Here is a 225,846-nt window from a genome sequence, read left to right on the forward strand (position 1 = left end):
TAGCCTTTAAATTCTTATTGTTGTATAAATATTTTCCTCAGTTATTGATTTAATTTTTTTAACATTTGTTTTAAATAATACAGTTTTTATTATTTATTTGTATTTGATTATTTATTTGATATTATGTTATTATTATTTGTATCATTTTATGGTTTTATTTATTTATTTGACTATATTATTTTTTTAATGTTATCCAATACACTCCTTGGGAATTCTTCTCTTTAGGATTTTTCCGAGGCACACGTGAACGCAGCACGGGATTGTAGGCTGCTTTGAAGCTGGCGGGTTGGGCCAGACAGGGTGAATATACGGACCCACCGACCGACCGACAGAAAGAAAGCGGGGAGAAAAGTCCGGGCTCAAACCCACTGCGTTAATCTGCGCAAACAGAGCCGCAAACCTGTGCAAAGTGTGAGAAGAGAACTTCCTCTTTTTGATACATCCCGCTTCCTCTCGGCGTCCCCCTTTATCTCGCACTAACCTAATGTGGGAGAGTGATTTGAGTTGACAAGCTACTGTATCCCCCCCACCCCCCCTCCTCTCCACACAACCAGGAAATCGTCGAGGTGTGCTTTCTCTAACGCCGCTCCTGCTCCCCTTCTGCGGGGGTAGATGCGCTCTTTTCCCTCGATTTCTTTTTTATTTGGGACTTTTTTTTACTTAAGAGCCGGGCTTCTGCTCTGAAGTCGGACAAACTTGAGGAGAGGAGCTCCACTCTGGCCAAACAATGAGGTGGGTAAAGCGGTTCAAATCCCCTTCATCTGCATTGTGTTGCTACATTTTGTGTTTTTCGACCACCGGTTTCACAAAGGCCATTGCTGATCGTTTTTGACCCCATGCAACCCCTTTGTGCTGCTTTAAACGCCAGGGAAGAGCAAGTAGTTTCCACATTAAACAGATAATAAGTCTGTGGGGTGGTTTCAACTACAGGGACGCTGTGTAGCAGCTTTGCGTGACCTTTGCTGGCGGATAACTTGACTTTAGTGTATCAGAAAGTATCTCAGCATGCACCTACTGTTCATGTGTGGTTTCTTCTGGGAACATATTCCCAGGCTGGGGTTGTTCAGCCGGTCAGATGACAAAAACAAAGTTTGTATCTGTTTCAAACACTCCATGTTTTCAGTTGGCAGCTTCACTGCATAACTAAACCACTATCAGGCAAACAGTGGTTTTAGGTACATTTACTTTTGTGCAATTGTTGAGGTACTCCTTAAGTATTTCGATGTTATACTACTTTGTTCTTCTACAATTCAGAGATAAATGTTGTACTTTTATCTAGTACCTTTAGTTACTCTGGAGTTGTGATAAACCATAGGATTAATACTTAAAAAAGTACCATACATACAAATGGACTACATTCATAATTGGTTGAATACATTTCTTGATGTTGCTCAAGAAATATGTGTAACAAGAGTATTTCTACACTCTGGTATTTCTACTTTTACATCCGTACCAGATTTTAGTACTTTTTCCACCTCTGCTTGCAGAAAACAAGGAGGGTATAAGTGTATTCATAACAGTTTATAGAAACCTATGAAAGGGGTTCAGTGTGCATGGTGGGTTTCCCCTCTATAAAAGGGGCTCCTTCAGCAGCACAATGCCCCAAATACACTTTCTGTTTATATCATGTCATGCATTCCACAGCCGGACATTAAACACACTGTTTGGCTCCCTCTGGGAACACAGACACCAAGCTGCTCAGTGGAAACCGCTCCAGAAATTCCACATCCTGTTACAGCCTGTGCAGTGAGCAATTACATGCTTTGAAGCCACGGCTCCTGCCTGGGCCCTCTGCCTTTTTCTTTACGTCTTCACATTTAAACAGGCTCCACTTCTCTAGGAGCGGCTTTTGTCACCTGAACCCCTGACAGATGCGGGTTCAACTCGGCGCAGGGCTGATAACCTGTGAGACCAGTTCTTTATCTCAAACCTCCAGAGCTGTGTAACAATAAACCTCCGCTCTCCACATGGGTTGGTCCCGGGTTTGTATTTGTTTTGCACATAATTCTGCACAGCAACTTTGATTAGAGCAGGAACAGGAGGCACTTGAGCTCCCCCTGAAATCCTGCCACAATCACAGTAATGCATTTAAAATGCCCTGCTGATGAGGCCATTAATTAAGTTAATGCAACGCTCAGCAAAGATTACTGTGCTACCATACTTAGCAGAACACTCTGGCAGTTTAATGTGTTAGCAACACAAATATAGAGGCAGTAGGAGTACTGGCATCTTTTTTGTTGTTGACATACCTGCCGTGTTGTTGCCAACCCCATGACAACACACTGATACCAATGATACACCATTTTATTGTTATTATACAATAAGATAAGCAAACTGCTTTATGGCTGCACAAAATACTTCCCAACCATAAACCACTGCAGGAGATGCACAGACAGAGTTAGTTTAGTGCTTTTGGTTTGAATTCAGTTATCATTAAGCCCTTTTTAAAGCGGTTTCTCCTAGCTGTTGATAAGTGACGTCCGTCTTATTAATCACAGGTCTCACTTTATCTCAGTTCTGTCATCTGAACCTTTGATGTCACCTCGTATAATAGGTAAAGGCTGGAATGCAGCTCCGCTCATGTTCTTTGTTATTTGTCCCCGTGGTATGTGCATGTTGACACAGAAGTGCATTCAGAAGTTCAACAGTTTGACCCAGTTGAGAAAATTCTTCCCAAAGTTTAAGCTGCCTTTTATATTTTGCAGTCAGTAGAGAGGTGCAGGAAGGAGTCCTGAAACCCGGAAATAACGTAGCATTTTATAATTTCAAGTTGAAGTAAAAAAAAAAGCTAAGTTTTGATCTACAACAAAAACTAGGTCAGTAAATAATATAAAGATCTAAGATGAGCAATAATCCCAAATCCAATGGAGAAATCCCATTGACTTTTTGACAAGGGAGCGCTTTGTGATGCTCACAGGTCGACCAACAAAATTACCTAACCACTCAATAGAAACTTCTAGCAAATGCTCCCAAATAGAAATGAATGTTAAGAGCACTGTATCATCAATCCAAACTATCTTTATGCTCTTGTTAGGTGGCTCAGGAAGTGCATCCATCTGCGTAATGATTCATTGTTATCAGACGTGACTCCAGTCTCCCACCATTGACTCACTGACTTGGTCTCTGTGACTAAATCACCAGTATGGTTGCTGCCTGACGCTCGAGATTGAACGTGTGTGACGTGAGCAGACAGGTGTAGTGCATCTACTTTCACAACCTCACAAGTTCCCTGGGCTCAGTGTAAAGCGGGACATGCCTGGAAGCGATGCCAAACTGGGCTCCTCCGCTTCATCTCTCCTCGCTCTAGCTTTTTATTGATCAGCATTAAAAGCAGGGAGGTGGCCTCCCCCTCCGACTCCTTTGTGTCTCAGCTGTAGCTTCTTTTATTCCCTGCGTTGGCAGTGACTGGAAAGGAATGCAGCTCTTACTGTGATATTTGCAGCAGTTTTGCTGTCACATCCTCTTCCTCAATCAAAGTGTTCTTGACCTCGTGTCCCAACAGGCCGCTAGTAACTGTAATTTAAGACACTTAGCAGTATTGCTGCGTTCATGTCCATGTAGGGATAACAAGATGAAACTCATTGGGGTTGCGGTGGTTGCATGTCTTAGTGTTGTGTAATGTTCACATTTGTCAGATGCGTCGGATGCTTCGTGTTTCATGTCTCTACTTGTTCTCCTAATTCCCCTGAAAAGTATTTCTTCTGTTTTCTCTTGAAGTCTGATGTTAGTGGCAAAGCATTATCATACTTTACACCTGCTTGCTTTCAAAGTAACAACAAAAAAAGTATGTTCTACCAAAGGTTTTTATTCACCTCACAGACATACATCAGAGACATCCTGCATACCTGAAATGTCGGCGCGTCAACATAAACAGCGTTTTTCATTTTGTTTTTCAACCAAACACCTCCTAAGACCCACACCAACCCTGCGCCCTAAAAGCAATAACAATTTGAGATAATTGGAAAGAGCTTGTTGGAGTTATTTTCCATAATACATTTAGAATAATGGGTTTATCTCATGCATCATTAAGAGTTGCATGTTGATATGAACTCCTAAAGACGGTACAGTCGGCGTGTCAGCGTGTCTAAATGATCACCCCACGCTCTCCGTTATTAAAACAGTCTTGTGAGTGTTTCTCCCACATCACACCCAAACACTGCAGCCCTCCTCCCCTGAACCAATTTACCCCTCCCACCTACACATAAATAGGCCATTATGCTGCTTGGATTAGCCACAGAAGTTGCTCAACATACAAAACCTACTGTTGTGTACTTTGCGGCAAATGCAGTTTCCTTCTTTTTGGCTGGTGCTTTTGTTCTTTAACTGTGCTGTTTGTTTTTTTACCCTAAATAGCTTATTGGTGATTCGTTAGCCATTTGAAGTTGCCCGTTTTTTTAACTAATCTTGGTAATTATTCAGTGGATGTTAAACAGAACTTAATTGAGTGTGTATGAACATTGTGTAAGTTGCTTGTAGTGTTATGGAAACAGTCCTGCATCCTGCAGTATTCCCATGGTCATGTTCTTATTGTTTTTTACTTTTTATGGCAACAACAGGAACACAGTATGTACAAAACATACAACTGGCATAAATATTCAAATATTTCAAGTCATTTGCCAGACAAAAACGATTCTCCGGTTCCAGTTTCTGAAGTGTGAGGATTAGCTGCTGTTGTGTTTTATATTTTTGAAATTTGAATATCATTCAGTTTTGACCGGGTGACATATGCGAGTGTCACATTGATGTTAACCCGTTAGTGTCTCTCTATTAGATGGCTACGCTCTTACTATAACTATCAAAGAACACCGGCCATTTAAAATACCTCTCACGGCCAGAAGGGTAGACAAAGGTCCACAGTGTTGACATTTATTTAAAAAAGTTAACACACAGACCCAACTCAATGATCCAGTGTGGGCTATTTAACTAGTGGTCATTAGCTATCCAACTAACAAGCTAGCTAGTGAATTCAAGCTATCTAGCTAGCTAGCAAAATATGCCCCATTTGGATAAACCAATCACTTATTGGTAATCTATATTTGTAGATTGGCAGCTTTAAAATATGTTATTACTAAATAAGAGTTTGTTCAAAAGCTTAAGATCAGTTTCTAAAGGTTGATAAAGCTTGCAATGTAAAGACCATTACGCTCTCACCGGAAGTAACAACCCAAAAAAAGGCAATGTGGAAGAGCCCTGGAGCAGGCCAAAGCCAAATGAAGTTAAAGATCTACTAACCCTGTGGTGTTTCTGCATTAGAAAGACCGAGTGACATCATCCCAGCTGATGGGGAGTCTGGGTCTAACTCTGTAGTGAAACCTAAGATTGTTGTGGGCACAAACGCTGTAGTGATGTATTGTATGGTCAGCACGGCTAATGGACACAGAGAGACATCAGGTTCGTCTTAGGCCCACTGCTTAATGGAGTGTAATGGATGCCAGTTAGTATAAAAACAGATTCATGCTGCCAGCCATCCTAAACATTTCTATCGTACCTCACTTATCTGGGATGATTGCAGATACACAAAGGTTGCATTAGATGAAACTGTGTATGTTGCAGATGAGTTGATGGACAGCTTCCTTTTTTTTTGGCAACACTTACACTCCGCGTTGTTGTTTAGGAAAGGGAGAACCTGTTTTTAATAAGTTCTTCAGTCAAAGAATTATTTCTGCATGGATAATGCTGCTTTTGCTTGATCAGCGGAGCATTTCAACTTGTTTACAGAGACAGTTGTCGCCGCCCTTGAAGCTGCAGGAAGCTATGGTTTTCATGTGTTTTGGGTTGTCAGCCTGAAATAAGGTCTGTGGTTAACTTGCACTGAAGAGATTTTAATGTTCCGTTCTTCTCAAGTGTCTAAATGAGACGACTAAACGCCATCACGGCCAACATTAGCCGCCTTTAGCTTAGCGGTGGTCACGTGAAGACATGTGACCGTGCTGTAGTTCCTTCAAAAATCACAAAGGTATGTTAATATGTGGAGATTATCCTACTGAAAACAACATGTACGTATCATATATACGTTTGTTTGCCATAAAGATGACCTTCTGCAACAATCCAATCGAAAAATCCAATTGCCTTTTGAGCTAACTTCCTTAATATTTCATCATTTTAACCCCACCATTATCTAATCTAAAAGAACTTCATTATGGTGTCGTCAATTTAGAAAACTGTCCTCTTTGTTGAAATAGTTAATCCTCGATGCTCATTCATGGGTGAAAATTGGCCTGAATGTTACCTGTGCTGTTTAGTTTTGTTCAGTCAGAAACAGGGTGAACATAGCTGTGCTTTAAAGTGTATATATGTCTTGTCTTTGTGCTTGTGTAGCGCAAAGAATCAGCTGAGTGTTGCTCAGTAACCACGGCCCCATTTGTCATTGTCTGCAATCTTTCACGTTATAAGAAAAACTAGTTGTGAAGATCTTCAAGAGCACTCAAACTATTTTCTTTAAGTTTGTTTACCATCGCTAACTTCTGCTTTAGGGTGGATCGCATTACACGGCTATTATCAAAACTGCCATTATCTGTAAAGGAGACTGAGGTACGGTCAAAGTCTGCACGCTCAACGGAAAGCAGGAAATGTGATGAGGTGTTGCCTTGTCATTCTCTACTTTTGTCTTTTCCCACCTTTGTGGTGACAAGAGTGTAAATTCATGGGAGATAAAAGGGGGGAGTTTTTGTTGAGTGAATTGTTCTTTTTCATGAAAGTAGACTCGTCTCGTCCTTAGCCTGAGTCGAGGAGGATGTGCTCCAACCTGTAAAAGGAATTGAGCTCTGTGAGCAGGACAGAGGTGAGATGGTTCCAAATATGGGCATTAAGCTTGCCAGTAGTCCCCCCCTCGCACTCGCACGCAGGCACGCATGCACACACACACACTCCCCCCACACTGCCTCTGAATCAGGAAGGAATTCATCTCCACTCTTGAAGTGGTCACACAACAGGAAAAAAAAAAAGTCTTGGCCAAACCTCTTTTCAACTTTTTCCACAATGCGGGATAAACTATGCCGGGCAAGCGATGAGTCAGCGTTTAAAGAATGCTGAGAGGTTTTCTGAACAGACGAGTCGAACAAAGATATTTAGAAGTGTATAGTTTACATGGCCGGGATGTTTCTGTGTGACTGACTCCAGTTGTGGAGGCAGAAAGCAGTAGCCTAAAGCAAGTGTGTGTTAGTGTGTGTGTAAGTGTGTGATCTTTAGCAGCATGCTAAGACCTGTGTGAAGAGAAACAGGCATGGAGGGAATGATTAAGACTTTGGGAGCGAGGAAGCAGACGAATAAGAGCCGGTAGAGATGTCCTTTTTGAGCCTCAACCTTATGGTCTTTTTTATGAAAAAAGTACTTTAGAAGTCATTTAAAACACCAAAAGTTCATTTTGCCGGCTCTGAAATTGTTCTTTTTTTCAATGGTATACTTTTTTAAACTAGTTTAGTATTTCTGCAAGAACAACCTTTGAGTTTCTTTCATATCTTAAGTTGTAGTATTCTCAGAGTAATACAAATATGTTTTATATTTGAAGAAAATAAGCTGAAATGTTACATTGGCCAAAAACAAATATAAGAAAGTACATTTAAAAATAGCATTATTATGTTTTGTGACAATGACAACATTGACCTTTATTTGATAGTTGATATGTGAAGGTTTGTTGCAGATAGTGACTATGGTTGCACAAAAAGTTGGGCTAGATTTGACATTATGACAGTTTTTCTTTATGGAGTTGCACTATATAACCTCGCTACAGTTTCTAAAATAAATGCTATGTAATAAACTATAATATGCATTGAATTTGAAGTGTTTTGTCCCATAAGCAGCCTTTATACTGCATAAAAAGGGGGTTTTCATCTGACTATATATTAACATCTATGGGACAGCTGGCTCTAACATCCTAACAGGAAGTACACCTTGCATTTGGAAAGATTATCTGGTCCTTACTTTACAGCTCTGATAGTCACTGAGTATTGATATGAGAAACAAAAAAAGTTTCCTAAGAAGAGTGTTGTTCATTCTGTGAGTAATGTGGGCCCGGCTGAACTTCACTAACAGCCGTTTACGTTGCCTGAGGGTGGATCGAGGCTAGTGTGCCGTCAGATGAGCGGGCCAGCGTCAACAGGCTGTTGTGTGGCCGTCCCATGTCTGAATCAGAGTTTTCACCAGTGCTTCATCATGACCTCAGTGCGGAGTGTGCAATACATAATGAGTCCTGAAACCCTGAATTTACTCAGCATTTTACCACTGTCCCCTGGTCTGGAGGTCACTGGTTCACTGAATGTGTTTTTGGTTGTTGGCCTAAAATAAGGTCTGCGGTTAACTCAAGCTGAAGATATTTTGTTCTACAGCTTAAAATACATCAGTAAACCCCCCCCCTGGTGGATTTAAAAACAGCAGTTGCTAACAAGTGTCTGAATGAGACCAAACGTCATCACACCCAACACTAGCCATCTTTAGCTTAGCGGTGGTGAGTCATGTGACCGTGCTGTAGCTCCTTCATAGCCTAATTGTAGCTTTTTACTTCAACAATGATCAAATCGTGTTAATATTTGGAGATTATCCTCGTAAGTATCATACATGGAGAAATTCCATTGGCTTTTTTTGTGAAGGGAACCAGGGAGATGCTGCCTTCAGGGTCCACCTGCACAAATACGTCTTCACTGCACCTCTCTGCGATGCAGCAACATGTTTATTTCAAAAGGAAGATCAGTCTCTCTTTTGCTTTATCTGAACGCCACTGTAAATCACCTGATGGCGCGTTTGATTTCACACGTTGCCTCTTTCACACGTTGCCTCTTTCACTTCCTTTTCTCACTTCTGTCTGCAGTTTGCTTGTCTGCATCGAACGAATTTCCCATGAGGGTCTTTATCACGATAAAAGACAAGCATGGTCTGTATTTTATCAGGCTGTGAAGCAGAAGGAGGAAGCGGTTTGGTTAGACTCGGACTCTATTTAGTGACTTCTCTCTGTCTGGTGTTAAATGTGAAGTATAACTAAATGGGAAGCGTAGAAATATGAGTCATTGTTTGTTCATTTTAGGTGCAGCGTGGCCACCTGTGGTTTACTCATTAGAAAATAACACCTGTTTCTCACCGTATGTTTCATATTTGGCGCTGAACGGTGGGACTCGAATATCAAACCAACGCTGACACATCAGTCTGCGTGCATGGACTGCTATAGATTTAGCACAAAGCAGGTTTTAGTCTAACCTGCTGTCTTTTTTTAATCTTAAAAACAGAAAAAGACACTTATTCCTGGAGGCAAGACTGGCTCAAAAAGCCTGAGCATCATTAAAAAATGATATTTGGCTGTAGTCGTGGGGGCAGAAAAGGCTTTCATAAAGTGGAATTGTATGAATTCCTGCAGGAGAAAGAACAGTCTGATGGATTAGGAGGGACAGTGAACCAGAAATGGACGCGGAGACAAATGGTATAACTCCTCTCAGTGTTTAGACATTACTGAGAACCTCCAGTGTCTCAGCCTCAGGGATGATGTCATGTGTGCTTAGTAAAACAGTCTCATGATGATACTCAGGATGAATGTAGTCCTCTCCATTTCACTGAATGTTAGCACTTCTCATCCCTGCACCAAATATAAATATGGAACGCAGTAGGGGAGGGGTGGGACGGAAGACAAAAGTAACACTGGACAAAGTAACATGGGACAAAAGACAAAAGTAACATGGGACAAAAGACAAAAGTGAATTTGAACGTCTTGGGATGAAAGTCAGACGGGACGATACGCAGGTAAAAAGTAATGCCAGACAAAAGACAAAAGTGACACCTGATGAAAGAATTACTGGACGAAATTAATGTGGGACAAAAGATGCAAATAATGTGGGACAAAAAGCGGACGTAACTCGGGAGGAGAGTAACATGTAATGCGGGATGAAAGACAAAAGTGAGGCAGGGTAGTCCTCTCTGTGCCCATATAGCTTCATCATGCAAAGTATGTCAGCATGTGTAGCACGCAGCACTGACTGCCAATATATACATTCTTTTAAAACACAAAAGGAGCTATTTTTGATTGTAGGAATTAAATTCACCCAAGCAGTACACCTTGTTAAATAAACAGCTTGGTCAAGTTTAGTTTCACATGTCTTAAAGGTCCCCTATTATGCAAAATGCACTTTTGCCTATCTGTTATACGTAAATATGTGTCCCCCGGTGTGTAAGGAGACTCACAAAGTGTCAGAAAATACAACCCTCTCTCTTTTCCTCCTTACCCACATCTCTAAAAACGGGGGTACAAACGAGCTGATCCAGATTTGCTTCGGTTATGACGTCATAACCGAAATGTGGGTTCAGCACTTCAGGAGTACGGTTGAAATAGAGGGGTATGAGGCATGGCTACAATGCGTGATCTGTTTGGTATTTTGAGCAAAACACTTCATGAACAAGTTTGTATAGATATTGCCCTACAATATATTGCTGAAATATAGCATGATAGGACACCTTTTAAAATTTGACAGAACTATTCATACTTTATTACTTCTGAAGGTTTGCCATGTTTGAGTTCTTCAGTGTAGAAGCAGATCAGGTTTAACTTTCTGGAATCAGCGTTTCTTAATTTGCCCTTCAGGGTTTTATTAGCTCTGCTGGTAATGCAGTCACATTGTGCATATAACAGCATTCAGGCAAACACGTGTGTCATATTGTACAAATGGAACTGGAGAAGGAGGTTAAGAAAGACTGAGAAAAGTCAAGTTGACCTGCAGGAGAGGATGTTTTCCTCTAAGACACGTGTGTGTGAGAGGTGCAGCTCAGGCATTCAGATGTCATTAAGATCTGGATGTCTGGCTAAGATAAATGATATCATATGCTTGTACTGACATATAAACAAGGACAGTGACAGGATATTGTAAATCATTTGAGCTCATAACACAGTGTTACAATCGTCCCGACTAACAGAGTCAAAATAACAATGCACTTCTGTTCAAACTCAATTCATACCAGATTTGTTCTATATCTGACGAAACAGCTCCTGGTTTTGACAGAACATTGTTTCTGTCTGTAACGTTTTCTTTTGAACGACTGGAAAGTGTTTCTTTAGTCCTAGCTCCCATGAATGCCACAGACGAGACATCTCTTGACAGATCCTTTTGTATGTTGGAGGAACTAGTGAGGGAAGGGGGAGGAGCAGCGCTGTGGGAGGGTCAGGTAAAGAGAGGAGGAGGAGGAGGAGACGAAGCCACTGGGCCTGACTGTACTTGCCAGCACATTTGGGGGAAAGTTCCCAGAGCAAAGCCTTATACAGACATTTCCAAGAGAGCATTAGCCCCCGCGGTTTCCTGTTAACCCCTCGCTGACCAAGAAACCGCAGAGGGAGGAGGAACTCTCTGCCTGTGATGAAGACCGGGTTCTGTTTTGATGTGTTTTTTATTTTGAATATTCACAATTTAAATATCATATCCTGGTGATTACTTCCTGTTGTCAAGACATTTGCTCAAGGTATTTGGGGGCTCAAATGCCCCCTCACAGCATCAGGCAGTGACCTGTTTGTGCTTAAGAGAAAACCACTTCTCAATAATGGTGCAGCCCCCAGCAGCCTCCACATTTGTCTTGATCTAAAGGGAAAGTACTCCAAAGCAATGGTTAGAGTAGTTCAAGTAAAGAAACCCAGACGGCCACTCTTCGCAGGCCTGTCACTAAGTCATGTCTGCTGCTGGAGACTCACCATGCATCACAACACACTCCTACACACTCCAGTTCTTGCTGCTCACAGTTACAAACTCTTCCTGATAACTTTGGGATTTGTTTTGAACCGACTATATATTTCTAGCTCCTTTTTTATATTCGGAGGAAAAGTGGTAATTGTTGCCAACATTTCTTATTCAAAATATGATGAATTGTACATTTTTACTGCTGTAAATGAATGGATTAATTATTATGTGGAATTATGACAGTAAATATGGAGCCCTCCCTGGGCTACACTTTCTTGATAACCATTTTTCTATGTAAGGGCATGAATGCAGGTGAGTACCAGGTAGTGCAGAAACAAGCAGTTCTTTTAAAGCTTTTTTATGTCAGTATTTCAGCCTTTTAAAAACACAAATGAAACACGTTTGGTCTCTGGCGTTTGGTTTCATACCTGTTTGGACTTCCTGTATCATGAGAATTTGTGCCAGCTCTTACATAAGAAGACATATTGTTCTTTTGTATTTTGATTCCCCTACTGTGACATGTCTCCATGTTTTAATGTTCAAAAAGTTCTTTATTTTTCTCTTACTGCCTGTGCTGCAGCTCCTCTTTTCACCCTCTGTCTGAAACCAGAGCCCAGTCTGCTCTGATTGGTTAGCTGTGTTGTGATTTGTCAACAGCTTAGAAATGTCCCGCCCCTTAGCCTATCACGTACAATGTGCTGGAGTTCTAGCCAATAGAAGTGCGAGTGTTACACAGTGATGTCACTATTTCCCAGAGGTAAACAAAGGAGTCCAATCGAGGCGTTTCAGGCAGTGGGGGGGGGGGGAGTGTGTGGGAGAGAAACAGAGGATTTTAGCCATTACAGACCGTTTACATGCACAAAAACCTATATGACACACTAAAGGAAAGGGAAAACTCCAAAAGTCATAATAGGCCTGTTTAATCTCCGTCCAGTCTTCCCAGCTGTGAGTTCCTGCAGCCTGTTATTCCCTTGTCAGCACGTGTTGTCAGATGGACAGGTGTGAGGCTGTGTCGCCGTCTCGGTGTGTTTCTGCCACTCGTGCTTTTAGCATCTCTGTGTCCGTAGGTCTATCAATAATTCATGCGCTCACTCTCAGTCGCACTCCTGAGCCCTTCGCTTTCTCTCACATTAAATATGCATCTGTTTCCCAGTCCGAAGTCTCTGTCCCCTCCCATTTCCCATAAGCCCTCTCTGCCTCGCACATCAGCAGCAGGCCTGATGCAGATCAGAGAGCGCTGCAGTATTTATACAACCACCCCGAGTTTACCTGCCCAAAGTGACCGACGGGCATTGAGCCTATTGGTGTTACTCCACTGCTGATTATTTCCCGAGCGCCTTCTTTTCCTTTTAAAAAGCCTTCTCACCCTGTTGTAAACATGTGGTTTATCGTCTTATTGATTTCCTTTGTTCCCTCTCATTTAAGATCCAATATTAAGACCACAAAACCAGGATATTACGTGTACTTTTTTGTCAAACTGAGAATAAAAATCGTATCCATGAGAGTGTTTTAAAACTAATGTCATAGCGTAAGAACTTAAACTTATGTTAGATTTTTTTTTGTCTGCAATATTAAAATATGTGAGTTACAAACATCCAACCTATAACGATGTGTCTACATGAATGCATCTTACAGATATATATATCTAAAAGTAAGAGCTCCTCCTTCATCCAGACTCAGCCCGCATTGCACCACAATCTGTATTTATACATGTTTATATTAGGAGAGCTTTCTCACTCAGCAGCGTTTCTAAACTGTCCAAATATTGTTCCAAGATAACATCGAGCTTCATTATAGTTCAGACTGATTTTATTTTTTAGGAATGTTTTCTGTCCCCAAAGGAGGTCCACAGTTAACTGGGAGAAATATTATAAACCTCGGGGAGAAAGCAGAGGACCCTGGACAGATGTGCTATAGATGTTGCTCTTTTAGATTAAAGAGGCATTTTGCAGTTTCCCCCTTTCCTGTAGTGTGTTCTAAAGGTTTGTGTGCATGTAAATGGTCTGCAAATGCAAAAATCCCTGTGTTCCATCCAGTTCTCCCCCTGCCTGAAACGCTTCCATTGGACTCTACTTAACACTTGCTTCTATCGGCTACCACTATTAGTCTTATCACAGTATTACGTAGATGTTGTACGTGTGACGCTAAGGGGCAGGACCTATCTAAGTGGTTGACCAATCACAACAGAGTCGGACCGCTAATCAATCAGAGCAGACCGGGCTCTGGTTTCAGACAGAGGGTGAAAAGAGGGGCAGTATGAGGAAAATGAAGACCTTTTTGAACATTAAAGCATGGAAACATGTCCCAGTAGAGGCACAACATATTAACATGAACCTGAAAATGAGCATCATTATCGTCTTTCAACGATTTTCAACATATTCTCCAAAAATAATAAGGTGTTTGTCATTTAAAATGTTAAATGCAGACTCAGAAATGACATAAAGTAGATTCAGCAACAATCTCTACGGCTACAGGTGGCCAGATAGCGTAGAGGACAGGAAGTTCCTATGAAAAATTGGCCTGACATTCACTGTGGGCACAATTACTGTGACGTGTGCTGAGTAACACAATCCCAGGAAGACAATTTTATACAACACACTTTCCTTTGATTGACAGCGACCCCAGAGAAATGTCAAATACTTTGTGTGTGTGTTGTTCATACTGAGGCAGTCCTTTTAGGGCAGTGTTGGCAGCAGGAAGTGGGTTGTTGCTTTGTTGCTGTGTCACAGGAAGTAGCAGATTGTATCACGGTCGGGACAGATGGAGGGAGAGGGGGAGAGCACTTGGATTAGGGGATGCTGGCAGAGCAAAGGGGGGCAAATGAGGAAAAAAGGGGGAGGAATGGTTAAAAAAAAGTTGGAAATGACAGTCAGCCACCATGTCTTGCTATGTGTACTTCCTGTAGTACTTTTATTCAGGCCTCTTACAGGTTTCTGTGGTATTCATCTCTACAGCACAATGCATTTCCTCATCACACTCTGCACCCTGCTAGCTAAACTTGCATAATGTGAACGCATTCCTGGATGTGTCGTAACTCGTGTGTGAGACTATAAATAAATGTTTTGTCGCTGATCTCACAGCACATGTTTGCTTGTGGAGGAGTGTGTGGAGGTGGAGGTTGATGCGGAGCAGGTGGAAGGTTTTCCACTTCCCGTCTTTGTCAGCTTCCATTGTTGTCTCGCCTCCCATCTCGCTTGGCATCAAACTCTTTCTCTCTCTTCTCAGATCAACACATTTTCTGCAATATCTCGCTCAGTGTTTCATTTTCTACTTCTTGATTGTGTGTCTAAACATGTGTGGTTTTGTGATGCATGCCAACTGGTCCGAGACATAAGAGGGTTTTTACTTTATATTGACATGATTTCTGAATGATTGGTATGAAGTCCGATCACTTTCCGACACTTAAAGCATGGACGAAGCCGCTGTGATCACCCTCCGTATAATGTGTGCTACACAGGGCATATTATCTCTGCTGCCTATCGTACTGCTGCTCTAGCTGTTCCTACATTGGTGACCCCCACTGTCTATGGGGTCAGATCAGTCTCATAATACACAAATGCACACAGAAAGATTCACACTTGTATTTCAGGATCCACACAAATGTTTTTCAATGCACACACAAATGTGTTCTGTTTCATATACATGTAAATAAAATCCAAATACAGAAAAAAAAATTAACATATGTATTTTTGATCCACGCATATTTGTTTTCAGTTTCAAACCGCTGAACCTGTATACAAACCGCTTTCTGTGCATGGTTTTTTGAGACTCCCCTGACGGTCACTATGTTTTCTATCTATAGCCAATCAGATGTCTCCTCCTTTCTAAGCCCATCACATGAGCGCGCCCCCACGAGGGTATGATTTCTTGCATTCATGAATAGGGTTGGGCACCGGTTCCGACATAAGCGGTAGTAACGAACATTTCGGTGCCAGACTTTTTTTTTTATACTGCCCCTGGTGTTCCGGCGTCAACTTGAGGTTGTTGAACCTGACGTCAGTGCCGCTACTCGGCACACTTGTTGATCAGAACTGAGTGAGAGGATCAATTAAGATGCCGAAAGTAAAACGCTCCATTTCACATCTAAGGATGCAGATTCTGCGACATGCACCACATGTCTTAAACCAATAGCATGCAAGGGATGTATTACTTCTAATTTAATGAAACATCTGACGGTGCATGGAGTTTATTTAAAAGCCGATCAATGCACCGTGTTTGATAAATTACGTGACGAAAGGCCAAGCAGTTCAACGGCAGCAGCCAGTGTCGGACAAATAGAAGAGGCCAGGCTGAGACTCCCAGGCTGGGACTCTCTATATTGGTTTCTTTATTACTATATGTTACTTGTATTTATATTGTTTAAAGATTTAAGTTAATACTGTGTTCAATTTGGCCCTGGAAACCAAAGGGTATTGTTTTTTGACAACGCGTGTGCATTTTCGTTTTTTAAAGTACCGGTTCGAGAACCGTTTCGGGACCAGAACCGTTTCAAAAATACCGAGTAGGCACCGGTATCGGATAAAACCCAACTGATACCCAACCCTATTCATGAAGTAGCGCTTCATATACTCATTTTGCGCTGTTAGTGATGCTTCACTGTTAGCATGGAAGTATTCCTGCTCTCTTAGCCTTTTCACAACCATGCAACAAATCAAATCTATAAACGGCTTCAAATCCAACTCAAATAATTGCTTCTTTCTTAAATTAAATCAACGTTCTCTTTCCGTGTTTCCCTCTCTCTTGCAGTGAGTCGAGTATTTGCCAGGCTCGGGCCACTGTGATGATCTATGATGATGGCAACAAGAAGTGGCTGCCAGCAGGCGCGGGGGCTCAGGCCTTCAGCAGAGTCCAGATCTATCACAACCCCACCACCAACGCCTTCAGGATAGTGGGGCGCAAGATGCAGACGGACCAGCAGGTGTGTAGCAGCTTCTGGGCTAGCATTTGTTTTATAACCTTACATCTGGTCACACACACTGAGGTGCAGTTATGTCATATTTCTATGTTGGACCCTGAAGGCAGCATCTCCCTGTTTCCCTCAATGGAAAAAAAATCAATGGGATTTTTCAATTGGATTTTGAATTATTGCAGAAAATAATTAATTTTGTTCAGCAGGATAATCTCCACATATTAACACCACTTAATTATAACTTTAACAGTACCTAAGAAAGCATTAATGTCCATCACTCCGTGATTTTATTGCTTATTTTAAGTGCTTTATTTGGCGATAATATACTTTGCATAATGAGAGCCTGGACTGTGTACCCGCTACAGTACAACTGATAACAGGTGACTGACTGCAGTAGTATCAGCTCTGACTGCAGTAGTAGCAGCTCTGACTGCAGTAGTAGCAGCTCTACTGCTACACTTCTTCTTATTTGGATTTATTGCAGAAATCGCTGCACTCTGTTGTTTTGTCTTGCCGGTAGCTGTAGTTACAGTTTGTGTGTGTGTGTGTGTGTGTGTTTGTGTCAACACTTCTGCAAATGCTCAAGAGGAAGCATGAACACAATACCAAGCTTACAGATGACATTCATGTTTGTATTGTGTACAACTTCCTGTCATGGTTTTCATGGTAAGTTTCTACAACTTATCAGTCAAGAAGAGAAGCTCTGACCTCAACTTATCAAGATGATACTCTTGGTTATATTTCTTAGCAGCCACGAAAGAGAGGGGGATTTTAGCCTTTGCAGACCCTGTACATGCACACAAACCAACAGAACACATTACGAGGTAGGGAAACCCCCCTGAAAGCAGAACAGGGCCTTTTTGAGGTGAATTTTTATCTTTGGGCGTGACGTTGGCACAATAAGAAGAGAGGCCGTCTGGTTAACCTTTCATGTTGGAAAAGGGAACAAAAGTTTCCTTATCACCACGTTATGACTCACCAGATATCGCTTCATAGATAAAGGTGGGCAGACGTTACAGAGCTGAGTACATGGAGTCTGGGTGGGTCTATTCCTGACTACGCCCCTGCGGCTTCTCCTTCTTTAAACATTTAGGAGTGAGCGTGTTCCCCTGAGACGGGCCTTAAAGTGGATTATGTTTCCTGAGATAGTTAGCCTGTATTCGTCCATTTCCTGTTACAATTTAGGAAGTAGCATGACACCCAATAAGGATTCTATATGTGTGTCTAATGGAGACATGCCATTTGGTTTAGGATGAGAGCAGTGCAGCTACAGAGAGAGAGAGAGTATAGGGGGCTGTATTTTCTATTTACTGCCATATGTCCTGCTGTCTTTGACCGTCGTGATGGATGTTATTTTTCTGTCAGTTTTATGAGTCCTACTTTAACTTAAGAAAACACATCATAAACCCCCCTTTTATCCTCATTTTAATATGTTTCTGGTTAATTGCTACCCTCTCTTTTCAGTGCTTTTTTCACAAGTGTTTTTTTCCACGAACTTTATTGAACAATTTTTTCAACAGCAATCTCAAACATAGCCACATCCCATCCATGCACATAAAGTAAAATCAAACCGAGGCCATTATAAGCAGAAAACAATAAATAAATATAAAGAATATAGAAAAAAATCAGCATCTTAAGTGCATGGATATTTATAAAAATTTAGGTTTTTATTTTATTTTGCAAAATGTAATTGATCAGCTGAATCTACATACAGATATGATGGAGGGTGGTTAAATATATATACATGCATAAGAGCAGATCATTTGTGCATATTATATGTAAGCTAATACTAGAAATGATCCCAAAAATGTTTAATTTACTAGAAGAAAAGATGTTGTAATATTTGAACGACAAAAGGGAAATGTATATAAATGTTAATGAAATCTTTGGGGATTTTTAGACGGGTAAATCTCGTTAATGACATTGAAAAGGTCCTCTAGATCGGGAGAGGAGAGGTTCGGATCTTTATTAAACAATCGTTGGTAATCCTTGGATGATAGGTTTCCTATTTAGTGGTTTCAGTGCACGTTGGCTCTCCTCTCCTCCTCTCTGCTCTGTGGAATCCAGCGGCTGTTAAACAAATAGTGAAATGGCGAGTCAGCACATTCACTCAAACCCAGAGCAATTTTTCCTGCTGGCTCACGGCTTCACGCCACCTGCTGGGTGCAAAGTAAACCAACCGGGGCCAACAAAAATAAAGCAGAGGCTATCATTTTAAGCATGTGGATTTTCTTTTCTTTTTTTCCCCGACTTTATTGAATTTTTTCAGACAATAAACAATAAACAAGCAACATCAGCAGTACAACAACACTGTTCCCAGACAGCAGGTTATCGTTTTCAGAAAGTAAATTCCTGTCTAATGTGGACAAAGACTGTGATGCATCAATGCATTTTGTGGAATTAGCGTTCCCAATTGTAAAACCAAGATGCCAATCCATGTGCATGCATGTGTTCCTACGATCACACTGCGTATTAAACGGGTACAGATGCATAAAATAAATTGAAGCTGTAATTACTCCCAAACCCTGATTCACTTCTCTTTTTATCTACATGAGTATTGTCCTTGTGTGTTATTGTTGTCTTTGAAACTGTACATTTTAATCTCAATAAATAAGAAAACGTGTGCAGCTCTCACCCTTGCACTGATTGTCTGTTCCCTCCTCAGGTGGTTATAAACTGTCCAATAGTGAAAGGGCTCAAGTATAACCAGGCCACGCCCAACTTCCACCAGTGGAGAGATGCCCGGCAGGTATGGGGGCTCAACTTCGGCAGCAAAGAGGATGCCACTCTGTTCGCCAACGGCATGTCTCACGCTCTGGAGGTGCTCAATTCCATGGCAGATGCAGGTAAAGAAAAACATCACAAGATTCCCAAGATTCATCGGCACACGTCGGGAGCAAAACCATATAATGACCGCCCCGCTTATAACACGGCTCCATGTTAAATAAAACCGAACTCTTCTGCTAAGAAACAAGAGTCCGTTCAACCTCACGGCCGAAACGGCAGTGAGGTTTTCTCTAACTGTCCAAGTCTCTACCATTTAACACTCTTTAAACACTGCTGAGCCCATACCGGTTCCTGTCTGTTCTTCTGCTGTTCCCTTTAGTGTTTACTTCCTGTCTGCTCTTCTGCTGTTCCCTTTAGTGTTTACGTCCTGTCTGTTCTTCTGCTGTTCCCTTTAGTGTTTGCTTCCTGTCTGCTCTTCTGCTGTTCCCTTTAGTGTTTGCTTCCTGTCTGCTCTTCTGCTGTTCCCTTTAGTGTTTGCTTCCTGTCTGTTCTTCTGCTGTTCCCTTTAGTGTTTACGTCCTGTCTGTTCTTCTGCTGTTCCCTTTAGTGTTTGCTTCCTGTCTAATAAAACACTAGTGGGATTGAGAAAGCATATGTGTTTTCATAATGTTCAAAAAACAGTTTGGATTTGTTTTCCCTAGATAAAACCGTAACATTATCCTGCTACAATCCAGCTGTTGCAAACATTTTCCATGTTTTCTGCAGATTTCTTTGTGCAAAAATGTGATTTTTAAGTGCACTCTTTTGTTGTGTCTGTTTTATTCTTGGTCATTAGAACAAATGTGATCCTTTGCCAAAGTATGACTGTTGAACAATGATCAAAAATATTTAACAGTGTGGCAAACCTAGTGCAATTAAACACCATAAAAACCCTCTTCTGCCCCTTCGGTCATATGACGGCTGTCTACAGAATCATCTGAATGGGTAGAAGAAGGTGTGTACATCAATAAAAGCACATAAACAGCTGGATAAAATTCAAAGAGTGTCATAAAATACAAATCATAAACTGTTCAAGAATGTTTTGAATCATTCACAACTATTTTCCACTTTTTCCGTTTTAATTAATCAAGTTTTCTGCTCCAGGGTACGCAACTCTTCCTCGTCCAGTGTCAAATGGACCCACTCCAGAAGAGCTGGAACAGCGAAGGTAATTTCACCGAACTTTACATTTTTGTTCTTATTTCAATAAAACAACCGGCCCTTTTTTATCTGGGAACCTTCTTCAGAATCGGAATGAGAGAAAGGAAGTATATATCATTAGGGGTGGTAATGTGTGGAGATTTTATGCTGTGCCGCCCTTGTGTATGCAGCTGAACACCCTCACAATACTGCCCTGTTTCTTCTGTGTCTGCAGGCTGTATTCAGCACAAAAAAGAAGCAGTGTCAGTGTTTGTTCAAAAAGCAGAAGCCGGTTGTTTTACCGTGCAGACACACTGTTGGCTGTTCTGTGAGGCCATGTGAAGTTCACGTTTCTAAGCAAACTACCCTGTGGATTTTAGTTGCATAACAATCAATACCAAGTCAAGCTGTCTTGGCTTTGCGGTAGTCTGTTTCTACACACACACACACACACACACACACACACACACACACACACACACACACACACACACACACACACACACACACATATGTAGAGGATTTGATGGCATTAGTGTGACAGTGCTAAACCCTCCCTCAGCCCCCTTTTTAGGGGTAAAGGTTAGAAAGACAGCAAGGCGCACACCTCGCATCAACCCCCACCGCCATCTATCTGTTCCTCCCGCGAGAATTGCAGCGATGCCATGCACGCCGCAGGATTAACGTTTAATCTCATTTAGACCAAAAGGTAATATGTTGCACAGCAGGGGAGGCTTTGTGGTTGGCTACAAGGACTGTGTCAAGTTTTTATTAAACCCAGCGGCTGACGAGCAGGCTTGGGGAGAAATAGATTACATGTAAAAGGAATATGTAATCAGGACACAACAAAAATAATTCACTGTTACATTAAAAAAAAGATGTAATCAGGTTACATTTTTAAAGATTGTGGATTACAATGACAAAAACTCAAGAGCATAAAGTGTTTGATGTAAAAAATGTCTGAATCTAAACGCCTACTGCCTGAATCTGTTCAGTTGTTCTTTTTTTTAATTCAGAAGGTGAGCCTGTATATTCATAAAATAGTGCGTGTGTTATCTCAACTGTGTGTATTAAAATACAACGGAGCATTTTCTGTCAGCTCAGATTTGATTAACTGAAGTATGTGCTCATGTGTTATATTGTTGGTGTATAGGCTAGTGCCTGAAGATGCATAATGAAAGGCAGGTTTTCCTATAAATAAAATCTGAGCAAAGCATTTTTGATCCTGATGTTCCTACAGGTTACTAATAGTTGTAACAGATTAAATTAAAAAGTGAAAGTGAACCTCCCTACCCTGGCGCCTGTAAAACCAGCCTTTTAAAGCGTTTGAAATCCAGCATGGCTGCAGATTTTGCTGCGTCACATTAATGCTTTTAGCTCTGATGAACATACATTCACCAGTAAAAATAAATAAACGCCCCCCCCTCCCCCGTGCACTCCGCCTAAGTGCTTTGTGTGTGTGTGTGTGTGTGTGTGTGTGTGTGTGTGTGTGTGTGTGTGTGTGTGTGTGTGTGTGTGTGTGTGTGTGTGTGTGTGTGTGTTGTGTATACAGTTGTTGTGAGTGGCAGATGTGATGAGGGAGAGGGAGAGGAGGTGGGGGGGCCGGGGCAGTAGTGACTGAGGAGGCTGAAATTAGGCCATCCCGTCCAGCTGTGGTCTATTTAGCGGTAGGCTAATCAGGAGCTGTAAAATCCACTTTCTTCCAGAATATTGAAAATAAAAGCTGATTATATCTCAGCACTGTGTCAGGTTCTATATTTAGGTATTTAGATTGGTATGAAAACCACAGATGTTGCGTAACAGTAGGTATGGCTGCCCTCCACTTACGTTTGTCCTCGTTGAACAGTAGTCGACAGTTCAGGCGATTAGGCTTCTCAAAGTGGCTCTACAACAACTGTTAACATTTCCATTAGCAGAAACGCTCCCCAGTTTAAAAGTAAATGCAAATATAATAATAATATTATTGTAAAACTGTAGGAATAAGCCTTCAAACATTCAGATATGCAATACGTTTCTGCCTCATTTCTCCGTCCCGTTCATGCAATGTTTTTATTTAGCCTGTTTACAGATGTTTGTCGGTGACAGATGTTTGTTTGTGTTCAGGTTGGAGCAGCAGAGGCTGGAGCAGCAGGAGAGAGAACGACAGGAGCGTGAGAGACTGGAGAGGGAGAGAGTGGAGAAAGAACGACAAGCTGCTGCAGGTCAGGAAACATGCGGACTGATCAACACGAGTAAACAACTGCACCTCACCACGATAGGGGGTTTGATAACAAATATTTGGATGCACTGGTGCTAACCACAGTAAATACAGCGCTAGCAAGAAGGCACAACAATATATATATATATAAAAATAGCAGTCTGGCACAGCAAAACGGATGAAAATGGTATAGGGAAACAGTACACATGTTATATATGATGTAACTTTAATTGAATTAACAGTAATTTAATGTTGTTTAATATCTTATTATAAAACTAACAGCTCAAATGTCACCACAGACTGTTGGCCACTGAGGGGTGAGGTGTGTGGAAAGCTCAAAAGCTTTTAAAAAGTTATTCTAAAGAAATTTGGGCTCATTCAGAGTCAGTGTGATGAACGGCTGAGAGATGTGTTCCTGGCACAAAAAGGGGAAAAAAACCAACAGAAAATATCCTGCATCGGCTGAGAAATTTGACCTTGTTATCTTCTGAGTAGATATTGTGGTAAATGATACTGATGGTGCCTTTCTGCTTTTGTTTTTTAGCGCCTATACCTCCTGCTCCGCCGCTGGCCACTGGAGGCCCCCCTCCTCCACCGGCTCCTCCTCCACCCCCTGGCCCCCCTCCACCTTCTGGCCCTCCCCCGGGTCCTGGCATCCCTCCCCCACCGGGACCGCCTCCCTCAGGTCCTCCGCCAGCACCACCCCTACCCACTCTAGGAGGGGGAGGAGAAGGTGGAGGAGGAGGAGGAGGAGGTGGCAGTGATGGAGGTGGTGGTGGACTCGGAGGAGCCGGGGGCTTAGCGGCTGCCTTAGCAGGAGCTAAACTGCGTAAAGTTTCCAAGGTGAGTTACCTATTACAGTCCTGTCACTCTTTAAGGTTCTGAAGTAAAATGAATTGAATTGAATTTATTTTGTGTTGCTCTAAAACATGAGAGGAACTTATACGGGAATTTTCTGTCTGTGTCATTGCCCCGCCCCTTTTTGCATGAAAACATCTGCTGTCATGTGACTGGTGGATACAGATTACAGAATACAGATTCTGAGGCCTTTCCGAGTCAGATCCAAAACCTGAAGAATACGGTGCATGTTTTCAATTTACAAGGATCCAAATTACGATGGTCAGACATAGTCTTTTTTTCTAGGTAAAGTAAATAAATTGTAATATATGTTTTGTCGTTTGCTGTGGAATACATGACACAGCAACTTTTAAACACTATTACAAAATATTCAGCTTGGTGTAGACTTCCACCAGTCTTCCACCAGAAAGGGGGAGTGGCCGTCATTTCAACAGGCAGTGGCGTAGCGCTGCTCTCATCTATAGTGCAAACGGCCTTCTGCTGCTGCATTGATCCAATCCTACAGTTGTTCCTACATGGTTTGCTATGATTCCTGCAGCCATCAGTAGTCATTCCCTGACTCATCATGCCCACACACACACACACACACACACACACACACACACACACACACACACACACACACACACACACACACACACACACTCACTATGTCTGCTGAACTCTTCTCTGCTGTTTGCTGCCCTCAGCAGGAGGACGGAACTCCTGCAGCTCCCATAAGCAGAGCTGACTCAAGCCGCAGCAGCAACTCTGGAGGAGGAGGAGGAGGAGGAGGAGGTGGAGGTGGAGGAGGAGGAGGAGGAGGTCTGATGGGAGAAATGAGTGCCATCCTAGCACGAAGGTTAGATAAAATACAACAATCCAACACTGAATTAAATAATAAAATAATGAAGCTTGTTCTGTATCAGGTTTTTTATTTTTTGCATAAAAATCATACTGAAAATGCTGTATATATTGTATTCTGTGTGGGGTTTTTACTCAATTTCTCCTTTGTACATTAGGAGAAAAGCTGCAGACACTGGAGAGAAGCCGCCTGCGAAGCCACAAGAAACTGTGAGAGTTTGGATTCATTTTTACATCTGCAAATATTAAACAAATGTATTTTTTTATAGAGCCTGACACTGTAGCTGATGTTTATAAAATAGAAGCAGCATGATGATGACTCAGTCTGAACACTGAGGGGTTTTTTTTCTTTTACAGGATGATTCAGAGCCTCAAGGTCAAAGCGGTGAGCACTGAACACTTTAATTTTTTATTTCTACAAACTTTCTTTTGCTGCTTTCCAATTCCATTCAGCTGTATCTACACAGTCCATATAAGCAGAGAAAACAAGATGACAAATGGGAATCACTAAATATGTGGAAATTATTTTAAATATTAGTTTAATATAAAGACAAATAAATAAATAAAAGGAAAATAATAACAAATTAAATGAAATAAAAAGGAAGATAATCATAAACAAAATACAAAAAATAAAAAGATAATAATAAAAGATATAATATAAAAAGAAAATATATTTAAATTGTGAGTTTTCAAATTATATTATATTCAATAGGAAATGTCCATATTTAAATGGATGAAAACAATACTAATAAAAAAGTAAAAGGGAATAAATACAGTTAAAAACAAGTGGAAAAAGAGGGTGTGAATGTGCCTGCCACTACAGCTGGAAATGTATCTGTTGCAGACCACATACATTCCTTCTGAAATTACTTTGACCTTTTTTTGTAAATAAAATTGTGCTTTTCTTTGCATAATCCTTCGCAGACACCCTGAGAAGACCTTGGGAGAAGTCGTCTATGATCAGGTAATTCAGCCGTTGCATATTTTCCCTGCAATAAATCCTTTCCCCGCAGGTGCTAGGTGTGTTTAATGTCACCCTGAGTCTGTGTGAGTGTGTGATAATATGTCTTAGTCGAGCTTCTGTGTGTCTTCCATTTTCATTCTAAGAGGAGTGTGTGTGTCTCACTAACAGGAATAACTCCATCACCAAAGGCATGGACTCCACCCCCTCATTGTCCCAAGGTTCCAGGTATACATGCTGCCCCGTTTCACTCATGACCTTAGCTCCCCGTGCTTTTATTTTCTGGCTAGCGAAGTCTATGTGCCAGCTCAAAGAGTCCTATTGTGAACCCAGAAATGTTGAGTTACCCAAGGTTTTCTGTGTGAAATGTGTATTACGGGTGCCCAACATTTAGAAACAGCTGGAAGCTCACATTAATTTGCTGCTAAAATGGCTTCTCCAATTTGGACGATATTGGAGGTTTTGGGGATTATTGAGGAAGCTGAATCCATTCATGAAATTTTCAGGATCCAAAACGGTAGTTGGAACCAGGAAGTGGCCATATTTGTAGTCCCGAGGGCCTGATTTTGAGAAATTATTAGGTTTTATAGGACGCTGGACTGTTTGTATTGGACAGGTTGCTTATTTATTTGACCAAATTGTCCCCAGTTGAGGAAATAATTGTGATTTTGAGGTCTGTACACTCAGTGGTCACCACACGACTCATACCATGGCCAGTTTGCATAGAATCCAGTAGGTTTCCTGTTCAATATTTAATGCTAATTGTGCAAATATCCCACCATTATGAAAGTTGGCTTGAGGCAGTTTCCAAATGCCGGGAACGCGTACTATACATTTTCTAACATAAAACAACTCATCATTTCTGGGTTCACAGTGCTGGTAAGTAGACATAAGCATTTTTATCAAAGATGATAGCACCACCTAATGGATCAGAGAGTACCATGCACCCAGAGGACTCGCAGGTTTTCCAGCCAAGCGTGTCAGCGCTGAAAAAGGAAAATCAGCCTGACGGTGTGATTAATGCTTAATGTCACTTCTGAGCGCTGGGGTCGATGCTGTCGTCCTGTTTTTCCGGTGGCATTCATTTCTGAATTGATATCAGTTCAGAAAGGTTTAGCATCTCTGGCTTTGTGGACAACTTTCTACTCACTTTTCCCTCGTCCCTCTGTTACTACTACTGGTGACATGCTCGTTGTCAATGCAGGGCCATGGACCATCTTGGCTTCTTCTTTTTTTTTCTAAAACACAAACTTTAATTATTTGTCTGTTTCTGTGTTTCTTGTCTTCTCACAGGCCAAAACCAGCTGGCAACAATGGTAACGATGCCGGGGGAATGGATGACTCGGATTTAGAGAAAATGAAACAGGTGAGTTTCTCATCAGCCTAGCAACAGTTTCGCTCCCACTCCTTTTTGAACATGGAAACATGTCTCTGTAGTGGCACAAAACACAAATATGAACCTATAGATGATCATAATAGGGCCCCTTTAAGCCAGATATCCAAGGTATGTTAAACTAGCTCCGTCGTACAGGCCTCAGGCCACTAGACTGACAATATTTTTGTTTACAGGAGATCCTGGAAGAAGTGCGGAAAGAACTACAAAAAGTTAAGGAAGAAATTATCGGAGGTGAGATTTCTTTGCAATAAAAAAAATATTTTAATTAAGCTTCAAAATCCAGTAATTTTGGGTACTAAATACTTGTTTTTGCTCCTCTTGTCCCCCAGCCTTCGTTCAGGAGCTGCAGAAGAGAAGCACATAGTCCTGCTGAGGTTCAGGTGTGAGGGAGGGTGTGATGGATGGAGGTAGTTGGGGACCTCTCCTCTGATGTGCCCTCCCATGTAGCCCAGGGATTTCTCTCTTTCCTCCTACACATCTTCTCTTTTCTCTCACACAAACACGTGAGCATACATGCTTCCATGTGCATCATTGCATATTCACTTAATGTAACCCAGGGATCTATCTTCCACGTCGCCATCCGGCACTTTTCATCATCCCTCTCTAAAAAAACTTGCGACGGTGGTCCCATGCCCTCCCCCCTGTTCATTCATCCCGTCCCCTCTCGTGTTTTCCGTTCATCCCATTCAGAGCACATAGCTACAGCCACATTTTGCCATCATGTACACTCATCATAACCCTCTTTTTCTGCAGAAACCCTGCTACTTGTGTCTTCTTCCTTCTGCTATCACCATTTACTGACAGAGCAGTCTTCAGTATTCAGGGACGATGTATTAGTCACGTTTTTACTGTAATAACAAGATGCTGGGATCCTTTTTTTTCTCAGTTAGCAAACAATTGTTTAACCTCAAACACTGCCGCAGATAGCTCACATCAGACATCTGTGGTTAGTCTGTAACGGTAGTTGGAGGGTGAAAAACAACAATGGAGGATGGATCAGAGGCTCCCTGACTGCTGCAATGTGTCTCAGTCAAAGTGGACAAAAAAACAGCACAACACAAGCCTTTTCTGCTGCCAGAATTGAGAGGAGGAGGAGACAAGCAAAGGGAATCTGACGGAGTGCTGTGAAAGAGGAGTGTGTTGTAGTTTTATGATGTGTGAGAAATGTATTGCACTTGTTCCAGAGGATGTGTGTCTGTGTGCCACGCTGCCTTGACAGACTATTCCCTCTCACTCAACATGAGATATGTGTTGGCCGGTGCAGTTGTCCCTCACTGTGCTCCCGCTAGTTTATTTTTCTTCCATTCTAGCTATGTTTTCTAACTTTAAAAAACATGACAAACGGCCATGATGAGGTCAATTAATTTCGCCATGACCAACTGCCTTGAGAATAAATATATAAATATATATATATATAAGGAAAAATATATATTTGTTTTGAGGGAAAATGTTAGCAAAAATAAAATGGTGTTTCTATTTTAATTGAAATGACTGGTGAATGGGGATTTTGTTTTTCCTTTTTTTTTTCAATGATTGTTTTTCTTATGAAATGTTATTTTGGGTTTTCTTTTTTCTAATAGAGTCTAGGCTTTTTACACTGAAATATTAAGAAAACAGCTTAGAGACACTGGATTAGAAATGCCTTTATAGTCGAATACAGCTGCTTCTTGAAATGCATTTCTTTGTCTTGAGTCATCTTTTGCTTCATGCTTTGACATTTCTTTGAATTATAATACATTTTCTATGAATTGATGAGGGCTGTACTGCACAAACTTGCACTGAAATAAACACTCCTGTTAAGGCGAGGCATTTAAATTAAAGACTGATTAAAACTGATATGCAATTTTTTTTTCTTAGATTAAAAACTAAAATACCTAACTTCTGTAACAATTTCAGCTTTGTTGCACATGACTGAATTCTAGACAATAAATATGTGCTGACTGACTTTACATATTTAAATTGGACATTTTAATAGCTTTATTGTTATTCTGCATTGAAAAGATTGCAATGATAACTCAGTCCATTCATGCTAAACAAAAGAATACCCATAACTTGACACAAAAAAGGGATTTTCTTAATAGCCTGGTATCACTAACTTCGGCTGTTTGCTTGTTTGTGTTTTTCAAACTAATGATTCCACAGAAGGGTTCTCTCTAGCATTAACAACATGCTGTCATGGCTTTAAAAGAATGTCTACTAATTTGTTACAAAACTGACATGCATCTCTGACTTTATTATCTTACACCTGTATACGGAGGAACAGTACTGTGCAAACATCAATATACTAAATATTTTACTATTGATGGACTTATTGTTGTAGCTCTCGCAAGTCTATACAAAATAAAGTGTAAATAGAAACACAGGACGTAAAAATAAATCGAAATAACCATTTTTAACATTTAATAGCATAGTTTTACTGATTTTGACCTGTGCATGTATTTATCTTCCAAATTAATATTTTCCTAATAACATTAATTGGGCTGACTCTTTATAACATCCCTCTGTCACGTTTTTATTTGTTTATTTGAATGTAATGTACTTAATTGTAACGGAACTCACATGGCTGATTTATGCGGTGTGTTTTACGGAGGATAAACTACTGTTAGATTGTTAAAAAGCTAACAAACCACACAAAAAGTGTATTTATTTTTTCTTTCATTCAAAATAAATAATGAAACCCCTCCATCCTCAACCCAGGGGCGTTCAGGGACGAGTGTCCTTCCAGAGCTCCCTGGATTCTATTATTTATTTTATTGTAATGTACTAGATGCTATTTATTTATTTATTTTAATGTAACGTACTAAATTGTAACGGAACTGACGCAAATGGGCGGTATATACGGTGTGTTATATGGAGGATAAACTAATGTTAAATTGATAAAAAAAAGATAAGAAAACACACAGACAGTGTTTTTATTTTTCTGATATGAAAAATAATAAATTATGAAACCCCTCCATCCTTAACCCAGGGGCGTTCAGGGACCAGTGTCCTTCCAGAGCTCCCTGGATGCTTCCGGACTGAAGGAGGCTCTTTCCGCCGCCATTGCGGATTTCGGACAGAAGATCAGCCACTGCTATCCATCGATGCAGGGCAGGAAGCACTCACAGAAGGGGGACATACTTAACATTTTTTACCAGTAGCAGATTTCGGAAACACGATTACCGACACCGTATTTTACCTTTTATCGTGTTTTTTGTTTTCACTGACTGGCTCCGACCTACACAGTGAGGAGGTCGAAGCTAGCGCGGCGAAGAGCTAGCTTTACGGCTAGGATTTCAGGAGGAGGAGAAGCTAAAAGGAAACCCTCACCATGGCTCAAATCCTACCTATCCGCTTCCAGGAGCACCTGCAGGTATGTGAGCAAACCTATATAGCGACGTGTGAACACAAAACAAACATTATCGTTATTTCTTCATTTTACCCGCTTAGCTGCCGTTTGACAGCTAGCTAGCTAAGCTAACGTCAATACCAAACCCCAAGGAAGGAAGTGCGCCGGTTGTTGAAGCCGATTTTTGGAATGATCGTAGTGGACAAACGGTGGTACTACGACGTGATTTTGGCCCAAAGAGACTTTTTCTCATTGACTTACATTGAGAAAGAGAGGTCTGTAAATCAGCGTATAATTTTTTTTTAGCTAAATAAACTACCCAGCACGAACACTTGTATAGCCCTTATTTAAATCATTAGGGTGTAAAACGTGTAGAATGCGCTGAAAAGCTGAATCCAGAGTTATTATCTCTCATTCATTTGACTGGGCAGAGGAAGTGAGATCGGAGGCGGGGCTTAAAGGAAACTCCATTGCGCATGCTCTGTGGGCTAAAAAGCCCCGGATGGTCCAGGTACTTTATGGAGCCACAGTCGCTTCATTTTGGGCTTCATGCGCCACTGAGCGACTCTCATAGGAATGAACGGTGTATTCAGTTATCTTCAGTTCAAAACCCGCAGCAAATGAATGACCTCCCCTCCCCCGTTTAGTCAGCAGCTAACGGCTAGCATCTCTCATTCATTGCACTGATGCTGTTGCTACGCTAGCCGAGGTTAGCTGTCATCGACGGACGGGGGGGAGAAAACTTGCATTAAACGTGCTTTCATGACCTTCAGTGTGTAGTTCTTGTGTTATTGATATCTACATGGCTACATTTAGGTTAGCAAACATTAGCTATATAAGCTATCGTTATAGTAGATGTGTCGTGATGTTGCAGTCACGTCACCTAGAGGTGTATTCAGTCTGCTAAATGCTAATCTGCTCTGATGAAGCTGTCATTTTTTCCCTCTTACTATCTTATTCAAGAACATATATATGTAAATCAAACATGATACACTAAACATTGACGTCAGGGTTACAAATGCAGAGTCAAATTATATTCTGTATATTTATATTGTGTATTCAATATACTCTATCTCATATTTAATCTTTATATAATTGACTTCTAATTCATGCAATGTCTTATATCTGCTGCTGTGAAAAAAAAAACCTGTATCATTTCAACTACGATATTTATCAAATTGGTTTTGATTGCCTCTTTCTTTTTAATATGATAGTGGTGCCATGTTGTTGTAATTTTAAGTAAAAAATAGCAAAATTAGGTTTAGAATCTGTCCATTTCTTCATGTGAATGTGTAATGTCCCCAAAAAGAAATTACAACACAAGTGAATATCAATTTTAAATCTCTCGTGTCTTTTTTACAGGATATATTGCAGTTACATTTTGATTGAAGCCTCTTAAATAACTTTATTATGATGTGGCTTTAATGTCACTATATGGGTTCTCTAATATGATATACTTAAGCTAACTAGTAGCTGTGAAACCATGGTCCCCTACAAACTAAGCGTATGCCATCGGTAATGTGGTGTCACGACAGGCCATTTAAACAGTGTCCTGTAATTTCCCAGCTTTCGGGGGTGAGCCGGGTGATCCATGGTCCCCCTGTTCTGCCAATAAATACATCATGTCCCCTATCAGAATATATGTTATAATTTCGTACAACACCTGTATCCGGATCAGTAGCTCCTAACTGCGTTTTTAACAGCAGGATGATGTGTTTGCAGTAGACATGGCATCAGTTTCGTCACATTTTTAACAAACAAACAATACAGACAATAAACAAACATGAACCACTCTAACACATTAAATAAATCCATTTATAGCCTCTGTGCAATGATGAGCAACGTGTTAATCTGAGACTGCTGGAATAATCTGTTTTAACTGGGTTTTTTTCTACATATTGGGGACTCTAAATAAAAGTGAAAACATATTTGGGAGTTTTTCAGATTCCAAATCTCAATCAGAAGGAATAAGCACTGAAACTTAGTGTGCACAGGGTGGGATCGTCATTTAAATAGAGCCGGTCATTAACTGTGTGGTGTACAGGGAGGGACCCTGGGTTAAGCTGTGACTCACCAATCAGCAAGGCCGTTCAACAATTTCATTCTGAGAATCGCTCCTCTAGGGAGATAAAGACAAAAATAGATTCAACAAAATCACAATAAAATAAGGTCTTCATGGTTTCTTCAAACAAAACGATTACCGATTCCCCCATTTGCACACGGCTTCACAATGAGCTTTATCAGTAATTGTCCCAAGGCATGGGGAATCGTCTGTTTAATCAAAGTCTGGCACATCTCAGCTGCTTAATGTAGTTATGTGTTTATTGTTCTGCCTTTTTAACTGTAAGAAATGAACCACACAGGAAGCAGCACCTTGGATGACCTCTAACTATTGGACAATATTCTCCAGTTTACTAAACTAAAGAGTTTTTTTCTATTATCTTTGCGACCCTCACTGATATGGCTAGGGTGGACAAAATATTAGAAACACCCGTCAATGTATTGCAACCTTTACATGGACCCCAACAAGGGTCTTTAAGGATGGCACTGCACGACTATACCTGCAGTTCATAATGGTTATTAATCTAGAGCCCCTATGTGGACATCCACTGCAGACTTGGAATAACTTAACCAAATCCGAATTATAATATGAATTAATTCTATTTTACGCAACCCAAGGGTGCTTGTTATACAGAAAACAAGGTTCCTTTATAGCCCATAAATCATAAGTGTTGTTTAATATGTGGAAATGATCCTGCTGAACAAAACGTCTAAGTATCACACAAGCTTGCAACAGAGATTTTTTTTCTGCAATAATCCAAAATCACATGGAGAAATCCCAAATTGAATTGTTTTGTGAGGAAGCCTGTGCAATGTTACCTTCTGTGTCGGCCTCCAGAAAGACCACTCTATTTATATGATGTATTTTTTATAAAGAAAAAGTGACTTGAAAGGATTCTATGGATGATGCCTTAGGGATATGTTGTATATTTACATAAAAGACATTGTGAATGAGTATTGTATTGCACTGTGTTTTCTTCTTCTTTAAACAAGTCATGTGTTCATATCTCAGCTCCAGAACCTGGGAATCAACCCGGCCAACATCGGATTCAGCACTCTGACCATGGAGTCTGATAAGTTCATCTGCATCAGAGAGAAGTGGGTGAGCAGGCCCAGGTGGTCATCATCGACATGGCCGACCCCAACAACCCCATCCGCCGGCCCATCTCCGCAGACAGCGCCATCATGAACCCTGCCAGCAAAGTTATTGCCCTTAAAGGTAAGCTAATGCTACGATGCTTGTGTTAGCGCAGTTAGCTTAATGTGCCACCTAGAGAGGACAGTTTGTGGAAACACAGGAAGTAATTTCTTTGGCCGTTCATACACGGTGCTTTTCTTATACATCTGGTCATTTGTGTAAATTTGGTTTGTGTTGTCAGTCAGTTACGTAGCTGTCACAGTCTGCTTTTCATTTTGATGTTCATATGTAGACCACCCCATTTCTGTTTGTCAGGTAACTAAAATACAGTGTAAGAATTTAAAATGTATAAATACTTGAGGAAAGGTAGCCGTAGTACTAGAGAGTAAACTGTCATGCTGTCATGAATGCTTTGTCTATTTTGCTTGTTTTTTGCTCTTTTTTCATTTCCTACTGCTTTCTTATGTTTGCAGACGGTGAGTTGAATTTTACATATCATGAGTTGTCAAAGTGTACTCCTGTTTGCACTGTCTTGAGATGTTTGCATAGTTGGTAATTTTTTAATGAATGCTTGGATTTACAATAACAGCGCAAAGCAAGCATAGCAAAATCAAGAGGGAAGCTTAAAGGACTTTATTGTGTGTGTGTGTGTGTGTGTGTGTGTGTGTGTGTGTGTGTGTGTGTGTGTGTGTGTGTGTGTGTGTGTGTGTGTGTGTGTGTGTGTGTGTGAGTGTGTATGTGTGTGTGTTTGTCCCATTTGCTGTACAAATATCGTATATTACAGCTGACCATTTTCCGAATTATAGTTGAAAGAAAACACTCTATTTGGAGGTAAAACATCCCAGAAGGTGACGCACAAAACCTGAAGGCAGCAGAAAAGCCTGTAACGGACGAATAATGGCTGCCCTTTTTTATAAATAAATTTAAAAAGGAATATCAGCATTCAATAGTACAGTTCCTGCGTCACTTTATAACTGCCTGTCACATTATGAAAGTACTCTCATGACATCATCTGCCAGGAAATAATATTTTATTTAATTCAACAATGAAAGACCACCAGCCCTGACCCAAGCAAAATACCTTGAAGATTAAAACAAATGTCATATTCTGTGCCTTGGAAAATGGTTGGTAGTGATGTACAGTATGTATGTTTGCAGTAAAAGGGTTTGAAATAATCGTTTAAACAATTGGAAAATCAAGCAAGCATTGACATTTATGGATAAACTGTAGGCTATAATTGATTGGATGTCTTTTGGATATGTTCCTATTTAATGTGCCTGATGTGTAAAGCAAAAATGAAACACTATTTGGTATATTTAGAATTTGGTGCCACTGGCCTTTGTTATATGACATATATTCTTAGTATTTATGTAAAATGTTGGTTAGCAGACATTCCCTCAGACTTGTAGATGATTGAATGGCATATCGTTGGTTAACTTTGGCTCTTGTTGTGATATAATTCAGGTTTCAAATGAAGTTAATCTACTGTATGGAGTATTAGAAAATGTATTGCTTTGGCGCCCCTAGTGGTACGATCAGGGATGACAGGGAGACGCACAGTTACTCACAACAAATACATTTAAAGAGAATCTACAGAGCTTAATCCAAATGTGTCGTGTGTCCTACTTCACATTATGTCAAAGGAATAGTCTTCAGTGGCTTATAAAACTGCCTCAGTGTGTTGAAAAACCTATATTTAGGAGTGTAGTTACAGTGTTTGTGCTCCAGTATAATCGTCACTTCACTTTTTGTCTGTATTTCCTGTAGCCACACAGTTTTACCAAAGCATTTGTTTAAAAATCTCACTGTATGCATTGTCACTCATGTGCTGTACTGCCTTTATGGGTTTCAGTTAGATTAAATCTAAAGTATATGTCTTGGGCACAAAGAATTGGTATGTGTTTCCTCAAGTGATACTAAAAAAAAAAGGAGTATGGGTGTGACTGCATCCTTCCCCATCCCATCTGTTTGTGTGCTTTGTGGTCGTCTTTTGCCAATCTGCATTCAGACCAACCCCAAAATCCCATCTCCCTCATGCTAGGATTACATTTCAGTGTGAATCCCACAAGAGAAATGGGCAACGCGCCTAGAGACTCATTTCTCTAGTAGCTGGGGAAGGGGGTGGAGGGGCCGGACACAAACTTCTGCTACAGAACAGGATGAGGGTCACGTGTGATTTGAGGCCTTTTTTTGTTTGTTTTTTAGACCTGACCAAAAGTGAATATTTTGTTTGTTTTGACTTTAAAGTCAGAGTTCTCAAATTTTAAATTCAGAATTTTGAGGAAAAAGTTAGAATTGTGCCTTAACTCACAGAATTCTGAATTGACTCGCAGAACTCAAAAGAAAAATGTGACTTTTGGTCAGATATTGGAAATTTCACATGCGGCCCTAATGCTGTTCCGTATTCTGCAGACATTGGTTCCTAGTTGATTTTTTTTCTGGGTTGAATAGAGAAAAAGGTCAAATTCTGTCTTTTTAAATCTCAGAATTTCTAAGAAGTTAAAAATAAAAGACTTTTGGTCAGATCTTCCAAAAAGAGGTGGCCCTACATCCTCTCCTTTATTCCAGAAGACATTGGAATACATTTTTTCGGTTAAATAGATCACAGAAAGTGTAGTAGTTATATTAATGTCAGGCATCCAAACTTAAAACAACTGATATTTAAACATGAAATTGGATCCAAGTAGTCCAGTTTCAGTAGTAATGCTAATTATTTCAGTAGTAATGCTAATTGGACTGCACAGCATTTCAGATTCTATGAAACAGGATTTCACGATAATTTTTTACATCCATGACATTAGCTACAAGGTCACCAGTAGGGTTCACATTGCAAATACAACTCAAAAATCTCCCTTGCTTTGCAAACACAGTGGCCTCATTGAAATGAATGAGGGGGGGGGGCTGCATTTTTTGGATGCAGCTTTGTTATTGTTCTTTCCCAGTAACTTGCATCAGAGCTAACTGAATGCAGATCCCACAGTGGCTGCCCTTTTGTTGGTCTTGCCTCTTGTTTTCACACTGGTTGTGGCTTCTTGTTTGGTGTCATTAAACCCTGACTAATAACATAGACCCAGTGATTGGACGTTGGTATGCCCTGTGTTTACTCCCAGAGTCTGCTGTAATGTGTGTTTTCCTGTCGTAGCTGTAGTCACGTAATGATCGTGCTTCTCTTTTTATTTTCACTATCAGTGTGTTGTGGTGGGGGTCACTGTGTGTTAACGTCATCTGCTGACCTCCACAGCGGCAAAGACCCTGCAGATCTTCAACATCGAGATGAAGAGCAAGATGAAGGCTCATACCATGACAGACGACGTGACCTTCTGGAAGTGGATCTCCCTGAACACCGTCGCCCTGGTCACAGACAACGCAGTCTACCATTGGAGCATGGAGGGCGACTCTCAGCCAATCAAAGTGTTCGACCGCCACTCCAGCCTGGCGGGCTGCCAGATCATCAACTACCGCACCGACGCCAAGCAGAAGTGGCTGCTGCTCATCGGCATCTCAGCACAGGTGATCACTTTAGAGTCATGCTTTAGTAATCTTCAAATAGCAGACACCCTCTCAGTGTGATTAGGTGGTCTAGCAGTCTGATTGGTTATCCAGCTCCATTTGAAATGTAAAATGATTCAAAATAAAGGCTTTGTAGCAGCGTCGCACAGATGCTGTGAAAGAAAAGGCTATTTATCTATTACATATTGCTGTTAATATTTGTTCTAGTGGTTTTGATTGATTGTGATTTTGTTGTCTGTTTAAACGTGCATTAATGGTTACTTATCTTTTAGTTGCAAACCAAAATTACCGACGTGTACAAATAAACAACCGGAAATGATTGTTTACAAATTAACTTAATACTCATTTTTATTAAACAGCAGTTCTTTATGACCCAGAAATGTAGTAGTAAGGTTTTTTAAATGTATATTAATTGGAAATGCATCGATGCATTGGACAGACATCGGCATCAGTCGATGTAAACACCATTTATAACCAACAGTAAAAAGATGAAACACGCAGATCTTTGTATGTGAGCACGTACCGTTGGTCGCGTTAGTCGTCATTTTTTTTCAATTATGACGGATGAAACCTGAAGTCTGTCCGGCGTTTTAAAGGATTAAACACTGACTGAGAGTGATCTGCCTTCTGATAATTTCCCTGGATTGCCACGGTCTCTGCTGTCTGAGCAAAATCACCTGAGAAGTCCTCTGTCAGCCATTTGTGTCTTAAGTGTCCTCCGCTGTCACTGTAGGATAAAAACCTCTCAACTGCTCCGTCTGTTAACTTGAGACTTGAGCGAGCAGTCTGTGTTCTTCTTCAATCTCCGTCCATGCATGAAACTAAAAGCTTGTGATGTATTTTATTATTAAACCATGTAATTGAATGGATGGCAATAAAATGCTATTAAATATGTCTAGTAATAATGGATAATTTAAAGGCATATTTGTTTTGTTGGCCCAAAAAAAGGGAAAAATACAAACTAAAGAATAAACAGGAAAACATCAGCATTGGAGAAACTTGACATCGGTGCATCGTTACATTTTTATTCTACTTTGAATCATGGCTATTTTACCAGGAAACCTTATAATTCGTAGCCAATAATTCATGCTGTAAGCCGAGGTGTGAAAGAATCAATACAACTGAAAATAATCTTAATGCAACAATAAATCACAGACGCATTAAATGTGGATTTATTTCTCCTCTTCAGCAAAACCGTGTGGTCGGAGCCATGCAGCTGTACTCTGTGGACAGGAAGGTGTCTCAGCCCATCGAGGGGCATGCCGCCGGCTTTGCACAGTTCAAAATGGAGGGCAACACTGAAGAATCCACCCTGTTCTGTTTTGCCGTGCGAGGACAGGCTGGAGGAAAGGTAATAACAGCACTGCAGAGACCCGAGGCTGACACCTGCAGAGACAAAGAGCTCAGGATAAGAGTCAGTTCAGATGTGGAAAATCAACTTTTCGTGATGTCTTCTCCTCATGTCTCCATCTCTTTTTACCTTTAGCTGCACATTATTGAAGTGGGGACTCCGCCCACTGGGAACCAGCCGTTTCCAAAGAAAGCTGTGGATGTTTTCTTTCCTCCAGAAGCACAGAATGACTTCCCTGTGGCCATGCAGGTAACAGCACCACTGCCAAGGTCACACGTAGGCCCTGTTGGCTTTTTTAAGCTACTAATTGCCACTTCAAAACTCTCCACTGGTTTATCTGCTAAAAAGAGTCAGTATTATTTTCTCACAATTCAAAAAACAAAAAGGATATTCAGAAAAGGCCAGTATGAAACTCCCTTCAGTGTGTGACATCACAGTGGGACCTGGATTTTTCGTTCACACTCTGTAACCACATTTCTCTTCCTGCACATGTAGATCAGCTCCAAGCAAGACGTCGTCTTCCTCATCACCAAATACGGCTACATCCACCTGTACGACCTGGAGACTGGAACGTGTATCTACATGAACAGGATCAGCGGGGAGACCATTTTCGTCACCGCCCCCCACGAGCCCACAGCCGGCATCATCGGGGTCAACAGGAAAGGACAGGTACATAGATAACATAGATATTAAAATAGCTAGCCAAAGCAATAACTTCCTGCTGGTTCCTGCAGTGTGTGGAAGAGAAACTGAAAGGGATTTTAGCCTTTGCAGACCATGTGCATGCACTAAAACCTATAGAACACACTACAGGAAAGGGGAAAACCCTAAAAAGCAGAAGAGGGACTGTTTGATGTTATTTCTGATATTTGTTGGCGGTTCATTTTCCTTCAGCCCTGAGCGTGTGTCCTTGGGTGTTGTCGTGTGACCTTGACAGAGAATTCTCTGAAAATAAGCGACAGCAGCAGCATATTCGCTGTCGGGCATCTCATGACAGCCATGGCAGGAGGGCTAAGCCTTGCCAAGCAGACACAATCTAATCCTGTTACTGCCCGGTGCTCTTATCTGCAGCTTTACCCTGTACAGCTCACTGTAACACACACAGACACACACACACGTAACACCACATGAGGCAATCCCTCCCTGTAATTTAGGAATGTGACGAGTAAAAGTCTTAGGATCTAATTCACTTAAATCTATTTTGGCATACAGATTTTACCGTCAATAATGCACTGTTTATACGGGGCTGGTGTCGTTTAGTTATCCTCTGTTGTGTGAGGATAATAACGAGTGCAAAATGTGTTTTCCTAGGTGTTGTCTGTGTGCGTGGAGGAGGAAAACATCATTCCCTACATCACCAACGTGCTCCAGAACCCGGACCTGGCTCTGCGCATGGCCGTCCGCAACAACCTCGCCGGTGCTGAGGAGCTGTTCGCCCGCAAGTTCAACACCCTGTTCGCAGCGGGGAATTACTCCGAGGCTGCCAAGGTGGCGGCCAATGCACCCAAGGTAATGCCTCCATCAAGGTTTTGAGGGTTACTGTAATAATGTAATCTATTACAATTACAAGTTACCCGTCAAAGGCAGAGCAAATAAATCAGAGAGAAAATAAATGTTGTATTTTATGAACATATAGACAATTTTAAGATATGTAACAGTAATCCGATTACTTTAATAAAAACTGTAAGGGAATACATTTACAGGTGGTTACGTCATCCTGTTACATGAATCACTTACTCCCAAGCTTGGCCCCCCACTCAATGACCTCCGTTCCTGTTTGCTCCCCAGGGTATCCTGCGGACCCCAGACACTATCCGTCGTTTCCAGAGTGTTCCCGCCCAGCAAGGCCAGACCTCTCCGCTGCTCCAGTACTTTGGCATCTTGCTGGACCAAGGCCAACTGAACAAGTTTGAGTCTCTGGAGCTGTGCCGGCCTGTCCTGCAGCAGGGCCGCAAGCAGCTCCTGGAAAAATGGCTGAAAGAGGACAAGGTGTGTGTCCTGTGTTAGATTTTTTAAAATCTAACTCTGAGATTTTTGTTCTCAAAGGTCACAACCATGAGTGAAATGCATTCAAACACACCTGCTTTTTGAAAAATAGCCTCCGAAGAGATTGAGTGCACTGACTCTGAATGCAAAAAAGTTCCAAAGCAAGCGTTCAGTTTTCTTTTGCACATTCTGTGTTCCTTCTTCTTCATTTCGTTAGTGATGACATATTTTTGTAGGCCGACCCCGAATTACCTTTTCCAGTTTTGAGGACTCGTTCCTGCACCTCTCCATAGTCAGTTAGATGGCTTTCTTCTTTTACACATACCACAAAACTGCTGGTTTTAGTCTGTGTGTTTTGAGCATAGCATCATTGTTGCTTTTAGAAGAACTTTGCTTTTTTAGACTTCATGGAACAAACATAGTTAAGTCAGAAAGGTGCGTTCATTTACTCCGACCAATTATTAAATGTGCAGCACCAGTCCTGAGGCTTGAGGAATACACTTAATTCCAGTTGACTCATTTGTGTGTGTGTGTGTGTGTGTGTGTGTGTGCGTGTGTGTGTTTGCAGCTGGAATGCTCTGAGGAGCTCGGAGACTTGGTGAAGTCTGTAGACCCCACTCTGGCCCTCAGCGTCTACCTCAGGGCCAACGTCCCCAACAAGGTCATCCAGTGCTTTGCGGAGACCGGACAGTTCCAGAAGATTGTCCTCTACGCCAAGAAGGTTTGTGACGCCGCCTGACTTTATCTTTGTTTATTTAATATCAGACTATGCTGCTGCAGAGACAAGACTCGTGCTGCATCGTGATCTGGGATCCACTGTTGTCTTTACATTTGTGACTCAGCTTTATCAAAATCAGTTGCATCTACCCTGAAACACATCTTGAGTTACACACACCATTGGAAAGAGGATATTCTTAGCTTTCCATTGTTTCTAACGCAATTATTCCTTCAACGCCAAATGTATCGTCTGAATTTTGCAATGACTGACTGATTTTGATTGAGCGGTTCTACTTGTCATGTGGTTCGATAAAAAGGCGAACCTCAGTGGTATGGATATTTATTTTAAATCTGTTGTCGTTCCTGAAGGTGGGCTACACTCCAGACTGGATCTTCTTGCTGAGGAACGTCATGCGCATCAGTCCGGAGCAGGGCCTGCAGTTCTCCCAGATGCTGGTCCAGGATGAGGAGCCTCTTGCTGACATTACACAGGTAAAAACACCACATAAGCACCTACATCTCCTCAGATTGGCAAAATATAAAACATGGGAATGTGTGGGAGAAAAACTGGAGGGAACACAGGGATTTTAGCCTTTGCAGACCATTTACATGCACAGAAACCTATATAACGCACTATAGGAAAGGGAAAAAGCAGAAAAGGGTCTCTTTGAAAGAAATGAAAACATGCAGTGTTTTTGAGACTTTTTTTCTCTCTCTGTTCTGTCTCCAGATCGTTGACGTGTTCATGGAGTACAACCTGATCCAGCAGTGCACGTCCTTCCTACTTGATGCCCTGAAGAACAACAGACCCATGGAGGGACCCCTGCAGACACGCCTGCTGGAAATGAATCTTGTGCACGCTCCACAGGTACAGAAACTACCTGAGTTTAGTTCAGATGATTCCACATGCACAAAGTATCACCGTGCTCTGTTACAATTGTATGATTGCAAGTTTTATATAGCTTTCATGTTCTTTTTATCTATTTATGTCTGACCTTGTTGCAAAGTGTACTTCCTGAAACAAAGCTTCATACAGTGCTGAAATGTTTTCATCCCTTTGTCTTGTCTTGCAGGTTGCAGACGCCATCCTGGGCAACCAGATGTTCACCCACTATGATCGTGCTCATGTGGCTCAGCTGTGTGAGAAGGCTGGTCTCCTGCAGAGGGCGCTGGAGCACTACACTGACCTGTATGATATTAAGCGGGCTGTGGTGCACACACACCTTCTCAACCCAGAGGTACAACACAGACCAAGGAGAAATACAACAATGTGCCTGGGACTTTTCTCCTGTTTTGCTCATTGTTTCCTCTTCCCCTCTGCAGTGGTTGGTGAATTTCTTTGGCTCCCTGTCAGTGGAGGACTCTCTGGAGTGTTTGAGGGCCATGCTGTCTGCAAACATCCGCCAGAACCTGCAGATCTGTGTCCAGGTCGCCTCCAAGTACCATGAGCAGCTCACCACTCAGTCTCTCACTGAACTGTTCGAGTCTTTCAAGAGCTTTGAAGGTAAACAGGGAATATACCATCAGCTTTTCTGATAATAAAAAAACTACACTTAAAGATATTTGCACTCAGTTTGTTCTTGTTTTGTCTTTCAGGTTTGTTTTACTTCCTGGGGTCCATTGTGAACTTCAGCCAGGATCCAGAGGTCCACTTCAAATACATCCAGGCCGCCTGCAAGACGGGCCAGATCAAAGAGGTGGAGAGAATCTGCCGAGAGAGCAACTGCTACGACCCCGAACGTGTGAAGAACTTCCTCAAGGTCAGAAACAGTAGTTGTAAATTCATGATTATTAAAATATACATTATCGTTTATTTTTTATGTACAATTTAAATAAATGTAACAAACGTTTAAGATACAGAAAATGGAAACATTCAAAGATGCCTTCCTGCATTACTTGTGGCTAATGTTTCCTTGACTATAAGAGGACAGTCCCATTTATAAACTAATCCAACCTTTCTGCTGCTAATTAATCCAGACAGAGCATTTATTTGTCACGTCTCATCTGTTGTGTTTCTCTCCACAGGAAGCCAAGCTGACTGACCAACTGCCTCTGATCATCGTGTGCGACCGCTTTGACTTTGTCCACGACCTGGTTCTGTACCTGTATCGCAACAGCCTGCAGAAATACATAGAGATCTACGTGCAGAAGGTACGTTACTCCTTCATAGCCTGCTGGAGATGTCTGTTTCCGGTTTCCTCTTGTCTCTTCCTTCTGTGCTTCAGACATTGGACAGCCACTGAAATAAATTATTGTTGTGCATTTGTCTTTGAATGTGTCGTAACTTTACAATCATTTATTCCAGGTTAACCCAAGCCGCCTGCCAGTAGTCATCGGAGGTTTGCTGGACGTGGACTGTGCCGAGGATGTGATCAAGAACCTGATCTTGGTGGTCAGAGGGCAGTTCTCCACCGATGAGCTGGTGGCCGAAGTGGAGAAGAGGAATCGGTAAGCAAAGAGGAAATAATTTGCTCTATTCACCTGAAGTAGCCTCGCCCCTTTCCCTACTTCCGGTCCAATTGCATGTGTCAGTTGGCACTCGCAGCTAACCGGAAGTACCCTAGAACAGGCGAAGCATTAGGTGAATGGAGTCATGAGTCAGCACATTCCTGTACTGACTGTGTAACTCTCTCCAGACTGAAGCTGCTGCTGCCGTGGTTAGAGGCTCGCATTCATGAAGGTTGCGAGGAGCCCGCCACCCACAACGCCCTGGCTAAGATCTACATCGACAGCAACAACAACCCTGAGCGCTTCCTGAGGGAGAACCCTTTCTACGACAGCCGCGTGGTGGGCAAGTACTGCGAGAAGAGAGACCCCCACCTGGCCTGCGTAGCCTACGAGAGAGGACAGTGTGACCAGGAGCTGATTCATGTGAGTGTCATGCCAAACCATGTCTGTTAAGAGCTTGTGTTCACATAACTTTGTATTCTGGCAGAAAGGAGATAAGTACAACACTCTTACATGTAGTACACATTAAAGCACATACATCACACACTCACCGGCAGCAACGCCCAGGGTTTCGCCTGGCTGATCTGTTCCAACAAATGGGCTTTTAGGTCTTTGTTTTGTCAGTCTCCTACAATTCCTGCCATGTTGCCTGTGATATTAATAGTTTTTGTGTATTGTGCTTCAGGTGTGCAACGAGAACTCGCTGTTCAAGAGTCTGTCCCGCTACCTGGTGCGTCGCAAAGATGCCGAGCTGTGGGCGAGCGTCCTGCTGGAGACCAACAACTACAGGAGACCGCTCATCGACCAGGTCCGAGCCCTGAATCATCAACTAACTAGCTTAAATTGTTAATGCAAAAAGCTGGCATGACAGACTGTAAAACAAATATATATGTGCTTATTAAAACATGAAATGTAGCGCATCCGTTCTGACGTCCCTCTCTGCTGCAGGTGGTGCAGACGGCCTTGTCTGAGACCCAGGACCCAGAGGAGGTGTCCGTCACAGTCAAAGCCTTCATGACCGCTGACCTCCCCAACGAGCTCATCGAGCTGCTGGAGAAGATCGTGCTGGATAACTCTGTCTTCAGTGAGCACAGGTGAGTAGTACCAGAGGGGACATTCACCCTGTTACAGCAAAGAGACAGAAATAACACAGTATTAAGTCAAGTAGAAAATAGGACCCTCACTGAGAACGTTCCTTTTTATTGTTCTGTTTTTCAGAAACCTGCAGAACCTGCTCATCCTGACGGCCATTAAAGCCGACCGCACTCGTGTGATGGAGTACATCAACCGTCTGGACAACTACGACGCCCCGGACATCGCGAACATCGCCATCAGCAACGAGCTGTTTGAGGAGGCCTTCGCTATTTTCAGAAAGTTTGATGTCAACACCTCTGCTGTGCAGGTCAGTGGATTACCGCCTGAGACGTGAACCCAAATACTTTCATGCAGACTGTGGACGGGTGTATCCTAAAGGAGATAATAAAGGAAGCTCCTTTCCTATCATGGTGGCTGTGTTTCACTCTAGGAACCTTCCTGAGAGAAAGAGACAGTATGACGCAGCCTAAATATTTTATCCTGTTGTCCAGGTTCTGATCGAGCACATCGGTAACCTGGACCGAGCCTACGAGTTTGCTGAGCGATGCAACGAGCCGCCAGTGTGGAGTCAGCTGGCGAAGGCCCAGCTCCAGAAGGGTCTCGTGAAGGAAGCCATCGACTCGTACATCAAGGCTGACGACCCATCCGCGTACATGGAGGTGGGACAGGCTGCTGCACAGAGCGGTAAGAGGAACACTGTCTTCAGGACTATCCATTTAGAGGTCTGAAGTATTTAGGATAGATGCCGACTTCAGTGAGATAAGTCATGGTTTTATTAACAGAAGGAACTTTAGTATTGGTTTAGTAAATATAAGGGCTGTATGGAAAATAATGTATTATATTTGAAGCTTCCATTAAGGTTTTATAAGATATGCATTGGATATTGGATGTTGTCATAAAGTTGATGTTGATCCCGTCTTCAGGAAACTGGGAGGACCTGGTGAAGTTCCTGCAGATGGCCCGTAAGAAGGCCCGCGAGTCGTACGTGGAGACGGAGCTGATCTTCGCTCTGGCCAAGACAAACCGCCTGGCCGAGCTGGAGGAGTTCATCAACGGACCGAATAACGCTCACATTCAGCAAGTACGTACACACACACACACAGACACACACACATACATACTACAAACACTTATCTTATTATTTACTCTGCTGATTGTGCTTTTTTTGTACACGTCTCTATAGGTGGGCGACCGCTGCTATGATGACAAGATGTATGACGCGGCCAAATTGCTCTACAACAACGTCTCTAACTTCGGCCGTCTGGCCTCCACTCTGGTGCACCTGGGGGAGTACCAGGCGGCCGTGGACGGAGCTCGCAAGGCAAACAGCACCCGCACCTGGAAGGAGGTGAGGGGGGATCACACAGTTTCAGTTTGCTAATCCTTACGGTGGAAACAAAAAGAGAAGTGTCAAATGTTTGGACTAAGACTACGATTTTTCTATCGAGATATAGGTTTTTCCATATCTCCAGGAAGTTGTATATCACGCTACAGAAAAATAAATATAGGTCTCTCCCTTATCACAATATAGAAGATGATGTAAACAAAACATGAAGCCTTCCTAAAGTCTCAGTAAAGACAGAGTGCTGTGAGCTGTCCTCTGGTCTATACTAAAACACATCCCATCCTCTTTACTTCCAGGTGTGTTTTGCGTGTGTAGAAGGAAAGGAGTTCCGTCTGGCTCAGATGTGCGGCCTTCATATTGTCGTCCACGCCGACGAACTGGAGGAACTCATCAACTACTACCAGGTAATGTAGGGACGACTGGGACCAGAGAACCTGCGGCGTTTACGTCACTCATAATCAGAGAAGCACCAATGCATCGGTTGATGTTTGCCCTATTTACTGCCATCAGCAGATAAAGTACCTTAGTGTCCCTCTCCGTGAGAAGCTGCTGCTGCCTGTTTTATTATTGGTTAATAAAGAACTTTAGGTTTTTTGCATTGTTTATTTTGCCTCTGTAATTACTCTAAATGGGTCCTGATTAGTGTCATTGAGTGCGTCTGTTCCCTGCAGGACCGCGGTTACTTCGAGGAGCTGATCACCATGCTGGAGGCCGCCCTGGGGCTGGAGCGCGCTCACATGGGCATGTTCACCGAGCTCGCCATCCTCTACTCCAAGTTCAAACCCCAGAAGATGAGGGAGCACCTGGAGCTCTTCTGGTCCCGTGTCAACATCCCAAAGGTAAGAGGAACAACAGCAACACCTTCAAAAAACTAAACATCATTTATTATTCATTTTACCACAGAGACATTCAGCATCCCCTAGCACACTGAATTGTGCTGATTTTTAGATTTACCAATTTCATTGTGTGTATTTCAGGTCCTCAGGGCGGCAGAGCAGGCCCACCTCTGGGGGGAGCTGGTGTTCCTCTACGACAAGTACGAGGAGTACGACAACGCCATCATCACCATGATGAACCACCCAGCCGATGCCTGGAAGGAGGGCCAGTTCAAAGACATTGTCACCAAGGTAGAATAAAAAAAGAATACCAGGGGGCCGTCCCAGTCTTTTAACGGTGACTCTACGATACTTGGATATTGCTCAATAGATGTTCAGTTTGAATTTGATGTGTGTTTCGGATTGTAGGTGGCCAACGTGGAGCTGTACTACAAGGCCGTGCAGTTTTACCTGGAGTTCAAACCGCTTCTACTGAACGACCTGCTCATCGTCCTCTCTCCGAGGCTGGACCACTCTCGCGCCGTCAACTTCTTCAGCAAGGTCTCCAACATTACTGCCTCCTGTAAACTCAGTGAGCCGTGTGCTTACGAAAGGATAAGTGAAGAGAGGCGTTGAAATAAGAGATTTCCTTAATGATTGCTTTTGATTCTTTGTCCAGGTGAAACAGCTGCCTCTGGTTAAACCTTACCTGAGGTCTGTCCAGAACCACAACAACAAGTCAGTCAATGAGGCGCTCAACAACCTCTTCATCATCGAGGAAGACTATGCGGTATGAAATACGACTGATTGTGTGATAACCTGTTTATGACCTTGTTTTGTTTTTGTTGAGGTTTGTAACTTCTAGCACAGCGCACTCCGTCTCCCAGCTTGTTAAGTTGTATTTTAATTTCCCCTCTTCCTCTCCTCAAGGCCGTGCGTACTTCCATTGATGCCTATGACAACTTCGACAACATCTCGCTGGCTCAGGGCCTGGAGAAGCATGATCTGATCGAGTTCAGGAGGATCGCCGCTTACCTGTTCAAGGGCAACAACCGCTGGAAACAGAGCGTCGAGCTGTGCAAGAAGGACAAGCTCTACAAGGTACATCAACCCTAAACTTTTACATTATCATAGTGACATCCCCTGTATATATTTCCAGCTGTCAACATGTCTAGTTGTGTATGCTGGTGTTACCCATATAAAAATAATATCTGTTTCAAAACCTGTTTTTTGTGTGATTTTGGGTCTGAAATGTTCATGTAGTCAAAATGAAAACTATCAGGTTATATAGGTGACGTTGTCCTAAAAAAAAAAAGATACCAAACATTGACTTTCTAAACATTTCTTAAAAATAAAAAAAAGTAGCTTAAAAATGTCCAAATTACTAAAAAAATAACTTTCAGTATAAACTCTTCCAAGTATTATAAACTTAGGGTTGGGAACCAAAATTTGATCCTGAATAAGAACCAAATGCAATGCCTTGGTACCGGCTAACCAGACACAAAAATGTAAGACTGAATAAATATAAAGTCAATGAGTAAATTGTTTTCTGTGCAAAAGGCATGTTTTTTATGCCTTCAAAGAACAGAAATCGATGAGCAAAACAGAAATTGGAACCAGAATGGTTCCCCTGACCCTATATAAACCACAGCCTCACATTCACTGAAGTTTTCACCTCTTTTTAATGTCATTCACTGATCTGTCATTGTGCTCCCCGCCCTGCAGGATGCCATGCAGTACGCGTCGGAGTCCAAAGACATCGAGCTGGCGGAGGAGCTGCTGGCCTGGTTCCTTAACGAGGACAAGAAGGAGTGTTTCGCCGCCTGCCTGTTCACCTGCTACGACCTGCTGCGGCCCGACGTGGTGCTGGAGACGGCCTGGAGGCACAACATCATGGACTTCTCCATGCCTTACTTCATCCAGGTCATGAGGGAGTATCTCTCTAAGGTGGGTCAACCAGAGGTAGCACATCTGTAGGAAGTCATGTTAGATACTTGAGGTGGAAGAAATAAGGTGGATGAAGGGTTGTTCCTGCTGTCAGGTGTTAGAACATGTGAAATAGTGAGGAGAGCCGACAAAATTATCACACCTATACTATAAATAGAATACAAATGAATTCCTTGATATGCTTTTTGCCCATCTAACAGCATTATATGTTTGTGAATACTATTCATCTGAAGGCAGTGTCTCTCAGACAGATAAACCCCCCCTCCATTACTGCCTGTTCTTTCCTCCTTCATGCTCATCTTCCTGTGCTTCTGTCACTGTCAGTGTCTTCCTTTTGTTTGGGTTTTTTTTCCATTCGTGCTGCTTTTCCATACAAATGTGGTCCCGAGGAGATTCATCCCTGCTCGTGCTGACATCTATCTCTGCTCCATGGCACCTCCTGCTTTCATAACAGACCACAGACCTGAGAGACAATTAAAAGACGTTGCATTTATTTACCAAACTTGAAGGGCCAAGTTTAGTTTAACAGATCAACGTATTTGTAATATCAGCGGACAGGTAGACAAACATCTTGTGGCTTTTTGTTCAAAACCACACAAGTTGGTTCCTTTTTAAAAACAAGGAATCATTTGATCAGTCACAGTGTAGAGCATCTGCTCAGTGTTTAAACTTACTGCCCTTTATTGTATTCTCCACACCGTTGTAAGCAACACGGTGAAGCTCCCAGTACCAGAGAGATCTCACGTCTGCATTTGTATAAAAAGTGTCGTTGTCAGTTGTCTTTGAGTGACGAGCCGTGTGTCTGCTCTCTGTCAGACTTCCATTTGGTTTTTTTTCCTCCTTAAGTTGCCTCTCTGAATTTCCTTTCCAGGTTGATGCGATAAAGGAAAAGGTGAAAGTCGAATCCATTTTCTAATCGTTCTTTTTGACCCCGCTCCTCCCCCTGTTTCGTAGCCTGTAGTTTGGAGGAGTGAACTTAGCAGAAATTGCATGACCCCCCCCTTCCCCTCCCTCTTGTGTCACTCTGCTGCTTCTGATTATAAACTCCACATCTCCACTAGAATACTTACAACCCCCTCCCCGCCTGCAGAGCGGCGCTCCTCACAGCGGGCTCTCAGGGCTCTGCTGGTTTTGCTGTTGTCAGCGAGGCTCTGAACAAACGGTTATTGATTCAAACAAAGAATTAATGAATTTAATTTCTGTATTTATCCTAGATGTGACTATTCTATTCCCCCTTAAGGACCCGCAGTCCCATGCATCATTAGAAGAGCTGCTAGTATTCAATACAACAGAGATCCCCGTAAACACTCTGTGGAAGTGTTTTCTGACCTAGGTCTGATCAGGGATGCAACCGTGTCAGATATCTCAACCGAAGCTGAGACTTTTGTTAAAAAAAGTCAAACAATTTGGCTGATGTCGATGTTTTATTCTCCTTTTATGCCAGGGAAACAAATCCCTTTTATTCAAAGAAATATTACTGATGAATAATAAATAAACGTAATATATTTAGCACATTTCATACAAGAAGCAGCCCAGAGTGCTTTGCAGATCAAGATCAAATATGTACAATTAGCAAGTAAAACAATATGATTTAAAATCAATGCAAATATCATAAAATAAAAACGCTTGAATTGTTTGTACTTATATAGTATAGTAATAGTCTGTTTTGATGCTAATACTTGTGGACCTTGACTAAAGTAAAACAATGAATGCAGGCGTTTTACTTGTGACAGAGTATTTCTACAGTGGTATTAATACTTTTACTGAAGTAAAGGATCTGAGTCCTCCCTCCACCTCTGGTCTCACTCCCTAGTATGGGCTAGCTAGCAAGTTCCAGGTACAATTTATAACCATAAACCCAAAAAAAAGCAAGTTGAGTAGAGCCTTGCTGTGCCATGCAGTGGATCTATGGAATAACACACAGAGTCACAGTGCAGATAAATTAGCTGAAAGATGCTTTGTAGTCCCTCAGATTTGCACACCCCGCAGCCTTCCTCCGTGTGGAGCGTCTCTCTGCAGAATAACCTCCCTGCTGTGGTCAGGTCCTTCTCTCACCACGTGTAGATTAATCCTGATGTTTAACCCTCCTGTAACTTCACTCCGCTGCAGGCAGACCGTACTAATACCTACATCCTGAGAGAGTCTGCAGCTAAACCCTGATTTAGTGATAGAAGGTAGTAGTTTAAAGAAGTGATCTCTATAATTTTTCTCCCTGTTTGTCTGAACTACTGAATTTATCTCAGACCATAAAAAGCATAAACACCAGTACAGGCTTTTTCAGAGGGGTATTTATATTCTAAATATGTCTGCGCTACAGTAAAGTGTGTCTCTAGTGCCTGTGTCCACAGAGCGTCTTCTTCTGTCAGAAAAATGCTCCCAGCAACGATATCTCAACCGAATCACCGCTGACAGACCAGCATCGGTCCCTCAGATGTTGTTATCCGTTTGTGCTTCTATATATTTGTTAGACGTGGTTTTTACACCGCGAACATCCACTGGAAGATGCTTACTCTCAGGCTTTGTCTGAATGAGCTGCACCACACAGTCTGACAGCCGTAGATCGAGGAGGGCGATCCACGTACAGAGATAGAACAACATGTTGTACATAATAAAGTTTATTTACCCAGTACCTGTCAACACAAGGCCGTACAAAAATGAAAAACATTAAGAGGATTAATAAATAGTGCAGAGGAAACGCATTATTTAACAGCAGAAACATCCCGTGTTCGTCGGTTTTTTCAGTTTCAATCTTACAGACACAGTCAAAGACATTCTCCTCCATTTCCCACAGTGATGTCAGCTGCGCTTCTCTGAAAGTTGACATATTTTCAACTCGAGGCGCTCAGAGCGGCTGCACCAACTAGGTGAAGCGCTCAGAAAAAAGGCGCTGGGTTTTCTCGGGGCAGGCTCTAGCGACGTTATGGGCTCATTGGAAGAAAAAAAGATGCTATGTGGACACGGGACTTTAGGCAACAGACGGCTTAGGCAAATATCCAGTTTGAGTGATATCTTTAAAGGGCAGGGGGGGAGCATGTAATTCAAGCATGCACTCCCCCGTGGCTGTGTAGCATCAGCAGCGCTCGGGCCAGGCTAATACGTGGCTTTGGCTGTGCCTGCTTCTGGAAACCTTAAAAACTGGCTGTACAAAAAGCATCAACCCCCCCTCCTCTCTCTCTCACACCCCCCACTGTCCTTCTGTGTCTTTCTCTCTCATGCACTCTTCAAGATGAAAGTAACTCAACTGCCGCTTCAGCATGCGTCTCAACCCTCCTCTTCTGAAAGCAAAGCAGAGCCCGCGTTCTCTCAGAAGAGCCTGCAGTACCAGAGCGACTGACTGTAGAGTAGAGCCCGAGCGTGTGTAGAGAACTGATCCCAGAACCACCTTTAATCCGACCTGCGCTCCGTCTCAGCTGAGGGTCTGCCGCTGCTTAACTCTTCTTTTATTCTATTTTTTAGCTCAAACTCTTCCCAGCATCTTCTGCCTCTGAGTTGCTCGGCTTCTACTAAAGCACATAAACATTTAACGAGTTCTCCCGATGATGCTGCGAGCCCCCTTCAGCCTTTATTGGGCTCGCAGCATCCCTCCCTAAAAGTAAAAAACACACTGACAGTCCTCGCCTGCAAAAATAAAATGACCCCTTTTTTTTGGTTCACGATCTTCCTTTTTCTTGTAATTTTTCCCCCAAAAGAAAAACTATTTGGCAACTCATTATACAAACAGATAAATGATATGAATCCTGTGATAAGTATTTGATATGTTAAAGTTTTGGACGAGCAAAATCACGGTCACTCAATGACAATTTCAAATATATGACATAAGATGATATAAGATCAGTCAACAAAGCAAAATATGGTTAATTAAAGCCCTATATCTAAACATTTATCATTAAGATTATACTGTAGAAGCTGTAAGTGTGTGTATACCCAAATAAATTCACTCGGATGGCAGTTGCATATTTTTTTGTGACCCAAAATAGGCTATAAATATTGAAAAAAAAAGTAAAATAAAGATGAATGAACGTTAATGAAGCCCAACAGAAGTATGGAGAAATACGTCTACATAAAATATATTGATCTTTCTTTTTCTAATTTTTAATTCTCCCATTTTTTCTTTTCTTAGTAATCAGATTTTATCTTCTTTATGTCACTGTAAGGAAATACCATTTTTGTATCCTAAATATCTGTTACATGTAATCCATTACTCCCTAAGCCTGCATGAAGCATATCAGTTTTGACTTACCGTCAGTTTTAAATTAGCGTCTTTAGAGCTCAGTCTTAAAGTCTGTTTATATTTAAATAGTTTGTCTTACTGACAGAAGAATCTCTCTTAAAGGCAACAATATTCAGTGAAATGAACGGGTGGAAAACATCAGTCTTCTTGACTCAGTGAGTGTGTGTGCTGGTTGGGGTCTGTTCTCTACATACTGAGTAGATGGGTGGCTGGATGGTGGGACCATTATAACCCAGTAGCTGTTAGTGTTCGTCTCCCTTATTCCTAACACAGAGAGGTGGATGTTGATTTATAGAGTAGCCTGTAGCTGTCTAGATGTAGATACTACCCACCCTCACATTAGCGAGGCCTGCCTCCTGCAGCCTCTCTTTATTTAAATCTGGACTGTATTCGTCTGCGCCTGGTCCCATCCGTCAGCCAGTGAAATAACCCGGAGGTCAGTTTCTTTACAAAGCCGTCGCCTCAGCGCCGTTAGCCGCGGTGATGCTGCAGTCTGACGCCCGCTCTGTCGTTGTTTCAACAGGTCGACAAACTGGAAGCCTCCGAGTCCCTGAGGAAACAGGAGGAGCAGAACACCGAGTCCCAACCCATCGTTTACGGTGAGTAACGACCACTCACAGCTCTGTTGTGTTGCTCCAGAGGAAACATACGCTCATTTAGTGCAAATTAGCATCAATGTGCAGGAGTATTAATCCGAATACTTCCCGGGGGAAATAAGGTGGCTCCATTTCAGAATAACATTTTTAAGAATAATAGTTGTACACGCATACCAAGTTATTGTAAAATGACCTATAAAGGATTTAATCAAATACTCTATACATTTATTTATTTATCAGAATACTTTTATTTATCTTGGGGGATATTGGTTTTTGTGACAGCTGCTCCTTTCTTTAAATGAAATCTTAAATAATAGTATAAACATAGGAAGTTAACGGAATATAAAGATATAATGAAATACAATTTAAAAATACTAGATATTTATTTTTAATCAGAAGTCTTTATTTATCCTGGGGTTAGTTGGGTTTCGAGACAGATGCTCCATTTTAAAATAAGAGTTTTTTTTAGACTTTCTAAGTTCCAATAAAAGATTAAATAAAATAATCTTTTTTTAATGAGTCATTAATGAAAACCCAACACCCGATTTGTCAGTCTGACCGCAGGTTTTTAACCCTGGTGTTCTGTGTTGCAGGCACACCGCAGCTCATGCTCACAGCAGGGCCCCAAGTGGCCGTTCCTCCCCAGCAGCCGTACGGATACGGCTACCCAGCAGCACCTGGCTACGGCCAGCCGCCACAGCCCGGCTTCGGCTACGGCATGTGAACACCCAACAACCCCACCACCTCCACCTCCTCCTCCTCCCCCCTCTCCATCTGTCCTCCTCTCTTTGTGTTCCTCACCAGCTTCCCATGGTCTTCTACTCACAACAGGGGCCACAGCGAGCAGCCCACTCTGGTTCTGACTCTTTTTTTATTGTTCTGTCGTCGCGAGAAAACATTTAACTGAAGGACTTTTATTTGTATTGTTTGAAAAGAAAATTGGACCACATGTTTGTTATTTTTCACATTCCATATTTATGACTACTTATTTAGAATACTTTTCTGTGTTTCATGTTATTGTCACGTTGTTGTTTTTTTTATTGTTTTATGGTTTGTGCAGACGTGGACTTGCTAAAGCTCAGCGACAAACCTTTGAAGTAGGTGGAGGAGCATTGGATTTTGCACTCGTGAAGAAATTAATGTAGAGAAGCTCTTACTCTGACGTACTGAACATGTGAACGGCTTCCATCGTCTCGTCTGTCTGTATAATGCATCATCATTGTATATTCTGAGGAAAAAAGGTTACATATAATATTTGAACATATATTGCCGTTTGGTCGGCTATAGCTAGCAACACTAAGTAATGATAGTATATTCTGCACAGGCGTGTAGCTTTATGGAGTTTTAAATGCATACGTGTGTGTGTATGAGTGTGTGTATGACTGAGTGTGTGTGTGTGTGTGTGTGTGTGTGACAGAGAGAGAGTGTGTGACCTGATCGGTCTAAATAAGAATTTTAACCCCCTCTCAGCCTGTATGGGTAATCCCCCTCCTAGATGTTAGCGCTCCTTCGTTGGCTCCCTGTATTTAGGTGACCTCTTGTGCCGTGTACAGTGCTTGTGTGAGACTGTATCTGTGTATGTGGACGGGACCACGGCGACCGAACCCCCCCAACCGTACCGTGTGTGTGTATTTACCCGGAGCCTCCTCCTGCTGAGGTCCGCGTACGCCAGGTGTTGTAGTGTTTCCCCCCTTCGGTCACCACTCCCCCTTTTTTCTGCGTGTACAGATGTGAAAACTTTTAGATGGACACCCCCCACCCATCTGTCCTCCACCCACACTCCTGTCCTGCCCTCCTCCTCCGTTAATGCAAGAACAGGAGGCAGAAGACGACAGTGTGTGCCGCTGACAGCCACATCCATGAACACTCCTGTAGGTCGTGTGTTTAGATGGTTCAGAAGAAGAGATTAGGTCTCAGTACTTCCTGTTCTCCGTCAGGAAGCGCTGTGAAATAAGAGCCTGTATTTACCTTGATGTACTTTAACTTCCTTACATGCTTTAAGCTGTGTGTATGTGTGTGTGTAAAGTGTCATCCTAACCCTGACATAAGTTGAATTCCTTTCTGTTGTCATGCATATTAATAATAAAGGGGATCTGTCATTGATAAGTGGAAGAATATGACTCAACTGAAAGGGAAATACTAGCCGAAATAAAAACTAAAAATTGTACCCGGAGTCCGTCTGTCTGACAGGAAGGAGAAATGTCTACAAACCACAGATCAGAAGCTTCTTAAGTGCAAACATTTTATTGTTTTTATTGTTCAAGTTACGTAAGTAAGTGTTCATGCTGGCTAAAGAGAGCCTGTAACATGACTTCTTTATTTGAAGCCAGTCGATTCAAAGTGTGCCTTCCTCTCCACCTCACTGCAGTACTTGTCAGGCAGCCCTGTCGCCCTGCATAGCAACAGACACACAGACACACGTCAGGTTCATTCAGTTAATGACAGTCAAAATATCAGCCTTAAGAATCTCAGTATAGTCAACAAACTTTGGTTTAACGACGTCCAGTCTGCCCTGATAGCTGGCCGGCTCTGTTGTGATTGGTCAACCACTTACAGACGTCCCGACCCTTAGCCTATTATGTACAATGTGTTCAAATGTGTGGGAGCACAGTTTTTCCATAGTGATGTCACCATTTTCCAGAGGTAAACAATGGAGTCCAATGGAGGTGTTTTCAGGCCCCCGTGAAGAAGCACATGTGCAGTGGCCAGTACACTTACGTTGTAGTCCATGATGTCAATTTGGCTCAAAAAATCTTTTTCCTATTGACTTACGGTGGGAAATAAACGTCTGTAAATCAGCGTATACTTAATTTTTAGCTAAATCAACTACCCATTACAAACACTTTTTATAGCCCGTACTTCAACCGTTATGGTCTAAAAGTAGAAAGGAGAGGAACTCCCTCTGGAGGGAATATAGGAAGTTTACTCTTTGCAGACCATTAACATGCACTAACAGCTATATAACACACTACAGGAGAAGGGAAAACCCCCAAAAGTCGAATAAAGCATGTGTACTGACTTGAGCTCCTGCAGCTTCTTCTCCTTGATCTCGTCGAGGCGGAGGCGTCTCTGCCGGGCTTCCTCCATCAGTCGGTCGCTCTCCTTGAAGGTCTCGCTGCGCTTGGCAACCGCCGACAGCTCCTGTTCCTTCACCTGGTTCCTGATGGCCTCGGCGTGACGGTTTGATCTCTGACGCCGCCTCTCCTCTTCCTCCTTGATTTTGACGATGGCTTGCTGTTGCGCGCTGTGTGGAGAGAGTGGCAGGGATGACTCATTCAGAGGGAGCTGCATGTGTGGATAATGCAGTGGTGGGATGTAACTGAGTTCTGTACTTAAATACATTTAGGAACTTGTATTCTCAAAGATGTTCTTTTCCTGCCACTTCTGCTCTACCAGAACTCAAAGGGATCATGATATATAGAAGAAAAAAAAACGTAAATGCAGTTTCTTACCTCAGCACCCTCTCAAACTCTGCCTTCTCGCGGCCAGCCTCGATGGACAGGAAGTGCTCTTTGCAGCGAACCTGCTCGTTGCGCGCCGCCATCAGCTTCTCCGCCTCCAGCGCGTTCTTCACAGCCAGCACCTTCTGCTTCCTCCTCCAATCTCTGTCTAGAAACTCCTGGTTCCTCCGAGCACGCAGCGCATCCTGTCACACACAAAACATTATAAGCCATCAGCCTTAACTGTGTGTATTAAACTAAAACAGAGCTCAGATTTTTTTTTATTTCTGCGTTTCAGTAACCTATACACATTGCTGGTGTACATGCTACTGATTGAGAGACAGTGTTCCCCTATAAATACAATCTCTGAGCAGAGGACATTTTTGATCCTGATTAGCTCAGCTGGTATTTTTCCTGACCTGCTCTGCTTTGTAGTCTTTTGCTTTTTGCTGCCGGGCCCTCAGCCGGGCAATCTCCAGCTCCTTCTCCTTATTCAGGCGTCTCTGCTGTTCTTCTCTCTCTGCATCCCGCTCCTGCAGAGGTCATTTATGGATCAAAAGAAACACAAGATAAGATAACACAAAGTGATTCTGAGTTCTTTATAGCTGCTTGTTTTCTGACCATTTTTCTTTTTAAGTATTCCATGTCTCTCATGTCGGCCTGTGTCTCCGCCTCCTTCCTCCTCTCCTTGGCCTTCACGGTCTCTGTGTTGATGCGCATGATCTCCTCCTGCAGGTGCTGCTGCTTCTCCCTCTTCTTCTCCAGAGCCTGGAGGACGAAGAGGAAATCTACTCAGAGAGGAAACCGGGTTCATCCCAATGTCCCCGTAGTGAGGAATAGACGCGAGTGAAGGAGACCTTATCAGGTTTCAGGATGAACCTACAGACTCTAACACCAGTACTTTGTCAGGGTCTGAGTGTGGTCACCTTGAGGTCTTCCAGGTTCCTTTTCTCCTGCTGATCTCGGGCCTGCTGCTTCTCCAGCTCCTTCGCCTCCTCTTGCAGCTGCTTCTCCTCCTGCTGTCTCTGGATCTGCTCGGAGATCTTCAGCATCCCGCTGGAACAGAATGCACATTCAACACGCTGAGTAACTGTTCATATATGCACCGCACATCCCTGCAGCGTTCAGAGAGCTCAATGTGCAGTAATGGGATGTAACAAAGTACAATCACTCAAGTAAAGTTTAGATATACATTTACTTTTTACGCTTTAGTTACTTTAAAGGTAACGCAATTCAATACCTAAAGTACTTTACTTTATACTTTATATATTTAGTTGCCAATACTTTGATTTCAGTAAGATTTTGAATGCAGGACTTTTACTGGAATAATTGTGTGTGTGTGTGTGTGTGTGTGTGTGTGTGTGTGTGCGTGTGCGTGTGTGCGTGTGTGTTTTGCAGTAGCGTCTCCTCACTCGATCCTCTGCTGTTTGCGCAGCTTGTCAATCTTATCCACGGTCTCCAGGGCCTGGCGGCGTTCCACCTCCATCATGGCGTCCAGGCGCTGCTCCTCCTCTGTCAGTTCCGTCTGGATCTGCTTCTTCTCCTCCATCTGCGCATCACGTGTGGCCTGACACTGAGCACCCAGGATCAGCTGAGGGCATCACACACACACACACACACACACACACACACACACACACACACACACACACACACACACACACACACACACACACACACACACACACACACACACACACGCACAACAAGCAGATTTTGGAGCTCAGTTAACATAAAATCCTGGGTTCCTCTTGAGAGAAATACCAAAAATAGTTGATCTTTCTCTTATATAATAGATAGGCAAAAAAATGTAACATGTGTGGTCCAGATGTTTGCAGTTGTTTCCCACCTGGTTGAGTTGTCTGATCTCGTCCTCCTGCTCCATCCTCAGGTAGTTGGCTCGCTCCACCAGGTGCTGCGCTCGGTTGCGGGCCTCCAGCTCCAGCTCCGTCAGCGCCTGGTTCTCCTGCCGGGAATGGTCTGCCTCGAAGATCTGACGCTTCCTGTCCTCCGCAGCTCTCTGGATCAAAAGGTATGTTTTAGAGAGAAGACTTGCTGTCTTATTAAGGGATGGTCAAATGTTTTCATGTTTTCCTACATCTTCCTCCTCCTTTTTCTTCTGGTAAGCCTCCTTCAGGGCCGTCCGCTCCTCCTTGGTGAGCACCCGGGACTTCGAAGTGATCCGCTCAAACTCAGCTGATGGTAGAATGACGGATTCTCCTGAAGGGTCTTTGAAGGGGATCCTGGAACATCCACATTATAAGAATACATGTGTTAATGATGTTATCAGGATTGATTCAAAGGGCTTATACACCTCATGCTCACTATGCAATGTACTTATTAAATGTTTTATTTAGAATAGTTTATAGTTTCTATCAACATAAATAAAATAAAATGTGAATTATGCTTTTCAAACAGCCACAAGCTGACAGTGGTGGAAAGTTGTATTCAAATACTCAAGCACAATTTAGAAGTACTTTAATTTACTTGAGTATTTCCATTTAATGCTACGTTATACTTTTCCTCGACTGCATTTATTAAACAGCTTTATTAAGCCTTCCGATGCTGCATTAACAAACATAATGCATCTCTAAATATTAAACTAGTGGACTAAGGGTTAAACTAAGGGTTGTGTGTGTGTGTGTGTGTGTGTGTGTGTGTGTGTGTGTGTGTGTGTGTGTGTGTGTGTGTGTGTGTGTGTGTGTGTGTGTGTGTGTGTGTGTGTGTGTGTGTGTGTGTGTGTGTGTGTGTGTGTGTGTGTGTGTGTGTGTGTGTCTACCTGATATTGCGGATGAGGTCTTTGGTGACGATTTGAACCATTGCTCGTTCCTGATTCTTCTTCTGAGGACTCTTTAGAGACTTGGAGGAGTTTCCACGCCTCATGTCTACTTGTGATGACATCTGGACAAAGGGTGCAACATCTCACAAACCCTTATAACACACTACACTCAAAAACTAAAGATTCTACATTGTGCTGTTATAGCCAGTTGGAAAGTAACTGAGTACATTTACGCCATACCGTACTTTTAAGATATCATTTTACTTTACTTACAACTTCAACACAGTAACCAAAACATGAGAATATACTGCAACCTGCAACTCTGAAAGTAATATATCTGTGAATATACCGCAGCGCCACATTATCTATACTGTCTCTGCATTTTTTTGTCCCATGTGCAATGACAGTAAAGTTGAATCCCATTGTGCATACCTAGTAATTTGACTTTTGATGAAGTATAATGAGCTTATACAGTGGTATGCAAAAGTTTGGGCACCCCTCTGAGATTTCATGACAATTTGCTTTTCCTTTATAATAGAAGATCACAGCAACAACATTTGTTTTCCTACAAAGATGTAGACGTTTTAGTGTTTTCCAGACCAAAATTCTTAGGGTAGCATTACATAGTTTTATTATAATAAAATAAAATGCAAAAAATGGGATGTGCAAAAGTTTGGGCACCCTTATAAATAGCATTCATTTCAACACCTGTACGGATTTATAGCTGACAGGTTGCTGCACAAAATTGCTTTGATTAGCTCATTAGACCTTCAATTACAAAGACAGGTGGAACCAATCATGAAAAAGGCTATTTAACATAGGTAATAGCTGGCTGTGCCTGGCCTAGGTTCTTTCTTAGGGAGTGGCAAGATGGGGACCTCAAAACAACTCTCCACTGACCTGAAAGCTAAGATAATCCAACATTATAAATTAGGAGAAGGGTACAAAAAATTATCTGACAGGTTTAAACTGTCTGTCTCCACAGTCAGAAACGTAGTTGTGAAATGGAAGGCCACAGGAACAGTCCGTGTGAAGGAAAGATGTGGTAGGCCGACAAAAATAGGGGAAAGGCACAGGCGAAGGATGGTGAAAATGGTCACAGAGAAGCCACAGACCACCTCCAGAGAACTACAACAACATCTGGCTGCTGATGGTGTAGTTGTTCACCGTTCCACAATCCAGCGTACTTTGCACCAGGAAGAGCTCATTGGAAGGGTGATGTGCAAAAAGCCTTTCCTGAGTGTTAATCACAAGAAGAGTCGCATGAGGTATGCAAAAGCACATCTGGACAAGCCAGAAGCATTTTGGAACAAAATACTGTGGTCAGATGAGACCAAGATTGAGTTATTTGGTCATAACATGAACAGGTATGCATGGCGAAAAAAACACACTGCATTCAATGAAAAGAACTTGTTGCCCACTGTAAAATTTGGTGGAGGATCTATCATGTTATGGGGCTGTGTGGCTAGCACAGGTACTGGAAAACTTGTTAAAGTTGAGGGCCACATGAATTCCTTACAGTACCAGGAGATTCTTGACAAGAATGTTCTAGAGTCAGTCACAAAGTTGAAGCTACGCCGGGGTTGGATTTTTCAGCAGGACAATGATCCTAAGCACCGATCAAAATCCACCAAGGAATTCATGCAGAAGCACAGGTACAATGTTCTGGAATGGCCATCCCAGTCCCCAGACCTTAACATCATTGAAAATGTATGGATTTATTTGAAGAAGGCTGTCCATGCACGGAGGCCAAGAAACCTGACTGAACTGGAGACGTTTTGTGTGGAAGAATGGGCCAAAATACCACCTGCCAGGCTTAAGGGACTTGTCTGTGGCTACAGGAGGCGTCTACAGGCCGTTATTGCAGCAAAAGGAGGCAATACTAAATATTAATGGAATTATTTCTTAGGGGTGCCCAAATTTATGCACATGCCTATTTTTGTTTGAATGCACATAAACATGTTTCTGTTTGACCAATAAAAGTTATTTCACTACTGAGATGTTTCTGTTACCATAAGGTATAACATATGTTAAAATGAAGTTGCTGCTTCAAAAGCTCAGCAAGTGACAAACTGATGCAGTGGTTTTCCTAAGGGGTGCCCAAACTTTTGCATACCACTGTATGTACTTATACTAAAGGAACATTTTACAATGAGGACTTTTACTTGCAATGGAATATATGCCATGAATTTATGCTATGATCCTCGGCCTATTGCAATATGATGACACCTTTAGAAATGAAAAAAAAAAAAAACATGGCATAGTTGTATTTTCTAGATTGGTTACAATATTTACTCCACTCACTCACCAGTTTTGGGCTCCCAAACAGGGTCTCATCCACCTGAGAGGTGGGGGCCCGAGTGCGGTACCGCCGGGTATCGGTGCTGTTCCTGGAGTTGATGGAGCTGGATCCCAGTCTCTACAGGGGGTAACATTACATTATGGTTTACATTAGATTCATCATCATTTTATTTATTCACAAGTTTTAATAAAAATAAAAGTACAATCACAAGATTTTATGGAGACATGTGAAATGGGACACCCCAATAAACTATAGGAAGCTCGAGAATAGGGGCACAGACAATAAGCATAAAATAAATACATAACATAGCATTAAAAGATATATAATTGAGAGAGTTACTCTGTTACTACTAAAAGGTCTGAAATATGTAGCTATTTCATCAGTTTGAACAGGTGTTTAAAATAGGTAAGATAATAACAACTAATTATTATTATTATCAAAATGATTAGATAATTAGGTTACATTACAGTAAATGACAGAACATTTAGCTGAAGCTTTTAGCCAAGGCGACATACAAGAAATGAGAAAGTGCAAAAAACATAATTATACACAAAGGGAAATCAGAGATTTAGCAGCTAGTGTAAAATAAGGGGAACTTACCATGATGCTCGGTTATTGGTGGCAATGTAAAATGAGTAATGAAGTTAACTGATCCTCAAAGAAGCTAAATGCACAGGTTGTTTGTTGTCAATTGTCAAAAACTAACAATACGAGTTTATATTTTGCTAGCTTACTCATATTTTACAACAAGTCGACGTTTGGAAATGTTTGTTGTCTGTTGCCATGGGAATAAACGCGAGAGTACCAAGTGACGTCACAGTCCGTAACTAGTCCGGAAATACGTATGTAACATACCGCAAAGATTTAAACGTGATATTGAATATTCCTACCCTTTTTGTAATTTGCAAAAATAAATTATTTGCCATTTATTATATGGATGTATTGTAGAATGTTTTGGAATAAATACAGGAAAGAAAAAAAAAGAACCGGATGTAACTTAACATTTTGCCACTTCCGGATCCCTCGCCTCGAAGTAAACGGTTATTCTAACGATATTTTCTAAAGGAATTGCTGTTCTTCGACGTAAAGAACTTCATTAAATACCACACTCGTGAATGTCCGAAGCTCCTCTGTGTAAAAATTGGATGTTGTTAACTATTGACTGAATAAACTACTAAACGTCATCACGCCGAGACGACTCTTCCTTAACGGTGGCCTACAAAAATACGTCATCATTGCAACATTCCATCAGTTTTCATTTTACAGGAGTTGATTGTACTATGGCTGAATTTAGCGGAAACGTCCAACAGCAGATGTTTAGTGGATTATGCTTCCTGTACAGAAAGGAGGAAGTGGACAAACAGAGGTATGAAGAGTGGTTTCCTAAAAATAAAGTCGTGTTTGAGATGCTTCAACTGGACTTCTACTGGAGTTCTAGCTTTAATTGAGATTCATAGACGTCTTATTCATGTTTACAGTTATATTATATAGCTTACGCACATGCACTTTCCCACAACCCATAATTAATCTGTCTTTTTGTGCACACTGTTTGTGTCTGATAGGTCTGCTGCTGTTAAACACTCACACTTGGAGAGGAGCCTCCCCCTGGCCTGCTGTAACTATTGGACTCAACAATAAATCATTAACCACCTCAATGTGAGGACTCCTACCACAACAGCTTCAGATGGACAAACAACCACAGAGGAAAATAACATGTATGTGACTGTTCAAGTGGAGGGAGCCTTTTTCTAAATACAGAAAACAACCCATCATGTACAGTGTTGATGTCACACACTGATTGATTTGCTGTGCCATCCCCCAATGGCCTGCAGCACATGGCAACAGCCCAGATGAAATCATCTTTGGGGCAGAGAAGTTGACCATTAACCTCCCTGACTGATTGTGAGCACTTCTCTTGTGAGCAGCTGATTTCATCCAGTGGATCCTGAAGCAAAGTTCACTGTCACAGGCAGGAGCTTGCTCCTAACTCTAGCCTTTTTTTCAGTTTTTAACATTTTTACAGGACTAAATCTACAGCCATGGCTTCACCAAGTTATGGATACTACCGAGGCACAATATTTCTGGCCATGTTTGTGGGATACACGCTGTACTACTTCAACAGAAAGACCTTTTCTTTTGTGATGCCTTCTGTAATGCAGGAAATTGAGATGGATAAGGACGACCTGGGTATGAAACTTTTACATTTATGCATTTACCGTATGCATGTTGCAAGCTGCAAGAAAGAACATAAATCCAGTACTTTTTTGCACATTTTTACTTCAGCTTCTTATATTCTATATAAATATTTATTTATTTTATTCTAATCAGAATCAGAATTCCTTTATTCCTCCCGTAGAGGGGAAATATACGGAGGCACAGAAGCAAAGGTACAGTGCAGATAAAAAGGCAAAAGAGAAGACTTATATTTGAAGTAAAAAGGTAAGGACAAGTCATTAAAAGAAATATATACAAATAACCACAAACTAATATGTTCATCATGGTAAAAAAAATAAATGATTAACAGTATTTCAAATTGTAAATAAATATATAAAAAAGTAACCAGTAACGTCAACACATTGTAAATACATTTCTAAGTTTTAAAGCAATACATTTACATACCTGTAAGTGTATATTGCGTGTAAGTGGTTCAACAAACCTACTTTTCCCCGGGATTAATAAAGTATTTTGATTTGATTAATGCTGTGTGGAACATAGGTAGCTATTTAATTTAACATTTTTAGGTTATTAACCCCCACAATGTCATCATATGAAGTATAATTGCTTCAATACATTCTGTTACATTGATTTACTACTATATTTTCATTACTACATGTATGGTTCTTGTATTTGTAACATTAATTACAACATGAAATATTAGCTTTACAGAAAGAATGGTATATCAGGCTACACAACACACTGTATGTCCAGGGACTACAGATGAAAAGTTGCCTTTTGGATAACTCTGGTCCAGAAATGTGTATTAATGTGCACTGTCCCTGTTAAATAAACTAATAAAAAAGATATATTCAGCACCATAAATTCTTGCAATTGTATGTAGTATCTGGTTTTAACTCCTGTTTTCCCGCCTTCTTCTCCTCCAGGCATGATCACCAGCAGCCAGTCTTTGGCCTATGCTATCAGTAAGTTCATCAGCGGCGTGCTTTCGGACCAGATCAGCGCCCGCTGGCTCTTCTCCATCGGCCTGTGCATGGTGGGATGCATCAACGTGGTCTTCTCCTGGTCCTCCACAGTCGCCGTCTTCTCCGCCCTGTGGTTCCTCAACGGGCTGGGCCAGGGTCTCGGCTGGCCCCCCTGCGGCAGGGTGCTGCGCAAGGTACCTGAGCCAAAAAATATCAGTACTGCTTCAATACACTGACATTATTATATGATCTGCTATTATAGGTGTGATTTTCTCTTCTGAAGAACAAATGGGGGCAAGGTTAGGGCTTGGAAATGTGGCCATAATCTTCTATCCGATAAGGATGAATATCACAATTCATATAGCATATTTTCTCATAATTCAATGAATGAATAATGGAAATGAATGATTTTATTTGTATATTTCTTTTTGATGATTATTACTGATCATTTAATTAAAACGTTTTAAATCTAATTTATTCAAGAAAGTGAACATCATACATTTGACATACTGTTTAATCTTTTTTTTCTTAGACATTTAAGTAAAACAGAAACAAATGGCAGAAAAAAGTTTCTACTTCTGTGTTTGACGTCACTGATTGTAGTCATTCAGATGTTACTGCTTTCAAGTCGGAACACTGCACTAATTCAACTATTGAATCCCTCCTGTATATCACAGGCAAAGATAATGACACTTCCTGTCACCTCTGTGATGATTTCCTGTCGTTATTCAACGTTTTTCCTCCTCTCGTCAGTGGTTTGAGCCCTCTCAGTTCGGGACATGGTGGGCGATCCTCTCCTGCAGCATGAATCTGGCCGGAAGCCTGGGCCCCATCATCGCCACCGTGCTGACGGAGAGCTACAGCTGGAGGACGATCCTGTCCGTCTCCGGGATGATTTGTGTGGTGGCCTCCGTTTTCTGTCTGCTCTTCATCAAGAACGAGCCCAGTGACGTGGGGCTGCCCAACATAGAGACAGCAGCCAAGAAGAGCAAAGCAGGTGAGACCGGGTTTTACTGAACGCTTTAAAGAGGACAATTTTCAGGTTCATATTAGTATTTAGTGTCTCTACTGTGACATGTTTACATGCTTTAATGTTCAAAAAGCTCTTCATTTTTCTCATACTGCCTGTGCTGCAGCACCTCTTTTCACCCTCTGTCTGAAACCAGAGCCCAGTCTGCTCTACTTTGGTCAACTGCTAAGAGATGTCCGACCCTTAGCTTGCCAATAGAAGCGCAAGTTTTATGGTAATGACACTATGTTCTGGAAGTAAACAAAGGAGTGTGAGTGACTCTTTCCACGCCCAAAAACCTATACCACACACTAAAGGCAACAAAGAGAAGATTAGGGCCTAATTAACACATTTTTCTCTCAGTATTTTCTGTGACTGGGACCAGGTTCACCTTTTTAAACACACTGGGTTAACATGCAGCTGTGTGTTGTGCAGATGTGAGTTAGTTATGCCTCTTGTGTTGTGACTAAAGGTCAGTGACTCGCTGGACTCTGTACCCAGTGTGCCCCTCGCATGTCATCTGTGTGAGCTGGGTCGAGTGTTGGAAAGAACATTTACTTAAGTTCTGTACTCAAGAAACATTTTCAAGCACTAGTTATTTCCTTTTAATGCTACTGTATACTTTTAATCCACTACTTTGTGAAGGGCAAGAGACTGCAGAGCCAGTTTGTTTTTGTTTTGTACAAAAGGTTAAACTATTGTCACCTTACTTCCTCAACCACTGGCTGTCTCTCATGCACATGGGTGCAGTATTTCGGGATTTTAGTTCTGCTTTATTATGTTAACAACTATTCTTTGTTCTTACAGAAGCTGGAACAAGATGGTTTTACTTTTAAGCCTCAATGGCAGTTAGATTTTGAGTTTGTTTTACTTATTTTATATACACTACACTGATGATAAAACAGAGAGTCCACCTGCTATGACAACTCTCCTGTTGTTCAGGATCCTCCGGTGATGAAAGCACGCTGTCTGAGTTCCTGCTGTCGCCCTACCTGTGGCTGCTGTCTGTCTCCTACCTGGTGGTGTTCGGGGTGAAGACGGCCTGCACAGACTGGGGCCAGCTGTTCCTCATCCAGGACAAGGGCCAATCTACACTCATGGGTATGGAAGAGATTAGAAAACTCTTTAGAGAATTTCTGTATGTTGAGAGGTTTTTTATTTATAATTTCTTGTGAGTCACTCTATTCTTCTTCATAGGCAGCTCATACATGAGCGCCCTGGAGGTTGGAGGCCTGCTGGGCAGTCTCGCTGCAGGATACATCTCTGACAAGGCCGTGGCCAAAGTGAGTTTGTTTTTTTGTTATTTCTTGCATTTTAAAAAGAGGCCCCATTATGCTTTTGGGAGTTTTCCCTTTCCTGTATTGTGTTTATTATTAATATTGAATTGAAAGTGTCGGATGTATCACAGCCAATCACAGCCTTCAGAAGTACTTTATTTATCCAAAACTGGGACATTTTTGTGAAATTTGGGAAATCTTACAAAATATTGTGGAATTATTTTACATGTCCTTATTTGTACAGCAAGGCAACAAAATCTACGGCAACCCTCGCCATTTCATCCTGATCTGCATGATGGTGGGAATGTCCGTGTCCATGTTCCTGTTCAGAGTCACCGTCACTGCAGACAGTCCGAAGGTAACAGCTCAGACACATTAGAAAATGATTAGTTAATAATGAGACGTGCATGGCTGATCCTCTTTGTTGGCTCCCCCAGGTGTGGATACTCTGCCTGGGTGCTGCTTTCGGTTTCTCCTCTTACGGACCAATAGCATTATTTGGAGTTATAGCCAATGAGAGCGCACCATCCAACTACTGCGGGACATCACACGCCATTGTTGCCCTCATGGCCAATAGTAAGTTGATAGAGACATTGTCATTTTTACCTCTTTAGTTATTGTTTTGCAAGATACACCTTTTTCTATCCTCTAATCCTCGGAGTAAACTCCTCTCTGTGTTTGCTCTCCTCAGTCGGTGGCTTCCTGTCCGGACTACCATTCAGCACCATCGCTAAGCACCACGGCTGGGAAACTGCATTCTGGGTAGCAGAGGTCGCCTGTGGCATCACCACCGTTGGATTCTTCCTGCTGCGTAGCATCCGAACCAAAATGGGCCATGTGTCCAAGAAGGCTGACTAAAACCTCATCACACCTCTGAAATACTCTGAGCCATCCTCATATTTTTCTTACTTGATATGTATACCGCAGTATTTTCTGTCTCACAGGACATTACGCTCTGAGAAGTTGAGCACTTTTCTATTTTTGAAAGGTGATTTTTTTACACAGTATTTCCACTTTGTGAAAAATGGATCACTAACTGTATAAATAAAGGGAGTAAATAAACAACTGCATATACTGTATTTCATGTGTTGGAATTCAGAGGTGGAAGAAATACTCTTTACTGGAGTTAAAGTAGCAAAACTGCATCGTAAATCTACTCAACTTTTACAAGTAAAAGTCCTGCATTCAAAATCTTACTTACGTAAAAGTACAAAATGATTGGATTACTCAAGGTACCAAAAGGAAAGGGGATATATATCCACAATAAATATGACAAAGCTTTTACACACAGTATGTTATTTAATCTTCGAGTATTTACAAAACAAAATGTATTTACAATGAGTTAACAGAGTGGTGCAGGAATGAGTCCTAAAATCAGATCCTGTTCCCACGTTTGTTTCTTTTTTTTAAATGTATTTTTGGTTTTAAGTCTGAAATAAGGTCTGTGGTTAACACAAGCTAAAGAGATTTAAACATTTTGTTCTACGACATATATTACGTCATTAAATACCTCACTGGTGAATTAAAAAAGGGGTCCTTCAGGGTCCACGACAAAAATACATCATCCCTGCACCACTCTATTGCCAGTCAGATATCATCAAAACAAATCCTCTTTCATTTGAAGTCAGTAAATCTGTTGTTGGAAAACTAACTCTTGAATCTTTTTAAGATCCCGCTCCAAAGTTGCCCGCTTTCTCTGCGATCTCCAGCGAACCCTTCAGATTCTGGTCAAAGAGTTCACACCTGATGATTAATCAAAGTGTTAGAATTTGAATATGTAATCTAAGCAAGTAGCGGATTCTAATTTTAGGACAGCAGATTGGAAAGCTCTCTTACCTGATTGGCATTTCCAGGGAGTAAAACGGGTTCTTGAGGGCGAAATCTGAATATATCTCATAAATCTTCCTCAACAGAGCATCTATTCCAGATTGCCGGGGGTCCGCCAGCACGATGAACTTTATCCCTGGAGGAACAATAGGATTTAGATGAGATATTCTATATTGATTTTTTAATTGAACCAAAAAACAAATCACACTTGTCTTTAAAAACAATGGCTCATGAAGCTCGTTTAACTACTGACCGGTGAGAGTCTGGTAGCAGTGGAGTTTGAACACGTCCGTTTCCAGCATCTCAATTCCTGAACTGCCAACCTCTGGGGACAGCTGGGAACCGATAGCAAACAACCTGCGGAAAACACACCCCAGAAATATAATGCTTTACATGTTGATGAAAAGGTATTAAAAAAATAATTAGTATGTAATACAACTGATCCACATGAGGATCAGGTACAAATGGATAAAGAAAATAGGATGACTGATTATTTTGACTTAAGTAACTAGTCTTCCACGTATGGGATTCAGTTAGAAATGGATGTGTAGTAACAGCCTCTCTGTTCTATTACTGATTCGGTTTTCAGTGAAGCCTGTAAAGGTTAGAAACAGTGACTCGGATCTGTTTTATGAAACATTAATTCAACTTACGAGTGGAACATGGATGCCAACATCAGCTTCTCGTTGGAGCTGAGGCGCGCCCGTCCAAAGCGAATAGACACGGGATAATTTGAGGAATCCTTTAAATATTCAAGGATGTCCTTTCCCTCTGCCGTGTTTTTGCCGAGCACATCAGCGCCGTTGATGGACAGCACAGCATGGCCCACTGGAGAATAACAACACGCACAAGTTTCAGCAAATAAAGTTTAAAAGTTAGACTTTGACAAGGCATGCAGCCTAATGGTGAGCATCCCAGAATAATACTGAGGACACTTTCAATGTCAAATTAATTATGCAGACCGAGAAACTGCAGAGGAGGAACATTTATGGGGAAATCCCAATGTTCACAGTGCCCTTTGTTAATAAGGCCACAATTCAAATTGCAAATGAATTCAGGGAGAAGGATGTTTCAAATGCTACTGTGCAGAAACCAATCCCTAAAGAAAAAGGAAACACAAAACTGTAATGCACAAACATAAATGCATAGTTTTCAAAAAGTATAATATCTGTAGCCAATGATCCAGTAAAACAAACATTGCTGGGAAGACTTATCCCTTTAAAATGTATATATAGACAAACAGATAAACTCAAATTGGGAAATTATTTTGTTACACCATCAGAAGGTCATCAAGGCACAGCACAAAGAAGTTGGAAATAAAATGTAAAACAAAAACAGATAAACATATCAACAGTGGAAAGATAACTATGCCGTGTATGCAGTGGTGTAAAGTCACAAAGTACTCAAGTTCTTTACTTAAGTACAAATTTGAGGGACTTTACTTGATAATTTCAAGTGTTTTGCTTCATTTATTCAATACCTTCAGTTATTTAGCAGATTTTGATTAATGATGTGAAATAGAATCAACACTTAAATAAGACTTTATTCACACCTGGAGTTACATTCACAAGCTTAAGTAATATGTCGAATGCAGGACTTGTACTTGTAAAAGGTGAGTATTCGTACACTTCTACTTTTACTAAGGTACAAGATCTGAGTACTTCTTCCACCTCTGCATACACACTGAACTATACAAGAATAGACCAAACTACCATAAGTAACATACACATAGGATACTACATTATACAAGTATGCAAAGTAGTTTTTAGATTACCATTTAAAAGGCAGTGAGCTAGAGAGAACGGTGTTTCATAAAAAGGTGCATTTCTTAAAAGAACATTTACTTCAGTGGTTTAGCTCTTAGTAAGTCAATACCCCAAAGCTAGCATTGAGCTAATACTATGCTAACGTTACCTTTGATTCCGTCCCTCTGTCCAAACGACACGACCACCTTCTCATCGTGATGCTTCAGCACTAAATCTAAAGGGAAGCTGAAGGTCTTCTCGGCGTCCGCTCTGGGGACATAATTGTCATATTGGTAGATTAAACCTCCAGCCTTGTTCACCACATACACACTGAAGATCACCATCTTTGCGACGTCCTGCACAGCTGACTACACTCAGGTCAGGTGACCACAAAGTGTCAGAAAAAATCTAAATCAAATTAGCTAGTTTTTATTTATTAATCATTTGTATGTTTGTATTAATAAACACTCTGTATAACTGTTGTGTAGCAATCTGTTGAGCCAATACAAATTCAAAGTAATTTATTTTAAAAAAACAGAAGAACTCAATTACCCACAAGTCCCTGCTCCACTTCCGCATATACGGGGTGTCTAAGGGGCTCTTCCACGGGTTGAACTTCCTTTCGCTCCGACATCTTGACGAGGAAACATGGTGAGGACAGTTATTACACGTTTTGTAGATATAAATAACACTTTTTACACATTTCTGAAACGTATTTCGAGTTCTTATCTTTCGGAGCGTTTGTCGATAGCATTGCGCCTCCCAATGCTGTGACAAAAGTGTGTGGATGAAACATTAATTTGTTACATTTTACACATTTAGCGGTTGGCTAGTTGGCTAGCTAATGTTAGCCAGTTTGCTAATTCCACCATGCTTTCATGCTACACTGTTAACAGTATATAAGCCAACTAAGATGCCATGGCTACATAACATAATACATTAATGTACACAGGACTCTGTCAGTGAAACATCTAAGTTGCCTGTTTATTGAAACTATATGAATGATGTCAATTGTGAGGCCTGCAACGCTTTTTGAGGACGCTGACAAGGCCATCCCATGCCGGCCAACCATATTAACATCACTCCGCTAGCTATTTTCATCAAAAGGGCGACTTAGGTTTCCATAATCATGCTCCAAAAGCTTCGTGATGCATGTGTGCAAGCTTTTTAACCATGTGCTGCTCACCAGTGGTGGAATAAGTACAAATATCATTTACTTAGGTGAACAATAACACAGCAGTGTAGAAAAACTGAAGTCATGTTAAAGTAAAATTACAAAGGTGGATATGTCATTTTAATTTTGCGGTGGCGTATGGATGAGAAAACATGGATACATTTTTACAGTGTCTGGTATCTCCATGTATAATAGTCCTGTTTTTAAGTGAATGTTAGTTTTAATAATATAGACTAAGACTGCCAAAATGCGCAGTAGAAGTATAACGTAGCATAAATGTGAAAACTACATGTACCTCAAAATTGAACTTCAGTGCAGTACTCCAGGTACTTTACACCACTGTTGATCACATGCAGTCCCAAAGATATTATGAATTAATGAAACATGTTGATCTCTGTTTACAGCCTCCCAAGCAGGATAAGAAGAAGGACGCTGGGAAGTCCAAAAAGGACAAGGACCCAGTTAACAAGTCCGGAGGCAAGGCCAAGAAGAAGGTATGAGTTTGTTTATTCTCTTCACGTTTGCCTTGCGGACTAAATGTTTGATCAGATTTTTCTAATCATTGAAATACTTGTTGTTCTGAGTAGAAGTGGTCTAAGGGAAAAGTGAGGGACAAGCTCAACAACCTGGTCCTCTTCGACAAGGCTACCTACGAAAAGTTGTACAAAGAGGTGCCCAACTACAAGCTCATCACCCCCGCTGTTGTGTCTGAAAGGCTGAAGATCCGTGGCTCCCTAGCCAGGAACGCCCTCCAGGAGCTGCTCGCCAAAGGTGAATATCTGACAAAATGTCTACCTTCGGATCAATCATTGCAAGATTTAAGCCCCTGTGCGGCTCAAGTCTCAGATTTCGTGTAGCGAGTTCGGACAGAATTAGCTCCATTGTTGGTTCTGCAGTGTTATTTTCTGGTGAGAAGTGCAATTCTGTCCAAAGAAATCATTGCAAAAACTCAACTAGAAGTTGGAACTGGGCAGTATTACTCTCGAGTAATCTTATCTATGGTAATATTTAACATTAGTGGAGGAGAACAAGGTGAACTAACAGCAACATGGCCATGTTTAAAAATCTGCATGCAACACATGTTATCCCTATCAGTCATCGACACAGCTCTTTGGCTGTGTAACTTCTATAAAGGCTCACTCTGCGTATCCACACTGAGTGTTTTCAGCTGTTCTCAGTTGGCAGAGATTTGCATGTTTGAAATGCAGTTTATCTCCTGCTGTCATCAGTAATCATAGTTGCAACATTGTTGTCAATTCTTTTGAAATCATTTTCAAAATACTGAAAGGATAAACTGCTAGATGAAAGCAAAAGGTACAATGGTGACTTTGAAAATGTTGTTTTTCAAAAAACTCTTTACAGAGCTGTGAACTCAACTTTTGTCTGTCTTTATGCAACCTGCCACTTGTATCAAAAGACCTGTTTGCTCTATTATGTTTAATTAAAAAGTGCTGTCTTGTTTCTATTGCATGTTGTAATATTTGAAACATACTCTCCTGGTCCAAAACTATTCAACTTCAGGAGTTTGTTCTCCCTTTTTTTAATAAACACTATGGTTGTAATGATTTTGGAGGTGGAATGACTACATCACGCTTTATTGCACATATTGTGTTAACACGCTACTCATTATGAACCCCAACGGTATCTCTGACGTTAAGAATTATCTATAGCACCCAATAACTGATCTGCAGTGAAAATGACTGAGATAAGTCCACTTATGAACTGGTGTGGATAAAACTAACAGATCATGATCCTTTTTTGTCTTCCAGGCATGATCAAACTGGTGTCCAAACACAGAGCACAGCTGATCTACACACGTAACACCAAGGGTGCAGATGAGGAGGAAGCAGCCGCCGCAGCAGCAGCAGAGAAAGGAGAGAAGGGAGAGAAGAAGGCATAATCAGGTACAACAACATGTAAACAAAGATGTATTGAGATGTATGTTTGTATTGAGCTGCATTCACTGACTTGAAGCCCTTTTTGTCTTGCAGGTTCTCCTGTGTTTCCTGTGATGAGCTGTTTGTAATAAAAGGTGAATAAAAACAAAAGTCAAGACAAAATCATACTAGTGTTCATTCATTACTGTTCATGGGTAAACTGCTGTCATTTTTATAATAGTGGTGCAGACAAGAAATGGTTTTGTAAACCTTCATGGTTTTTAATTTCACCATTTGGGTATTTACTTAGATCAAATATTTTACGGTGACTTGACAACGTCTGTACAGGGACTACACATGAAAAATAGCCTCTTAGCTAACTGGAGCATTTACATAAATGTCTAATGGCCACTGTCCCTGTTAAACAAATAAAATAAGTCGGGGAAACATGCAATAAAACCAGCACTGCATACAAAATCACGGTAGGCATTCGTGAGGTACATTTAAGGGCAAGGTTCCTCCAGAGAGGAACATTAAAGTGGCTTCCTTGTTTTGGCTAAATGTGTGTTTCATCATAAAACTGTAAAAGGTTTTTTTTAACCCCTCTACTTCAACGCAATGTGCCTTTTGATTATTGGAGAGAATCATCAGCGTAGCACTTAATTTGGGATAATTAAAAAATGAATGTGCTTTTTCACCATAAGCATTCCAGCCATCGTCTCCTCTCAGCAGCACATTAGACGATTGTTACTAACCTGTGCTGCTCGGTGTGTTCTCGCCTCAAATTAAGGCGTGTGTTGCATTCAATGACTATCAGCGAGTTCTCAGTTCTGCTGTGTGCACACACTGCACCTAACGTTCTCATCCAACAAATTCAAAGAGACGGCTCGACTCGGCTGATCTTGTTTCCATTGCACGGCGGCTCAGTTCCAACCTGGTGTCAGAGATTCATCATTAATGTTCTCCATTTGTCTGTAAAAAGCCACAGGCATTCAAAGGTCATGAGATATTGATAAGAGACTGTATAAAGATGAAGCTACCCCCCCCCACACTGTCAGATGTAGGCTCAGGGCGTGACAGACGCACAAGTCTGGTGATGGATGCTTTCAGACGTCCCTTTGTCAACGCTCAGCGATCCCTCGAGCTGCTGAACACGCTGCAGTGTGCTCGCCTCTTGACGGGCGCAGCGTCAATCTGTGGACACATGCCTGTTCGATGGAGCTGCCGCTTCTCTTAATATACCTAGAATAGAGTTGCTTTTTCAATTACTGTATTACTGAAATATTTTAGGGGATTAACGGCTTAACTTTGCAAACTAAACCCACCTGTCTTGCCTCTGCCTTGGCCATTCAAATAAATAAAATATACTTAAGAGTTCAGCCTTTTCAAACTAATGCTCATACAATGGTTTTTCTTGTTTGAAATCTGCATTTTTCTTGTTCTGAGCTGACCAATCATCAGACTGGGCTCTGGTTCCTGACAGAGGGTAAAAAGGGTGCTTTATAAAGATACTGTATTTATTTTCAACTAAAACTGATTTTGTAAACTACTAATTTAGAAGGTTTCATTTTTAATATCTTGTCTTACGTAATACACTCGCTGATATTTTCTCGGATTTATTTCCATTGCTTTTGATATTGAGGTTATTCAAAATGAAGGTATCAGGTTAAATTACTTCACGGTTGTGAGACTTGGATTAGATTACATTCTTTTACAGGTAACTAGTAATAGCAATGGACTACATTTGAGAGTAACCCTCCCCACCCTGGTATTTTAGATAGAAGATAGAATCGGAGGATGAAACCCTCTTTATTTGTCACATACATGCAGACAGCAGAGCACACACAGTGAAATTGGTCCTCTGCATTTAACCCATCCTAGTACTAGGAGCAGTGGGCAGCTATCGTGCAGCGCCCGGGGAGCAATGGGGAGGGGGGATTGGAAGTGTCCTTGCTCAAGGGCACCACAGCAGGGCCTAGGAGGTGAACTGGGACCTCTCCAAGTAGCAGTCCACTTTCCATATTTCAAGTCTGTTCGGGGACTTGAACCGGTGACCCTACAATTCCCAGTCCAAGCCCCTACTGACTGGACCACTGCTGGACCATTCTGCTGCATAAGATATGAATAGAGGACCCTCACTGAATCCCCCCTTTTTTTTTTTTACAATTATTAATAAATACATCACATTGTCAAAGCTGCTTCTCACGGATGTGTTTCTCTTTTCCGTGGCGGATTAAACTCCTGTTCAGATCTCCAGCCCTGTTCTTCAGAGAGGTGTGTGACGCCCCCCCTCCAGACAAATGAATCATCTGCATTAAGTGATACTTAAGGATGAGCTGTTGACATTTGTTTACCTAAAACACAGAAAGAGCTGTGAAAATAAACCAAATAATTCAGGTCCATGACTCGGGGAACAACTTCCATTTCAACAACCTTCACCCCCCCCCCCCCGTGTGTTTACTACACTGTGTTTGCTGCCACCGTGACTTACTCGCTGCCCCCTTCAAGGTCCGCCCTTCCTGCTGCCTGTCACCCAGCACAGCTCTCTGAAACACCAGCTTAGCTCCGTGTTGAGAGCCATGACTGAAGCCCCAAATTAGACCGGACTGCACCGGGCCTCGGGCTGCAGAGAGAGTGACTCACTGGTCTGCATTACAAACAACTGCCTCTGTTCATTAAGGATATAAGCAGGGCTGGAGGGTTACTCTCAAATGTAATCTGTTATAGTTACTAGTTACATGTAGATAATGCAATCAATAACCCTAATCTGAGTTATATAAAAGAAATGTAATCGGATTTCTTTCCATTACTTTTGGATGGCCTAAATATCAAATGCTATGCACCTTATGATTATTATGTAAGACAACAGAACATTGGGACCTTTAAGTATCAAAGATGTGCCCTCTACTCAGAGATTGCATTCTATATAATATAATGTATACATGTAAGCATACTTATTTTCAGTTTCATATTAGTATTTAGTTCCTCTACTGGGACGTGTCTCCATGCTTCAATGTTCAAAAAGCTCTTTATTGTTCTCATACTGCCTGTGCTGCAGCACCCCTTTTCACCCTCTGTCTGAAACCAGAGCCCAGTCTGCTCTGATTGGTTAGCTGGCTGGCTCTTTTGTAATTGGTCAACTGCTTAGAGGTGGCCCGCAATGTAGCCAATCACGTACAATGTGTTGGAGCAGTAGCCAATAGAAGCAAGAGTATTACATACAGACGTCACGAAGTAAACAGGAGTCCAATGGAGGTGTTTTTAAAAAAGGCAGAAATAAAATATGGGCTAACAGTATACAGCTAAGCTCACACACACACACGAACATAAAGGTTCACCTATTGAATTAAAAACAGAACAAATGAAAGAAAGTGAAAACCATAAAGCAGATTCAGGCAGTAGGCATATAGATTCACACAAAGTATTACCCTACAGAACAGAACAGCTTACAGAGAAGAAATACAATCTGATCCCTTTAAAACAAACACTATATGCTCTTTTTAGTTTTAACTAACGTTGGTATCCTGCTAGTAATCCACAGTTTTTAGAAATCTGATTACACCTTTCTCCATGTAAATGCAAGCAAATACAATAAATGTAATCCATTTCTCCCCAAGCCTGGATATAATGTGTAGTGATGGTTAATTCTCCTCCCCCTTGCCTCTGCTTCTCTCTCATACACACTGATGATACTCTAATGTGTGCACATTTAAGAGGCAGAGAGCAGTGTGTGTGTGAGGGAGTGGGAGCGCCGTCTCGTGGTGATCAGCCGAGGCTCTTCCTGATCTGGATTTATGGCTCGCAGCTGTTGAGCGGCTGACAGACGTGTGAGCGACTCAAACACTGCTGCTCCTACCAGCTCTGCTGCTCACTGCTGCGCGGAAAAGACGAGGACTGCTTCGCCTGAACACACAAACGGTGAGCCTTTTCTCTCTCTAGCACTCTGTGGGGTTTCCCCTCTTTTTAAGATATGTTTTATAATGGCCACCTTTGACCTACTGCTAAATGATGTTCTTTCTCTGTGCCTCACCTTCTGCTGTAGTCTTTACAGGAGAAGTTTGGAAAAAGGGGTTACCAGCTGTTGTTTGTTTTACCATACATGGTTAGAAATATTGAAATACAAAAATAACTTCATCTGAAGAGCACCTCACTGTTTTGTGTGTTATGAGCAAATCCTTTCATTAGTTTTACCTAATGTTGTGAGTGTGTGTGTGTGTGTGTGTGTGTGTGTCCTGTGCTGCTTTTTTAAATTTAGTTCACAATGCTGTGTCCTATTTTTAGAAGTTAAGGCATCACAGTGGAGTGGAGTCATGACGCCGGCTACTCTCCAGACACAGACAGAAACTTGTAATCAGCTTATGATCGCTCCTCTCTCCACACGTTGAGTATTTCTCTGTAGAGTCCCTCCAGAGAATCAGTTTCATCCTTCATAACTTTCTGAAGTAACATTTAGTCTAGGGTAACACTCAATCACAGCTAGACCATGTGGGTTTTTGGCCAGTAGTTAGATGTCCAACCCTTGGTGTAACCCAGAGGTCAGAGCCAGGTAGGAGCTTCACTTTAAAGAGGACATATTCTGTTCATTCTCAGGTAGTGTCTCTACTGGGACATGCTTCCGTGCTTTAATGTTCAAAAAGCTCTTTATTTTTCTTATCTGTTTATTTTCTTTTTTTGCTGCACTTCTTTTCAGCCTCTGTCTAAAACCAGAGCCAAGTCTGCTCTGATTGATTAGCTCGTGATTGGTCAACCACTTGGAGATTTGCACCATTTTAATGCTGATATCCCTGATTTTAGAAATGTAGCAGTACTCTGATTACATCTTTGGTTATGTAACTGTAAGGGAAAACAGTTACTTTTTCTTCTATCCTAATTATGTAAGCTTGACCAAGTGTCTTATATATCACCTTAAAAAGCAATATAAGGAACATGATTTCCTCTCTATAGGACAGACTGTATTTCCGATCATAAACTGAGCATTCCTAGCTCTTTAACAGCGACTGTTCAGCCCATGTTTATTTGGGTTGCTATGGAAGGAGCAGTCTGTGGTAACTTGAAACCGGAGCTGGAAGACGCCTTTTAAAAGATCCACTCTCAGAGCTGCTTCCCCCCTGAAGTACAGAAGCCTCTTAATGCCTATATTTAAAGTCATTGGACTGGGTTAGATCAAATTCATTAACGGCATAATGAACAGCTCTTTGCTCGTTTGCCCAAAGGACACAGTTGGCTGATCTACATGATAAATTAATCCATAGTTGTAGTTGGGTAGGAAAGGAGGATATTAGAATCAATTCAAAGGCTTTTTGGGGGGGGGGTGGTTCCCTTTCCCTTTCCCTTTAGTTATGTAGGTTTTTGTGCATGTAAATGGTCTGTAAATGCATAAATCAATGTGTTTCCCTACCTGAAATGCTTCAATTGTATTAATTTGTATTCTTCCGCAACATAGTGACATCACCATGTGACAGTTGGGCTTTATTGGCTAGCACTCCATCACATTGTACTTGATTGGCTGAGGGGCGGGACATCTCTAATATGTGACAAATTACAACAGAGCCGGCCAGCTAACCAATCAGAGCAGACTGGGCTCTGGTTTAAGACAGAGGGTGAAAAGAAGTGCTGCAGCACAGACAACATGTACAAAGGTCACAGTAAAGGCAAAAAATACAAATATGAACCTGAAAATTGGCCTCATTGGGGAAACTTGACTTAATCCATGTGCATAAAACTAGCCGGGCAATGCCATACACCCTTGTTATAATTTTCAGTGTCTTCGCTGAGATTCAATTTGTCATCATGACTCACACCAGTAGGATAAATAAATATAAATGAGGTGAGAAGAATGAGCATTTCACATACTTATCAACCTTCAATCTCCTCTTCCCTGTGGAAAAGTCATTTTTTCGTCTTTCTTTCACAGGCGATAATCATTTGTTTTGTTTGTGAAATAAGGGCTATTCATCACAGCTGGGCTCGCGGGCCATGTGACAGGTCCTGTGGAGACGAGGGTTCAGTCAAAGACAAACTCTGAGCCTTTAAGGCCAACACGTCTCCTTCGCTGTTTAATGCAAAATGGCAAAAAAAAACAAGCTGCGCAGACTCTGGCTCTTATCTCCCGGAACCTCAGTGAGCTCCAGCAGCGAGCGCATTTTGCTTTTTGTCATTACCTCTCGCTGTGAGGGCGGCATTTTTACTTCATTATTTACAGAAACATTGCAGCGTGTGACTATGCAGAGTCTGTCTGCCCTTTTCTGCTTGTATCACCAGGGAGTTACGGCAGCAGCAGGATGATGTGCCTGGCTGAACATCTGTTAATGTCAAATAATTACTTTTTGGGGTTTGAAAAGTGTCTCTTTCAACATGATGGAAAACCCCTTTTACTGTGGCATTAAGATGCAACATCTGTCCGTATGTATATCAGCCAGGCTGTTGTCAGGTTTAGAAAACACTGCTGAGACACCTAAAAGTATTTTTTGTTGAGATAACTTCTCCCATAAATATTGGTGAAGATTTGAAGCAGGATGTTGCTCAAGGAGAGGTTCGGTCTGCCTGTTTCTTGATATTTATTAACTTGTTATGACCTACAATCTGCACCATTTTCTTCAGGCCTTGGCCCAAGCAGCTGTCTCTGCAGCCTGTCTGGTTATTAATGTTGATTAATACACAGATTAGTTCAATTCTGACTGGTCAATTTATAGAATAAAAACACTGAAAATGAAAAACTACCGTTGCTGTCAGAGCTTGTAAATCTTGCTGTGGTTTGAAATGTGCTGACATTCAGCTCCTTGGATTTTGTCAGTGATGTCCTGCTGCTGTGTAGTCAGAAAGAACCGCCTCCTCTGTAATAAGTGGCATTTTCCTTTTTGCCTTTATGAAAAACTGCTGGAAATTACATCAAGTATTCCATTGGTGCATTGAGCCAGATCTCCACTGGCTCTGTGCATGTGCTCGAGGCTAGTCAGTGAAATACTGTGCAGTGTCTGAACAAGCTATTGTATAGAGTTGCATATAAGCAGCGTGCAGCAATATGTAAAGGCTTGACCTTAACACAGTGAATTCAGGGTGTGTGGAATCCTCTTGAAGAAATCCCCCTTCATATAAAGATTAGTTGATAACCATGTTTTATATGATAGATTTCAGATATTGATTCACATTGACGTCTCAATTCTTTCTCAAAACCTTCTTAAAATATTCATGCAGCCATGGTAAAAATTAAGATGGCTACCACTGAATATGATCATGTTGTGAAATATTGTGAACTGGCACGTTTGTAGCCATCAAGAGGGAAATAAGTATGTTATGGTCATTGGTCACTGTGCAAGACTTTACATAAAGCTGCTCCTATCAAAATGTACCTATTCACAAAGGGTGAAAGAGGTCCTTTGAAGTTAGTAAACTGAGAAAAAACAACAGCAGTTCTTCTCAGCTTGATGGAGGTTTATAGCAACTGTAAGCTAATGTTTTTGTCAACATAGCAAGAGAACTCTAAAAGTCTTTGTACACTTATTGCTCAACGCAGTACAGGTACAGTTTTTTAGTGAAGAACAATGCAGCTGAAGAGCCATATATTTCCCTCCAACACTGGTGGAGAACAAAAATGGAGCAAAAAAAGTGAATATTGCAAATAGAGACTGATGCCGTACGATACTATACGATACGACACGTACATTACTTTATATTTACTTTATTTACTTTATATTATACAAGACCGAAATGTGTCTTGCATCACAGCAGCTCCATTTGGAACGTCAACAAGAAATAATATTAAAACAAGAAGAGAATGAAACAGACATTTAACATCTAACGTTATCAAACTATGAGACCCTGATGGAAAACATTTATATTCATTGGTCAGGACAATGGTTGGGGTCAGAGACAATGTTAATTTGTTTTTATGGTACGATGATTGAGTTTCAATATCAATTGGTGGAGAAGTTTTGATTTGGTGGACAAACACTTGTACCATGAAGGATTTCATTACTGTAACAGGACTACATACTGTATGTCAAAGCCCTCTGAACAGCACCAAACAGCAATATGTCTTGTGTGTTTATTCATTTTTTTTTTAACATGTGTTGCCCATGTTTGTGCCTCTGTGTGATTAGTCAGCAGATGGTGCGGGAGCAGTACGTCAGCACCACCCAGGGCAGCAGCCCGCCCAGGTCGGTGACCAACAATGTCTACAACATCGGGATCTACGGCTGGAGGAAGCGCTGCCTCTACCTGTTCGTCCTGCTGCTCATCATCATCCTGGTGGTGAACTTCGCCCTCACCATCTGGGTCCTCAGGGTGATGTGGTTCAACACGGTAGGAACAACTCGCCACTTTAGTCCTGTCTTTCCCACCTGTCTTCACTCCATGTTCCTCTGTATATCTTCAGTGTTATGTCAGTAATAGGTGTCCTTTAATAGTGTTGATGTTCATCCATAACAATGACCTATTTACACTCCTTTATATTATTATTTTAATTTTGATATTATGTATTTTACATTTCATTGGCCAAATGATTCTGCTTAATATATTTTTTAAATTATGAATTGTTTTATTATTTTTTTAGTATTGTAGTTTTTTCAAATTATTTATTAAATTGGAGTTTATTATAATCAGCAATAAATGTGGCTGTTTTTTAAAATCTTTTTTTAAACTTTAAATGATTTATTTTTACATTTGATTATTATTAATATTATTATGAATTTATCATTTAAAGGGACACAACAAGACCTCCCCCCTCACACCACTAAATCAACAGGTCTACCCATTCAGTAAAACATCGCTGAGTGTGTTTCACAATAGTTAATTTCTAACGTGTCATACTTTGGATTCTCATCTTGCAGATTCAGTTGATTTACAGTTAAGACTCCTCTGTTAAACCTGCCTTATTCCATCTTGAAAACTGTGGGTGTCTTTTTTTGACCTGTAGGATGGGATGGGACTCCTCCAAGTGAACCCAGAGCAGGTCAAGCTGGAGCACGGCGAGTCAGAGTTTCTCTTCCCCGTCTATGCTCAGGAGATCCACTCCAGAGAAGTAAGCTAATCAGGAACACACTTTGTTGCTCCTCTTCCCACATTCCTCTTCGTTCTGCTGTCCATCATCGCCTATCATTCCTCCTCCGTCTACCTTCTGCTTTCCTCCCTCTTTTTCTAAACTCACTGACACTTCTGCTTGCTCGATTAAGTGCCAGACAGCCCGGCCATCATTGCATCTCACTGTTTACCAAATTTACATTTGAATAAGTATATTTACTCAAGTAATATACACTTTTGAGGAACTTGTTATTTTCATTCAATGCTACTTCTGCTATATACTACTAATTTGGAAGACATTGATTTCACCAAGTAAGTTACTCTGCACGTTCATATTTAATACCAGAATAAAATAAAATATAACAAAATTATTATTAATTATTATTAATGATTAAAATACCTGGCAGTACAACAAGTCAAAGTTAGGATTATTATTATTTATTCTATTTTTTGTATTATTATTATCTGTGTTGCAATATGAAGCAGTTGTTTTATACATCTTAACATTTTAATGATTTATTTTTACATTTTATTATTATTATATAATAATAACCTATTACTTTTTAATGTATTTTATTATTATTTTATCATTATTATTTATTTATAATTGTATTAATATACATTTTATTTGATATATTTGTCCTCCTTGTATTCCTTTTGCAAAATGGTGTTAACATGTGACATGAATTTAATATCTTGTTTACGGTTGACCTTTTGTTATGTGCCATATAGTGAAAGCACTTTAAGTAGGACCCTGTGAAGAAAAAGGCCTTACAAATAAATCTTTATATAACTCCGAATAACGAGTATTTCTACATAACTTTAACTTAATCTTAGTGCTTCTTCCACCGATGCCTGTCAGCATCTCAATCTAATTTCTTGCAGACCCTCTTGAGTGAATTGCGTATTTCTGACTTTCTGTGAGATGTGTCAGAGGAACAAACTGGATTTGGCCGCGTTGTGGAACAGAAAGCTCTCCATTAACCTCAGATATTTGCGGTGGAAAGCAGTTTATGGCTCGCCTGCACGCAGCAGATGGGAACACTTTGCTGCAGTTGTTTACAAGTTATGGCTTTTCTTGCTCATAGCAGCGTTTTCTTTTAACATTCTTTTTCTTTGAGCGCCTCATTAAAAAGGTAATGTTTTCCTCATCTATGGCTGGACACTTTCTCTAATGTATTCTATGGATGGGTAATGAGATTTGGTGAGCCACTGTCTCCCCCTTCCAAATGAAAGTTTGTTTTTCAAATCATTTTGTAAACTTTTCCTCTGTAGAGCTGCAGAGAAACAGTGGTCGTTTAATGCGGAGGCTGACTCATTTAAACATCAATTACTTTGTCTCACTCAATCATTTCTAACCATATATATTATCACTTTCTAAAAAGGCATAGTTTATAAAGAGGTGGAAGAAGTATTCAGATCCTTTACTTAAGTCAAAAGTAACTCTTGAGTGTTAAATGAATGCAGTAAAAGGCACAATATTTGCCCCCAAAATGTAGTGGAGTAAAAGTATAAAGTAGCATTGTACTTCAGTAAATTTACTTAGTTACTTTCCAACACTGGCACTATAGGCACAGTGGCATTTTGAGCTACATGCTAACATGTTCACATTCACAAGAACTATGCTAACGGATGTTTAGCAGATATAGATCCCCTTGCTCACCACACAAGAAGAGCTTGCTAGCATGCTAACATTTGCTAAATGGCACTGAAACAAATACTGCTGTGTCTGAATGTGATTAGTTTAACCTGACATAATTCCCATCAAGTGAATCCTAAAAATATTCGTTCACACTATTCAGCTAATTTTCAAATATCCTTTTTACAAATCAGTTGCATGGACACATCGTGGTAAAATGGCTTTTTCTTATCTTTCCGTTTCTTTTTCTTTTCTTTAGGACACTTCACTTCTAGTGCACTCATCGGAAAATGTTAACCTTAATGCCCGAAATGAAGATGGTAATGTCACGGGCAGGATATCAGTGGGTAAGCGAGGACAAATGTACACACAGAGAGGCACAAAGAGCATGCATCACAAAGTATCTCATTGATGTATGAGGGCAATAGTAAAGCCATTCATGCACTTGTCCTGCAGCGATTCCTTATCCAACATTAACAGTGACAAGACGCCGTCTTTCCATTTATAATCTCTTTGATTTCCATTTAAAATCCATTAAACGCAACATTCCTCTCTCTGCCACTGCTTCTGGGTCGTTCTGCATTACACAGAGGGACCAGAGGCCTGCGGAGGATCATATTTGCACGTCTTTTTACGGTTGCGTTGGGGTGTTTTGTCATAATTAAAAGGCCAACAAATGACCCGACTAATTGCCTTGTTCCACAGCGCCGTTATGTGTCCTTGATCATTAAGCCGTAAAAAGCATCCCCTCAGCCCTCTGTGGAGGAAAATGAAATGCTTGTTAGAGAAGAGTACATGCAGGTTCACAGTTGTAGGTGCTTCAGTGAGTTAATATCGCTCTGGTTAATCCACCTGCTTTAGATTTACCTCACACAGGGCTGTCGTGAATGGTAAAATCTAATAACCCCAGATATTTGTCACTTTATTTTTATATAACTGATCATTTCTTACACATTCTCAAGCTACACATTACTTCAAGGTACTTCCACACAAACCTGCTTCATTATATTCATGGCAGATTTTAAAAGCCAAAAATATAGAGATTTGATATTGATTTATTCCCATGTACTTCTGCCAAACCCCCTTCAGGTATTTCTTGATGTTTTTGTTGTTGCAGGTCCAAGAGAGGCTCAGGGACAAGCTCGAAACGTGCTCATTAACTCCCAAACTGAGAGCATGCTGTTCACTGCAGATGGCGACCAGGCTGTGATTGGACCAGACAAACTGCGGGTCACAGGTACACTGACAGCTGCAACCTGCTGTTTCCTGGGGAATAATACACACATCCTGGCAAAACATGTTCTGAAGTGTGTCCTAAAAAGAAAGCCATTTTACCGCGATGTGTCGATCTCACTGATAGTACATGTGAGACTTTTTAAAAGGTTTTTTCACAAAACTTGATGGAAATTATGTCAGGTTTGTTGATGGCTGCCCAACTAATGACATTCAGACACAGCAGTGTTTATTTTAGTGCCATTTAGCAGATGTAAGCATGCTAGCAAGCTCTTCAAGGATGGTGAGCATGGAAATCATTCCGCTTAGCATATTCCTCATGTAGCATACGCACGTTAGCTTTTAGTTGTACCTAGATACGTCTTATAAAGCTGCTAACTTCTTTTGGTACATTTAAAGGTTTGAATTATGGCTTTGATCATGGTCAATAAATGAAACCCAAACTTATTCATTGCAGGGTTGAGTTCCTATCATTGGCTTATAACCTGAAGTGCAACTTCATATAAATCAATTGTCCATAGCTAAGGTATCTCTACCTGAGCATGCTTTACTGCAAAGTAGGTGAAATCCATCACATTCAAATTCTAATCAAGCATTTTCATCTTTAGTTAGTTTTGAGCCAACAAAAGGAATATCACACCTCGGTTCTACATTATATGTCATATTAAACAACAAAGGGTACAAGTATCACAGGCTATTATCAGGCTGAGCCATCCTTAATTATATTTTTCCCTGCAGCTGTGTGTGTGTGTGTGTGTGTGTGTGTGTGTGTGTGTGTGTGTGTGTGTGTGTGTGTGTGTGTGTGTGTGTGTGTGTGTGTGTGTGTGTGTATATGGATTGTGTTGTTGTGGGTCACTGACCACACACTGTGATGGCTGATTTATGTTGAAGGGAGTGTCAGCTGATAGCTTCCTGCACAAGGTCATTTTGAATTACGGTCAGCACACTCTTACTTAAAAAAAACCAAGCTTCACAAATTGAAGCAATAAACAACAAAAACAAGACAAAGAGTTGACAGCGTCACTAGCAGCTCAGTGAGACGGCACAGCATGTGCTTTGAGCTGAATGCTGATGTAAGCATGCTCCCAATGACAATGCAAATCAAGTCTGCTGTTTGCTATTTTTGTTTAGCATGCTGCCATTCATCTAACTCAAAATGTAAGAAAGGATGGCTGTTCGATTGTTCATATTTGGACTCAAAGGAAAAAAAATGGAGCTCGCTGGTGATGCCTGATGTAATACCACATGACCAACAAAAAGTCAGTACTCAAATAAATCTGAGTATTTTGTACATAAATTAATATTTGAAGGAATATTTTTTGAAGAATGTTTTTATTTAATAAAAGAAAAAATTTGAAAATTTAGAATTAAATAAAAAATTATTTAAAATAATTATTTTAAAAATGTATGTACACATATGTTAAAGAAAGAATGTGCAATACAATTTAAAATCACATGGAATAGATATTTATACAAACATACATTTTTTGTCCCTTGTTTTTTTTTTCATGAGAATTTAAATTGAACATTTTAATAAAGTGCTTAAAGTTAAAATGTCCAATAGAAAATAAAATATAGTATAAAATGGGATAAATTAAAGTAATAATGTGCCATAAAAAGATAAATTACGTAGAATAAATACATTTATACAAACCTAAGTTCAGTAATAGTTTCTGTAGCGCCTTGATTTAACCTCCTCTCAACTGTGTCTCTTTCTCCATCAGGTCCTGAAGGAGCTCTTTTCCAGCACTCGGTGGAGACTCCCATGCTGAGATCTGAACTTTTAAAAGACTTGAAGTGAGTGTTTCCATATTCTTGTATTGTTCATGATAATTGATAATGCATAAAGACTGCAAGTCATGACTCGAGTCCCTGCAGAAAACATATCGTGCATGATAACCACTGAAGCAACACAACATCTTAAGGATGTACACAATCCTGGGATATCATCTAATAAACAATGTGGGATGAAACTTTTAACAGTTACATAAGCAGTGTTTGATAAAAAAAACAACTGATAAATATCGACTATAGTTAAAGGTAGCTAATGTTGTGTGTGATGACGTTTAGTCGTCTCATTTAAACACTTGTTAGTAACCGCCATTTTTAAATTTACCAGTGATATCTGGTCCTTGTTTCAGACAACAACCGAAAACAGATTCAGATAACCATTGACCTCCAGATAAGGGGACAGGTTTTTTTTTCTCCAGGTTTTAGGACTCATTACTGCACCACTCTCAACCGTTTTGGCTTCATGCACCACTGAGCATCTCTCATAGAGGGCCTTCCCTCCAACGCTGTATCCAGTTCTCTTCATAAATCCCCGCTCTATTTCCTCTTTAGGTTGGAGTCCCCCACCCGCTCTCTCAGTTTGGACGCCCCAAAAGGAGTTCATCTCAAAGCGCTGGCCGGAAACATCGAAGTGGCTTCCAACATGGACATCCTTCTGCAGTCTAGCCTAGGACTGGTAAGGAAAACACCGTAAACTTTCTGACGTCTTCAGCACACCAACGGTTTTTCTTTTGATTACCGAGGGAATAATGCTTTTTCAGCGACAGGCTGCTTCACGCTTCTTTAATCTCTCTCAGGCTCACCTGCTTTTCATCCAGGCCTCACTCAGTTTGATAGCAGCCCAGCTTTTTCCATTTCGTGGACAGATTTTGTCCAAATAACTGACTAGCCCAGAGAGAGCTCATTAGACAACTTCTACTTTAGTGCCGTATTTATTCTACTTTCGTTCACTGTCAATTAAGTGACATGAATTTGTTGAACGTTTTTAGAAAGGTAAATAAATACCATTTCTGCACTACACTGTGTCTTTTAGACTCAAAGAGGCCTTATTGTGCTTTTTGTTTGTTCTATTGGTTTTTGTGCATGCAAATGGTCTGTTCCCTCTGTCTGAAACACCTCCATTGGACTCCTTTGTTTACTTCCGTAATGTAGTGACATCACTAGAAGTCTTGTGCTTCTATTGGCTAGCTCTCCAACACATTGTATGTGATAGGCTAAGGGGCGGGGCATCTCTAAGTGGTTGACCAATCAGAGGGTGTGAAGAGGTGCCGCAGCACAGGCAGTATGAGAAAAATAGAGACCTTTATTAACATTAAATGATGTTACAGTAAACATTATTACATATTACATTACAGTAGAGGCAAAACATACTAATATGAACCTGAACATGAGCATAATAGGGCCTCTAAGTAAAGGATTGGAGAACTTCTTCCACAACTGATTCCTAATCCAGTTATTTCATATATATGATTCTCAAAAGACTACTTTTACTTTTGATAATTTAAGTATAATTTGATGCCAATACATTTGGACTTTACATGTTACAGAGTGTTTCTACAACTACATATTGCTACAAACTAAAAATCGGAGTACTTCTTCCACCTCTGGCTGTGGGCCATTATGTGTTTTTGCACTCGCCTTAAGTGGAAAGTGTTGTTTCCTTGTTGATTCAAATCACTCTCTCCTTGTTTCGTCCTTGCTCGTGCAGCTGGTGCTGGATGCGGAGACGGTGTGCATGCCGAGCCTGCCCCTAAGCCAGAGCGAAGGAGGCGTCTCTGGAAACGCTCAGGGTCTGTACGAGGTCTGCGTTTGTCCCAGTGGAAAGCTCTTCCTGTCCAAGGCCGGGGTCACCTCCACTTGCAGCGAGAATCAGGAGTGCTAAAAAGACTCTGACAAGGTAATCGATTCTCCGTCTCTCGGTAGATGCCTCTTCTGGGAGGCAACAAGCACAACTGTTTATATCTAGCCTGGGTTTTTTATTTTCGTTATCTTTGTACCACTGTGGGGCTCTTCTGATCTCTCACTGGTGCATCAAGGCCTGTAAAAATACAAATGCCTGCTGGCGTACATGTTGGAGATGTCATGAAACGCATCCTTTTCGTTGCTTTTATGACCTCCTAACCATTCAGCTGAAACAAATTTGCACTCGGCTCCAAATGTATCTGCATCAGAGCTTTGTGGAGGATTTTTATCACGCACAGTATCATGGCTGGGCAATGAGGAGCTGGAAACAGCTTACATCCTATGCAATATTATCTTGTGGTGCAATAAATACACAGACGCAAATCAAAGGCTTGGATTAAACAAAAAATGTATACTTATTTTGGTTTATGCGCCCTTTTGGCTCCAAGCCCTTGGTTGGTAGTGTGTTTGTCTTGGTGTTTAGCATGTTTTTATTTAATTGGGGTAAAATTAGAGTAAATATTTTGTCCTTTCAGAGATGGATTTCATTTTCTTTTTGTATTTGTTTCAAATCTGGACACTAGACTTCTTCATATGCTTTGGATTAAAACCACGTGCTTATGATACAATAAAGTGTTACTAGGTATGTATTACGTAATAGTTGTTTTGTTCTTTAGTTAAAGTATGTGTGTTTGGCCTTTGTTTAAGCTCACATAAGTACGCATGCAAATGTAGAAACATCTTGCAGCGTTTACTCAAAGTAAAAAATGCAAAACGCAGCCAGAAGCTCTAGACAAACCAGGGGACATTATGAAGTTGAAAGAGGACCAGCTTTATAATCCCTGAATGCCAACAAGCGCTCTGGTCCTAACTGTGTGCATCATTTTTAGTGTGTTTTGGGCCTAGTGGTAGCACGTTTGCACCTGTCGGCCTCCGTACAAAGCATGCAGTGATGCTTATGCAATAAACCGGTATAGCCAATTTAATAGTAATGAAAAATCTGTAGTTTATAGGATTCTGAATGGAAAAATAACAGGATTATTTTTTACATAATATGCATGTCAGGTGACATTTGCATCTGTAAGATTAGGATTAAAAAGGGCAATATTTTTAAATGATGGAAACATTCATCTATGTATCTGCATCACTGTTTTGAACACATTACTCATGGTGTTGTGTTATCATTGTCAGTATTATTAAGTAGGTCATTTGCAGTTTTCCCACGTGTTCTGACATATTTTATAAGTGTGTAATGTGTATTTATTATTTTTGTATGTTTAATAAACTTTGTGCTATTCTTCTACTTTGTGTCTCTCATACTCATTTACTTTCTTTTTTAAAGACTGGCAACTTGTTTTTTGATAAAATCTTATAAACATAAAGGCACTAGAGGACCGGATGTTATAATTTGCACTCTTGTGGTCTGCTGAAGATATAATGTGGAGAGGAATTGACTTTTGATTACATGAGAAGCATGGTTCTTGGCTCTCTGGTGCACTCTTGTGGAAAAGCAGTGCTGTACCACCAGGATGCATAACAAAAAAAGAAGGTACAAACACCATGGACCAGCAAGCAAGAGAGCCACCTTTCCGTCAGTGGGTCTCGTGTATATTTGGCACAAATGTGCAGTCTCAAATCCAGTGTTTGCTTATGCAGAAACATGTCGACATTACGGAGGCTGTAAATGGCCCAAAACACTTGAGAATCGTGCTGCTGTTTCAGAAACGAGCTGCAACATTCCCATGTCAATACTAGTAAATCAGTAACTGAATTCATATTTATCATGTAAACCAAAGGGGTGTTTTGCTAACAAGCTTGAGACACAGTATACAATTAAATAGTTGAAGGATGTTATACAAAATATGAATTTAAAAAGTGCAACATGAACATGTAGTGTTTTCAAATGTTTTAGGTGCAAAAACAGACACATCTGATTTAAGGGGGATTTATTAGGCCTTATGGCACAGTGTACATCAACATGTATGGTACCAAATGTTCTCCACTGTTCACTCAACGAGATATCGGCTGAGTTACCTCAAGCTTGAGGTTTAATAAAATAACAAATACACATTTTAAACGGTTTGAAAATGACATTTACAATTCATGGTCAGTGTGTGTATAGTCCTACTAAAGGTAAAATAAAGCCAATGCTGCAGTAAAAACACATTAGCACCACAGTTTGGTGCAGCTGTATGTTCCTTGGAAAAGCTAAAAGTTACCTTGTTGTGGGTTGTGCCAAAAGAATGACGTGTACGGCTCTGTATTTTATCATCTTTCCTACATGGTATTCTCAACCTTATTTTGGACAACTTGTTTAGGCTGAGGTTCAATCTTTACCGCGCTATCCAAAGCTGAAGATATCAAAGCAGAGCACGGTGGTTGACAGGTGCAAACTCGCTAGAACGGCCTAAAACACTTTAATTAGGAGAAACACGCTGCACTTTCTTTTCACTGTTGGCAGAATTACTGTTTCATAATTCTAAGGGTTTTTTCAGGTTTTTTTTAAATGGCTAGGTTAGCTACAAGAGCTAGATAGCTTACAGCAGATCTGTAATAACATTAAGGAAAAGTGTGATCGCATTGTTAAAATAAGCCAATAAAAATCACATTTTATGTAGGTTTCCAACAACAGTGACAGTTAGCGAACTTTGTAACCCCCGAACGTCATCAAGGGCTCTGGTCCGAGCCGTGTGCGTCACTTTTTAGTGTCTGTTATGTTTTGAGCTTCTTGCAGTGTTTTGTACATGCAGCGCTTTTAGTAAACGCATCGCATATATTGTCAAGTTGGTGAAGATGTGTGAAGTGCGTTTCTCCTAATGGAAGTTTGTTGGGCTGCTATCACGCTTTTACACCTGTATGCAATCGTACTATAGGGCCCCAGAGTACACATGGTTCATAAGAACAGGTCATTATTCAAAATAGTCCCTTAACATTTAACATAGCTATAAAAAACAAAACCTATCCACAATAAAAAACAATTTCATTCAAAGTAAAATGTTTTCCATTCACAGTTGGACTCCCACAAGTGTTTGGGGTGACACAAGCGCTCGGCAAGTACATGAGGCGATTCAAAAAGTGCTTTGTGTGGCTATGTTACAGAAAAAATGTGAAATCAACCATAAACATACAAAAAAGACCATTTACAAACATAACTGTTATTTCCTTGACTTGCTGAGTTGTCTTTCATGAGGACATGTTGCATGACAGTATTTTACATTTAGAGGTTATGTATTTCTTTCAATACACTCAACTGATTTTCTGTAGCAAGAAAATATATATATATTTTTATAAAATATAAAGTAAAAAAAGCAGCATTTTTTAAATCTAACTCAGAGCTAATATCGTCAATGTGGGGACTATAGTAAACAAAACGTATTGCTTAGGCAACTGTATGTACAGCATATGCATATTCTTTTCACATATTACAGCACATCTAAATAGAGACAGCCTAAAATGTTATGGGAGCCATACATGTCTTTACGGTGCATAGGCCACAGCACCACCATCACAGGTAGAAACTGCACATGTACCATAAGCTGCCAGCTGGATACTTCCAATTTTATTCAAAGTGAAACACATGATCTGCATTGCACGCAGCCATGGGTGTCCTCCATTCCACAGAGGATCTATGCATACTGTCATTTTATTCTCATCTCTAACGACAGGTTTATATTTTTTGCTGCACAAAGGTTTCAAGCTTTATGATAATCCGTGCGGTACATTCCATGACTCTCATTGCCACCTCAGAAGTGAATCTGTCGTTGGGAATCTGAGGAAACGGCAGAAGATCGGGATAGCGAGTTCTCAGGCTGTCCACACCATAGCCTTCCAGGATCTGAACGTCATTCAAAAGGCCGGTCAACTGAGGGTTGTACTCCTCCACTTTCTGAGCCAGTGCAGTTGGTTTCACATCTTTGTCTGACTTTCCTCTGACTGCGTAGTCGGCAGCTATCAGTGCGAGCTTTGTGGCGAGGTAGCACTTGAAACAAACCCACTCGTTGGCATTTTTATGGAGATCATTACGAGCAGCAGAGTAGTTTGCTCTTGCTTGCCTCAGCCATCTACGAGCCTCCACTGGGTTTCCAACTGTCTTAAAGGTAGGTGGCACAAAGAAACGGTGGGATTGTGATGAACCCGCATGGCTGCTATAATGTTCCCTGAAATGCCTTTCTGACTTGTGACTTGTTGCTTCTTGGTTCCACGATGAATAAAACCTTTGATATGAAGACTTCTCCGACTGGAAGCGAGAGGATGTTGTGGAGTAAGATCTCCTAGAAGCTCTCTCAGCATTTTGCTGATCAGTCAAAGTTTGTTTCTCCATCCTGTTGATCTCGTTCTGTAGGTGCTTGAAGACTTCAGTGGCAACGTCCAAATTCTCTGCATTTTTGTCTGGATGCCACTTGAGATACAATCGGCGGATTATCTTCTTTCTCTCTGTCTCAGGAAGCATCCAAGCTTGTTCAACTACTAAGGTCACTTCTTTCAGAATCTCAGGAATTGTGTGAAGCTTAATCTTTTTTGGAGACTGTTTTTGAGAGGGTGGTCTTAGGTTTTCCTTACCAGCGAAAACAGGAGGGGTTGTTCGTGAACCAGAGGAACGACTGTTTGGGCTTGTAGGAGTTGACGGGGCACTAGTTTCCCGGGCATTGGTGCTCTCTTCTTGCCTTGAGAATTTGTACAAGTCAAGGGAACTGACAACTTTGTACTCACTGTAACCAATGTCAATCTGGAAGCATTTCCCAAGGAAGTTTGGGTTTTCCTCTTCCTTTTCCACTTCTTGAACAATGATGGCGTATGTATAGGTAGGCTGGTAGGATCCGTATATGTCTCCACCCTCAGAGTCTACAAGGTAACCCACATACTCTCCTGGGTAAAATACATTCATGGGATCCATGAGGAGTGTGTGATGTATCTCCGCTGGTATTGGGGTTCCAGGGAGGGGTAGCTCAAGTTTTGAAGGCTCTGTCGAGTCATACTTAACCCCAAGGCTGTCCAGCTTTTCTGTGATTCTGTATATATCATTACAGCCCAGCATGGCAATCAGGTAGGATGTGTCAGATATCAAATTGTCTGTCGCAGACTTCAATGTCATTGCCAGTGCCAAGAGAAAATTAATGTCTTTGCTGTCTGAATGTTGGATGTAGAGGTGAATCACAGCTGTGCCATACCTCTTGAGAAAGGCAAGTGTTTCGCTGCGGCTGTGTTGAATGGGGCTACATCCTTTCACTCTTAGTGTTGTCTGGAGTTTCTCAAAACAAGAAACTTTCAACCCTTCACAAAGGGCTTTGCAGAGACGTATGGCTTTTTCCTCATTCACAAGGTATGCGTTATCATTCTCATGTTTCATTATTCTGATTAGTCCTGTGATGAATTGCTCTGAAGACAGCAAGAGCTGAAGGCGGCCTTGAAGTGAGCAAAGAGCTCCAAACTGGCACATTCTTGGAGAATCTTCATCAAGTTGCTCCTCAAGAATGCTACTCAAAAGTCTAGGCCTTAGTTTCTGTGGCAGTAGCATGATCAGCTTTGTGTGGAAGGTGTGATCTTTGCCCAGATAGCACTGGCTCATGTCCACAAGCATCTGAACTCCAACGTTACCCTGAATTCTGCTTTTGTAGTGCGGGGCATCATCAAACACCAAGCTATTGGATTTAGCTAATTTACCATCATGACTTGGCATATAAAACATCAAATCTCTGAGACTATCAAGATCTTTGCGGATTTCCACAGGATCATTATGGAGCGACTTGAACAATCCTGAGACAACCCTTTTGACAGTTCTCATTTCATTTGGGTCAAGCTGCTTGCCTTCTGAACTTCTGTAAATGCGTGAGAGCACTTCAACATACTGTTTGGTTGACACAACGTCTTCTGTGCCAAGAAGTTTGAACAGTTGATGAAAGTTACCAAGTTCCAGAGGCAACTTGTACAAGTAGGGTTTGTAGTCAGATTCATTGTCCAAATTAATCACAACTTCTTCAGGTTTCAGCAGTTTCCAGCCATCTTCAACCATGACAAAAGCCACCCCACGGAGCTGGTAACGGAAGTCTCTTTTATCTGCATTGAGAAACTCGTAGGTGGACTTTAAAACTTTGTTCCTTGTTTTCACCATTTCATCATCCGGGTTGGATATATTGCAGATGTTCTTACAGTTGCTTATGACTTTCTCCAAGGGTGGGTCCAAGTTGACGCCTAACATGGTTAGAACTTGGTCAAGTTGTTCCTGTCCAGTGAGAGGATTCTCCTCCTGGTCCTTTATGCTGGAGGGTGTAGCTTTCTCTGGTAAGATTGGACATGATGTCCAAAGCAAGTGAATGATATCTGTTTGCTTGAATTTTGGATTTACCTGAGACCCACTGAAGCGAATCAGAGGAAGTGAGCCGCTCATCTCTTGGTACTGAGAATGAAGCTTGATGAGTTCTTTGGGGGCTCTCTCTGGACACAGGAATGGTATCATTGAAAGCTCTTTGAGGAAATTACCCTGGAACAGATCCGTCCTCTCTGTGAAAATGTGGTTCAAGAGAACATCAACAATGTGTTGCACCTTTTCTTTGGTCCAGCTCTCTGTTTGGGATTTGATGCTGACCTCCTTTGCAAACTGAAGCACTTGCTGCTGTGACACCTCATGCTTGAGACCAATATTTCTCAGAAAGGTTATCCACGAGGTGAGCAACAGTGTCCCGTTCTTGGGTTTTGAAACTTGCTCAACTTTCTTGAAAAAGTCACTTGGTATGAATGACTTTGAAGGTAGCATGACTTCAAACACCTTCACTGTCTCATCATAGAAAAACTTGGTTGGCCTGAGTCTGTTTGAGTAGTCATAGATGAACAACAGACCTTCCAATTTCTCATAGAGCTGATCCTTCATTTCACAGGATTCTTCCATTGACAGTAGTCTCTCCTTCAAGTACACAATGTGTTCGACTTTGGCATTATAAGAGAGACTCTCAAACTTTGGCAGGAGATGTTGAAGGTAGATTTCTAAGTCATCAATTGGTTTGCAGCCAAGGAAAGTGTACAATTCTTTGAGCTGTGGATTGTCAAAAAGAAAGGCAAAGGAGGGTGTGTGAGCCCATTTTTCTATGTCCTCAGTGGGAATGCTTTTTTCAAGGACATAGTTTGTCCCATTGTTTGCAATGCTGATGTATCTCCCACTAACTGATTTAAAACATGGGAGGAGTTTCAGGCTTTGTGCATCCTGTTGTGTGAGGTTAGCTAGGTTGCAGTTGAAGTACAACAGAAGAGCCTCAAAGTCCTTGTCAGTCAGATTTGCTGTTTTGAATGCAGATGTCTGGATCATGTACTCTACAGCCTTTAAAACACTTGTGGGATTTTCAATGTTTGCTGTGTGCTGTGCCAGAAAAGGTATGATGGGGTTCTCTTTGACACAGATTTTGTTCACTGCAAGCTGAATGCACCCTGCTTTCATCAGGGTGTGAAAGACTTTGTCATTTTGGCCATGTGGAAATATGGCTATGTTAATCAAACTCAGAGGTAGAAGCACATCCTGCTCAGGGACCACTATTTTTTCTCTTGCCAAGAATTTGATCCCAGGTAGAAGAGCCCAGTCTTTCAGTATGTCCATCACAGTGTCAAAACTGAGTTTGATGTCCACCTGATCTTCCTTAACAGCGATATTCTCACTGATGAAGTTCCATACATTCTTCAGCCAAGATTCACCTGTGAAGTTGTCTCTCCACTTAACAGGGATCCTTGTTCGATACTCTCTTGGAAGAACCGACCCAAGTAGGTCCGCGAAGCAGCTGATGTCAAAGATCTTTGCAGCTCCTGCCTCCAAAAGGATATTGCTGTACTTGGTGTACAGTGTATTCATGAACATTTCCTTCCTTGACGTGATTAGCTCATGATGTGTTGTCAGGAACTTTGGTCTCTTGGAGTCAAAGACCTGAAGCATAGTGTCCATTGTTAACAAAAGAGGCAAACCCTCAATGGTGACTTTTTCCACTTCTATGTCCTTGAAGCAGTAGTCAACTAGAAGCTTTACGTTATGAACTAGCTTGTAGTTAGACTGTTGAAGACGGCAGGGGAGCTTTCCCACGTGGCAAGACGTGTCTGGAAGTGAGAAAGTGTGGAGAAAGCTGCGGACATCCTCTGGTGTTACATAACTGACGGGTATCCCTGCATCTTCCAGACAGAAGTAGAGGTTTGCTGTTTCGTCGCAGCTGTGTACCAGGTTGAAACCTATATCCAGAAGCAAGGTCTTGAGCCTGTAGACACTTTCAGCCACAGACTTCCTTGAGGTCATGTTGTACTCTGTGTTTTTCAAGTACTGAAGCTCATCTTGAAGCAGATTATCAAAAAAGGCTCTGCCTTTGTTTTCAGTGGATGTATTCACCCATGAAATGTAAATGACAGTGTGCATGTCAGAGTTCTCCATGTGCGCTGCTCTCACAACAGGTAGCAAACGCTTCATGTCAGCATGGATACAGTTGTACACTGCTTTAACCAGGCAGTACCAGTCTGGCTGTATATCAAGTCTGTTGACTGGGAAGAAGAACAGATATTTCCGCAAAGTATCTTTAACAGCATGAAGCGGTGTGCCTTGTAGCACGTTCATGGTAGGATCAGGACCTGGGAAGTATCGACGCTTAAGCTGAATCAGCAGTTCCACACAGGCAGGAGCTATCAGTGATGTCATCAAATTGTTATTCCAGTCACTTCTTACACCCACTCCGTTGTCATCCCTCCATAGGTTTCTCCTAGCAGAGTCTAGGGCAAAATGGCCATTGACATGGAACGGTAAGCCAGTCTCCAGTGAGAGGGGCAGAAAGCAGAAGGCTCGGTGGGGTTTTTTGTAGTTGTGGCTTACACATGCAGCTACACCTCCACGGGGAAACAGAGTTATGTCTTCATTTTTGTGAGCTGAGATAACACTTTTTGAGACATTTTCAATGTCAGGGAAGCCAGAGCGGTTGCAAATCATCCATGTGGTCAAATTTCCATCATTATCCTCTATGTCCATTGTATAAGTTATCTGTTGGACTGGGATAGCAGTGAGCTGCTTCTTTTTGGTCACACTGTCAATGACTGAGGCATGAAACTGTTTGCGTTTTAGCCGATCTCCATCTGATATTTTGGCTGTCACGGAATAGAGCACTTTTAGTTTGCCAGATGCCTCATCAACCTCACAGATAGATATTTTCTCCATGTGGTTGAGGAACATCAGAAGCTCTGCCCCGTCGGTTTTTAGCTTATCCAGAAGGTTTTGCACCATTCTGTCTGAAGCTGGAACAGAACTGATCTCTGATGTTTTTGTCATGTTCTTAGAGCGGATGGGGAATCTGAACATTGTGCTGCGTTCTAACTTAAAATGGACTCCCAAGTAAAGACTAAGAACATCCGAAAACTGAGATCTGAAGTCAGAATCCAGGTCTCTAAACATTCTTCCAGGACTCACAGATGTAGCCCCAGGTGCATACTGTGCATGTGGATCAAAGATGCACAGGATGTCATTGTTTGAGATAAAGGACGGGCAGTCAGTGATGTGATAGACAGAGTTGAATCCTATTCCATACTGACCAGTTTTGCCTGGATTTGCTTCTTTTGTTCCTCTGCCAAGGTTCTGGATACCTCTAACATCATCCTCTGTGAAAGGCTGGTTGTTATATACACAGAGAGCGGGGCCTTGCATTGGGATCCATTTATCATCAAATATTCTGTCGGAGGGGTGTGTCCTTGGATCAAAAACAAAGTAAATTTCAGTGGCTTTGGCATCATCTGCATTTTGAAGCAGCTCTTTAAGCATTTCTTTCTCTGATGGATATGCATTGAGAATGCTTTTAATTCTGCTTGTGAGTTTCTCTTTCTGTCCAAACTCACTCCCCAGTTGGGTGAAGCACACATTTGAGGCATACCTCTCCAAGGCTTTGTGACGTTTTGGGACTGCTCCTAATTTCACAGCGACTTCTCTTGGAATATCCCCATGACAGTATTTCACTGAAGTGTCTCTGACTTTGATCCAAGGGCAGTCATTGTAGCAGAGGGATTTGGATGCCTGCAATGTCAGATTGAAGTCAGGTAACAGAATTCCACCATAGTTTGTTTGGCAGTATTCTTGGTTCTTGTCTCTTATCAAGCTCCATATTCCTTCACTAATTATTCTGCGACACAACTGGAAGTTCTCCTCAGTGAGAACCCTTCGTCCACATCCTTCCTTCACAGTTTCGAGAACTGTAGAGAAATCCATTACTGTGAAGCTAGGCTGTACCCCAACATTTTCAAAGAGCTCTCGACAGCTGTTTCTGTATTTGTTAGGGAGCTGGTAAAGATGTGGAGCTGCATCAAAATTCAGGTGGAATGCAACTTTGGAGGGATTGACATACGTGTTCTCCACAAGGATGGAATTGAACTCTTTCAGTTCCTCAGTTATTTTGCCTTTTGATTTCTCATCCTGCAGCATTTCCTCATGAAGAAACTTGTAACATGCATTTGTTATGTTTTCTTGGTACAGTGTGACACCATCAAATGACTGTGAGAGTTCCTTTAGTTGACTGATTACCAGGCTAACTGAGGGCTTTCTTATCAGGCCAAGGCAGTCTTTCACAGCCAATGACATTGCACCGCAACCTTTGAAAGATGGAGAATTCTCATTCAAGATTGGTTTCATCAGACACACTGTTTCCTGATGTTCAGTTGTGAATAGTTCTTTAGCAGAGAACATTGTTGTTGGGGAATAGTTGTTCCCATGCCATGGCAGTGAGAAGCCTGCAGGTCTTGACAGGAATGGAAGGAACTTGGTGTCATGTAGCTTCTCAAAGAGCTCAGCGGCTCCTGGATCGCTCATCTTCAGTTTCTCGTCGATGAGACTTAGTATTATACTGCTACGTAAGCATGCAGCTGTATGATCCTTTTCATTAAGCTCAATAACGGATTGAGCGCGTTCAATCAGGTCCTCCCATAACAGATCATCTTTGACCATGCCCAACTGAACTAGCTTCACCAAACACACAGGGTTAAGGTAGTCTTTAGAAGTCCCTTCAGGAAATCTTCCATCCTCACTGTTGTACAGTTTAGCAACTCTTCCCTCTGGGTGAATGAGTCTTGAAGGTAATACCAGTTCCTTATTGGGGCCAGAGCATGGGATACACGGAGTAACCCTGAGGATTGATGCAAAGTCTTCAAGTTTCTCATTTAGGACATGATGCATCAGGGGATCTCGAAGCTCTTCGTCAATTTCCTGGATGTGAGGAAAAAAGACGTCTGAAAAGAACTGCTTCTCTGTCAGGGTGTTTTCCATCAACCTTCCTTTACACCCAGCATCATCGAACCCCTCCTTCACCCAGTCAGGCAGCTCAACCGCACAGAGGTTTTGGGAGCCACTCTTCTTGAGGTATTTCAAGAATATCTTGAAAGCAGCAGGACCAATGTCTGGCCTACAGAGCAAGGCGTCATCAAGGAACCTGACATATTTGATAGACACCCAGGTATTGCCGTCTGAGAAAACCTTTGCATGCTCACTGTCACCCCCTTTGGCTATTTCTTGGTAGACACCTTGGCTGACCAGTGTGAAGTCATCGTGCACCTGACCTGGATCTGGCCATGCTGCGTAATAGCTGTAGTTGAGCAGTTCTCCATTCTCAGCCATTGCACGTAGCATTGTGAGTGCTGCTAAATACCCCTGGACAATAACATGTCTCATGAACACAGAATTCCACTGTCCCTTGGTGTCTGTCTTCCAGATCTCTTTGCGGTTGGAAGTCACAGCAAAGCAGCCGTTAATGTGGACTGGTAAGCCTGTTTTGATTCTGAGGGGTAAGTAACAAAACACCTCTCCGATTGGTGTGTTATTTGTCTTAACTGTCCATCTGCGGTTCTCTTCCTCTGCGAGCAGAACAGCTACTCCTCCACAAGGCACTAGTCCAAGTCTTTTTCCGCTATCACTGAGGGAAAACTTGAGGGCCTCAGTTACATCCATGCATGAGCAAATGAGCCAGTTGGTGACTTCAACTGCCTTTGAGGGCATTTCATCTGTGAGTCTTCTTGTCTGAGCACCTTTTGCAGCCATTTCAAAGTACTGATTTGGATCTTCCTCTGGACCTCTAAACAGGGGCGAATGGAGATCGACAATGCGTTTGAACACGTTATGAAACTCCTCCACCAGAACGCGTATGATGCATCCAGACTTTGGAACATCAGCGGGCACCCTGTTGGTGCTTGCTACCTTCTTCATAACCTTTGCTGCTGATTTCAGGATGCTCAGAGGTCCGTATGAGGATTTTGATGACCACACACTTTTGTTGATGGTAACAACATCTTGTGCTCCTGCTGGACTTGGTTCCTCATATTTCAGGTATTTTAAGACCATACTTCCAACATGCTGAGTGAACAGAATGAATCGATGGCCACATATGCTGAACTCATCAACCAGGGAATAGATGTCAGTGGTGTTGTAGTACAGACTACTGATTTCACTTGCTGAGGCTTCCTGCTCTGTTCTGAACGGTAGTCTGAACAGTGTACCGTTGTACTTGTATGGGGAGTCCTGAGCTAGAGGAAGCTGGCAATTGAAGACATTAATGAAAGGTTTGAACTGGTTGGGGAATTTTCTCAGCCTTTTCTGCTGCTTGCTCCAGTTGATTTTGATACCTGGATTAGACCTGTCTCTGATGTGCTTGCTGATGTGATTGATGTTTGGATCGAACATGATCATGAACTCCCTGCTCATTATAATGGGGATATCAGTGATGTGATAAACTGAGTTGAAGCCCAGGCCAAACTTGCCAACTTTGTCCGCCTCACATCTCTTTACTGATCCACCTAACCGTGTGATGTTCAGAAAGTCAGTGTCAGAGAACACAGAGCTGTTGAAAGACCACAGGGAGGGTCCATGGCAAACAACCATGCCAGGGTCAAGGAGATTCTCTCGTATGTCAAGGTTTTTCCTCATATCAATAAGGAAACTGCACTCTGTCGCGCTTGCATCATCAGCATTCTGGAGAAGCTCTTTAAAAATGTCTGCTACAGATGGATATTCCTCCAAGATGTTCTTTATCCTCACTGTTAGAGGTTCTCGTTGGCCTGATTGTTCAAAGCCAAGGTTCTCTGGGTTTATCAACCTTGTGCTCAAACATGGCACCTTCAGCCACTCTGCAGTTTTCATGGGGATGTCGTCATGCACTAGTACAATAGGCTCTGATGCATCTTCAAGCAAGTCATTCAAATCGTCAACCTTGATGTCACAGTAGGTGCATTCATGAATGGGTCTCATCGCTAATTTGCTTGGGTCCTTGTAACAAAGAATCGGCACATGCATGTTAGTATCTACAGGTATCTGATTGTTGTTCAGCCATCTCAGGATGTTGACTAAAAGTAGGATATCATGTTGGCTTTCCTCCTTGGTAATTTCTCCTTCACATCTTTGTCGGATGGTGCTGATGACTTCGAACACATGGCTTGACCTAACCTCCTCAACTGAACCACAGAACTTGAAAAGTTTGTGAAACTTTCTGATAGTCTTTGGCAGGGAGTACAGGTAGGGTTGCAAGTCAAGGTCAGTGAGGGGCTTAAGGACTGTCTGGCCCGGTGATGAGAATGTCTTCCCCGTCCACACCCAATCAAAAGGCAGTGACTTCATCGCCTCTCTAGCGTCTTCAAGATGAGCCTGCATGAAACCGTATATCTCAAACAAGATCTGCTGGAATTGATACCAATCCTCTGTGGTGAATGCTTGTGATTTATGCCAGTCGTTCACCGCTTGTAGGTGCTGTAGTACTTGATCCACTTGGGGCTCTACAGTTAGTTTCAGTGCCTTCTTCATACCTGCAGATGTGTGTTCAACCACTGCAACTGAAGAGCCCACAAGCACTGCATGAGACAAGTCACACATCTCTGACAAAGAGCTGATATTCAGAGTGTCTCCAACCCAAGCAAGTGATTTAGGGTATGTAAGAGGTCTTTCTTTGCAGACAGGTACCCATTTCAGTTTTAGCAAAGAGGCCTGAGCATCAGCTGATTTCACCAGCTTTGTTTGCCTGTTCAGTATTTGCAGGAGTGTTTTTGCCTTTTTGACTATTAAGTCCCACTCAGGCTCTTTGGTGCTTTGTAGCTCTTCTATCTTCTTTGCTACTTTAAGTACATCTTTTTCACTGAGCTGTACTTCATTTCTTAGTCCCAGTTGTTTAAGTGAATGAAGAATATCAGAAGAAGACGTGAAGGTACTTGTTGGAAATCTGGTTTTCTCTTCCATGTAGAACAGACTCTGTAGAATCTCCAGCTCAGGATCGAAGAGCTCTGAGGCTTTGACTGACTTTCCACAAGACAACTGAATGAATTTCAGCACAGAAAGCCATCCTATCACAGCTGAGTTTTCATTTTTTAGGAACGCCAGATGTTTAAGTGCCCAAAGCATGATGTGGGTTATCTCATCTTGTGTGTAGAACCCCTTCTCAATATCCCTTATAATCATCTTCAGACATTCTGTCGTCTTCACTTGTTCTACATTCAGCAGCTTGATGAGGCGTATTGATTCCTCGTCACAGCAACCCACAAGATTCACAGATAATTTCACATCTGGTGGATACTTGGCTCTGTGATGTAAAGCTCTAGCTCCTCTCAGTGATGTAAATGCTGAGTTACCTCCAGAGCAGTTCCCCACTTTCTCAAAAATTGAAAGCTCAAGCAGAGTATGCTTTTCCATTTCTGTAATGTCAGACAGTCCTGCAAGAAAGTTCCTGAGTGCAATCTTTTCTTCGACTGAGTAAGAAGCAACTTGGCTGGATAATCGTTGTGTTGGCATTCTACCCATAATTTGCAGAAGCATACCAGGAGAGGAAGGGTGGATGTAATTCTTTAGTAGGGGGTGCTGCAAACATGAATCCAGCATCTTCATCACTACTCCTCCAAGCTTTTCCATGATGTCAAGAAGGTTTTCAGAAAGCAGCGACTCTTCCTCATCCACAAGGATTATGGGGGAAGGAGTTTTCAGACGTAGGAGCTTCACTGTTTCAACGCTTTCCTCAAGTGGCACAAGTGGGATCAAAGGCATGTCTTCAAAAGTACTTAAGTCATCAGCAAAATGGATGTATAGATGCTTCCAAATCATCTTCAGCCAGGAAACTGTTGGGTGTTTCATCTCTATGTTTCCCGGTTCCCATTGGACGATAAAGTCTCTACCTGGCCAGGCTGTTGATAGGATCTCCTTGATGAGTCGAGACGATCGTTCAGCGTTCAGCACTTGTAGTTGAGTGCAGGGTCTTCCTGTTAAAATAACAAAGAACAAATGAAATTAGCCTCAGTTAATATTGTAGAAGTTAATGTTAACTATGAAAGCAGACAAAGTACAGGGTTGTTGTTGTTATTGCACAATGCTGCTGTCAGTGAGTGCAATTTACTAAATCTAAATAAACTATAGAGCAACACTGCACACACAGATTCAATTTAAGGTAAAAAAGAAAATAATTCAATTAGTAAATATGAATAATTGGTGTATTCATTCTCAACATTCAAGATATTGAAACATTAATTTGAGGCACATATGCTGACATATACACACTTGCGAAAATCATGTTCTGTACACACACAGTTTGTTGAATAGAGTACAAAATACTGTCAATCTGGAAGCAATTCTTATCATTTTATCAGTGTAGAGGGAACTACTTTACGGTTGGAAGAGGGGAAGGCCACTTGTGAAATAGTTTTTGAGATCTTCCTAAAGTGCATTTTTTGGAGTCATGACATTAGAGTCAGAATTCTGAGAAAAAAAAATGTTCAGACATTTTCCTAAAAAGGTCAGCGTATTCACCATGGCCGTATTCCTCTTCCACACCATTTCTCCTAAAGATAACACATCACTAGAAAAACACAGCAAGTCATTCCCCAAACATTCAATCTGTTGTTTTCCGACTGCAGTTGCCACGCTGCTCATTAGCAGTCATGCGTTAGGTCAGCTAATAGTTAGAAAGGTTGAATGTTTGGCACATTTTGATATACATACCTGAGCACCCCCAAAGATATTGTTGCACTGAAATTTAAAGGACACATTTTCAGATTTACTGTATGGGATGAGATTTAATCTGATTTCTTCGTCTTGTGTATTTAACGAATGAATAGAAACCTCTTAAGACACACTAAAAAGGTGAATTAATGTGAGACATTTTTAACGCATAGTTGGTAAAACACAGGTTTAAATTCAGCGGATGATGAATAACCTCAACCTGGTCGGGTTTAGAAAAAAAAGCTGTTGTAGAAGGTGAGGAGGAGAGACTGACATGGCCTGAGAACGGGATGTCAGAGAATCTGTGGTTATTTTCTCACTGCCTTTCTGTTATGATCCTCTACAGCATTGAGAGTACACAGGATCTGATCTTGTGCAGCAAAATCCAGCTCTTCCATGAATCAGCATCTTCCCTCTCTAATTCCCCTTCATGATGCATTAGAAGTGCTTTAATGCACTGCAGGATAGTAAGGTGACCTTGTGTTTCTTCAACATGGCTGCTCCTACAGAGTCATCACTTTTATGCTTTTCGTACCTTGCACAGTTCTTTATGCTGCTCACAGAAATCGTTAAATATACACAGGCTCTACTGCCAGATCCTTGTGTTAAGATTACAAATAAAAAAGAGAAATGATTTACAGTGAAAAGAGTTATTTATACATACATGTGTTTGTGAGGGACAGATTACATGGGAATTACTAACCTCTGCTTTTGGCGGCTTTCTTCAAGATGTCCATCACTGAAGGTTTAATGCTTTCCAGGATGAAGCGACCCTCAAGTCCTGGATACAGAGAGCTGAGGATGAAGCAAAAAGACAAAAAAGTATGGATATTTTACGTTTAAGTAATACAGGAATCACATTTGTATCTGCTCTGGTATATAAATAAAGTGAGAGAGAAACTCCCTCTGGAGGGAACCGAGGATTTTGGCCTTTGCAGACCGTTTACATGCACATAAACGTATATGACACTACAGGAAAGGGAAAGCCCCAAAAGCAGAACAGGGCCTCTTCAAAGGTAATGGCAAATAAAAAAAACGATGTTATAATGGATGTAATTAAGACTAGAATTCCAACAACTTGGCAGTAAAAAACACTTTCAAATGATCTCTACCTGGGGTATTCTTCAGATGCAATGTAAACGGAGTCCTTCTCACTGACAGAAGATGAAAAGGATGTAAACGTTCCATCTTGCAGCGGCAGCAGCTCCAGTCCTATGAGGTCGCCGTAGTTCATGTCGCTTAGAGCCAAACTCCAGCAACAGCAGCTTCTCCTGCGACGGCCCTTTGTGTTTGCACTTCCTGATCACCTGCCGCAGCAAAGACGGCGTCACTTTCATCACTTCGGTGGACTCAGTCAAGACAAAGTCTACGGCGGCGGGCACCTTGGCCACCTGTGTCCCTGAGCTTTGGAGGTAGTTGATGACGGTGTCTGAAATGTCCTCGTCTGCGTCCAGCTCTGAGAACACAGCCTGGTCCGGCCGGATCCAGCTCTCGCTGAGGGAATAGATGACCTGCTCCTGAAGCAAGTCCTGAAACAGCGGCTGGATGATGGGTTTCCAGCGGGACTTAACCTGTTTGGGATCTGGCCAGGCTCCATAGGTCCCTGCAGGAGACAAGGGAAAGTCTTGGTCCTTTTTGGTCTGTACCCTTTTGATAGCCTCAGTGATGAGCACGTAGTAAGCCCTGGGGATGACGGTGATTATAAGCAGCTCGTTCCACAGAGCCGCCGGGTCCCTCCACTGGTCCACCTCCCGCCATTTAATACTCCTACGGTTGTCCGTGAGGCCGAAGAAGCCGCTGACGTGAACTGGAAGCCCTGTCTCGCTTTCCTCCCCGGGTGGAAGAGGGAGGAAGCAGAAAGCTCGTCCTGAGAATCCTGATGTGGCACCTTTGTCTTCGTCATTGATCAGAGTGAGAGGCAGAGCAATTCCAATGGTGGGCGTGAACTTCAAATCATCCGCCAGAGAGTCCAGCTCAGCACACATCCCTCTGCCACCAATTCCGTTACACACCAGCCACGTCGTCCTCTGAGTCTCTTTAGCCGTCTCATCCTGAGTTTCTATGCTCATCTGGTAAGTGACGCAGGTGACGGTGGAGCTGAGAACCCCGTTGCTGTAGCTGTCCACGGCCTGACCCAGCATGTTCAGAGCGTTCGGCCTTTCTGACTTATCCTCGGTATTCTCCGTAGCTGTAACCTGAAACAACATGCGCTCTGTACCATCGGACTCACGCACATGCAAGGAGATCTTCTGCACGCTCTTGAGGAAGAGGAGCACCGTGTCCGCGTCTGCTTTGAACGACTCAAAGAGCTCCAGAACCTTTTCCTTGTTGTAGATGTTGCCGCTGAGCTGGGAGGGTTTCAGGCGGAGCGGGAAGCGGAACAACGTCCCGGGGAAACTGCCGTCCTTAAAAGTTTTCTCGGTGTTCCCGAACATCCCGACGTAGGGGGTGAACTGGTCGGCCAGTTCTGTGATCTCCTTAATGTCTGTCTTCAGATTCCAACACTGCCCCGACTCATGCACTCCAAACAGGGTCTGATGAGGGTCCAGCATGGCGATCTGGTCTCCGCTGAATATACTGGGAGCATCTAAACAGAAAGAAGAAAACAATAATATATAAAAAATATTCTGGTTTCATGATCACGAGGAAAAGGTTTGTAACAATTTGATAATACAAATATATTAAAATGATTTCTGTCCTCACCTGTGATGTGGTACACAGAGTTGAAGCCGATCCCAAATCGACCGACTTTCAAAGGGTCCTCTCTCTTCCGGCTCCTCGCAATCTCCTGAATCCCGTTCCAGTCCTCGTCCGTGAACACAGCATCGTTGTAGACATACAGCGCAGTACCTGCAACAGTTCACACCGGATCAGCATCGTCAACTATGAAGCATTACAAATAAAAAAAAACATAAAATAAAAAAGGCAAGAAAATGTTGGAATGAAATGTTCTTATTTTATATTCAATAAATATCTTTGTTTGATTTATTTTCTATTTCTGTGGATATTTATTTATTCTCAAATTAACCTGCAGATTTATTTCATGATTAAGGATTTGTTTCTATATTTATTGTCCACATTTATTTGTATTATGTATTTATTTATTAGGTCATTTATTTATTATAATAACAGCTTTTTTCCCCAATTACAAAAGAGTTAAACATAATACATATACAGTTACAGTACAGAGTAAATTGTAATAGTGTAATTATGCCTGTGACAGATGTTTCCACTGTTTACAGGGTGGTCAGGCCAGAGGATCAGACGCCTCCTTAATGATACCTAATCAGATTCTTTCCTAACGAGGTCTGTGTTCTCTGTAATTACCGACCTTGATGCTGAGCCATGTCAGGTGACCACAGCGACTCCACGCCGTACTCCGTCTCATCGTACAGGAACTTCACTTCAGCCGCTCCAGCATCCTCCGCATTTTGAATCAATTCCTACAAAGAGAAATACAGCAAATACCAGGCTGAAGGGGAGTTTTGGGTAACCAGGATAGAAAACTACTTCACTACATTTATTTAGCAGTTTTAGTTGCTTCATAGATTCAGATTTTTATGTTTTCCTCTACATTAAACTATCCAACATTACATTAAAGTACCTAAAACAGTCAATGGGTTCACTGAAAATAAATTGCCGGCAATCTTGCTAACAAGTCATTTTTGTGTAAAAGTATTTCACAGTTCCAGCTCAAATGTGAAGATCTGCTGCTTTTCATTGAAAATATTTCAATTTCTTTGTTTGGTAAGTGTATTTCTGCAGTGAGTACTTTCACTTCTAATGTTTCCTGGTCATAACTACCTACTTTTACTTAAGTACTGTTCCCGATGCAGTACTTTTACTTGTAATGGAGTATAAAGTGGTGCAATGATGATTCATTTTTGTACGCCGATCCGGAAGTTAGCACCTCCAGAAAAAGCCAAAGGGATTTTTCGTTATTGTAGAAAATACTCTCTGTGTCAAACAAACGATAATGATAGTTACACGTTTTGTTCAGCCAGATAATCTCCACATATTAACACCACTATATGATGTAAAAAGCTAATTGACTTCCGGGTCAGTGGACAGGAAATGATAAAGTTATTTCCAGGTTTTTACGACTCATTCCTGCAGCACTCGCTTTCCCACAGTGTAATTGTAGTACTTCTACTTCAGTAAAGGATCTGAATACTTCTGCCTCTACTTTGTTATGCACACAATAAAAGCTTTTCTGGTGCATGCTTTCATCCAAATAGCCTTTTAGTGAAATGAGCTCATTATTAGAGGGGGTGAACCTTAGTCCTTCACCCTGGCAATGTTGCTACCATGTATGGTAATGTAGCTGATGCCAGCTAATAAAACCAGAATAAAACATTGCACTTTGTTTTTCTGCAAGCTCAACATATTCTCTCCCTCCAGATCTCATGACATTGGTGTTTTCGACTCCAGCCTTTGCCTGGGAGGAATCTTGAAATGAAATGGACTTGGCAATAAACCTGATTCTGGTTCAAATATATTAGGTTACAGAATAAAAGCTGTTGTTTGTGTAAGGCAAGGTACAGACAAGGTTTATTAAATATAAAATACATATTTATTGATAAGATCCAGGGTTTAGGCATATATAAGTGCTATACTTCATTCAAATTGACATCCAAAGAACGCAAAATATCTGTGTATAGTAAAGTAGCGTAGCACTTACTTTCAGAATCTGTCCTCCTTCAGGGTACCTCCGCAGAATATCTTTCAGAAATTCGACAAGCGGTGGTGTAGTCTGTCCAAACCTGCCTGTAAAACCAGAGCTGTGTAAGCCTCACTGTAGATATTTCTTTTATGTTTACAGACATTTTGTGTTTCATTCCTACCTCCTCCTTTAAGGCCTCTTCCCTCCAGAGTGACGGAAACCTCTGGGCTCCCAGCCGGCACCAAGCTCCCGATCTGCACACTGTCCTCCAGCTGGGACGTGGAGAAAGCACAAAATTCAACAAAAAAAAAAGTGACTTATTTAGGAAAATTCAAATGTAAATTGTTTGTAATGTTACAACAAATCAGGTATTGACTCAACAAAACAACACGTAAAATAATTGCTTTAAGAGACTGTAACTAACTGTCTTGTACTGTGACATACATTCTGATTAAGCTCTAACACATTGTACCTGATAGGCTATGGGGTGGGATATCTCTAAGGCCAATCACAACAGAGCAGGAAAGCTAACCAATCAGAGCAGACTGTGCTCTGGTTTTAGACAGAGGGTGAAAAGAGGTGCTGCAGCACAGGCAGTATGAGAAAAACAAAGAGCTTTTTGAACATTAAAGCATGGAGACATGTCACAAGAGGCACGAAATATTAATAAGAACCTGAAAATGAGCAGGATATGTCCTCTTTAACATATGAAGCTTCTCCTCATGTCTATCATAAACTCTTTATTATATAAGTCAATGCACCTAGAACACTGGAACTAACTCTCCATCCAAATAAATGTGTCAACAGTATCTCACCCCAGCATTATTGCACACATTAGTGTGATAACAAATATTTCCCTGGTGCATCCTTCAGAGCGGATGCTGCTGCTGTTGCCAGGTGATGCTTTTCAAGGTGACTGTGTGACCTGCTGCGCTCAGCAGTCTCTGCACATCAGCATGCTGTCTGGCAAACTGAGCTATGCATCCAAAAATCTCTCTGTCATCGTGGTCAACGTGCAATCCTCACCATTCAGGATGAAGGATATTAAGTCTTTAATATCCTATTAATATTTAATATGGGAAACAGAAGCTGTGTTCTTGTCTGAACGAGTGAGACAGACATTGATAGTGGTAGAAACCCACAGAGAACACAATTATAATCAGCATTAAAAAGGATATATTCTGTAAATGTTCAGGTTCATATTAGTATTTTGTGCCTCTACTGTGACATGTTTCCATGCTTTAATTTTCAAAAAGGTCTTTACCACAGTGATTTCCCTATAAAAGGGGAGGAGTGTGTGGAGGGAAGTTTCGGATTTTTGCTTTTGTAGACCATTTACGTGCGCAAACCCCAAAAAGCATAAAAAGGCCTCTTTAAATGACCTTATATCTTTGGTTGTTTCTCTCTGTATCAATATATGCCAGTGTAATGTATGGCCTGAAGTGTTTCACCTCATTCTGAATGTTTTATCTCATTTGAGAGCACTCACAGACAGGCCTTCATGTTGAAAAATGCTTTTGAAACTCAAAGAGAACATGCCTTACTTCCCTTCTAAAAGGAAAATACTCTTTGACTAATACAGTGTCTGGCAGAGTGCCTCCCACATCAGACTGAAGCACATTTTAATTGCATTAGACAGAACAAGAAGGCAACTTGAACCCTTTATCTGGAGGGAGCAATGGGAATCCTTTTTTATATAATTTTCCCTGAGAGGCTCACATAATATAGTTTATACAGAAGATAATGAACCTGACCTCGTGGTGTGTGTGGTGATAGTGTGTAGGTGTGGCTTGCAGTTAAAAGAAAGCTGCAGGAATGAGTCCTAAAACCCAGAAATGAGTCAGCATTTTCCCACTTCCTGTCCCCAATGGTTTTCTGAATGTGCTTTCGGTTATGTGCTTGAAATATGGTTTGGTTAAAGAGATTTTTAAGTTTGGTTCTACGACTTAAAATATGTCAGTAAATATCCCACTGGTCGATACAAAAATGGCGGTAGCTAATACTTGTCTAAATGGGACGACTAAACGTCATCACCCCCAACATTAGCTGAGCGGTAGGGACGTGAAGTCATGTGACCGTGCTGTAGTTCCTTTATAGCCCAACGTTAGCTTTTGAATTCAAAAATCATAAAGTGATATGGAGATTATCCTGCTGAACAAAATGTGTAAGAGATTATTTTCTGCAATAATCCAATGGAAAAATCCCATTGAACCAGGAAGATGCTGCCTTCAGGGTCGGCCTACAAAAATATGTCACCCCTGCACCACTCTATTTCTGCACATGGGATCAGTGAGGGTTTCAGAGAACTGACCACCACCTGCTGCTCTCCATCAGCTGAACCCCAGGACAACTGGGAGTTATGCAGTTATGTTAGGACACACACTAACACACCCCAAACCAGAGCCTCACAACATCTATCTGCCTCAATCATAAGTCTAATTAACACTACTGATACAAAATATGACAAATATAAAGCTCTGGAAAAATAACTACACATAACTGTATAATAAAAAAAACATTTAAAGCTTGGAAGAGACAAAAAGTGGGTTATCATTTCTCTAAAGATGTTTATTGGCTTTTGTTTGAACTTTTTGTTTCATTTGCTAATAATGTTGTAAGTATACTACTGCATTATATTTAATACTCATACTGTTATGAGGTTATGTTGCAGTATGATATGCTATATAAATAAATAAACTTGCCTATGAGTCAGATCATTTGACTGCAGTCATCTGAGGTGATACTGTGTTTATCACCATTGCATTACTCTAAAGGAATCCAAGTATGCAGTAAAATATGATTCAATGAAAAGAGGTGACCACCACCAAGCTAAAATCACAAGTCAGTCACAAGTTCAATAACAACATACAAGAGTTAAATTATTAGATCACAAATTAAACATGTGACGAAAACTTGGCTCACAGCCTCGATGAAAGAAGGCTCTGTTAATGTTTTTGGTCACATTATCTACTGTTATCTACAATCACAGAAATAAAACCGACCCGAAAGTTAAAGCAAAGAGAAAAAGCCAATGGGATTTCTCCATCTGATTTCAGAAAAAAAGCAGAAAATAATCTTGGTGTCAAACAAATTGTAGTCCTATTTAAATTAATCAGTGGGGTGTTTACTTTTTTACATTGTAGAAGAACATGTTAGATTTTCTTCAGCTTGTGTTAACCACAGACCTTATTCCAGGATAACAACCAAAAACACATTCAGAAAACCACTGACTTAAATGTGACACTGTCATCACAACTGCTCTGTCAAATTTCCGGGTTTTCTCATTCCCACTTACTTAAATTTAGCATGCAAGCAAGGTCTTTTCTTATCTTATTTGGAGAAAAACATTATCTTTACTTTTTGTTATGTGTACAGTAAGTAGTATATTTATTCTGCTGTTATGGCTGAGGGTGGGACATACCACTCTTCCATTGTGAGTCAGCTGCTGCTCTGTGATGGGCAGGTCTGTCTCCTCGTACAGCAGCTGTTTGACTTCCTCTACAGATGTGCAGGGGGACACCCGGTAGCACCTCAGGCCCATGTACTCATGACGGACTGTCAGCCGAGGCAACCTGAAAACAGAGATACACATTGAGCTTGGAGAAAATCATGATACGTTTTGTTAGAATTTCTAAAAGAAATCATGATTAGAAACAATATTATCAAAAGACTTACTATTTTGATTAGTATTACGCAGAGAAAACGTACCCTTTTTTTAAAATTCTCAATCTGGAATTAGCATTAAAATTATGTATACATCAAAGTGAATAACTGTTTAACTCCCAAGCCTCTCCAAGTCATATAATTAGAAAAAACAACCAGAATGTTTTAGCAACCTACTTCGACCACAGGTAAAAAAGTACAACAGACAGGTTGTTTTTTATTTAATCATGAGAGCTTTTTTTTTTTTTAAGCACATATTTATACAAGTCTGGTATATGTTCACATTAAGAACAACACGAAGCATGTCCTTTTTTATAACATAAGCAGATCAATCTCAAAATCAGTCTTTTGGATTAGGAATATCTTGTTTATGTGACCCTCGCCTGTCCACACAGCCATAAATCAAACATATTCTGTCTTATTCAGCAGCAGGGCACTGGATCCAGGCAGCCACAGTGCTGCATAATAATTCAATGGAGTGGGTGTGGCAGCCTGCATAGGATGCTTGAAAAGCAGCCCATAATAAACAATACTGGACTCTTAGTGCCTTAATGTAATATATATAGATCATATAGGCTGACAGAAGGCAGATGTGGACCTGGGAATTGTTGTTATTCTTATTTTCTATTTGAACAGTGTGGAGGAGGGCCTTTCCATGCTTGAAATATCCCCCACAGTATAAACTTACCACGGGTCTGGACAGTAGGCCATTTCGTCGCTGCAATGTGTCCCAGCACACACTCACACTCATGGGACTATCTTCTGCACTGAGCGCAGGAATACACCACCCGGAAAACGGCTGTCGTCAAAACAAGAAGAAACCCGTTATTGTCCCCAAAACACCTGCCTGATAAGCAGCCTATAACACAGAGATGCAACCCTGCTTTAGTAATCAATACAACACAAGAAGACATTTAAATCAAAGACGTGTTGTGATTATGGATAAGAGGCTTTCTTTCAACCTCCAGTGCTGGTTGATTTTGTTTAGCCTCTTTAGATAGTTATCCCTAATACTCACTTGGATTTGTCCGGTTAACGGTCCTCTCAAAAAGCGGATACATCTCACGACAGGCTGTGTTCCTGGAAACAATAACAACATCAACAACAATAGGAAGGGACATAGTTTAATTCCCCCTCAACAACATACTAACTCCTTCAAAGGCGATGTTCTAATAATAATGAATTACCCTCAGTGTGAGAGCAGAAGCGCTGGAGGCGAAGCGAGAGGGTTCCCTCCCGGTTACTTCCGGGTTGTCTTAAAGTCCGTCAGCTAGAGTCTGGCAACAAATACCTCTTTCTTTTTAGTTAGGAGTCAATAAATGTCTATTAGGTAAACAAATATAAATATGTATTTACTTTGAGATGTTTCTGTCGTATTTTACAGGCATCTGCTGCTTCACTTACACGAATATTGACTGGTGAGAAACAATACGTATGCGCATGCGTAGTAAGGCGAAGCGAGTTTATTTTGTTACACTCAAAGTGCTTTATAAACATACAAATCAATTACAAATAGGACAATTTTGAGCTTATTTAATAGGCTGCGGTTGTCTTATTGCCTTCTTCTTTTTGAACAGAAAAAAGAAGTAGGGATACTGTTACAAAATAATACAAAACACAGGAGTCATTTAAGTCTTGATTTGTAATTCTGTTTGTATGGGCATTGTCATTTTTTCCAGACATACGTCAAGATTTCTGACATGGCTTACTTGTCATCATACTTCGGATAACTCTTGGCTATAGGCCTGCTAACTATTTTTTTATGCTGTTAATGAGTGCAATATAGAAGACAGGGTGCGAGTTAATCTTCGGTTCAAGTCACACTTCTGCATAGACTATGAAAAAACAAAGAGGTCTCCGTCCTTCCTATTATACTGGTGCAGTGTTCCGGAAGTAAATGTATTGATAACTGCAGCTGGAGCACTGCCAAGTTCTGGGTGGGCTTAAACCATCTGTTCAAACAATGGGCATCTGTGCTGGCAGGATGATTTATAGACTGTAGTGCTGCAGTAATTGATTTTGTTATTTATTTTTTGGAGGGGATTTCTATTTGAGGGACGACGAGTATTCATTTTTAATAAATAAATACATTAATAAATAAATGACAGTACATAAGGAGATTAATAAATTACGGAACTGATTAATAACAGAAAATTAATGACATAAAATAATACATTTGCATGTATTTAGTATGACAAAACTGAAACAAATAAAGAAGAATTGTATTATTATTTTCCATCTATTTATTTATTATTCTATGTATTTTGATAATTACCTGCATATGTAGTCTACTTACTTGTTTGAGGGCTGAAAAGCATGGAGAATTAAAGCTTCCATTATAATAAATACATTAGAAGATATAAGGAGATGAATAAAAAGGTATATTCATAACAAACTCGAAACTCAAAATGTAATAACAATAATAGCCTGCATGTTTACTATTATTTATATATAGATTTTCTTTGTGTAGATGGCACTGAAGGTTGCAAGGGTGTCAAACACTTAATCCACTAGTGCTTGCAGGTGCATTAGCAGCTTATTCCGCGGAATTCTGGGATTTGTAGTCGGGACACCAAAGGAATCAGAGGCCGGCATGCACACTGCAGTGATGCGCACATCAACTTTGGCTTTACATTCTCCATAAAGCTGAGCAGCCACATTTAGTTAATGCTCTGCAGATTAAACCCTTTTATACTACATTAGAACAACTTATTAAAATGCCAATATCCATATATATAATTCAATTTGATGCTGACTGTATAGATGTTCTGACATTGATAGGCTATCTGATGCATATAGGCTACAACAATTATTTTATGTTTGGAAAACATTGTTCAAAGTGGTGCAATATTTGGAAAAAAAGCAGCATTACGTTGAAAAGGGACATCATCTCCTCCAAGTCAAGGGCTCCCGGCTCCTTTAAATATCGTGCTGGGTTTCCCTAATAAACATCTTCTGAACATCATCCTATGCAGTCAAAACTCCAACAATAAATATGCAATAATACGTCACTCACCAGAGTACTTCAATGTCAGCAATCCCATGCCTATAGATACATTACCTCAATCATTTATATCCAAATGTTTTGCTTAAACTATCCTTCTGCTAAAACACATTTTGCTGGTACACTATCACCCGGGTACATCTTAATGCCGCATTGGAGAGAGGGAGATAGAGATACTTACATTAGCAGCAGGCTGGCAGCAGCATCACTGCAGCATCTCTGTCCTCTGCACCGCAGATAACTTCCTTTAAACCACAAACAGCATGAAAAGCAAAGGTAGCCAACGTGAACACTTCAGAGATGATGGTTTGCATGAAATACGTCTTTAGATGAGATTTCTAACAATCGCGGACAGTTTCACATACTGCAGGATTTAGAGCACAGGTCTCTTAAAGGGGCAGCTGCGGTATAAAGCCCCGATGGGACACACCAGCAGTATGGGCTGGGCGAGAAGAAGAGATTACACTTGCCATGCGCCCAGTTATGGAATGTTACTGAGTACATTTACTATTGACTGACTTTGGTCAATTTTGAAGTCCTTAACTTGAGTATTTTCCATTTAACGGTACTTTATACTTTTACTCCACTATTATTAAAAAGCTTTAGTGACATTTCAGATTTTACATTAAAAACATGACACAGTTTGAACACAATGCATCTCTCATAAATAAACTAGTGGACTTAATGTTTGAAGTATACAACTTAGTAAAATTATACAATATATTACAAAAAGTTCTTTCCCTCTTCTGCTTTTTTGAGTGTTCCCTTTCCTTTAGTGTGTTCCAAAGGTTATGTAAATGGTCTACAAAGGATAATATCCCTGTGTCCCCTCCAGAGGGAGTTTCTCTCTCACACGCTTGCCTGAAACGCCTCCATTGGATGCCTTTGTTTACTTCAGGAACATAGTGACATCACTAACACTCGCAGTTCTGATTGACTATTATTCCAACACATCTTACGTGATAAACTAAGGTGCGGGACATCTCTAAGCGGTTGACAAATTACATCAGAGCCAGCCTGCCAACCAATCAGAGCAGACTGGGCTCTGGTTTCAGACAGAGGGTGAACAGAGGTGCTGAAGCACAGGCAGTATGAGAAACATAAAGAGCTTTTTGAACATTAAAGCATGGAGACATGTCCCAGAGACAAAACATACAAATATGAACCTGATAATGAGCATAATAGGGCCTCTTTAAGTAAAAGTACGGAAGTATTTCCAGCAAAATATACTTAAATATCCAAAGTAAAAGTACTTGCTATGCACAGTGGATTATTCTAATGTTATAAACAGGGTTGGGAGGGTTACTTCAAATGTAATCTGTAACCTTACTAGTGACCTGTAAAAAAGGTAATCAGTAACCAGTGATGTCGGTAACTAATGAGTAACGCGTTACCCTAATCTGACCACTTTTTTCATTAACGAGTAATCTAACACGTTACTATTTCCAAACCAGTAATCAGATTAAAGTTACTTATCGAAGTCACTGTGCGTTACTATTTTTGTCATTTTCCTGAGTAAAAAGAGATATGTTTGCTTTCTTCTTGCGTCCCGGGGAGTGACGTCTATGCGACAATTAAGTCACATTTTCAGGATGTTGTCGGCAGCTGCTGAAAGTAACTAATAAAGTAACTTGTAATCTAACTAAGTTACTTTTTAAAGGAGTAATCACTAATCAGATTACTTTTTCGAAGTAACTGTAGCAACTCTGTCAGTAACCTAATCCAAGCATCACATAGAGTTCAACATGTGAACAGTTATTTGATTTATTTGAAATCAGGGGGGGGGGGGGTCTTCTGTCTTGATTTAAAAGAATAAAGAGCAGCAGTGGACCTGCAGTTTTCTGGTAGTATGTTCAAGAAGACCAACAAATAAAGAATGACACAAACGTCCCAGTAGATGGAGACAAATGCTTGAGTGTCTCACTGAGAGAGGGAGAAGCTTTGACTGCAGTACCACAGACTCAGGTCACAGTGCACATGCAGATCTAACTTCAACATAAAATATATACATGCATTCAAACAATAACAGTTAAAACAGACATAAGAATACTTTAATACAACTGCCACAGGGTACATTTATTCATACAAAAACAAATAAAGCTGATGGAAAAGTTGGAAACTTAAATTGGCCCTATTCTCCTTTGTGTGATTTCCCCTCTCCTGTAATGTGTGCTATACCAATCAGAGCAGACTGGGCTCTGGTTTCAGACAGAGGGTTAAACGGCTGATGCAGCACAGGCAGTATGAGCAAAATAAAGAGCTTTTTGAACATTAAAACATACAAATATGAACCTGATAATGACATTTAACTCAAAATATGAAGTGTTAATAATACCATATTTGTGGAATGTTTCATAAGAGACATGTGAATTCATAATATTCCACATTAGGCAACTTAGTAACAGCTAATTACATTTGCAAAGTAGACTTCTTGAATTGATGCAAAACATGCCCAGACATGTACAGAAATTGTCCACTTTGGCTGCAGTGCTGAACTTTTGTCCTCTGTGTCTTTGCCTCGGTGCAGACACAAACACACACACACACACACACACACACACACACACACACACACACACACACACACACACACACACACACACACACACACACACACACACACACACACACACACACACACACCTTGAAACCTTGAAACACACACACACACACACACACACACACACACACACACACACTGACACACACACACACACACACTCACACACACCTTGAACCTACACACACACACACACACACACACACACACACACACACACACACACACACACACACACACACACACACACACACACACACATATACACAGATGTGTCACAGTATCTTCACAAATCAGCTGTCACAAGAAAATAAATGATATATATCTTCTGTATTCAACTTTATTAGATAAGTTGTTCAGCCATTACGCAACAGTTCCAATGCATATACTACAATTATCCCTGTCCATGAATACAGTATCTATTTTCCAGCATGCAGACAAACTCAGTAGGTTGACAGTGAACCTTCCTCAGCACTCTGATTTCTAATCTGAGTATCACAATATAAAAGTAATGTTACCTGATTAGTTCCTGTTACTGTTGTATTACCTCAATATCAAATGCAATGCAAATAAAGAAACATATCAATAAGACAACAGAACAATGTGACCTTAAAAGGAAGAAAGGATGATATTTGGTTGTATCATGTATGAAGATAAATAAATACAAAACATGTAATATTTTCATAAACAAAGGAAGTTAAAGTAAAAGCTTAATGAGTACAAAAATAATATATATATATCCACTTCTGGTTAGATGGTATTTGCATATCATTGGCTTGCTCTCTGCACAATGACAAACAAAGTGAATGGGGACCAGCAGGGACCCTGTGAAGGACCATGATAGGTCCACGGACCACAGTTTGGAAGCCACTTGGTTGGAGCTCAAAATCCAAGAGACCAACTTCCATGAAACAGCCATTAAATAAACCACACACACACACACACACACACACACACACACACACACACACACACACACACACACACACACACACACACACACACACACACACACACACACACACACACACGTTCTCATACACACTGGAGAGAAAGAGAGAGTAGACTGATAACAAAGCGGCAGAGAGGAAACGCGGTTATTGATCACATTTCTCAGCCTGTGTGTGTGTGTGTGTGTGTGTGTGTGTGTGTGTGTGTGTGTGTGTGTGTGTGTGTGTGTGTGTGTGTGTGTGTGTGTGTGTGTGTGTGTGCGTGCGTGTGTGTGCATGTGTGTGTGTGGCTCGCGCTGTTGGACAGCTCTTTGATGTGAGGCAGGCTGATCACGGATCAGATACACGCGCGTCAGATCCATGAAGCCACCCCCCCTCTCTCCGCCTTTGATCTGCGGGAGAGGGTAGTCCTGCTCGCTGTGTTTCTGCAGCTGACATGGTGAGCGGACCGGTGCGGGACACACAGCTCACCTCTCACCGGTCTGCTGTCGACTTATAACCACCAACACTTCACTCAAATACTCTTTTTCTCTCAGGTAAGAAGAGACTTTCATTCGTGTTTAGACTGTCGATGCATAGGCTCTTAAGACAACGAAGCCAGAACAAGCCTTTGGTTCGTTTCGGTTCGTTTTCAAGCTTTACATGTGCACTATAGCCAGTGGTGTAAAGTAACTAAGTAGATTTACTCAAGTGCTGCACTTAGGAACTATTTTGAGAGACTTGAACTTGAGTATTTCCATTTTTTGCTATTTTGTACTTCTACTCCACTACAAGTCAGAGTTAATCGTGTACTTTTACTCCACCTAATGTATTTAATACCTTTGGTTACTTTGTGGATTTGGTTTCTTCATAAATCATCATGAAATATAAACAACTCATAAATCAGACTTTAGTTCCACCTGGAGTAAATTCACCAGCTACCCTGCAGTATACAAAGTCATTAAAACATGCTGCACCTTTACCAGCTTTGAGAACACTTTAATGATCAATCATTATAATCAAAACACATGCTATAAATTATTCTGAAATGGACCAATCTGCAGAATGACTACTTACACTTTTGGTACTTTAAGTATATTCTGAATCTAATTCTTTTGTACTTTAACTTGAGTAACATTTTGAATGCAGGACTTTTACTTGTAGCAGAGCATTCCTACACTCTGGTACTTCTACTTAATTACAAGAGTACTTTTCCCACCTCTGATTATTACATTTATGATGGTGTTTTTACAGCCACACTGTAAGATAAACTGACTGTGGCTTTAAAGTTTGCAGTAGAGGAAAACATACTCAGAGGTCTTACCAAAGTAAAAGTACCAATACTAAAGAGTAAAAATACTCAGTTACAAGTAAACACATTAACTTACAGTTAACCTAATTAGTAACTATTTACAAGTAAAGTTAAAAGGTTTTAAGTAAACGTAATTATTGTGCAGAATGGCCTATATAAGCACCATATCTTTTTTAATTACTTTATTATAATTATTGTGCTCAGCACTTGGTACAGGTTGAATTTATTTGAATTACTTGATACACTCCCGGGTAGCTTAACTTATCATAATATATAATAATGTATTAGGTGACTTATATTTGGCATTTATAAGCAAAATCTGCAAAGTAGCTAAAGTAACTACATTTGTAAAATAAAGCTACGTGAGTAAAAGTGTTAAAGTAAAGTAAAGTAAGAGTATCTAAATGTTTTACTTAAGTAAAGTACTCAAGTACTCCCACTGGAAAAAGTACTCAAATGTTTTACATTAAGTAAAAGTAGCAATACTTAAAAGTTCTGCATTGAAAATCTTACTTAATGAATAATTACAAAGGTAAAGGCATTACATTACACTTAAAGTACTCGTTATCCATAAAGACCCATGTCAGAATCACATGTGAAATGACTGGATTATGGTCAGATTTGGAATACATATTCAGACCATTTACTGAAGTAAAAGTAGCAATACATTATGTCAAAATACTCCATTACAAGTAAAAGTCCTGCATTCTGAAGTACAGATCAGCTAAATGTACTTAAAGTATTGCTAAGTGAATTGCTGCTTTTTGATTACAGCCTCCACCGATTGTACAAACTTGTACCGTACTTGAGAATTTCCATATAATACTACTTTATACTTTTACTCCACTTCACTTAGCTTTAATGACTTTTCAGATGCTGCATTAAAAACATGTGATACACTTTTAACATGATGCATCTCTAAAATTAAACCAGTGGACTAACTGTTTAAGGATCAACAAAGTAAAAGTATACAATATATTACCAACACGTCTTAACATCCGTAATGTGTGTATCAAAACTGTGTTTGTGTACAACAGTACAATGCTGCTTGATGAAACAATATTAAGATATCACAAATTTATTTCTGCAGAGTAAGTACTTTTACTTTGTATACTTTGAATACATTTACTGTACTTTAGCTGTAGGACTTTTACTTGTAATGGAGTATTTTAACATTAATGAATGGCTACTTTTACTTCAGTAAAGGATCTGAGTACTTCTTCTACCTCTGATCATAATATATACACATACACATCTATATGATTCTGAAAAGGGCCTTTAGGTATAACCAGAATGTTTACATATGGCACTGTAAGTATAATTTGATGCCAATACTTTGTGCATTTGTTATGTGAGAATTGAAATGCTTTCCGTTGTAACTTGAGTACTTTTACAAATGGATCACTCCTTCCACCACTGCCTAAACCTGCCTGTATTGGTGGTAAAACAAAAAAGAGTTACTTTTGCCTCACAAAATTTGGCCCAACTTAATAAAATGTCCTGATGAGTTATTAAGTGTACATGGGAGAGAGAGACAACATATTTGCATTCTAGTACTGAGTCTTCTTCTGTTGTGTCCTGTTTACAGCTGCAGGCAACAATCGCTTCATCAACATGTTCAGGATCCTTCAACACACCTTCTCGCTACTGCTCACCATGCATGTCATATATTCATCTCTGGTAAGCATTTCATCATTTTGTTTTTAACACGAGGAAGAAAACAAGTTAATTTAGTGCTTTTGACTCGCTTACAACCTATAATTACAACAATTTACAGTGTCCGACCCGTGCAAACGCCTGAAAGGTCCATTAGGAGAAAAGCGCTGCAGCTTCGAAAACAACGCAAATACAGAAACACAAATATCCCCAAAACACATGCAAATTAAAAAACATCTTCACCACGTTTACTGAAAGCGCTGCATAAACAAAACACTGCTAGAAGCTCAAAACTAAAAAGGTCACTAAAAAGCGGTGCTTACAGCTGGGACCAGAGCACTTGTTGACTAAAGTATTTATACTTTTACTTAAGTATAGGATCTGATTACTTCCTCTAGCTCTGCACACATGCACACGAACTGCTGAAACAGGCAACGGCTGGTAACACTGACAATGCTGAGTGTCATTTTACTTTTGTTGTAATTGCTATCTTCTCTCTGTGCGATCCTTGTTTTGTTGCTTGTGATTAAGAATCTTCTGCTTGCCCTTCTTTTCCCACAGGGCTCATTAAATCTTATCTCATCCCGACAGTATTAGACTTGTTTCTGAAGAAATCCCTTTAAACTCTTATGAGAGAGATTAGCTGTGATTAGCAGTCTGCTGTGGGTGAAAGTGGTGATGACACACAGGAATCTCTGACTTTCACCAAACGTCTTTCCCCATCAGATTCCTGTGGGGGCCGAGGAGGAGACGAGGGAGTGCCGAGAGCAGGAGTACAAGGACCGCTTTGGGAACTGTAGACCCTGCAGGCAGTGCGATGCAGGACAGGAGCTCTCAAAGGTGGGTACACCTGTTCTGTTTACATCACCTCCAATACTCTGGGTTAGTTTAAAAACATTTTGCGTTACAATAACTAGTTATCTGGAAAAAAAAAGTTATGTAATCTGATTACTTTCTGTTAATCTTGGGTAACCTCAACTATGAGTGGATTAACTTGAATAGAGTTCCATTATGTCAAAATTGTACTTAAGTCCTTGAGTAAATGTACTTTCCACCCCTGATACTATGCACAGCAGCTGTTTGAGTTGAATGCTAATGCCAGCATGCTAACATGTTCACAAGGAATATGCTATCTGTGCCTAGTACCAGCGGTGGAAAGTAACTAAGTACATTTACTAAAGCACCGTATTTAAGTATTTCACAATGCTCACCGTCTTAAAAGGGCTTGCTAGCATGCTAAGATTTGCTAAATGGCGCTAAAATGAATACTGCTGGGTCTGAATGTCATCCGTTTTTGCAGCCATTAACAAACCTAACGTCATTCCATCAAGTTCTGTGAACCTTAAAAACGTGCCTTCATATTATACAGCTGAGGTCTTTGTTGCTGTTTTTCTGTTTATATATCAAAAGTAGAGTAAAAAAAGGGGGAAAAGTACACATGTTTTCCTTGGAAATGTAATGGAGGAGAAATTTAAAGCAGCATAAAATGGAAACACTCACGTAAAGTACAAATAAACTTGGGTAAATGTACCTTCCACCACTGGTAGTACAACGAGGGATCCATTATAGGTCAGTTGAGTCAACTTCCTGTACCTAAAGGCAGTAGGAAACATCTCTACAAATGAAAAACAAGTGCACTGTTAAGAAAAGTGTATCTTACAGGGAGCCAACATTATTTATTACTTCCTCTCTTTCATGCAGAGCAGCCGGGCCGTTATTAGCTTTAGTAGAACACCGACCCCTCTTTAATCAGTCACACCCATACTCCTGACGTCCTGCGGCTGAATGGCTTCCATTGTTTCTCCCCGCTGCTCCCTGTCCAACTCATTGTCTTCACCGTTTGAAGCCAGCCATGCCTAAGCTTGCTGCTCTTTCAACTGGGACTACACGTCTCCTCTCCTCCACCTACCCGAGCCACAGGTTTCTGTGTGCTTTGTACAAACAGGCTTCAATAGACTCAGCTTTTTCCTGTCTGGCAGCCAGCGTTGGGAGGGTTACTTGAAAAATGTGATCTGTTACAATGACTAGTTACCTGTAAAAAAAAACGTGACTCTTATACTCTTATACATCCAGAGGCAAATCAGGTTTAACTGTCAGGAGTCTCAATGAAAAATGGATTCTGTCTGTTTCTTTCAAATGGCCTGAAAAGTGTTACTCCAGCTTTCCCCTACTGGTGGAAAAACTCTGCATCACCCTTGACATCTGTTGCACACATGCATTTAAACCTGGTTGCCTTTAATCTCTGTGCACGAAGACATGCACTCTGTGGTTGGTCGTACGCTTCAGTAGTCCTCGTGTTCCCTCTGCCAGATCCACAGGCATGAATGCAGCTAGCCACCCCGGGGTCCTGGTTAATAATTGGCCGCCTCGCTCTTTCTCTGAAGGTAGCGGGATGCCGGCTCATAGCGGGGACCCAGGCCTGCAACTCAGAGAAAGTTTCCCAGAGACACAACTTCTGATCTAAAGGCAATTCGTGCATGTTCTGAAAGGCAGGGCTCAGCGTGGAGGAGGGAAGCAGACTTTTGGAGTCACTCTGTGCAGCTGCCATGGAGATCCCAGAGGAATGTGCCCCAGTTTGCTCTGGAAGTTTGCCTCTGGAAGCCACTCTTAGGCAGGCTGACAAACATCAATTAGCCCCTTTATACTAACTGTAGCGAAAAGAACCACACACAGAGGGAACGGCCATTACATTAAAACCACTTATTCTTTCTCAGACATTTTTCATTGATAGTAAGTTGGACTTGTGCTGTATCAAGCATGAAAGGGGAAATGCTTTCCAGTGCATCCTGGAAGAATGCCAGCAGCAACAAAAAAATAAAAAGTCAGGAACACAACTTTGATGGGTCTTGTAGTTTATAGCAAGAGTGAAACATTTCCTGCAGCCACACTTCCAGGGCAAAGGACTTCTGAATGAGAGACAAAAGAGTGTATGAGCAACATAAACAAGTGGTGATGGTGAACAAGCATTATCTGCACTGTTATGTGTACCAAAAAAGCCATAAGCCAGCTGTAATAGAGTGAAGACATACTCTGAAGCTCTAATTTTAAAACTTAACTTTAAGTAACTTCTGGTTGCTGTGCTGATGTTGCTTGTTAATCGTCTGAAAATCTAGTTTAAGTGTGTGTGATAGAGAGGACAATGTTGTATCCCACACAGAGCACTGCTTTTGGCTCTCATACTTTGTTTTCAGAGTTGGTTCATTACCAGATCAGATGACTGGCTGCCCCCTTGTGATTCCCTACTAATCTCAGAAATATCTCTGCGTCTGAACATGCTGCAGCTCTCTCTCTCTCTCCTCTGCACTCTGCTGTTATGCTTGGCAGTCTCACTAAACTAGTTTGGGAGATAGGACGTGCAAATGGGATGTTTAGCATCTGTTTTTAAGGATAGCTTTGATGTGAAATCACCTTGCAAACTGAAAAGGGGGGGGGGGGGGGGGACTTCCACACATGAATGTGCATTTGCTTAAAGAGACCCTATAATGCTAATTTTCAGGTTCATTTTAGTATGTTGTGCCTCTACTCTGACATGTCTCCATGCTTTAGTGTTCAAAAAGCTCTTTATTTTTCTCATACTGACTGTGCTGCAGCACCTCCTTTCACCCTCTGTCTGAAACCAGAGCCCAGTCTGCTCTGATTGGTTTGCTGGCCGGCTCTGTTGTGATTAGTCAACAGTGTAGAGATGTCCAGCTCCTTAGCCTATCATGTACAATGTGTTGGAGCGCTAGCCAATAGAAGCGCAAGTGTTTAGTGATGTCATTATGTGACAGAAGTGGAAAAAATCAAGTACTTTTATGTCACAACAGTACTTACGGTACTTAAGTAAATGTTACTTTCGAGCACTTCTTAATATGTATTCATTTGCAGTTGTTGGTGTGTTTGGAAAGGCTTACACATTTAGTTCTCACCCTTTCATATAATAACAACGTCACAGAGTATGGTGTTTCTTTGAGCTGCTCTCAGTCAGTGCAGGAAGTTGGCTCTGTGCAGCTTTTGTTAGCGGGGATAAAAGAAGAAAGAGATCCCTCCTTGATGATCTGTGCCGCCTGGATCAGAGGGCCAGAAGTTGGCCAGTTTTCCCTTTTGTTTCAGTGCTCTGACCCGCTCCTGACGACGTGGCATCGGCTCCCATCCAGCCATGTGAGGCCCCACAGCTAGTGCCAGTACTCAGCATAGTGGTGGGGGAACTCCTTCATGAGGAAGTGGGTCACCTACAGCACTTTCTTGAGGAGTAGTATTAGGGATGAGTGCTGTGGTAGTTTTCAGGCCCCCCTTCACTCAGTCTGAGATTCCCACAGGCCACAGCATTAGTGCATGGCACTAAACGATGATATGATTCGATATGAAAGAGTACTCGATATTTTACGATACAATACAATACTTTACAATCGGATACTCCACAATACGCTACGATGCGACACGTTACGAAATAAAAAATACGGTATGATGCTTTACCCCACAACACGTTGGGATACGATTAGCTCGAGACGATATGTTCAAGACCCGATACCGTACATTTAACCTGGGATTAAACTCTGCATTTCATTTTCAGTTGACTGGAGCTTTAGTCTTTATCAAACCATAGGACCCGGTATCTGCAATTTGATGGTTAACAATTCATACTGGTGTAGTTTAGACGCAAAGGTCATGGTGAGAAGAACTAAAACTCAACACTGAACGAACACCAAATGTATTGATTGTATTTCTTTACTCCAGCTGTTCATTTCCATCTTGTTTTTGTAATTTGTTCTCTTTCAAACCCCTCCCGATGTTGTGTTGAAAGACCTCAATGACAAACTGACATTCACATGACAGCTGATATTACTGTACGCCACGCCGAGTGCAAAGCCTCTGCGGGGATGACATCATGCATTGATCCTTCATTATCAGCTCCGAAGCAGCTGCCCTCCTGTTGTCCAGCGGAGCAATCATGAGCCAGGAGGATAGACATGGGGGTGTTGGGGGGGGGGCTCATATATCATTAAAGTGAAGGCCAGCTTCAAACAGGGCTTCTCTTCTCTCTTCGCCCGTGTCCCGTTTCACTGCCCGGGCATGCAGTCCTGTAGGAATGTGGGCACAAGAGTCTGATATGAGGGGGGGGGGGGGGGGGGGGGGGAGCAGCTTGGCAAGACATAATGAATGGGGGGGTGAAGATGCGATCGTCCGATGGCACCGTCAGAAGATGAGGATTTCAGTCCTTCCAGCCAAACACATGACATTGAACCCTTGAGCCAGGCCTGGCCCGAGGATGACCGGCGATATGGGCTGGAGCATTGCAGCTGTTGTTATGAAGTCTCCATATAAGGCCAGGAAGGGAAGGGAAACGTGGAGGGGAGGGGAGGGGGGGGGAGACAGAGAAAGAGTGAGAAACAGAGAGGGGGTGGCTGATGAGTGATAAAGAGGGGAAAGGCAGCATGAAGAAGGCTTGGTTGCCCACGGTTGCTCTTGAGATGAACTCGAAGAAAACAGAGGAAATAAATCCCCTATCGTCATCCATACTGAAATAATCAAGCTGGTACTCAAAAGGATTTTACTTTTGGGGCGAGTAGATGCAATACTACATGTTTGCCTAAGTCGAAACTGCTCCACCAGCAGATAGATACAAGTCAACCTTTTGAGAAACTAGGAATCAGCCTTCAATAACAACATACTAACATTGTCTTTGAATATGAACGGTTTCCATCAACTCGTTCTATGATTCAATATAGTTAGACTGAAGCACTCTTTTATGCACCATTCAATCCTAAATATAAATACAGTTTAATCCCAGGTCTAATGTGCGTTAAAGGGTCTTGAACCTGTTGTCTTCAGTGTTTGTTATAGTTTATTAAATGTCTGATTATTTGTCTCTTTTCCTAATATTTGTTGTTGTTTATGTTACAAATGGAGCTGCTGGGATGCAACAAAAGTTTGGGGATCGATCGGACAAACAAGTCTTATCCTATTGTAATGTCTGTTATCAAGACGCGTCGTATAGTGTCGTAGAGACATGCCGTATGAAATCGTATCGCAACATACTGTAACTAGCGTGTCATAACGTAGCAAAATGTCGTATCGTATCAAGTTTTATCAGGTTAAGTCGTGTTGTGTCGTATCGTATCGTGTCATGTCGTTTTGTATTGTGTCAAGTCGGGTTGCGTCAGATCAAATCAAATTGTTGTTTCGTGTCGTATGTCGTTACGTTGTATATAACAATGTGGAATGTCAAAAAGTTATACTCTAAACTAAATCATTCAACAAACCAAACATAAAAACGCAAAACATCTTTCTGTCTACATTTTAGTCAGAGCTAAACAACAACATATTCTTCCTAAATAAAATAATCTTTCATTAACTTTCTTGGTTCAGGTGAACAAATCCTCAAAGGTGGTTGAGCATTAGATCAGTCACATGGCAGGAGGAAGCTGTGCTTTTAAAGTGCTGTTTCGATTGTTGAAGACAACAAAAAGGGTATTCAACTTATTTTCTCCATATACCTCTCCATAATCCTTACCCCCTTCCTGAAGCGTTTCCTTTTGCTTACTGGCCACTCAATCAACGGGACACTCACAGAGCCTGCTTGGAGAGGGAGTTGCACAAAAACGCAGCAATAAACTTGTAATAATACAACAGTGGGTGTCCCCAGGGCCTTTATTATTCAAATGCCTGGCCTTTCTGGGCCTTGCCGCGGAAGGCTGCTCTTTCAAACTGAGAGTCAGGGAGATTATTGCCAGTGTAAGATGGACTCTCAAAAGAGGCCGGCCTTTGTTCTCCTCTGATCCCGCGAGCCAAGATCATTCTTTAATTCAGACCCCCGGCAGTCCACATTCAAGCCCTCTTTTCACCAGCTGCACATCTCCTGAAACCATCAACCCCACCTCTTACCCGGTGTATTTCTCCCGTTAATCCCCCCAGGAATGTGGCTTTGGTTATGGAGAGGATGCCCGGTGCGTGCCCTGTCGGAGCAGTCGCTTCAAGGAGGACCGGAGTCTGCAGAAGTGCAAGCCCTGCCTGGACTGCGGACTCATCAACCGCCTCCAGAAGGGCAACTGTTCGACCACCAGCAACGCCGTGTGTGGAGAATGTCTGCCGGGGTGAGGGGAGACACACATCACAGAAAGTTGTTTTTGATTAAAAAAGGTTTACTTTTAATGACAGTTAAGCAGAGATGGAAGAAGCAGTGAGATCAAAAACGTAGGTAGGTAGGTAGGTAGGTAGGTAGGTAGGTAGGTAGGTAGGTAGGTAGGTAGGTAGGTAGGTAGGTAGGTAGGTAGGTAGGTAGGTAGGTAGGTGGGTGGGTTTGTGGGTGGGTAGGTAGGTAGGTAGGTAGGTAGGTAGGTAGGTAGGTAGGTAGGTAGGTAGGTAGGTAGGTAGGTAGGTAGGTAGGTAGGTAGGTAGGTAGGTAGGTAGGTAGGTAGGTAGGTAGGTAGGTAGGTAGGTAGGTATGTAGGTAGGTAGGTAGGTAGGTAGGTAGGTAGGTAGGTAGGTAGGTAGGTAGGTAGGTAGGTAGGTAGGTAGGTAGGTAGGTGGTAGGTAGGTAGGTAGGTAGGTAGGTAGTAAGTATGGTTGGTAGGTAGGTAGGTAGGTAGGTAGGTAGGTAGGTAGGTAGGTAGGTAGGTAGGTAGGTAGTAAGGATGGTAGGTAGGTAGGTAGGTAGGTAGGTAGGTAGGTAGGTAGGTAGGTAGGTAGGTAGGTAGGTAGGTAGGTAGGTAGGTAGGTAGGTAGGTAGGTAGGTAGGTAGGTAGGTAGGTAGGTAGGTAGGTAGGTAGGTATGTAGGTAGAGTAGGTAGGTAGGTAGGTAGGTAGGTAGGTAGGTAGGTAGATAGGTAGGTATGTAGGTAGATAGGTAGGTAGGTAGGTAGGTAGGTAGGTAGGTAGGTAGGTAGGTAGGTAGGTAGGTAGGTAGGTAGGTAGGTAGGTAGGTAGGTAGGTAGGTAGGTAGGTAGTAAGGATGGTAGTTAGGTAGGCAGTTAGGTAGGCAGTTAGTTATGTAGGAAGATAGGATGGTAGAATAAATGAGAATACTCTATACTCAACCTGTTATAGAAACATATAGACCTAGGGTTCTATACATTACATATTCTGCAGAGTAGCTATTTTTTAAATCAAAATATGAACCCAGTGAGGTAGGGTAAGTACAGAAGGTGCAACTGGTCATGACTGATTTAAAATATTTCCTTTTGTGTGTTCAACAGATATTACAGGAAGACCAAACTAAGTGGTTTCCAGGACATAGAGTGTATTCCCTGTGGAGACCCTCCGCCTCCTTATGAGCCGCACTGTAAGCACCTCTCCTTTCTTTTTCCTCTTCTAACACTTGGCCTCACATCAGTGGGGCAGTTTGTTAAATGTTTCCATGAATGCAGGCTATTCATCCCAGCCCCACAATATGTGATGTTTTTTTAAAGATGAAACAACTAGGATACAATAGTCCAAAAGCAAACAGCACACTATTGAACTCTAAGCCAAATGCTACCAAAACCTAGGCTGCAGTGCCACAAACACACACATACAAAAAAGAAAGCCTGTTCACACACGTTCAAGGTCTTTGGCGTAACCAGAACTGCAGACGCTACAGCAGTTCATTCAGTAAGTCTCCCTGAGCCGAGCTGCAGCGCCATTTGTGCAAATAAATGCGTTGATTTACAAACCTAAGCAGTTGAAAAGCTGAAATGGATACCACTAACATAACGCTGGATTTGCCAACGCTGGATTACATTAGCTCAGAATGTCACTCACTGCCAGCACTCAATTCGGATTAAAAGAGCAAACTTCCTTAACAAACCCTGCGTTAATATTTCGAGACCAAACATGTCTCAGTGGCACAAAAAAAACAACAGGTAGTTTGCTCGTTCAAGGCAGCACGATTCATTACCTTTTATTCCCCAAAAAAGAGAGAGATGGGAGGTGTGTTACAGTGTGTTCACAGAGCAGGACTCACATTCCAGTAGGCTACAGATCCAATTAACGTCTTCTCTTCCGGCCATTAGAAACGGTTAAGTACAACCTCATGATTTCTGGTTTCCACATAAAAACCAACAAGCCAGTGAACTTATACCTCTGGTAATTGAGTGTGACTTCCTGATGGTACAGGAGGCTGCAGCTGTTTCTGGGAACACTTTTTTGGCAGCGTGAGCGTCAGAGCAACCCCGGCCAGGGTTAGCTAAATAAATGGGAAACAGTATTCCCTTACAGTTACATAAAGAAGGATGTTATCAGATTACTGTTTCTAAAATGTGGGGATTAGTAGCAGGATAACAGTACCTTTTAGGATAAAAAAAACCATTATGCACACCTTCAGGAGTCTCACAGAGAAACAAGTCTCTGTCAAACCAGAGCTAATCTTCAATTCATCATCATAGCCTCTAGTTCAGAGAATTAAATATTGGGGGACAATTCCCCATCTACTGTAAGTGTTAAACTAAACCGGAGCATTTTCTGTTAGCTCAGTTACTTTTTTAAACTGTACTTTCTAAAATGTCCTCCAATCCCGGGAGTAGTTTTCCCTGCAGATGTCGGAGTTTGCTCATTGGATCTCAGGTCCCTGCTGCAGCTGTCTGACTAAGTTAAACGTGGGTTTTTAAAGGTTTTAAAATGGATACGTTTGGAGAGACACTGGGCTTCGCTGCATCACGTGACCCCCAGCAGATTACATTTTTAAAGTTACCCTCCCAACCCTGGTAGCATGATAAAAGGGAATAATTAACAGTAGCTCTACATCAAGGATATTTCAGACGCTCCTTCTTTCTAAGATGAAATATTTTCCCCGTTTCTCACAAAGAAGGAGTCCTGATAACTGATTGTGAGGCTTTACTTCAAACTCAAACCATTGTTTCTTCATACTGAGCAAAGAAAGATGAAATGCGCACCTGCTTTGTGTGATCCCATTGGAAATAGTAATTAGAACAATAAGGGAGATGGGGATAAGCTACAAAGAGCAGCAATTATCTGTCTGCATAAGTTCAGTGTGTGTGTGAGCACGGTTTAGCCAGCTCTGCAAGATCTACCGTGACAGTGAGAGAAACTCCAGCAGATGAAACGCATTACAGAGGCTGAAGGAATCCATAAAACACAATCTGGTTGTTTTACTCGGCTCCAAAAAAGCAACTGGGGGAAAGAGAGGAGGAGGAGGAGGAGGAGGAGGAGGAGGAGGAAGGGGGAGTTAAGATTTACAGTCCACCCCGGAGGACGACAGCCTCCCCTGCACAGATGCACCGCAGCCCCCGGCCAGCCTGGCCTTTTTAGAAAAAAGATCAGCCCTTTTCACCACCTTCCTCGAGATAACACTGGGAGGGAGGGCGCAGGACTTTCAAACATTTGGAAACGCTCCACTGAGAGTCCCTGCAGGAGCTAACTACCAGCTATGTTCTCAGACACAATGGACATTTTGTCTCGCATGCAGGCCTCCTCCAGTGTCTCAACCGAGAGCTGCACAGAGGGACGAGCGAGCAGACAGTTAGGTCAGGGCCGGCGTTCATCACACAGTTTTTATGTAACTGTTAGGGAATACAGTTACCTGTTTTGTATCCTAATTACTTAATCCAGTTACATGTAATCCATTACTCCCAAACATCTCGTATATTTCAGTCTGATCAAAGCAGATCTCCATAAACACAGACACGGTATTGTCCACATCTCTCCGTTGTGGTTAGATTTGTTCTTCAGGTAACATTTAACTCATCCAAGGTGAGCATCACCTGCACTCCCCCCCCCCCCCCCCAAACAAAGGCCTCCTGTTATCTGAGGCGCAGCAGCTGCAGCACACACAGATACACACCTGCTGATATTATCTGCACACCAATAAACCGCAGCCTTTCATTCCTCCCTGCGTGTTGACTTTATGGGATGCCACATACTCCAAATAAAAGAGGCACCTCTTTGCACCTCACAGGGGTTTCAAACCGTCTGTCTGCATAAACTCTTTAAAGAAGTTCCTTAGGAGGACTTTGAATAACAGGTGAGAGAAAATACTGTTTTATTTTAGTACATCCAGTTTTCTAGTATCTAGTGCATTAAATTGCAGCATCAATGCCTGTGTATAAAAGGGCCATAAAATAGCAAATATAAATGCCCCCTCCCCCCCCCCACACACACACACACTGTGTGTATTAAACTAAAACTGAGCATTTTCTCTCAGCTCAAATTATATTTCTGCCTTTTTGAAACGCCTCCATTGGACTCCTTTGTTTACTTTTGGAACACAGTGACATCACTATGGCACACTTTTGCTTCTATTGGCTAGTGCTCCAACACATTGTACGTGATAGGCTAAGGGGCGGGAAAGCTCTAAGCGGTTGACCAATCACAACAGAGTCGGCGAGCTAACCTTCTGGTTTCAGACAGAGGGTGAAAAGAGGTGCTGCTGCACAGGCAGTATGAGCAAAATAAAGAGCTTTTTGAACATTAAAGCATGGAGACATGTCAGTAGAGCCACAAATACGAATATGAAACCTATTTTTGGGGGCATAATGCTCTGTTAGTGTGCCCTCTGGGTCAAACTAGTTTCAGGACTTTTTCTTTTTTTGTGTTCCCTTTTGGAAGGTATGTAAAAATACCCTTATCCCCTATGTGGCTGCTCAGAGCTAAAGTAATGTTTAGAGTGCATGACAGAGAGCCGTGTGATGTGAAAAGGTTGGCCCTCTATGATTAATGTTCTGAAAAGCAAACAGCAGCGCTCACTGAAAAAGACTTTCTCAAACAAAAAGCCATTCATCTTTTTATATCGCCGTATTCATCAACAACCTCTCACAATTCCCTTTTTTTCTGTCAGCTTCGGACCTGCATACTTCTCATATTTGATCTGGAATAACACACATCCTCCTTGTCATACAGACAGACATTGATGAGGAAGATTGACTGAGTCTTGTACATACCCATTGTAAAAAAGACATGAAAGTTGTCACACTGTTCAGTGGTTTTGTGATATATATAAAACGTGAATGTTTGTGCTGTTTTACATTTTGCTACTCTTTTTTTTGTGGGGGGGGGGGGATTCCTTTATTGGAGAGTGACAGTGTAGATAAAGACAATGAACACATGCCTGCTTTGAACCTGCGTCAGCCATATCAGGGACGAAACCAATTTGGCTCCTCTTTTGTTTACACTTGGAACAGTTATATCTCTCTTTGAGGAGTTCTTCAAAGGATAATTACCTGAAGCAGACACCACGATAGTGCCAGATCAACTGGGATATCTAGCATTTAGAAGTATTAAACCTTGTTGTTCTGTAGTTTTAGGGTTCTACAGTATACTCAGGTTAAAAGTCCTTAAAAGAGTGTTGCAGTGATGGCGTGTTTGTGTAGGTTGACCTGGAAGTTAGCATCATAAGGCTAAAAAATAACTAAAGCACGGTCACATGACTTCATGTCTCATTTAGACACCAGTGGGGTATTTACTGACTTATTTTGTGACGTAGACCAATGCTTTGAAATCTCTTCAGCTTATGTTAACCGCAGACCTTATTTCAGGCTAACAACAAAAAACACATCAGAAAACCATTGACCTCCAGACGAGAGAACTGGAAGCAATTAAGTGCTGACAACTTCAGACTCCTTGCTGCTCCACCCTGTATGGGACTGTCTGAAGGGTCCTGAAGATGAGAGGTGTTTGAAAGCAGCCTGATCGTGAAATCTCTGCACTAACTCACCACCGCAGACACAATGACACACAGAAGCACACAGATTGTATGTCTGTGTGACGAGCAGTGACGAAGCCCTGGGGTGGTGGGTGTTGGGGTGTGTTGGGTCTATAAATCATCTTCTGTTGTGAACCAGACAGAGAGAATCCACCACAGGCGTGTTCTCTTTGAACGCCTATTTCATTAGATTTTCAGCAAAGGGATGACTGGCTCAAGGCGCAGAATCAATTATTTGTCTCAGGTTACTCGACTCTGATTGGCTGTCGGATAATATGTAGAAGCTGCTTCTTTAAAAAATCTACTTGATGTTCAAAAAGCTCTTTATTTTTCTCATACTGCCTGTGCTGCAGCATCTCTTTCACCCTCCGTCTGAAACCAGAGCCCAGTCTGCTCTGATTGGTTAGCTGGCCGGCTCTGTTGTGATTGGTCAACCTCTTAGAGATGTCCCGCCCCTTAGCCATGTACAATATGTTGGAGCACTAGCCAATAGAAGGGTGAGTGTTACATAGTGATGTCACTATATCCCAGAAGTAATCAAAGGAGTCCAATGAAGGCGTTTTCATGCACAAAAACCTATAGAACACACTACAGGGAAGGGAAAACTCCAAAAAAGCAGAATGGAAACCCTTTATTTATCGAAAGTAGCAGAACTACAGTGTGGAAATAATTGGTTGCAACTAAAAGTTCTGATATATGATTCTGGAATCTGAAATGACTTATTAGTAAATGAGCTTTTCATACGTTAAACTGTATGTATACAGTATATCCATATCATTTTCGGGGTTTTAGGACTCATTCGTGCACCACTCTATTTTCACCCAAAAAGGGGCGGGGCCATGACATAGAGGGAAATCTCCCTGATGGTTCGCCCTACGTATAAAAACCTTTGAATCTTGAAATAAGCTTTGCACGTCCGCTGTCATGTGGTTGATTAAATGATCACTTACCATTCCCCGCCCTGCTGTTCATCTCTGTTTCTAAGTCCTCTCCCTCCCTCTCCTCGCAGGCAGTGGGCGTGTGAACCTGGTGCCGCTGCCCTCGGTGGTGACCAGCCCGCGGGACATGGCGCTGGCGGCGGTCATCTGCAGCGCGCTCGCCACCGTACTGCTCGCCCTGCTCGTCCTCTGCGTCATCTACTGCAAGAGGCAGCTGCTGGAGAAGAAGCCCAGCGGTGAGTCAGAACATCTGCACACAACACGCTTGTTGACGTACTTTTATCCAAAAAAAAAGATGATGTGAAAGATTGGGCTGAATCAGGACAGGTGTGCTTGATAGACACCGAGAAGAGCTGGAGCTTGAGGGGATTCTTAGAAAAAAAGATGTAACCTCTGATGAGTAGTGCTTTGAAAAATGTCTTCAGATCAAAGCAAAGGGCTAAAGTTAGGAAATACTTTTCATGCAATTCTTGAGTTCCTAATTTTACACAGCATAGTGATACGATATATACAGAGGTGGAAAATAACTCAGTACATATATTCAAGTACTCCACTTAAGTACAATGTTGAAGTACTTGTACTTTACTTGAGTATTTCCATGTAATGCTCTTTTATACGTTTACTCCACTACGTTTATAAACAGCTTTAGTGACCTTTCATATGTTGCATTAGCAAAAATTGTGATTTTCAACACAATGCATCTCTAAAAACTTCTTCCACCCCTGGATATAAAATGTGTTTTTGAGATTTACTGAGTTGTGAAAAAGCTAGAAGCACATTTTTTGTTGCCATGTTTTATTTCTTTGTGCACCACAGCGATTAAAGTTGTGCAAGAAATAAAAAGTGCATGTTAAAATGTGAGTGGCACTTGTGAATCCCTTAATAATCGCTCTTTTGTCAGCTTTACAAACACGGTGCCAGTTCATCTGTCAGCCGTGATCTCCAGTGTTAAGCTTTATTAAACCCTGATGTTACATATTTGTGGGAACTTGTATAATGAGCCGCATTCTTCAGAGTAAAAGCGCTCGAGTATGTGAAACGTCCCGGGGCGAGGAGTTAATGACATCACGTTTTCCTGATGAACCTGCAAACAAAGAGTGTGGTAGAAGTTACCAAGGCGTGACCCGTTGAGTGTTTCTACCCGTGTTTTAGTGTAAGGTGAACACAAGTTAACTATTCTTTTTTACTCCAAACATGCGCCCCACCCTTCACCCAAGCTGCTACAAAACACTCACAGTTTAAATTATACAGAAGAATTTTAATCGTCCTCATGGACCCGAGGGTTGTGAGGCATTCCTCAGCACTTTAAAGAGCATGAAAGAAGTTTAGTCAGATCTGAAGCTGTGAGGATTTCACCTGGTAGGGGCAATTAGACAACAAATTAAAATTCCAGACTGTTTCTGATGAAAATGTTAATAAGGCCTTTCTTCTTTGGAAGTAAAAGGTTACCAATTTCTGAAAAAGCGTACTTTATAAAGGTCAACATTTTGGGTTTGGCATTTTCGTTTCATCCCTTTTTGTTTGGTGACAACGCAGTTATAAACGATTGTAACCTGTTACTCTTTATTACTCGTTTTTAGTCTATTAATTTCTATTCACACAAACATAAAACATGAAAAACCAGAAAAAAAGATAAAAGAAAAGAAATATATAATAAAACAAAACTAATAAAATACATATATATAATAAATAAGTATCAAATTAATTTAGGAAAAGAGGGTAAAAAGGCAGGCTAGTCTCTACAGGTTATAACAGTACTACTTACTTAAGCAAGGGGAAAGATTAACATAAGTCTCATTACATGCTTTATCAAACATTTAGATTAGTAAGCTATTACTAAATACTTTTAAAGGTTGTTAATAAACATTTCCATAAGATAGCTAATGTCATTTAAGGAGAGCTTTAACAACCTGGCAACCCAAAACGTTTGTCGTAGGTAACTTCACTGAAAAACCTGAACTGTTGACTTTAATTCAATGTATTACGTCAACACATTTCCCCTAACTGTATCAGGTTAGTTGAAAGCAGTAATATTAAGTTTAAGTATAAAATATGAGGTTCAATTTAATATTATTGCTTCAACTAACTTGTGTTGACATAATTAATTAAAATAATATTATCATTACCTGTTGCTGTTTCTGACACTGACTGTCCGTCCCTCAGCCGCCTCTCTGCGGTCCCACGACTGTCCCTACAGCGGGGCCGAGCTGTCCTGCCTGGATCCCCGCTGGCTGCACGACTTCCCCCAGAGGCCCTGCTGCCAGTGTCACCTGGGCCCCGGACACACCTGCGGTACGTTGTGGCTCTGACTAAACACCTTGAAGTAAAAAAACGTAGTTAGACTTTAAAGGAACTACATCACTTCAAGTCACCACCGCTAAGCTAAAGTTAGCTAATGCGGTGTGATGACGTTCAGTAGTCTCCTTTAAACACTTGTTGGCCGTTTTTAGATTCAGTGGGGTATTTACTGAGGTATTTTATGTTGTAGAACCAAACGTTAAAATCTCTTCAGCATGTGTTAACTACAGACCTTATTTCATACATCTAACTTAAAACACATTAAAAAAACTGATGATTTTGAGACGTGGGAACAGGACGTGGTAGAATGCTGACTCATTCACAGGTTTTAGGACTCATTCCTGCACCACTCTGTATAGTGTGATGGCAGGTGGCTGAATTAGTGTGTATGTGTGTGTGTGTGTGTGTGTGTGTGTGTGTGTGTGTGTGTGTGTGTGTGTGTGTGTGTGTGTGTGTGTGTGTGTGTGTGTGTGTGTGTGTGTGTGTGTGTGTGTGTGTGTGATATTCAGGTCCGGTCCACCTGATCCCGTCTCTGTGCTGTGATGAGAGCTGCAGTCTGGGCCGCAGCCTGAACATCAGCGCCTTCCCGTCCCAGACGAGCCTCAGCGACGGGTGAGGAAACGAAATATGACTGAAGTAGTTGTGATGATATTTTATCAAATGTCCCTGAACAGATCTCAAAATAAAAACCCATGGAGTATCTGTATCCTAACAGAAAGTTGAAGGTGAGACTTGATTTTCAAAATAAAAGATCCAGAAAGTATCTAAATCCTAACTGGAAGCTAAGAATTACTTTCTTTTCAAAATAAAAGTCCAACAAAGTCACTGTATTCGAACAGCAGGCTCAGGATAAGTCTTTTTTTCAAAATAAAAGCTCAGGAAAGTCACTATCTTAACAATACAATACAGCTACTGCTGTCAATGCCTACTTGGCACACTGTCAACATTTCTCAGGAGAATTTTCTACATCTAATGAGATTCTAGGAGATCCTGAGAAAAAACTGGGGAATCCTGCATTAAAGTGAAGCACCACAGGGTGAGATTGTGGAGATAGTAACCACAGCTTATTTATTATGATTCACAGAAATACACACCAGGATGAGGAGGGAGGACATCCAGAGTCAGTGTGCAGGGATGCCGGTGGGATGAGAGGAGCTCCAGAGCCTGCAGAGAGTGTGGAGCTGCCTCAGGGTCGCACTGAACCTGCAGGGAGACCGGAGGGAGGGGAGGAAGAGGAAGGGTGCAGGTCGAGGGAGAACTCTCCTGAGAGGAGCAGACGGAGCTACAGTGAAGCTGTTACAGATGCACTTCTCCCCAAACAGCACGCATCAAGTCAGGACGGTGAGGAGACACGTTTCTGTGATGCAGGAGACCAGATTATTACTATGCATTATTTCCATTTCATACAGTAAGGACGCTTTTGTAAACCAATGGGATTTCTCCATGTGATTCTGGATTACTGCAGAAAATAGTCTCTGTGGCAAACACATTTATGATACTTTCAGGTTTTGTTCAGCAGGGTAATCTCCACATATTAACACCACTTTAGGATTTTTGAAGCAAAAAGATAACGTTAAAGGAACCTCAGCACGGTCACATGACTTCACGTTACCACCGCTAAGCTAAAGGTGGCTAATGTTGGGCGTGATGACATTTAGTCTCATTTAGACCATTTTTTGCAACCTCCGTATTTAAATTCACCAGTGGGGTGTTTACTGACATATATTAAGAGTTGTTTTACACTTTCACTTAAATTAATAATCTGTGCTCCAGCTCAGGAGAATACACAGGATATCTGAAATAAATCTGCATTTTTTAATTCCTTTAGACTTGAACTGCTTGCTTGTAGTTCCTGCTGTGTTATGTCCTCTGCTGTTTGTGTCCATGAGGAGCAGCTGGTAAAAAAAATAAAACATGACATACCAGATGAGTTTCTTTGATGTAGACAAGACGATCCTGTTCCCCCCCCCACCCACCGCTGCCTCTGGGTAGATTCGTTACTAATCACCGTTCTCCTCTTCCTGCTCTCTCTCTGCAGGATGACATGGATGTCTTTGGCTCGTGTTGCACCCTTGAACCACCCCGGACTCAACAACAGCCGCGGCCAGATCCCGGATCAGATTACCCAGCAGCCACTTCCACCAACCCCCCCCTCCACCTCCACCGTACAGACACTATCAAGTGCAGCCGCCTCTTTGAAATGCTCTCCTGCTGTGCTGACCTCAGAGCCCCTCCTCACAGGGTTAGATATGTACATACAAGCAAACAAAAGCACTGCTGAGGAAAGCACCAGGTCACAGAGATAAACACACACACACACACACACACACACACACACACACACACACAGAATGTGAACTCGCGGAGGTGGAATTGAATGAAGTTCGAGTATTGATTTATGACGGTGAATCAAAGTGAGCCGCTGCTTTGCATGTTATTCACATGTAGGAGATCACGGCCGCTGATCCTGCAGCTGGTGATATGAAGCTTTTGTGTAAGAAAAATGTGTCAGAAAGTGATTTATTAATGTTGCACCTTGAAGACAATCTTATACGGAACAATTCAGACGAGGAATGTGATGTAGATACTGTAAAATATTACATAGGTCAATATTTTTGTAACATAGACGGTGTGTTTCTCCTCCCCCTGTTAAAGTGTTATTGTAAACATACTGTTTTTGTAAATAAAGCACTTGAATACGTTTAAATACTGAGAACTTCTCTGTTGTTCTTCAGGGAATTCATTAAAGGAGTGATTTATATATGGGACTCATGTTAGAGGTTAGAAAAATACATTTTAATGAGCGCCTCAGGCGGCCGCTGTTCAGCCTCTTTGCGCACGAACCCTATTTCACATTAATTTTCACTAGCAGGTTGTTTTGTTCAGCAGGATAATCTTCCCGAAACAACTCAATTTGTGATTTTTGAAGCAGACATGCAATCGCGGGAAGTCAAAAGCTAACGTTGAGGCTTTAGAGGACCAGGTTTCTTCATCTATTGAAACAAAACTGTCACTTTCACCCTACCTTTCAATTTTTAGTTGAATCACTCCTGATACTCTGGCCTGCAAGAGTCTATGTGAAAAGCGTTGGTTAAAATGACTGTATTACTTTAAACTGTAGGGCCAAGTAGCTCAAAGTCAGTTGCGTTTAGACTACTCAATCCCACTGTTTTCCCAGTTTGACGGGATAGGATTTACCCTGGTTTAATATGTGCATCATCAAATACTTACAGTCTGTGGATTTTAAAGCCACTGCTTAGCTCATCAAATTAAAAAGATTTATCTCCTAGCGAACACTGTCACTGAGTAGTTTGTTGTAACAACACCAGAAACCGCAACTGTCTGTTAAACTTTTGGGATTCAAACATGTGAGTTTTTATTATTTAGTTTCCAGCTTTTCTTGTCTTTATTCAAATCCAACCTAGTGAAAAGGGAGAATGCGTAGTCGTAGAACGAAACTTTAAAATATCATCAGTTTGTGTTAACCAGAGACCTTTTTAAGGATAACGCATCGAAAGAACCATTAAGTTCAGGGAGCAGGAAGTGGAAAAATGCTGACTAATTTGTGTGTTTTAGGACTCATTCCTGCACCTCTCTATATCCAGACCATCAATCAGGCTGCTGTGTGTGTGTGGTGAGTGTGTTCACACCTTCAGTAACCTCGCTGCTCCTCACTCCCTGCCTCAAGGACTCATATCTGAGCTCTGCAGGCAAAGCCACTGTAACAGGGAGCAGCTGCAGCCACAGCTCACCATGATCACCGAGTCTGTCGGGGCCAGCAGCGGCTTTGTGAGAGAAACTGGAACTAAAATGTGGAAAAACACTTTATTAACCAAGCTACAAAAGAGGCTCTACTTTAAAGTGATGTCTAAACAGCTCCAGCACTGTGTGAAGCTAACAGTATTTCCTGCACTGTGTTGCAACAGCTGCATTTAAGAATTGAACGCAACCTTTTAATTTCTCACTGGAAGGTTTTGAACAAATAAAAAACGTGCCACTCAGACCTCGTCCTCCTGACAGACAAAACAGATGGAGCGGTATTAATCTGAAGTCTAAACAATGATCACATGACAGGAAGAGCAGATTATGTATTGTTCCTCACGGTGATTTGATCAGGAAAACACAATGTTCGGCCAGTGTGAGCTGAAAAAAAGAAATTGCACGAGAGGAGGGAACTAGTTGTTGAGTCAAAGGAAACAAAAGGCAAATTAAATGATTAAAAATGGGAATTTAGTGACATTTTTTGCTAATTTTAATGCTCAGTGCTACAAAAGGTGATAAAACACGTACAAACGTTTTAAAATTATATTGAATAAATAATATCTGACAAAAGTGATCCCAGAACATCTGTAAATGGGACAAATTTAACCTAATCTGCAATGATCAATACTCAGAGATTATCATGTATAAAGTGTTTTATTCATATTACATTACCTTATATTACCTGCATAATTACCCACAATACATCATCACAAGTCAATGTGACTTTAATGGAGACCAGCAACATATAAAAAGTTCATTTACAGACAGAGGAGAGATGCTGAGTAAGAATGAGCGTGCATCCCGTGTCAGTGTTTCGTCTCTTTTAAAAAGCTCTGTTTCCATGTTCACAGTGTTGTCCTTCAGCCCTCAGAGTCCATGATGAAGGTCTCAAAGTTGGGGTTGAGCTCGGACACCAGCGCGTCCACAAACTCCTCCATGGTGGGCTGTCTCTGCAGCATCCCTGTAAGAGAACACACAGCAGGTTTAGGAGTGTGTGTGTGTGTGTGTGTGTGTGTGTGTGTGTGTGTGTGTGTGTGTGTGTGTGTGTGTGTGTGTGTGTGTGTGTGTGTGTGTGTGTGTGTGTGTGTGTGTGTGCAGGGTTGGGGAGCAACATATTACATGTAATGGGTAACCAGGATACAATAAGAGGTACCTGTATTCCCTTACAGTAACCAAACAAAAAGACATAATCAGATTACATTTCTGGAAATTGGGGATTAACAGCAGGATAACAGTGTAAAAAGCTAAAAAGAACCTATTGTGTTTGTTGTAAAAGAATACTGTAAGCTGATAATACTTCTGTACTTCTACTAAAGTAAAAACTTGCATTCAGGACTTTTACTTGTGTCAATAGTCTGCAAAGGCTAAGATCCCTGTGTTACCTCAAGACTGAAACCCCTGACTGAAACACCTTCATTGGACTCCTTTTTTTACTTCCAAAGCATAGTGACTATCTATGTTACAAACACCAGGATACATTGCAAGTGATAGGCTAAGGGGCAGGACATCTCTGAGCGGTTGACCAATCACAACAGAGCCGGCCAGCTAACCAATCAGAGCAAACCGGGCTCTGGTTTCAGACAGAGGGTGAAAAGAGGTGCTGCAGCACAGGCAGTATGAGAAAAATAAAGAGCTTTTTGAACACTAAGCATGGAGACATGTTACTATAGAGGCGATAAATACAACTCTTCCTCCTCTGTATGTTACAGTGCTTCACACTGCGCTCACACACCGTGTGTGAGCAGATATGAGTGTACGGGCGGAGAGCGAGCGCTGGGAATGTCTGTCTGTGTTTTCAGAGGCCGCTCATGCGTGGAGGACTCCCTCACTCGCTTTACAATTCAGCTGCACGCCCGCTTTGAAGTCAGTTCATTTCCCCTTGTGTAACTGCCAATGTAAATAGGCACTCCCCCCCCCCCCCCTCCTCCTCCTCTCTTTCCTGCATGGGTCACTTCCAACGCACACACACTCAAACACACACAAGCATGTCTGCACAGGCACGCATGAATGGAGTAGCAAAGAGTTTCACACAGGGATCCTGAACGCATGGACACACAGGAAGATATGGACACACACACACACACACACACACACACACACACACACACACACACACACACACACACACACACACACACACACACACACACACACACACACACACACACACACACACACACACACACACACACACACACACACACACACACACACACACACACACAGTGAGTGCAGGTTTGGCCCGGCCTGTGGTGAGAGCAGAGAGGGATCATCGTCTCCTCTTATCCACTGGGCGCTCCTTGCCCCTCGGCTATAAGAGGATGCCAGCATGCAGAGGGTCCCTAAACGCATCACAACCACAATGCGCCTGGATCCCAGGGAACAAAGCAGCCACATAAAAGTGATGAGTTCCAACCATAAATGATAACCTTAATTAAAACGCTGCAGGACAATTCTTTTGTTGTGACCACTGAATGTCCTTTAAAGGGGAAGCTTAAGCTGCATCAATAAGCGATATGGCTCTGGTTCCCTCCACAAACAGCCAATGAGATTTCTCCATTGGATTTGGATTATTGCAGAAAATAATCTCTGTGTTACACAAACGTTTAGGATACGTACATGTTTTGTTCAGCAGGATAATCTCCACGTATCAACACCACTTCATGCTTTTTGAAGTAAAAAGCTATAAAGGAACTACAGCACGGTCACATGACTCACATGACACAACGTCATGACCACTAAGCTAAAGGCGGCTAATGTTGGGTCTGATTTAGACACTTGTTAGCGACCCCCCGTTTCATGACACATTTAAACTTTGGACATTTGTCAAGTGGGGTATTTAGTGACGTACAAGATGGAAATGCTCCACTATGTTTACCTGCTAGATACTAAATGTTACACTGCAAACCATTTAAATAAAACAACAAGCTGAAAGAGGCTAAAATGCTTCACAGAGTTGTTGTAACACGATATAACATGACAAAGGGTTGACCTTTAATATTTGAGCAGATTTTCAATTGGTGGGGCAGATTTTACTTTAAAGTGGTGGACAAACACTAGTACAAATAGTACTGCAATACTGTAGGACACAATTTACCTACTCATCCCAAATCACCTAAGGCGGCGGAGAAAATAAATTCTGTCTTTTGTTTACATGACAAGAGCGATGAGAGAGGCAGAGGGAGAAAGTTAGAGGCGTGATCGTGAAGGAGGTGAGTCGGGTAAACACAAGCGCCCTCGTCGGCTTCTCATCACCCACAGCGCGGGGTGTCAGCACCTGGCGCTCACACTGATGAAGAGAGCGCCAACAACAGGCGGTGAGGAGTGAGTCTTTTCTCAGCCCTCATCCCTGGGAGAGGAATGCACAGATAACCTCAGAGTCATAACAACACTGCGGAGGAGGATCTGATGTGAGAAGCTGCTGGTGTAGATACACACAGGGAGGGGGGGCTGGGTTCTACACATGTTTATGGTGGAGCTGTGCTATCTGTAAGGAGAGTAAACTACAGTGAACCGCAGAAGCCAGAGCTGCACAATATGTTGTTTTGAGCGCTGTCAACAATCTGGAAACCTAAACACGTTAAAAAGAATGGAAGCAAATTAGTCACATTACCAAGTTTGACCCAAAGTTGATCCTGTAATTCCAGCGAAGATGTTTACATGAATCGCATGGCAGTGTAAAGGCAAAGGAACACTTTCATATCTGTCCTATTTCTTTAAATAAAGTGCCGGCATTTACTAGGATGATGGCAATTGGCCATGATAAGAATAAGATATCAGCAGAGCGTGCATCCTTAAACTCATGTCATACTACACTAAGCATACTAAAATTAATCACTATACTATGAGTTTCATGACTTTAACCTAACATGAGATTTGACATTTTTATGGTGTATTAAACTACGACTATTTATGACGTTTTTATTGCTTTTCTGTTAGCGATGCAAGATGATATTACATGTTTTTGGCCGAATTGAAAAATAATAGCATATCGGATAACAAAACTATGCACTAAGATATCAATGATCGATATTCAACAACGTGTATCGCATATTTTCAAGGGGATAGAATGATATTTGCTGTGCTATTGGCTGGAAAGACTAACTCAAATAAATAGCAAGATGTTTTATCTCTACACACTGGACAAACTCACTGTAAGGAAACTTAGAGCCAAACCAAACATAGGGTGTGCTTTAAGTCCATTGTCTGGAGAGCCTCAGGACGGAGGCTTCACCGTGTGAGTCATCTCGTATTTAAGAGTTTCTATTTCCATTCATAACGGCACTGACATTAAAGGACAAGGCTTACATTGCAGTCATCTCAGCGCCTGGAGCGAGAGCCAACCAGGACAGCAGAGTTTTGGCAGGTGTTAAGGAAGGGATAATGTGCAGCCAGCCGGTCACAAAACTGATTTAAGATCAGAAGAAGAAGAAACGATAGTCCACTGCGTAACAACGGCTGGAACTGCGGCGACAGCAACGTAACTTAAAATGAAGGCAGCGCAGATAGAGGTTTTCTGTAACTGTCGAAGTCTGTTCACATTTTATTTTCCATTGACCAGTCTTTAAACACGGCAACAGCACATACTGTGTTACTGTCTGTCTTCTTCTGCTGTTCCCTTTAGTGTTCACTTCCTGTCTGTGTTCTTCTGCTGTTCCCTTTAGTGTTCACTTCCTGTCTGTGTTCTTCTGCTGTTCCCTTTAGTGTTCACTTCCTGTCTGTGTTCTTCTGCTGTTCCCTTTAGTGTTTACTTCCTGTCTGTGTTCTTCTGCTGTTCCCTTTAGTGTTTACTTCCTGTCTGTGTTCTTCTGCTGTTCCCTTTAGTGTTTACTTCCTGTCTGTGTTCTTCTGCTGTTCCCTTTAGTGTTTACTTCCTGGCTGTGTTCTTCTGCTGTTCCCTTTAATGTTTACTTTCTGTCTGTGTTCTTCTGCTGTTCCCTTTAGTGTTTACTTCCTGTCTGTGTTCTTCTGTTGTTCCTTTTAGTGTTTACTTCCTGTCTCTGTTCTTCTGCTGTTCCCTTTAGTGTTTACTTCCTGTCTGTGTTCTTCTGTTGTTCCTTTTAGTGTTTACTTCCTGTCTGTGTTCTTCTGCTGTTCCCTTTAGTGTTTACTTACTTTCTGTCTGTCTTCTTCTGCTGTTCCCTTTAATGTTTACTTCCTGTCTGTCTTCTTCTGTTGTTACCGTTTGTGTTTACTTCTTCTTGCTACTGTAAAATAACAGACCTCTAGATTGTCTAAATTGAACAATCACAATCAAGTGTTCAACTTAGTTGTGTAGTAAAAAAAGTATTTTAAATAACAGTGGATCTCCCTTCACTGTATCCTCAGACAAATGGCTGATTAAGAATGCACATTTTAGGCCAAACTCTACTTTCCCCACTGGAGCTGTTGGCAGTGAAGTACTTCCCTCGAGGGTACTTTAAGAGTACTTGTGGGGGAAGTAAAGTGCAGTACTCTTTCTCTATCCCTGCACAATGTTTCTAAGCTGCTGTGGGAAATCACAGACTCTTCTTTAGCTCCACTTCTCCTAGTCTGAAAGAGTCCGCTCAATAAGAACAAGCGATTATCTCCTGTGAGAAATGGAAACTAATTTAATGTCAACAGTGTAGAACCTCTTGGCTTTTCCACTAATGCCAGCTGCTTGAATAACAAAATTCCCAAACAAGTAAATCCTGGTGAATGGCTAATTCTGTAACCCAAGCTTCAGCTGTCCTGATATTTCTCTATAACTGCACGTACATTTAGAATTTGAGATAACATCTCTCAAGTAAACAGAATCGTGTATTTACTTAAAGGGTGGTGGGTGATGGGTATCAGTGAAATAAAGAGCCATGTGGCTGGGTAATGACAGCTCTGGGGAGATGGATACATTTAAAATGCTTCTAAATTGCTTCGCAGCCCGCAGCTACTGCTGGTTGAATTTATGTGAGTTACCGCCTGGAAAGGGTCTCTCTGAAAATGTGATTGAATTGTCAGATAAGTAGCATTACTTCTTTAAAATAATGCTACTTCTTTTCTTTTTTTGACATGGTGTTCTTAATTGTTTTTACATTTGATTTTATTTGTTTATGTTCTTACTAATGTTTGCTGGACTTTTGATTTATTATGCAATACTACTCTTTTTCATTTTACCAGAAACGTATTGCTGAGATGCTGTAAATGTCACCACTGCCAGACAAATAAAGGATTTCTGATTCTGACCTACAATCTGCTAAGAACAAATACATAAGAAATGCATTGTTTGTGTAAGAAATGTTAATATATCTGTTATTGTGTTTAATTTGTTATCTGTAACTGTGATGCTGACTATCTTGGCCAGGACTTGTAAAAGATTTTAAAAGAGGACATATTCCCCAAATCTTCAGGTTCTTATTTGCATGTATCTACTGCGACATGTCTCCATGCTTTAATGTTCAAAAAGCTCTTTATTTTTCTCATACTTGCCTGTGCTGCAGCACATCTTTTCACCCTCTGTCTGAAACCAGACAGAGACTCCCTCTGGAGGGAAATTTTGAATTTTAGCCTTTGCCGACCTTTTAAATGCACTATATAACATACTTCAGGAAATGGAAAACCCTTCAAAGCGTGATAAGACCTCTTTAACATTTTAAACATGTGTTTGCTTTTTCAGGACACATTCTGGATAAGTGCACATCTTCTACAAAAACCCATATATTTATTTCGTGGCTCGCTGGAGTAAGTTAGTTTAACAAAAACTTTTAGTGCAAGAATAGCTGAATAAAACAGAACTTTATTGAGCTGAAACTAGGTGTTTTATTAGAGCCATTGATCCTCCAGTCCCTCAGGCTTGGCTTTCTGCTCTTTCAGGATTACATTGGTTGTCTTTATGGATTATTTAATTACACCCACTTGCAGGTTGAAGGGAGCAGCAGTGTGCCACATTAGTGCATTAAAATCGGGAACAAACTGGAGTAACTTGAGCCATCATAGTGTCCGGTCCTTTAGGAGTATAAAACAGCTCAGTCACTGCAGAGTTTAGGATCACACGTCTTTAACACACGTTTGTGGAGGCTTCAGAAGCCGTTCAGCTGCAGCTCGTAACCATTCGAAACATGTCGAGGTGTGAAGAGCGGTTCCCTCTGTCAAACCTCGAGGCAGACTCTGGATTACTGCGTCTTTAATTACTGCTTTGAAGTTCAGGAAGCTTTTTCTACAAACAACACTTAAGAAAGGCCCCGAAAGCAAGCGGGACAAGGGTGATTAAAAACACTGCACAGGGAGGCCCTCTGTGAGCGAGTGCTCTCACAAAAGAAGAAAACCTGCAGTGTCATTGAAGATAAACACTTCAGAACTACATAAACCAACCTCTCAATGCAAGAAAAAAAAATATACTAAACAGGATTTAATGTAACAACATCCTCTGCACCATCACCCTGTTGCATTTCTCATTCAAGCTGCCTTTGGGATGTTACGCGACTTGCTTTTTGCTCACCCGCAAGTTCGACAAGTTGTTTCTATGGTTACCTCCCCTGTTAGCTTGCCGTGCTACATACAGCTGTCATCTGATTGGTTAGCGGTGAACTAGGTCAAAGTTTGGCACCGCTATCTCAGTCAGCGCAGAGTCGTCTTACCTTGTATCATGTGAAGGCAGCTTTATTCAATGTTTGTTTGATTTCTGATCGAATATTGACTCCGGTGATGCGGCAAATTTGAGGTGGGGCTTAATAACAAGGGGCGGGGCTTAGTCCAAATGTAAGCGCGGACTCTCTATGGGCCCAGATGCAGGTACCTTTGTACTCGAGTCAGGTTATTTTGACTTCATGCACCAATGAGAAACTCTCATAGGAATGAACAGGACCTTGCCTCCAACGCTGTATCCAGTTCTCCTTATGCATCCATGCTCTGAACATGCTGTATGGAGCACTGAAAGATCATTTTCCTCACAAATCATGTCTGTTTTTTAAGTAAAGACTATAAATTATGTTTTTTTGCAGCTCGCCATGTTCCCTGAGAGGTTCCTCCCCTCCGGTTCGGACGGTACATCATTGTCACAAGTGCTGTGGGACTGTGCAGACCACCATGCTCTGACTGGGGGGTTTATTAGCGGTAAGCGAGCGGTCATAAGGACCATTCAGCCACGCTGCCCCCGGACAAAGAGCTGGGCCACCGAGCCGTAGTAGATCCATTTTCTGTGCTCGGCCGTCTGAGCTATGGGAACCGTCTGGGCCATGAAAGCCTTCTCTGTGGTTCCCCTTTCACTCTCTCCTTCCCTTTCGAATCATTCTCACTTTTTCTTGCCCAGCCACTCCTGGTGCTGCTCTGGGTTTACATTTCAACACCATGCTTCCTGGGAAACATGCAGCAGCCCCGCAGATAAAGACCGTCCTCTGGTTAGCCTCGCCGGGGTCTACTCCGGTTCCCCTTGTGCCCCCGTGCCCCCTCTACCACCTCCACCAAGGGGAAATGTTACACACCTCCATTTACAAGGGTCTTTGTTTGAGAGAGTTATGTGTATTGGGTTGGATCCCGTGTCCTTCCTCTTGGCCCAAATACTACTTCAGATATAAAAGAGCCCTTCTTATTATTCCAAATCCTTTTCCATTCCTCGATAAGAATTCAAGATGGTTTCTATGAACCGCTCAACCCCAGAGCGAATAAAAGCTAAATGTTTCAGCACATGCCCTGATGTACTTTTAAAACTTTCATGATGTTAGGGTAAATTATGAGGACATGTGTAGCCATCAAGTCGGCTGGATGAAAGACAGATACGCAGGGAGGGAGTTTTATCTCAGTTTGAACATTTCTCCAGACATGGAATAGATTTTATTATGATAAAAGACAGGAATTTGTTAAGATCATTATCAGAAATGCATGGGTAATGTTACGGGAAACTGCCAATTATTCAGACTGGAACTAACATATTTTCCATTTCAAGGCTTTTTTAATCTGATCCATGTTATCTGTCAAAATGTGAAAAGTATTATTCCCAAAGCAGACATTTTTACAGCCCTGTAAAATGACTTATGGTTCAGAAAGAGAGCCAGAGGGATCAATCTGACTGTGATAACTACCCAGGGCCTTGGCCTATAATTAGAGGAGCACTCTCTTCAAAGCGGGACCATAAAAGCAAATATTGTCAGTTCAACAACAGTTAATTGGACAGTAGATCTAATAACAAGGATCGTATCTGCTGCTGGTTGTAATTTCAGAGGCTGGAGCTGTCACAGGGACAATCTCATGCCGGGGGTGAGGAGGTGACCCTGAGGGAGAGATTTACTGTACGTCACCTGATCCTCCCTCTCCTCTCACCTCTTCCTCTGTTGTCCTGCGCAGACACGCCGGCTCGAGGAGGTGAGGAGGAAGAGATGGGAAGTTGAAGGGCAGAGGGCAACAGGAGGAAGTAGTTTGTTTTTTCTGTCGTGACATAAAGATAAACTACAGCTTCTGCTCAAATGAAATCATGATTAACTCTAGTTTGATTGTTAAAAACTGCCGGAATATAGTCAAAATCCTACAAAGTATCACAAGTTGTCACACATTTAGATTTGTGATGGTTTATATTTTGGTATTAGTCTTTACTTGTAATATTCATTTCATTCAATTATTGTGTGATTGCATTTTGCTGTGATGAAGTATTTCGGTAGTGGACCCTGAAGGCTAAGGCTAAGCTAAAGGGGGCTAATGTTGGGCGTGTGACGTTTAGTCGTCTTATTTAGACACTTGTTAGCACCTGTGGTTTTTTAATCCACCAGTGGGGCATTTACTGATGTGTTTTCTGTTGTAGAACAAAAAAAACATAGTCTTTGGGAACCTGAAACTCATTTCAGGGTTAAAGGACTCATAACTGCACCACTCTATGAGGCTGATGGTCATTTCATTAGCTATGCAGGTATTTGGTCCTAGATTACTGAACATACTGAAATGTTGATCTGCGTAGAAGAGTATTAAGATAACCAAAGTTAAGAAAACTAATCCTGAGAGGAGAACATTACATGTCATGAAAATCCATTCAGTAAATGTAGAGATATTTTTAGTCTCAGTGGACCAAAGTTATTCTAGCATGGCGGAAAAATGTTGGTCAAACGCAAAGGGGAAAGCACCCTTCAGACTCAGCAGTTTTTAGAGCTCTAACCCGTAATTATCCATCCGTCTTTCTTTGTCAGCCTGCCTTCTGGATTTTGTCTTTGCTTAAAAGGAGATTTTTTCAACATATCAAATAACTGACTTCAGAGCAGAAAAGAGTTGCAGGACTAGCCGTGTCTCTGGGTTGCTCTTGTAAACACAGCCAGGACACTGTGGGAGGTGTGTGAATGTGTAAATATTTGCTACAGAGTGAACCAGACCACAACAGCACCTGAAAAAACTACAACCTGACTAATGGAGTCACAGCAGCTTCTGTCTGATGTCAAAGTAAACTTCCCCTCCCTGAGTAGACGCGTTTCTCCTAATGGAAACGATTTGAGTCGTTGTAGTGCGTTTACACCTGTTGGCCACCGAAGGTAACACATAAAAAACAAACAGACGAAATATAACTTGCACAAAATATAACCATTATCTTTCTGAGGATATTTTGAGCCTCTCATGAGAGGAGACTGCTGAAGGACAATGAATTGAAGAGCAGACGAGCCTCCAGGCTGTCAAAACAAATCCACCAGCATCACATTACAGTAATTACACTCAAACCATTTTACTGGTGCTACTGGAAACTATCAGACTGACACTTTAATACCTGACCTGACAGAAAGCCTGGAGATGAACTCTTGGGAATCCTAAAACTGTTAAAGCACTAAACAGCCAAATCTGGACGACGTGGGGACAAAAGGTCAGCCCCCCATAATATTTAATAACTGACCATTAGAAAAGCAATTACTAAATCTGATGCAACTCAAACATTTTGAGGTTAATGTAAGAAAAAGCAGTGCTTAAATAAACGTTTTTAAGTGATTTGAATCCTGAATTACTATTTTCAGTAGTAATTTATAGGAAAAGAGGATTCAAAGCAATATTTAATCATCACACACATACAGGATAAGACACAGTGATCATATCTCTAACTTTTGGGGGAAGAAAAAGTGTTGGAAATGTGTCTTTACCTTCCACCATTTGCATGGGCTCCTTGGCTCCTCCATGAGCCAGCATCTCCCGACGGTAACGCTCACCCATCTCCCTGAAAAAAAGAAAAGGTTTCAGTGTTCAGTCTGAGCGGTGTGTTTGAATGGTGGTATGTACAGTAATTGATGTGTAGGCCTCATAAGTTATGCATTATTCATGAACTTATTTGAGATATTTGTATACGATCATATATATAATCATGTTTCATGTGGATTAATACCATCATACAGGAGCAATCATTAAGTTTCACTTTCATTTTTTATTTCAATTCTAACCTTGGTAATGAAGAATATATGTGTCTCTGTTTATTCTGCATAAAACTATTTGATAAGAACGCTTGAGATTAGTCTTATTGTAGTCCTCTGTACGGAAAAATTGGAGTGTCCCCACAGCAGACCTCCACATCCTCCATCCTAACAGTGTCTCCCAGTGTCACTGCAGTCACTTTTCCTAAGTCCTGATGAATTCTCCTTCACTTCTTTCCTTAAACCTGTGACGTTTATCACTGAGGTTAAGGATAAGAAGTTAGGAGACGACAGAGGACCTGATTCTTTTTGAAAGTCGACGTGAACCAAGTCTCATAAGTCACCTGTACGCCACAGACAGGTGACAGGAAACGGAGATCTGACAACAACAGGTGAAACTAAAACAATCTCAGAGGGAAAGGGAAGACAGGAAGATATGGGAGACAGCTAAGAGAGACGGAGGGAAAACGCTGCAGGGCGGCCCCTGATCATTTTTCAAAACAAAAAGCTTTTGTGTTTCGTCCAGGGTGGAACACTTGTGATAGGGGAGTAGTAGTGAGTGTGTGTGAATCAAAGCAGATGCCAGACATGAGCTTCATAATAACGTCATGTTCAATGTCAAGCGGCTAAAACAGAATGTGAGGGAAGGCGGCTGTCAGGAAGCTGTACCAGGTCGACACTGTGCTTATACATTGTAGTGTGACTGTTAGCATGAACACGATGTTTAAGGTAACCAAAAAGTAAGGCTGAAAATGTGTGCTCCCACTTCCTATTTTAACCCGCCTCACCTGTTTAAAGGATCCTGGACGAAACACTGCTTCCACACCATGGAGGCCACAGCGCGGGACATGAGGTAGGAGTAGTATTTGGCTCCGTAGCCAATCAGGTGGCTGAATCTCTGCTGCCACGCCTATGGAGGAAATAATAAATACAATTAAAAGCTACAACATTATCACCTTCATCTTAGAGAAAATACAGGAGAACTTAAAAGAGGAGATATTTTGATCATTTTCAGGATCGCATTGGTGTGTTGTGCCTCTACTGTGGCATGTTTCTTTAATGTTCAAAAAGCTCTTTATTTTTCTCATACTGCCTGTGCTGCAGCACCTCTTTTCACCCTCTGTCTGAAACCAGAGTCCAGATGCTCTGTTGTGATGGATCAACTGCTTAGAGATGTCCCGCCCCTTACGTACAATGGGTATGAGCGCTAGCCAATAGAATAACGTGTTATAAAGTGATGATCTCAGCCTTTTGTAGACCATTTACATGCACCTATAGAACACACTACAGCAAACAGAGGGAGAAATGATAGCAGAATATTACTATTATTACTATTTATTAGTTTTTGAGAATTGAAATCAATATGTTTAGGTTAATAGGAAACAGTGTGAGGACATTAAAGCATGTAAAAGCCATAAATGTGTAAACCTTCTGTCAGTTTTAGTTCCAGCACTAAAACTAAAGTGGATATTAATAAAAAAGAAATCATAAAACTTTGATATTTAAATGGTGGAACAAATAGACTACACCTTCTTTTCCATCAAGCCTCTAAAACGTAAAAAAAAAAAAGGACCAAACATGGAAATTCCTAAATGGTCGAAAAGCCCCCTTCTCCTCTTTACAGCCTGAGGCCACCCCCCCCTCCCTCCATATCTATAAAGACAAGCTCTTTTATGATCTCTGCAAACTGTGGGGGGAATTCAGCTGGCAAACACTCAAACATCCAGCCTGTTAGAAAAGACAGCAGCTGCCACGGTTAACAAAACCATAACAGACTGCAGACGCCTCCCTCCACCTTCACATCAAAGAAATGACTTGTAGTGATTTATACTCGAGTGAAATAATTGTTTAAATTAAAAGGATGTTTGAACTTTCTTTGTGTACGCATTACCTGTGGGAAAGAAAGCTCTGCTGCACGTTATTGGGACTTTAATCTCTGAAGCCTTATAACTCTATAATGGTGAGAATATGTTATACAGCAGTGTACTGTAGCTCCTGTGATCCTAGGGCCATATCCTGAGGTCCTTTCATATCTTAATTAAAATATACATCACAAAAAGCATATTTTCTGTTGAATGTGAAGGCCCAAACCTTTTCCCAACGTCTCAGTCAAACGTAAATGTGTTAGTTCTTCCTGTTTAGCACTAGCAGTATTGTAACCAATGAGTTTATGGATGGTTTAATAACATGACTATGGCCCAAAATCTAATATGACCACATTTTTAATAACTCTGTAGTGTCTCTTGGTGAAGCGACACTACAGACACTCCTGCTATGGAGGAGCTAGGAAAAGAACCAAAACTTCAGCGGGTTTAGTATGTGTATACTACATATCATGTGGACAGGTCATTATAACTCTAACTGACAGAAGGGTAGAATAAGATCCACAGAGTTGAGTTTTATAAAAACAAGTTAACCAGAGACCCATCTCAATTAAACTGTCTGTGCTATTTCAGTCAGCGAACGTTAGCTATCTAGCTACCATTAGCAAACGTTTGCTGGTTAGCTTGTTAGATAGATGGTTATCTACTTTAGAACCTAGCTAGCTAACATTATTTATCTACTTTTGTAAGCTAGAAACATTCACAATCCAACTCATTTACTTGTTTAGTTAAGCTACTTATATCATGAGCTAGCTAGCAAATGTTAGCTATCTAGCTAGCTATCGCCAAATCGGTGGCTGTCATAATTTAAATGTAATCATTATTAAACATCTTATGGTTGGACATTACATTCAGGCAGTGAAAGTTATTCTAAAACGTGATTGACACAGGTTTTTTTTTTAAAAAGCAAACCGGCTGCTCTCACACCACATGCAGCCTCTGACAGCTATAATCATTGCAGTTCACATATTGGTCATTTTCTACAACTTAAAAACAATTCATTCAAAAGCTTTAAAAATGTTTCTTTGGCAATTAAAGATTGTGTGAGGAATTGTATTGCATTGACCTATTGTAAAGCAGCTATAAGTACTTCTATGTTCAATCAAAATACTGCCAATTAGACATCTCGTCTGAAAACAGCATCACTAAAAGTCACCTGTCAACGTAGAAACTGACTCTCACATACACTTCCATGATGGATAAATACCTCCAAAATTATGGTACTGGATTTCAAAGTGTAATAACTTTCTGACAGCTGTGCGAGAGTTCATCCTCTCTTTCCAACAGCGTTAAAAATGCTTAAGCTCCTGAGTGTCAGCTTGATGAGTCTCCGCTGGTCTGCGGCGACTTTAATAAGGGTAAACAGCTCTCCTGAGACGAGGAAACTACGAGCCAGCTAAAACAGACCGAGTTTGTTTTGTCAGCTTAACTCAGCAGTGATAAAGTGTCATGAAGTTTAGAGGAGTTTGTTTACACTGATAAAAAAAGTTTCTTTTGATGCTTAAAACAGAAATGAATTCAAGCAAAGGAACTTTTTGTCTCACATCCTCCACTCTTACTTATATTATCATCTAATGGGAGAAGCAGACTTTCATTTGAAGAGGTTTTGGCTCTGTTTCCTCTGGTTAAGACACTTTAAACACTTTGAACATCCTTTTTGTGGCACGCTCTGACAGACTTCCAACATCCTCTTTGTTTCCAACCCCTTTGCCTCACATCAAATGATTTATGTCATCTTTTTGAAGAGGGTGATGTGTCTTTTGATCCATACAAAAAAAGGAGACAAAGTCAGCACATGCTCTTTACTCTTGTTCCTCTTGTTAAGGGAGATTAAGGACACCTTTTGTTCCTTTTATTCTGAATTTATGGTGTTTTCCCCATGGTGTTAATATGCATTTAAACATTTGTGCAACAGAGTGGGATTATATGTGCTCATTAAAAAAGAGGAGGAGATGGTCCTGATGACACGAGCCAAGAATCGCATATTAAAGGAATGTCAACAAAAGCGAGAAGAACATCTTGCTTTCTGCCGTTTATTTCCAAATATTATCTTCGGCTCAAGGGCGAGCATGTGGTCCGTGTTACTCACAGCTGATCCTCTCTCTGCGGGGAAACGATAGCCCCGCTCTGTAAACTATACACATGTCAGCATCACCCCAATGTTTGTAATCGGCAGCTCTCCGTAACCTATTAGCCACTCAAATGTTCACTTTGCTGTGGAAACTTTGCCTAAGAAGAGGAAAGAGAGACACAGAGCAGCGACTAAAAAAAAGAAAAAGAAAGTTAAAAGTGGAGTTGGCCGTTGGAGGATCTAAACAAATCTGTTTTCACTTGCTCTGACCCAATTACAGAAACCTAAGCGCTGCAATCATCTGATGTTTCTGCGGAGTTCAAATGAGGAAACTGATCTTGCCGCACACAGAGGAGAAAAGTCTGCTAGAGCTTTCAGTGTGGTTTGAGAAGTTAAAAAGGAACGACAGTGGGGAAAACAACACGACATAAATCTCCGGAGAAGCAGCAACAAAGCAGGACACAAGAAGAAGAGTGGGAAAAACTGAGTTTAGGGAGGATATAGAGAAGTTCTTTAATCTGTATTCCTGATGGCACCCCCACATAATTATAGCCCATGCTCTATGAAGGCCATTCCTGGCTAAATTATGACCGTGTGCGTTTGATTCTCCCTCCAGGCCTCAGCCTGTCGCCCACAGCTGCAAAAGTGAGGGAAATGGGAGAGAGCTTTTTTTATTAAAGCACCAGGAGGAAGAGTTTCAAATATTTCCCCCGGGGAGAACTCATACAAAGAATACTTTGTTATTTTAGCAGGGCTTGAAAAAAAAAGAGGCTTTAATCCCTTAAACGCTGCTGCGCATGGGTAAGAGATATAAAAGCAGAGAGAAAGGGAAGAGAAGGGGAAAGCTAAAAGGACTCCTCAGTCTGTAATGTGACTCAAGATTCAAGAAGATTCAAGAAGCTTTATTTATCCCGAGGGAAATTGAGGACACTAAAAAATTGACTCTAACTGAACAAAAGCTTTCAATTAGGAGTAATGCCCTGCAGCTTCAAGAGAAGAGCAAATATAAAAACACAAATGTGCCAAAACAAATGCAAGTGGAAAGGTTTTGTGCCGTTGTAGCGCGTTTGCACCGGTCGGCTGCCCTTCATATTTCCATTTAATTTCGATTTAGTGGACAATAAAGTAATCTGAAGCTGAATGAGCAGAAGTTCCCTAAATGATTGAACCTTTAAGACTGTAATGGATCTAAAAGGCACAGTATAAAAGAGACAGGCTACTTAAAAAAAGTGAATGTTTAATAGCATGGAGACTTACCGTATTGGGCGTGTAAGGAAGGCCGTAGAATTTATTCTGCATCTCCTGCAGGATTTCTGTGGTGGAGCGTTTCTGAGGCTGGCCATGGTAGATCTGATCCAGGACAGCATAGAAAATCTGTCCACGGATTAAAAAAACAAACATAAAAATGAATACATGTTCTGAACTGAAGTGGTAGAGTTAGGGGGTAAAATTGCACAGAAATTGGGGAAAACTAGACATCGAACTTTTTATATTTAGCCATTTTGAAGAACAAGTGTTATTCCTGCTATAAAGACATAATAATAAATAATTAAATAAAAATAATGCAAAAAATTTATAAAAGTACTGGTGATTATTATTCTTATAATTAATAATAATAATAATAATAATAATAATAATAATAATAATAATGATAATAAACATTTTAAATAATACAAACAATTAAATAAAAAATGATGTCTAATAATTTTATGTGAAATAGCTGAAAAATCAGTGTTGGTTTCATAAACACCAATTAGAAAGAAATCAGCCCCTTTAATCATAAGAAGCTGTTAAATATTAATGTAGACGAGACAAAACTGAATGTGTAAATAAGTACTGTACAGCAGAATACCATACTGTATTTCTATGCTACAAGTTGTTCAAAACTCTTTCTGAAAAGTGAAACATGCTTTTACATATCCGTGAAGGTGACAGTGTGTGAGGTTGTGTGACTGTACCTGCAGCTGTGTGTCTGCGGCTCCGCACACCTTCTTAGACTCACACAGACGAGCCACCATACTCTGCGGCAGAGGCTGAGCAAGACAGAATAAAAATCACAGCAAGACATTATTTTAATCTCATACAAATCTGCCTTTTTAGAAAATGACAAATTAAGCTGTTGATATCATTATGACTATAATCTATTGGACGATATCACTCTAAATGTTTAGACTTTATGGAGTGGTGCAGTAATGACGTATTTTTGTAGGGCGGCCCTGAAGGCAGCATCTCGCTATTCAATGGGAATTTTCCATTGGGTTTTGGATTATAAACAACACACATTTATGATACGTACACGTATTTCAGAAAGATAACCTCCATATACTAACACGGCTTTATGATTTTTGTAGTAAAAAGCTAACATTAGGCTATAAAGGAACCACAGCACGGTCACATGACTTCATGTTACAACCGCTAAGCTAAAGGTGGCTAATGTTGGTGTGATGATGTTTAGTCGTCTCATTTAGACACTTATTTCCGGCTAACAATTCAGATTTGGATTCAGACAATTCTCCTCCAGACCAGGGGACAGGAAGTGGTAAAGTCCGACCTCATTAGTTTATGGTTGGGTTTATGGGTTTATGGTTACCTGTCCAGTTTCATAATGTCGTGCAAACTGGCTGACGACTCTGTAGTCTGAGGCAAAGTACTCCATGAGGATGGACGGGACTTCAGCAAAGTCAGTAGCACATCTGGTTCCTGGAGGAGAGACAGGGCCCAGATATCAGAACTCACACAGGTATATATACAGCAGGAGTTGGTTAAAGATGCTCGTGTTATAATAAAGTATTAGTGACTCCTCCTATCCTCCTCACCCGTCACATGCTGGTAGCGGGTGCGTCCCAGCATGGAGTGCATGGCGTGTCCCATCTCGTGGAAGAGGTTCTCCATCATGCCGGGGGTGAGCAGGGTCGGGGCTCTCTTGGTCGGGTGGGGCAGACTCAGCATCAGCACCACAACCGGGAGCTGGTACTGACCCGTCTCCTGGCACTGGCGGCCCCCACGGATAGTGAAGTGACAGTCCTGCAGGAGGAGGAGGAGGAGGAGGAGGAGGAGGAGGGGAGGTGAGATTGGGCCGTGGATGACTACTCCTTGCCCTTTACCTAATAGTGTTTCTTTTTTTGTCTCTAACATCACTTTTGCTATATATTGATATTAATTACCAAATAAAGGTATTCTGATTATGTGTTTAAGTTTTACTTTGTTTGTTTTCACCATAATATGTATACTGTATTACAGTACCGAGTATTTAAGGTACAGTATTAAAATGAGTTCATTATTTCTATTTAAAACACATATTTTTCTATTTCCAGCAACTTAATTTACTGTTTTATTGCTCTATTTTAGTCTTTATTTCCTTTTATGTCTTAATATTTTTTTATTATTTATAGGTATGTCTTTGAGTTAAATGACTTATTATTTTTTTCATTGTATTCTATAAACTACTGACATTTTTTCTCTGTGTTGAAATTCAGCAGACACCGGAATGGCTGCCGTACATTTAGAGATAAAGATTTAAGTCAAATTTGGAGTGATCTCTCAATTTTTTCCAGAGCTGTATCTTTAAATCTTTGGGACGGATATTAAAGAACAACTCCATGGTTTAATTGTTCCTATAAACCACATGTTCTCTGTTATTTAAGTGGTAAAAGTCATATTTTTAAACCTTATCACTACGTCCGCTCAGTGGTGCGCACCTGATGAGGTTTATCCTGCCGTTGGAAGAAGTCACAGTAGATATATCCAAATAATCCCTCCGTCTCATGAACCACAGCCTGGGAACACACACACAGACACACTTTATACACACACAACATTGATAGCGCAGGACGGGGGAGTAATAGATTACATGTTAATGGATTACATAATCAGGAAACATAAAAAGTGTTTCCTAGATTTTTCATTCCTTTGTAAACTATATCTATATCTTGATTTGATTTCTTAAGACCAACCAGTTTACGGACGTCCTCGCTCCAGACCTCTCCGGCGCTCGGGTATTCGGACATTAGGGAGACGCCGTACAGCTGCGAGAAGAGGATGTTCAGACCCTCCATGCAGGCGCCCAGAGAGAAGTACGGGCTGTACAGGCTGGGCTCGATGTTGTACCTGCCGTCAGCGAAAACAAAACCAGAAAAACAGAAATCCTTTACTCATCCTGCAGCGGGGAAAATCACATAGCAGCAAAGGGGACAGTGCAGATGAAAAGCAAAAAGGAGAAAGAAACTAATATGTTAAATAAAAAGGCAAGCACACATTGATAAAAAAACTGTAGTAAAAGAAGTTTACCCTGGTAAAAAAAGTAGCATCATTTTTCAAAAACACTTGAACCTACAGGAAGGAGCAGTTAACAAATTGTAAATAAATATCAATGTTTATCTTGCATATACGCAGTGGTCTTACACAACATTTTTAACCTTACAGGGAATAAATGTGAGTTAAAGGGACTGTTTCATTTAGAAAGTAGAGGACAAATTTACTTGTGTGTAATCCTATTGGTAACTGCTTTCCTCCAAATTGCTCAACAAACTCACTGAGAAATAATTGCTTCAACTTTCCCTGACAACTTAAAGTCAACTATTAGACAAAGCCACCAGACAGAGCAAAAGGGAGAGGGTGTAATTGTGGAAGCTATCAAGCACACTAGATAAAGCCCACCAAACCAAAACGCTTGTTTAGTGTTTTATCAGTGAGGAAAAACAGACCGCTGCTTCGTTTACCGCACACACAATCTGAACTGCATTTCCAGGCGTGGGGAGTAAAGGATTACATGTGAAGTAATGAGAATACAAAAAACAGTATTGCCTTAAAGTGACCAAAAAAAAAGGCCTCATGTGTTTCATTGTTGGTGTTTAGGCCACTGCCTGAAGATGCTGAATGGAAGGTTTCTCTGGGCAGAGGACACTTTTTGATCCTAAAAATCTCTACGGTCACATAGTTGTTTTCTAAAAGAATACACTTAAATAAAAAACATCTTATTGATATTTCTTTTCTCTTGAGGTATCCTGAGTGTCTGCAATAAAGATTTTCTATATAACTCCTCCAGGACGTGTGGACTGGTCCTGTTAGTCTCTGGTGAGCACTACGAGGAAGAAGTGCAGTTCATTAAGAAAAGAGAAACATCTGTTAATCCCCGTCTCTCCCTTCACTCATTTCCTGTTATCTCTCTGCTGCGTCTATCTAATAGAGGAGGCAAAATATGAAGTGTTTCCACGATCATAACATCTCAAAACTATTACAAGAGCAGCTGCTGGTGAGGGCGGTAAGCAACATGTTTTTATTTGAATTGGGAAAATAACCACGTATTTCAAAACGTCTTCTATTTTCATTTTAGATCTTCAATTTACAAAGCAAAGGGGCCCTATTCTGCTCATTTTTCAGGCTCATGTTTGTATTTTGTGCCTGTAGGGTGACAGACATGCTTTAAAGTTTAAAAATGTCACCCCCTGTCTGAAACCAGAGCCCAGTCTGTAGTGATTGGTCCACCGAGGACATTCTTTTGTCCTGAATATGAAAGGAGTTGGAGACACTGAATCGACTCTAAAGCTCCTCCCTGTAAAAGCTTTTGTAACACCTGAGGATGAGCTGAAACCTGACAACAACTCACACCATGGTGGAATATGAAATTACAAACATCTTAAATAGATACTGATCATGTTGACTTGATCAAATGACCACAGAATTAAAAAAAAACAATGAAAGTAAAGAACGACTCACCTTTCAGCACGCAGGACACCGCTGAGGTACGGATGATCCCACGGCATGAGCTCCTAAAAGAACCATTATTCACATGTGACGAACAGATTACACAGACAACATTTAATCAAAGTGACTCTGAAAGTAAATTAAACAAATGTATCTTACCGCTTTCATACCGATTAAATGTGTCATTTTGCATTTCAAAGAAATCATAATATTGGTGTCATGATGAATTCATCGGAAGTTTTGCCCCCAGAAAAAATGTTGATAAAAAGGTGGATATCAGGTCGCTTTTGGTTTGTTTATTTTGAGTTCTTTTATTAATAAGTTGAGTTTTTTTATGGTGGCAAGGGCTATAAGTCTAACCTAAAATATTGCATTTATTAATGTATCAATTAATGAAATTGTTAATAATTTCTTGAATAAATTGGAGATTAAATTATTGAATCGTCTTATGTTTGTATTATTATTCACAAATTATTATTCAACTTCTATTCTAATTATTTATATCATTTTTTCATTTTATATTATACAAAATATTATTATTTATATTGTTATCATTATTTCTTTTGATAACTGACCATTTCTGAAATCATTAATGGTTATTTTTAATAATTTAATAATGCTGCTAACGTGTTTATTTTGTCTTTTGTTTTATTTTCAATCCAATAAATGTTTGAAATAAATGAGTCATGTGAAGCATCCTCTGTTGTCCTGCAGCCATTCAAGTTTAGACAGGCTTTAAACACCAGCCAAAAAACCCCAATAAAATTAAAAATATCCTCAAGTGCAAACAATATGTTGTGAACAAAAAGAAATATGACTCACAGAATTAAGTGGGTTGATTTTCTTCTTCATGTTACTCATCATGGTGAAGTCTGTGGCTGTCCTGTGAGACATTAAAGGAGAAGACACAAAAACAAGTTGTGAGTTAATTGACTTGAGGCTTCATTCCGGTACCCACCTATCTCCACTCAGGGTCAACGGGGGCAGAGCCTATCCCAGCATGCATTTGGCTGAAGGCGGGGAAACACCCTGGACATTTATACCTGTGGGTTATTTAGAGGCTCAGGTGCACCTGACTCACATATCTTTGGTCTGTTTAACGACTCCAGCTGTTAGAAACCACATTAGGGAGTGTGAGAAAAACCGTGTAACTGATTTACTGATAACACTGATTAAACTGTTTTGTTTAATACGACTGCATTCTAAGTAAAGGGGCCCTATTCTGCTCATTTTCAGGTTCATATTAGTATTTTGTGCCTCTTCTGTGACGTGTCTCCATGCTTTAATGTTCAAAAAGCTCTTTTATTTTCCTCATACCGCCTGTGCTGCAGCACCTCTTTTCACCCTCTGTCTGAAACTAGAGCCCAGTCTGCTCTGATTGGCTAGCTGGCCGGCTCTGTTGTGATTGGTCAACCGTTTAGAGATGTCCCACCCCTTAGCCTATCACGTAGAATGTGTTGGAGGTTAAACTAATGTGAGTTATATTTTATACTTCTAGGACTCCATTTGATTCTTCTAACACAAAAATGAATAATTGATCCAAATATATTTCCTTATAATACCTTTAAAAATGAGACTGTACCTTTCTGAAAGCTTGTCTGTTAACAACTCAAGGAAGCTCATCACCGTTTCTGCAGAGGGAAATAAAAAATGATAAACAGCCTGTAAATGTATTAATTTATCGGAGGCTGGTTACTAAAAGCAACAAAAAAAACCCATTTTATTGGGTGTAGTTTCCAAATGGTTTCATGTAAATACTGAAATACTCTTTGCAGCCACAGCACAGACACAGAGATACGGTATTGATGCTGAAGCAGAGAGAGGTATAAACCTGGAGTTTTGGCCATCGTCCCCTTCAGGGCTCTGTGAGCGTACGAGTCGTAGCCCACCAGTTTGGCCATTTTGTATCTGCACTTCAGCAGCTCCTCCAGACACTCCATCAGATCTGCGTTAGGATAGAGGTAAATCCTGTAGGCGATTTCTCTAACCTGCAAGTGGAACCAGGACAGAACAAAACCCATGATATAACGTACGCTTAAACTGGTCCTCGTAACCACACACACATCTTGCACCACATCCTGTGTCCACTATGTGGTGCTAGATAACACGTTTAGATTATACTGCTCCTTATCATGTGAGGAACACGAGGGTCCAATTCTCACTTTCTCTCAGGAAGGTTCCTAACAGAGTGAAATGACCCGGAGGTTTCTAAGTGTCAGCCATGACAAGAGCTGTTTGATTCTATGGATGATAGGAAAGGAGCTTCAATGCCTTCTTTATAATCTCCTTTGGTTTAGGATACACTGGACCATCCTTTAGGAAAGGAAAGGAGATAATGCCGTCCAACAATTCTGCAGTCGCAATACTTGACATGACACAACATTCAGACGTTTAAAGAAACAACCGATCGAGGTAATGCCGCTTATTCAGGATGTTACATCGTATGCCATAACATATGCTATCAGGACAGAATAGCCTATTATACATCTTCAACCTGCCAGTCCTACAATCTGACACATGGCAATGGCGCCACCTGCTGAGCAAAAACGACATATCTTGAAGTAACCCAGATCATATAAGGCACAGACCAAGTTATCTGGGGAGTCAGCGTGTAATCCCCCCACTTGGATGAAGCTTCCTTCACTGGCAAAGTGCAGGTGCAGGTGTTCGGGGATCGCAGACCTGGCGATCCTGTTGGGCTGGTGAGAGCCGACCAGGAACTCGTTGTTCAGATCCAGCAGCTTCACGTGAAGAGCCACCGCCTCCTTCCTCTGTGGAGAAAACACGTTCAGTAAACACTGCAAGGGGTAGAGGCATATTCAAACATGCTGTCTGTCATGCTCCTTTCCCAGAGGAACAACCACAACTGAAACATTGGGCTCTGCTCGGCTACAACATCAAAGTAAATGTGCTGTGGATGAAATGGATGAGATCCTTCTATTACTACAAAAATGCTTTCTGGTCTAGTATGGTGTAAATGAGGCCAAACGATGGTTTTGGTCAAATGGCGTTATTTCATCCGTTGTTACTTCCCTTTTCCCCAAGCATTATGGGAAACGTAACAAACGCCTATCATAATCGTCTCACCAGTTTCTCATCCAGATGAATTCCACTGATTTCAAAATCGAACATGAACAACTCTGCCACTCGCCTGGAAAAAACAAACAGAAATGAATCATTAGATATGATTTAAACATTGCATATGTATGTGATGCTAGATAAAGGGAAAAACTATTTAGAGGTTTATGTTTTAAACAAAATGGCAGTAAAATGACCTGGAATCAGGATCCAGCCGTGACACTGTGTCTGGGCTCTCCAGCAGTTTCTTTAGGCTCTTGCAAAGCTCCACATTAGTGTTCAGTCTGAAAAAAACCCACAATACATAATGATATGATTGTACTTTAATTGAGTATTTCTATTTAATGCTACATTGTACTTCTACTCCACTACGTCTCAGAGTCAAATGTATTTGCAGAAATGCATCATGCTTTCTTTTTGAAAAGTTCCTCTCACTTCTCCACCACCGTGCCGATCTCTATGCAGCTCTTCTCTGCAGCCTCGCGAAACGCCGGGTCTGGATGAGCTACTTTAATAAAGTCCGCCTGTGAGAGAAAGAGGACATCAAGTTGGCCTTCAGATAACACAAGAAGCACATGACACACAATGATAGTATAAAGGAATTATAAAAGCCGTGTTTAAAGCACTGTTGAGGCTAATCCAACACTTTAAAAGAGGCTCTGTTATGCTTTGGGGATTTTCCCTTTACTGTATTGTGTTGTATAGGTTTTGTTTCTTGGGCATGTACAGTAAATGGTCTGCAAAGACTAAAATCCCTGTGCCCCCTTCAGCAGGATTTTCTCTCCCACTCACTCCTCCCCTGCCTGAAACGCCTCCATTTGACATCACTATGTAACACTCACGCTCCTTTTGGCTAGCGATCCAAAACATTGCAAGTGATAGGCTAAGGGGCGGGAAGTCTCTAAGCAGTTGAAAAATAATAAAGAGCTTTTTGAACATTAAAGCATGGAGACATGTCCCAGTAGAGGCTCAAACACTAATATACATCTGAAAATGAGCAGCATAGGGCCCCTTTTGAAACACAAAGGATACAAATGAACAGAGATTACAATCAACTTAAATAAAAACTGAAAAGTAATTATTACAAAGCAGTTTAAAGTTAATTAATAGAGGAGATAGATTTGCAGCACTGATCTTATCTGGCAGGTATTTCCAAAGTCCAGGAGCCCTGACTACAAAGGCTCTTACGCCTATGAGTTCAATTTGGACCTTGGAACAACGAGGAGCGATGCATGTGAGGATCTCAGATTGGAAAATGTCATCACTGCACCATTAATTAAGGATTTATGGATAGCAGCACAGTTTCAGTAGTCAGAATAGAGATTAAGCACTCACCAGATCAGCCACTTTACACAACCCATCTGAGAGCTGATCAAAAGACTCGACTGTTTCAACCCCCGAAGGACCAGAAATAACTTTGTCCACCAGCCGCCGTGTGCTCTTCAGAGCCGTCTTTGTGGCCTCCTGAAAGCCAGCAGGACAGCTGAGCTCAGGCACTCCAAACAAACCCTGAAACCAGAACCAGAAATCCTTTATCTGTCCCACAGCAAGACATTTACAGTGTTAAAACAGCAGATAAAGAGGCATAAAATAAAATTAGTACAAAACCATGCACCACACACACACACACACACACACACACACACACACACACACACACACACACACACACACACACACACACACACACACACACACTACATGAACATCATGACATTATTACTACAAACTGAAGCATCTCTATTTACATATTTTTAACTGAAGATGTATGCATTTTTCTTATGACTTGCATTTTCTACTCCTCCGTATGCAAAACCAGTTTAAAAGGTAATATCATATCCTTAATTTTTGCTTTTCCCCCGCCCACATAACCCCCAAACCAACAACAATTTAGTACATCAATAACGAGGCTTCTATTAAATAAGATATATAGAATGTGTGCCTTTATAAAATCAATACAGCTTAAGAACCCCTTTTATTCACATGCATTTTAACCCGTTTAAATGTAGTTTATGTGCAATAACATAGCAGTGTTATAACATGTTTTAGTGACCCATTTAACAGAATTAAAACAGATACTAACCACGTTTTTCTCCAATAGGTTCAGTCTTTTGTAAGGTTTGGCATTGAAAGCAGCTCCAACAGGAGACCATGTTGTGACATTTCTCCGAACATGAGTCCACAAGCTTCTGTGTTTCACAAAGTAAAGCAACCTTGTGCAGGAAGACATGATGTACTGAAGTCTGCAGCCCTTCTGATGTTACTGAAGCTTTACTGAAGCCTGTGGTGTTGACAGTGGCTGACAGAGGACATGCTAACTTTAGCTTCACTGTTGGCTTTTTTTACAAAAGCAGGATATGTTAAAAAGGAAAACAAAAAACGTATTAACGTCAGATAATTCTAAACCTTTCTCTTCAGTAAATGCGAGCTGTTTTATTGTCATGTGTTCAGAGGTGTAGCTGTCAAGCCAACAGAAACAGCTACTCACATGTTAGCTCCTTGGCTATCTATCAACGTACATCTAAAGGACGGTGGCAGATGGTAGTTTCGCGACAAATATTTTCAGAAATGAGTTAAAAAAAAGAAATCTATTCCATAACATATGTTTATGTCATATATGTTTTCGGAATCGTGATTTATGTTCCCAGTGTTACCAAGTTAAATTAAAAAGATTGCTAATCAAAAGAGTTGAAAGTGCGACAAGCCAGAGAAAAACATTACGTGATGTCGTCACACTGGCGTGCTTGTTTTTGAAGTCCTTTCACAATAAAAGCTTGTAAATGACCTCCACTAAACTACAAACACATTAAAGCACATCACGTAAACGTTTTAGTTGGAATGTTATTTTACTTTCTCACTTGAATAGATTCCTCACTCTTGTAAATTAAATAAGGTATTGTTCGTAGTTTTGTTTGCTGTAAACCTTTCATTTATTTAAGTCTTTGGACTGGAATATGTTGCCTTGAAATTTGAGTGAAATTTGGAAAATTACAGGACATCTTTATCTGAGTATTTCTAAATTATGTTTATTATACCACTTGCATCAGATACCAATAGAGCAAATAACACAAATAAAAAGGGTAATTTGAAATAATTATTACATCTGTAAACTGACAAAGTATTAATTTAGAAATGTTGTCATCAGGGATTATCCACCAAAAAGGTTTGGCTGATAAGAGTTTCAAAATGACATGCAACTTGATGGCCTTCATATGAACTCATATCACCATATAAAGTAAGTTAAATCTAGGAAATACGGAGTATGTGGGAGAGAAATAAAGGGATTTTAGCCGTTGCAGACCATTTACATGCACACAAACCTATAAAACACTAGAAAAAAATATTGTACTAATTGCTAACTACCTTCATTGGTGTAGTGATATTCCTCAAAACTATTCATTTGAACACAAATTCCTTGCATATCTGTTAGTGCTTTTCTTCGTGAGGTTTGTACCTGCAAATATGAACCAGTCAGCAACAGAACACACCTTGAAATTATGTCTTTATTATTTTGAGGAATAACTGATCCATTGCACTCCACAACCACATTGCGATAATAGTTTTCCTGTGATTTAACAAAGGTGTAGTACGAAAAACATTAAGCAAAATGTCATAAAGCGACTGTCTTTTAGAAACCTTTCCCGTTAACAAAATTAAACCATGTGACTGGCAAAATGTTTTTAAGTCAACTCTGAAAAAAAGAATTTAACACTGAAAGTAGGTAACCGAACAATAACAGGCATTCCCAATATGAGAAATCACAGAACTTTGCAGAGTACTTTTGTACTTGGCAAAAAAGTACCAATTTGTGACATATGGCAAGACAATGCAGTTAATTGTAAAAAAAAAGATAAAGAGAAGAAATAAAAAAAACAAATTAAATAAACATGTTGCTACCGACTGACCCTCAGACGTCTTCCTCGTTCAAATATTTACATCTATTCACTAGAACACTAACGTAGGAAAAAAAAAGAATGGGGGAAAGAATATTTAGTTAATTTTGGCTCATAACTCAAAACACAATCGAGCATTGAGAGTGTGGATTTACAAAGGAGTGCTGTAGTCAAACGTCTGAGCATGGATTTTTTTTTTGTCCCAGTGAGTGTGCTTGGACATCTGGAGTTGTTTCCTGTTGCGCAGAAAAACAACCGCATGTCTGAGACTACAGTAAACGTATTTGACCCCTGAGTTTCTAATGCAAAACTAGTGTATGAAATACCTCATTACAGTGTATCTTAGTGCAAGCCAGCAATATGCTTGATTAAACGAGAGGTATATTTAAGAGTAGCACCCAAGCGGACATTAAATCCCCCAGAACGGTTTTCCCTGCCGGCCGAATCCCAACGAGCAGAATGGGGAGGTGGTGTTTTCGCTGTGAGAAAAAGAAAGACCCAGCAGTTCAAAATGCTTGAATTCGTTTTACATCTATAAACATGTTTTTCATAGAAAATATAAATATCCCTGAATGAAACAGATTCACAGCATTTTCTCTCGAGGACTCCAGTGCTACTACCGTATCGTGTCTTTATTAAAGGTCTCCAGTTCTCTTCCCGTCCTTCATTCGCTGTCGTGATAACTCACCGTCCGCTTCCCTCGGTTGCGGGTGTTCACGCGTGTTTTTTGCTGTGTTTTGCGGCGCGCGTCGTCGCTGTCCTCCTCCTCTGAGGCGGACGGGCGGCGGCGTGGCCTCAGCGGGCGGCTGGGCGTCCTCTTAGCGACGCCGGACCGCCTGTGACTCCTCCTCTTTGGACTGCTGCGAAACCCTGAGCTGGCACGTGAGTTTTCGGAGCCTGAAGACGAGTCGGAGCTGTGATTGGCGTCTTTTAGTTTGTTTTTTGGCCGCGTGGCGTTCTTCTTCCTGGTCCCAACATCCTCTTCTTCCTCCTCCTCCTCGTCCTCCTCCTCCTCACTGGAATCAGAATGCGACGAGGTGTCCGCCTCTCGTTTGGACTTCTTTTTGGGACGTTTCGAGGACCTGCTGTTTTTATCGCTCTTTGACACGGGCTCCTCCTCCGCATCTTCAGAATCCGAGGTGTAAATGCGTTTTTTGCTGGAAGACGTCTGATTCTTGGCTCCGTTGGGAGAACTTCTGTTGGACTCCCGCTTGTTATTCCTGCCTTCCCTGGACGCAGCCTTCTTACCGTTCCCCTGTTCACACCAGCTCTGGGAAGCAAAGTCTTCCTCCGAGTTGTCGCTGATGTAACTCTTCTTCGGTCGAGCACGAAGGTTCCGCCGTCTGTTGGACGCGTTGTCCGAGTTTTCCGACTCTTCGTCCGAGGAGCCCGTGGAGCGCTTCCTCCTCAACTTCCTCTTGGGTTTGTATTCCTGCTGGGAGCTCTCCGAGGCGGAGGTTTCGCTGCGAGGCCGCTTGGATTTCGTCTTGTTCCTCGTCGACCTCTTCGTCTTGGACTCGGACTCCTCGCTGGAGGGATTGCTCTCCTCGTCTCCCTTCAAGCTCTTCTTGCGCGGGCTGGCTCTCTTTGGAGGATCGCTGAGGTCCTCTGACTCAGCACCGTCCGGTTTGTTGGTTGAGGCAGGTTTTTGTTTGTCTTGGCTTTTTGACTGGGAAACTCTACACTTCTTCTTGGAGTCCTTGTGGATCGCTTCGTCCACATTTCTTCCGTTTTGGTGTGGGTGTTTCTGAGAGCTGTGGTCTTTGTACTCTTCGTCTGAACTGACAGGAGGTTTGTGTCTTGTGGCCCTGTGTTCAGTGTGCTCTACCTCCTCCTCTTCATCCTCCTCCTCCCCTTCTTCCTCCATTCCTCCTCCTCCTCCTCCTCCTCCTCCTCCTCACTTTCAATCCTCTTCTTCTTAGCGCTAGTGGTTGCTTTACTCCTAGGGGATTTCCGAGACACAGGCTCTTCCTCTTCCTCTTCTCCAGAGCTGTCCTCTGCGGCTTCCTCTTGCTCAGAGTCGCTGTGATGTTTCGCACCGTGCCCGTTCACCTGGGTCAGAGTATCTGCAGAGGAAAAGGAGGGCGAAAAATCCATGTGAGTACAGAAACATTTCCAGTGTCAACAAGGTATCAAACACTGATGATAAGCGATGAGGATTACCATTTCCCTTCGCCTTAGCAGCTTGTCTTGATGTCCTCCGGTTGCTGGACCTGGTGTCTCCATTCTGCTGGTTCTGGGAGAAGGATGAGGCATCGCTGTCATCGCCATCCTCCTCCTCTTCCTTGGACTCGTCTCCCGATTCCTTTGTTGTCCGAGAAGCTAGGAGAGAAAAACAAGGGAAGAGTTGTGTTTTTTAAGTCAATTTATTGAACATGTTTTACAAAGCATAAATACTAAAGTTCATGTTCAAAAAAAGGGACAAGAAGAAGCATGAAAGCTTTTCCAGACGATTTCTTCTGAACTTCTTCTGAATTACATTTCTAGAGTTTAATTCATCTCTTTTGTCGAACTGCTTCTGAATCAGACAGTGAACATACAGAAGAGTGTTTTCTTACCTCGTCTGGAAGGCTTTTCCTCGGAGTCGGAGCTGCTCTGGATCACCGCGGTGCGTTTGCTGGTCCGGATTGTGAGGCGGAGGCGGCTGCTGCTCCTCCTCGGCTGCTCCTCCTCCTCCCCGAAGTCCTCATCTGACGCTTTGAGGAGTTTCATCTTGTTCATGGCTGCCCTCGCCGTATTCCTCTTGAGCAACCTGCGCACCGTGACCCCCTCCTCCTCGCCGGAGCCCGGGGACGTGGCTGCGTCAGAGTCCTGGCGGTGCCGCCTCTCCCTGCGAGACGCTCGGCTGCTGTGACCGTTCACCTCTGCTCTGCCCTCTGAAAAACCCACCGTGAGGAAGAGTGTTTAACATGGTGTGTGTGTGCGTGTGTGTGTGTGTGTAAGGTTGTGTGTTGGCGTACCTGTGCGCCTCCTATCTGCTCCAGCGCTGTTTCTGGTCAGCCGGGTGCTCCTGCTGCTCTTACTCCTGCTGGGGTAGCGACGACCTGAAGACTGAGAGGACACATGTCCATCCTCTCCATCCTCACTGTCAAACTCCTCCTCCTCCTCCTCCTCCTCTTCACTATCGCTCTCTGCAACAGGAGAAGAACACACACAACCTCAGAAAGACACTTATTCTCTCTGATTAAAAAGAAGTAGTGGAAGAAGAAGACAAAGGAGAGTGGGGGAGAAGAAGCATTTGATCTGAACGGACCTTTTTTCCTCTGCTTGGCGCGGTGGCTTCTTGTGACTCTGGCTTTGTGTCTGAGTCGATTGTGCCTCGAGGCGCCAGGACTTTTCTCCTCCTCCGACTCACTCAGCTCACTCTCACTTTCCGACTCTGAAACAAAGAAAAAGGACACGTAAAGCATTTTGTTGGGTTACGTTTCTGCCAGAGAAAAGCACCGTGTGGAGGCCCAATTTTTTTGATACCTGGTGTTGATGAAGCACCTTTGGAGTCGTCGGAGGAGCTGTGCCCCGAGGCGTTCCTGTGCCCCGAGGCGTTCCTGCGACTCCTCCTGGGTCTCTCTGGAACACACACTTTGGCTGAGGTAGATTTGGTCACTGACGTGGACTCCACTTTTTCCTGAGTTTTCACAGCAGCTCTCTTTTGACTGGGAAAAAAAACATGAGGAACCATGAATGCCCCGGCCAGGACCGACTACATACACCTGAACCGTTTCCTGTCAGATTATTGTTTAGCACAGAGTAGCTGAATAACCACGTTACTCCCACAGACCTGGATGTGGACTGATCATGCTGCTGCATTTTCTTGCGGAAGCGCTGACTGCGGCGGAGCCTGTCGCTGCTCTTGATGGCCGTCTTGTACTCGGATATGATCGCTCTGATCTGCTCCTCGAAGAAGGCCAAAAGCCGCAGGGTCATACTGTAAATCTAGAAGAAGACAGAAAGGAGTCAGATACGTTTACAGGATACAGAAGGAGACACGGTTGTTGTTCAAAATAGGATGGTGAATTGCATCTTTGTTTCGCCATTACATATTCAGCTCATTACATATTCAGCTAATTACATTTTGTGCTTCGGGTTAAGTTACTGGAGTTATTTATATGTTTTGTTATGAAAATTGGAACTGGAATTTTAGCCTTTGCAGACCATTTACATGCACTAAAACCTATATAGCACAAAACAGGAAATGGAAAATACATAATAGGTTCAATCCATAATCTGTACCAAAAGAAGATGTTCTTAACTCCATCCCTTTCGCTTCTCCTATCATGTCCTCACCTTGGAGCGTTTGTTGGGCGTGTAAGCTTTAGCGTTGGCGAATATCAGCCGGATGTCTTTGCACAGCTCTATGGGGTTTTCATAGCGGTCCTCCCCCAGTGTCCTCCTCACGGTGCCAAAGTCCATGGGTGTGTCGATAATGTTAAGGTAGTCCTGGACAAGCACACGGTTAAGAACACGCGAAACATAACCCGCTGTCGTCACTATGTTGTAGTTTTTGTGTAAACGTACTGGGTAGTTCTGAGGGTTCACAGGTTGTCTGAAGGGCTCCGAGTCCTCACACTCAAATATGTAGTTGAGGAGATTCTTGCACTTCTTCTTCCAGGCCTCTCTGTCCGGCACCACCTCAACAGAGCGCTGCAGAAGACAAGAGGAGACCGAGAGGGAAACATCAAGAAACACATCCCATCTGCTGGATCAGTCTCACACTGTGTGTTTCATTCATCATTTACCTGGCGCAGTCTGTGTCCGGAGGAGGTTCCTGGAGCTTCTGTATCCTCTTCCTGTAGGCAGTGTCCAAATAAAGGTTAAATCTGATCATTAACCAGCTGACAATTAACTACAACTACCAGCTGTTATCTTCTAGAGGCAATTTAAGGTAGCAGACCTACCTCATCCTCATCATCCATTTCCTCCACAGAATTGTAAATCTCCATGACATCTGTGCAGCTCGGATTACTGGGGGAGTAAAAGGGAAACACGTTTACTTTTAAATCAGGGCTGTCCTACCCTTTTTCACTGAGGGCCACATATAGAAAAACATACGAAGGGCCCCTCACTAGAAGGGAGGTATATTGCCTCATAAGTTAGGTTAGGTTATAAGTTAGCAAAATCAATCAAATGTAGGAAAATGATGCTTGGAACTTTAATATGCTTTAAGAAAACAAACACCCCAGCTCTCCATAGGGGTTCATTTATTTTGTTGGCAGCTCATTCCTTAAAACAGAAGCCTCCGATTGCTGATAATAAAAGGGAAATATGAAGGGTCTATTTCAAGCTTGTTAAGCAAATAAGTTATTGGGCTTTTTTTGTATAAAAAGACTTTGTTAGAAAATGTTCTCAGCTTTAATTGACTGATTTTGTTTGAAAAGAGGGCTTATAAACACATGAACACTGTAATATATATATAAATATATGAAAAATAAAGAGGTCAAACTTACTTGACAAATTTCTGGAGGACGTTCGTGATGATCTTCGCAGAGTGAGCGATCTTGCTCATTGGCTCGTTGAAAGTGCGGGCGTTGTGTGCAATATACCTGGCATCCCAAACTAATGCTGAGAGCCGCCTGTGGGTCAGCAGAGCAGGGGGGGGGGGGGGGGGTCAGTACAAACAAAACATCAGCTGTTGGGAGTGTCTGTGGACAGGAAGGATGAAGGAGAACTGACCTGTAGAATCTGTTCAGGAGGCGCAGCCGGATGGTGCCCAGGTCGGTGGGGTAGGCGATCACAGTGCAGTAGGTGGGGTACTGGATTAAGTCCACAGGGCCAGAGAAGGGAGCTGCGATCTCTGTGACAACAACACGGGAGTTAGATTAATAAACTCTGGAAGCAAGGAGGGACCGTGGCAAGGGGACGTTTTGGAGAAGGAGAAGATATTTTTAGGTTATAAGCCTCAATTGAATCTGCAGGAGCAAGAATTATTTTTCACTTATTATTGGTGGTGGGCTTGTAGTGGATCTTGGGGAGGTGGTTTAAAGGGGCCGGTTTAAGCAACTTTCCAGGTACAAATTAATATTTTGGTGCCTCTACTGTGAAGACAATGCTTTAATATTCAAGAGGCTCTTTATTTTTCTCATACTGCCTGTGCTGCAGCTCCTCTTTTCACCCTCTGTCTGAAACCAGAGCCCAGTCTGCTCTGACTGGTTAGCTTGCCTGGCTCTGTTGTGATTGGTCGACTGCGTGGAGATGTCCCGCCTCTAAGCCCATCACGAACAATGTGTTAGCGCTAGCAAGATATTTATGTCCTGACTTGTACTACTTATTGGTTGTGGCCAGACATGTGGAAGAGGGCAATGTGTGTGTCTTCTTTTGCGTACACACCAACAGTGATGAGCTGGTCGATGGCGGCGATGATGCGTTCACACTCGGCGTCCCGGCTCCTCTCCCCCCACTCCCCGGGCAGAGGCTTGTACATCATCTCGCTCATCTCCTCCTCAGTCACGGGGATCCCGCCGCCCTCTGTCTCCGGCTGCGGGGCTGCACGGCAGAGACACACACACTTAGTCCAATATGTTTTCAAATCATGCATTGGTTGTGACAGTTAAAGTAGAAAGGGTTAATTACCACCATCTTGAATCGGTTCCACATCCCAAGGACTCAGCTTCTCTGTTTCCCCGTTGTCCCATCTGGAGAAAACACAAAAACCAAAGTCAGTTTCACCAACTGAAGCAACACCTTTTTGTCCCAGTTCAGATTTGATTTGACACATTGATAAAAAAAGATGATTTTGTTGTGTTTGCATTCACAATTTTGGAAATCTTCCAATCCGAAGGTCGGGGGTTCAATCCCTGCCCCTGCAATCCACATATCGATGTATCCTTGGGCAAGATACCTAACCCCAAATTGCTCTCGATGGGCAACAGTATGTGAATTTTGAGTTTCCCTGAGCAGGTGGCCCTTGTATGGCAGCCTCTAGCTCTGTATAAATGTGTGTGTATAGGTGCATGCTGGTTTGTATTGGGATAAAGTGCCATATGAAATGCAGTGCATTTACCATTTACAAAAATAGTAATGCATGTTACGATCAAAAACTGAATCATTTCTTAACAATACTTCTTAGATTATGTTTATATTTTTGCAACTGTCTTATTTTCTTAGATTGTTTATGTTCGCACCAGACACCAAATCAAATTGTCATGACTCTTTATAACCACAAGGGGGCAGACATAGCATAGATATACTGTTGACTGCATAAATACAACTGAATATAAAAACATATATTAGAATTTTACATCCAACGTTTATTAAAAATAAACATTTGTTGAAATCAATAATATATAGTCTAATTTTTTCTTAATTTTTCTTCAACACATTAAGATTAGGATGTATTTTATTCATCACCGAAGGGAAATACAGATCTTCCCTCTGGTGTTATTTACAGTTTCACATTTCTCAAGACTGAGCTACTGCTGCTGCTGCTGCTGCTTCTGACAGCATGACAAAGCAGTCCCAGATTCTGGCTGATACCCAGTGTTTGTGCAGGCGCCACATCCACTGTTTCTCCATCTCCCCTCTTATGGGAAGATGAATGATTTCCCACCTGACTTTGAAGCACTGGAAGAGGCTGTCGGGGTATTCGGCCTGGTATGGCTCCTGACAGACGATCATCCCAAACCACCAGGCGTCGTCTATCACTGAGCGGAACCTGTCGTCTGCACAGGACAGAAGATGTTAGGGGGGGGGGTACTCTGGCTGATAAACAAAAATACAGAGTATGCTTCCTGGCCTCCATCTGGAACAGGATGCACACACACACACACACACACACACACACACACACACACACACACACACACACACACACACACACACTCACTCGGTTGCCAGTTTCTCCGGAGTGCCTCGTCGTAAGTCTGCCTCACTACGAGGAAATCGATCACGTCTGGCATGTCGTGATACCTGGGGGAGGGGTCGGAGTCACTTTAATGGGGGAGTACTACACACGCCAGACTTAATCCATGTAAAATTAATCATACTGATGACTTACGAGTCAGATAAACAGAACAAAATCTCTTAGCATCATTTGTAATCGAGATAAATTTGATCTTTTTTAAGGGAGCGTTCAGTTCAAATAATGTTCAGGTATTTTGGGTTGTTTATGGTAGTATTAATGTAGCAAAATGTAATGTGTGTTTACAAAAGATGGCCAGTAAATGGAGTCGAGCTGCTTACTTGACAGAAAAGGACTTGTCTGATATTTTGCCGGTGCCGTGGTCGATGAGTGTCAGCTTCAGACAGCACAGCGTGGGAGGACACACTTCATATTTGATCCCTGTGATCTTCACAAACTCCTGGTCCTGGAACACAAACAGCAGGAAGTGCATTAATGTTGACGTCAGTGCAATCAGAAGCCATGGTGTTTGTGGTGGGAGAGAGACTTTATATTCCTTACCCGCAGCTGCATTTTCTTCCAGGGCTGTTTGTCTGGGTTGATGGGGTACAGGTTGCTGCGGCTCACCGTCTCAACGTAGGCCTCGTGTCCCTGTCTGAAGTAGATCACCTGGCAACACACACACATTCACAGTGTTTAAGACATCCCAGCTAAGGAAATGTTTTCTGCCTCTGATAACATCTCGTGCTCGTACCTCGTCGCCCATTTGGGGAACAAAAGGAGACTTCCTGGGAATGACGTCGGTGATCCACGGCGACGGTCTGAACTCATTGGACACTTCTCTGTTGATGGATGGTCTGACCTTTGGACGCTGAAGGGAGAAGATGAAGAAGAGTAAATATTAACCCATTTTATAATATAAACAGACGGAAGCAAAGTCTGGGAAATGATTGTTAGCTGGGGATGCACCGATGCGGCACAAAAAAAAGGATGTGTAGTCTCTGTTTATCTTTATTCTCCACGCCTATATAGATCTTGTAATGAAAAGTATCTAAAAGCATGTTCTGTTTACTAAATATTAAACAATACAAGTGAATGAATAGCAATTTTATGTAATTAAATATGTCTTGAAAGAAGAGCGACTGATTGCTACTTACTTATAGTCTTCTGATTGAGTAGTGAAGTGTATAGAAGCTTTTCAAAATGATCTTTTGTAATGTGTGCTCATTCAGAGTAAGTGTGAGGACGGGCTGAAAGACAGCATTTTGTGTTTGAAAAAAATATATATTTTTCTTGAACAAAAGAGGAAACCGTGAAACATCAGCATCAAATTGTTTCTCTCAATATCTGCAACGGGAATTGGACATCGGTGCCTCCCTGTTATTAGCCAGTAGGGCTTCAGTGTTTGATCCTGCATAAAAAACTCACTCTGGGCATCTTGCTCTTTGCCTTCTTGGATTTCCCTTTGCTTTTCTTGCCAGCTCTTTCCTCCTCGTCGCTCTGCTGCTGCGAATGCTTCTCCTCCTCTTCCTCGTTCTCCTCCTCCTCCTCTTCGGAGCTGCTGATCCGACGCTGCGCTCGTTTTCGCGATGATAAGGGGGTGGAGGGCTGCAGGTTGATACCAGCGTCCGCCGTCCAGTCTGAGTACTCGCTGGACGTGTGGCTGCCCAATAAAGAAGCAGTGATGATTACAATTCAAGGTCTCATAACTGATGTCAGGCAATAAAGACATTTTTATTTTTCAGGAAAAAGCCTTTATCTGGTACTCTAAACAAGTTCAAACTATACAAAAGAACACTAGGTAAACATTTTACCTTGAGGTGTCACTATTCCACTCTTCCTCATCATTGGATGAATCCATTTCACTGCCATCCAACTCATTGTCCTGAAGAGATGAAAAACAAAAAAAGGAAATGGTTTAAAATCCAGTTGATGATCCAGCAGACCCAGAAGCAACATAACCCAAATAATACTTTTACCAGAGACACAGTCAGGCTTGGGGAGTAACGGATTACACGTAGGGGATTGCATATACAGGATACAGCAGAAAACATTTTTAAAGGAACCCCCCCCAGCCCTGGTCCCAGTGGAGTGGAGGGTGTGATAGCTCGCTGTGTACCTCTGAACTGGCCGTCTCCTCCCCCTCCTCACAGGACATGTCCATGAACTCCAGCGCTCCGTGTGCTCGCCTCGCAGTTTCATCTTCGTCTGAGTCGTCCTGAGGGACAGAGAGAGCCGACTCAACACCAGAGCAAAGATATGTACAGCAGTAGTCGTAAACAAAATCATACAGGGATGGACGGGGACTGGAAAACTGAACCATTTCTGACTGGAGAGAGCTAATTGACAGAGGTTACATAACAACCACAAAAAGGCTGCATGGCACCAATTGTTGTGGGCTGGGCTGTATGAAGGAGACGTCCAGTCACCAGAGCGCATCGTGCACGTGTATATAGACAAAAAAAAGGTGCGCTCTGCAGCATATAGAAAACCAAGCGCCATCAGCAGCTGTGTCACAATGCAATAATCTTAACTGAGATATCTTTACTTGGCGAGTCATACCTAAACGTTTGCATTAGCGCTAGAGCCATCTGTCAGCACAACACGTCAGTTTGCAAGAAATATATATAAATTAATGAATGCAATTATATGAATCTCTGCTTATACATAAATTAACAATCCTACAGAAACCATATCTACACAACAACACCCTGCTATTCACTTGTCAGGTCCCATCTTATATCAGAGACTTTATATCTTTATGTAAGAGCATATTAAAAAGGAAAAGGTGAAATATCCTATATTTCCCCTCCGTCTGTTTTTAAACCTGCCGTTTCACACAAATAAGGTAGACACTTCGTATTGATTATTCACAGAATATGGGTCCAGAAGACCCTTTTAGACAGCAAAGTAAACAGAAACGTACTCGACAGCTGCTGTAGATGATGCGTCTCTTCTTCGCGTGGTACAGAGACATCTCCTCATCTCCTCTGGCTGTCCGCACTTCTTCCTGCTCCCTGAAAAACAATAAACAGCAACAAAATTTAGAGCAGAATAAATAAACGCTGTTGCTTGACGGGCACATTTAGACATATGCATTGTCGGACATTTTTGAAAACCATATAATTTGTCCCTCTCAGGTACCTGTAGCTGCTGGGCGTCAGGTCTGGCACCACCACCCTGCGCCTCCAGGCCTGCAGGTCTCTCTCTGTGGCCATCTGGCTGCGAGGAGCGTTCTGGTGCATCTGCCGGACCCCCTCCACCTGACCGCTGCGGCGCAGACCCACGTTAGGGGGCGACTGCACATCCGCTCGCTCGTTCACAGACACTGTCGAGAAGGACAGACATTAACCGTCAGTAAATGGAAGCTGCAAGTGTAGACTTAAGATGTTGTTATTCAATTTTCACAGATATTTTTCTTAGACTAATACAGTAATAATTTGTTTCATTATTTTGTATTTTTTGTGTGAATAATAGTCTCTTATTTTGAAATCCAGGCTTACATCTCGCTGCGCTGTTCTCGTGTAATGACACTAACTTAGTTCTTTTTAGTAGCATGTAGCAAACAAGGTAAGTCAGCAGCATGGTGCTAAGTTTAGTCATTTATGTTCATTTTAATGGTTGGTTTTGCGGCAGAAAACTCAAATAAACCCATGAAAAGAAAGTCATTTGTGTCTGCCTGTGGTTCGAGAAAATTGTAGTAGTGTAGTGCTGCTTTCAAAAATCACACAGCTCGCCGCCAACCGTTCATTGGATCCACATTATGCAACATATATTGGGATATGTTACGATATGCAAAAAATCCAGTATGTTTCATCCCAATTTTGTACATTTTGCAGTTGAATGCAATAATTTAGGCTACTTTGAAGGCAACATAAGTAGGATTCTCCCACAAGTTTAATAGACACTAAGAAATGTTTGTCCTGCACAGGAACTGCAGATTGAAATGAGCTTTAAGCCACAATCTGGCAGAAAGTATATTTTTATGCAGTAAATGAAATCAACTTGTAAAACAGATTGTGATTTCCTTAGGATTGAAGCAGTAGAGTTGTAGCATGACACGACTCCTGCGACTTAAAGATATGTTTTGTTACAGTCCTCACTGATACCTCTGCGCGGTGTGCTTGGTGCCGGTACCAAGAAGGGTCCCTGTGCCTCAGCTTGCCCCTCTGGTGCTGCTGCGGCCCCCGGAGCTGCCTCGGCCTCCCCGGGCCGGCTCTGCTGGTCCTGCTGGAGCTGCAGGTTTCGGATAGCCTCGTCCAAAAGGTTGCTGCGTCTGATGGCGGCCTCGTCGTGCTCTGAAGTCTGCTGGCTGATCACCTGCTCGACAACCTCGCCGTCACCTGGAGAAAGAGTCATGAAACAGACGGTATCCCAGGTTCAGAGTGAGAAGCCCTGGCTATAACTGTGAAAACACATTTACGACTACATATGATCAAAATACGCCTGCTTGTGTTTGGTTCAGTTCTTACTGGTGGCGACGTATCCCAGCTGAGGAACCAGATGTTCTGAAGCAATGTTCTCCCGGCCTGGGACGAGACGCTGGTACCTGAAAAGGTTAAAAAGAATTGCATTAATAAATGAAGACATGTTTTATGTTGAACACAGCTGACTGACTTTCTATCTTTAACTATAACCAATATTTTTAGCTGCTTCTTCGTGCCGTTTTTCATTATTTTATCGCACGGACCAAGCATTCAAAAGCCTGAGCCCGCAGGTAGAAATGAGGACTGGATGTCTACCTTGGTGGATGGGGGTTTCCGTCCACGTCCACCAGGAAGGGTGGGGGCATGAGATGGGGGGCCTGCTGCGTCTGCTCGTCCAGCACGAAGCCGTTGGTGTCCCGGATCAGCGGCCGGTAGTCCGTGTGGAAGAACACCTGGTCTGGAAGCTGTGAGGAGAGCAGGAGAGAGAGGAAGTGTAAGACACCCTGAAGCTTTGGTCACATGACGGGGGGTTACTCAGACACTGTATCTGTCAAGTGAATAAAAATATAAGGTTTCATCCGGCTACACTGATAAATACTTTTTGCAAAGATTGAAATGTGATATCTTTCCTTACCTTTTCATACGGCTTGGAGCTGCCGAAGCCAAAGATGAGCAGATGGCCGTGAGAGTCTGTGCAGGCGAAGCGATGACCATCTGGGGTGAACTTGCAGTCAAAAACGGCCCCGTGTCCCTGGCCCTCAATCTGTGAGAGGAAAGGGAACAAAAGCCATTATGTAGATCGTGCAGCAGTAGAAAACTAAGCCGTGAAACACTTCAAAGTCACAGCAGATCTCCTCAATCAGTGTTTTAATCCTATTAAAAATAATGACAGCTAAAGAGAACTCTTCAACAGAACACTTATCTAAACCTCTGCAGCTACCATCGGAGAATGTTGGCGAACACCAGCTGATGCAAAGGTGGATCCTCGGTAATGTTCGTTTATCGTGTCACAGAACTGTCTTGTTTACCAATATGTAATGCCATGTTCTGATCGTGTCAGTGTACCATGTTGAAGTAGTGCTGTGTGTTTTTTCCTCGCAGCAGATCCCATATGAAGACGTTCCCGTCGTGGCCAGCGGACAGGATGATCCTGGGGTCGAACGGGTGCGGCTCCAGGACGAACACCTCGGCCTCGTGGCCCTGAAAACACAGCTCCCATTAGTCCATGTCTGGAGGCGTAATGAGGGGGGTGCGCTCTGTGTTTGAGTCACATTACTTTAAGGATATGTAGCAGCTGTCCCGTGTAGGAGTTCCACACTTTGAGGAGATGGTTGTTAACGGCAGTGATGACCGTGTGGTCGTGACGGTCCCACGCTACCATGGTGACTTTGGGTTTGAAGTAGCTATCCTCTTCAGTCATTGGCTCAACACTGAGGAAACACAACAAATTAGAAAACACTCAGCATGGTAGACCTCGCAGAATGTATGTTATCGTGGTACAGCTGATTCATATCGGAACACAGACGAGAATAAAACATTTGTCAGCTTATATCTGATGAAGTATTTTCTAGAATTATCCCTGTATTTCTGTACATCCTGTCGCCAAAATATCTTTCTCATTACGTCTCTCAGATCTAAGAGCCGTGTCCACATAGCATGTTTTTCTCAGCGTCTTTTTCAATTGATCCCAATGAGAACATGCATTTACACACATCCACCTCCAAAAACAAAGGTCACAGGTTTGTCCTCTGCCTTTTTTATGCGCTCAACCATTTTTCAAAAAAGTACTGGGGATGTAACTGTAGTAATTGAAGGAGAAATTCATTTCGATCGTTTGATGAAGACGGAAACAGTCACAACAACCTAAAAGCCCGTTTGTTGGAGCAGATCGGCCGGCCGGACCCTGTATGCGAGTATGTGACTTTTATCCTCCTCCTCCCTCGCTATACGGCTGTCAGACTGAGCAGTGAAGCTGATACCAAATGTGAGAGCAAGCATCTCCCAATTGATTGTAATAGTGACAAATGTCAAACAATTATACAGCAGGTCAAACGGATTACAAAATCCAAGTCGTGCAACCGCAGCGATACGTCGAGATATTGTTTTGCTGAAACACTGGGAGGACGCTCTTCCCGGCGCCTTTCTGCCGGAACAAAGACGGGCCTAAGGAATCCTCCCTGCTGGACAACGTTAAAGAGCTCCTTACCCGGGCAGAGTGGCGGACATGTTGAGCAGGAGGCTCCTCCACTGCTGCCGAAGGTGGAGCTTCCAGATCCGGGCGGTTCCATCTCGACTCCCACTCACAAACCTGAGACAGGACGACACCACACATCTCACCACTGTATACACATCTGTATTTAACTCAGTAAGAATGAAAATCAATGATGAGTAATAAGATGTACTATACCGTTCCCCTGAGTGGCAGAATTGGATGCTATCGACTTTGTCCTAAAAGAGAGCGGAGGGATGGAGAGTGATCGGGAGTCATTAGTAATGTAACTGCTGAATGGGTTGTATGTATAATGGTATCTGTTGGATGCATAGCGCTGCACAGAGTTTGGCTTTGCAGACGTTTCTCACCGTGTGCTCGTGCAGCTCTGATATCTTTTCTGGACTTCCGCCTCCAAGGTAGTATATTCGGATGACATCATCAGTACTTCCTGTTACTAAGAACATCCCACCTAAAAATATAAAGGTAACAAGTTCACTTTAATGTTGGTAATAGTGATATTCTAATAATAAGAATAATAGTTGTAGCAGCCAAAATAATAAAGAAATAAATCAGAAAATCATAATACATGAAATATAAACAAATAGCAAGAACATAAATGATTAAATATAAAGCAATATATAGCTCCAACAATAGTATATATTTTCTCTCTTCTGCTCTATGGCATAGGATAAGGCCTGTTTTTTTAAATTATATTTTATGTAAAAACATGATTTGTTATTCTGAACGAAAAGCATCTGAGGACAAATAAAGTCAATAAATAAAAACGATTTGATCTTTTTATTATACGCCTAATCACATGAAAAGAATACATACAGGCCTTTTCAAAACAAACACCCGAAAAATAGATAAAAAATAATAACCTGGACTGAATGAGGAGCAGACAGTCTGAACTCCTGGCCTCGGCCGCTCTGTAAACTTGTGTGGCCGATCGCTGAAGGACAGAAGAGAACGTGTTACAGATTTGATACAAAATAGGATATGTTTTACAACAAATGCACTTAAGATAAACACAAAAAGTCAAACACAAAGTCAAAACACACAATATTGGGCAGAAAAACAATAGTAATCTCTGAATCCATTCAAAGAATTTAAAGACATGTCCGCACATGGTGAACATGGAGTCTATCGCGCAGCAGTAGCACTCCTGACCAATCATCTGCGTTTATTTAATGGCTGATCCTTCAACTGTATCAGAGTTTAAGTTTAACCGGCATTTCAACTGGATGACAGCAAGGATTTATAGTCAGGTAAGATACCGGTCTCATGTTCCTTTGTCATGTAGGACTCAACTACATACCTGAAGATCGCTTGATATTTATTCAGTTCAAGTCCCTGCTGATATCTTACTGTTTTATCTTTTGAACTACATGCTTGTGAGTCACAGTGATGCAGCCTCTTTGAATGCAGCTATATTTATTACCAATATAGTAACTTGGAAAGAAACAAGACTGTGAAGCTAGAATCTGCTCGCCTTGAGGCGTTTGCTGCAGTAAAACATTTACATAAGAGCCCACAGTTAGCTTTGAGCCTCGTTGGATCAACTGATAAACAATGTTTAAATATATGTTCTTTCCCTTTGAATCCATAACACACAGATCTCAATCCTTGCTTCTTTAAGAGGGTGCGTTCACACCGGACACAAAGGGAAAATTGTCCTCAAGTTTGACCGCGTCATTATTTGTGTTTAGTTGTGTCACTCAAACTAAACGTGCCGGCGAAGAGGCGGGCCTTATCTCCATGTAGATACTAACTATGTTTCATCAGCCATGGTCCAAATCAACACTTCTGCCGCCTCGCATGATGTGTGGAAGTCACAGATGCGTAAATAAGCCAAGCATCGTTGTCTCTGGGGTCATAACATCAACTAGGGACACACAACACTAAGAGAGAGCTTGATTCAGACAGCAGGTCAGAAGGCTGCATTGATCTTGTGTACCACAACCCAAAATAAACACATTTTGCTGTGATTTCATTGCAATACATGCATCAAAATCATGCCGAAATAACTACATACTGACAAGGAGAGTGTGTGGGAGAGAAACTCCCTAGGGATTTTAGCCTCTGGAAACCATTTACATGAACCAACCCCTATAGAACACACTACAGGAGAAGGAAAACCACAACAAGCATAACATGGCCTCTTTAACATGGTGGTTTAAAAGCAGCACTCACCTAAAGTTGATGTTGTTGACGTCCCACTGCCAGAAGCAGACGGTAGCATCAGTTCCAGTGGAGAGCATGTAGCGCTTTGAGCCCTTAGCAAATGGTGAGAACTGAAAACAACACATCCACAGATCAGACATCTCAATCACTCAATTTATATAAACATTTAAGACATGCATTCTTCACGGATGGTCCTCACAGAATCACGTAAAGACATATTTTTACACTTAGCCAAGGGAAGTTGTCATAGCAATAAAGAGATGATGCAATGATGGCTGCTGGGAACATACAAGCAAGACTTTGCCAGAGCTGCTGCCGCCCCCTCCTCCTGATTTTTTTAAGGCAGTGTCAATATAGCAAACTCATATACTGCTACCCAATGTATTTTAAAAGTAGGAAATGGATAAATGTATTCATTACTGTGGAATACTACTGTGAATATCTATTTGTATATTTGTGGAGAGCAGGAAACTTTGGATTCATGACGGCTAAACTGTCGCAAGTAAAGAAAAGAAAACAGAAGAAGAGAATGAGCGAGGTTTAAAAATAGAGCTGGACGTCAGAGAAATCAACAGAAGACGACAGACAGGAAGTAAACACTAAAAGGAACAGCAGAAGAAGACAGACAGGAAGCAAACACTAAAGGGAACAGCAGAAGAAGACAGACAGGAAGCAAACACTAAAAGGAACAGCAGAAGAAGACAGACAGGAAGCAAACACTAAAGGGAACAGCAGAAGAAGACAGACAGGAAGTAAACACTAAAGGGAACAGCAGAAGAAGACAGACAGGAAGTAAACACTAAAGGGAACAGCAGAAGAAGACAGACAGGAAGTAAACACTAAAGGGAACAGCGGAAGAAGACAGACAGGAAGCAAACACTAAAGGGAACAGCAGAAGAAGACAGACAGACAGGAAGTAAACACTAACGGTAAGGGCTCTGGCAGTGTTTAAAGACTGGTCAATGAGAGAGAAAATGTACATCATGCCAGAGATGTGTTTACCTGAAGGGAGGTAATGGATCCACTGTGCCCCTGCAGCACAGCCACGGGGGCACAGGTACGAAGGCACCACACACGGATGGTCTTGTCACAGCTTCCTGCGGCGATGAGTGTGTTCTCATAATTAACCGCCAGGTCTGTGATCTCTGCAGAGTGTCCCCGCAGCGTGGAATGAAGCCTTCCATCGAAGGAAGACCAAATCTTCACCAAACAGTCGTCTGAGCCCTGACGAAGAAAAAAAAACAACCTCCTGTTTGATACTTAACTTCAGTAGGCATTAAAAGATGGAGAACTATTGATTGTAAATCCTCCTATGACACGAGCATCTCTGATCATAACACCATCATATACATGTGCTGTCACAAATAAGGCATGGCAATATGTCGACACAATATTGATCTTGTAATACGAGACTGGATATCGTTGTGCTGCCTATGGGGTGGATCTGTAGTCTAATTAGTTGGTTCATTTTTCTTAGTGAGTGCTCTTGTGTTATTTGAGGATGTGTCGGAGTGAGCGCTCTGTGTTTTCTGTGGGATCTTTGTATGGAATAACTGTGGAATTGGACACAGAGGGCAGGAGACACGGATGAGTGTTGCTGTGTTTTATGGTTTGTGTTAGCATGTGCTAAGCTAAACATGTGGTGTTTAAGCTAGCAATATGTTAGCTAAATCTGTTTGTGAAATGTGTGTTAGCCCCATACGAATGTGTGTGTGTGTATTGATGTCTGTATCCTGATTTTTTTTTTTTTTTTATGTATTGTTTTACGGGAAAGAAAACATGAAAGATTCAGTAAATTTGTGGCTGTCTATCTTTGCCATGGAATACACACTGCAAAGGTAATATAGTCGTCTTACACTTAAATGATATCGTAGGTGCCGTCTTATTCCGCTGCTAAGTGCTGCAGTAAAGTGAGTGTTGTAATTTTTCGGAATTTAGCAGATGGTTTCAAATATAAATTGCATCGTTTACATTTTGTGTGAAACCATTAACGGTCAAAACTACAATATTGACATGGGCCGGAGAAATGTTGTGCTGTATGATTTTCTGCTTCTTTTTATAAGTGGGATGTTCTGGTTAAATCTTACCGTGAAGATCCTGAGACCGGTGCGATCAAACGCGATACAGTACACTGCAGACAGATGGCCCAGGATCCGCCGGTGCAGCCGCATGCGCTCATAGTTGCTGACAGGGTTGACGGAGCTGAAGCGCTGCGCTCCCGTCAGCTCTCTGCCTCGATGGACCTCCACTGTAGGTGAAAATATGCCAGCCATCAGAAAACAGTAATGAAATGAAATGGCTGCAACCACGAGAAGCATTAAAAAGAGCCAAGCAGCTCCAATTCCCAGTGTCTCCATTTGTGCATTTAATTTAAGAATAATAAAGGAATATTGAGGAGGGTCAGACTTACCGAGGTGTGGAGGTTTTTTGCAGTTGAAAGGCCTCTCTGGTGGTCTGCCCCGGTGAAGGGCTGCATATGAAGAAGCTTTGAACCGCACACTGTCGCAGTCTGAAAAACACAAAACAGATCAGGATGATTTGGCGAGATTACCAGCTGTGTGTGGGAAGAGGATAGTATAATTTCTGTCACATACACAAGCCAAGAAACTATTCAGATCTTTATATAATATATATAAAATTAAATATTATCAGTGCATGAGGAAGGCTTCGGGAGAAACGGATACATGTTAGATGAAAAGGTAACCGTATTCCCTTACAGTTACATGAAAGGAATCAGATTACGGTTACATTTCTACAAATTGTGAATTACTAGCAGGATTACGATGTCAGTCAAAACCTAAAAAGAGCATATAGTGTTTGCTATTTCAGTATGTGAACCTATGTGTTCATAAAATAGTCTGTGTGAGCTTAACTGTGTGTATCAAACTAAAACCTCAGCTCAGATTTTAATTCTGCTTTTCTTAAACTGTAGTGTGCTCATGTGTTTCATTGTTGGTGAATATGCTTCATGAAAGTCAGGTTTTCCTATAAATAAAATCATTTTTAATCCTAAATATCTTGGTTTCTTCTTTTCTAAAGTCACATTGTTCTGTTGTCTTACGTAATACACTTTAGTAATCACATTATATTTTGTATTGTGATACTCACATTAGGTCACTGATAACATTTTTGTACAGGTAACTAGTAATTGTAACGGAAGTAACCCTCTCAACCCTGGTAGGGGCATGTAGAAGCTCAGTAACATACACACTACAGTTGACTGTGTACCTTTTGCGGTCCTGAGCATTGACTGCTTCCCGGACCCCAGGAGGGAGTGAACTCCTGGGACACATGATGGCACATCTTTGTCAAGAATTGGTCCAATCTGCTTGCATATCTGTAGCAAATGGTCTGGTGCAATATGTCTGTTTGCTGCAACCTGTCAGGGCAAACAAAGACAGAACAGTGACATGAGTAATCACTGCTAAAATAATTGGTCAAATCAACATCATCTTTGATAATCAAGTAGGATATGTAAACACCAAACAACATTCTTCAATTTAAGGATATACTGCTCACAGCTTTCATTCTGTTAGTCTAAAATATTGCTAACATAAACACAGTATGAAAAATTAAGCACTATGGTAAAGAAGGAGCAGACAACTATTCTAAAATTGGAAATACGGGTAAAATATTTACAAGAAAATATCCAACATATTAAAATACTACACAATAATAGACACAGTAAGGACATTTAAGTTGTAGAAAAAGAAGCAAAGATATAATTAATGAAACATTTCACTATTATAACACTAAAACACAAGTTCATATTTACAATAAATACATCTAAACAAAAAACAAGTGCAATAAAGATATGACAAATTACTCTGAATAATACAAAATATCTGCAGTATGTCAGTGTTTAAAGTGTAGAGCTTTGCTGTTTTTAATTCAACATATTTCCATGTTTTCTGATATCTTCATCAGGTTTTTAAGGATATATTAAAATACAGAAGTCTTGTTTAGTGAATGAACGTTTTCCTCATGAAAAGAGCAAGCATAAAACCAACATGTTTTGGTGACTTCTTAGTCTGAGATGTATATAACATTCATTCTTCGTCTGAGTTGAATATAACATTCCAGGCTGCCAAAGCAGTGTTTTCGACTTGTAGTGTAGTTAGTGGTTTCATTTGCTTCTCTACTCTAATTCTGATAGCCGGGGCTTATCATGCTAAACCTTCTCTTTTTATGGACCAATCACAGCGCAGGTCACATGCAAAACAACGCAGAGACGGTGCATCTCGGCCTCTGATTGGCCAGTTGAGCCGTCTCGACGTAGCAGAGGAGCCGAACAACCCACCCTTTCTGCAGTACAACAGTCGGGGCTAAATATCATAAAACTATCCATCAAAATACAGTTTTCTGAGCCAACATGTGTTTCTGTCTGACAAATTAAGTCAGCGTGAACGACTTGTGACCTTGTCAATCATCCCGACTCAAGAAAATCCCACAGTAATGAAGCAGGAAATAGAACAAAGAGCGTAAACAAGCACAGCGCATGGACACAGAGCCCTGTCACAAGACAATAACAAAGAAATAAAAACCGATAATAAGTTCAATCTCACCACGTCTTCGTATGTTCTCGGGTGCTCGTTTCCAAGCCAGTCCAATCTCCCGGGTAAGAGCTGTCGAAAACAGAGTTTGTATAAGCGACCGAAAACAGCAGCAGCGTTATGATAGTACAAAAAGCCGGGTGATGTCAAACTAATCGGAGACTTATTTTAAAAAAGTGGGACTAGTCAGAGGTCCAGACTCAGTCAGAACCAGAGGTGGGAAAAGTACTCGGATATTATACTTAAGTAGAAGTATCAGAGTGTAGGAGTACTCTGTTACAAGTAAAAGTCCTGTGATCCAAATGTTATTCAAGTAAAAGTAGAAAAGTATTGACATCAAAATATAAGTACTAGCCTAACTATTCAAATTGGCCCGTTTCAGAATAATATACATCCTCTATTTTGATTGTAATAGTTGATGCATTAAACATGGTACAAGGTGCAGATAATTACTATGTATGCAGCAGGTTAGCTTCTGAATGTAACTCCAGGTGAAACTAAAATATTATTTGAGTGTTGGTTATATTTCACATCATTAATCCAAATGTGCAAAGTAACTAAAGGTTTTAAATAAATGTAGTAGAGTAAAAGTACATTTACCTCTGGATTTTAGTAGAGTAGAAGTACAAATAAGCAAAATATGAAAATACTTAAGTACAAGTACCTCAAAATTGTATTTAAGTACAGTACTTGAGTAAATATACTTAGTTAATTGACACTACTAGTCCAACCGACAGACAGCAGCTAGCAGATAACAAGCAGCCTCTGCAGCAGGGACATACACACCTGATGTTCCTCCAGTTCACTCGCCAGGACCTGCAGGGGATCAAAACACACATTAGATTGACTCTATGACACAACTAGCTAAGGCAACTATTTTGGAAATACTACACACACTGTTCTAGTCAAAGCACAGCAGCTCACCTCAGCTGCTCTACGACACGGACCCGTTGTTAAGAAACGAGTAATCAGGTAATAGAGCTCTGAAAGGGAACAGATTAGAGAACATAAATGATATCAATTAGCAGGAGCGTTCACGTTTTAAATTAAGCTATCATTGGGTTTACTTCTTGCGGCTTACCCGACTCAAGGAGCGAAATGTTCCGATGTTTGGCCATTGTGGTTCGGCCGTGATTTGGAGAGGTGAAACAAATGTTAAGGCTAACTTTAGGACTACACAGACGAGGATATATTTATTTAATTTCGGTTACACAGCTCTGACCCCCCTCCACGGTTGCTCCCGCTTTCTATTCAGCCTGTTTGCAGTCGCCATTGGAAGGATGAGGGCCCCAGCGCGATACGACTTACTTCCGCCACAGCGGAGTAACACCAAGCCGCCAGGAAGTGAACCCGCCGTTGAAGCCGATTTTCGAATGGTCGTAGTGGCCAAACGTTGGTACTACAACCTACGTGACGTCATTTAGGCCAAAAACCCTTTTTCCCATTGACTTAGATTGGGAAAGAGACGTCGGTAAATCAGCGTATATATATGTTTTAGATAAGTAAACTACCCAGCACGAACTCTTGTATAGCCCTCATTAAAATAATTAGGGTGTTAAAGTGGTAAAATGAGCTAAAAGCTGAATCCTCGGTTATTTTCCCTTCATTTATTTGGTTGAGCCAAGAGCGGAAAATCGGAGGCGGGGCTTAAGGAAAACTCAACTGCGCATGCTCTGTGGGGATGATCCGGGTACTATCTGAATCTACAGTGGCTATTCTGGGCTTCATGCGCCACTGAGCGACTCTCGTAGGAATGGACAGAGCTCCGCTTCCGGCACTGTATCCAGTTCCCTTTATACATCCATGAGTAACACAGGAAAAAGGGGGTGGGGAGGCGAAGAGCACTTTAAACAAAAGACTAAAGTGTGCGTTAGCTCCTCGGTTAGCAGCATCGGCACTATTTTACGTGAGTCACATATTTTCACGAATTCCAAATCCACGTGTTAAAAAAATAAAGTAAAGAAAATAACCCAAAAATATATATTACAAACGGCCGCCCACTTTCTCTTCCCAGCGAGTTCTGCACATGACGTCATATGTAACGGTTGCCAATTTGATCTTGACGATAAATTTGCTTTATTTGTAAAGTGATCAGGCTCCTTTTTTATTGTTAAAACATAACTCAAAACGTGATGTTTAAGGGAGAAAATAAACGTGAATAAGCAAAAATAAAGTGAAATTCTTATGTTTAAATATGCAAATTGGGCATCGTCTTAAAAGAAAATCTAATTTACTTACACTTCCGGGATATACATCTGAACATTTCACCCAAAAGGTCCAAAATTCAATTCAAATATTGTTGATTTATTAGAGTCAAAGAGTTTGTTTTTTTAGATGATTTAATTTAATATTTCTTGGTATCCCTCCATAAATTCGCAATAATGTCAATGAAAAGCAGTTTTTTTCAAACAGTTTTCCATAATTGTTTTATTTTTTGTCTCTTTCTTACAATTTTCTTCTTTAACAGTGTTTATGTATGCATCATGTACACAGAGGCAAATTCCTTGTATGTGTGAATTTATTTGTTAAATTGACAATGTGGTATTGCAATTTTTACTGAAGTCAGAATACTACTACCAGCACTAGTTCTCTGTATATTTGATCTCTGATCCCAAGCTAGGTCAAGATGGCAGAGCCGCAGGGCCCCGAAGGCGTCTACATTCACCGTGTGTGATATTGCTCTTTGGTAATTTGATTACTTGTACATTTGCTTGGGAATTTGCCCCAGACAATTAAGGACGATATTTACTGGTTTCCTGCATTATTAACAATCTCAAAAGTCACGTCAATATTGGAGGTGCCCTTTAAAGCTTTCTGGGGTTTACCCTTTCCTGTAGCGTCTTCTTTAGGTTTTTGTGCATGTAAATGGTCTGCAAAGGCAAAAGTCCCAAAGTTCCCTCCAGAGGAAGTTAACGCTTGATCAATACATTCACTTTAGTTTGTATCCGTCACAACAGAAGTGAAAGAAATACTCAGATCCCTTACTTGAGTTGAAGTACAGGGTCTGAAACGACTGTTACAAGTAAAGGTCTGAATTAACAATGTTACTTTAGTAGAGGTACATATGCACAACTATCTATAGTATTCTACATTTGATACTCAATGCAGAATTACTTTTTCACAATACTATATTTAGGATTTAGATTTGTCATTGTACAACAAAATGTAGTTTGCAACATACATGGTAAGAGCAGCAGTATATTCAGTCATAGGACGACATATATTCATGTATAGGTTGCAGAGTTCGTACCTTTATTGTTTATACTTTAGGTACATTTTGCTGATCTGTACTGTAATAGTTTTGACTTTAAGCAAATAAGTCAGTCTGGGTCTAATATTTATTTACTAACCCTAATAAAAAATGAAGCTATGCTCCTCCCTGGTGGTGAATAATATAATTAATTTCAGGTTACACATGGTAAACATCTGAAACAGGTTCTTACACCACAATCACTCTACACAATAGATGAGAAACACACTTTACAGGAATTCCCACTTTATTTGGCATTTCATACCATTCATAACAAAGAAAAATGTATTTTTGATTTTTTGATTTTTTTAAAAAAAATGAGGAAACTGTACATTGGTAGAGAAATCCCAAAAAAAACTCAAAGGATATATCCACTGAGAAGTAGCGGATATATTTTGTTGACTGAGGTGTGAATACAGTAATCCTAACGGGATGAACTAAAACACGCATGATTAGCTTTGTAATGCATCTTGATTTGAGCACAGCGGAGAGCTCGGATGTGTCGAAAAATCCTCACATGTACCTTCACTGACAGCATTAAAAAAATAATCCAGTAATAGTGAACATTATGAACAAGACTGACTTAGCACAGCCCTTCAATCATACTAACACTTTATGATGAATTGAATTCAAAAACCCCTCAATGCGCCTCGGGAATGTCTCAGGTAAACTCTCCCAGAGCCAAACATCAAATTCCTGATATAGGCACGAATTCATGTCATGCAGGAAAACTACAAACCTAAACAAAGGCAAAGTAAGAAGCCAGAGAGTACAAACAATGGAACAAAACATAAAATAAAACACAACGACTGAGAAGAAACAGAATGAAATTTGTAGTTGTTTCTTTAAAAATGCATTACTGCAATTACGTGCCTAAAAACTTTACTGTCTTATGAAAATAGTAGATAAAAATAGTCTCTGCATTGTACAAGAAACGAGGTACAGGGGGGCTCTGGCAAGTTAGTCTAGGTGGGTCACATCTACTCGGCGTCTTTGTCTTCTTCCTCTGCTTCCTCAGCTTTATCCTCCTTCTCCTCTGCTTCGTCTGCTTCTTCTGCCTCGTCTGCGTCTTCTGCTTCCTCTGCTGCTGCAGCGGGCTACAGGATAACATGCATTATTATTGTGTTTCTCTTTGAATGCTGCTAATATTTTTCAATTTCCCAAGTATGTAATACCTCCTCAGCTTTGGCCTCTCCGTTTTCTGCAGGAGATGCCTCCGCCTCCTCAACCTCGGGCTCTTCCTTCTTCTTCTCCTCTGGCTTGGCCTTTGCTGGTTTGGCTGCCTTTTTGTTCTTGGGAGTTGCCTACAATGACAAAAACAAACCAAGCAACATGAAATTCATGCAATAGGGAATATAAAACAGTGCATTTTAAATGGACACAATGTTTTTTGATTTATCTTGTATTACCTTTGTCTTTTCTGGCTTTTCTGTCTTTTCTGGTTTTTCTTCTGGTGTGTCCTTCGACAACCGCAGAGACTTTCTCAGTGGCTGCTAAAATAAAAACAAAGGATGCAAATATGTTAGTTGAGTCATTTCAAAGTATTGAATACACAGAATGACAAAACAAATTTAACCTCTTAGAATGTGACTAAACAAATGCCATGAGCCCTAACGGAACTAATAAGTGCCTTAACTTTTATTAGAGTGTGAAATACTAAAACAGCACATTTTTAGCTAATATAAATAGTTATATGCAAAGGAAACTGAATGAAACTAACACTGAACTGTTTCTGCAAACACACGTTACACATCTTCAAAAACGTTGATAATGGGCACTCAACTGGGAACTCAATCCTGAATTCAAATGTTGAAGTCTGCCATCGGTAAGTTTACTTCATTAAATGGCCAAAGGTGAAGCATTGTGCCATTTATAGCTAAATTAAGTTGTGAAATGATCCTAACATAAATGTTAATCCAGCAAATATATGCTGTGACATCTTTTATAGTAGAACATATAACTTTTAAAAACAGGAAATTCAAATTAAAACGACTAAAGAAGAAATTTGATTTGGGGTGCATGTAAACCAGCGCCCCTAGTGGCTGGTCAATGCCAGGGACAGAGCCAGATTGGATCTAACAAACATTTTAGCCATTTAATTCAATATTTCCTCCCTAAAACATCAGTTTTTTTCTATCAGTAATGTAACTGGGATGCACTAAATGATGTTTAAAGTCAGTCTGAACCAACAGAGCCATTTTCTTTGTCTTGATCAAAAGTAGAACAAAATGTTCATTTGGGTGAAAGTTGGGGTGTCGAGGATAGTATGGTGCAAAAAAATGGTGTAAACACTTGAATACTAACCTCTGTGGCTCCGTCTGCGTTGGCCTGTGGAGGAAAGAGAGGGAGAAATAAATTTAAAAAAAGGCAAAAGGAACAAGAGCCATTCATGACTGAGCTAAAGTGGGTGTGTAGCGCGAGAGGGGGATGGGCACCTCTCCCTCCCCTCAAGTCACAAAGAAATTATGCAACCTAGAAGTGGGGAAGTTTCTGAGTTAAAGAGGTTCATCCAGTTCTAGTTTCTTCCCGCCGAACACTGTTGTTTATCATTCACGCGACAGACATGTTTTTTTTGTTGAGTAAGCGTGGTGCTGTGGCTACTTTTTATCCAAGAAAAGCGGGAAGGGAAGGTAGAGGGGACCCCCACCTCAACATGCGCTCCTAAAAACACTCATCAATCACAATGATCCCCTTTATGCCCCTCTATTGTGGCAAGTCTGTTTAAAAAAAAATTTAAACCGTCGACAGCGTTTTACGGGCTACCACAACATGTGTCGCTGTCTTTCCAAACATGCATCAGCTGCCATGACACCCCTAAAGAAAAGATTTTAACACCTCCAGCCACAGGAGGACGCGTTTTACAGTAAGGCGCAGGCAGAGGTCACAAATCCCCCTGTGCTGCAAATAACAACTCGATATTTACTCAGTGCAAACACCTACATTGATAGTAACGCATGCAATCAACGTTCAGTTCAAGTATCCCGAGGCAATTACGCAATAAATGTCTCCGAAAAAAACCTGTTCATCGACAGTGGTTACACCCCTTTGTTTGATCCCAACACACAGTATGACTAAATAATATCAAACCACGGTCGGACGAGCTGTGCATTTCAACAAATCAGCCACAAAGTAGAAGCCTTTAGGAAAGTAACGCATTTTTGCAACAATGTTCGGTTAGAAAAGTGTGTTACACTTCACTGCACTAAGTAAAAAGGCGCCACTTCCCTGTATCAACAGCCGAGACACGACAGACCTAAGCACCGCAAAGGTGGACATCATGCATGCACATGGACACACTGTAGCAAACATTTATAAAGCGTATGGGGTGGTTAAACCTATATATTGTAGCGAAATATAAATAAAGCATATAACAAATGTTACTTTAAAAAAAAAACAAAAAAAACACGAGTGTATTTATCGTATTTCACATTTTCACTTACTTTGTTGCTCCTTCTTCCCATTGTTGCTTTAAGTGGTGCGGCAGAGACAGAAGAAAAACACAGCCTTTCACAGTGCAGGAAACTAAATGAATGTGGGTACACCTCTGCTGCTTACACCTCCGGATCAGTCTGTAACTTAACATATGCGTCCGGCCAGTACTAGAACTAGCTCCAACCGGATTGGATCCTCCTCTCTGTATATTTTATCCCTTATCCTACCAACCTAGCAGGGAGAGTAACCACCCGCCCCTTGCTTCCAGTGATTGGCTTTGAGGTCGAAGAAACACACATTTGAACCAAAACATCTTACCTGTGTGGGCAGGACCGTGTGCCAATCAGTGTGTCCGAGCCAACTCTCACTTTTTAATCACAGCCTGTTCCCAGATTGTGTGCGCGTGTGTGCATGTATGTGGTGTGTGTGTGTGCGTGCGCGCGTGCTAGAGTGTATGTATGGAAAAGTGCATGACAACCATGTGAATGTTATGAGCTACAAGTTAGGAATGATCGTTTCCCAAAGAAGTTGCCATGTGTTCACAATGCATACTGACATTATCAGAAAAATAATATAATATAATACAAGCTGCAGCCTAAAGACAACAAACGAAATAAAAGTTTTATGATAAACACAAATGATTATGAACGTGCTTAGTCAAAAACAAATCAAGAGAAACCTGTATGGGCTAATTATTATGACCTAATTAGCCTGTTATGTAACTCGTCTGTAGCTGCAACAAGGAGGAGAAACAAACATGGCGGCCAGCTATGCGTGGTTCCTTGTTCTGGGCTCGGTTTTTCTGGTCAACCTCATGAAAACACTCCTTCCGTCAATTTCCTCTTTCGTAAGTATGGTCTTTGTGTTAAAAAAATATGCTGTGCGTGCTTAAAACTTACCTAACATTTATATGGTATGTTTTATAAGTAATTCAGGCGTTGTTGTTGACTAGCTTAGCTTTCGGTAAGCTAATGCTACATGGATGTATAAAGAGAGCTACTGGATACTCCTTTCATTGCTATGAGACTCTCTCATAGCCGCATGAAGCCCAAAATAGAGCGACAGTAGCTACAGAAAGTACCCGGATGTGGGCCCACAGAGCATGCGCAGCTGAATTTACCTTCAGCCCCGCCTCTGATCTATCCCTCTCGGCTAAGTCAAATGAAGGGAGAGAGAAAATAACTCTGGATTCAGCATTTAGCCCATTTAACAAGTTGATGACCCTAATGGTTTAAATAAGGGCTATACAAGTATTCGTGCTTGGTAGTTTAACTAGCTCCAAAGAAATTATACGCTGATTTATAGACGTCTCTTTCCCAATGTAAGTCAATGGGGAAAGGTATTTTTTGTCCCAATGACGTCACGGACTATGTAGTACCACAGTCTGGCCACTACGGTGATTCATAGAGATCTGCTTCAACGGCCGGCGCACTTCATGGAGGCTTCATGCTAGCTTTATGTATAGCTAGCTTAAAAAAAAAACGTAAATGCTCTGCAACAGTTGGAGGGTGGGGTCTTCTCTGAGATCCCGCTATAGTTAGTGCATATAGCGGGGAACATTATGTTCTGCATCATTGTTCAAATCTAAGTAGCCTATTGTAACGCTAAGCAACATGTAACTGCTAAAGAGATAGCCTACCAAAAAGCACTTGGTCAGTGATACAGCCTTTAATGTCAAGCAGGCAGAGGTGGAAGAAGTATTCAGCTTATTTACTGAAGTAAAAGTAGCAATACAGTATCAAAATACCAGTAAAAGTTCTGCATGCCAAATTGTGCTTTAGTAAAAGTATAAAAGCATAATCATCAAGATATAGTACAAGTACAAAAACTAAAAGTACTCATTATGCAGATTGGTCCATTTTAGAATCATATATGTCACGATACGCACACACTGTGTCACTTATCGTGTAGTTTATTAGGGCTTTGGATTAACACGTTACAAACTGCATTGCGGAGCTAACTCACGCGTGTCTCTATAACTTGTTCAACTGTACAGCGGAGACCGGAACCACGTCACCGCGTAATATAACTGATAACGTTCATACCATCATTACATTACATCTCCCCCTTTTGAGACAATAAACTAAAAGTAACCTTTACCAGAACTGAGTCCATTCAGAGTATCCTAAAACATAAATAAACAATACTTACTCCAATTGCAGATTCAGGTAAGTAAATTAAGTCTTAATCAAAATTAAATCTATTTTTACCAAGAGCAATTTCTTCTCATTTTTTTCCAGAACCCATTCCCCATTCATACTACTGTACTGTAGTATTTGTAACACATTAATATAAACATTACCCTTAAGTGCATTAGCAACATTAACTGCAGAAAACATTTCTTTCTTTCTCCTCCTTTTTTTTCAATTTTTTTTTTTTTTACATTTTGTCCATTGAACTAAATCTGTTTCAGTAGGGAAACCTGAAAAAAAAAAAAGATTAGGCATTAGCAATAAAGCAGTCAGCAGTCATAAATCACTCATTGAGTCTGAACCGGAGAGGTGGTCTGATTTCACGGCCCCTGGAGGTCAGTCTGGCTGTGCCACTGGACAGAGTAGGCCGTGCCGGTGTTCCCTGTGTAGTCTCTGGTGTAGGCCCCGGTGATGCTGTGTGGCCCCTGGTGACCATCACAGGAAGTGGACTGCTGACGGGACGTGCTGGGCTGGTCTCGGGCTGTAGTTGTGGTTCTGCAGGCCCGGTGGTCTCAGCAGGCCCGGTGGTCTCAGGAACAGCCTGGAGGTGTCTCCTGTTACGCCGCAACACTGTGCCGTTGTCCATCTTGACCATGTAGGATCTGGGTTGTTCCGCTTTCCCCAACACCTGCGCAGGGGTCTTCCACCCCTTGTCTGTGTCCAGCTTGACACGCACTGCCTGACCTGTTGGCAGCTCTGGGAGATGGAGGGTGGAGTGTCGGCGGTTGTAGAAGTACTCGTAAGATCTCTTGGCTTTAGAGTCATTTGTTCTTACTTGTTCAGGGCTTATTGGAGTCATTTGCAAGTTTTGCTCCAATGTGGGGACTGTGGTGCGAATCTGTCGTCCCAGCATCAGTTGAGCCGGACTGGCCCCCGTTGCAGCAATGGGTGTGGCCAGATAGCTCATCAGGGCAAGGTACGGGTCTGGTTGTTTCAGCAGTCTTTTAGCAGTCTGGACTGCTCTCTCGGCTGCCCCGTTGGCCTGGGGGTAGTGGGGGCTCGAGGTTGTGCGCGTGAACCCGTACTCTTTGCAAAAGTCAGTGAATTCAGCTGACGTGAACTGCAGACCATTGTCGCTGACTAGTTCGAGAGGTACACCCCATCGGCTGAAGATGGCTTTGAGGCGCGTGATGACCTGCTGGCTTGATGTAGAAGGTAAGTGTACCATTTCGACATACCTGGAATAGTAGTCCACGACTACTAGATAATGCTTCCCTTCCAGCTCGCATAAGTCAGCAGCGATCCTCTGCCAAGGCCCCTCTGGCAGGGCCGTAGTGATGAGAGGCTCACGCCTCTGCTTGGGCTTGTGCTCTATGCAGAACTTGCACTGCGTCACGGTTGTTTTGATGTCGCCTCCGATGCCAGGCCACCAGACAGAGAGCCTGGCTCTCTCACGGCACTTCGTCAGTCCTTGGTGACCTGTATGGATTCTTTTCAGAATGTCTGCTCTCAGTCCTTTTGGAATCACAATTCTGTCGTCGTACAGAACTAGTCCCCCCGCTTCAGAGAGGTGATGCCTGGCAGAATAGAGTGCAGAGAAGGAGGAAAAGTTGTGTCTCTTACGCCAGCCGTTTCGCACACTGGAGATGACCGCCTGAAGGTCTGGATCCATCCGCGTTGCTCCTCTTATCTCCTCCAACTTCTCTGGTGACATCGGCTTGTTTGTCACCACTGCATCGACGTACGCCTCGACGTGGCGCTCCGTCTCTGACTCGGCCTCCTGAGTCAGAGGGCTCCTGGACAGCGCATCTGCCACGATCAGCTGCTTTCCTGGAACATGGACAGCTGTCGCATTGAACCGCATCAGGCGCATCAACAGTCTCTGGCACCGCACGGGTGCTTTGTCCAGGTCACATGCATTTATCAATGGGACTAGCGGCTTGTGGTCTGTCTGGAGGCAAAAACTGTCTAGCCCCTGTACATAACGTACAAAGCGTTCGCATGACCACACCGCTGCCAAGCACTCCTTTTCTATTTGGGAGTAGCGTTTCTCGGTTTCTGTAAGAGTGCGTGAGCAGAATGCAACAGGTTTCAACTCACCGCTGTGCTCCTGGAGTAGTGTGGCGCCCAGGCCGTAGCTGCTGGCGTCCGCGCTGACGATGGTGCGGCGGTTGGAGTCGTAGTAGGCCAGTGCTGGGGCTGACGAGAGCATGTCTTTGGCTTTCTGCAGCGCTCTCTCTTGGAGGTCACCCCATGCCCACGCACTGTCCTTCTTGAGCAGGTCAGTGACTGGGTGTAGCGCGGTTGAGAGGCCTGGCAGGAACCTCCCCAGGTAGTTGATCATGCCCAGGACCTGGCGCAGCTCTCCCACGTTGTTTGGGCTGGGCATCTCAGTGATTGCACTCACTTTGCTTTTGTCTACTTTCATGCCCTCTGCGCTGATTATGTGTCCGAAGTAGCCGGTCTCCGACTTGTTGAACCGGCACTTTGCTTTGTTCAGTTTCAGTCCAGACCGCCTGATGGTCTGGAGGACTGTGTTCAGCCGCCTGTTGTGCTCCTCCTCGTCCGCACCGTAGACGAGTATGTCGTCCATCACGACCACGACTCCCTCATGGCCCCTGAGCAGGTCGGTCATCAGTCTCTGGAAAATCTCAGGGGCTGAAGAGATCCCGAATGGGAGCCGCCTGAAACAGAACCTGCCCATGGGTGTGATGAAGGTGGTCAGTTTTTGGCTGTCGGGGTCCAGGGGAATTTGCCAGAAGCCACTAGAGGCATCTAGCGTGGAGAACACCTTTGCCCCCGCTAGCTTGGGAGCAATGTCCTCCAGTGTGGGCAAAACATACCGTTCTCGCTTGACAGCCTTGTTGAGCCTCTTGAGGTCCACGCACACTCTGACCTGGTCTTTATTCTTTTTTTCCGCAGGCACCATGGGTGCGCACCAGTCGGTGGGCCCTGTGACATGCTCGATTATGCCCATCTCCAACATGCGCCCCAGCTCCTTTTCGACCTTTGGCAGGAGGGGAAACGGCACCCGGCGCGGCGTTGTGGCGACATAGGGCTCCACGCCTGGTTTCAGCTCGATTTTGACAGGGTCGCACTGTAGGAGTCCTATTTCTCCGAATAGGTCGTCCGTCACGGTGCACACTGCATTCAGCCGTTTCACAAGGCCCATGGATTTTGCCACTCCTCCCCCCAGTAGGTTCTGTGCAAACTGTCCTTTGATTACCGTTATCCAGAAGGCATACTTTTGGCCCTTGTGCCGGCATGTGGCCAGGAATCTGCCTATGCACTTTACTTCCCCGCCTGGGCTTGTGGCACTGACTGTAGTCTTAGCTAATTGGGGCTTGTTTGGCATTTTGTTGTACGTTTTCACAGTCATTACAGTAATGTCTGCCCCCGTGTCAATTTTAAAGTCAACTAGACTATTGTTGATGGGAAGTGTGACACGCCAATCATCACTGAAATCTGGCTGCTCAACTACTGTATGGGCCTGATTTGTCACTGCACCGATAAAGAAAGCTTGATCATCATCATCGTCAAATTCGTGTGTCACAGCCATTAATTGTTTTGTCATTTTGCTTTTGCACACCAGTTCAAAGTGTCCTAGCTTACCGCATCCCCGGCATTCCTTGTCGTGTGCGGGGCAACGTTCTTCACGTGCGTGTGTCCTGCCACACCGTGAGCAGCATCCATTTTGTTTGCTGTACTCCTCTCGTTTGGGACCGTTTCGTCCATCTCGCTGCCACCTGCCCTTGCCGCGTTTCCAGCCTGCCTGTCCCCTTTGTCCCACAGCATTCACTGAGCACTCTGCCCGCTCCTCGCTCTGCTTCTTGATCTGCTCGCTCTGTCGGGCTAGCTGGATAGCCCTCTCCAGCGTAAGATCCGCCTCAAGTTGCAACTTTTGTGAGACCTCGCTATCTAGGATGCCAATGACGAGTCGGTCTCTAATTTGTTCATCCTTTGTTATGCCGAATTCACAGTATTGGGCTAGCTCATAAAGGCTCCTCACGAAAGATTCCACCATTTCTCCAGCCCTCTGCACACGCTTGTGGAAGCATGCTCGCTCATGTATCACGTTGCGCTTAGGCACGAAGTGATCATTAAACCTAGCTATAACTATATCGTAGTCAAGTTCTGGGTTATCACTTTCGTCGTCCTCCGTATACACAAACGATTCATAAATTGGCTCTGCTTCTTTCCCCATCGAATACAGAAGAGCGTTGACTTGTACCTCACAGTTCTCTTTGTTGAGCTTGGAAGCCGCTCGAAACCTGTCGAATCGGCGCCTCCACACTGGCCATTCCCCTGGCCGGGTAAAGTCAAACTGTTCTGGCGGTCCAAACTTGGCCATCTTAGTTCTTTCGGCGTTCAGTCCGTAACTTCTGACACCATGTCACGATACGCACACACTGTGTCACTTATCGTGTAGTTTATTAGGGCTTTGGATTAACACGTTACAAACTGCATTGCGGAGCTAACTCACGCGTGTCTCTATAACTTGTTCAACTGTACAGCGGAGACCGGAACCACGTCACCGCGTAATATAACTGATAACGTTCATACCATCATTACATTACAATATATATTATGTGTTTTGATTATAATTAGTAATGCATTAACGTGTTATTAAGCTGGTTAAGGTACGGCTAGTTTTAACTACTTTGTTTGCTGCATGATAGCTTGTGAATGATATCCCAGGTTCTTAAGTTTTATCTAAGTGTTGATCATGTTTTTTTATTTGTAATCATTAATTCATATCTGCAAACTAACTTAAGGTGCTACTAAGCAGGGACATTTATTGTCATATCGAGCCCCTAAACATATAAACATTACATTTAAAGTTGTGTCTTTCTGTGTCTTTCTTTAAAGTTCTCAAAACTGGTACAAAAAGATGCCGAGCAGGAGAGTGAGATGAGGTCTGAGGTGCAGGAGATGAAGAAGGAGCAGGCCTCAATAAGCATGATGGATGAGTTTGCTAGATATGCCAGATTGGAGCGCAAAATCAACAAGATGACAGACAAGCTGAAAACACATGGTGAGAGGAAAGACTCCAATATTATGAGTGACATACTAAAAACAAACATCATTCACAAATGTTGTTTTATCAAATTGAAACAACATTTGTAATATGATAAAACAACATATTTAAAAGGTATTTTCAATGACATGGTACTATTTAAAAGATCAATTACATTTAGCAAAATTAACAAAACCCAACAGTTTTACAAGTTTGTAATTTATTTTAAATGTATATTATTAATTATTATTACATTTTTTTAAGGCAAAATACCCTTAGGAAAATACAAGATTATGCCCCCTTTTATAGGTTCAAAGTCTCTTTTTAAATCAAATTAAAAAAACTGGGGAAAATGATGTGGTGATAGAAATATTTTATCAGTAAACTGCATTTTGACTTCCCAGTTAGACATTTCTAGGAAATCAGACTCACACAATAAAGATTACAGCCGAAGGAAATGGTCGAAGGTTTTAAATAAGTGACTTTAGAGTTCAGTGGCAAAAGCTGCTCAGGCAGTTTTAAAATGTGTCTGTTTCTCTATGTTCTTCCTCTTGACTGATAGTCTTACTTATACCTTGATCAATGTGTAACCTAAATCCCATCCCGTTGTACTCTATATGAGAAATACATTAATACCAGAACAAGCACTCATTTATACTAATTTTACTTTAGAAACAAAACAGCTGACTCAGGGTCTTTGCAGTTGTGGTCATCAAGAGGGCTCTCTACAGTTTGAACAAAAGGTTTACTCATGTGGTATACGATATTAATGTTTTTCTTTTACAAAACAAGTCCTTACAAACGAGATGCTGTTTCGTTCCAATTTTTTAAAAATTGAACAAACTCTGATGACTTTTCAGAACATTAAATTAATCAAATGTAACTTTTTCGAACAGGCAATCAGGGGTCTAAAAAAAGAATGCACTAAATAATGCTCCAAAAATACGTCATATAATGTGATCTACTCAAAAAATGAGCCTAACAATGTGGTCTGAAAACTGTAGGACTTCTACCATCAATCCAGAAAACTAACTATTTTATTGTCTATCTAAAAACTAACTTACCCCCACTGGAGCTTGACGTCACACAATCACAAAAAGTATATATATATATATAAAATAGTAATACAAATACTAGATTACATAAATATCTTAACAGTTTTAAATATGTAAATCAGGCTGTAGCTCAAAATATATCTGTAAGATATGTTCATTATGAATCAAAAGCTATAAGTGGTTTTAAATTGATTAACCTACTCAAAGATTCCAGGGTAAGTGTAACAGCTGAGCGCCACAAAAAACATTTCTCTTAATTTAATGTATTAATCTATTCAACAGAGAGACGGTGCACATTAATAATGGGATGATAAATGAAATCTATTAAATATAAAATTATTGTATTTCATTTGCATTGAAATGAAATTGCCTTGAGTCTAACAGTTGTGTATTTTATTATTTTGCAGTGAAATCAAGAACGGCGCAACAAGCTAAGATGAAATGGGTTGTGAACATCGCCTTCTACATACTGCAGGTAGGAAAACTGAATATCGAATACAAGAAAGTGATTAACTGTGTTGAATGAAATCTGTCAATCTTTGAAACATAAGGTATATTTTTTATCATAAATCCAATAAAAAATGTACAGCGTATTTATTCTGTACTTTTTTCCAAGGCTGCTCTGATGGTTTCCCTGATATGGAAGTATTACTCTGACCCAGTGACGGTCGTCCCCAGTAAATGGATCGCCCCTGTGGAGCGCCTGGTGGCCTTTCCAACCGGAGTGGCAGGTAATCAATCAGTTTTTTTATACTTCATATAATAAAAGATCATTAATAAAAAAAATACATGCAGGACAACACATTGCTAACTATAAAAAAGACACCAATAATACTAAAGAAATGTCAGCATCTATTCATATAAAACCAGAGCATTGTATTTATACGAACACAGTGCCAATGTGTATGTGTTAGCGCTGTTAACGCTTGCGATTAATCCGGAAAACGTCACGCGTGTATCGCAAAACAAGAGAAACAAATTAACCACTTTACCAAGTTTGACCCAAAGTTGCTCCCGTACTACCAGCAGGGATGTTTACCATGAATCACATGGCAGTGAAAAGATGAAAAAGGGAAGGAATTAGCCAATAAGACATGTGTAACACTGACTAGAGACCACTGGATATCAGTAAGAACCATCAAGACCTTGACTATAACTCCCCCAATGCACAGGTTCTTTAGGTGTGGTGAAAACGGAAGAAAGGCGTTTTTGCCGAGTCATGCTCCAGTTTGTTGAAGTGTCACAGGAGTGTGAGACAGTGGACAAGGGGGTCGCCACTGTAGGAACAGATAGAGCTGCAGTATGATAGCAGCAGAGATAATACGCCTTGTGTAACACACATTATACAGAGGGCAATCACAGAGGCTCTCCGTCACAGAGGCTTCGTCCTCGCTTTAGCGGAAAACTGTCAGACTTCATGTCATAATTCATAAAAAAATCCTATGGTTTCTCATCAATTTAACACGCATTTCTTTATTACAGCTATTTATCCATTGACTGACAGAGCTCTCCTCTCTCCTTCAGGTGGCGTGGGAATCACCTGCTGGCTGGTGGTTTGCAACAAGGTGGTGTCTCTGGGTCTGCACGCCGTCAGCTGAGTGAAAACACTGGCATCTTAACTTATCGTTCAAGATGTAGCTGAAGAGAGCTGCTGTATTTGTCTTATTTTTTGTCTGCTGCTCCAGGTCAACATTTTAAAGTGCAGTGCATTTAAGTTCTGGCTGGTTTATATTGCTCTGTATTATTTTGGTGAAATTTGTTCTTTGGATGATTTTGTTTTAAGTTAATTGTGATGATGTTTGGACTGTATTATTTAAGAACATGAGGATTTGTTAATGCCTTTTTAAGAAAAATAAAACATGGAAAGCTTTATGTTATTGTTATTATTGGTAAGTACAGACACAAAAGCAAACAATAACTGGGAACAATGTACTGTTTGAGTCAAACAATCGTTTATTCAGAGAAATACTTCAGTATAAGAGAATCTGCTGTCTCAATAGAGGAAAGTCAGCTGTACAGTTTAAGTGGATCTTACATTTTTTAATCCCAAAATCAGTGGCTTCACGTGGACTGAAGTGCTCCTGATGTGCCTGTGCATTCTGTTTTAAACTGCCCTCTACTTGCCCTGAGGGATGCCTGCTCCACCCTTCCTGGATTTCCTAGCATGTAGACAGAGTTCATGAACCCCATCGCCGCTGAGGGTGTCCACCTTCATCGGGCTCTTGGCGCTCTGATAGGCACTGAAGATGCTGTACGCCGGTTTTCCACTGTGCATGTTCTCAATACTTTGTTTAAAAGTGTAGTTGCGTCTGATTTTCGGGAGCTTGTATCTTTGTCTGTCAGGTCCATTAGCTTTCAGAGATTTTTCCAGAATATAGGATGTCTCGTCCTCTGTTTTCCGCTCCTCTGCTGAAGCCTCAAGGGCCTCTGGATCCTCCTCTTCTTCGGCATAGTCTCCCTCAGATTGATATTCTGTGCCCTCATCTGAACTACTCTGCTCATCTGAAAACAAATATTTGTTAGACTTTACTTTTCATTAATACTGAATGACCTTTGATTTGTCTTCCTGTCAACTGTTGTCCTCCGGGTTTGACTGTTTCTAAAGCATACAGTATAAATCATCAGCCACATCTGACAACTTTATCCCAACTTTTTAGCAAGTTTTTATAGATTTAAAAAAAGACAGAAGATGCCAAACATTTGAATAAAACTCCCATAATTCAATGAAAGCAGTTCCTCTTTTCACCCTCTGTCTGAAACCAGAGCCCAGTCTGCTCTGACTGGTTAGCTGGCCTCCTCTGTTGTGATTGGACAACCGCTTATAGCTGTTCCGCCCCTTAGCCTATCACGTCCAATATGTTTGAGGGCTATCCAATAGAAGCGCAAGTGTTATTTCTCTCACGAAGAACTTAGTATGGAACCGTCCATGTTAAATGGATTACATTTCAAAATAAAATAAGCCCTTATTCCAACATAAAAAGCATTTGGAAACATGTCAAATTTGACCCAAGGACAACATGAAGGTTAAAACGAAATGAAGGTTTAGCTCCATTACTAAAAACCCATTGTTATAATAAACTGCAACATGAATTCAGTGCTCACCTGTCTCACATTCTTCTGGGTGATTCTCCTCTATTGTGACATTTTCAGAACACTCTGACTTTTGATTTTCTATGATCAAAGATAACAAAAGGGTTGTTAAGCCAGAAATGGAAGAATAACTCAGATATTTTACTGAAATACTGAAGTTACAAGTAAATATCGTGCATTTAGTGTGTTTTTTGCCAAACTCCTCCTGTGCTCTCCCACTCCAGATCCACTTACCTGCTCCTCTGCCTGGCTAGTCCTACTGGTTCCTCCTCTGCTCCCAACCCTCCCAATCCCTGAATTCCTGCTTGATTTCCCCGTCGGACCAATCCCGTACCTGCCCCCTCTCAAAGACTCACCCCCCAGTTTTGCAACAAGGCCTTTTTCATTTAATTCAACTCCTGTCTCTGTTGTCTAGTGTTTGCATTATGGGTTCAGTCCAGCAGCTCTCTGTGAGCTTAACATAAAGTAGCATAACATGGAAATGCTCCTTTGATGTACAAGTACCTCAAAATTGTAATTAAGTACAATACTTCTACTTGAATACATCCCACCACTGTGTTTCACTCTCTTACCACAAACCTATTGCATTATACAATAATGAAGCACTCACCTGCACATGTCTCACATTCCTCTTTGTGATTCTCTTCTATCGTGACATTTGCAGAACCCTCTGTCTTTGGATTTTCTATAATCAAAGATAACAGAAATGGTGTTTAGCTTCATTACTACAACTTTTTTTTGGTGGATTGTGAAGTATAACCACAATGTTTTATGTATAACAATAGTGGAAGCTTTATCGTTAAGAGCGGAGCCAAAAAAAAAACCCTCTCAATCTATCAGTCCGTCTTAGTTCCTTCCCTCACCTATGGTCATGAAGGTGGGATCATGACTGAAAGATTACGGATCAAAGCGACCGTAATAGGTTAACTACGGAGGTTGGCTGGCATCTCCCTTAGGGAGAGACCTGGAAGGGACTCGGAGTAGAGAAACTGCTCCTTCATGTGGAAAGGAGCCAGTTGAGGCGGTTTGGGTATTTAGAATCCTAATCAGAAGGATAGTAAGGATGCCAACTGGATGTCTCCAGGGAGGTGATCCAGGCACAGGGAGGAGACCTGAGGGGCAAACCCAGGACCAGGTGAAGGACTTATATCTCCATGCTGGCCTGGAAGCACCCTGGAATCCCCCAGTCAGAGCTGGTTGGACAGGGAAAGGGAAGTTTGGCGCCCTCTGCTGGATCTGCTACCTCCTCAACCCGACCATGGATAAGCGGTACAAGATGGATGGATGGTTGCATTGTTTGTTGTACTGCATTCTAACATTAATGAAGTGCTCACCTGCACATGTTTCAGTTTCCTCTTGGTGATTCTCTTCTAACATGAGATCTGCGGAAACACCTGTCTCTGGATTGTTTATAGCCAAAGACTCCTCCACTGGATTGTAAGGACCCTGAAAGATATACAGAATGTATATGTAAGATAGTCAAATTCATTTATAAATTACAAGACAGAGATATAACCAGTCTCCAGAATTAGGCAAACATGCTTAAATGCCAGGACTACATTCATCTTAAATCCACAATTAAACACTTGCAGATGAAGGAAAACAAGTACAATTGTATGAAAATCCAGTACTTGAATCGTACCTGGTTCACAGAGCTCTCCTGCTCCTCCAGCTTTTCTGGATATTTTAATTCCAAAAGACTTGCGGCATCATAAGAGAGATGGACTAATGGATCCGTCTGAACCATCTTACTTTTGCTGCCTGTAAAAGAAAAGATACTCTTGGAAAAAAAAGGCTAAACTTCAACACATTATAAATCAGTAAGAGAAACTTGTTGGGTTTGTTTTCCTTTTTTTGCAGATCCTTTTAGGAATCTTTGGGAGTAAATATTGTGTGTTTCCAGTTCTCTCTCTCTATCCTGCAAAGATGAAGCAAATGATTTCTGTAGTAGGTAGAAGGACATGTCTAATACTGAAACAGCTGTTTTTCTCTTACCTGGATCTCTTTGTTCATGTGATATATTTGCTCTTGCAGGTAGCCGGTAATCTTCCTGGCCTCATTGATCTTTCTTTGTTGGGCGAATATTTGGCGGTTAAATGAGGCCTGGCTCAACTCAAGGTTCTTCTCCAAGTCCTGAAATAGAACAACAACAAAAAACCTAGGCATAACAAGAATGTTTATTTGTTTTGTCACCATGAAATATCCATTGTATTAAAGGATTTTCGATTATTTCCTTATTTCAGAAATAGGTTTAATGCCAAGTAGGTTAAACTTATGAGGACTTTGCTCTGGTTTACATGGTAATGCATACATTAAAACAGTAAGAGAGGAATACATTGTAGGAAAGAGCAAATCATTTATAAAAATGATTACAAGAGAAATATTTACACAAATACAAACACACTAACACTAGAATTATTGTTGAGAGCTTTGCAGATTTAAAGCAAGATAGAGTTAAACAGAGATGTGTAAAATATACAGTGTATCCTCTGATCAGTATCGCCCTCCTGCCCTTCCACACCTGTATCCTCCGGTCCTTGCACTCCAGCTGTGCAGAGGCCCTGTCCAGCCTGAGGGAGAGCTCCTCTCTGTGCAGCAGGCTGTGGTCCTGGCTGAGCAGCTGCAGGTGTTGCAGACTGGCCTTTGTGCTGCGCAGATTACTCTCTGTGCTCTGAAGCTGCCTGGCCAGACTGTCACGGCAGAGACGGGTCTCACTGAGCAGCCGCTGCAGAACCCGGGTCTCGTTGCTGTGCTTGGCGAGGATCTGGGGATGTCACCAAGAGGATGAATAAGACATTTTGGCCACATGATTTTGCAAGCATAATTCAAATCTGAGCAGTATTCCTTCTGTGTAATCAAAAGACTATTGGTACATATGTACACATGTTTTATTTTATTGTACGTACTGCAGAACAGTTCTGTAGACAAGTGATTGAGTTTGACTTGTAACAGAGTATTTCTACATCCACGTATTATTACTTCTACTTCAGTATAAGATCTACTTCCAACTCTGCAATTTACAAAGCTGAAACGATACATCAAAACATTTTGGGATAATTAATTGCTGTTAGAATGTGTGTGAAGAGATTGACTTCTAATCCCACACAAATAACACTGTGGGACGGCAGGAGGGTTATCACTCATTTCCTCTTTCTGTATTTAAATTTTATGTAATCTGTATCTGTATGTTTGTGTCATCTGGTTTAATTATTTTTTTTTAAAATACCAAAAGGGACAAAACCAACCCACCTGTGAGATGCTGCTTTCAGACTCCTGGAAGTGCTGCAGTGCCACCGTGTGGCGGTGCTGGAGGCTCTTCAGCAGCTTGATCTCTGTCTGGGCTTCGCTCAGCTGCTGCTGCAGATCCACCACTCGGCTCTTCAGGTCCCTGATGCAGGTGGAGCTTGCCGACAGGATGCTAGGCTTAGAAACTTGGGGGGGCTTGATCGGGGGCAGCTTCGGGACGTGGCGGTTTGCATTCTGGTTTGTCTTCTTCTTGTGGGTCTCTTTGTTACCTTCAGAAAAGAAACACTTGATATATATATAATGTTATGTGATAATAACAAACAAGTTACCTAAACCTTTTACTATTTATTTCATTTACGCAGCATATTGGTGCAAGAAAGGTGGAAGAAAGTTAGTTTTAGTTACCTTGCTTTTATGCAATTTAAAAAGTAATGTTAAATAAAATACCTATTTTTCTACCATGTTCATTTGGTGTCTTGACTTCCTGGGTTTTGTATGTAAGCGAGTCAGCCTGCTCTTCGAAGTCACATGAGTAGTTTGAGCCACAGAGCAGTGTGGAGGGAGGGGACCACCTGTCAGTGCTGCAGCTCAGGGCGTCTCCATCACCCTCCTTCCTGTGAGCGAGCACCTGCTGCATCAGGCTCTGCTGCCTCTCACACATCCCCTCTTCATCTACTCCTACACTGAGAGAAGAGGAACGGTTTAATGGAAGATAGAGTGGTATTTAATTTCACAAAGGGAGAACTACGTAGGAGATAATTTAACAGCACAGTCATGGAAGGTATCAAAGTAAACACACTTCATTTTGACATACTTGCACTTTAGTTTAGTTTTTTTTCATTCTATAATACTTTACACTTCTACAACATTAGGCTACACTTCAGAAGGTAAATAATGTTATTTTAACTTTTGGGTTAATTTCTTAAGTAATTAGTTACACCTGGATTAAATCACAAGCTACCCAGCAGTAAATCAAATAATAAACTCGTTTTTATTTGAGTCATTAACGTATTTAATTTTCACTTTTAATTTTTATAGATTTACCCTAAAAATAAACAAGCACCATACCTTTTATTTTTTCTCTCCTGGTCCACTAGGAGCACCTGGTCCTGACCAACATATAGCTACAAGCTAACAAGTGGTTCATTATTGGTTAGCTAACGCTAATAGCAGTTTAGCGCTGAATTATTTTAGTACCGGTTACTAGGGAGCGGTGGTCACAGTAACCAACGGTGAAATAAAAATAAATATTCATAAACGTAAGGCTACACAAACCAATGTAAGAAAAACTAAGAACAATAACAATAAAACATTGTCTTTCAGAAACCACCAAACAGAATAGCGATTGCAATGGTTTTTTTGTTGTTTTAAAATGTTTAAACGTTCAAAAGGAGCTTTGGAGCGAGCGGCGGGGCGGAATTATCGGAAGTGATTTCAAAATAAAAGCCCTCGTCTGGTAAGAGACACTCGATGATAAAGGTTTTAAGATATCGTTGGAAATACAAGAGGCCGTATAGACAGGTTTTAATGTCCTCTCAGAGCCTATACGGCAGGGGTGTCCAAACTTTTTTCACCGAGGGCCACATACAGAAAAATATACGGAGAGCTGGGCCACTTATAGAGGCGAATATTGCCCCAAAAGTTAAGTTATAAGTTAGCAAATCAAATGTAGGTGAATAATGTGCAATACTTGGAAATGGTTTAAGGAAAATCTGCCTACATCCCATCTGTCTTTAGGGCTTCATTTATTTTGTTGGCAGCTCATTCCTTAAAACAGAAGCCTCATATTGCTGATAATAAGAGTGAATATGAAGGTTCAATTTCAAGCTTGTTATGGAAATAAGTTATTGGTTTTTTATCAACTAAGATTTGTTAGAAAATGTTTTAAATTTTAATGACTACATTTATTTGAAAAATTAGCTCATTAATATATTTGACAAGTACAATATAAGACGAGCAAAAGTTCAATTTGTGGGCCATATTGCATTATACTTTTAGAATTTGCAGAGGGCCGATCCAAAATGGCCCGCGGGCCGCATTTGGCCCCCGGGCCAAAGTTTGGACACCCCTGCTATACGGTTAAAACCAGTGCTATAGAGGGTGGGTTTTCCCAGTTCGTTAGAAAGACATTGAGGGATTCAAACGCGTCAATAACACGAACACCAAACGATATGAAAACACAAAAAAGTACGACTATTCTTAACAACCAACTACAAGGGCTCCAACGCCAGAAATATGTGGTCTGGACTAAAAACAATAACAGACTACAAAAGGACAACGAGTGGTGCTGAGGAAGTGTCTGCATCTCTCCCAGATGAACTGAACACATTTTATGCACGCTTTGAGAAGCCCCCGGCTGTGGAGGCACCAAAGGCCCAGGATCCCTGCTCACTGGTTTTAACCAGTGCAGATGTGTGTAGATCTCTGAAAAGGATCAACGCACACAGGGCTCCGGGACCTGATGGCATCCCTGGCCGTGCTCTCAAGGTGTGTGCAGTTCAGCTGGCAGATGTGTTCACAGACATTTTCAATAGGTCACTGCTCCAGTCTGTAGTCCCCACATGCTTTAAAGAGTCCATCATTGTCCCTGTCCCCAAAAAGACAAAACCCATCTGCCTCAATGACTACCGCCCAGTTGCACTCACCTCCATCATCATGAAGTGCTTTGAGCGGTTAGTCAAAACTTTTATCACCTCCTCCCTCCCAGACTCACTGGACCCCCTGCAGTTTGCCTACAGAGCAAACAGGTCCACGGATGATGCCATCTCCCTCACCCTCCACACTGCCCTCTCCCACCTGGACCAGAGGAACACTTATGTGAGAATGCTGTTCATTGACTACAGTTCAGCATTCAACACCATTGTGCCCTCCAAGCTCATCATTAAGCTCAGGGACCTTGGGCTCAACAGCGCCCTCTGTGACTGGATCATGAGCTTCCTGACGGGCAGATCCCAGGCAGTGCGGATGGGGAACATCACATCCTCCACCTTGACCCTCAACACCGGAGCCCCTCAGGGTTGTGTGCTCAGCCCTCTCCTCTACTCCCTGTTCACACACGACTGCGTGGCCACACACAGCTCCAACACCATCATCAAGTTTGCTGACGACACGACCGTCATCGGCCTGATCACAGACGGCGACGAGACGGCGTACAGAGAGGAGGTCAGAGCCCTGACATCTTGGTGCCAGGACAACAACCTCCATCTCAACGTCAGCAAAACAAAGGAGCTGATTGTGGACTACAGGAAGAGGCAGAGAGAGGCACACACACCCATCACCATCGACGGGAATCCTGTGGAGAGAGTCAGCAGCTTCAGGTTCCTCGGGGTAAACATCAGTGAGGACCTGACATGGACACATCACACCAGGGTCATATCCAAGACGGCTCGACAGCGGCTCTTCTTCCTCCGCAGGCTGCGGAAGTTCAACATGGACTCCAGGATACTCTGCAACTTCTACAGGTGCACCATCGAGAGTATCCTGACTGGCTGCATCACCGCCTGGTATGGCAGTTGCACCGCCCTCAACCGTAAGACTCTACAGAGGGTGGTGAAAACTGCTCAGCACATCACCAGGACGGAGCTGCCATCCATGGAGGACCTCTACACCCAGCGGTGTAGGAAGAAGGCCGGTAGGATATTAAAGGACCCCCATCACCCCAGCAACAATCTGTTCTGTCTGCTGCCGTCTGGCAGACGGTACCGCAGCATCCGGACCAAGACCACCAGACTCAGAGACAGTTTTATACCACAGGCTATAAGACTACTGAACTCCTGAGCTGTGTGAATGTCTACTCACATCTGTTTATAGTACACACATACATATATATATATATTATACACATCTGCCATACATATCTGTTTATAGTACACATATCTATATATTGTACATATCTGCCATATATATCTGCTATACATAATATATGCATCTGTCCATACCTCCTCATTCAACAGTGTAAAGTGTTTAAATACTTTCAATGTATTCCACATATGTATATATTCCACATCCTCATATCTTTATTGTTGTTACTGTAAATATTCTTCTCTCTTTTTGCACTATTTTATTTATGTTATTTGCACCATGTATGTTGAGTTGTTGGAGGAGCACGCGACATAAGATTTTCATTGCCAACATATACGCTGTATCTGCTGTGCATATGACAAATAAAGCCTTGAACCTTGAACCTTGAACCAACCATAGTAAGGTAGACAAGGAGGTTCAACCTAATAAACAAGCCGATACACACCGTCCACCGAGCTGGACAGCCAAGTGCACGTACGGTGATCGTGTGTTAATATTTGTATCTTGTCATACATCTTTGGAGTATTTTAGTGTTTTTTTATAGCTAATTTATAGCACAACATAGATAATGGTGTGAGTACTCTAGATTATGAAGGGTTTTTAAAGATTACTCAGCATTCACATTTGAATAAATACTGTAGACTTTAAACAGATGTATAAATTAACAGTGTATTACAAACTTGGGACTTGGTAAACCTCACACTTTCTGCATCCATTCATTGTGCACGTGTGCTAATGTGTCCACTGTCACTGTCCATGCAATGAACCATCCACAAAATTGGTTTGAACTTACAAAACCCCCCCCCCAAAAAAACTCATGAAGAACCTATTGCTGGCTCAGTTCTCAGCAGATCTTGCCCTATCCTTTTCAGCCTCACTATACTTTATATTCTCACTGCAGTATAAAACAGAAGCCAGTAAATCCCTGACAGTCTGGGGCTCTGCCTGATGTGTCCCCTCACCTCAGACAGGTTCACTGCCATCAGCATGAGCCATGTGTTACCTGTGCGCTGACTTAATGTCATGGTAACAAAAGAAGTATGTGCTCCTAATGAGGTGCGACAAGCTCAGCTGAAGAGGTGCTGACAGTAATGACAACAGGAAGATTTCCAACCATGTCACCATCATTGCACATTTTGGCACAAGCTTCCTGGATACCACTGGTTATAAAAATAAATATACTGTATAGCTAAAACAACCTCACAGCCTGATGGACAGGTCGGGATGTAATTTCAAAACATACTTCTCTTCATGCCTTCATTTATATATGAATACAACTCTGACAAAATTGGAGAAATTTTTTTTTATAATGTCATATTTATAAGAGTTGATCAATGCCATATATTTGAAAAGGGATACCATATGATATTTTGCTGTTTATTTAATCCTCTCTTTCGATCCCTGTCCTCATTTTCCTAAACAGCTACTGTATGACATCATGGGTTGCAGCAGGGGCTGTTAATTCTGCTGATTGGTAGTGAGTCTAGTTGAAGTAAAGAAAACATCTATTCTCATCTATTTGGGGGAATGCCAGCACAGAAGAAGTGTTATGTGCTAGACCAGATTAATTCTTTAAAAGTGCTTCCCTAAGAGCAATTAAATCAACAGGCAGTTAAATTCCTGCTGACCAACCCTCAACAGTATGCACCAAAAGAGCAGGGCAGGAGTCATGGGTTTGCTAAATTACGTCCATGGAAGGAATTGAGTGGACACAAACTTACATAGCATGAGTCTTTTAAATTGTTACAGTATCATTCAACATGTGAATACCGTCTAATTGGAAACATCTGGGTCTGAAAAGTAAAGCCAATAGAGAAGTGCCTTACACTTCCATTCTTACCAATGGCCAAACTGACTGAAAGAAGCTGGATTGAGTTGAAATCTATGTGAAAAATTACCCTACTTCTCACTTGAGTTATAACAACAGCTCATATTCTCTTAATTAGATCGTTTTTTTCCCCTAAAACTTGCTTCTCAATTAATATGAGAACTAACATAAAGTACAAATACCGCTTTCAACCTAGCCAGAAAGCTAATGCTTAAGTTAGCTTGTGACTTTGCTCTTCCCTAGGTCCTACCTCATGCCAAATCATGCCAATTTTTCCCCCGACATTCTGCTCCTATCATTTTGACAAAGAAAAGAAGAATGCATATTTGAGGGTAATTCAAAAAAAAAAAAAGTCCTAGATTTATAAATAGCCCAAAGCAAGAAACAGAAACAAGTTAATCGAACAAACTGTCAGGAGGACAGTGATATTTCTGCAGTGTTTTACTGCAACAGAGAGACTGGCACCTCAATTATTTAAAACCTCAATTTAAATTCACCCCTGAAAAGCTGGTACACCTTAAAAGCTGGTGCACCTTAAAAGCCGGTGCACCTATTCAAATAGAGCCAAACAGTCTCTGTCAGCTCATGCAGATCAAAGATGAAAAACACCAACAAATTCTGTTCCATTTCCACCTTTCGCGAATAAGAGACACACACAGAGAAAAAGATTCAATTTCTTTTCCTGTTAACATGATTCCTATGTGATTACAGCAACAACACTGAAGCAGCTCCTTAGGCCAGAAAGCACCATAAAGAATTCCAGCCCAGAGTGAGCGTATGTCGTAAAAGATTTGGCATATTCCAACACTTTTGATTTAATCTGATCACATTGCAGAACAAACTATTAACAGCCCAGAAGCTTTCTTTACAAGCCACATCATTAGACGGTTGCCCCTTAGCGCTCTAACTCTCTCGCTGAGCTGTGTAATATGGCTCTGACACAGTTGGCATGCAGCATTATTTCTACCCAGAGAATCACAAGATAGATTCACGACGTTGGAAAAGCTGCAAACTGTTGAACAGAGGAAAAGATGGATGCCTAATCACCGCACCGCTGTGGCTCCTAACAGCCAGGTTTCATATTAGGCAAAGCCCCAATTAGATCCTAACTGTCCCAGGTGACGGCTCCCATAGCAACAAGGCTGGAATGTCTGCGGTTTCACAGCGATCTCTCACACCACAGTCATGTTAGCATCTAGCAATATAGTTCTATAAACCTGTCAGCTAAAGTTTCATGAAACTTTCTGTCAGCCTCTTGCTAGTCCACAATCTCACTGAAAACCATATATTAATATTGTGAAACAAATCTAATTAGTTTGAATCTTAGTATAAAAGAGAGTAGTATTTAGTGGACACACATTAAGAGAAAAATGGAAAAGTATATACGTTGTTTTTTTTTACATTTAACTGTCAATTAACACCAAACTTGAACCATATTATGACAATGTAAAAGCTTGCATTTTAATTTCCTTCTTGTCATGTTTTCAGTGTTAACGCTGAACGCAGAATGAGTACAACTACAGTGAAGTGCAAAACCAGGGCATTACATCACACACCTAGAAAAAGAAGCCATTTACTGCAGTTTGTTTGTATCCCTAGCCTTTAGTTGATATTAGCAATATGTTAATAATGACATATAGGATATGTCATACTGCACAGGTGTAACAGGCTTTTATGGTCTGCAAAAAAATCTTCTGTAGTGCAAGTTTATAGTTTCTGCTATGCGGCAAATTAAAGAACTCACTAGAGACCTTTTTCTATAACAGACCTTTTTGCCCCGTCAGAAGAGAAACACAGGCAACAGAAATTTAGTTAAGGATGGCTAAGTAACACCATAAGTCCCAAGCCTGAAACTAGCTTAACTAAATGGAAAGCAGTTGTTTACACAAGCACTTTTCATGCCATGACATGCCGAAATGACTGCTGTGAAAAAGCTCTATATGCTATGTTAAACTGCCACATTGCAATCAGTGAAACTGTAATCAAGACAATTGGAAACAGCTGGTAAGACAGAAAAGCTGTGGCTGCCTTTTGAGGAACATACTGTATCAGCTATCCACACTGAAAGGGACTGCATTAACCACAACAATTAACACATTGCACTGGTGCAGCCTACACAAGTGTTGCATTCATTTAATCATTGTTTGCAGTGGACCAGCAACTGCTTACAGGAGGTTTTCCTACGTGTTTAGGTATAACTAAACAATTTCAATCTGACTTCATGGTAAAATGCATCTTAGAATTTACACTTTTACTGTTTGAAGTCCTTGTACAGTCTGCTGTGAATGAGAACACAAAGGACTTGTGATAAAATGCTTGTCCAGACACATATTTAGATTGGAAACAAGGCAAGTTTGAAAGGTAAAAGTTGCCTAAACTGGCTGACACTAAAATCAATAATGAGATTCCCTACAGCTAAGACACTGTTAAACACACAGCAATTCCTTAGACAACGTATTGATATTAATGCATGCATGTTTCCAATCTTGCTTCTTATCTGTCTTGTGGTTTAGTTGGTTATATCACAGCCTAGTTTAAATACTTTTAATCAAGGAGGAGGAAGGAGTTGCACTCTTTAAGTGGAACATTGTTGTTTATTTAAGTGAATTACCCCTCGACAACAACATTTAATCCTTTCAACATCACCACAAAATATCGCATTTTGCGTTCAAACTCTACAACATCAACCAATCAAACCCACGTTTGTAAATAAACCTTACCTGTGTGGCTTTCTGTCACTACAGCAAAAACTTCCTACGTTGACAGGTGTCCATGCCGGAAAGTGAGGCGACTGAGCGGCAGGTCCTACGATGGCACCTCCAGGCTGAACTGAGGGGGAAATGCCCCAAAGGCCATTTCGCCTGTACCGTCCTTTCAATTACGTTACAACTTGCTTACTGGTAGTTCTCTGAGTGGGCACACAACTTACTGTATGCCACACTATTATTCACCTTCAGGAGGAGCGTTTTTATATCTGTGAGGTGTTCAAAGTGCGGTCATGGGAACCTGCTGCTGTCATTGCGAGGCTTCCAGCTGACATGTTATTTTACTCACTTTGTGCCTCACGAGCACGTTAATGAAAGGAATCTTCTTTATCTATCAATCAGAGATACCAGTGTTGTTATGATTATGACTCACTATATTTGTAGCAAAATGGGATGCAATAAAATACCTAAAAATAAACAACATTTCAACATTTCAGTTTCAGTTCACCACCTATTTAAAAACTGACTGACTTATTTATAAGGTAAATTTAAAGCACATAATACACCTGACTATTTAAAATTGTAAAGTACATATTAAGACCGTCTAAGAAGGTGTGGTCTTTTCCGGGTTATGGTTATATATCTGCTTCTTCAGCACCAGCAGCACAGTTTTAAATGTCCCATGTGTCAGACAAGGCATTTAAATTCTCTCTCAGTGATTAGTCCTCATGACAAGTGTATTAAATTCATTCTTGGCCTTTAGAATATGCATGTTGAGAATAAAGATTACACAATTCTGTATGCAGATGTCGAGAATTGTATTTGTATTTTAATTTGTATAAAGGTATCAATAAAGCATAACATTTTGCATGAAGTTACAGTAGCCTACATGTCCAATCATATAGGTCTCATTGTGTATGGCACAAAACCAACAATATTGGTTTCTTACATAAATATTATCAAAGATGTTCCTTAGCTTTGCCTGTACTTTTTATGTATAAGGCAGCAACCTTTTGATGGCCTGTGAGCCCCCCTGATTCTTCTGAGAAACACTCATTGATTTGTGATGTTGAAAATGGATCTTGAAATCATGCAAACAGAAGGAGCACTTATCAGTAGTCCATTTGTTCATTTTTTTTAACAGAGAAGACCATCCTGCCTCTTTTTATTCACAGCACCATGATATCTTCTGGTTCTGTATTGATGGTTCATCTCTATGGTTCAGAGAATATTATAGATCCAAGACGGGCCTCAGAGACAAACTCACAATTACAAATCTGTCTGGTAGTTCAGCACCACGCACACCGCCATGGATTTATCAATACTCGGCACAGTTAGCCTGATATTTCACAGCTCTGGTCGGGGCCATAGATTCTAACTTGCACAAATCTCAGATGGAGGATCAATAAGTCAGGCAATAAACTAACATATTCCAACAAATCCTCTGCCCCTACACTCTCTCTGTGCTCCTAAATAATAAAGAGGAGGTTAGCAAGTTAGGGCATGCATTTTGAATGGCATCTCGCCTTAAATCGCTTACTGCAAGTCTGGGAGAAATAACACAGGTCCAGAGTCAGAGAGTCTGAAGGTTAAATCCACAGCTGAGTGCCTCTCCTCTTTAGAGCATAAAATTATGGATCTCCTTTGTCTAATTTAGCCTGCAGTTAATTTTACTTGCTTGCTCTATTAAAAGATAATCTATCATTTATTGCCTCATTTTTCAATTAGATGGACTAATAGCTTCGAAAATTAAGATTCTAGTTTACTAAATGGATAGTCATGCATCTTGCTTCCTCGGTTTTACAAGGAAAATCTAATTCTTTAATGAACAAATATCATGAATATTGTGTGCTTGTGCAGATATTTTTGGACACAGCACTAACACATGTGATTCTTCCTTGATGAGAAGCTCTGCATTAAACACATCACCATGACTCCTCTTAGCTTCAAAGGTCTGACAATTGCAATGTGAATGGATGCTCACATTTTTCAGAGATGTCATAGTTGCATTAATCATAATTAAGCCTGTCACACACACAATATCGGTTCAGTTATAATGTAGTCTCCATAAATGGTTAATTTGTCCTTAATCCATCGATATGCAAAGACAACTCAAGTATTTAAAGTGGAATAGCATGAGCAGTGAATGAGTGCCAGAAATAGCATGCTATTAACCTCTATCTGAAATGATGGCAGCGCTATAATTAGTGTAGTTGTCAGAGAGTGAACTGTGCAGTTGATGTGGGTCAGAGTGCAATTTCCCTAACCCAGAGATAATCAGTGCAAATACACACAAAGCACAGAGTTATTCAAACAGAAAGACAATAAAGGAAGTCAATTTAATGCCATCAGTGGTGAGCTGGAATATTTTACATCATTCTTTTTTTTTTATGGCTGTAGGTTATTTGCTTTCTGATTAATGGAACACATGGATTTAAGGTGTTTTGTTAGAATAAAAAAAGCTACATTAAACTACTTTTCTGCTGCAATCCTATTCATCTATATATGGTGGTGAACGTTATAGAGTCCACCAGAGGGAGCTTTAAGCAAAGCCTCTGTACCCACTAACCTTATTGCTGTGATGTTCTTTCATTGAGTTAAATAGGAAAACTTGCACAGCGGCTATAAAAGGATAAATTCCTATATTACTTATCTGTTAATTAGGATCTTAAACAGAAAGTAATCATGGTTAAATTGGGTTACAGTTGTCTTGTGTCTGGACTCAGGAAATGGGATCTGGTGATTAGTGATAAGATAAAAACAAAAGAGGAAAATGTTGTCCAGGCCTCAAAAACTTAGATTAAAAAAGGGTTTTACCAACATGGCTCAGCTCCTGTAGTTAGACGGTCATGTTACCAAATTTCCCAGAAGCTCCCCTTTTCATTTATATATGAGATCTGGATATACTAATCTCAGCTGATGGTGTAAGATGTGCGACTTATGATTTCTCTCATCTCATTAAGAGAGCCTATAAGCGTCACAGATAACGCGACAGTTATCCCATATCAACACCAGGGGGTGCAATTATGTCACTCACTTCAATTGTCAAGGCCTTGTGTGGCAATCTCCAAGTATTTACTCTAGCAGATTACAGAGAAAGACCAAGAGCAAAATGAGATTTGGTATTAATTAGTCTACAAAGTTCGCTTTGAGCAAAAAATGTCCTATCTGTGTGATAACATATTTATCACTTTCAAATTGGGGCTAATTAGTGTGTACAAGTCCGTGTTAATCCACGATTGTGACACATCATGCTATTAAATGATTTGCAACACCACTGATGCGACCTAAATAGGCAGAAAAACTGACAAATTGTTTTAAAAATATTTTTTCTGAAGCACTAATGATGGTTCCAAGCAGTAACGAAACACCCAGCATAGCGTGTATTGATGGTGTGTGCTTGGGCATGCCAGGGTTTATGACAGTGTCTTCACACATGGCTAGTCATGTGGAACAAAAGGCATAGTGGCGTTGAACAGAAAGTGGTAAAAAAGTGATCAGGCCTTAAAAATGTGATCTTGCTTAATATGGATGCTGTGTTTAATTCAGCAAGCAGTGTGCAGCCGAATCCTCAACACACAGATGTCGGAGAACGCGCCAGTAATCGCATTATCCTCCACGGCTCGTTCATGTGCATTAACCCTGAGTGTAATTTCCACTTGTTCATCCCACTTGCCACTATTTTTCATACCTTTTGTGTGCATCCTTGAAGTAGAGATAAAGTCACACCCTGTCTCTTTAACCGGGGTCGACAAAGGCAATCCATCTTGGCAGTTCAATAGATTATCAACATAAGAAGAACTTTTCAGAGGGAGGAGATAAATGTCAGTCAATAAGTGGCTGACAGGTCATGGATATCGCTGACCTTGTTGCTACGGGCTTGAGTGTCACGTTGAAAAGGAGGAGAATAGGAGGCTTTTACCCAGTGTCTGTATCGTCAGCTAAGAACATAGATAATACTGGGCTTGGTTACAGCTGTATAGAAGAGGATGTTTATGTGTGTAACAACACACTTTAAAAGCCCATACCAGTGTTGTTGTATGTTTAGCCGTGGATGTGTAAAAGATCTGAATGGTACCGATTTAATCCATACTCTGACATAAATACAAAATGTGTATAAAGAAATAAAAATCACAACTAAACATTTTAGCAGCTTCTGTATTCAGGTATAAATGCCCAAACAGCAGCCCTGTTGTGGTTGGTGGATAGCAGGCATAATGCTCACCATGTTCACCATCTAATTTAGGCATGTTAGAATGCTAATCTTTGCTAATAAAACACTAAAAACTACAGACAGAGGCTGACAGGAATTTCAAATGTTTTCCAGGTTTTCCAATCTTTTGATGGGGTTTTGGTT

The 225,846-nt window shown here is 41.5% G+C and overlaps 14 protein-coding genes across 16 annotated transcripts; 7 read left to right on the forward strand and 7 right to left on the reverse strand.

Annotated features, from left to right (window-relative positions):
• Positions 1–284: 284 nt before the first annotated feature.
• On the forward strand, positions 285–28,545 carry vaspb (vasodilator stimulated phosphoprotein b). Of its 3 annotated transcripts, XM_063906967.1 has the most exons (15): positions 288–732; positions 16,386–16,557; positions 19,214–19,394; positions 20,246–20,269; positions 20,419–20,482; positions 22,558–22,655; positions 23,196–23,494; positions 24,199–24,350; positions 24,511–24,562; positions 24,710–24,737; positions 25,277–25,316; positions 25,485–25,541; positions 26,607–26,679; positions 26,883–26,940; positions 27,039–28,545. In XM_063906967.1, exons 1-15 carry the CDS (start codon positions 728–730, stop codon positions 27,071–27,073), a joined length of 1,338 nt encoding a protein of 445 aa, XP_063763037.1. In that variant the 5' UTR covers positions 288–727; the 3' UTR covers positions 27,074–28,545. The 3 variants fall into 3 exon arrangements, with proteins under 3 accessions (XP_063763039.1, XP_063763037.1, XP_063763038.1); XM_063906969.1 differs by lacking the exon at positions 25,485–25,541 and having other exon boundaries at positions 285–732; XM_063906968.1 differs by lacking the exon at positions 20,246–20,269 and having other exon boundaries at positions 290–732.
• A 1,177-nt stretch (positions 28,546–29,722) lies between these two features.
• Positions 29,723–55,444, forward strand: LOC134880625 (clathrin heavy chain 1-like). The gene is given in 33 exon segments (XM_063907621.1): positions 29,723–30,061; positions 33,111–33,195; positions 33,198–33,317; positions 36,478–36,746; positions 37,936–38,097; positions 38,233–38,346; positions 38,593–38,766; positions 39,409–39,606; positions 39,886–40,086; positions 40,652–40,804; positions 41,170–41,292; positions 41,531–41,668; positions 41,874–42,038; positions 42,124–42,304; positions 42,397–42,560; positions 42,826–42,951; positions 43,106–43,248; positions 43,437–43,671; positions 43,934–44,056; positions 44,197–44,342; positions 44,467–44,650; positions 44,835–45,027; positions 45,267–45,424; positions 45,527–45,691; positions 45,985–46,092; positions 46,360–46,527; positions 46,666–46,815; positions 46,933–47,064; positions 47,183–47,293; positions 47,434–47,604; positions 48,229–48,450; positions 53,205–53,280; positions 53,871–55,444. Coding segments are annotated over 33 exon segments (5,031 nt in total). The 5' UTR covers positions 29,723–30,019; the 3' UTR covers positions 54,002–55,444.
• A 71-nt stretch (positions 55,445–55,515) lies between these two features.
• On the reverse strand, positions 55,516–62,933 carry cfap45 (cilia and flagella associated protein 45). The gene is made up of 12 exons (XM_063907622.1): positions 62,399–62,933; positions 61,805–61,915; positions 59,497–59,618; positions 58,816–58,960; positions 58,567–58,737; positions 58,130–58,308; positions 57,644–57,773; positions 57,339–57,485; positions 57,137–57,250; positions 56,730–56,923; positions 56,297–56,521; positions 55,516–55,669 (listed from the first exon to the last, which is right to left on the reverse strand). The coding sequence occupies exons 1-12, from the start codon at positions 62,399–62,401 to the stop codon at positions 55,594–55,596; spliced, it is 1,617 nt and encodes a 538-aa protein (XP_063763692.1). The 5' UTR covers positions 62,402–62,933; the 3' UTR covers positions 55,516–55,593.
• Positions 62,820–68,289, forward strand: slc37a4a (solute carrier family 37 member 4a). The gene is made up of 9 exons (XM_063907623.1): positions 62,820–63,164; positions 63,361–63,985; positions 64,900–65,132; positions 65,692–65,935; positions 66,890–67,048; positions 67,145–67,230; positions 67,469–67,582; positions 67,662–67,800; positions 67,916–68,289. Exons 2-9 carry the CDS (start codon positions 63,838–63,840, stop codon positions 68,080–68,082), a joined length of 1,290 nt encoding a protein of 429 aa, XP_063763693.1. The 5' UTR covers positions 62,820–63,164; positions 63,361–63,837; the 3' UTR covers positions 68,083–68,289.
• Positions 68,290–68,503: 214 nt separating this feature from the next.
• trappc4 (trafficking protein particle complex subunit 4) lies at positions 68,504–71,192 on the reverse strand. The gene is made up of 5 exons (XM_063907624.1): positions 70,966–71,192; positions 69,705–69,879; positions 69,305–69,408; positions 69,061–69,187; positions 68,504–68,967 (listed from the first exon to the last, which is right to left on the reverse strand). Exons 1-5 carry the CDS (start codon positions 71,138–71,140, stop codon positions 68,889–68,891), a joined length of 660 nt encoding a protein of 219 aa, XP_063763694.1. The 5' UTR covers positions 71,141–71,192; the 3' UTR covers positions 68,504–68,888.
• Positions 71,193–71,352: 160 nt separating this feature from the next.
• On the forward strand, positions 71,353–74,030 carry rps25 (ribosomal protein S25). Its single transcript, XM_063907625.1, has 5 exons — positions 71,353–71,447; positions 72,375–72,464; positions 72,558–72,741; positions 73,740–73,874; positions 73,962–74,030. The coding sequence occupies exons 1-4, from the start codon at positions 71,445–71,447 to the stop codon at positions 73,868–73,870; spliced, it is 408 nt and encodes a 135-aa protein (XP_063763695.1). The 5' UTR covers positions 71,353–71,444; the 3' UTR covers positions 73,871–73,874; positions 73,962–74,030.
• Positions 74,031–77,581: 3,551 nt separating this feature from the next.
• sgcg (sarcoglycan, gamma) lies at positions 77,582–90,733 on the forward strand. The gene is made up of 8 exons (XM_063907960.1): positions 77,582–77,765; positions 81,947–82,148; positions 82,762–82,866; positions 84,764–84,851; positions 85,622–85,741; positions 87,462–87,534; positions 88,081–88,204; positions 89,237–90,733. Exons 2-8 carry the CDS (start codon positions 81,954–81,956, stop codon positions 89,408–89,410), a joined length of 879 nt encoding a protein of 292 aa, XP_063764030.1. The 5' UTR covers positions 77,582–77,765; positions 81,947–81,953; the 3' UTR covers positions 89,411–90,733.
• A 1,210-nt stretch (positions 90,734–91,943) lies between these two features.
• On the reverse strand, positions 91,944–114,416 carry sacs (sacsin molecular chaperone). Its single transcript, XM_063907379.1, is given in 10 exon segments — positions 91,944–104,643; positions 106,083–106,174; positions 106,492–106,625; positions 106,627–107,966; positions 108,083–108,229; positions 108,711–108,822; positions 110,061–110,146; positions 110,224–110,314; positions 113,464–113,614; positions 114,394–114,416. Coding segments are annotated over 10 exon segments (13,722 nt in total). The 3' UTR covers positions 91,944–93,097.
• Positions 114,417–120,611: 6,195 nt separating this feature from the next.
• LOC134879836 (tumor necrosis factor receptor superfamily member 19-like) lies at positions 120,612–141,722 on the forward strand. The gene is made up of 10 exons (XM_063906371.1): positions 120,612–120,755; positions 123,099–123,190; positions 123,893–124,006; positions 130,061–130,239; positions 131,341–131,426; positions 136,789–136,953; positions 138,881–139,009; positions 139,525–139,627; positions 140,100–140,356; positions 141,054–141,722. Exons 2-10 carry the CDS (start codon positions 123,125–123,127, stop codon positions 141,056–141,058), a joined length of 1,104 nt encoding a protein of 367 aa, XP_063762441.1. The 5' UTR covers positions 120,612–120,755; positions 123,099–123,124; the 3' UTR covers positions 141,059–141,722.
• A 1,690-nt stretch (positions 141,723–143,412) lies between these two features.
• LOC134879727 (mitochondrial intermediate peptidase-like) lies at positions 143,413–169,546 on the reverse strand. Its single transcript, XM_063906214.1, has 19 exons — positions 168,914–169,546; positions 168,166–168,339; positions 167,266–167,354; positions 167,028–167,114; positions 166,840–166,903; positions 166,341–166,523; positions 165,584–165,740; positions 165,335–165,383; positions 164,575–164,635; positions 163,765–163,817; positions 162,003–162,156; positions 161,748–161,825; positions 160,866–161,073; positions 160,640–160,749; positions 160,008–160,082; positions 159,307–159,423; positions 154,884–155,005; positions 153,832–153,905; positions 143,413–143,738 (listed from the first exon to the last, which is right to left on the reverse strand). Exons 1-19 carry the CDS (start codon positions 169,058–169,060, stop codon positions 143,638–143,640), a joined length of 2,103 nt encoding a protein of 700 aa, XP_063762284.1. The 5' UTR covers positions 169,061–169,546; the 3' UTR covers positions 143,413–143,637.
• Positions 169,547–170,315: 769 nt separating this feature from the next.
• Positions 170,316–193,246, reverse strand: brwd1 (bromodomain and WD repeat domain containing 1). Its single transcript, XM_063907743.1, is given in 45 exon segments — positions 170,316–172,587; positions 172,590–172,789; positions 172,887–173,045; positions 173,282–173,599; positions 173,684–173,854; positions 173,977–174,102; positions 174,195–174,376; positions 174,502–174,656; positions 175,008–175,160; positions 175,239–175,364; positions 175,460–175,510; positions 175,619–175,685; positions 176,168–176,293; positions 176,394–176,514; positions 177,048–177,203; positions 177,291–177,352; positions 178,267–178,378; positions 178,543–178,625; positions 178,899–179,023; positions 179,119–179,226; positions 179,312–179,428; positions 179,986–180,220; positions 180,372–180,442; positions 180,677–180,775; positions 181,484–181,574; positions 181,702–181,885; positions 182,667–182,900; positions 183,030–183,106; positions 183,300–183,448; positions 183,619–183,747; positions 184,050–184,184; positions 184,261–184,414; positions 185,191–185,292; positions 185,392–185,432; positions 185,565–185,665; positions 186,078–186,148; positions 187,390–187,490; positions 188,383–188,604; positions 189,468–189,628; positions 189,791–189,889; positions 190,609–190,759; positions 191,946–192,005; positions 192,720–192,749; positions 192,858–192,916; positions 193,015–193,246. Coding segments are annotated over 45 exon segments (6,711 nt in total). The 5' UTR covers positions 193,052–193,246; the 3' UTR covers positions 170,316–171,387.
• A 2,166-nt stretch (positions 193,247–195,412) lies between these two features.
• On the reverse strand, positions 195,413–198,875 carry LOC134880714 (high mobility group nucleosome-binding domain-containing protein 3-like). Its single transcript, XM_063907745.1, has 5 exons — positions 198,624–198,875; positions 197,488–197,511; positions 196,593–196,676; positions 196,359–196,487; positions 195,413–196,280 (listed from the first exon to the last, which is right to left on the reverse strand). Exons 1-5 carry the CDS (start codon positions 198,642–198,644, stop codon positions 196,164–196,166), a joined length of 375 nt encoding a protein of 124 aa, XP_063763815.1. The 5' UTR covers positions 198,645–198,875; the 3' UTR covers positions 195,413–196,163.
• Positions 198,876–199,207: 332 nt separating this feature from the next.
• On the forward strand, positions 199,208–208,691 carry get1 (guided entry of tail-anchored proteins factor 1). The gene is made up of 5 exons (XM_063907744.1): positions 199,208–199,462; positions 205,617–205,782; positions 207,227–207,294; positions 207,436–207,550; positions 208,344–208,691. Exons 1-5 carry the CDS (start codon positions 199,373–199,375, stop codon positions 208,415–208,417), a joined length of 513 nt encoding a protein of 170 aa, XP_063763814.1. The 5' UTR covers positions 199,208–199,372; the 3' UTR covers positions 208,418–208,691.
• An 82-nt stretch (positions 208,692–208,773) lies between these two features.
• On the reverse strand, positions 208,774–214,356 carry LOC134880440 (lebercilin-like protein). The gene is made up of 11 exons (XM_063907380.1): positions 214,224–214,356; positions 213,603–213,833; positions 213,159–213,424; positions 212,431–212,673; positions 211,905–212,042; positions 211,741–211,827; positions 211,552–211,689; positions 211,244–211,355; positions 210,520–210,594; positions 209,922–209,990; positions 208,774–209,321 (listed from the first exon to the last, which is right to left on the reverse strand). The coding sequence occupies exons 2-11, from the start codon at positions 213,814–213,816 to the stop codon at positions 208,936–208,938; spliced, it is 1,728 nt and encodes a 575-aa protein (XP_063763450.1). The 5' UTR covers positions 213,817–213,833; positions 214,224–214,356; the 3' UTR covers positions 208,774–208,935.
• Between the last annotated feature and the right edge of the window lie 11,490 nt (positions 214,357–225,846).

Source organism: Eleginops maclovinus, chromosome 18 (genome assembly GCF_036324505.1).
Source record: "Eleginops maclovinus isolate JMC-PN-2008 ecotype Puerto Natales chromosome 18, JC_Emac_rtc_rv5, whole genome shotgun sequence".
Lineage (NCBI taxonomy): Eukaryota > Metazoa > Chordata > Actinopteri > Perciformes > Eleginopidae > Eleginops > Eleginops maclovinus.

Bases quoted from the DNA above. Each gene is read 5' to 3' on its own strand.
- vaspb (XM_063906967.1), top strand. The intron at 19,395-20,245 runs GTAAAGAAAAAC...GGCTGTCTACAG, and splicing joins CAATTCCATGGCAGATGCAG to AATCATCTGAATGGGTAGAA. The intron at 26,941-27,038 runs GTGAGATTTCTT...CTTGTCCCCCAG, and splicing joins TAAGGAAGAAATTATCGGAG to CCTTCGTTCAGGAGCTGCAG.
- cfap45 (XM_063907622.1), bottom strand. The intron at 58,738-58,815 runs GTAGGAAAACAT...CTTTTGATCCAG, and splicing joins AGAAAAAGGAGGAGGAAGAT to AGAGCTGCGGAGGACAGGAA. The intron at 57,486-57,643 runs GTGACCACACTC...TTCGTCCTCCAG, and splicing joins GGAACCTGGAAGACCTCAAG to GCTCTGGAGAAGAAGAGGGA.
- slc37a4a (XM_063907623.1), top strand. From the start codon at position 63,838: ATGGCTTCACCAAGTTATGGATACTACCGAGGCACAATATTTCTGGCC. The intron at 63,986-64,899 runs GTATGAAACTTT...CTTCTCCTCCAG, and splicing joins GATGGATAAGGACGACCTGG to GCATGATCACCAGCAGCCAG. The intron at 67,801-67,915 runs GTAAGTTGATAG...TGCTCTCCTCAG, and splicing joins TGTTGCCCTCATGGCCAATA to TCGGTGGCTTCCTGTCCGGA.
- trappc4 (XM_063907624.1), bottom strand. From the start codon at position 71,140: ATGGTGATCTTCAGTGTGTATGTGGTGAACAAGGCTGGAGGTTTAATC. The intron at 69,188-69,304 runs GTCAGTAGTTAA...TTGTTCCTCCAG, and splicing joins CTGCTACCAGACTCTCACCG to GGATAAAGTTCATCGTGCTG. The intron at 68,968-69,060 runs GTAAGAGAGCTT...ATTAATCATCAG, and splicing joins TCCCTGGAAATGCCAATCAG to GTGTGAACTCTTTGACCAGA.
- rps25 (XM_063907625.1), top strand. The intron at 72,465-72,557 runs GTATGAGTTTGT...TGTTCTGAGTAG, and splicing joins GAGGCAAGGCCAAGAAGAAG to AAGTGGTCTAAGGGAAAAGT. The intron at 72,742-73,739 runs GTGAATATCTGA...TTTGTCTTCCAG, and splicing joins CCAGGAGCTGCTCGCCAAAG to GCATGATCAAACTGGTGTCC.
- sgcg (XM_063907960.1), top strand. From the start codon at position 81,954: ATGGTGCGGGAGCAGTACGTCAGCACCACCCAGGGCAGCAGCCCGCCC. The intron at 82,149-82,761 runs GTAGGAACAACT...TTTGACCTGTAG, and splicing joins GGGTGATGTGGTTCAACACG to GATGGGATGGGACTCCTCCA. The intron at 88,205-89,236 runs GTAAGGAAAACA...TTGCTCGTGCAG, and splicing joins TGCAGTCTAGCCTAGGACTG to CTGGTGCTGGATGCGGAGAC.
- LOC134879836 (XM_063906371.1), top strand. From the start codon at position 123,125: ATGTTCAGGATCCTTCAACACACCTTCTCGCTACTGCTCACCATGCAT. The intron at 131,427-136,788 runs GTAAGCACCTCT...CTCTCCTCGCAG, and splicing joins GCCTCCTTATGAGCCGCACT to GCAGTGGGCGTGTGAACCTG. The intron at 139,010-139,524 runs GTACGTTGTGGC...TGTGATATTCAG, and splicing joins GGGCCCCGGACACACCTGCG to GTCCGGTCCACCTGATCCCG.
- LOC134879727 (XM_063906214.1), bottom strand. From the start codon at position 169,060: ATGTCTTCCTGCACAAGGTTGCTTTACTTTGTGAAACACAGAAGCTTG. The intron at 164,636-165,334 runs GTACAGTCTCAT...AATGTCTCACAG, and splicing joins ACAGACAAGCTTTCAGAAAG to GACAGCCACAGACTTCACCA. The intron at 155,006-159,306 runs GTAAGTCTCCAT...TTTCCTCCATAG, and splicing joins TTCCTTACACGCCCAATACG to GCGTGGCAGCAGAGATTCAG.
- LOC134880714 (XM_063907745.1), bottom strand. From the start codon at position 198,644: ATGGGAAGAAGGAGCAACAAA. The intron at 197,512-198,623 runs GTAAGTGAAAAT...TTTCCTCCACAG, and splicing joins TGGGAAGAAGGAGCAACAAA to GCCAACGCAGACGGAGCCAC. The intron at 196,488-196,592 runs GTAATACAAGAT...TTGTCATTGTAG, and splicing joins AAAAGCCAGAAAAGACAAAG to GCAACTCCCAAGAACAAAAA.
- get1 (XM_063907744.1), top strand. From the start codon at position 199,373: ATGGCGGCCAGCTATGCGTGGTTCCTTGTTCTGGGCTCGGTTTTTCTG. The intron at 205,783-207,226 runs GTGAGAGGAAAG...ATTATTTTGCAG, and splicing joins AGACAAGCTGAAAACACATG to TGAAATCAAGAACGGCGCAA. The intron at 207,295-207,435 runs GTAGGAAAACTG...CTTTTTTCCAAG, and splicing joins TCGCCTTCTACATACTGCAG to GCTGCTCTGATGGTTTCCCT.
- LOC134880440 (XM_063907380.1), bottom strand. From the start codon at position 213,816: ATGTGTGAGAGGCAGCAGAGCCTGATGCAGCAGGTGCTCGCTCACAGG. The intron at 213,425-213,602 runs GTATTTTATTTA...TCTTTTCTGAAG, and splicing joins TGAACATGGTAGAAAAATAG to GTAACAAAGAGACCCACAAG. The intron at 211,690-211,740 runs GTTTCTCTTACT...TTTTTTTCCAAG, and splicing joins AAGGAAAACAAACCCAACAA to AGTATCTTTTCTTTTACAGG.